Source organism: Natrix helvetica (assembly GCF_964273705.1).
Source record: "Natrix helvetica genome assembly, chromosome: 1".
Lineage (NCBI taxonomy): Eukaryota > Metazoa > Chordata > Lepidosauria > Squamata > Natricidae > Natrix > Natrix helvetica.
In genome coordinates, this window is record NC_138548.1 from 255595111 (window position 1) to 255823155 (window position 228045).

General features: G+C 41.1%; 2 protein-coding genes across 15 annotated transcripts; one reads left to right on the plus strand and one right to left on the minus strand.

Annotated features, from left to right (window-relative positions):
* Nucleotides 1-46976: 46976 nt before the first annotated feature.
* Nucleotides 46977-73774, minus strand: LOC309398691 (cytochrome P450 2C5-like). 5 transcript variants are annotated; one of them, XM_081965813.1, is made up of 12 exons: nt 73511-73774; nt 71928-72015; nt 66620-66757; nt 64329-64536; nt 61350-61512; nt 60164-60313; nt 57906-58066; nt 55422-55598; nt 50592-50733; nt 49070-49257; nt 48683-48824; nt 46977-48559 (listed from the first exon to the last, which is right to left on the minus strand). In XM_081965813.1, the coding sequence occupies exons 4-12, from the start codon at nt 64500-64502 to the stop codon at nt 48381-48383; spliced, it is 1476 nt and encodes a 491-aa protein (XP_081821939.1). In that variant the 5' UTR covers nt 64503-64536; nt 66620-66757; nt 71928-72015; nt 73511-73774; the 3' UTR covers nt 46977-48380. The 5 variants fall into 5 exon arrangements, with proteins under 5 accessions (XP_081821939.1, XP_081821937.1, XP_081821940.1 ...); XM_081965811.1 differs by having other exon boundaries at nt 71928-72077; XM_081965814.1 differs by lacking the exon at nt 73511-73774 and adding an exon at nt 72206-72337.
* Nucleotides 73775-102560: 28786 nt separating this feature from the next.
* On the plus strand, nt 102561-223481 carry ARHGAP44 (Rho GTPase activating protein 44). Of its 10 annotated transcripts, none has more exons than XM_081965592.1 (22): nt 102562-103740; nt 176665-176704; nt 179465-179569; nt 179846-179922; nt 185494-185605; nt 187181-187257; nt 188722-188839; nt 189179-189247; nt 189381-189462; nt 190449-190576; nt 190828-190939; nt 193213-193294; nt 193614-193694; nt 200874-200987; nt 201374-201465; nt 202325-202505; nt 208210-208431; nt 213095-213538; nt 214650-214801; nt 216042-216419; nt 218461-218512; nt 221693-221830. In XM_081965592.1, the coding sequence occupies exons 1-21, from the start codon at nt 103688-103690 to the stop codon at nt 218466-218468; spliced, it is 2727 nt and encodes a 908-aa protein (XP_081821718.1). In that variant the 5' UTR covers nt 102562-103687; the 3' UTR covers nt 218469-218512; nt 221693-221830. The 10 variants fall into 10 exon arrangements, with proteins under 10 accessions (XP_081821717.1, XP_081821718.1, XP_081821715.1 ...); XM_081965597.1 differs by having other exon boundaries at nt 102563-103740; nt 216042-216095; XM_081965591.1 differs by lacking the exon at nt 218461-218512 and having other exon boundaries at nt 102561-103740; nt 179849-179922; nt 221693-223481.
* The last annotated feature ends 4564 nt before the right edge of the window (nt 223482-228045 follow it).

Consider the following 228045-nt stretch of genomic DNA (forward strand, 5'->3'; position numbering starts at 1 on the left):
CGTGCCGCACCCATAATGCAACGTGCGACCACCCAGTGCGCATGCGGGCACAACGTGCTATCCCCCCCCATTTTTACATGCTTTTTTCGCCCTCCCCAGGCTCCAGAGGGTTTATAGGAGCCTGGGGAGGGCGACAAGAGCCAAAAGCCATTTTTTCCCCTCCCCAGGCGCCTATAAAGCCTCTGGAGCCTGGGGAGGGCGAAAAATGGCTTTTAAAAAGGTGAACTCAGCTGGCCAGCGCACACATGCGCACTGGCCAGCTGACAGGGCAGCGCCTCACGTGCCCTGACAAATGGCTCTGCGTGCCACTTGTGGCACGCGTGCCATAGGTTCGCCATCACTGGTATAGATGATACCTTGCTCAACAGTAGTAACTGTGAAAGGGATCTTGGAGTCCTAGTGGACAACCATTTAAATATGAGCCAGCAGTGTGCAGCAGCTGCCAAAAAAGCCAACACAGTTCCAGGTTGCATAAATAGAGGGATAGAATCAAGATCACGTGAAGTGTTAATACCACTTTATAATGCCTTGGTAAGGCCACACTTGGAATACTGAATTCAGTTCTGGTCGCCACGATGTAAAAAAGATGTGGAGACTCTAGAAAGAGTGCAGAGAAGAGCAACACAGATGATTAGGGGACTGGAGACTAAAACATATGAAGAACGGTTGCAGGAACTGGGTATATTTAGTTTAATGAAAAGAAGGACTAGGGGAGACATGATAGCAGTGTTCCAATATCTCAGGGGTTGCCACAAAGAAGAGGGAGTCAAACTATTCTCCAAGGCACCTGAGGGTAGAACAAGAAGCAATGGGTGGAAACTAATCAAGGAGAGAAGCAACTTAGAACTGAGGAGAAACTTCCTGGCAGTTAGAACAATTAATCAGTGGAACAGCTTGCCTCCAGAGGTTGTGAATGTGATATACACTGTGATTATATTATTATTCTCACTATTATTCTTATCCTTGGAATGGTGACACTGCTTGGTAGGTGGGGGGGGGGGTTCCCTGTTTCTTTTTCTGTTGAAGAGCAGTCCATCAGAATTTCATTTTAATGTGTCCCATTGTGTACACAGAAACATGATAAAGTTTAATCAATTCAATTCATTTAAAACCCTCTGGCATTAGAGGGGAAAAAGTAGAATCATCTGTTATTGCTTATAACTGCAATACACAAATATGAAATCCATCCCCCGTATATTATATTTTAATATAAAACTTTGTAATAAGGAACAAATTAGCAGAATAATGTTGGGCTATGACTTAGGGCAAACCCAAATTCTAGGATGATCTGAAGCCATTCTATAGAAATGTCCAGTTATCTGAAGAGAGGTTTTTGGTTCCAAACCATTCTGTTTCAAGGTTAAAATGTCTGCAAAACTCTTAGGTTTCATTTTTGCTTGTTGTTCCAGAATTCCAAATTAATTTTTTGGTTAATAGATCATTCCTCAATTTACAGACTTTTAGCTATGCCATTTGGGATAAACACCCTTCAAATAGTGTGGGAATATGAATGGGTTTCCAGAAAAATTGCAGACTGAGCACTACTCAGGTGATCTTGAGGACACAGATAAACCTCCAAGTGCTTCAACAAGGATGCATATTATCAGCTGTCTGCAAGGAATATTAATCCTTCCATTCCCCACCATCCAATCAGAGGTGAAGAAGCTTCTTGGATGAGAAACAAAATATTTTCAAAGAAAAAACAAAAAGTTGTCTCCTGAAATTGTAGCTTATAGGGATAACCATGACCTGGATGGCTGAGAATCACTACAGACTTTCTGAATTCACAGTAAGTTGACACAATTGAAATAAAAGGTACAAAACCTCTTGATCTGTAACAGGGCAGTATAGAATGCTAAGAAACACAAAGGCTAGTCATGATGGAGGATCACTGGGAGCTTTTTCTTTAAAAGGGAGAAATTGTTTTAAAAAATTTTTAATTGTTGAACCATGGAGTAAGGATAGGAAAAGATTTCACAACCTTTGAGGACTTTGCTTTCCTTCAGATTTGTCATTCCTAAAAGTATCTTTGCTTGAATGTTGATAACATTCTTAAATAGAAAACCCTTGTTAAATATTGTCTCTAAACAACAATGCATAGTTGTGACATTTTATTAGTTTTCTGTAAAAGCTAGGATTAATAGGTTATCTATCTTAGCTCTATAAAAATAGTTTCTAAGTGATTTGAGTTCTAGGAAGAAAAGAAGGGAGAAGGCAATATCCTCATCTGTCAGTTTCCTTATTATTGGAAATGTTAAATGGTTCAAATAGAATCTATGTACTAAATACATCCACAGGAGACTGTTTGATTTCAAAAAAGGGAAAAAAATAGATCCAGGAAACTACAGACCTATCAGCCTGACCTCAATACCAGGAAAGATTCTGGAAAAAATAATCAAGCAACGAATTTGCGAACACCTAGAAGCAAACAAAGTAATAGCCAAAAGTCAACATGGATTTGTCAAAAACAGATCATGCCAGACTAATCTTATTGCATTCTTTGATAATGTGACAAAATTAGTGGACCAGAAGAATGCCGTTGATATAGTTTACTTGGACTTCAGTAAGGCTTTTGATAAGGTAGACCATAACCTACTACTAGATAAAGTAGAAGAATGTGGGTTAGACAGCATCACCACCAGATGGATTCGTAACTGGCTGACCAACCGCACTCAACGTGTAGTCCTCAATGGAACTGCATCTACATGGAGGGAAGTATGCAGTGGAGTACCCCAAGGCTCTGTTTTAGGCCCAGTACTCTTCAACATCTTCATCAATGATTTGGATGAGGGAATAAATGGGGAACTCATCAAATTTGCAGATGACACCAAGCTGGCTTTGTGGAATAGCTAACACTCCAGAAGATAGGCTTAAGATACAGAAGGATCTTGACAAACTTGAACATTGGGCACTATCTAATAAAATGAAATTCAATGGTGAAAAGAGTAAGGTTCTACATTTAGGCAACAAAAACGGAATGCACAGGTACAGTATAGGTGATACCTTGCTCAGTAGTAGTAACTGTGAAAGGGATCTTGGAGTTCTAGTGGACAACCATTTAAATATGAGCCAGAAGTGTGCAGCAGCTGCCAAAAAAGCGAACACAGTTCTAGGCTGCATCAACAGAGGGATAGAATCAAGATCACGTGAAGTGTCAATACCACTTTATAATGCCTTGGTAAGGCCACACTTGGAATACTGCATTCAGTTCTGGTCGCCACGATGTAAAAAAGATGTGGAGACTCTAGAAAGAGTGCAGAGAAGAGCAACAAAAATGATTAGGGGACTGGAGACTAAAAGATATGAAGAACGGTTGCAGGAACTAGGTATGTCTAGCTTAAGAGAAAGAAGGACTAGGGGAGACATGATAGCAGTGTTCCAATATCTCAGGGGTTGCCACAAAGAAGAGGGAGTCAAGCTATTCTCCAAGGCACCTGAGGACAGAACAAGAAGCAATGGGTAGAAACTAATCAAGGAGAGAAGCAACTTAGAACTGAGGAGAAACTTCCTGACAGTTAGAACAATTAATCAGTGGAACAGCTTGCCTCCAGAAGTTGTGAATGCCCCAACACTGGAAGTCTTTAAGAAGATGTTGGATAGCCATTTGTCTGGAATGGTATAGGGTTTCCTGCCTAGGCAGGGGGTTGGACTAGAAGACCTCCAAGGTCCCTTCCAACTCTACTATTGTATTGTATTGTATTGTATTTCTATTTAATTACAAATAGACAACAGCAGCATATGGTAGATTTCTACTATTGTGTATGTTTCATAGATGAATTCTAGTGGAAAAAAACTATGATCACTAATCTCTAGGAAATTTATTATTTGAGCCACAGAAGAAACCTCAGTTGCACAATCAAATCATATAAACACATGAGAAGCATGTGACTTTCCAACTAGTGAATAAGGCAAAGAAGAAATCTAGGGAATCTAGGGAATAATCTAATTGTCATTATACCATTTTGTCCATTGAAGTTGTACCTGGCTCTTCTCCTCATCTCTACACTATCAATACTGGACTCAATAGATTTACAAGTTGACATCCGGCTCCACTCACTTCCCAAAAGCAACCTGTGTGACACAAAAACAATTTGAGTACAGGTATATAATGCATTCCTCCTCCAGACTTGCCTGGATTTTCTGCATTGAATTTTGCTATAAGGTGATCAGCCTGGATATTCCTACTTATTACCCAAGATGCCCAAGATGCCTCTGATAAGGGGTAGCCCTTCCACTTGATTAGGTATTAGAGTTGTCTCCTGTGCCACCTCTAATCAAGGACTTGTTGAACCTCATAATGGATTTGGCACCCTATGAACAGGGGCCTGGGGGCTCCCAGGTAGTGGTTTCAGAGTGGATCCAATCACGGGTTTTAAGAGGCTAACATGGAATGCCGGGTGTATCTTCCCCAGCAATCCAGGCAGTTTCAAGTGCCTGTGACTGGATTGATGATCTTTACTATGGGGAATGGTCCCATAAACTTTGGCTCCAGTTTCTTGCTAGTGAGTTTTAATCTCAAATATTTTATGGAGAGCACCTCTAATTTTTTGGTGCTTAATTCCTCCTTTTCCAGCAGATCCATTTTGTGTTTACTTATGTCCATTTCTATTTTAATGTCCTTCTTTTGTGGGAATTTCTGTAACTCTTTTTCAAGAGCTTTATAGTCATTCTCTAAACCTTTAAAAATTTGTCTTTTCTTTATATTTCTCTTTCTTATATAGTCTATTATCAAGCCTCTGATGTAGGCCTTCATTGTGCCCCAAAGGTTTTGCATCAATGTATCTTCTTTTCTGTTTTCTTTAAAAAAGAAGGCCAGTTCTTTTTCCATTTTCTGTACAAAATCCTTCTCTTTTAATATAGTGTTATTTAATGTCCATCTAGATCTTTTCCTTTGTCCTTTCCATTAAATTGTAATTGGATTATGATCTGCCCAGGTATTTGCTTCAATCTCAATTTCCTGTACATTACAAGTCAATTCCATTGTGGCCCATATCATGTTGATTCTGGAACATGATAAATGTCTATTTTAATAAAAAGTATATTGTTTTTTGGTGGGGTTTCTTTCTCTCCAGACATCTTTTAGATTTATTTAATCTATCATTTTAAAAAAAGATTTTGGGAGTGGCTTTCTATTTAGCTTTGTTTTTTGTTTTGTTTATAGTCCATATTGTGATCTACAATTCCATTAAAATATCCCATCATACAAATATCAGCATAATCCAAATTGATTATTTTCCTGTGTAGTTTTCTATAGAATTCATCTTGTTTATCATTACGGGCATAAATTGCAATTAAAAGCATTTTCTAAGTGTTATCCATAATTTCTACCATCAGCATTCTTTCATCTTCATCTGCATAAATTAGCTTTGCTGGAATTGTATCTTTAATGTAAAAAATCACTCCTCTTTTCTTACAGCTTGGGTAAATCTTTTCCCAAGTTTTGGCTGTGCCAATAAGTATTCATATTGTTTTTGTATATGCACTTCTTGTAAACAGATTATGAACAATTTTAACTTTTCTAATTTGTGAAATATTCTTCTTCTTTTAATTGCTGAGTTAAGTCCATTTATATTGATTGTAATCATTTTTTTCTCTTCCATGTTCATATTTTATAAGTAGGGTTTATAGCTCTAGTTGATCTCAGTTCTCATGGTTCTCTGATGTCAACACCGCCTACAGATTCTATTGAAATAAAGAAAGGCACGAGACAAGGCTGCCTACTATCACCTCTATTTTTTGTTTTAACATTAGAAGTTTTAAATAGAAAGATTAGAGAAGAAAAAGAAATAAAAGGAATGAAAATCAAAAAAAGAAGAATATAAACTACAAGCATTTGCAGATGAGTTGTTTTTTATCCTAGAGGATCCATTAGAAACAGCACCTAAATTGATAGAAAAAATAGAGGAATATGGAAAAGCAGCAGGTTTGAAAATGAATAAAGATAAAATGAAGATCCTGACATATATAAAGAATATATCATCAAGACAAAAGGAAGAATTGGAGGAAGCCTTGGAGATTCAAGTCACAATTAAGATCAAATACTTGGGGATATACTTAACTGCAAGATGCAACACACTTAAAGAGAATAGCTATCATAAACTTCAGCAGCAGATTGCGACTGACCTTATGAAATGGGAAAACCTACAACTATCAATGATAGGGAGAATATCTACAATCAAAATGAACATCTTACCCAGAATTTTATATTTGTTCCAGACAATCCCAATTAGATTAGGGAAAGACTATTTTGACGAATTAAATAAAATAGTGCTGACGTTTATTTGGCAAGGGAAAAAAAGCAAGAATAAAACTAAAATTGTTACAAGATGTTAGAATAAGAGGAGGATTGGTCTTGCCTAACTGGGAATTATATCATCAGGCATCAAGTTTGATGTGGGTTAAGGAGTGGATAACTTTAAGGAACTCTAGATTATTGACTATAGAAGGAATTGATTTACTGTTGGGATGGCATGCTTTTTATGGTATAAGGGAACTAAAACACAGGTTATTTTAGAAGACACTATTTGTATAAATTGCTCTGGTCGTGTTTATAAATTTATCCCCACAATCCATGTATTCTAATTGTTGGTGCAAAAATTCACAGTTGACATTATCAAATGCCTTTTGGGCATCGAGAAAGATTAGTGCAACCTGTTTTTCATCGTGCACTTCATAATATTCAAGAATGTTCAGCATAATTCTCATATTGTTTTTAATTTGTCTTCTGGGGAGGAATCCGTTTTGATCTGTATGGATGAATGATGTAAGAAATTTTTTCAACCGTTCTGCTATTATTGAAGCAAAAATTTTGTAATCTGCATTTAGCAGTGAGATTAGTCTGTAGTTTTGTATAAACATCTGGTCTGTGTCCGCCTTAGGTAATAATACAATATTAGCCTCCGTCCATGATAACAGTGTCTTCGCCTCTTTCAACACAGCGTTATAGACTTCCAACAACGTTGGAACAAACATATCCTGGAATTCTTTATATATTTCCGCTGGCAACCCATCCGGCCCTGCAGCTTTATTATTCTTTTGTCTTTGTATGGCCTCGATTATCTCTGATGTTTTAATGTCCTAATTGAGCATGAAGAAGCACAGCGGACTTCAAGGGAGGGCTGGTCTCAGGGCCTGCTGTGGTCCTGTGGTTCCCCATCAGCTGGGTGGTTTCAGGTCAGGTTGACCTCTCTGTTTTGTGTCCAGTTGCTTTCTCATGTCGTTTGTGTGCAGCCAGCTGTCGCATTTTGTTGCTACTTGGAACCATTCAAAGAGTCGATTTGGGATGTCATGGTATGCGGTTACCTGGGCAATTTGGTTGTCCAAGCTTGTTCTGAAAAAATGCACCAGCAGCCGCTCTGGTAAAGGGGGTAGTCTTCCAATTACCCTCCTAAATTCACAGATGTGCTCTTTGATGGGGCGGCCCCTTTGCATATGGGTCCTCCTCTGCCCCCTCAAATCTGGCCTCTAGCAGTTGCAGGAAGTCATCTATGTCTTGCAGTTGGGGGGCTCCCCTCTTGTGGAGGGCTGCTAACTATTCGCTTGCTTCTCCCTCTAGCCCCTCTACAATCATATTACCATGGCTCTGGGAGATGGGTAGAGGTGCTCACTGCATTCTAGATAGATATCAGCTGAATCAAGGAATAAATCTAAATGGTCTGAGTCCTCGTCAAACTTTCCCCTGAATTGGGGTGGGTCATTAGCCCTACTCCTCCAACCTCCTCCAATCTCTGTACGCTTGTGCCTGATATGGCTGGCAATCTTCCTCACCTCTAGTTTGGAGGGAGGGAAGGGGTTGCCTGCCCTGGGCAGCCTGCCTGCTGTGTGGGAGAGGCACTGGTTCGGCTCTCTGTAAAGTTTCCAAAAGATGACCTAATTAATTTATGAGCCTCGAGACAAAGTTCAAAAGAAATCCAGTCATTTATTAGGATCAACATTTTGGAATGTTCTTCTGCAGAGCCGAAACTGACTTCCGATTAATGGTCTTTGCACTTTACCCCTGTCTCTCCCCTCCCTCAGTCTGTGTCATAAACCATATCCACCAATGAGATGCTTCAGCATGCTGTGAACTTTGCAAAACCCACACACACACACACACACACACACACACCGGCTGTAGAAATATGAGTTCCGACTCTGGCCGAAGGTATGCATGGAATCCTCCCTCCAATGTCAGCTTGATAATAGTCATGGTAACATTTTACAAGTTGACACAGGCATTGTTTCAATCACTACAAGAGGCCATAGCCAAGAACCATAATGAAATGAAGAATGATATGGGAGAGATGAAGATGGAGATGGGAGAGATGAAGGAGAAAATGAAAAGCATGGATGAAAAACTGGGAACTTTCTGCCAATGTTAGCCAAAACCAAAGAAAAGAACAAAACAATTGAAGCTAAATTAGAACAAACAGAGGGAGAAAAACAGGAAATGAACCAGAGACAAACTCAGGCTAATAAGAAATTAGAGGGAACTGTAATTCAATTGCAAATGGAAAAGGCTGAACATTTTCTGAGATTCCAGAATGTAGAAGAAGAAAAAGAGGAAGATCTCTCTGAATTGATGGCAGAGGCCCTTCAGATAACAATACAGGAGATGAGGGTGGAATGTTTAGATGAAGTGCTTAGAATACATACAAGTTATCCAAGAAAGAAGACACTCCCAAGGCAGGTGCATGTGAGATTCATCAAAAAAAAAAAAAAAAACAAGAGCAGAAATTCTTTAAAAAGTAAGGGATGAACTGTTGAAATATAAAGGGACAGAGATTGTGGTTTTAAAACAGGTGCCTAGACGTGTAAGAGACCTGTGGAAGCAATACCAAATCCTGACAGAACAGTTGATCAAACATCAGATAAATTTCAGATGATTGATAACTGAAGGAATTTTGATTACATGGAATGACAAAAGGCACAGATTGGATTCTCTAGATAAAGCATATGAATTCTATGATTATCATTTCAATGCAGATGAGGAACATAAAAGAAGAGAGGAAACAGAAGATAGAGGACAAGAAATTCATGGCAGGAGAAACCACAAGTAAAGTGAAACTGAACACACACAAAAACCTGAACAGAATGAGAAGGAGCAAGAGCTAAAAGTAATAATAATAATAAATAATAAATTTGAATTTATTAGCCGCTCCCTTTCCAGATAGGACTCGGGGCGGCGTACAATAGAACATATAAAACATAAAACATATATACAAACACATAAACATACATATATACAAGGACATACATGCACGGAGGAGGTAACAAGTTACATCACATTAGACAGTTAAAAATCACCATTAAAATACCCCAATTATAATAACACAATTTAAAATTTAAAATTTAAAAAATTTAAAAGGACTGTCAGGAGGAATAAGAAAAATTTACGGTTGAGCCAGGCCAGATAATTGAAAGAGGTGGGTCTTCAGCTGTACACGGAAGGAGCGGAGATCGGAAATAATCCTGATGTCACGGGGGAGGTCGTTCCACAGGGCTGGGCCCATCACAGAGAAGGCTCTGCTCCTGGGTGTCGCCCCCCCGACACTGTTTAGTGGACGGCACCCGGAGAAGTCCCTCTCTGTGTGAGCGGATTGGTCGTAGGGATGCATGGGGCAGGATGCGATCCTGCATGTAACTAGGTCCTGTGCCATGAAGCGCTTTAAATATCATAATCAAAACCTTGAAACGCACTCGGTAGACTACAGGAAGCCAGTGCAGCTCGCGCAGGAGAGGTGTTACAGGGGAGTATCTAGTCCTCCCCATAATCACCTGCACGGCCGCATTCTGGACCAACTGCAGTCTCCGAGTGCATCTCAAGGGAAGCCCCATGTAGAGAGCATTGCAGTAGTCCAGGCGAGACGTCACTAGCGCATGGGTGACTGTGCGTAGGGCATCCCGGTCCAATAAGGGGCGCAATTGGCGCATCAGGCGAACCTGATGGAACGCCCCCCTTGCCACGGCTGTTACATGGTCATCCATGGACAGCCGGGCATCCAGGAGGACGCCCAAATTGCGCACCTGTTCCATGGGGGCCAGTTGCACGCCCCCAATGGCCAGAGATGGAAGCAACTGGTTGAACCGGGAGGCCGGAAGCCACAGCCACTCCGTCTTGGAAGGGTTGAGTTTTAGTCGGTTGCCATCCATCCAGACCCGTACAGCCTCCAAACACCGGGACATCATTTCAACGGCCTCGTTGGGGTGGTTCGGGGTGGAAATGTATAGCTGAGTATCGTCAGCATACAGATGATATCCCACCCCAAAACCACGGATGATCTCGCCCAGCGGTTTCATGTATGTGTTGAACAGGAGAGGCGAGAGCAACGACCCCTGTGGCACCCCACATGTGAGGGGGCTCAGGGTCGATCTCTGCTCCCCTGCCAACACACGTTGCGTCCGGCCAGAGAGGTAGGAGCCAAACCACCATAAAACGGTGCCCCTGACTCCCAGCCCCTCAAGCCGGTGCAACAGGATACCATGGTCGATGGTATCGAACGCCGCCGAGAGATCTAATAGGACCAGGATAGAGGAACAACCCCTATCTCTGGCCCTCCAGAGATCATCCACCAATGCGACCAAGGCCGTCTCCGTGCTGTGCCCGGGTCGGAAGCCGGACTGGCGCGGGTCTAGATAATCATTCTCCTCCAGGTGACGTGGGAACTGTTGTGCCACCACACTCTCTACAACCTTCGCTAAAAAAGGAAGGTTGGAGACTGGACGATAATTGACTAGATCCGTTGGGTCCAGGGAAGGCTTCTTGAGCAGGGGCCTCACAACCGCCTCTTTCAAGGTGGCCGGCAGAGACCCCTCACCCAACGAAGCGTTCACTAGGCCCAGGAGCCAGTCGCGCGTAACCTCCCAGGATGCCAGTACAAGCCAGGAGGGACACGGGTCCAATAAACATGTGGTAGGTCGCAGACGTCCATGTAACCTGTCCAAATCCTCGATGGCAACCGAGTCAAACTCCTCCCAAAGCGGTCCCTCAAGACTCGCCACGGGCGTCTCAACTGGACTACTGAAAGGGGCCCATCCCATCCGGATTTGAGCGACTTTGTCCTGCAGATATTTCCCAAACTCCTCTGCTCTGCCCTCTAAAGGAGCTTCCCGCGGTCTCTCAAACAAGAGGGAGCGGGTCACCCGAAACAGGGCGGCAGGGCGGTTATCTGCGGACGCAATAAGAGCGGCGCAATGTTGACGTTTGGCCGCTCTTAGTGCCACAAGGTACGTCCTCAAATAGGCTCGTGCCTGTGCTCGGTCAAATTTGGAACGGGAGGATCTCCAACGACTCTCTAGGCGTCTCTTGTGGCGTTTCATCACCCTTAGCTCCTCGGTAAACCAAGGGGCCAGGGTGGTTCGTCGCCGCAGGAGAGGCCGCAAAGGCGCCACCCGGTCTAGGGCCCCGGTAGTCACACTATTCCATGCGTCTACCAGGTCCTCCACTCGGGGGCGGGTCAGGTCCACAGGAGGTGGCCCAAGCTCCGTCTGGAACCTATCTGGTTCCATCAGGCGCTTGGGGCGGAACCATCTAATACCTTCCGGTTCCGCCTCCCCGCAGCGGGGGGTAGCACCAGGGAAGTCAAGCCGGAGAAGTGAGTGATCTGACCATGACAGGGGAATAATAGTTGGATCCCCTATTCCCAGATCACTCGTCCACTGGCCAGAGACAAAGACAAGGTCCAGCGTGTGGCCTCCCTCGTGAGTAGGGCCCTGAATTAATTGGGTCAGGTCCATGGCTGTCATGGAAGCCATGAACTCCCGAACCCCCTCAGACGCTTCTCCCATCGACGGCAGGTTAAAATCCCCCATCACTAAAAGTTTGGGGGTTTCAACCGCCACCGATGAGATCAGCTCGAGGAGTTCAGGCAGGGCCGCTGATGTATAGCGAGGAGCCAGGTATACTATCAGCAGACCCAACTGCCTCCCAGGGCCCCATCTCACGACAAGGGACTCACACCCGGATGTCTGCGGCACAGTGAACTCTCTCGGCTCCAAGTCTTCCCGGATAATCACTGCTACCCCACCGCCCCTTCCCTGGGCCCGAGGCTGGTGAAATGCTCGATAACCTGGGGGGCACATTTCCACGAGGGGTAAGGCTCCCTCGTGGCCCAACCAGGTCTCAGTTATTCCTGCGAGGTCCGGCTCCCCCTCCAAAATTAGATCGTAGATGAGGGGGGCCTTATTGACAACGGACCTCGCATTGCATAACAGCAGTCTCAGGCCTTGGGTCTGTAGATCCTGACCACCTAATATGCAGGGGTTGGTACAAACGACCGGGTATGACCAAAAACCCTGGTCTCCCAACCGACTACGCGCTCTTGATCTGTCCTCGCACCTGCCCCTCCCCACGACCGTTGGTATCAAAAAGCCCTGCACAGGAATGCTATCTTCCCTCTCCTCCCCCACTCCGCTCCCTCCTCCTTCGACCACACCTAGATGCCTGGCTCTACCATCCCTCCTGACCTGTTCCCCCCCCTCCTCCCACCCCCCAACCCCGGGGTCCCTACAAATTCTTAAAAAATATTTTACTAAAAAACCCCTTAATTTGCGCTTCCTCCACCTCTCAGGGTTAATAAACCCGTCCTCAAGGTGGGCCCTCGAAAGGGCTGGAGGCCAAACCTGCGAGAAAGGGGATTCCCGCAGCCGCAGTAATTCCGGCTTCGTGTACATAGAAATGGAATCATGGGGTAAAATTGGTTGGTAACAGGTGCTGGAGAAATAGATGTAAAATCATTGTTTGTCGAGATGGTTTTCCTGACCCAAGATGAAAGGGTGAGTTAATGGGCTAGTCGCCTAACCGGGTTTCACTCAGGAGGGTTTCAAAATGGTGTAGGAGCCGGCAAAGCAGATGTTAAAAAGGTGTTTAAAAAGCAGATATTTAAAAAGATGTTTAAAAAGATGTTAAAAGCAAGTGACAAAGTCAAAGTCAGAGATGCGATAATAGCATCAAGGGTTCAAACCTAGGTTCTAGGTTTGCCATTCAATTGTATCTGCTCTGCTCTGAGATACTTTAACCGGCTCACCCCTCCTTTAGCTGCTTCGTTCAGATCTTCCCACTACTCACTTCTCGCCTCTCACACAACGAGGCAGTCCTCCGGGTTTCTGACCAGCGCCCCGGCTAGCACACCCACACGCCAACACGCCAGCACGCCAACAAACCAACATGCTTGCCATCTTTCTCGTCATCTTCCTGTCTCTCCAACCTCTCCGCGCTTCTCGCCTCTCTCCTCCCACACTCGGTTCTCTGTTTGGTGCCAGATGATCCGTTCCACGCTCCACGTCTGACGCTCTCACCAGCCAGACGGGCTCACTCCACGTCTGACGCTCTCACCAGCCAGACGGGCAACCACAGCCAAACGAGAACCCACTTCGTGTCTCCGTTCTTCTCCGTTCTTCTCTAGCCGCCTGGCGCTCAGCTCAGCTCCACACTCAGCTCCACACTTCACACTCCACACTCAGCTCCGCGCTCCACGCTCCCCATCTGGCGCTCTCACTAGCCAGATGGGAAGCCACAGCCAACAAATAATTCCACAGCTCCTTCTCCACTCCATTCTCCGCCTAAGCGCTGGCAAGAGGTAAACGGCGTTCAGCGTTCAGCACAATCATGTTTGATTCGCGCTCGGCGTCCTCGGCATCCTTCGGTGTTTCAGCTTCCCGCTAGCCAGCTGACCGCCCCAAACGCCCTGCCCGACCCCTCCTGGCCAGGGCAGAGTCGGGGGGTGGTCGTCGACAAAGCACGACCCTCAGAGTGGCATTAGGGGTCGGCAGCACCTCTCCCAGATGGAAAACCCCTCCGCAATTTTGCGGAGCTCACACGGCAGCCGCCATCTGCCTCGGAAGCTCCTCCTCCTGACTAAAAGTAGAGAGAAATAAGACCAACTAGATGACAAAATCTATATTTATAACTTAAACAATGGAGGAAAAAATAAATTTGTTGTTGATTATATTAATGTACTAAATTCTCCCATGAAAAGGAAAAGAACTCTTACCAAATTGCAAAAAAATTAAATTAGATATAATTTGCCTGTAAGAAGTACAGATCAAAAGACAATATAGCAATTTTTTAGAATATCCTAAAACTGGGAAACTATAAAAGAAAAGGCCGGTGGTCTTACATATTAAATAAACAATAAATGCTAAGCAAATTTATACAGATGAAGACAGGAGAATAATGATGGTGGAAGTAATAACAAACTACAAACAAGTATTTCTGATAGCAATATATGCACCAAATAATTAACAAGAAGAATTTTATGGAAAACTTCATGAGAAAATTGCAGAACTGGACTATGAAAATATTTGTGTAATAGGAGACTTTAATGCAATTACAAACTTGACTATAGAAGCAGTGAACTAAGAAAAAAAATAAGGAAAACTTTACCAAAGATTTTCTTTAAAATGGTGGAAGAAATGTGCATGCAAGATATATGGAGAGAAAGAAACCCTAAGCAAAACCAATATACATATTATTCAAATAGACACCAATCTTGGTCAAGAATAGATATGGCATGAGTTAAGTACTAATGTACAAAAAATAGAAATAGAACCAAATATATTGGCATATCATAATCCAGTTAGGATCAAGTGGAAATAATACAAAAAAAGTGAGATGGATGTGGAATCAATCTATATTAAAGGACAAAGAATTTATACAAATAACTGAAAAAGAAATGAAGTTAAAGAGAATAGAAAGGAAGAGACTTCACTGCAAAATTTATGGGATACAGCTAAGGGATACTTTCAAGAACTAGCCATAATTTACAGAGGGAAAAAAATAAGAAAAAGAAACAACATCAAAAGACACTGGAAGAAGAGTATAAAAGATTAGAATCAGGGCTACAGAAAGAAACACACACACACAAAAAGAATTTTAAAAATCAAATAGAAATAATAAAACATAAATTGAGCTTTATTGAAAAAGAAGAATTGGCACGAAAAAATAAAAGTGTGAAACAAAACTTTTTTTGAAAAGTAACAAACAGGGAAGGGGCTGGCATATAGATTTAAAAAAGAGAACAAGAAGAAATAGATACAAAGTATGATAGACAAGAAGATTATGCTTCAATACCAAAATTATAACAAAAAGAAAATAATTCAACTATTATGAAGATTTGTACGATCAAGAGGAACTATCAGAGGATAAAATAAAGCAATATTTAGAAGAAGTCAGACTGCCTAAGTACCTGAAGTAGTAAGAACTATGTTAAATGAAAAGATAACAATATTTAAATTAACTGAGGTGATTAAGAGACAGAAGAACAATAAAATACCAGGGCCAGATGCCTACTGGCAGAAGTTTGCATAAAACTACAAGTCACCTTAGGACCGTCAATGCTGGAAGTCTATAATGAAGTCTTGCTGAAGCTAAGATACCAAAATCCTGGATAGGAGCAAATATTACTCTTATACCAAAAGAAGATGCAGATTTATTGCAGATTAAAAATTATAGATGAATCTAACTTCTAAATGTGGATTATAAAGTTTATTATCAATAATATCTGAAAGCTTAAAGAGATTTTTGAATGAATTTATACACTCAGACAAAAATGGATTTTTGCCTAAGGGATAAATTAAAAACATGAGAATAATCTTGAATACATTGGAATATATGAAACACATCCTGAAAAACAAATGGCACTGATCTTTTTAGACACACAGAAAGCATTTGATAATATAAATTGGCAATTTATAATATTGCAATTAAAATACATGGAATTTGGTGAAAAATTCATTAATATGATTAAGGCAATATATACAAAACAGACTGCAAAAGTTATTATAAATGGGAAAATAATGGAGAATGTTAACATCAAAAAAGGCACAAGACAGGGATGTCCTTTACTATTCATTTTGACATTGGAAGTGTTAAATAGAAATATTTGGCATGAGACAGCAATAAATGGGATGGAAATAAAGAAAAGAAAAATACAAATTACAGGCATTTGTAGATGATCTGGTATTTAGCATAGAGGAACCACAAACAACTGGAGCCAAATTGATGAAGAAAATAGATGACTATGGGGAAGTTGCAGGATTAAAAGTAGAGAAAACTTAAATTTTAGTCAAAAACCTCACAGGTAAACAGAAAAAATATTTAAGGAGAAGATCGATATTCAGATAGTGAAGAAAGTAAAATACTTGGGTATTCATTTATCATCAAGATATGCAACTATAAAAGAAGATAATTACAGCAAATTGATACAGCAAATTAAACTGGACCTGGAAAAGTGGGGAAATCTGCAGCTATCATCAATAGGAAGAATAACCACTATTAAAATGAATACTGAGATTATTATATCTATTCCAAACAATTCCAATAAAGCTGGAAAAGAAATACGTCAAGGAATAAAATAGGCTTTTTGCTTCCCTCCCTCCCCATCCCATCCAGCGTGACACTAGTTCACCTTGTGCCCTTAAAGGATTGTAAACCATGGCTGTCCATTCAGCTTTTCTATCTGACACTGTAAGAGAAGTGAGTAGCAAATTTCCCTGGCTGGATGTACTCTAATCATCCCCACCCACCCAATTGTCTTCCTGGCTACCAGAGGAGAAATGTTGAGCAAGCTAGCAGCATCCATATTTGGGTGATTCTGATGCATTAATGTTCTTGGAGTCAGAGTCCAAGAAAGGGATTTTGGGTCATGAGAGAGGCCTGTTTTCTGTTACACCCACCCAGGTTCTCCAAATGACAGCATATATCCTGCTCTGATCATAGAAAAGGGGAGAAGATGAAAAACATAGCTGTATTTTGAAGTTTTATCTGTACTAGGTTACTTTCAATGATGCACCACACTTTACAAGAGAAGTTACATGAGGAGACAGACTGAGGAGTCAGAGATTCTCCAAGAGCAGTGATGACCACTGGGAAAGTACTTGGATAGTCGGAAATATGAAGGCTGGTTAATTGTCAAGTACCTCTTTTTCCGCACCATTGTAATTTCAAACGGTCAATGAACAAATGGTTGTTAAACAAGGACCATTCATATTTGAAATATGGGAAGCATTCTCAAACATTGTTAAAATTATTCCATCTATATATCATTTCAGCACAGTCTGCTGAGCTGGGGAAATAATGGTACATCCTTGTGATCCACAAATTATCATAGTAATCACAATATGGTCACAATATTTTATATGTCTTATGTAACAAAAAAAAATGCAGTTGGAAGGGACCTTCCTTGGAGGTCCAACCCCCTGCTCAAGCAGGAAACACCATACCATTTCAGACAAATTGTTTTTAAAAACTTCTAGTGTTGGAGTACCCACAAGTTCTGGAGGCAAGTTCTTCCACTGATTAATTATGGAGGCCTTTTACTTTCTGTCCTTCATGACTGGCTAATTTTTGCTGTACATTCTTCTAAGCATGATCTATATATATGCAAATCACTGAAGAAACATATTTATGGGAATGTGACATTTTTATTAGGCTTCTATTATTTGAAATGAAGTCTCCTTAAAATACTTATTTGAAAGTTGTGGTCATGAACATATTGAGTTGTCTAAATATTTGGAAACATCATGGAAAAAATGGCCATGGAAAATACTAACTTGCATTTGAAGTATATCTAGAAATCCCTATCTGAGTGGGGAAACATAAAAAGGATAATCATTCCATATACCTTGGAAAAGAGGGAACTTGGCCAAAATGATAAGGCCAAATGAGATGGTAGTGCCTGTACTTTCTGTCCCAGCAAGGAAGATGTCAAAAACAGACATTACCAAGTCTTCTATACAGATTACAGAATAATCTTGTTCCTATAAAGTAAGGCAAAAATAAAATAAAGAGACAGAAGTTTGTAATGTGTAGTCACATAATCACGTCATCAAATTGTCCATCTGCTCAATGGTGGGAGAACAAATTATGTTTAAACCAGAAATCTTTCTCCTAGGCATAATACCGGAGGGGTTTAAGAAAGATACACTTTATCTAATTATACATATACTAACTGCAGCACGCATAACTTATGCACAGTATTGGAAAAAAAGAAAATATACCATCAGAGCTTGATACAATCAGAAAAGTGTTGGCCTGTGCAGAAGCAGATAGGCTCACTCTTGAACTTAAAAATAAAGGGGAATCAGAATATTTTGAAGTATGGAATAGATTTTATGATTGGCATAAGACAAGATGACAAGACTGGAACAAATGTATATATTGTGATTGGACAGAAGGATAGACAATGTATTAAGTAGATTAATTGTTAATGGTTGAAACTAGCTGTATATAATGTGAATGTATGGTCACTCCGACTCCGCGGTATTGCATTGTTTTAAATGTAAAAATAATAAAAATATATTTAAAAAAAATTGTCCATCTGCTCCCTCTCATTTTATTTTTCTTCTAGACCAATTTATAAGGAAGGCAGGGAATAATCCAAGATATGCTCTTGCATATTCTCTATATTAATTTGAATTCCTATTTCATCTTAAGAGGCGTTTTGGTCAGGTGGGTCTATGTTTAAATGAAAGAGAAACAGCTGGGATCCAAATGAACTGGTTTGGTCTAGTGGTTAAAGCAGGAGGCTAGAAAGCAGGAGACCATGAATTCGAGCTTAGCCTAGCTTAGCCATGAAAGCCAGTTTGGGTGATCTTGGTCAGTCACGCCCTTACAGTCCAGCCCACCTCACAGGATTGTTGTTGGGGAAAAAGGAAGAGGAAGGTGTGTTGCACATGTTCACTGCCATGAGTTATTTGTAAAAATAACAAAGATGGGAAATTAAATAAATAAAATGAAACAAACAGCTTCTTTTTTTGCATTATATTATCCGTTCTTTTCCTAGTACGCTACCAGTAACCCAGCATTGTAACACAAATGTTTTCCTTTATCTCAGGCTACCAAGGAACCATCTCTCCCTCAGTGGGATTAGCCTATCACATATGCTGTGGCAGAAGAATCATTGTCTGAATAACATGGGTCAAGGAATTGCAGGAGGAGAACCTTTTTGGCTGTGGCTCCTGCCCTCTGGAACATGTAATTTGTATTCACTTTGCTGTTAATTTTAATATTTTCAGTTTCAATGTCCAATGTTTATAACATTTTAATTGTTTTACACCATTATTTATGGCATTGTAAACTGGCCAGAGTTGCTTGATAGTGAGATAGGTGGCATATAACTTTAATAAATAAATAGATGTCCTCTTGGTGGAATAGAGCATATATCTCCATTTTACAAATTGAGTTTTTGATATCTGGCTCTGAAGAATTATATTTAATTTACAAACTCTCTTTTCTCAGCCTACCATAATTCTTTTCCGTTCTGGCCAAGCTTTAGCTACTAGACTTTGCTACCCTTCATGCTGAAAGGGCATTTGACAATCTCATGGTTCAACAGCATCCACATTAATCTTGCACTGAATATTTTGCTGACAACAATCTAGTAACCTGGAGCATTGTTGAATTCTTTCATTTGATACCAAGTAGGTTAATATTTATATAACCGATGGATAATTTCCCTGTGTTGGGATTACACCCTCTATTGCCACCAGGAGAGACACAGGAGGTTCTCCAGACAGAGTCCTACAAGGACAGGGAGAATTTTAAACCCTCTCTTCCTTTTTTAAGAGTGGGAAAATGCATAGGAGTCCTTTGATAGAAACATTTCTCTTATCTCCACATTTAATAAGACCTCCTTTCAAAAGTTCAAGGACCACACTACTCACATTTATTGGGTGGGCTTCTCTTGTTTGTATGTTATTTCAGGTGGGTTGTAGGATTACAGAAATAGGAGATGCAACCCATGACTCAACTCCCAGTCCCTCCATAATTGTGACACAAACCACCGGCAACAAAAAAAAACAGCATCCAAAACTAGCCATTCGGTCATCATATAGCCCCTGAAAACTTTTTCAAAAGTTGCCACTGAATTATAGTTTAAATGCAACAAATTGAATGAATAGGTTATTATTTAATTTATTTTTAGACAATTCAATCACACTCAATTCTTCAATCATTTTAGGGAGTATAATCAAAAACTCATTTTCTTCAGGACTCTCAGCCTCTGCAACATCCCTCTGCTCTGCAGCTTTACCTACTACCAAGCTGGTTTACTAACTTCTGACAAGATGCAGATGTGGACTATGGCGCCACCTTCAGTGCTGAAAGGGACACAACAGGGCAGATCCACACTACAGTTTCTTAAGGAATGAGTTTGTTTGTTTACAATCGCCACTACTCCTAGTAGGCTGCCTATTTTTATTGTAGTATTTATGGTAGAGTTGGGAAATATTCGTCCTTTTATTTTCTGCTGTCTCAACAGTACAAATTGCTCATCCCCATGGGCATCTCAAGAAAACGGTGCACAAGTGCATAATTGAAACTTTTCTCCTTTTCTACTTGTGTGCAACATATCCTTGTAATCAGAGGTGGTATTCAGCAGGTTCTGACCAGTTCTAGAGAACTGGTAGCAGAAACTTTTAGTAGTTGAGAATGGGTAAATACCACCTATGACTGGCCCTGGCCCCATTTCTATTCAGTGCCTCTCGAGTCCCAGCTGATCTGGAGGAAATGGGGATTTTGTGGTAACCTTCCCCTAGAGTGGGGAGGGAATGGAGATTTTAAAGTATCCTTACCCTGCCATGCTCACCAAGCCATGCCCACAGAACCAGCAGTAAAAAATGTTGAATCCCACCACTGCTTGCAATGTACCTTTTCTAATTTAATAAGGAAGCAATCAATAAAGTCTCTAGGATTGTCTGGATCCAGGGTCTTCTTGTGCATGTCCACTTCATTCCTAATAAAGTCACAAATCTTGTTACAGTCAGAGAAGACTTTCTTATGAGGGCCAGGAAGGAAATTCATGATATTTGGCAAAGAGCTAGACATTTGAAACATGGTCAAAGTAAAAGTTAGGCCACTGCAAATTCATTTCTTGGGCTCTGATCAGGAACTGCACAGAAAAAATGATTTCCTTATAAAGGCACACTTTTATTTTTATCCTTTAAAAAAATGGCATGCAAGACCAAATACAGTTATATTCACTTTATTCTGCACTGCCTCCTTACGAAAGAAATATAAAATATACTACTAAAATGGGTTTCCTCAATCTGTAACCTTGTAAAAGGGTGACCTAAAAGGTAATATGTTTTGAACTAAGATACCTCAGGTGGACTAACTTGCAGAATGCATCCAAACTCTGGGATCCATGACATAAATAAACACTGTCAGAGTATAGGACATAACACAAAATGTCATAAAATATTCTCTATGCTTATGTTTGACTGAGCTTTTCAGTTCAGTGTGGAAAGTATTTAAGGCAGATACATCTGTGGATATCTCCCTGAAGTGAAGTCAGTACATTAGAAACTCTTGAAGACATTGAGGAATCTGGTTAGGAAATTATTGTTCTCCTAGCAAATTTCCATACGTTAGCTGAGGAGGAGGAGGAGGAGGAGGAGGAGGAGGAGGAGGAGGAGGAGGAGGAGGAGGAGGAGGAGGAGGAGGAATTTTAACCAGGGTTTTCCTAGAAATTGTGAGGGGAGGGGAAAGAGCACAAACCTATATTATATTTGGTCAAGGATTGCCTAGTATAAAATATAAATTCATGGATCCCAAGATGATTTAGTTATGATTCTTTGATTAGCAATTCTCAGTTGCCACTATGAGAAATATACCAGCAATTCTTTATAAATGGCTCTGTGAAATGGGCAGTAGAATAGTTTATAATAAAGCTTAGAACAGTTAGCTGAAAAGCAGGACTGAAGCTATATGCATCTTCGACAACTCTGGAAATAATCTCTGCTAAGTTACATGTGGAATAGTCAGGAACATGAGAAACAATCACATGAACAAGAGATGAAGTGTGATACTCACAAGCACACCTTTTATAAGGCCACTTTAAAAATCCTCCCATTTTTGTAGGTTGAAGGGAACTAATTGAAGCCTCTTGCATTTAAACAAAGTGAAAACCCTCCTTGTAAAATCAACATACCACTCCAGGAATGCTCAGGAAAAAAACATTAAATGCCTTAAAGATTTCCAATAGTTGAATGAAATTTTTGTCTTCATAAGAGAATCGATTCCCAAAGACAACAGAACACATCACATTAGAAATAGAAGCTGTGATGGCTGGGACTATATCAAAGGGCTGACCTGAAACAGCAAACAGAAAGGAGAAAAGGGATTGTGTGACCACATTTTGCATCCCCAAATCCTTTGCCCTGATCATTTTGTTTCTTTGTTTTATATTCTATTTGGGAGAATGTCTGCCTAAGAGTTGGGATTCAAGTTTAAGTTTAAGTTTTAAGTTTTATTAGATTTATAGACCGCCCCCTCTCCGCGAAGGGACTCGGGGCGGTGTACAGACATCTCATTAAAACCGTATACAAAAATAAATACCCTTAAATTCCCATTCAACACACAGCCTGCACCATTCAGTTATGATTCTACTTACTTTTTAATTGTTGATGAGCTAATGAGTGGAGTGGAGTGGAGTGGAGTGGAGTGGAATGGAATAGAATAGAATAGAATAGAATAGAATAGAATAGAATAGAATAGAATAGAATAGAATAGAATAGAATAGAATAGAATATCTGCCTATCCCAGGTCTTTGAAAGGACTCAAAAGGTAGACAGGCTTTACTCAGAACATCTTACATCCTGCAATACTACCTTTAACACCATAAAACATGAACATCTGCCTAAGCCAAGCCCTTGCAAAAGAGTTGATAGCGAAAAATGTCAATTCCAGTCTAAATATCTGGCTGAGTGTGCAATGAAAACATAATAATATTAGAAGTATAGAATCAGTAGAAGGGGAAAACAAGAGATAATAAAAGGATAAATAATACTACAGCCACATTTTATGGGTTATTATATGTTACTATAACCATAAGGGCAGAGTACTGATTCAACAAAGTCCAAGTATTTCTTTCTGAACTGATAAATAAACAAACTACTACCTTACAGTATTGTTGTTGAGAAGCAAATAGAGGGAGGAACATTATGGAGACTGCCTTGTGTTGCAGGTGTAAAGGCAGGATATCAATAAATAAAATCTCCTACAACAGGAGATCACCTTCAAAGGTTGATATCTTCTCCACTAAAAAGTGAACCTCTTCCAATATCCGCTCAGCCATTGACCTCTTTCCCATTCCAAAGTTACATAGTGTGGTGAGAGTAAAACGACGTAGAACCTTCCATCGTTCGTGTTCACTAATAAGCCCTATAAGGAAAGAGGTTGCAGTAACCGACAACAAACAGTGCAACATTTTTTTAAAGAATAAAAAAGCAAGTTGACCAGTAGTCTCCCTCATTCTCAAAACATCTAGGGAAGGGGAGGTTTTCCTTATCCAGTTGTATCCACCTCAAGGAGGTGAGGTTCATCTCTGCTTCTTAGCCAAGAGAGCCAACATTGTCTGAAGACATTTCTGCAGTGGTTGGATTCATCTAATTCTCACCGTTTGCCAGAACCATTAGTTAATTGCTTGTGCAGTTTGGAGAAACAGTTGAAAATAAAGTGCAAGTGAGGGTTTTTTCCCTTCTCTCTCCCTTCAGTTAATAACTCCGGACAGACAGTCAAGAACCACTCAACAGTTGCAACTGGAATGCAGCCAACACAAGCCTTGAATAAAGTTAATAAACAACAGAAACTGACAGGATTAGGGCAGGTAAACCCATCAATCACCCATCTAGGGATGGAGGTGCAACTGGAACTGGAAACTACGTCTCAAATCAAAGTAAAAATAATCTGTGCACTCACCATAGCCTTTGGTTATTTAAGCAAAGAGAGCTATAGGTGGCCGTCCACTAAATTCTTCATTATGAGTTACCAAGGCATCTCTCACTCCTTCATATCTGCAAATCACAACCATCAGCTTTGCTCCTAACCAGACAGTAAAAACTGGACCATACTTCTTAGTGAGCTGAGGACAAAATCTATCAAAGACATGAGTCAATACGATTTAATATCTCATTCTTGGATTCAATATTACACAAAATCTCTTAATAACTTTAAAAAGTAAGACTGTAGGAATTACGCAGACTTCTTCCCAATCTAACATAAATGATTTGATAATACTATGTTAAATTTTATGGCTGCAAGTGCCAGATAAATTCTTTCAATTAACTTTTCACAGCCTGATGTCTTTCAAAAGTTAATGGAATGGCTGTTGCAGAGCCTGGTGTTTATCTGCCTGTTTTTTATAGGTTTGTGCTGCTTTAGCCAGTGCCCTTTCAACATTTTCCCAGGTTGCTTTCAGCATCGACATCCAATCAGTCAAACTGACTGAGGAGGGGGGATCCCTCGGATACTCAGGCATTGGGACATAAAGCTCACTATTTTGAATGGTGTGAGTCCTGTGCTACTGTGAACAGCATTATTGTATGTGACCTCAGCAAAAGATAAAAGGTCTGCCCAATTGGACTGCTGATAGTTCACATAGCATCTCAGGTACTGCTCTATCATGGCTTTCAATCTCTCTGCTGCCCCATTAGTGCTCGGATGAAAAGCTGAACTAAGACCCTGAGATGACCCAATGGACTGCAGGAACTCCCTCCAGAACTTAGCCATGAAATGGACCCCTTGGTCTGAGATAATTCTTCAAGGTACTCAATGCAGTCGGTAGATATGCTTCACGAACAGTTTACCCAGCTTGTGAGCCGAGAGTAGTCTGCTACAGGGTATGAAGTGTGCCTGTTTGGAGAACAGATCTATTACAGTCCAAATAACCGTGTTTCCCCCACTTTTTGGTAACTTTACTATAAAGTCCATTGTGGTCTCCTCCCACAGCTTTGTTGGCTCTTCTACTGTTTTCAGCAGTCTGGGGGGTTTTCCCAGTCGTCTTTTCATTGTGGCACAGATGGTGCAACTTTTCACGTAACTATCCACATCTTTCTTTATTCCAGGCCACCAGAACTGCCTCCTGGCTAAGTGCAAAGTCTTTAGGAACCCAAAGTGGCCTGCCGGTTTGGCGTTGTGACTCCTCTGGAGAAATAGGGTATGTAGGGATTCTGGGATGTAGAGTTTTGTCCCCTTCCATACAAGGTCATCTATTTTCGTCAAGATGTGTTGGTTGTTTTGGAACCAGGAGTCTGCTAGCAGTTCGGTTTTGAGTCTCATGATTAGGTCGCTTGCGGGTTGGTCTTGCCAGTCATGGTGTTGCCACCTGGTGGTTATTTGGACAGCTGTTTGAGTAGAGGGAATGATGGCATACACTACATGCTCCCGTTTGCATTTGTACTGAGGCATGAGGGAGAGGGTGTCAGCTAGAAAGTTCCTTCACCTGGAATGTGCTTTAAGACAAAATCAAAATGGTTGCAGTATTGAGCCCATCGGACTTGTTTGGGTGATAGTTTCCATGGGGGCCTAAGCGCCTCCAGATTTTTGGGGTCAGTCCAGACTTCAAACGGTTTCTGGCTCCCTTCCAACAGGTGTCTCCAGGTTAGCATTGCCCATCTCACTACGAAATCCTCCTTTTCCCATGTGGCCCATCGCCTCTCTGTATCTGTGAGCTTTCGGGAGGTGTAGGTGCAGGGTTGTAAGTTTCTTTGGCTGATTCTTTGGAGTAGCACTGCTCCCACTGCCATGTCACTGGCATCTGCCTGGATCATGAAGGGTTGTTCGGGGTCAGGATGCTTCAGCACCGGCTCTTTTGCAAACATTTATTTATTATTGAATTGAAAGCTTCCTAGGGGGCAGTTGAACGCTGTTTTCCACTCATCTCTCTGTCTGATACGTACTCGGTACTATGCTTCTCTGATGTCTAGTTTGGCGAAGACATTTCCCTTGGCCAGATGAGATAGCATATCCTTCATGACAGGGAGAGGGTATAGGTTGTGTACTCACACCCCATTTATCCCTTGAAAGTCCACACACAACCTCATAGTTCCATCTTTTTTTTTCTTTGAAGAGGACTGGTACCACGACCTGTGGCTTGGCTGGCTCAATGAACCCCCTTACTAGGTTTTTGTCTATGTATTATTGCATCCCTTGCATTTCCCAGGGTGTCATGGCCTACATTTTGGGCTTGGGTAGTTTTGCCCCGAGGATGGTTTTGATGGCACAGTCTGTCTCCCAGTGGGGAGGCAGAACATCGCACTCGGCCTCGCTGAATACTTCTGCGAGGTCCTGATATTCCATTGGAATCAGTTCGACCTCTGGGGTTTTGTCGGATGAGGTTGCCAGTTGTTCTAGTGGGGTCTCTTGGGGGTTTCCAGCATGGGTGGTGTTTCTGCTTGCTGGTGTTGGAGGGGTTGGGAGCCCCTTGATATCCTAAGTCTGCGGGTACCCCCTTGCCACCACATGGTCAGTCCCCACTTGTCTAGCCAGGAAAATCCCAGTATGAATGTGTCTGTCATTTTGGTGGCTATTATGAATTGAATTACTTCCCAGTGATCCGCTAGTTCTAGCCTCACTGGTTCAGTTAGGTGGGTGGCATAGGCTCCTCCCATTATGGACCCGTCGACCTGCTCAAACTGGATTGGTTGGGCCAGTCTTTTTACTCTGATCCCCAGTTTCAGGACTGTGGTTAGGTTGATCAATCACCTTGTGTGGCCTGAGTCTATTAGGGCTTGAAAATCCCCCTGGTTTCCTGTTTTTGGGGCTGTGAGGTGTATTGGAAAAAGGAAAGGGTGAATTGATTCACTCACCATTGGGTCATTTTCTCCTTCATCCTCGCTGTCATATGATTCAGGCAACTGGTTGTTGTTGCCTGGGGATCCACCACTTTTGCCTGAGGGGGAAGGGGGCCTCTGCAGCCTGGAGGGCTTTCCCTGATGTGTTGGTGGTCCATTTGGGCCCTTGTTCTGGTCATGCCCTGGGGATCCACCACTTTCACTTGAGGGGGAAGGGGCCTCTGCAGCCTAGAAGGCTTTCTGGGACATGTTAGTGGTCTGTTTGGGGCCTCATTCTGGTTGTGCCCTTGGCGGTGGGTCTGGCCTTGGTTTCAGGGCTGGGATTGGACACGCAGCTGCCATGTAGCCCATCCCACCGCATCTGCAGCATTTCAGCGGACTTCAAGGGAGGGCTGGTCTCAGGGCCTGCTGTGGTGTTGTGGTTCCCCGCTGGCTGGGTGGTTTCAGGTCAGGTTGACCTCTCTCTTTTGTGTCCAGTTGCTTTGTCATGTCGTTGGCATGCAGCCCGCTGTCGACTTTTGTTGATACTCGGAACCACTCAGAGAGTTGATTTGGGATGTCACAGTATGCAGTTACCTGGGCAATTTGCTTGTCCAGGCTTGTTCTGAAAAAATACGCCAGCAGCTGCTCTGGTAAAGGGGGTAGCCTTCCTATGATCCTCCTAAATTCACGGATGTGCTCTTTGATGGGCGGCCCCTCTGCTTTAGGTTGCTGAGTTCCTCTTCCGCATATAGGTCCTCCTCCACCTCTTCAAATCTGGCCGCTAGCAGTTGCAGGAAGTCATCTATGTCTTGCAGTTGGGGGGCTCTCTTCTTGTGGACGGCTGCTTTCCATTCCCTTGCTTCTTCCTCTAGACCCTGTGTGATGGTATTCAACATGGCTTTGGGGGATCGGTAGAGATGCCCATATCATTCTAGGTGGATATCAGCTGAATCAAGTAATAAGGCTAGCTGGTCTGAGTCTCTGTCAAACTTTCCCCTGAATTGGGGTGGGTCGTTCAGCCCTCCAAACTCCTGTTGGCCTCTGTATGCTTCCACCTGATATGGTTGGTCATCTTTTTCACTCCTAGTTCAGAGAGAGGGAGAGGGTTGCCTGCTCTTTGCAGCCTGCCTGCTGTGTGCAAGCGGCACTGGTTGCCTTTTGGGGCTCCTTTCCTTCTATTGGGAAGGGGAGGGAGGGCTGCACTCCAGTCTGCATCTCCTTCCTTCAACAGGATCAGGTGACCCTCCCCTCTCTTTTGGGTGGCATGATGGCCCCTCAACATGAAGGGTGGCTCGGTCAAAATCCTCCTTCAGTTGCTCTTTTGCACTCCCTAGGGATTCCATCTGGGGCTTTGGGAGCCTGGCTTGTTTCCAGTCCACTGTTGCCAGCTTACTTGAGACCATTCCCTGTATCTGGGAATTGGGATAAGGGAACTCTACCTCAGCTGCCTTAGGGGTTAATTTCCAAAAGTACTCATCCTTTCTTGCTTCTGCTGGCGTGGAAGACATCACAGCATGGAAGTGTGGAGCTCTGATGTGTGGGGGGGGGGGGCTGGCCAACTCCTTCCAGTTGAAATCAGTCTTTCTCCTGATAATCCACTTTCTGCCATGGTTGCCTGATTTTCCCTCCAAGCACTCCAAATATTGGGGGAGTGCTCAGAGAGCCCGGGATTCAGGAAACCCAGAAATCTTGATAGATTTTTAAAAGTCAGTTTAGGCTCTCTGTGAAGTTTCCAAGAGATGACCTAATTAATATATGAGCCTCAAGACAGAATTCAAACAAAACCCATTCATTTATTAGGATCAACATCTTAGCATTACTTCTGTGGAGCCTAACTGTGGAGTTTCCGTAAGAAACTCAAGACCCACCTGTTTCGAGTAGCAGGTCTGGCCTAATTACAACCATAATCATAACTGTATTTAACATCTATTCAAACCTTCCTGGATGGCTTTTTAAATTTTATATTGGGGTTTTAACGGGTTTTAAAATTGTTCTTAATATTTAAATTGGTTTTGGGATTTTATAACAGACCGTGTGTGTGAGTTGTTTATGTTCCATGTCTTATGTCTTATGTCATTTTTATTGTTTTGATTATGAATGGTCTGTACACCGCCCCGAGTCCCTATGGGGAGAGGGGGCGGTCTATAAATTAAATAAACTATAAACTATAACTATCCACTTAATTGCATTTGAACTTTACCCTCCTAACTCCCCCCTTCTGTCCTGTGTCATAAATCATATTCTCCAACTAGACTATAGAAATATGAGACCGAGGGTATGCATGGAATTCTCCTCCCTTCTAAAGTTGATAGTAGTCATGGAAACGCTTTAGACATTGGTAACTTTTATGGTTAAACCTGTAACTCAAAAAACAAGCCTGACCGAAGTGGGGTTGGAAGCATCTTTAGTAGTGCTGAAATACCTGCTTTGCATTATATTCTCAAAATATGGAAATCGCTAATCCCCCAAATGATTGTTGAACTACTAAGAAAGGAGTCATATCAAAGACTATCTTACCTTTGCATAGGTTTTAAATAGAGGCAGAATATCTTTTTGCAGTAGGTTCCCCAGAAAGAGCCAGAGCCTGGGGCCAGGAGGGAGCTTGCCTCTTGCTTGGTGAAACTTGAAGGCCCAGACTGTGCCCAAAAAGAGAATCAACAGTATTGCTGCTCCAAGCACCATCTCCACTTGCATGTCTATTCTTCGTGCTTTGACGGAGTAGAAGAGATGAGACTTTGTGGTAGGAAAGGAGCCTGTGGCACGCAGAAAATGACCGAGGTAACATCAGATGCTCAGTTTTATAATGTGTACAGTATGGGAAAGTGTGTTTGTTTTCCAACTTAGCCCATCCTTCAAAATGAAGTTTCTTTAGGCACTTCACGTAAACACCTCCTTTTAAGTCTCTGGGATTAGAGAAAAAGAAGAATCTGTAAGTTATTGTTGCTTATAACTGCATTTCACAAATATATATATTCAACCCCTTATATTTTAATAGACCTTTATGATAAGTGAAAGTTAGCAGAAATAATGTTATGCTATGGCTTAGGGCAAACCCAAAATCTAGGATGATCTGAAACAATTCTGGAGAAATTTTTAGTGAGGTATATGGTTCCAATCCATTCTGCTTTGGTATTAAAATCTCTGCAAAAATCCAGATTTAATTTTTTTTGCTGTTGTTTCAGAATTCCTAGATTTATTCTGTGATTAATAGATCAATCCCCTATTCATAATAACTTGCCAAAATTGAAATAAACAACATGGGACCTCTTGAGTTGTGACAGGTCAGTATTTTTTTTCTTTAAAAGGAGAATGTATGTGTGTGTGTGTGTGTGTGTGTGTGTGTGTTGTGTGTGTGTGTGTGTGTGTGTGTGTGTGTGTGTGTGTGTATACACTCCTGCCTAATATGTAATACAGCCCAGTTCAAATCCCAGTAAGGGTATGGCTAGCTGATGAGAGCTAAATAGCTTGAAATAGATCTATACTACTCTCCCTTTATTTATTTATCAGCACAAATACAACACAAATATAAAAAGGCAACATTAAAAATAAAAATATGGTTTTCTGCCTGGATGGTTTTCTGTAATGAGCCAAAGGACTCATATATATATTTGAACAATGGAGTAAGGGATAGGAAAGTGGCAAAGCAAGCTTTGAATGTGGATGTGATCTTTCTTTCAGGGCAAAGTTTATCATTTCTAAGTCTCTCTTCTCATGAATGCTGATAACATTCTTAAATAGAATAAACATTGTTAAGTATTGTTACCAAATAATGATGCATAGTTGTTAATTTTTTTAGTCTTCTCTAATAAGATTATTAGTTTCTGTATCTTGTATCATCTCCATAAAAAATAGTATCTAAGTAGTTGGAAGAAAAGAAGAGGAAAGGCAATCTTCTCATATGTCAATTTCCTTACTAGTGGAAATATTATTCCTGTTCCATGGTTTAAATAAGAATCTATGTACAAAATATGTTTAACAGACGCTGTTAGATTTACATTTGATTAAAGATTGACAACAACAGTATATACTAGATTTCTACAATTGTGCATGTTTCATACACAAATCCTAGTGGAAGAAAGTCTGATCACTTATCTCTAAGAAAGTTATTCTTTGAACCACAGAAGAAATCTTGGTTGCACAATTATATAGACACATGAGAAGTATGAAACATTTTCCTATAATGCAACTGATACATAAGGCACAGAAGAAGTCTAGGGAACAGATTTACTTGTACACCTACAATTTATTATTACACCATTTTGTCTACTGAAATTGTAATTATCTCTTCACATCAAGCCATCAATATTACACTCACTAGGAAGAAGGCAGCTGCCGTCACAATGAAGCATTGTGAACGGGTGGTAGCTCTGCGAAGTCCCACCAATTTATTCACGCCAGGAGGCTCTACAGGGCTGAAAGTTACCCTATGGGGTGATGAAAAATAGGAGATGCTTCAGTGGTTACGAGGAGAGTGCAGTGTCCTTGTTTGACCCAAAGAAAGACCCTTGAACCAGCAGAAGAGAAGACGCCCACTATGGCTGAACCAAAGTCATGACAGCTAAAATGGAAGAGAAGAAAGAAAAGATCCTGTAACAGTGTGCTCGGTCTGGGTAAGAATTTTCTAACTTTTGCCATGGAATTTTCTCTAAAACACCCCCTTTGGAAAGTGGGACTCAACTGAAGTGAATAATGATGATTAAGACCTGGAGCTACTGTCAGATTTGGAAAAGAAAGAAAAGAAATTATAGATAAAAGTAACCTTAAAGATAAAGGATAGACTGGATTGGCTAGTTTTTAGCAACTTAACTCATTTCAAAATACTGGATTATACTTTTATTATCACCTTGATTTGAACGACTTTGGAAAATTATTGGAAAATATTTTTGGAAACATTTTATTTGCAGCAAAAGCAGAGAAATGGAGTAACAGTAACACCTACTGGCCGGGGAAGACATCAAAGAGCTGAAAAAAAGTGAAAGAAGTAGTAAAAGTTGTTTTGGCTAAGGCAGATTAGCTGGAATACACTAAACAACACCTGCAAACTGATTATTCCTGGTGTTTGGAGACAGACTGTAAAAACATTTAACTCTTAGAACCTTTGTAAAGGAGGATTATAAACATGCTGCACAGTGTGAGAGTGTGAAACAGCTTGGATTCGTTTTGAAATTAAGTGGAGGTTGCTAAGGGACTATTAAATGGAATGATTGTGTGACCTGCTCTAATATTGGCTATCTTGGTGTGATGAATAACTGCGACATTGGGACTTTGATAGATTACTGAGTAATTTCTTAATTAATTAAAATAAGGCAAAATGGTACAAGAGGGGAAAACAAGTGTATTATTAAAAGAAATTAAAAGAAGCTCCAAAATATGCAGGAAATGATGACAAGGAATCATAGGGAGATAAAGAAATTGATGCATGATGTAGTTGTGAGACCAGAAAACTGTGAACAAATGAGACTGAATAATGAACATGACATCCAGGAAGTAGAGGAGAAAATAGAAAGAACAGAGGAAAGGAAGGGGGAGGAAAAATAACAAATGATACAAAAAGATAAAAAAGGAGATAGCAAAAGCTGAGGAAATAGAAAAGGTAAATTATACTTTAAGAGATGAAAAAACAGGAGATCCACAGAAAGATAACCCTGAAGTGAAGAAAGGGTCATTGAAAGGTGTACTAACGACTCAACAGAGTGTAGAAGCAGCAGACATAGATAAAATACACAAATGAGATAAGAAGATACAAGACCCCAAGGGAAGGGTATGGGAGATATGCCATGAAGTCAATAAGAGTTGAGATACGAAAACGGGCAAGAGATGAGAGATAGATGCAGAATACTGTTTAATGCAGTTGTTCTATTAAGAATTAGTACAAAGATAGAAACTACAAATGGGGAAAATATTACTTTTTTATCTTGGGAACTATTTTATTAAGGGTTAGAAAATAAAAGCAGAAGTTAGATATTCAGAATTAAGGAGGATACATAAACAAAGAGGAAGTAATTGTGTAACTGAATAATGAATATTGAATAATTAAGATAAGCAAACATTATGATTAATAGACTTGGAGGATAATGGTTATAAATGTGATGTTTATATGTTTAAAATGTTTGACAAAACTGAACAGAGGGTTCACTTAAACAATGGAAAATGTTTAATAAGGATAAGTGAAGACATGGCGAATAGGTTTTGAGAATAATACTTATAATTATTGTTTGTATAAGATGTATTATTTGTATTTAAAAGAGATTGTACCAGACAGTACATTGCTATTGTGATTATGGAAAATTTATATAATACAATACAATAGTAGAGTTAGAAGGTACCTTAGAGGTCTTCTAGTCCAACCCCCTGCCTAGGCCGGAAACCCTATACCATTTCAGACAAATGGCTATCCAACATCTTCTTAAAGACTTCCAGTGTTGGGGCATTCACAACCTCTGGAGGCAAGCTGTTCCACTGATTAATTGTTCTAACTGTCAGGAAGTTTCTCCTCAATTCTAAGTTGCTTCTCTCCTTGATTAGTTTCCACCCATTGCTTCTTGTTCTACCCTCAGGTGCCCTGGATAATAGTTTGACTCCCTCTTCTTTGTGATATTGGAACGCTGCTATCATGTCTCCCCTAGTCCTTCTTTCTCTTAAACTAGACATACCCAGTTCCTGCAACTGTTCTTCATATGTTTTAGCCTCTAGTCCCCTAATCATCTTTGTTGCTCTTCTCTGCACTCTTTCTAGACTCTCCACATCTTTTCTACATCGTGGTGACCAAAACTGAATGCAGTATTCCAAGTGTGGCCTTACCAAGGCATTATAAAGTGGTATTAACACTTCACGTGTTCTTCATTATATCCCTCTGTTGATGCAGCCTAGAACTGTGTTGGCTTTTCTGGCAGCTGCTGCACACTGCTGGCTCATGTTTAAATGGTTGTCCACTAGGACTCCAAGATCCCTCTCACAGTTACTACCGTTGAGCAAGGTACCACCTATACTGTACCTGTGTATTTTGTTTTTGTTGCCTAAATGTAGAACCTTACTCTTTTCACCATTGAATTTCATTTTATTAGATAGTGCCCAATGTTCAAGTTTGTCAAGATCCTTCTGTATCTTAAGCCTATCTTCTGGAGTGTTGGCTATTCCTGCCAGCTTGGTGTCATCTGCAAATTTGATGAGTTCCCCATTTATTCCCTCATCCAAATCATTGATGAAGATATTGAAGAGTACTGGGCCCAAAACAGAGCCTTGGGGTACTCCACTACATACCTCCCTCCATGTAGATGCAGTTCCATTGAGGACTACACATTGAGTGCAGTTGGTCAGCCAGTTGGTCAGCCAGCCATATATAACAAAGAAAATTGCATAATAAAAGATAATAACAATAGCAACAACAACAATAATAATAATTTGCAGGCTGTGGAAATGGAGAACAGTATAAAGACAACAGAAACAAAGGCTGAATATAAGGGAAAACAGCTGGATGACAAATTAAATAGATGGAAAACCAAAGCTTTGCAAGGACAGCACTTGAGAAACATTGAAGGAAAATGTGATGATAACTAGACATGGACATGGCTTAAGATGGGAACTATCAAGAAAGAAATGGAAGATTTAATATTCGCTGCTCAAGAACAAGCACTACAAACTAATGCCATGAAAGCGAAGATACAAAAATTCATTGACAATCCAAACTGCTGACTTTGCAACAACAAAGTTGAAATTGTTTCACATTTAATATGTAAATGCAGCAAAATTGCACAAACTGATTACAAAGCTAGAAATGACCGAGTTGCTAAATTAATCCACTGGTCATTATATAAAAATGTACTTACCTGTATCCAAAAAGTCATGGGAGCACAAAGCTGAAAAAGTTACCGAAAATGAGAAGGTGAAGATCTTGTGGGACTTTCGAATACAAATGGATCAACATTTGGAGCACAACATGCCAGATATCACAGTTGTAGAGGGCCGAAGTGTACAGTTTATTGATATTGCTGTTCCTGGCGATGCCAGAGTCAAAGAAAAAGAACTAGAAAAATGCTCGGAGCGGGGTTGCGGCGGTCGGCGGCGGGCAGCAATGGCCAGCGGTTGGCGGCAGGCAGCAGCGGCCAGCGGTTCGTGGCGGGCAGCAGCGGCCAGCGGCCAGCGGCGGTGGCCTGGGAGAGCTGCGCAAGGGCTTGGTGAAGCTGCGGGCGAAACAGGTGCTCGCGCTACCCCCTTCTCCAGCCGGGCAGAGCTCCATGCACTGACCTAGGGGGTATCCCGAATGTGCCAAGCGGCAGGAGCTGGGTGGCAGGCAGAGCACCACATGGCTTGGCACCTTAGGGATACCCCCGAGGTCAGTGAATGGCGCTTTTACCGGCTGGAGAGGGGATTTGCCAGGCGGCTGCTCGTGAGCATGGTTACCTCATGGCTGCTTCGCCCCTGAGGCTGTGCCCGGCTCTTCGGGAGCCAGTTCACAAGAGAGCAGCCGCCCGGCAGCCCCAAAACGATAAGCCCTCCCTGATAATAAGCCCAAGGGCATATTTCGTGGGGCAAAAGAAAATAAGCCCCTGTCGTATTTTCGGGGAAACACGGTAACATCATCAGTACTAGAAGGGGGGGGAAGGAGGAGAAAAGAAACTTCTCCATTTGGGCTGCACCCGTGCGATCGGAGCAACCATGTGGTTTGATGATGTCACCAGCCTCACCAGTCATAAACCTCACCGCACGTCACTGGTTGATACCTAGGACGCTGGCAGCAAACTGTATCAAACATTAGCACCAGTCAATGGTATTTGTAATGCATTTTTAATGTTCAGTTGGCTGAGCTTCATATTTAATGAATAAAGTATATAAATTGCACTCAATAGGTTTATTTACTGAGGATGTACATCCATTTTGTGAGATGACCATGCTGAGCCTAAGGGAGATATCAAATGTGCCATAAGTTTGTAGTTGCTATGATCCCACAAGAGACCTAAGAAAAGCCCTCCATTAATTCTGTTGATTCTGATCAAGTGTCAATTTGCCTTAACCATTAGTAGATCAGGTTCTTGTGTATAGGTAGCAAGTAATAAACCATTAGTGCATTGAACTCAACTCCTGTGTCTGGTTATTTGTGTAGTTAACGTATTTCAAACATAAAAATTTTAAATCAAACCAAAAGCTTGATTCCCAAATCTAATGCAAAAAATTGAGATTACTGTGTAGTAAATTACACAGCACACATGTTTTTCCAAGGGACTTTTATGATAACTAGTTCCTGTAGGCTCTAAGCAGCTTCAAATTGTGAAACACCTATTTAAAAAATGAGATTACAAAAAAAAAAAAAGATTCCTAACTAATTTACCAAGAGTAGACCAGAGATGGTATTCTATTTTCTTCACTACCAGTTCGGTAGCGGCAAGTGCAGAAAGTCCTTGATGACATCAGGGTGTGGGTGGGTGGAGCCTCGTGCCGCTGCCACTACCGGTTCGCCCAAACCAGTGTGAATCGGCAGCATACCACCTCTGGAGTGCACTGCCCAAATGGTTTGGCAAATCTTCCATGTCTACACAATCCTTTGGAATGGATTTATTAATATCCGAAACAAAGAATAACTTGATGATAATTGTATAGAAGGTGAAGGATGTGTGTTTTTATTTTGTTTTTATAGTTATAATGTACACTGAAGATTGCATTTAATTTTGTTGTACGAGGTGCAATGGCAATAAAGTAAACTACTACAATGATCATTTCTGAAGTCCTTTTCCTGGCTTTGTTTTTTCTTTCCTCAACCACCTACCTATTTTGAAATGTTACTAAGAGTATTTTGCTCTTCCAAACATATTATGCTATTTATTTTTCCATATTGTTAATGTTCAGAGAGAAAGCAAAAAGTGAATGCTTTCAATTTAGTTCAGCCTTCTCTAGACTGTCATCCTCACAATCACAGTGACCACAATTTATAACAGTGGTCACAATTCATACCAGATATAGATTGGAGGTGGTTGGTTTAATCACGATAGATTTATAGTCAGAGAAATGTGTTAGGGTTAAAAGTGACTTTTTTTGTATCACTTATCATTTTAAAATATTTTCGTTGTAAAACTGCAAAAGAAAGGTCATTTCCATGAATAACCCTTAGCTGCACAACCTGCTTTTCAACTTGATCTGCTACTATCTGCTTATCAGCCCTCTTCTCAAATGTTGTATCTGTACAGATTATACTGTCGATAGTCTATTGAAATTATTACTCTCACATGCCTTCCCTTTTTTTCTGTTAACCTCCCACAAGGTTTTGAGGTATGTAAGAACATTATTCACATTATTCACAAACAAACTGCACCAACCCAGAACATTGTAAAAAGTAAATGCCACTTTTATAACAAAAGTCATAAAGATAAGTGTTATTTCAAATTCAGGATCTTTCCGATATTTTGAACATCATGCAACCAAATACAAATAACAACCCTGAACATATAACTATCTCCTTGGACCTGCCAAGGAAGCAGTCACCATAATCACAATTCTGTGGATCCAAAGTCTTCTGGTGTAAGTCCACTTTCTCACATAGGTTTTCAGAATTAACTGAAACCTTGCTGTGTTGCCAGGAAAGAATTACATTATGTTGAAGACAGAACTGCAATGACAACTATATTGTAGCTGGTAAAAAAAATGTATTTTTTTTAAAAAAAGTGGTCAAGTATTCAGATCTTCAATCCATCAGTGATGCAAATGGGTGTGGAGCCTACAGAAAAGACTGTTGCAGATTGGAGAGAGATGATGTTGTATCCCTCCCCCTCAAAGGATGCTATCTTCTCTACGAAACAGTGAGCCTCTTCCCATATCCACTCAGCCATCAACCTCTTTCCTATTCCAAAGTTCCGTAGTATGGTGAGAGTAAAATGACACAGAACCTTCCATCTTTCATGAACATGAAAGCCTGATAAGCCCTAGAATAGTGGTGGCTAACCTTTTAGTGCTCACATGCCGAAATCACATGCCCACACCCACAATGCAATGTGCCCTGCCCCCTGTGCATGCGTACATGACCCCCCCTGTGACCCCTCCACGCATGCAACTAACCCCCTATCCCCTATTTTGGGCCTAGCAGGCTGAAGGTTCCTGGAATTAAAAACTGGTCATGGGGAGGCACCGCACCCCTCATACCCATTTTTGGGCCTAGCAGGCTTTCCTGCAGCCTCCTGGAACCAAAAACGGGACACAAGGGAGTGCTGCACCCCCATGCCCCATTTTGAGCTCCATTTTGGGCCCCGTTTTGGGCCTAGCAGGCCTCCATAAAGCCTGTTGAAAACCCCTACACACTCCCTCCACCTCCCACACATGAGCGCATTACTCCCCCGCACTTGCGCACACATCTCCGTACAGCAGGGACCCAAAATCATCTGGCTGGCAGTGGAGCTGAGCTGGGCAACAGCTTGCATGCCCGCAAAGAGGGCTCTGTGTGCAACTTGTGGCTCGTGTGCCATACGTTTGCCATCACAGCCCTAGAAGGATAGAAATTGCAGGAATAGGTGACACTGCAGCATTTTTTTAAAGAATAAAAAAGCAAGCTGCTGCTAGTAGTCTCCCTCATTCCCAAAACATCTCAGGGAGAAAGGATTCCCCTGTCCAGACATATCCACCTCTAGCGGGTGATGCTCATCTCTGTTTCTTAGCCAAGGAAGCCATCATTGTCTGAAGACATTTCTGTGATCATGTGGCCAGCATGACTATATGCTGAGGCACATGGAGTGCTGTTACTTACTTACTGAAGTGGTACCTATTAATCTACCCACATTTGCATGCTTTCAAACTGCAGGAGCTGGGGAAAGTAACGGGAGCTCACCCCATTGCATAGCACTTCAGTTTTGAACACAGACTGACAGCTTTCCAGCGGAAAAGGTCAGTGTCTTTAACCACTGAGCCTTCACATCCACTCCAATAGGTCTACCCTTTCAAATGTCACCTCTCCTATGGGAGCTGCATTGGCTATCAATTTGCTTCCAGGTACAATTTAAAGGTGATGGTTGTCATCTTTAAAGCTCTTCATGGCTTAGGATCAGATTATGTGGGGACAGTCACTCACTGGTTACATTCATCCAATATATTCACCATGGGAAGGAAAGAAATGTTGTGGGCCCTGTCTTCTAAAAAGTTATATCTAGCAGGGCCCAGAAGAAGAGCCTTCTTTGTGATGGCTGCCTTCTTTTGGAATATCATCCCTACAGAGATTAGACGGACCCTCATTTTCACACTCTTTCGTAAGACCCTGAAAATCTGGTTCTGCGAACAGGAATCCAGAGCAGAATGGAGCCCATCAAGTGGCTCATTTGATTGTGTGTTGTCACTGGGGGAAGGGGGTGTATTGTTTTTATTCTTTTATATTGGGCTTTTATTGTTTTTATTGTTTTTATATTGGGCTTTTATTGTTTTATACTAAGTCACCCAGAGTCATTGAGAATGAATGGGCGGACATATAAAACTTCTGAATAAATAAGTAAATAAAATGTAACAGTAAAAATGCTTTTCTTTTCTGAGGAGTTATTGATAATTTTATAAAAGGAAAAGAAATTCAATTTCCTCAAGAGTTTGCACTCTCCTTTTTCAGATTATATCTTGGATAAAGTTACTAAGTGTGTGAGCATTTGAAGAGCTTTCATTTTTCTCAATATTCCTATTCACCTGCTTTACACCGACACATATAAATAGAAACCATACCTGAAAAATAAAACTGTTATTTTCAACTATTTCATTCTTTATACTACCAAAATTCTCATGACTTTAACCTCTAAATGGGAAAAATCCTGAAATCATAGGGCAAAACATTGTCAGTAAGAGTACCTCAAATGACCTAAGTTACAGAATGCTGGGACCCATTATTTCCAAAAGGAATGAAATGAAATTCCATGAATGAAATTTGGGGAAGCCCTGGCTGCTTCAGAATTTCTGGGCAGCTGCTGTTTTAGTGATGTGACTATGCACATACAAATATTTTCTTTATTATCTCCCTTTCGAAAGGTATATTTTCATGTTTCCATTTTTGGGCGTATACCATTCTCGTTATGTTCTGTGATATTAAATATATTGACCCTTTACTATCTTCTGTTATGATTCCTAGTAAGAATAACTTAAATTCTAACCTTTGTCCAATCATTTCTTCCAACCACATCTGTATACCTCGCCAAAATTCTTTCGCTTTTTTGCATGTCCACCACATGTGGTAGTGCGTGTCCAGTATTTGGTTACATTTTCAGCACTTCAGACAAACATTGCTAAATATTTTGCTAGTGGAAGATGCCACCTATAAAACATTTTGTATAGATTCTCCTGATGTGGCCATTATTAGTTTTCTATTTTTCCCCCCACAATTTTTGCCATTTTTCCAATTTGATGTTATACCCAAATTTTTTTGCCCATACCACCATAGTCTCTTTGACTGCTTCTTCCTCTATTTTATAATCTAATAAATATTTGTAAATTACCTTAATCAATTTTTCATCCTTCCCCAATAATAATTTATCTAGAGTCGTTAGTTCTCTATTGATAGCCCACATTTTCACATCCTTCGTATAGCAAGATTGAATTTGTAGATATGACCACCACTCCATTTCTACCCCTTGTGGTTTAAGTTCTAATCTAGTTTTCAATTCCCCTGTTTCATTTAGTATATCCTTGTATGAGACAATTTTCTTCAGATTGATGAGATTGGGATGTACCAGTGCTTCCAAGGTGAAGAGCCAGACCGGAATTTTCATGTAATTCTGTTGTTTAATTTTGTTCCATATCGCCAATAGAGCATATCGTATATAGTGTCTTCAAAAGTATTGGTGTACCGTGTGCTTTTCATACCACAAAACATGCGTGCCACCTTGATAGAATATCATGGCCCTCTAATGTTAATAACCTCTTATTCCATAACATTATCTATTCTTTGACCCAGGTAATTGTTGCTGCTTGATAATACAATCCCCAATCTGGCAAACCAAACCCTCCTCTATTTTTTTATTCCTGCAGTAATTTCATCTTAATTCTTGGTTTCTTTCCTTGCCATATAAATTTTGACATTATTTAATTCAGATTTCCAAAATATTCTTCCCCAGTTTTATAGGGATGTTTTGAAAGAGGAAAAGTATCTTTGGTAGAATATTCATTTTTATCGCCACTCTCCTGCTCATAAGAGAAAGTTGGAGTTTCTTCCACCACTCTAAGTCTATCTTTATTTGATTTAATAATTTTGTATAATTATCTTCCTTAAATGTTATATACCTTGTGGTTCGGTAGACTCCTAGATATTTCACTTTTTTCATTACTTGGATATTTATTCCTTTAGTCAGATCATCTTTCTGTTTGTTTGTCATATTCTTGGCTATCGTTTTATCATTTTTTCCTTATTCACTTCTAATCCAACTATTTCTCCGTATTTCAAAAATACCTCCATAAGCCTCAGGCCAGATTGTAAAGATTTCCCTAGAACAGTGATGGCGAACGTATGGCACGCATGCCACAGGTGGCACGCAGAGCCATTTGTCAGGGCATGTGAGGCGCTGCCCTGTCAGCTGGTCAGCGCACATGTACGCGCTGGCCAGCTGAGTTCACCTTTTTTTAAAGCCATTTTTCGCCCTCCCCAGGCTCCAGAGCCTTTATAGGAGCCTGGGGAGGGCAAAAAGAGCCTCCCCCGCCTCCCCCAGAGGCCCTCCAGAGGCTTCATGAGCTTCTCTGAAGCCTCCGGAGCGCAAGAATCCGCCCCTACGAGTAAACCGGAAGTTCAGGAACGGACTTCATGTTTCCTCGGAGGATCGTTTTGACTGCTCCGGAGGCTTCAGAGAAGCATCCTGAAGGTCTCTCAAGCCTTCGGAGCGCTCAAAACGATCCTCCGAGCAAACCGGAAGTCACTTCCAGTTTGCTCGGAGGGTTGTTTTGACTGCTCTGGAGGCTTCAGGGAAGCGTCCTGAAGGTCCCTCAAGCCTTCGGAGTGCTCAAAACGATCCTCCGAGCAAACTGGAAGTCACTTCCGGTTTGCTCGGAGGTTCGTTTTGACTGCTCCAGAGGCTTCAGGGAAGCGTCCTGAAGGTCCCTGAAGCCTCTGGAGGGCTTCTGGGGGGGTGGGGGGGGCTGTTTTTACCCTCCTCAGGCTCCTATAGAGCCTCTGGAGCCTGGGGAGGGCAAAAAAAAAGCATGCAAAAAATGGGGGGTCGCGCCTGTAGTGCGCGCATGCGCAATGGGGGGTCGCACATTGCATTATGGGTGCGGCATGCCCATACACTACCCCCCTGCGCTCCCTCCACTTATGGCACGCAAGCCAAAAAAGGTTCGCCATCGCTGCCCTAGAATAAATACTAAATAATCTGCAAAAGCTCGCAGTTCATAAATTTCTCTTTTAATTTTCAATTTTTTAATTTGTATATCTTTCCAAATAATCCTTGTAAGTACTTCCAAAGATAATATGAACAATAACAGTGCTAATAAACATCCTTGCCTTGTATCTTTCTGAATTTTAAAATTTTGAATCATTTCACCATTTACAATTGGTCTAGCCTCCTGCTTATTGCTCTAAACATGCTTATAAATTTGTCACCAAATTCCATATATTCTAATTATTGTAGCATAAATTTTCATTTAACATTATCAAATGCCTTTTGAGCATCTATAAATAATACTAATACTTGCTTTTCACTATGTTTTTCATAATATTCTAGTGTATACTTGGCAAGATCTTTTTCTTCCATGAGAAGTTCAAATTGATTGAGTGAACTTTTTTTTAGTCCCACAAACTTTTGTTTCCCTGCAAACAATGGCGAGAAATGTGACAGAGAAATGCAACAAAGCTGGGCTGGAGCAATGGTGCACATGCCCACAGAGAGGGCACTGAGTGCCACCTCTGGCAAATGCCATAGGTTCCTTATGCCATTTCTGACAAATAACAGTCCAATCTCTTCTTGAAAGCCCCCAGTGATGAAGCTCCCACAACTTCCAAAGGCAAGCTGTTACATTGGTTGATTGTTCTCACTCTCAGAAAATATCTCCTTATTTCTAAGTTGAATCTCTCCTTGATCAGTTTCCATCTATTATTCCTTATCTGGCCTTCAGGTGCCTTGGAAAATAACTTGACCTCTTCCTCTCTGTAGCAGCCCCTCAAATATTGGAATACTGCTATCATGTCTCCTTTGGTTCTTCTCTTCACTAGACTAGCCATGTCCAGTTCCTGTAACCATTCTTCATAATTTTTAGTCTCCAGTCCCCTAATCATCCTGGTTGCTCTTCTCTGCCCTTGTTCTAGAGTCTCAACATCTTTTTTACAGTGTGGTGACCAAAACTGCAGTACTCTAGGTGTGTCCTTACTTGGGCTTTATAGGGTGGTATTAGTACCTCACTTGACCTTGATTGTATCCCTTTGTTAATGCAATTTAGGATTTCATTGGCTCTTTTGGCTGCCACTGCACACTGCTAGCTCATATTTAGCTAATTGTCCACTAAGACTCCAAGATCCATCTCACAGTCACTGCTATTAAGTCTGGTTTCGCTCAGTTTATATATGTACTTTTGGTTTTTCTTACTTAAGTATAGGACTTTACTTTTCTCTACATTGAATTTCATTTTGTTAGATAGGGCCCAGTGTTCAAGTCTGTCAAGATTCATCTGAATCTTGCGCCTATCTTCTAGGGTGTTCCTGCCAGCTTAGTATCATCTGCAAATTTGGTAAGTTCTCCTTCTATTTCATAATCTAAGTCGTTTTTAAAGATATTGAAGAATACTGGGCCTAAGACGGAACCTTGTGGTACCCCACTGCTTACTTCCCTACATGTAGACTTAGACCTATTAAGGACTACTCATTGAGTATGGTTGTCAGCCAGTTGTGAATCCATCTGGTCGTGGTGCTATCTATCCCACTTTTTTCTAACTTAAGAAGAAGTAGGTTGTGGTCTACTTTGTTGAAAGCCTTGCTGAAGTCTAACTATATTACACACATAATATTTTGCTGGTCTACTAATTTAGTCACCATGCTGAAGAATGAAATAAGATTGGTTTCACATGATCTGTTTTTAATAAACCTGTGCTGGCTGCTAGTCGTTACTTTACTCGTATCTAAGTGTTGATTTTTTTATTATCTTTTCCAATATCTTCCCAGGTATTGGTCTGTAGTTTCACGGATTTATTTTTTCCCCCTTTTTTGAAGATGGGAACCACTTCAGCTCATTTCCAGTCCTCTGGTAGTTCTCCGGTGTTCCAGGATTTTTGAAAGATGTGCTGCAGTGGTTCTGAGATGACATCTGCCAGCTCCTTTAGAACGGTGGGATGTAATTCGTCAGGTCTTGGTGGTTTTGTTCTCTTACTGGGTTTTGTTTTGTTTTGGTTTTTCTTGTTTTTTTTTTTTGTTTTTTTTTGCTTATTTTAACTTTTATTTCCAGTCTGGTTTTTACAGTTTTGTTTCTGGTAGGTTGGGCTATAGCAGCGATGGCGAACCTTTTTTGGCTCGCGTGCCACAAGTGGGGGAAGCGCAGAGGGGTTGTGTGTGGGCGTGCCGCACCCATAATGCAACACGCGACCCCCCCAGTGTGCATGCGCGCACAACACGCGATCCCCATTTTTACATGCTTTTTTCGCCCTCCTCAGGCTCCAGAGGGTTTATAGGAGCCTGGGGAGGGCAAAAAGAGCCTTGCCCGCCCCCCCGGAGGCCCTCCGGAGGCTTCAGGGACCGTCCGGAGGCTTCCCTGAAGCCTTCGAAACGCTTAAATCCACCCTCCGAGCAAACCGGAAGTGACTTCTGGGTTGCTCGGAGGGTCGTTTTAAGCGCTCCGAAGGCATCAGGGAAGCCTACGGACGGTCCCTGAAGCCTTCAGAACGCTTAAAACCACCCTCCGAGCAAACCGGAAGTGACTTCCAGTTAGCTCGGAGGGTGGTTTTAAGCGCTCCGAAGGCATCAGGGAAGCCTCCGGACGGTCCCTGAAGCCTCCGGAGGGCCTCCGGGGGGGGCGGCGGGGAGGCACTTTTCGCCCTCCCCAGGCTCCTATAAAGCCTCTGGAGCCTGGGGAAGGCGAAAAATAGCTTTTAAAAAGGTGAACTCAGCTGGCCAGCGCGCGCATGCACCAGCCAGCTGACAGGGCAGCATCTCGCATGCCCTGACAAATGGCTCCACGTGCCACTTGTGGCAAATGTGCCATAGGTTCGCCATCACTGGGCTATAGTTTCTTTTTGCGTGAAGACCAATGCAAAGAATGAATATTTCTTAATATTCAGCTTAACAACTGGGTTACTAACCTATCAACTGCAGTGGTTCATTTAACAACTGTGACAACAAAGGTTGTAAAATGGGGCAAAGCTCACTTAACAAATGTCTCACTTAACAACAGAAATGTTGGGCTCAATTGTGTTCAGAGGTTGAACACAATTGTGTTCACCTGTATAGGTGTCTTCCAAAATACAACATGCTGTACAATAAAGTATCAACTCCCCTGGCATTAACATTGTCTATAAATGAGTATTGGGTTGTTTGTTCATGGAACAAGGTCCTGTCTTTCCTAATGGGCATTGTGAAACAAGACCACACATAATAGGGCCTGGGGCAAGTCTAACATGGTTAGATGCCAAGTTTTATTCATTTCTGCAGTTCTCAACTTATGAAATATGGCCAAATGCCCTCGCTTTGCTGTCTCTTATGCAATGGAAGGTTACATTTTCTATGTCATTTCTACTAACATAACTGAGTTGGAATTTCAGTTCATTCATTAGCAGTCTGAATCAAATCTCACTGCTGATCCATAATGTATTTGGGGTCAAATCTTTTTCCCCTGATTCTTTGGGGAAGGATTGAGCCATTCAACGGTGTGCAGATGGATGCAAAGCTGACCTTGGAGCTATTGGCTAAAAATAAAAAACTTTTAGGAAAGGTGGATTATGAAATCCACATTTTGGGGGTCAGCCTCTTTCTATTTAATCCATATCTCTTATCTCTACCTACAAACATATATTTCTTCCTCCGATCTTTAACAGTATTTACTATATATTGAATCACAATGAGATTTATTGCATCCATAAAGAATGTCAACAACCTGGTAACAACCATGGCATTTATTTTTAGTTGAGTTAAAACTATTGTGGATGGCACTAAGATAGAGTATTACAAAGAATCCACAACTCTAGAATTTGTGTCACACCAAGAATTATTAAAGATTATATACAGTTCAAACCTTCTTAGCAAATGTCTTACTTGATTGTTGCTTTCTTTCTTTTTCATCAATTGTTAAAATAGTACAAGACCTAAGACATAGGTCAACATAAAAGATATTTTAAAAATAAAACAAGAATTTTATATTACTAGGATTTAAAGGGATCGTTTTCTGCATTAAGGAATGATAATTGAAGACATTTTGTGAGTCTTCTTGAGATATTAGAATTTTAAGCCAGTCCTTAAAAACAAACCTACTCATTCTCAGGTTTTAGTGGAACTACTATTAATAAGTGAAATTTGGGATGCTACAGGAGCAACGTCTAAGAAATATATGGACCAGAGAGGTCTCCTCCACATCATAGACAAGTATAATAATGTTGTTATACTTTTCATCAAAAATTTCAGGTGGGAGGACATTAAAGAGGGCTAAGAAAAAAGCATGATATTGATTTGAATTTGTGAAGTATAATTTTACGTACAGCAATTATATTTTTATAAACCCCAGAAAAATATTTAACGTTGAGAATGGAAACAGTGAGTACTCTTTCTTAATTCTGGTAAAGCACAATTATTTGTTTCACTCTAGACAGAAGTCACTATATCCCAGTGCAACTGCCTGTTGGGAAGGAAAGGTTGATTTTTTTTTTTAAAGTGCCAATTCCTGCCTAGGAGACAAAAGAACCCAAAATCTATTTGGCTTGGCTGAAAATATCAAGAATTCTAATACCATCAATACCAAATTGGTCTGAATGTCAAGGCTAGAATCCTAATGCTGGATAAGAAGCAAAAGCAGCAGAATTAAAGCAATCACTAGAAATAAACTTATCCAAGTACTCTTGTTTAGCTCAATAATTCCAGTAAAACATCTTGCTTGCTCTTCGAAGATTAGATTATTGCACAGCATCATTTTCTTAAGTGATTCATGATCAAAATGTAGTTTCTTAGGTATCAATAACTAAATGTGTTTGTCAGTTTTGAAGTCTGAAAACCAAGAAACCAGTTTAATATACCCTAAAATGTGCCCAGATTTCAGATCCAAAGCGGGGAATATTCATAAGTAATCTCCTTTCAAACAAAAGTTGAAAATCTGGTAGGTTGAAACCATCCTCAATGTACTGTAGCTTCAGTTTGGCTAAGAATTTCAAAAGGATTTTGCCTGCCACAAAAATAATTATCATTAATACGGTGTATTGGAGTCCGTTTTGAACTGCACCTTAATCTTGATTCATTTTGATTTTATTCCAAAGAATTTCACAAATATTGATTTTCCTAATTAGGAATTGAATAATTTGATTCACTGAGGCAGAAAAAAGGCTCAAAAATCCAATTTAATCAGTCAAATTTATTACAGAGATTGACCAGCAATTAACAAAACATAATTTTAATACAAAATAAAACATAAAGAAATGAGAAAAGACGAAATATATACATAAAATAAAAGATACCCATGCAAACCTTAAAATTTTAAAATAAGGGTAAACTAAAATAAGGTATCAATGATAAAATTACATTTACTTAAACATTCCAAATCGAATTAGGAATATAGTAAAATATTAATATGTTAAGAAAAAATATATAAACTAACAATCTGCCAACAAATTTTAATAACGGCAACTGAACTGCCACAGGATCAATAAGATTTGTTTGGTTAATTTAAAAACCCCAACTATTATAAATCTAAATTGAGAAGCCTGACCTCAGATAGTGAGGCAGTTGATTAATAATTATGATAGTGATTGAAACAAAATGACTTTCAGTGTGAATGCCTATGCCTCATCCTTGTAATTATCTGTCATTTCTTTATGTGTTTTAATTGCTGTAGTGAAAAAAAACCTGGCAACATTACAGGATTACAAATGGTGAAGAAATATTCATTTGTACTTCTAAAATCAGTCAGTAGAAGGAGAATAAAAGTTTGCTGACTAGTAGGGGAAATATAAAAGCATGGGAAATATAGTCTCCATGTCACCTGTGCCATAAGGACAAGCTTTTTCACATATGGGGATTCAGTAAATCTCACTTTGAGTCACTGTGGACTCCAATAAGGAGACTCATCAATATCTCCTAATACATTATGTGAAGACATAGAGACCTATTGGAGTCCCTTGAGTTATATACACAAACACATAGAATGCATATTTAAAACTGAAATAGAGTTAAAACTCTATTTCATTTGGAAGTGTATATTTTCATAGAAAATGTATTGAAAGCATCAATTGTTCTCCTATTTTTCACATTTATAGATAGAAGGCCCAGTTCATTTTAGAAAAAGTCATAGCTTCTTTAAGGTGCTGCAGAGGGATACTAGTCCCAAAGTCCTTTATCCCCTGCAGCTTCTTGCTGGGGTTTCAATCTCATAGCCGTAATGCCAAATTGTATGCAATATCACACATCATAGGCATGACATTTTCATGTTAACTTATTCCTAGTTGTATCAATTCTTTTCTCTTGAGCTAAAGGAAGCCTCTGGAGTATCTCTTTTCTTAAAACCTCTTAAGCCCCTCTTAAATCCAGCATGCTGTCATAAATTCTCATGAATGCCAGAATAATATGTTCTATGGTAGTGAATATGCCTCTACTAAGTAAGAAAATTTAAAAGAAAAAGTATATTAGTTTAGTTTCACTCAAAATCCTTCAATATCCCGAAATTCTTCTTTAAAAATTGCATCTGAGATTTTCCACCCAAAAAAACCTCAATTTCTTTCCTTCTCTTGATTTGCATTCAACGTTTAATGGCTCGTAAAGGGGGGGATTTATTAGTTCTGAAGTTCATAATGAAAGATATTACATCCGTGTCTTTGGTATCCACATCCAGATAGAAGGTGAACTTCTGGAGCAGAATGCTGAAGAACAAGAAGAGTTCCATCCGAGCCAGGGCCTCCCCTGGACAGGACCTCTTCCCTGCATTATCAAAGAAGAAAACAAAACTTATTTGGGAAGTAAACCTGCTGGAATTATGTCTGATTAAAAAAAAATTAAGCATATGAATTTGTAAGATATCCAATCTGTTTAAGAGGCATATACCTGCTGAGAATGCCATGAAAGCATCTCTTTTCCTGAACTGGCCCTTTTCGTCCAAAAAATGATCTGGATTGAACTTCTCTGGAGTTTCCCACTGGAGAGGGTCAAAATGTACAGAAGGGAGGACTGGCACAACAGCCATGTACTAAAGGAAGAGGAAGAAACAGATGACATTAATTGGCACTATTTTATCCAGAGAAGAGTCTTCAGTTCTCACTTGCCTTAAAAAAAATAGGTCAGTGGAGAGCCTTCTGTAAAGATGGAGGTAAATGAGAGACATTTGGTTTAATATTCAAAATGCCTTGAATATGAAGGATCTCTGGATACATATCAGTCATCTTTTTTTTTGTCTTCCCCAGAATATCTTGACCAATAATTATATCACCACACCTTGGGAATGCTATAACCGTGGAATGTTATGTCACAAGTGGTTGCCCGTGGAAAGGTCTCAAGGCTGTCTACCCAGCACCGTTGAACCTCATGGATCACAGCATTTGTGAAAGGCATCTTCAAACGGTCTTCCATGCTTGGGATATGATTTGTACCCACCACCTCAGCAATCTCCTGTTGCACTTTAGCTAGAATGAGAAAAAAAATATTGAGACAAGATTGACAGCCATTTACTATTGGATGCTGAGCACCTGCAGTCAGCTACCACTTGGATAGAAGCATGCTTTTCAAAGCACATACAGACAAGACACTTCTAAACAGGAAAATGACCTGCCTTCTCCTCCTCTTCCTCCTCCACCTTGCCCCCCCCCCAAGAGACAATTTCAATTCTCCTAATTTAAAAAGATATGATAGATGTTGTTTATAGTATATGCGCCTATGTGCCTTCCAAATATGGCTAGAGCCAGTAAACATAAAGCATTCCATATGGCGTTCTGAATATTAGAGTTTCCACTCCCAAAAATGCAGTTGATAAATTTAAATTAATTTAAACTAATTAAGAGGAGGGGGAAGAGTGATGTTGTTAAACGATGCAATCCAGGGGTGGGTTCCAGCTGCTGCTACCGCTAGTTTGCTCAGGGATGCGCCACATGCGCGAGCATATGCAGTGCAACAAAAATTGCTCTGCACATGCACAGAAGGCAAAAACAAGAACCAGTTGTTCTACACCGCCGCCGTGAGAACCAATTTGGAGACATGGTAGTCCTGGGTTGCTGCCAGTTCCAGCGACCCAGGCCAAGTTATTACTGGTTTGGCCGAACCAGGCCAAACTGCTGGGAACCCACCTCTGATGCAATCTCTTCTCCCTGTTCATAATAATAACACTTAGAATTATATACCACTTCATAGTGCTTTACAGTCCTCTCTAAGCAGTTTACAGAGTCAGTATATTGTCCCCAATAATCTGGGTCCTCATTTTACCAGCCTTGGAAGGATTGAGCCAGTGTGATTCGAACTGTCAAACCTTTGGCAGCTTGCGGTCAACAGAAGTAGCTTGCAGTACTTCATTCTAACCATAGCGCCACTGTGAGTCTTGATCCAAAGATTATAAATTATCTATAATTATCTATTAGCAGTTGCCAAATGTCATTTTCTGGATTTTGGTGTAGGATTCATTAGTTCCTAGGGTATACTAGCTAGGCTCTAGCTAGTAAGGCACACAGACACAGATACTGTAATCCCATAAAGTTAGTATTAAATTAATGCAGTTGGCAGTTTTGCTGAATCTCCATTCAGGAGAAGAGGAAGGGGAAAACATATTAGTTAGACTGGGTAATTTAAAACAACAACAATAAAAACATTCAGAAAAAAGACAATGGCAAATCATTTCCATAATGGTTTCAAGCAATTTGCATAAAAGCAACTGTAATGTGTGGAACTTTACTCAACAATATTTTGAGGATTGATCATGGAATGCAATAGGAGGCCTGAAACCTTTCTAATTTTGTGTTCATTTCTGTACCTTGAATGTGTGGCAATTTGGCCACAACCAATAGGCTGGAGACCAAAACATTGCTTGTGCTTACTGTCCCAGCAAAAAACATTTCAAGCACAAAACGTACAAGCTTTTCCGGAGTGTAGATAATCTTGGATGAGTTCTGCTCCTGAAGAAAAAAAGGGGGGAAGGGAATAGGGAAGAATAAAGAACTTTACCTGGAACTGAAGTGTAGTCTTTCATACAGACATATATTCATGACGATCAATTTGGCTTCTGCCAATGTAAGGACTATTCTGAACACTATTGAATATTTACAATATCGTAATGAGAAACAGGCAGCTTTAATATTTTTAGATGCAGAGAAGGCCTTTGACAATTTAAATTGGGCGTTTATGTTTAAAGTTTTGAAAGATATGGACTTTTGGGAGAATTTTATTCAAGGGGTTAAAGCAGTTTATATGTCACAGCAGGGAAAAATTATTATTAATGGTGATCTAACCAATTCATGTGAAATTCAAAAGGGTACTTCCTTGTTTATTTTGGTATTGGAAGTTTTGGATAGAGATATTAAGCAAGATGACAGGTATAAATATCAAGAAGAAAATTTATAAATTGAGGGCATTTGCTGATGATTTGGTTATATTTTTGCAAGTCCCCAAAATAATATACAATAATTGATAAGGAAATTAAATGAGTTTTAGTAAACAAACAAACAGAAAACAATGTTTATTAGGAATATAACCTCTCAGGGTGATGATATATTGACTAAAATGTCTGGTTTTAGGGTTGAGAAGAAATTGAAATATTTGGAGATTATATTGACAAACACAAATGCAAAACTGTTTCAAAATAACTATGTGCCTCTCTGGAATGATATCAAAAAAGACTTATTAAGATGGAGTAAATTGCATTTATCTTTATTGGATATAATTTCTATAATTAAGACAAATGTTTTACCAAAGATTTTTATTTCAGATGTTACCAATACTTGCAATTGATGTTCCATTTAAACCAAAGCAGATGGATATTTCTAAGTTTATGTGGCAAGGAAAAAACCTAGAATTAGATATAAACTATTTCAAGATGCTAAGGAAAGAGGGAGTTTGGGTTTACCAGATTTGAAATTGTATTTCGGTGTTTGTTGTTTGGCCTGGCTAAAATATTGGGTGAACCTCCAGAATAAGAGGCTACTTGATCTAGAAGATCACGAATTAAGATTTGGATGGCATGGTTATTTATAATATGACAAGCTTAAAGTAAATGTTGATTTTAATAATTACTTTGTTAGGCGTGCCATTCTATGAGTTTGGAATAAATATAAAGCAAGGTTTTCTATGAAAATGCTTCTTTGCAGTGGTGAAATTCAATTTCTTTTACTACATGTTTTGTGGGCATGGCTTGGTGTGGGTGGCAAAATCTCCATTCCTACCCCACTCTAGTGGATGGATACTGCAAAATCTTCATTCCCCACTCTGGGGCCAGCCAGAGGGGATATTTGCCGGTTCTCCAAACTTTTCAAAATTTCCGCTACTGGGTCTCCAGATCCTGTCAGAACCTGCTGAATTTCACCTCTATTTCTTTGGCTGTCCCACCAGGGAGGTTTTTTTTAGAAAAGAAATAATGGCAAAGTCAGACTGGTGGACATGGTCAGATAATATCTATGTTTTGGTGTCCTATCCACACATCTAAGGAAGAGTTAGAATCAGAAGGACATGTCTGCCATTGGTTTACTTACTTACAATTGAAAGAAAGATTTGAATCATATAAAAAGAGTTATGGGTTTGACTTTGTCAGAAATGAATTGGAAAGCCTATTGTGTGGTAGTGATGAACATATTATTGCTAAAGTCTATAAATTGTTATTGAATTTGAATTTGGAAAATGAGTATATAAACCATTGCATGATTCAGTGGGCAAGGAATTTTGGATATAATGTAGTGCTTGAACAATGGGAGAATATGTGGAGAAATGTTTAAAATTTACACAAAATTATAATCTTTTTTTAAAAAATCTGTAAGATGTGTTGCTGGTATTAACACCAGACAAGCTGTCAAGAATGTATAAAGGTAATGAATGTTGGAAATGCAAATGTAAAGAAGAAACTTTTTATTATTTATGGTGGACATGTGACAAGATGGAATAGGATTCACATCTTAAGACAGAAGATTCTCAAAGTGAATATAAAGATAAAACCAGAAACTTTTCTTTTGGGTATAATGGAAAAAGAGTTGGAAAAACACTGGATCTTTGATGTTATATACTGTATGTTGACGGCAGCAAGACCAGTGTATGCAAAAAACCAAAAGGACACTTTGATTCCCAAAATGGACAAATGGCTGCAAACGTTGATGGAGTTAACAGAAAATGACTAAACTAACTGCTTTGATTGAAGAAAATATACAATTACTTTTGTTTCTACTCGAAAACCACTTCTGGACTTTGTGCTTGAGGTGGAAGAAAAAGAAAATTTGATTTGGGGCTTTACCAATTAGATAGGTTTGCTAGTATAGAAACTGCTAGTTTATACTATTATGTAAAAGTAAAAAGTTGAGGTTTGATGTTACTATCTTATTCTACTGCATCAAAGAGAATTGGAAATCATTGCCTTTTCTCCCTCTTCTCTACATCTTTCCCTTCCTTATTTTTCCTATTATTTTCTTTTGTATTTTTGTACTTTATATTATAAATTAATAAAATTGTAAAAAAAAAAGAAGTATAGCAGCTCCTGAAGTTTAATCTAATGTATCTTCCAATTAAAGGAAATTTTATTAATTCAAAATGTTTTTAGAGTGTACTAGATAACTTGTGCCCCTGAGTCACTATTGGATGATTTAAAAAAGCAGTAGGAACAATAGTGACTTCCAACTTCCCCAGAGAATTTCCTTGTGGAAAATTGGCAGGGAGCATCAAAGTCTTTGTGTATAACAGGTGCCATCCAGATTAGGAAAGATATGAGCTTGGGGAGTATGTGTTGGGAAGATACATGAGGTGCATGAGTGACACCATGCAGGTCAATTAGGGGGCATTTAGGGATTGAAAGGGTGCATGGAAGTCATGTGAGAAGTGTCATGCAAGTTGAGGAGGGCATCCAGGAAGGGTGGCACTGGTTGGGAAGGGTGCCCGGGGTTGCTTGGGAAGGAACAAAAGATGCCATGTGGGTCAGTGATAATGTACAGGAGGGCACAATGGGGTTGGAAAGGGTATATGAGGGTCAGGAAGAGGTGTGCAAGGAAGTGAGGTGATTTGAAAAGAGTGCCTGGAAATGTTTAGGGAGTGTGCAAGTGGGACCATATGGTTCAGGAAAGGTGTGCAGGAGGCAGCATGAGTCAGGGAGGATGCATGAGGGTGTGTCTGTCTGGGTCAAGGAAGCTACATTGGAAAGCAATGTGGATCTGAAAACATCTTGTCCATATAATGTGGTGGCCCTTCAACTAAATATTTACTCTAAGGCATGGCCAGATTATAACAATGCATATTCTGTTTTTGACCGAGGTTATAATGTATAATTAAGCTAAAGAATTTCTGAAGTGTATGCTTGGAAAACAGAATTAAATCTGATCACAGAAGCTTGGCTGTTTCATTTGAGAAACTAATCAAACTTGCTTATAAAGTACAGGAAATTGTGCTTGATCATCTTCATATGATCTATTATGAATCTAAAGAAATGTCATGTAAAGAATGAATTAGAATGGAGAACAACATTCAATATACGTTCATGTTTTTTAAACCTTATTTTTAAGGAAGTGTCCTGTTACTTTGATTTCACATAAAGAATACCAAATATAGATTTCTCATGCTCAGCTTATCCGAAGAATAAATATATTTATTTTTAGCAACAACTACTATAGGCAGAAGAAAGAAAAATATATGCCAAGTGCTAGTGATGTGGGAGTTGTTGAAGAGCAAAGAGAATGGAGAATACATAATTTTATGCTAGTTCATATTAGATGAACTAGTTTTATGTTAGATGCATATCATATATATGGTTTCATTAACTCTTTGGAACCTGACAGTTTATCAGAGCTGCCACCCTGTGCTTCCCACCACCTTTTATAGCTACATTGGTAATTAGGATAGGTCACACCACGCACATGCGTACACCTATCACCTTGTGACCCAGAGCGAAACCACCCGGCAATTAATCATGGATTGTTAGCATGAATTTCTTCAGTTTGTGTAGGTGAGACAGTGAGTCTTGGCAGCTGGCCCAGTCTTCTCACCTGAATGGCAGCTCCAGGCCTCTGAGCTGGCCAGAGCTGACATGTGCCCCCCCTACCATGGAGACATCATCTGGGGAGCTACGAATTACATTTAGTTAGGAGTTGGAGGGCCCCTTTCCCCTGGTTTTGTGGGATGTCTGCGGTGGAATCTCGCTACCAGGTGGGGTGCCCTAAAGTCCTTGCTATGAACCCAAGATGCCTCCGACAAGGGATAATCTTTCCAAAAAATAAGGTATTGTAACCGTCCCCTGTGCCACCTGGAATGTAGTATATCTTGCACTATATAGTGCTGTTCTCCATCTACAGTAACAGGGGCTGGCTGGTTTCATTTACCCTTCGGAACCTGACAGTTTGTCAGAACTGCCACCCTGTGCTTCGCGCCACCTTTTATAGCTACATTGGTAATTAGGATAGGTCACACCCCACAAGTGCACACACCCATCACCTTGTGACCCAGAGCGAAACCAGCCGGCAATTAATCATTAATTGTTAGCATGAATTTCTTCAGTTTGTATAGGTGGGAGCGGTGAGTCTTGGCAGCTGGCCCAGTCTTCTCCCCCCTGAATGGCAGCTCCAGGCCTCTGAGCTGGCCGGAGCTGACACACATATGTATATACACACAGAGATATACATACCTTATCTAATTTGATAAGGAAACAGTCAATAAAGTCACGGGGTTCCTGAATATCCAGTGTTTTCTGGTGAAGTACCACTTTTTTATGGATAAAGTCACAGAGTTTTTCAATATCAGCAAAAGTCTTTGTGTGTTGCCCAGGAAAATATTCCATTATTTTTGGAAAACTATTGTATACCTGTAGCAAAGTTCAGGTTAAATAGCATATATTTTTAGACGATTATGGTGGCATCTTAATACTCCAAACATTCAGAGATTAATTTTTACAATGAAATTGCTAATTGCCAAGGCTCTCATAGGTCAAAAAGGCAGAAACTGGATTTTACAAAAATATCTGTAATGGTACTCTCAAGTAGAGAATCTGCGAAACTGTAATAGGAATTTATAATTACAACAAGCTGATAATACGGCATTGCCTAGGTATTTATAGATGTCGAAGCGTTTGTCTGACAGGGAGCCATTGAGAGGGGCCTTTCTTCCCCCTACTCCCATGCCCATCATCCCTGCCCCCTCCCTTCTCCCTCCCATGTGCTCCTCTTTCCCACCCTGTGTATGATTCTGGCACTTTGCCCCAAATTCAGTGGTCCACTGGAGGGCAAACGTCGTGGCTGTCTTTCCAGAGGAAGTTGCAAAGGAAATGACATCACAAACAATTGCTGCTCTAGGATGCCACCCTTGCTCTCCTTGGAGGCCTAGGGTCTTCCTTCTCCCTCCCATGAAATCACAAACATTTGCTGCTCTAGGATGCCGTACTTGCTCTTCTTAGTGGGCCAGGCATTCCAGAGCTATGCTGGAACACACACACAGGCACACACAAACACCCCCCTCCCAGAAGTGTCTCCCCTCCCCATTATTTGTTTCCAGAGGGTAAGTCATCTGTGTACGAATTTTGGTTGAAATTGGCCGAGGCACTCCAGAGTTATGCTGGAACATATATACATATATACATACATACATACATACACACACACACACACACATACATACATACAATAAAAAAGAAAGGGAAATATAAAATAGTACATTAATTAAAGCAGAATTTCATTGAAAAGGTTTCCCCCATATCTCTTCTCACATGGCCTGAGTTCCATTTGTGAGATAATCTGTCAATTGATTTACCCACCATTTTCCTATCCTACCCACAATCTCTCACATTAATGGATAATAGTGTAACTACTCATAATCTTTGAAATTGAGACAAGAGTGTGTGATTATTAACACAAAGATAACAGCTGGAAAGAAATTGGGGGGGGAGAGAGGTCAATAATTTTATAAAACAATTACTGTTGGCAACCTTATTTGGTATGTGTCATGCCCCTGTCGGAGTCTGAATCTGCAGGGGAAGATGAGCTGGAACAAGAGCCAACAGAGGTTGAGAGGAAAGCTCTGTTGGCCTTGGAGAAAACTGGGGAGGGGCAGAATCAGTCCAGGCAAGGTTTTTCAGGATTAGAAAGGCAGACAGGGAGGAGCAGGAGAGACAGAGCTCAGACGAAGAGCAAGGACCAGCTCCTCCTGATCCTAGAGCACGGAGAGAAGAAAGAAGGTGAGACTAACGCAGACTGAGCTGGCTACGAGAGGGGAGAGTTTCCGGCCTCCCTTCACAAGGCACACCTGGGGACTGAGATGTAAGGAGGTGCCAGTGGGAGCAGCATTTGTTGAGAACAAGCATTGAATCTGTGGAGCCTTGTGTGTACTGCTGACGCCTGGAGATTACTGTGCTATAGCTTGTGGAGCTTGACCAGTTTGCCTGCTAACGTTTTGCTTTGGTTACTGTTTGGCTAACCTGGTTTACTGGATTTCTTGCTTTGGTTACTGTTTTGCTAGACTGCTGGCCCTGATTACTATTTGGATAGCCTGGCTTATTGGACTACTTGCAGCCAGAGGCTACTGAAGGTGCATGTGAGAGATTTGCTCCAGGACTTGTAGTAAACGTGGGGACGTTTGTGGGCAAAGTTGGAGCAATAAAGGGGAGTTACACCTGTTCTCTGGCTATGTGGCTTTTGTGCCACATCCTGGGTCATTACAAGTATGTATGTACCATGTATGTACATTTTTAAAATGCATAATATACATTATTTTTTGTTTGTATGTAATACTGCTATGTATCACAAAGGTAGAATGAAGAGAATAACAGTGAAACATTAGGAGGCAATCACTCCAGTGAAATTTCATGTTTGGACTCCCTGTCAAGTTAATAAATAAGTAACTACTAGGGGGGAAAGTAGGCTAGAACCCAAAGGAGCTATGGCTGTAATGATCAGGGAAGAAAATAGTCCATAGGAAATAAGTCTAGCTATGAGAGGTGAACTGTGAATCAACTGATATTTGGATATCTCAGACTCTCTGGATGTCTAGATCTATATTTAGCTTTTCCAGATCTGCAGCTCATCACATCTAGTTTTCATATTTTTACTTCAACATTTACATCCCTGTTAGTAAAAATTAGGCTCCAAGATAGGAGGTGCAAAGTAGATGAATAACATACCATTCCTGTGAAATTACTGCAGAGTTTTAAGAGAGATTCCACAGTCTTTTGGTTCTCCACAAATGTTTGATCTTTGTAATCAAATCGATTGCCGAAGACGACTGCGCAGATTACATTAGAAACAGCACTTGTACATATTCTTTTTGGTTCAAAAGGCTGCCCTGCAAGACAGGTCATAAGTATTTATGAGTGGGATCAGAAAATACATCACTTTCTTTCCACAAATCTCATTACAAACCTAGAATTTTAAAAAAACACATTATCTAAATCATCCATGATCTTTCTAGAATGATGCGGTCCAGATGGGAAAATACTCTGGAATCAATTAAACATATGTTAAAATATATGAAAATCTATATAATCCTAAAACTCTTGTGTCTGTAACTTCAGCAGGATGAAATGGTGTATGATAGGCAAAATGCTTTCATCTGAGATACCTTAAATGGGCTAATCTAGAGTGCCAGAACCCATTACTCCTGTGGCAATAAAACGTAGGAAAGTTCTTGCCATTTCAGCAATGCTGTACTGCCACTGACTCTGTGCTGCTGCGGTCACATGATCCTCATTTACAACATTTCCTGATACTTTCTCGCAGGTCAATGGGGAAGCCTGGGAAGCTTGCAGGCAGAAAGTTAATGGGGATCATGTGATCATAGCTAATGGTGGGAGTGGAGCATTGGGAAGCTTGTAGGGAAGGTCGCTAGTTGCTACAGTAAGTCTACCACACCTACACAATCTCTGCCAAAGAATGACCCAACAGCTAACAGGGTTGTCTGGCATGGTACCTTGGTACTCAACTGCTTTGGAACTCATCAAATTTGGTACTCAACATATTTTGATGTGGAAATTTTGTCCTGGTACTTATCATTTGTTTGGTACTCAACACACAAGCTACAACTTGTCAGTTTCAGTTTGCCTTGTGACTCACTACATTATTCCTTATGGGAAACATTGCTCATTTTTGGTACTCATCATGCCTCCTGTAATTAATTAACAATGAATACCAATGTACCACTGTATTTATTAAATATATGAAAGCCTGCATTACATTTCCACCATCTTATTGCTGAATACTGCTATCTATATTTTTTCCTCATCACCTTGGGGTCCTCACTCTGCATTTTTCTGCTCATAGCTGGTTTCTTTTGATTTACTTTGTTCCTTTTCTGTGACCAATTCAATTCTTCATTACCTCTTTGAATTTTTTGCCTCTCTTTCCAATTTTAACTGAGCTTTTCTTCTTTCCATACCTCTCTCCATATAATCTAGCCAGCACTTTTAAAAAAACAGTCCCACCCTCTTTGTTTCTATTTCTTTTCCTATCTCCTTCCCTATAGTCCACATAAGATGATTTTCAAAGATAATAGAACACCCTGAGTGAATTTTATTTGTGGTTTTTTTAATTTTAAGTCTATGTTGCCTAACAATCATCCCTCATTCCCTCATGCAGCATATTCTTAGCCATGTTTTCCTTATCTATCTCATTTGGCCATAAAGTGTATTGCTGCCTGTTGAATTTACCTGATAGGTAATTTAGCATGATATTAAAACCTGATTAAAACTAATCCATGGTTAAACATCTGTAAGTACACCATGAAATGACTTCCTAATATTTCTGATCTCTCAGTTGCTGCAGCCACACTAAAATTTCACTACTCCTTGATATCCTTGTAATTTTATGAACCCAAAACCTGACAGTGGGTAGGTTTAGGTTTTATTCAATTATAGACCGCCCCATCTCCCCGCAGGGACTCGGGCCAGTGAAAACTATAGGAAACAGCTTGAAGATTTTATATATTCCTCATGTGTATTTTTGTCTGTGCTCTTGGACACCAGTGTGAAAACAACACCATAGGATCTTATTGCTACCTATCTTTCTTTTTCTTATTTTGTGCACTTAAATGTAAAAGTGTGGCGGCGCAGTGGTTAGAATGCAGTACTTCAGGCTACTTCTGCTTACTGCCAGCTGCCAGCAGTTCAAGTCTCCCCAGCTCAAGATTGAGTCAGCCTTCTATCCTTCCGAAGTTGATAAAATGAGGAGCCAGATTGTTGGGGGGAATGTGCTGACACTGTAAAACACTTAGAGAGGGCTGTAAAGCACTGTGAAGTGGCATATAAGTCTAAGTGCTATTGCTATTGCTATTTGAGTTTCAACTCAGAGTCTAATTTTCCTGTAACCTTGCACAATACAAAACCCCCTCTCAGCTTCTTTTTTACAAATGAAATTATTATTCTTCAGGACAACTGCTTTGGAAGACCTTGCATGCTGCCCACTTCTTCCACTAGACAAAGGGCTTCCTCCTGCACTCTTTCGGACATCTGTTTCTTCCCCATCCCAAAATTTCTCAAGGTAGATAGCATGAAGTGTCTCATCTCCTTCCAGATTCTCTCATCAGCAGTGGCCAGACCTGAAACCAAAGACATAGGGAAAACAGCATGATTGTCAGTTTTCAGCTTTTGAGAAGTAGCATGTTTCAATATAAATAATGGTTACAAGCCCTTTCCTCCTTCAGATCTTTGTCTTGCCAATAGTTGTGATAGGTCACTGCATTGCAATAAATTACAGATCACAAAATCTTCTCTCCCTACTTTCAATAAAGCACAAATGGCAGCTTGAAATACTAATTAGCGAATGCAGCTCTTCCACTAATTTATTTATTTATCCATTTTCAATTTATTTAGCTACCTGTCTCAAAAATTTATTCTGGACAATCTTAAAGATAAAGATAACACAATTGCAATAATAATTACAAAATTTAAAAATACATAGTAGCAGAGAAAAGTACATTTTTCTTAGCCATTATCAAAACCACAACACAAGTTCTGCAATGGTGATATAGACAAAAAGACCTGTATATTGAACATAGAGATTGTTATTTACTGTCCATGCAAGGAACATAGAGACTGTTCTTTACTGTCCCTGTCTTCTTCAGGAAGCAGAAGAAGAAATAGATACACTTCAACATGTGACTGTTTTTGTGCAGTTCTAGACATTCATTGGCTAAGAGAATATATTTTCTTCTGAAGGTATATTAAATTAATTTTCAACAATAGCTCAGACAGTATCAGCTAAAAAACTTTTATTTGAAAAAGTATGTGTGGGTCTTATTTCCTTTTTCCTCCAAAATAAGCACTAGGCCTTATTTTCAGGGAGGTCTTATTATTTTTGAGGTGCAGGAGGTGGTGAGTGTGGTCACTTCATGGCTGCTGCTGTGCTGCAATATTTTCAGGGAAGGCTTATTTTTAGGGGAGGGCTTATTTTAGCACATGCGCTCAAAAGCCCAATTGGGTTTATTATCCGGCAGGTCTTATTTTCAGGGGAAAGGGTTTTTAAAAAATCATCTTTCAAGTAAAACTTTCTAGACCTTAATAGCATAATTTAAAATGCACATATTAGCTTTCAAAGAAAAAGAAGAGCAAATAAGGAAGTGCAAGAATACCAACCATGGTTATGGAATATTCGCTCAATGGTGGGCACAATCTTACGTCCACTAAATTCTTCTGCATGATCTATCAAAGCATCTTTTACCATCTTATGTCCACAGAGCACAACCACAGGTTTTGATCCAATCCAGATGGTAAAGATAGGACCATACTGTCCAATAAGCTAAAGGTAGAATTAAATGAAAGTCTAGTTAATTAGCTGATGACCCATGTTGGAGTGAAATTATTTCCAAGCATGTTTGAAATACATTTTAAATTATTGCAGAAAAACCTTCAAAATGTTCAAGAAGTGTTTCAAAAATTCTTAACATCCACAAATATGATTAGATTCTAGAACATTGCAGGTGTCCACTAGCTTGTGGGATATGGCTAGTAGTATGGGTTTTATATAAAATGTAATTGTTTTTAAAATAATAACAGAAAAAGCAAAAGAAACAAATCATAAAATTACATATATTATCAATAATACATAACAAGTGTTTTAAAACTAAGTGAAAACAACAGCATGACTTTTATGTTCAGTGATGAATTAAATGTCCTAGTTCACACACAATAGCATATGCTGTAAATGATAAAACAGAGGTTTGGTTGCATTTGTGATATATAAGAAAAAAGTACCAAAACTCCCTGGTACTATTTTTATCAACATCAAGGAATTTTACAAGTAGCATAAATATAATAGTCCAATCTATTCTTTCTTCAATTTATTATATAGATCTATGTGAAATCTACAACTAACCAACACCATAAAGGGTACTCGACATCAATAACTATGGGCCCAACCACAAGGAAAATGGAAGATTCAACATAAAATGTATGAAAAATAAAAGCTCAAGAGAAATGAGTTAAAGAATGAAATGAAATACTCACACACATACATACTGTGTGTTTGGGATGAAGACCAAGACTAAGATGAATGGAACCCATTAGAATTAAGATGATCTGATCTTATAGAGTTGAGAATAAAAGCACTTATGTTTAAATGAAATGGCAGTACCATATGTTAGAAAGTGTAAATTGGTGTTAGATTAGATCAGCGGTGTATTCAGCCGTTTGCACCAGTTCGCTAGAACTGGTTGTTAACTGTTGGCTCAGTTCGCCAACCTGGCTGAAGCCTTGTCCCATTTGGACCTCTCCTAGACTGTTACAGGCCAAAATGGAGTTTTTGTGGGCCAGATCGGGTTTTCTGAGGCCCTGGTTGGGCTTCCAGAGGCTTCCCCTGGCCTATTACAGGCCAAAATGGAGCCTCCATGGGCCAGATTCACTTATTCCTCCCCACCCCATTTCCCATGGCTTTACTGTACTTACTTTTCAAATAGCTGTAGAAGAGGCTGACCCACATGGCTGAGAAGCCAAAGTCTGGAGATCTTCAAAAAGTAAGTAATTGATGGGAAATGGGGTGGGAGGAGTAAGTGGAATCTGGGATGCCAGCAAAGCAGGCCCAGTCTGTGGAGATCCGGCAAGGCAGGATAGGGAGGAAGCAATTGTAGGGACCCTAGGGGAGCATGAGGTGTCTCAGTGGATTGAGGGAGGCCTTGGATGGCCTCTACTAGGCTCCACATGCTGTTCCCCAGCCTGAGATACCTCATGTGTATTTAATGACCTGTGCATTCGATTAACAAATGCATTGACAAAAGCACAGAGTGATCATGTTCATTTAATGTGATTCAATCAAACGAATCCCCTGGTTACAAATGTAATTTGCAGGCTCTATTACATTTGTAACTGGAGGATTACCTGCATAATGAAAGTGAGGAGGGTCTCAAGGAAGTCCTATCTTAGCACCACACAGATCCTGTATGACGCCCACCCCAGCCACCCAGTCACATGACCAGCCAGCCACACCTACCCAGCTGGTCGTTAGGGCAGAGAACCGGTTAAATTATTTGAATCCCATCACTGGATTAGATGATATACATAGGAGATAGGATGTAGGAGACACAGATAGAGATGATAGAGACAGATAGATAGATAGAAAGACACAGGCAGAAAGCCATTAAAGCATGGATCTTGGGAAAATTCAGTCTGGAAGAAACAGAAAGAAGTGAAAGTAAAACAACTGTTAAGAAGAAGATGTACATTTCTTATATAAAATCCTGAAATGAAACAAAAGCAAAAATGCTTTGTTTCAGTTTCTGGTATCATTATACCTTCTTTCACTCTTCAAGTTAGGAAGCTGAATTAAACTTTCCAAGTGACCAAACTTTGCCTGTTACAGCTTTCTATTTCGATCAAATTTCAGTAACCTCAAAGAAAACCCATAAACTATCCATTGTCTTAACAATTCATCGCCTTTCAACTTTAAGTATTATGCTTTGCTATTTTGTAGCTCCCCATAATATTTATATTCATTGGCTCCACCTTAAATCATATTTTATTCCAATTCCATTTTAAATTGTATTTTATCAAATTTCATTTTAAATTGCTTTTATCAAATTTTAGTAATAATTTTTTTCTGAAACTTTGCACTTTGATATGGCCCAAGGGCTAATCAATAAAGACTCAATGTCAATGTATATTCATTGGTGGTCTTCAAGAAACTAGATTAACATTAGATTGCAGCAAAGAATTTCTGCATGTTTTTGTTGCCATCTAGTGATTATCCAGATTTTTGTAACCCATATAAAATAGTCTTAGTGTTTTGTTAGCTAGAACAGAAGGTATGTCTTCATTTCAATAAACTGGGATTAAACAGGATGGCTAGAGGAGGAAGATATGTCATTGAGTTTGATGCTCATTCAAATGAAACAAATTTGAGACATTTAATTTTCTAAAACTCTTATTACTGTTACTTGTTATCCGTTTTACCAAACATAATGCTTTTATCAGGTTGCTACAAAATAATTTCTATGCTAAACTACATGCTGAATACACACACACACACACACACACACACACATATGACACTGAACAACAACACCTCCAACTACTAAAACTAGAGAAAGGAAGTAATATAGATAGACTTCAAAGCAATCATACCTTTTTATATGATTCATACAGAGGTAGTACCTCTTGCTGAAAGAGGTTCCCCAGAATAGGCCATGGAGCAGGTCCGGGAGGCAGATGCACTTTTTTCTTATACATTTGGAAAGATGAGAAAAGGGTGAAGAGTACACACAGAAGAAGCAGAACTCCTGTCCATGTCAGCTCCATTCTTATCTGAATTCCTCTTGAAAAATCCAAGAAGCTGTTTAAATGAGACAAGGTTGAAAGGAGGAGGCCTGAACTCCCAATCATATCTAAAGTCCATATTCTCTCTAACCTTTCACACACCTCCTTGTTCACTCTCTGCTTAATTTGTCCTTTCACCTCAAGGAGAGTTACTTATCAACATTCTTAACTTTTCTGTGTAGACAGAAATATGTTCTTGTTTCTGTATTTTGCTGGGGGAAGAAGGTATTGGTTGGGTTGAAAACTGAGATATCTGCCTTTTATGTAGGTGAGGAGTCTTTCAGGAAAAAAATGGAAACCGCCTGTGTATAGGAAAATTTTAATTAAAAAAAACATATGTAGTTATTTTGATTGTGGCATTTAGAAATAAAAGTTCAGTCACAAGTCAATTTAAACCCCATTATTATTGAGAGGGGAAATGCCTAAGAGATTGGTAGTGGGTAATTCAAACATCTCTGATAAAACAAGTGGCAATACCAGTATTTAGATTCATAGGCTCTGTAATATTGAATTTGAAATTCAAATTTGGGGGGTGGGGAACATGGGCCACATAGTTTTACTATTTCCAAGGCATAAAACCTAATTACATGAATAGGGTAGTGAGACTCACTTGTCAGCTTGTGACTATCCCTGAAATGTCCCACTCAAGGTTACCAAAGTTCTCTTTCCAAGTGGAAGGGTAAGGAGTTTCAACAAAATCTACTTCTTTGTCTTATTTAAGTGTATCTGTGATCTTGGAATGGTCCAAATCAATGAAAATTCCTTTACATTAGTTCATTCTAAACAAACCCTCTTCTTTGAAAAGTACATATTGTTTCTAGAAGATCCTTAAGACATAAACCCTCTGGTAACAGCCTCTTCAGTACCAGGGGAAGGATAAACAGGAAAACTGGGTCAATAAATGAGAAAGCAGCAGCCATCCAGGGCTACACCCAGTGGTGTATTAAGCATTAAGCACACTATGCACATACTTAGAGCATCAGGCCCAAGGGGGCACCACAAAGTTAAGAAAGAAAGAAAAACCCAATGAAGATGTGTACAGTATGTACAAAGGAAGGGCACCAAGATTTGTCAGTGCTTAGGGCACCAATGAGCCTTAATCTGCCACTGACTACACTCTTTTGAAGAGCCCAAAGTCACATCTACCTCATTCACATTCACTGTTTGGGAATTGTCCAGGTTTGAGTGTTTGTTTTTGCAACCAAGGAACCCAGTATCTCTGCAAATAACCAATTTCGCCACAGTAGCACAATCTTTAAATTCATCCGAAGGACAGCAATAGCACAATTAAGACAGGGCTGCTTTTAAAAAAATGCTTTGAAACTTCAGTTGGTTTCACAATAATAGAAGAACTTTCCAGGAATTCTCAAACTGCTCTGTTATTGAAACTGGTGAGCAAAAAGAAATTCAGCACAGAATTTGCTGTTCAGCACCACAAGAGATTCTAAATCAATGAGGTAAAGGTCTTTTCATTAATTACTTTCATTCTTTCCACTTTATGTGAACACTTCCAGAAAGAGTAAGATAGAAATAAGAAGAAAGAGATTTCAGCATTTATAGGTTGCTATTAATATGGTTCTTTAATAAGTATCACCTTTCCTTTTGGGTTGGGGTTTTGAGCATGAGTTTTTGATAAATTCAGAAACTGCTTCTCTTCCTATCGCCTTCATGCAGTATTCCAACAAACTTTGGAAACCTCTTCAAACTTTACACGTGCTTGAAACTGGACAGGCTTTGGAAATGATCCTGGATAGGTTTTGCAAGTGGTAGCAATGTGGCAGATTAGAAAATTCAAGAGGGAACTAGGTTACAACAGTGGTAGTAACAACAACAACAACAACAACAACAACAACAGTAGCAATAACAAAAATAGGGATTCATTTGTTCTAACCCAATAAATCTTTTGGACTCAACAGCATCCATATCTACCATTTGGGTTATCTAGAAATTACCCAGTTACATTGCCCAAGTAAGAACAGTACGTTACTAACAAGCTTGAACTACTCCATGATAAAAAAAAACCTGGCAAAAAAAAGGAAGGGGAAAATGTTGACAGAAAGCTTCCAGAGAGCTGGAAGAGAGAACAGCACCCAACTCACCTCGCGAAGGAGCTGTATTAAAGCCTGTTCACAATATTTACTCTGGAGAACGCCCTTTGGAGAGTAGCAGGATTTAACTTCTGAGCAAGCGTGTCTTGAAATTGTCACTTTGAGATAAAAGTCTTGCTCAAGGATACCCTTGAAAAGATAATATGACTATTTAGACCAATATGCATCAACCAGAACTAAATCTTAACCTGAGCATTTTAACCTCCTGCTTTACTATGCAAATTAGGTTTTCTAATCCAGAGATGGCACATCCCACCAAATAGGATAGGTACAAAGTATAGTGGAACCTAATTTTACTCCGAGTATGGTTCACATACAGTAAGTATAAAGTTATATTGAAGCTTTACATATAGCTTCAGCATAGAGGAGAAACACCGAAAAACCTCAAAAGAGCTGGAAAAGAGCCGGAAAAGCTGAAGGAGAGTGAGAGGAAGGGGGTGAGAGGCTCCGGAGGCATTGGAAGCATTGGAGGCACCGGAGAGATCCTTGAAACATCGAAGAACTTGAGGGAGAGAAACAGGAAACATCTGATAGGTGAGAAGGACTGGGAGGTGGACGGAGACTGCTGGAAGAGACAAGGGGAGATGGCTGCGACGATGGCTGAATGGAGGAAGTTGCAGCCAGAGAACCCCCTGGGATATTTTGTCATCTTGTTATTCCTGGCTGTTTGTCTCTGGCTACTCCCTCTCCCCCCCCTCCCGGGCCCCTGCTGGCTCGAGCAGACTAACATTGAGAGCCAAGCAGCTGGGCCAAGAATCCCCCCCCCTTCCATCGGGGGGGCTACATCCACCATGGAACAGATGAATGGAACTATCATCTATCCTTTACCACCATTTACCATTTACCATCTTCGCCTTTCCCCCCACCATCTGGGACATCTAATCATGGCTTGCTCTCCCCCCCCTTTCTCTCCAAGTTCTGAGTACCACCTGGACATTGAAAAAAAATCTTCTGCCCTCCATTGAGACTCTAGCCCACTGGTTTTCAACTATTAACTTTTATATCATCTGCACCCCTACCTTATCGGGATGGTCAACAACCTACCAATTTACTCAAGGACAGACCTGTTTCGCCTGCGGGAGGCCCCTCTCTCGCAGGTATGGCCCTTGGCTCTCTCAAGGGCCAGCCTTGATGACGGGTTCGTGAACCCCGAGAGGTGGAAGAAGAGGAAGCTGAGGGGCTTTTTAGTAAAATGTTTTATACTGTTTTTAGGGGGTCCCAGGGTGGGGGGGAGGGTTAATCAGACCGGGAGGACGGCCAGAGCCGGACAGACGGGTGAGTCCAGGAAGGACGGGGATGCGGTGGAGGGGGGGAATATAAAGGTCACGATAGCAGAGGGTTGTCCTATTACAACGGTCGCGGGGAGGAGGGGATGCGAGGACAGGATAAGATCCCAAGGTCGGTTGGGAGACCGTGGCTGCTGGTTACGCCCGGTCGCTTGTACCAACCCCTGCAGCCTAGGTGGACAGGTGCTACAGAGCCAGGGCCTGCGGCTGATGCTTTGCAACGCAAGGTCTGTCATCAACAAGGCCCCCCTCATTAATGAGTTGATCTCAGAGGGGGAGCTAGACCTTGCAGGGATAACGGAGACCTGGTTGGGCCACGAAGGTGGTTTACCCCTCGTGGAAATGTGCCCACCGGGTTTTCGAGCATTCCATCAGCCTCGGGCCCTGGGTAAGGGTGGTGGGGTGGCGGTGGTTATGCGGGAATGTTTAGAGCCGAGGGAGTTCACTGTTCCTCAGATACCCGGGTGTGAGTCCCTTGGTGTGAGTTGGGGCCCAGGGAGGCAGTGGGGCTTGCTGATTGTATACTTGGCTCCTCGCTATGCATCAGCAGCCCTGCCCGAGCTCCTCGAGCTAATCTCAGCGACGGCAGTTGAGACTCCCAGACTTCTGGTCATGGGGGACTTCAACTTGCCGTCAACGGGAGCGGCTTCCGAGGTGGCTCGGGAGTTCATGGCTTCCATGACGGCCATGGACCTGACCCAATTAGTGCAGGGCCCCACTCACGAAGGGGGCCACACACTGGACCTCATTTTTGTATCTGAACAGTGGACGAGTGATCTGGGAATAGGGGATTTAGTTATCACGCCCCTGTCATGGTCAGACCACTCATCCCTCCGGCTGGACTTCCCTGGCGCTATCCCCCACCGCGAGGAGGCGGAACCAGACTCTATAAACTGGTACCGCCCCAGGCACCTGATGGAATCTGATAGATTCCTGACGGAGCTTGGGCCAATACCTGTAGCCTTGTCCCGCTCCCGTTCCGAGGACCTAGTGACTGCCTGGAATAGGGCGACGACTGGGGCCTTGGACCGGGTTGCGCCGTTGCGACCTCTCCTGCGGCATCGACCCACCCGGGCTCCTTGGTTCACTGAGGAGCTCAGGGTGATGAAGCGCCACAGGAGACGTCTAGAGAGCAGGTGGAGATCCTCGCGCTCCGAATCTGACCGAACACAGGTAAGAGCCTATTTGCGGACTTACCTTGTGGCAATAAGAGCGGCCAAACGTAGACATTGTGCTGCTCTTATTGCGTCCGCGGATAACCGCCCTGCCGCCCTGTTTAGGGTGACTCGCTCCCTCTTATCGCAGGGGGCGCGGGAGACACCCTTACAGGGTAGAGCAGAGGAGTTTGGGGAATATCTTCAGGACAAAATCGATCAGATCCGGAGCGGGTGGACCTCCGTCAGTGGACCAGACGAGCCGCCAACAGCGAGTCTTGAGGGACCATTCTGGGAGGAGTTTGACTCTGTTGCCCCCGAGGATTTGGACAGGCTGCGTGGACGGCTGCGACCCACCACTTGTTTAACGGACCCGTGCCCCTCCTGGCTGGTACTGGCAGCCTGGGAGGTGACACGAGGCTGGCTCCTGGGCCTGGTGAGCGCCTCACTGAGTGAGGGATACTTACCAACCGCCTTGAAAGAGGCGGTGGTGAGACCCTTGCTCAAGAGGCCTGCGCTCGACCCAATGGAGCTAGCTAACTATCGTCCAGTCTCCAACCTCCCCTTTCTGGCGAAGGTTGTCGAGAATGTGGTGGCGCAGCAGCTCCCGCGACACCTGGACGAATCCGACTATCTAGACCCACGCCAGTCCGGCTTCCGACCCGGGCACAGCACTGAGACAGCCTTGGTCGCGTTGGTCGATGATCTCTGGAGGGCCAGAGATAGGGGTTGCTCCTCTATCCTGGTCCTATTAGACCTCTCGGCGGCTTTTGATACCATCGACCATGGTATCCTATTGCGCCGGTTGGAGGGGATGGGAGTCGGAGGCACCGTTTTGCGGTGGTTCGGCTCCTACCTCTCCGACCGGAAGCAATGTGTGTTGACAGGGGGGCAGAGATCGTCCCTGAGGCCACTCACTTGTGGGGTGCCACAGGGGTCGGTCCTCTCGCCTCTCCTGTTCAACGCATATGTGAAGCCGCTGGGTGAGATCATCCGTGGTTTTGGGGTTGAGTACCATCTTTACGCTGATGATACTCAGCTGTATATTTCAACCCCAAACCACCCCAACGAGGCTGTCGAAGTGATGTCCCGGTGTTTGGAAGCCGTCGGGGTCTGGATGGGGGACAACAGACTTAAACTCAACCCCTCCAAGACCGAGTGGCTGTGGTTACCGGCGCCTCGGTTCAGCCAGCTGACTCCATCGCTGGCCATAGGGGGCGAACAATTGTCCCCTGTGGAGCGGGCGCGCAATTTGGGCGTCCTCCTTGATGCCCGGCTGTCAATGGAGGACCATGTGGCAGCCGTGGCAAGGGGGGCGTTCCACCAGGTTCGCCTGGTGCGCCAATTGCGCCCCCTACTGGACCGGAGTGCCCTGCGCACGGTCACTCATGCGCTGGTGACGTCTCGCCTGGACTACTGCAATGCTCTCTACATGGGGCTTCCCTTGGGACGCGTCCGGAGACTGCAGCTAGTTCAGAACGCAGCCGCGCGGGTTATTATGGGAAGTACACGTTACTCCCACGTAACACCTCTCCTGCGCGAGCTGCACTGGCTACCTGTGGCCTTTCGGGTGCGTTTCAAGGTATTGATCACCATCTTTAAAGCGCTCCATGGCAGTGGACCTAGTTACCTGCAGGATCGCATCCTACCACACACGTCCCTGCGACCTATCCGCTCACACAGAGAGGGGCTCCTCCTGGTGCCGTCTGCTAGTCAATGCCAGCGGGCGACACCTAGGAGTAGATCCTTCTCTGTGATGGGCCCAACCCTCTGGAATGACCTCCCCCCTGACATTCGAACTACCACCGACCTCCGTTCCTTCCGGCAAAAGTTAAAGACTCACCTATTTCAATCAGCTGGCCTGGCACTTTCTTAGTTCTACCTCCCGGGGATTTATTCATTTTAATTGGGTTTGGGGTTTTAAAAAGTTTTTAATACACTATATACTATATTTAATATTTATTATTCTATGTACAGTCTTGCAACCTCCTCCACCTACGTATTTAATTATTTAACTGTTTTGTATGTATTTTATAACGTATTTTAGTGACTGTACACCGCCCCGAGTCCCTTTCGGGAGAGGGGGCGGTCTATAAATATGAATAATAAATAAATAAAATAAAAATAAAATGTTTACTGAAAATTTCTTTGACAAATCCAGGATGTATTTCAAACTTTCACACACACAAAAAAACCCTTCAGGAACTAATTAACTAGGTTTTTATTTATTTTTTTCATCTTACTGGGAAGCTTGGGTTTATCTTTAACATCTGAGTTAGATCAAAATTACTAGTTCTTAGCATGATGTGGCTTCCACTTTTCCTTCAATCCTTGAGACCTGGGAAAAATGAAGGATTGGACTGTATCCTACAAGTGGCCCAGCATAACCAATGGGAAGGGAGGCAAGGTGTCTAAAAAAAATCTAAGGATGATGAGTATCTTAAAAACATTTTTGAAACAAAAATGATTTGGCTTTTACTCATTATTTATTTAAATTTATTATAACTACCCATTTTCATTGACCCTGGGGGGAGGGGCTTGCAAACAATAAAAACAGTTGAAAGCATATCACCCCTCAGGCAGCCTAAACCAAAATAAACAAACCACAACAAATCACACTAAACTAGAAGCCCCACAAACACAACAACCCCAATCTGAGACCAACGTTTCAGAGGATGTTATACATATTTCGGGGGGATGGATAAAATGGCAGCTTCCCAGGTCCCGTAAAATGACAATATTTAATAGAAAAGACCTTGAGCATGCTCATTCTGCCAGAATGCATTTGTCGGGGAAGAAACAGCCTGTAAATATTGTTTAGGTTATAAAAATATTGAACAGATAGACATTGTGTCATACCTCCAGCCACCCAGGAGATTAGCATCAGAATCTTTTACCATGTTCGTTAAATATTCAGGCATTCCAGAGCTGCATCAGGTTTTGCTTGCTAGGATTGCAAAGCCTTTGTTAATGGGATGCTGTCAAATTTCAGCAGCAGTTAAAAGGGTTCTTAAAAAAAAAACCCAAAAAGAATTTATTTATACATTTTTCTTTAACATATATAAGTATTTAATAGACAATGTATTGTCTGGGTCATTTTACATATACATAATAATAGTAGTAATAATATTCTTTACTTGTACATAATAGTATTCTTCCAACTTCTAATTTCCAAAAAGTGTTCTTAATTAGACCGGAACAGAGACTAAAAGCAGAATCGTTAAGCGCAGCAAATCCGAAATGTGCTTTCAACTCAGCCAGCCAAGCATAATAGCAAATATCTGGAGGAAAACCACCAATTCTTGCTCTCCTTTGTAAACCACGTGCTCTGGTATCACAATTTAAAAAAAAAAAATTAAGGAGGAGGGATTTCACTTAACAGTGATTGCTGACAGATTGTTGCCATTTCAGTTTTAGGTTTGAGGGAATTACGGTGCTGCCACCTGCTGGACCTCTCTATATTACCACAGAATCAATCTTCGCATCAAGGCAGGCAGTCAAGCGGTTTCCAGTCCCTCACAATATCTGGGGGTTAACCAGGAGTAGGTCAAAGGTCATGGGGTTTCCAAATGCTGGTTTAAAAACAGGGTTTCAATTTTATTTTTTGTTTTAGTTTTATGTGCAATTTTTAATGATAACTGTTAGTTGTATTTATTGACGCTTTTAATGTTAATTTCTTTCTATGCCATTACTGGAAATTTAAATAAATATCATTTGGCCATTCACAATGGTTTGTGAAGAGAAGGGAGACAACCAAATAAGCCTCTACAAAGCTTTTTGGAGGAAGGGTGGGGTTAAGGGAAAAGAGAAAAATAATTCTTAGACTCAATTCTTAGGCTTGGGCTTAGGATACTAAAAATCTAATATAACCAACTTTAAATCTGGTAAAATGGTAAAGATATGGTAAAATCTTTCTCCATATTCCATTTTCCTAGTTATATAAGCAGCCTCTTACTTCAACTGCCTCCCAGCTTCTGAGTTCATGCAATCCATTACTTTGTCCTTTGCAACACACACACACACACACACACACACACACACACACACAAAATATACACACATATAATGTTGCAACCTACAACTGTAGTTGCCCCTCTTGGCAAAAACTCCTGACTACATGAACAGATGGGTAAAATTTATTTTTCTTCTATGTGGAGCAGAAGACTGCAGGGGCTATGACAATAATATTATGAACATAACACTTTCTGCGTATTCCTGTTGAGTGTCTGGAGAAAACACGGAATGGTTACAGCGATAACAATCTCTTCCCAGTATTTTAAGGTTGACAGGATAGTCCAGATCAATATTTTGGAGGACAGATTACCCAAAGAAATATGATGTGGAAACAGACAGGCATTCATCATTGCTAGATAAACCACAAAAAGAAAGAAGTTTAGCTATCTAAGCTATGGTTTAGAGGAGATGGTTGAGATTTGACATACCCAAAATCAAGAGAGTAGCCGGCATAAACAGCAATCTAATTATCATCTTCAATTTAGTATAACGTGCTAGCAAGGCCTTCTTGGTACTTCCTTACTCTTCTATGCTCATAGCAACAGAGTGTATGCCAGCCCAACAGAAATCTCGTCATACAATCCTTGCCCTTTCTTTTCAAATATTTGATAGGAGAATTGAAGCAAAGATTATAGTCCATCCACATGGGCATTGTATCCCTGCCTTATTCATCCCTTCCCAGTCCTGTTTCCTTCTCTAATCTTCAGCATGTTACAGCCATGATAAACAGTATAAAGTTACTGAGTAACTGTGCGAATGTAAACAGAGAGGAAACAAAGTACAGTTTGTTGACCTACTTAAATTATCCTTCTACATTTCTTTTAATTGAAAACGGTTAATCCATTCTATGAAATAGTTAATACTGCACTCATTTGTAGTGACTATTTGCCTGCTAATCAGTGACACTTTAAACCTAAGCAGCTAAACTGATTCCAGCATTAAGAGTGTGAAAATTCAAGCGGGGGAAGGGAATCATAGCTGAAAACATGCCAAATTTGAAGAATTTCGCAAGGGTTCTTTTTCTTGACCACTTTTATTTAATCATTATCTTACTGTTACAAAATGGATGGATGATATGCAGGCAGACAGAAAGAAACCTACTATTCTGAAATGTAAAGCATTTTAAAACAGCATTTATTTACTTTATTCCCTGTTGCTGTTGACCATCCTTAACCTTTTCCGCAGCCACCATAACTAGTGTTGAAGCATGCTCTCAATTGTTCTTGTTGTTTACTGTAGTTTTTAGTGTTGTTTATATTCCATGTATATTCCATCTCTAGCCTAAAGTAGCTTGTGCTACTTCATTAGGGAAGAATTTTACTCTTATCATAGCCATCCTGGGTGGGGAGAGAGTGACTGGCCAAAGACATCCATTCAGTGAGTTCTGTGGTTGAATTGGATTTGAACCTGGGGCTTCCTGGTCCAAGCCTAAAACATTCAACCCTAGAATTTACTGATAGTCTACAATATCTGGAAGATCAAATGTGTAGCATGGTGGGATTCAATTTTTTTATACTATCCGTTGTTGGGATCTTTTGCAATGGTCAAGGTAGCCTAACGACATAGAAAACCACATCCTTTGCTATGCTTCAACACCTGCTGTTTATGCAAGAAATGCTAACCACAGAGCCTGTCCAGAGAACTCCGGACAGGAGAGAAAAAACCACATCCTATGGAAAGCTTTAACCAATTATATGGCTGTATGCTAACCTGTTTAGTTCTGCCCTGCCACAAGCAGGTAACCAATCATGTAATAACACGCTGTATAACGAAAACTTTTTTGAATGCCTTCTGACTTAATAAAAGCAGGCTCCAGAACACATTCGGGGCTCATATCATCTCAAGGAAACTTTGCTGTCATCCTGTTATTTCATCTCATGTATGAGCCCTCCCTAATGCAGCTGGCGACGCTGCAATCCGTTCTGTGGGCATGGCTTTGTGGGCATGGCAGGGAAAGGATACTGTAAAATCTCCATTCCCTCCTCACTTCAAGGGAAGGTTACTGCAAAATCCCCATTCCCTCCAGATCAGCTGGGACTCGGAAGGCAGAGAATAGATGGGGACGGGGCCAGTCAGAGGTGGTATTTATTCTCTGAACTACTAAAACGTTCCGCTACCGGTTCTCCAGAACTGGTCAAAATCTGCTGAATACCACCTCTGATGTGTAGGTAGGTAGGTAGGTAGGTAGGTAGGTAGGTAGGTAGGTAGGTAGCTAGCTAGCTAGGTAGGTAGGTAGGTAGGTAGGTAGGTAGGTAGGTAGGTAGGAACGCTGAACAATCTATAAGGGGGTGTAAAGAACTGGCAGTATGGTTTCTTCAGTCTCTACTGTAAATGAAAAACAGCTGAGCCTTCCTTACTTTGAAGATAGATTTCGGCTTCCTAGAATTAAAAAACAAAAAACAGAAAATGACCCAAAGGTGCTTTTTCAAGAGGTAACTGACTTCCTTGTTTTTCTTTGAAGACATTTTGCTTCTCATCCAAGAGGCTTCTTCAGCTCAAAGAAAAAGCAAAAAGTCCTCTTGAAAAAGCACCTTTGAGACAACTATGAGCCAGATAACGGAGTCATAAACATACAGAAAATGACTTTTTTCTGTTTTTTTTCTGCCACCTACTGGTTCCTGGTGGAATAAAAATTGAGCTGCATACCATATGAGCTATATCATATGTTTGAGGGACTGGGTTATATCAAGGAAGCTGTTTGGTGAAAAAAAATAAACCAAGCAACAGAAAAAAAACAGAAATGCATGATAAATGGGAATAGAAGACAAAAAAGAGACTAGATAGATAAAAGAATAATATTAGAATTTAGTATCTGCAGGGTAGGCAAGTGATGTAAGAAGTTTTCCATCTCATGAAATATATGTGACAATTAAGCAAATGCTGAGACTCTCCGTATATTCTCACCTCAGACATTGATGCAGATATAATCTCAGAATTTGCATGATGGTATCATTTTGGCTAGTTGCAAGTGCCAAGGGACTTAGATGAGGGGAACTCAAGCTGAAAACTTTACTTAAGCACAGAGATCACTGGGTGACTATATGCACATCATTCTCTCTCAATCCTTTTTATTTCAAAGGATTGTTATTGTGGGAATATTAGATAATTCCTTATGTGCTATCACCTTGAGCTCCCCAAATTCCTTAAATCCACAATAATCCTAGTCTCTTGATTGTTGTGGCCCGCTAGTGGCCAGCAGAGCTGGCAGCAGATTTAGACAGTGAGGAGGTTGGGGAGGAAAATTGCAGTCCTGCAATCTGGGGAAGGCTCTTTTTTTTTGTTTTTTCTTCTTCTTTTTTTCCTGGGGAAGGCTCTGATGAGGGCTGTGAGGCAGAGAAGGGGTCAGAATGCCAGTTATCAGCTGCCTTCAGAGACACACATCAGTGAGGCAGATAAACAGCTGGAACCTGTTTCCAGTGTGCGCATGCGAAGAGTTGCCAGACGAAGGGAATGGCTAAAGAACAGGGGTCGACTTGGGAGTAAGGCCACAGGTGGACGATGAATGGCCCCTCCCAGAGGAAATAAAAGAGGAGTGAAGGGGGAGTGGAGTTGCAGGAGACCATTAGTTCGCTTCATTGGCTTGTGATTCTCCGAGACTCCTTGCCAAGTTTTGCAGATATTGGCCTGGCAGCTCTCTACACCAGATAAGGTCTGTGACTGTTAATCCTCCCTTGAAATACTTTGCTCTCCATGAATGAGCAGGATTCACAGTAAATTAATAAAAGGGGTTTTTGTCAGGACCAGGAGTTTGCTTCATGCTCTTGGGAAGCCTAGGTCAGAATATTGATCTGCTCAACTAGACATGATCTTAAAGACATTATAAACAATAAAGAAGATCTGGACAGGAAGTCAAGAAGCTGGAGAAATAGATGCTGTTTTTTTTTAACTCCTGCTCTGTCAAAGAACAAATAGATCAGAAGGAAGAGAAGAATCTTGTAAGGTAATAACTAGCTAGGCGGACGGTGCCAATGAGTAGTGTGTTTCTTGAACCATGGGGTCCATTTCTATGTTGAAAGACTTCTTGCAAGAGATGGACAATGACTTACAAGGGCTGAGAACAATGCGAGGCATTTTGAAAAAGCCAAATCCTTGGCAGGGGAGAGAAAGGAGCCCAGAAATAGTGAATCCCATGTATTGGGAAGGAACTGGGAATGCATACTCATCCATGTAGCCTACTATTGCAATTTTCTAAAGACATGTCCTCATAGTTAAAGCCTCTATATCATAAGCAGCCATTGCTGCAGCAATTTGAAGCCACTCCAGGCTGCTCTGCATGAAAACTGCTTCCCCAGGGAAGATGGAAGATCTCCTATCCAGAATATCTATGACACAAGGAGAAGGCTTGAGGTGGCTATGAGGTTTGCTATTGGACCACTTCCTCTCCTCTCCTCTTCTTTTTGCAGATTAGATGACTGATGACCCTAGACAGCAATAACCCCTGAAACTGAGTAACCAATCCATAGCTAAACAGGTGTAATTGAAAGAGTAACTAAAAAGAGTGGGCTCTTTTGCTTCTGTGTGGTAGGTTACTAACATCTTCCCCAGGGGTGAGTTGCTGCCAGCGTTAGTGCCGGTTTGGTGCATGTGCGTTTGGCGTGTGTTCCGTGCGCATGTGCAGTTGCCTGTAAATAGGTCTGTGCATGCACAGAACATTAAAAATGCCAAAAAAATATGGTGCAGTGACCGGGGAACCAGTTTGGGGGCATGGCAAGCCTACCGTCCTTACCAGTTTGGCGACCAGTCACAATTTCCACTACTGGTTCGCCCGAACCGGTGTGAACCGGTAGCAACCCACCTCTGATCCTTCCCTTACAGAATGCTCTTGCAAAAATAAATCACTACATCTGGTACAGATATGGTTTTCACGTACATTTTTTTCTCCTCCTATACTTTTGGATAATATGGGGTGTACAGCATGTATGCTGTGATTTGACACAAATATCAATAATGTTTTCTCAAACTCCACTTCTTTGGTGCTGTGCTTCTATTCGATATTTATCCAATGGCTACACTATGAATAAACAAATCTAGATGACTTCTAGATACATAGAAAAAAGACATAAAAATCTTTATTTACATCTATTTATATGTCACACTTCTTAACTGTCCATATCCTTCACAGAGAGGTTCTAGGAGGCATACAATTTAATAAATAAAACATTAAAAGCTAAATAATTTAAGATTAAAACATTTGGCTTCCACTTAGTAGCTAATTGGTCAATATGATATCATCATGAGAGTAAAAGGATTAAAATGGAAATGGGTTGGTCACACAGCAAGAAGAACTGATGGCAGGTGAACTAAGGCAGTTATAGAATGGAACCCACTTGATTAAAAAGTGTCCACAAAACTTAAAACAAGATGGAATGATGACTTCAGCAAGTATTACAGGCCCAATTGGCAAAAGAAAGTTAAAGACCATATTGATTGGGAGAGATCACTTCCGGTCCCCGAAGGCGACGGACGTTGCTGTCCGCTGCTCGTCTCCCCGGTGGGCTCCTTTCGGGAGCACAGGCGGTCTTGGAGGGACCACCTGCCATAGGGAGGCTTGCTGGAACCCCCAGGATCGGCGGCAGCCACGGGGGGTTTTCAAGCTTCGCCTCAGGAGCCGGGGAGCATGGGGGGGTGCATAGCACAGCTGTGTGCCTTCGCCGAATGGATTCCGGAAGGAAATAATCAATTAGAAGTTGCAGCAGAAGTGCTGGAGGTGAGAAGTTTGCTCCAATCTTTTTTAACACCATTTAATTGATGAGCAACAGCTTTTTGCAAGTTGTGGATTCAATCTATTTGAAGTTGCAAGATTGAAGGGGGGTTTTCTTTCACCCCCCTCGGGTAAAGCAGCATTTGGACTATCTCTCAATCTCGGAATGGAGAGAGAGTAAAACGTTGAATTACTCACTTGTACTAACTATGTGAGAAAGATTTACTCACAATTGCAAGAGGTGATTCCTGAGTTGTTTTAAAAGCTTTATGGAAACTTTGGATGCTTTGCTCCCTGGTTCCCTGTGAAAGGGGGAGCCAAGATGACCCACTTCCGTCTTCTTCTTCACTTTTATAAATTAAACTTGCCTTTTGAAACTACCTTTGAAGAAATTTCTGGCTTTATACTATTACTACCCCCCAAAGGTCTCCTGGAGCCCCTCCTGTTATGTGGTCTTTCTGGATTTGGATTATTTGATTTTCTTCTTTTGGCTTGGAACTGTGATTGAGGATTAACTTTCATTTCTGGGCTTGTCTGCCTCCACGGTGTCACCCAACTGCGCATTCCACAGATGCCATTTCTTTTGTATAAGACTTACACTCATCTCTGAACTTAACAAATGGGGCCCAGAAAACCACCTCCTGGTAAGGCAGCCTTGGTGCCCACCTCCTCTACATGCAGCCCAATGACTCAACAGACAAAAATTTCATCATTTTTACAACACGAAGGGACTGGAGAGAGTTCAAAGGACTTATCTGTTACCCAAATGTTCCAGGCTCTTATGAAGGGACAAGATGAATTGAAAAAAGAGGTGGCAGATTTTAAAGAACAGCTCAGAGCAGCAAACAACAGAAAATAAACAGAGAATTGGTGTGCTGGAGGAGGGTACGGTTGGGCTGAGGGAGGAGGTGAAGGCAATTCAGAAGGGGAATAGAGAATTGTAAAATTTCATGGTAAAGATGGAACTTGAAAGAATGTCCCTTTTTCTCAGATTCCAGAACCTACCAGAGACAGAAGATGAAGATCTTAAGGATACTATGTGTACAATCTTAGCAGAATATATTAAGAGAGATAAAGAACGGTTGTGGTGTGATATGGACCTGGTTTACAGGATCAATTCAGAATATGCCAGAACACATAATGTTCCAAGGGAAGTACACGGTAAATTTCTTAGGAAGACCACAAGGGATGAGGTTTTAGGGGCCCAAAGGGGGGGACCACTAAAATATAAAGATAAAGAAATTGCCATTCTTAAACAAATTCCAAAAAAAATAAGAGATAAGAGGAGGAAGTATTCCTCCTTATCAAAGAAATTATATAATAAAGGAGTTTGGTTTAGATGGTTATTGCCAGAAGGAATGTTGATCTTCTGGGAGGGAAACAGAATTAGAATCAATACAGTTGTGGAGGCAGAGGCCTTCATGAAAAAACATAGTGCCCTCCTAGAGGACAAAATCATAAGAGGTAATGAAAAAGGTGACAATACACAAGATATGAGGGAGGGAGGGGCTGTGGCTCCGCCAGGGGACAGGGGGGAGGGAGCAATATTGAAAAGACACAGGTTACAAAAATAAATGTATTTGAAATATTATTGTAATTGTTGATATATTAGAAAATGGCAAAAGAGATGATTGAACATGTGGTTGATACAATGTATAATAAAATGCTGTTTCTGCTTATCTTTTATCTTTTGTTTTTTTTTCTTTGTAAAAGTTGTGAGATTTGGAGAGATTTCTACCTTTAAAACGATGTATCTGCCAATTTTTTTTGTATATCCACCTACCCTTTCCTATAAATGTTTAAAAACCAATAATTTTTTTTTAAAAAGACCATATTGATTGGAAACATGCAGAAGAGGTCTTAACCTGCAGTGGATAGTCAATGGCTAGAATGATAACTAAGTCAATTTATTTCTTTCTTTGTTTGTTTGTTTATTAAATTTAGAGACTCCATCCATCTCACACTCAGAGCAAGTCTGTGACAGGTGAGTGAACATTTTGAAAACATTATGTGGGTACATCTCACAGCCCTCCACAAGTGAGACTTTTTTCACACACACTAAACCTCTTTCTTGAACACTTACTCCAAGAATATGTATGCTGCAATTGAGTTGCAATTGAAAGAAAATAATTCTTTGCTACCATCTAGTGGTCATTAAGAAAACATATTAACAGTGGTTTGGGAGGGGGGGGGGAATGAATGGGCAGAGCACCTGCATCCTACAAGCACATGTTCTGTATGGTGATTGGTGGCAACTTTTTCCATGTTGAAAAATGTACCAAACACTATTCTTACAATGCATGTGTGGACAGCAGCACAGCACGACCCTGCTCCACATGTGTGGTAAGGCCACATAGTGGGGACAGCACATTTTATGCTAGCATGATTATTTTCCAGCCCTAGGATGGGAGGAACATATGACCAAGGAGCTGTACCTCTATACAGATGTTTAAATACAGGGAGGAATAAGTCAAATTATATGACCCAGAAAGTTCCAGTGTCTCTGTACATGGTATATAGGAAATGGAATGGAATGGAATGGAATGGAGTGGAGTGGCGTGGCATGGCGTGGCGTGGCGTGGAGTGGAGTGGAGTAGAGTAGAGTAGAGTAGAATAGAATAGAATGGTGCATATGCTCCCAGTGTACATAAAAAGACAAAATACATTCAAACAGAAACAATGTAGTTGGTGTTGCTGATTCCTGGTGGGACAAAATTCATCAGTGGAATAAGAGATTTGAAGAGCATAACTTATTCAAAATGAAGAAGCCTGACAATATGTGAAGAGGAATGGTGTTAAATGTGAAGAAAATGCACACATGTACCGAGATCAAGGAATCTTAGCAGAAGAGCCCAGTTAAAAGCATTTGGGGAAAAATACACAGAAAGGAGAACAACAATGATACTATTGCTGAGATGTATTATAGACCACCCCATAAAACAGACATTTTGGATAATGTTCTCCTGGACTTGAATTTATGCAACCTTCAGAGAATAGAGACATAGTAATCATAGGAGACTTCAACCACCTGGACAGGTGATAGAAAACCAACTCAGCCAAGATTTTTACTCCCCCAAATTCTTAGTGATCTTGCTCAATGTTTTATCTTCCAGTTTGTTTATTTGTTTAAAACATTTATATAAGTGCCATTGATATTACTAATAGAGACAAAATGGTAGAGGTAGTGGAAAGATGTAGGAACTTTGAGAGTGACCATGTCACATTAGGCTTCACTATAATGTAGACACAGGTACCTGAACAAAGTCACACTAGTATTTTAGACTTTAAGAGAGCTGACTTCAACAAATTAAGATAAACAATGGAAAGTATTTCATGAATGGAAATCCTAGAGAGAGAAACACTTCAGAGTGTTTGGAAAATCCTGAAAAACAAAATAATAGAGGTCCAAATGAAACAATACCAGAAAGAAAGAAAAACAAGAGATATCTGACAAGACCACCATGGTTGCACAAGGTTTCTGACAAGTTTAGAAATAAGAAGGACTATATAATATAATAATGCTAGAGCGGAATAGCAACAAATAATTTGAATCTGCAGGAATGGAGTCAGGAAAGCTAAGGTTCAGGATGAGCTAATGCTAATGCAAAAAATAATAAAACTTTTATTTTGATATATAAGGAGCAAAGAAAAAAGTCAAGGAAATGGTTGGCCCATTAATGGGGGGAAATGGCAAGAAGATGACAGGCAGCAGAGAGAAGGCAGAGCTGCTTAACTCCTTTCTTTGCATCAGTCTTTATGGGGAAAAATAATCCAACTTATCAAAAGCAGCAATGTGGGGAATAGAAGAGAAATATAGGTCAAAATATGGTTATGATATGATTCCAATCTTTAAAGGGGGGGGGGACACTGGATCTAGGAAACTATATAGACCAATCAGCTTGACATTAACATCTGGGAAAATCCTTTGGACTTCAAAATATATTGGAAGGATTCGAGAAATTTGGAAAGAAGCTGGATAAATTATTGCTATGCGCAGAAAAAGTGGAAGGGATCGGAGCTCCAAAAACTAAAGAAGAGAATAAAGATATAGAAGATAAAGGCAAGATAATAGATAAACCTACTAATGAAGCAACTATGAGTGAAACTGGAAAGATATGGAAAAGTGAATTTGATTATCTGGAGCTCTACCTCTCTTCTCAAGATATGGACCTGATGATGGAATTAAGAGGAGAAACAGTTTTAGAAAGACGTCTGATAATCAAAGACATGTTAATTTTAATACCAGCTGAAGGGCAACGAGACTACTTGAGAGATCTTTTGAGCAAAAAAGTGCGGAGAGAAGTCTTTAAGAACTCTATAAAGAAGTTAATAAGAGAATTGACGCAATGACTGGCTAAAGAGATAAGAGTGTTTTGTTATTGGATACACACAGGTTGACAATAAATGCTGATAATTCAAAACTTAGTTAATCTTTGGTGATTAATAAATAGGATTTTGTACATGCTTATAGAATGTTTTTGTTTTTTAAAATGTTTGTTAACAGATAATCCATTATGATAATAATAGTGAAATAATAACTCTAATTAGTGAAAACAATTTGGACATAAACTGTAAATTGGGACCTGGGAAAAAGATTTATTAATTTTACTAATACTTTTCTGTTTGGATTTTGTTATGAAGATGTAATCTTTTCTGGGTACCTATAAATTCTACTAACAAAATTTTTGCCTAGATTTATTAGAAAGATGTTAGATAACTACAATAGCAATAACGTAATGTTACTGTCTAAAGAGATAAGATTGTTTTCGTTACTGGAAAGACACAGGTTGACAATGAATGTTGATAATTAAAAACTTAGTTAATCTTTGGTGATTAATAAGTAGAACTTTGTAGATGCTTATAGAATGTTTTTGTTTTTAAAATGTTAACAAATAATCCATCATGACAATAATAATGAAATAATAACTTTAATTAGTAAAAACAATTTGGATATAAACTATAATATGGGACCTGGGGAAAAGATTTATTAATTTTATTAATATTTTTTTGTTTGGCCACCACACTCTCTACAACCTTCGCTAAGAAAGGAAGGTTGGAGACAGGACGGTAATTGGCTAGCTCCGTTGGGTCCAGGGAAGGCTTCTTGAGTAAGGGTCTCACAACCGCCTCTTTCAAGGCGGCCGGTAAGAACCCCTCGCCCAATGAAGCATTCACTAGCACCAAGAGCCAGTCTCGTGTAACCTCCCAGGATGCCAGTACAAGCCAGGAGGGACACGGGTCCAATGAACATGTGGTGGCTCGTAGTCGCCCGTGTAACCTGTCCAAATCCTCGATGGAAACCGAGTCAAACTCCTCCCAGAATGGTCTCTCAAGACTCGCCTGGGGCATCCCTCCTAGCCCACTGTGGGGGACCCATTCCCTCCGGATTTGAGCGATTTTATCCTACAGATATTTCCCAAATTCCTCTGCCCTGCCCTGTAAAGGGGCTTCCCGCGGTCTCTGCGAAAGAGAGCGGGTCACCCGAAACAGGGCGGCAGGGTGGTTATCTGCGGACACAATAAGGGCGGCACAATGTCGACATTTGGCCGCTCTTATTGCCACAAGGTATGTCCTTAAGTAGGTTCGTACCTGTGTTCGGTCAAGTTCGGAACGGGAGGATCTCCATCGGCTCTCTAGGCGTCTCTTGTGGCGTTTCATCACCCTTACTCCTTGGTGAACCAAGGGGCCAGGGTGGTTCGTTGCCGCAGGAGAGGCCGCAAAGGCGCCACCCGGTCTAAGGCCCCGGCAGCCGCATTATTCCAGGCGGCTACTAGGTCCTCTATCCGGGGGTGGGTCAGGTCTACAGGAGGTGGCCCAAGCTCCGTCTGGAACCTTTCCGGTTCCATCAGGCGCCTGGGGCGAAACCACCTAGGATATTCCGGTTCTGCCTCCCCGCGGCGGGGGATAGCACCAGGGAAGTCAAGTCGGAGAAGTGAGTGGTCTGACCATGACAGGGGAGTAATAGCTATGTCCCCTATTCCCAGATCACTCGTCCACTGGTCAGAGACAAAAACAAGATCCAGTGTGTGGCCTCCCTCGTGTGTGGGACCCTGAATTAACTGAGTCAGGTCCATGGCTGTCATGGAAGCCATGAACTCCTGAACCACCTCAGATGCTTCTCCCACCGATGGCAAGTTGAAGTCCCCCATGACCAAAAGTTTGGGGGTCTCAACTGCCATCGTTGCGATCAGCTCGAGGAGCTCAGGCAGGGCCGCTGATGTATAGCGAGGAGCCAGGTATACAATTAGCAGGCCCAACTGTCTCCCTGGGCCCCATCTCACGACAAGGGATTCACACCCGGATGTCTGTGGCACAGTGAACTCTCTCGGCTCCAGGTCTTCCCGGATAATTGCCACTACCCCACCGCCCTTATCCTGGGCCCGTGGCTGGTGGAATGCTCGATAACCTGGTGGGCACATGTCCACGAGGGGTACACCTCCCTCGTGGCCCAACCAGGTCTCTGTTATTCCTGCGAGGTCCGGCTCCCCCTCCAAAATCAGGTCATTAATGAGGGGGGCCTTGTTAACAGCGGACCTCGCATTGCATAACATCAGCCTAAGGCCCTGGCTCTGTAGTTCCTGGCCACCTAGAGTGCGGGGGTTGGTACAAGCGACCGGGTGTAACCAACAACCACGGTCTCCCAACCGACTACAGGTTCTTAGTCTGTCCTCGCACCCACCCCTCCCCACAACCGTTGGTATAACGGAGCCCTGTACTGGAATGCTATTATCCCCCTCCTCCCCCACTCCGCTCCCTCCCCTCCCGACCACACCTGTTTGCCTGGCTCTACTTTCCCTCCTGGCCTGAATCCCCTTCCCCCCTACCCTGGAACCCCTTAAGACTGTTAAAAAACGATTAATTAAAAAACCCCTTAATTTCCGCTTCCTCCACCTCTCTGGGTTAACAAACCTGTCATCAAGGTGGGTCCTTAAAAGGTCTGAGGGCCATACCTGCGAGAGGGTGGACTCTCGCAGTAGCAGTAGGTCTGACCTGGAATATATAGAGTTCATAAGTTGTCATAGGGGCGAGCTCATTTTCGGGTGCTGTTGTTAAAATCATAAGTTTGTTCGTAAGCCAGGGTTCCCCCACAAAAGGGGTATGTAGATGGTGGTTCTCCTAACCCTGGATTGAAAGGGTAGGGTGGTGAGCTAGCAGGCTAGCCAGAATGGTCTACAGGTGGAGCCTCAAGGGGGAACTGGGGAGCAGTTTGTAACAAGGTGGTACTAAGGAGCAGTTTGTAGCAGGGCGTTAAGGTAAGCCTTAGTCAGATAGTAATTTGAATAGGGAAGGAAAGTTGTCAGCAAGGGTGAGAGGGTAAAAAGTCAGACCTTCAACAAATGGCCACCAGTCTCCCAAGCGTCTCTATCCAGTCTCAGACATGAGTGGCCATTTGTCTCCTCGGCAGCCTGGCTGCCCGGGGTTGTTGTTCCTGAGCCCGCAGGGCCGTCTCGGCTTTCCTGAGCTTCCCTGCAGTCTCCTCTGGTCTGCTAGCGTTCTTTGGCACCCAGAAAGTGCCCTAGGTCTCGTTCTCACCTCTCGCAGCCCCCCCGCTGGTCCGGGATTCATGGTGGCCAAAAGGTCTGGCGTTTGGCGTCTTTAACCACCTCCACCACCGCCATTGCCCAAACCTCCACCGCCTGGGCTGCATGGGTTGTCCGGGATTCCTTTCCTCCTCAGGCTGCCTCCGCACCGCTCCATTCTGCTCCATTCCGCTTTGCTCCATTCTTCCGTTCTGCACACGAGCTGGTAATCGCCAGCCTCAGCCCCAGCACCAACTAGCTAGCACCGTCTATAAATTAAATAAACTATAAACTATAACTATAAACCGTCTGGCTCTCCGACCACCCTGGTGATTCAGCCCAAAGCCAGGGCGAAGCCAGGGTGGTCGTCAACGAAATTCCAACCCTCAAGATGGGACAGAGGGCCAGCAGCACCCCTCCCATCAAGGAGCCCCCCCCGCAATCATGCGGAGCTCACAAGCCGACCGCCATTGTGGTAGTAGCGCACGAAATTTATTTGTAACCAATCGACATGGTTTCTGGAAGATGTAATGAAGAATGATTTTTTGTGTGTGTTTTTTTTTGTTTAATTAAAACAATTAAAAAATTTCAAAAAAAAACATCTGGGAAAATCCTGGAAAAGGTAATCAAGTACCAGGTTTGTGAGTACGTAAAATTGAACAAGTAATTACTAGAAGCTAGCATGAATGTGCTAAGAACAATCATCCCAAACAAATTGTATGGTTTTCTTTGATAAGGTAACTAAACTAGTTTGCCAAGGAAATGCTGTGGAATATAGTATGCTTAGACTTCAGTAAGGCATTTGATAAAGTAGATCACAGCCTACTTCTATGTAAGCTGTAAGATAGAATAATGTGAGATGGAAAGTAGCACTACTAGATGGATTTGCAGTTGGCTAATGAACTGTACTCAGCATATGGTTCTTAATGGAAATAGAACTATGTGGAGAAGAGCATGCAGTGGGTTTTCTCAAGGTTTTACATGGCCCCAGTGCTCTTCAACATCTTCATAAACAACCTAGATGAGGTGATTGAAGGAGTGCTCATCAATTTTGCAGATGACACAAAACTGAAGGAATTGCTAATACTTTGGAAGATAAGACTCAAGATTCAGAAAGACATTGAACACTTGAGAATTGGGGTCTATTTAACAAGATGCAATTCAGTGGCAAGAGAAGGACGGGCCTGCGCAGGCAGAGTGCACAGGTGCACAAGGTAGGCAATAGCTGGTGCCTATGAGAGAGAAATATGTATCCTTGTGGTTGTTCTTGAGTCTCTTAAGTCACGTTCGACTCTTTGTGACCCACATAGACTATAGCATGCCAGGTTCCTCTGTCCTCAACTATTTCTCAGGAGCTGCGGTAGCACAATGGTTACAGTGCAGTACTGCAGGCTACTTCTGCTGACTGCTGGCTGACTGCAATTTGGCAATTCAAATCCTACCAGGCTCAAGGTTGACTCAGTCTTCCATCCTTCCAAGTTAGTAAAATAAGGACCCAAAATTGTTGGGAACAATATGCTTACTCTGTAAGCCACTTAGAGAGGATTGTAAAACTCTATGAAGAGGTATATAAGTCTATTAGTGCTATTTGCCCAAATTTGTGTTCATTGTGATGATAACACTATCTAAATATCTCATCTTCTTCTTACCCCATCTTCTTTTATCTCTCCCAGCCTCTTTTACCTTTCCCAGCCTCAGGGTCTTTTCCTTTTTTTTTTTTCCCAAAGAATTTTATTGGTTTTTTTTAACATTTATAGGGAAAAGGGTAAATGGAAGGGTATACAAATTTTGGCAGTTGCAAGTGTGGCAGGCGCCCCCTCCCTCCAAACTCATAAAATACATCTGAGTATAAAACATTAGTACATAATCATATAAAATCAGCATATTAATTTTAAAAATATTTTCAATCAGTTTATATATTGTAATATATAGTCTACATATAATTTCATTACTACTTTCGGTCTGTTTATAACAATGTGGTTTTCTTATTCATTTTTGTGATCTGAGCTTTCTTGGTATTGCCCCTTCTCCCCCCGCTGGCAGAGCTCCGGCCCCTCCCGTGTCCTGCATAACCGTTGTAGAGTCTTCTGTTTTTTCTAGGTTTGCTTTGTTTTTTTCCATAAAGGCCTGTGCCTCTATGGGTGTATTGATTCTGATTCTTGTCTCCTCCCAGAATATCAGCATACCTTCAGGCATCAACCATCTAAACCACACCCCCTTCTGGTATAATTTATTCACCAATTGCGAATAATTTTTCCTTTTTTCCCTAATTTTTTGGGGGATCTGCTTCAAAATGGTTATTTCCCTGTCGTGGTATGTCAATGCTTGCCCCCTTTGTACACCCAGAATTTCGTCTCTTGTGCTTTTTCTAAGGAATTTGATATGGACCTCCCTGGGTACATTGTGTGTTCCTGCATAAGCTGAATTCACTCTGTAGACCAGATCTATCTCCCATTCCATCTGTTGTTTTTCTTTATGTTTTCTTTATGTATGTAATCAGCTAAAATGTTAGTCATAATGTCCCTTATATTTTCCCCATCTGCTTCTATAACATTTTGAAATCTAAGATAAAAGGACATTCTCTCAAATTCTGTTTTCATTTGCTGGATATCAAGTTCTTTGTTTCCCTTCTGCACTGCTTCTACCCCCCCCCCCTCACCTCTGCCACCCCACCCTCCACAAGGTCCAGTCTCTGTGAGTTCTTATAGATTTGGACTTGATTCTCTTTAATTTCTTCCTTCATTTCCTTTAATTGTTTCTTAATTTCTTCCTGGCCCTGTATAAGTTGCTGAAGCATTTGTTGCAAATCCATCTCTGTACTCTTAGGTCGCATCAGTTCTGTAATCTTTGACTGTGTGGCAGGACTGGATGTTGCAGATGTCGGGGCAGAAGTAGCAAAGCCAGGTTTTCCAGGGGGGTGGTCTTTTTGGAAACATAGTTTATAAAGTAGAGAGATCAGTCAGTATGGAGAATGGACAGCTGGAGAAGTAGAGCAGACAGATGAGTCCAGGAGGCAGAAGATCCAAGCAGAGGGGAGTTTCTTTAGTCAGTCTGGCAATAGAGAGGAATTTTTCCCCCAGAGAGTTCAAGAAAATAACAATCCACAAGAGATTCTTCTGGGTGACACGGAGACAAAGACCGGAAGCCTGAATTTTAAAGGTGGAGTCAGGTTTCACAGTTCATGAAGACAACGGAAGTGTGCCATCTTGCCCTGCCAGCTTTGGGCTCAGAGGCATAGTAAAGTTTTAAAAGTTCACAAAGTTCTCAGGTCATCAATAAATTATGGAGCTAGATCCAGTGAAAATCACTTTTACAGGGGTGAGGCATCATTGGTTGGCTCTCCCCCCTCCTCCTTCCCCTGAGGGCGAAAGCAGAATTTTTCCAAGCCGCTTGTCCAAGGGGGGGGGGGAAATCCCCCTCCCTCCAGCCGCATCTCCAAAGAAATCCGAGAGTTTAACGTTTTAAATTGTTGAAAGGTCCATCAAATCAAGAAAAAGGGAATGAAGAGAGGAAGCGCCTCACCACACCGCCGCTGCTTCCTTCAATTTTACATCGTCCGATCAGCCTGAAGCGAGACGCACGCGCGCCCTCCGAGACTGCTCCTCGATGCCTGGAGCGAAGCAGAGAAACCCCCACCAGCTGCCGCCGATGCTAGGGTCCTCCGCGAAGCCGCCCCTTCAGCAGGACACCTCTCCGGGGCGTCCTGTGCCCCCCAGAAGCGGGGAAGCCCACCGGGGAGCGGGAGCGGGCAAGGGACTTGCCCGTCGCCGTCAGCCGCCGGAACCGGAAGTCCCTCAGGGTCTTTTCCAATGAGTCCTTTCTTCTCATTAAGTAGCCAAAGTATTTGAACTTCAGTATTCAGCTTCCTTGTGGACCAGTGCTTAAGTATGTGTCATCAGTATGCTTCAGCTGCCAAAAAAAGCCAGTGGGATCATGAGCTGCATCAACAGAGAGACAGTATTAAAATCAATGAAGGTGACAGTACTGTTCTACACTGGTGAGACCACATTTGAAACACTGGAACAGTACAAAAAAGAAGCCAAGATCCCAGAAAGAGTGCAAAGAAGAACATCTAAGATGATAACAGCTCTGGAAGATAAATACTACGAAGAATAGCTGAAGGAACTTGGCATGTTAACTTGCCAAAGACTGAGTGGAGACATGAGAGCAATCTTCCAATGTTTAAAGGGCTGTTGAAAGGAAGAAGCCATTGATTTATTCTTCATAGCACCTGAGGGTGAGACAAGAAGTAATGAGTGGAAACTTCTCAGAAAAAGATCCAGGAATAAGGGGGGATTTCCTGACAGTGAGAACAATTAAGCAATAGGAGAGAGAGCTGGAAATGTAAGTGCTCCATTGCTTCACGTTTTCAAGAAAACCCCCAGCAATGGAAGTTTTGTTGAAGATGGTGTGGAATAATTGTAAATGAGGGGTCCTTGGTGCTGAGCTTGGTTGTTTTCTTGGAGGCATTTCATTACCCAAACTAGGTAACAACATCAGTGCTAGTACCTGATGTTGCTTAGTTTGGATAATGCAACATCTGCAAGAAAACAAGCAAGCTCAGAGAGCACCAAGGAAAACAGGTTGTTTTTTGCAAAAACAGGGGCATTTTTACCTTTCCCCAGCCCTGCTAAAGCCTGCAGAGTGCTTTGGGGGATTGGAGGAAGGCAAAAACGCTTCAAATTTTTGCCCATTTTTTTGCAAAAATAGGATGTAGGGGCAGGGCTTCAGGAGGCCCAAAATGGTTGTATTCAGTGTATAAGATGCACCAACATTTCCATGCTTTTTAGTGGGGGAGGTGCATCTTATACTCCAAAAAATAGGGTCAATAGTATCTACAGAAAGGTAAATATAGAAGGAACATACCTCTCAGGTATTTTCTTTTGTGTTGAATGTATACTCTCTTGACTATGTCAATAAGGGAAAGAAGAGAGGGAATGGATCCACATCATTGAGAAGACAGATGATAATATGTGACAGGCAGCAGAAATGCTCCTCAACTTCTCTTTTGCTTGCTCTTTTCCTCAAAAAGATCTATGAACGCATGAACCTCAGCAGGCATAGAAGGGATACATTGTTAGGTACTGGTGCGATTAAGCACTAGCAATGAACCCCAGGTCGAGGTTATAACAGAGCAACCCTGTAAAGTATACGCAGCGTGCGATAGATAAAGCAACCACACTGAATAATGGATAGTAAAGTAACAAAATAAACTTTACTTTTTGAAGAATATAGCAAAATCCATAAACACAGCCAAAAAGTCATACACAGAAAAAACAGTCCAATACTACCAAGATAACTTGGATACAAGTAGCAAATAACTTACACACAGTAAGTAGTAGCAACAGTAGTAACAGTTAGACAGCAGTTATCATACATCAAAAGAGAGAGAGAGAGAGAGAGAGAGAGCGCAACAATATCAGCTGCAATTTAAATGCTGTAATCTACTAATTAGCAGAGTTCCTCTCTTAAAGATACATAACATGCCTGGTGCAATATATTGTCTACCCAACTTGTTGGTTACACCCTAACATTCTCCCCTTTGGGTAGATCAATATATCCACTCACAATGTAAGATGATAACCTTCACATGATGAGGTATGTTTTACTGAACTTTGTGCCTTAGTGAAGTTGTCTGCTAAATTGTCTTCAGTTGAACAATATTCCAACTTTATCAGGCCATCCTTAATGCTTTGTCGAACATTAAGATACCTCAAATCAGTATACTTCGATCTCGTCTTAATAGCTAAACTAGTCGCCATTTTTATTGCTGCCTGATTATCTTCATAAACAGTAAAAGGTTCATTGATACTTAATCCCATATCTATAAGCAACTGCTTATAATATATCAGCTCAGTACATGTCAACGACAAACATGAAAACTCAGCTTCCATTGTGGATAAACTTATGTGTTTCTGTCGTATCGACTTCCATCCAATCAGTACACCACCTAGCATAAAGGCTATGCCGGAAGTTGACTTCCTATTATCTATAGCAGCTGCAAAATTCGCATCAGCATACACAGTCAAAACTAAATCCCTATTCGGTTCTAAATATAATGCATAGTGGATAGTTTTCTTCAAATAACGCAGCACACGCTTTGCTGCTTGCCAATGCCTCTCTGAAGGACTATCATTGAATCTAGCCAGTTGGTTCACACTAAATGATATATCTGGTCTAGACCAATTACTTAGGTACATTAGGCTACCTATCAAAGATTGATAGATTCCCTTATCAAAACCAGTACCCTCAGTAACCTCAGGTTTAAACTCCAATGCCATTGGTGTCTTTGCAGTCTTACATAGCTCCATGCTATATTTCTTAAGTAAATGATTAATTTTACCAGCCTGCGACAGCTTAAAACCTTTACTGGTTCTAACCACGTCTAAGCCCAGATAATGCTTATTTTCACCCAAATTCCGGATTTTAAATTTACTCTCTAATTGTGAAACAATGTCAATAGCTTCCTGCTCAGACCTAGTAATAATAGCTATATCGTCCGTGAACAAAAGCAACAACGAGATCAAACCATTTTTCACCCGTCTAAATAAACAAGGATCAGCCAAACCTGGAATAAATCCCATAGCTTTTAGTTCATTTACTATACATCTGTTCCACTCAAAACCGGACTGTTTTAAACCATAAAGGCTCTTTTTAAGTCTCCAACAACCAGTCTGGCCATTAGAATCCACACCTGGTGGCATCTTCATATAAATGGTATGCTGCAATGGAGCATGCAGATACGCTGTTTCAACATCAATATGGGTAACATTACACCGATACTTAGCAACCCACACCAATGCTGCCCTCAACGTAGAGGCTTTCAAGCTCGGAGCAAAAACCTCATCGTAATCCCTCTCAGTTTGGGAAAACCCTTGAGCAACTAAACGAGCCTTATAAATAGCATTGCCAGCAGCATCGTTTTTAATTTTAAACACCCATCTACAGCCAATTGCACTCTCCCCTGAAGGGAGCCTAGCTTCTTCATAAACCTTCAATTCCTGTAAGGATTTCAACTCCTTCTCCATAGCTGTTTTCCACAATTTCTTTTCTTTTTCAGGATACAGCCTTAACTCTGCAAAACTAGAAGGTTCTATGCTAACTTGCAATACTACACTGGCTTGGTATCTGTCGGGTGGATGCCTGTCCCTAGTAGACCTCCTAGGCAATACAGGACTTGCAGAATCATCCTGTTCCACCTCACGAGTAGATTCTACATCTACATCTTCCTCCCTTTTCAGAGTAATAGATGGACCATCCTGATTCTCTAACTGCTCATTTGGTGTATCATGATTAACCAAACGATCAACATCTATATCATCACAAACCTTGTGAAACTCTTGTTCTAGCTTCTCCCAACCAACATGTTCTGAAAATTTAGCACTAGCACTGTGCATAATTCTCCGAGTTCCAGGTTCCCAGAACCTAAACGATCTATGATTGGAATTGTACCCAACAAAAACCATCTTCCTAGCTCTGCTTTGATCCTTCCGTCTAGTTTGTGAGGGAATATGCACCCAAGCAGGGACACCAAATGTGTGTAAATAACTCAAATCAGGCTTCCTACCATGCCAAAGAGTATAAGGAATCTTACCTGTAGTTGAGTTAACTACTATGTTCAGAATATGGTTTGCACACATTATAGCCTCACCCCAAAGCTTTTCTGACAAACCAGAATCAACCAGCATAGTTCTGGTCATTGCCTGCAATGATTGACCACGTCTTTCAATAAATGAATTATGTTCTGGCCTGTAGGGGGCAGAACGCCTATGTTCTATACCAGCATTCTCCAACATTGATGTAAACCTATGATTAGTGAATTCAGACCCATTATCAGTGACTAGGCAAAGTACCTTTTTATCCATCTTACGTTCAACAAACTTTAACCATTTAGTAAAATGTTGGAAAGTTTCTGCCTTTGATTTCATTACATAACAGAAACCATACCTAGAATAATGGTCCATAATGCTGAGTATATAGCAGGCACCTCCTAAGCTAGGTTTCTTAGGGCCAATTAGGTCTGCAAACACTACATCCAGTGGTTTAGATGTCTTGAATCCTTGAAACCGGTTTGCAGGGGTAACCTTACTTTTAGCCTGGTTACAGGCATTACAGTTAAGATATTTTGAACAAGGTTTCAAATTGATTCCATTAGATAGAATAACAGTTTGACGTACCATTTTAAAATTTACATGGCCTAAATGTCTATGAAGTAGATGTATACAGTTATCATGGGGCTGTTTATTCTTGTAACCAGGTTCAGAACTCGCAATATTTAAAGAGTTCTCATGTAGAATAAATAAATTATTCTCCAAACTGGCAATAACACTATTACCTTCCTTTTCAATAATGCATCTATCATTCTTAAATGTTACTGTAAACCCACATTTCACAAGGTCTTTTACAGATAATAGGTTAAATTTCATTTTAGGTACATATAACATTTCCAATTTTTCATTAATACATGGACAATAAGCTGTACCTTCACCTGAAGCCTTAATTTTCCAACCATTTGCTAAGGAAATGTGCTGTTTGCTAGCCTTCATAGTAACAAACCTTTCTTTAACCTTAGTTATAGAATGGGATGCGCCACTGTCAACCACCCAGAAACTATGGTTTACAGCCTTATCTACCTTAGCTACAGTTACAGTAACATTGTTGCTTTTTCTTTTACTATTAGCAACACTCCTTTTCTTGCTATTTTTACAGTTCTTAGCAATATGCCCCTTACCACCACAAGAATAACATTTCTTAACAAAATTTACAGTTGAAAACTGTGTTTCTTCTTGTGATTGATTGTCTCTGAACTGAACTCTATCCTCTCTTCGTCTGGACTCTTCAAGCAATCTCCCGGTAACCTCAGATAATGTCAGTTCATCTCGTGAAAGAACTTCCAATAAGGAAACAAAAGAGTCGTAGTTTTCATCAAGCGACGATAGAATAATATACACCTGGTGAAGCTCAGAAAAAATTAACTCTTTTTCTTGCAAATCCTGCAAAGTTTTCTTCATGAAGTCTAAATGAGCCAACATATCACCACCTTTTTGCAAACGGGCTCTAAACAGTTTCCGTGTGAGATGAATATGAGCACCCACACTGTCCCGAACATAAATTCTCCGCAATGTGTTCCAACACCTAGCAGCAGACTCTTCGCCACGAATATGGACCAGTTGCTGGTCAGTCAGTGTTAGTCCAATAATGCAGAGAGCTCTCTCATTGTCCCTGTTAAACTGCGCAATCTTCTTCGCATCCTCATTATCAGCAGGATCCCAATCTGTAACATCTGGTGGGTTCTGAACCACAAACCACAGTCCTTCTCTACGCAGAAGTAGGGAACACTTCAAGGACCAGGAAACATAGTTGGTTCCATCAAACCGGGTAATCATGGAGAGTGCAGCAGACTGTTCTTGTGCCATATTCACAAAAATAAACTATCCAAAAAGTGGTGCTTAAAAAAAAAAAATTATGGTTAAGGCAGGGCGTCTGGGCCCATAACCAATGTTAGGTACTGGTGCGATTAAGCACTAGCAATGAACCCCAGGTCGAGGTTATAACAGAGCAACCCTGTAAAGTATACGCAGCGTGCGATAGATAAAGCAACCACACTGAATAATGGATAGTAAAGTAACAAAATAAACTTTACTTTTTGAAGAATATAGCAAAATCCATAAACACAGCCAAAAAGTCATACACAGAAAAAACAGTCCAATACTACCAAGATAACTTGGATACAAGTAGCAAATAACTTACACACAGTAAGTAGTAGCAACAGTAGTAACAGTTAGACAGCAGTTATCATACATCAAGAGAGAGAGAGAGAGAGAGAGAGAGAGAGAGAGAGAGAGAGAGAGAGAGAGAGAGAGAGAGAGAGAGAGAGAGAGAGAGAGAGACAACATCAGCTGCAATTTAAATGCTGTAATCTACTAATTCGCAGAGTTCCTCTCTTAAAGATACATAACATGCCTGGTGCAATATATTGTCTACCCAACTTGTTGGTTACACCCTAACATACATAAAATACTTATTTAATTTATTTTATTATTTATGAAACCAATTTATATAGCTGCCTATCTCACAAACTAATACATTTGGACAGCATTCAAATAGAGCTATAGACAGTCCTTGATCATTTCATCCTTCTTTGTACATATACGTTGGCACCCTTTCCCTTCCTTCACAATCCTCAGAGTCCTTGTCATTCTCCTCCTTGGCTGACCTGCAAAACTGTCTGCCACTTTGTTTGGGATGTACATTGAATAAAGGGAGCTGTGGATTCTGAGGAAAACTATATTCCCACTTTCAATGCCGGCATGTCGCCAATGGCCACTTGTAGAGAAGAAGAGGGCTTACCCATTGATCCCTGGTGCCCCCCAACCAGTTCTACCTTGCCAACAGACATCCAAATCTTCATCTTTCCCTCAGTGGCCATATTGTTCAAATGTTGTCCTTGGTTCCAAAACAACTAATGGCTCTTCATCCATCAGATTTGTCATCAGCCGATTGGGTCTAGGGACAGAGGGAGGTGAGAATGAGGGCAGGGATACAGCTCTCTCATCTTCACTTGTGACACAAAACCTAAGGGTTTTATAAGAAGTGTAATCAAAGGCATGGTGGCACTGAAACCGCTACAACTTTCCCAAATTTCATTTCCACACAAGGCCTCTCATTCTGTGAGACCATTCGAGTTGCCTAGGTTCAATAAGTCTTTTTGTGCACTTTCCAATTTCATCAAATTGAGAGGTTACAAAGTATCAAACAAATACTAGACTTTTAGTAGTGTACAGATATACCAACTAAATCAACTCGAGATAATTTACACACTCCTGATTATTATAAACAAGTATAAAATTTCCAGGTTGTGTCAATTATATCCAAGAGTCCAGAAGAATGTTGTAGATGTTTTTTTGGAGACCCTATTATCTCTGATAATTCATAGAACATGGGAGTAGTACTCGAGAGCTGAAGAAGGGCAAATGTTGTTCCTATCTTTTTTTTTAAGAGGAACCCTGAAACTGACGTTGATTTCAGATTTAACTGTCCTTTGTTGATAGAGCACCCGTGATAGTCATAATGTATCTTGACTTCAGCAAAGCATTTGACAATCTTTCCCATGAGATCCAAGTCAAAGATAGCAAAGTGTGGGCTGGACAATGCAATCATTAGACAGATGTAGTATGTAGAGCTGACTAAACAATTGCACCCACTGACTATATATCAAGGACTCTGTCAAGTGGGAGGAGGTGATAAATGGCACATTGCAATACTCTGCTCTAGGCCCAGTGCTATCCTATGTATTTATAAATTACTTGGATGAGAGCTTTTAAAATAGGGCTATATGTTTGCTGAAGGGAAAGCGACAGGGAGGGGGGTAGCAAGTACTTGAGAAAACAACATCAAATTGCAGGAGGGCCTTGACAAGTAGGAGCAGTGAGTGGAAACCAGCAAGATAAATGTCATCACGGGTTAATATGCAAAGGACTGCATCTAGTTATAGAAAAACCAAAGGCATAGGTGTAAGATATAGGGGTATACTGCTTAGCTTGGCAGTACATGTGAAAAGATCTGAGTATCCTGGTGGATTGCACACTAAACATGAGTCAACACCTACATTATGCTGTAGCTGCATCAACAGTAGTATCGTATGCTTCTCTCGCATCACATCAAAAATATTACTTCTGGTTCTGGGGACTGAGTTTGGAAAGAACATTGACTAACTTGACCTCGCCCATATCCAGAAGTTAGCAATCAAGATAAAGGCCCTGAAAGGGGAAAAATTACAGACACGGTTAGAAGCATTGGGTACGTTTAACCTATGGAAAAGAAGATTGTGGGAAGACTGTCGTTTGCATGATGAGCTGTCATGCAGAAGATGGGACTGAATTGCTCTGAGTTGTTTTAGAAGACTGGACAAGAAACAATGGTTTAAATGACAAAGAACTAGATTTTGGTTAGATATCGGGGTGGGGGGGTAGGGAGGACACACACCGTGAAAGAGCTGCTCAATAATGGAACAGACAATTGCTAGTTAATTTACCAGAACAATTGGGACCAGAATTTTAATTGCTAAACAAGGTGGTTATTAAGTAAGTTGCACCTAATTTTACAACCTTTTTTGCCATGATTGTTAAGTGAATCATTGCAGTTTTTAAGTGAAACACTGAATCCTACTTCCTCCATTAACTTTGCTTATTGTAAACCAGTTGGACAGGTTGCAAATGGTAATCGCACATGACCTTAGGTGACTGCAACCATCGTAAATAATGCTGGCTTTGTTCACATGACCATGAGAATGCTGCAATGATTTTAAATATGAGTAAGCTGTATGTCACATTTTTCTGTTCAATTGTACCTTTAAATAGTCACTAAACAAGTGGTTGTAAGTCAAGGTCTACCTGTAACTTAAAAGCTGGTGAACTCTCCTTTGCTGGAGATGTTTAAACAGACTGAATAGTAATTTATGGGCAATATGTGGCAGTGGAACACTTCCATTGCATTAGAGAAACAGAGGGTTGGAAATTTGAAATGTTGAGTCCTGACACTTTGGGATATATCTGAAACATTTCCTGCTGCTAATAAAATGCATTCTAATATATGACTGCCTGCAATCAGTATGAAACCAGTTCATAATAGTGGCAAAACACGTGATAAACTCAATGGACACAAAGTTAAGACAGAGTTATCCTTGTCACAGCTTATTCCAATATACCGTATTTTTCGCCTTATAAGACGCACTTTTTTACTCCAAAAAAGAGGGTAAAAATCTGAGTGCGTCTTGTAAGCCGAATGTAGCCACTGGGTCATCTGAAAATGGGGCAGGCAAAGAGGGGGCTGCAGAGATCGTGATGGCTGGAAAGGAGAGAGGTTTCGCTTTCAGAGCTCCCGCTCGGCTGGGCTCCTGAGAGGGCTTAGGCGGTGGTGGCGGTGGCAGTGGCTCCTCACATTGCTGGGGCGCTGCTTTAAGCTGCCCTCCTCCTGCAAACGAAAGGTGCCTCAAGGCTTTGGCTCCTGAGATCAGTGCGCTGCCATCCAAAATGCTGGTACCACGATCGCTGCAGCGCCCGCTTTACCTGCCGCTTCTCGGGCGGTTCCAGGCGGCAGAGATCGTAGTAATAGCATTTTGGATGGCAGCGCACCGATCTCAGGAGCCAAAGCCTTTGAATCAAGTTTGATTGTGTCCCATCTAGCGTTCTCCACCCCCAACCCCAAATCTCTCCGGATCTGCTTATTGCTATTGCTGCTATTGCGCCCAGCTACTGTATCTCTTTGCTGCATGACAGATCCGGGCGGATTGGGGGTGGGTGGGTGGAGAACGCTAGATTGGGAAGTTAAAAACCTAGAACCAAGTTTGATTGTGTCCCATTCTAGGTTTTTAACTTCCCAATCTAGCGTTCTCCACCCACCCACCCCCAATCCGCCCGGATCTGTCATGCAGCAAAGATATACAGTAGCTGGGCGCAATAGCAGCAATGGCAATAAGCAGATCCGGAGAGATTTGGGGTTGGGGGTGGAGAACGCTAGATGGGACACAATCAAACTTGATTCAAAGGCTTTGGCTCCTGAGATCAGTGCGCTGCCATCCAAAATGCTATTACTACGATCTCTGCCGCCTGGAACTGCCCGAGAAGCGGCAGGTAAAGCGGGCGCTGCAGCGATCGTGGTACCAGCATTTTGGATGGCAGCGCACTGATCTCAGGAGCCAAAGCCTTTGAATCAAGTTTGATTGTGTCCCATCTAGCGTTCTCCACCCACCCACCCCCAATCCACCCGGATCTGTCATGCAGCAAAGAGATACAGTAGCTGGGCGCAATAGCAGCAATAGCAATAAGCAGATCCGGAGAGATTTGGGGTTGGGGGTGGAGAACGCTAGATGGGACACAATCAAACTTGATTCAAAGGCTTTGGCTCCTGAGATCGGTGCGCTGCCATCCAAAATGCTATTACTACGATCTCTGCTGCCTGGAACCACCCGAGAAGCGGCAGGTAAAGCAGCGAAGAAGAGGAATTCTTGGGGTTCGAATAAAAACATTACAGCCTTATTTTTGTTACTTTCACTGTTTACTGACTTTACTGACTGTTAATGAGAGTAAAGATAGTTCTTAATATGTTACATGGTTAACATAAAATTGTTCTTAAACTGCTGTTAACTTTATACAGTTGATATAAAATATTTTACTACAGTATTTGGTTCAGAATCTTTTTTTTTCTAGATTTTCCTCCTTTAAAATTGGGTGCGTCTTATATTCCGGAGCGTCTTATAGGGCGAAAAATACGGTAATCTGTCCCCCTCTTCAAACTCAGTTCTCTAACATTTGCAGAGGTAAATTTTTTTGGCATTGTGGCTTTAATTCAGATTGAAAACATAAAGAAATGAGACAATGTCTCTGCAAAGCCATACAAAACCAATGTAATGACACACATGACTTTGAGCCTTTGGAGGCCTTACCCAAAATATATAGGCAGATTCCTGAACAGAAACAAATAAACTGAAGTGCAAGTTTTTTTAATAAAGAAAAGATTATCCATACAAGTTTAGGTATCCTTCCTTCCTTCCCTCCCTCCCTCAATTAAAAGAGTTTAGCCAAGACATTTTTGTTTGTATGTATTATGATTGCCTTACCTGTATACGACATGTGGTGCATCTGCTTTTTTCTGATTTGACATTTTTTAAAAAATTAATATTGTCCTTAATTTTATAGTAGCAAATCTCAGATGCCACCATTAAGATTGACCCCTAGGGCTTTTCACTGTGCCTCCCCATCCCTTGAGCCACATATTTATTTTTATTAAGAAAATCTACAGTGATATTAGCTAAATGGCATCTGTTTAGAGGTAAGTGTTTATTATGGATTTTCCAGGATACATCTCTCCCCCACCCCATATAGTGGGATAGTACTTCTATGAGTTATGAGAAACTTGCTTTTCACCGACATTTCCATACATTTGCCCACAAGTTCAAATAACACTTTTATAACTTATAGAAACAATTAACATACCATCAGCACTTATCCAGAGCCTTGACAATTTTCTTCATATGGTTCCATGAACTCTTTTGGCTTCACATTATGACTTTCCTTCCTGCTTCATTTCCTCCTATGCCTTTTTTGCCCAAAATCAATAATTGCTTTGGTCCAAATTCAGTGTTCTTCAACTGTCAAATGGAAGTATTTACTATCTGGTTAGATGGCAATAACTGCAGGGTGGGGGGTGGGGAATGAAACCGCAGTCCTAGTTTATTGGTAGGATTTGATGATGGAACTCCTGATCTCTGATGAACATCTATTATTAGGGTTTCTAATGTTATTTTTTTTTTAAAATCCTTGTATGCTGCTTAGTGTCTTTGACAAGCAGGCAGCTCTCTAAATTTTCATTATATATAAATAAATACATACAGCCCAGTGTTTGCAGTGAAGTTGGTGGAAGACAGGAAATGATAACCAAACAGTAATATGAACGGTAAAGAAACAGGATCCTTGCTATCCAGAGATAGCAAAAGCATTTGGAACCAGCATGGCAGGGAGCAGGGGCATCCCCAGGATGGGTCATCAATGTCTAAATAGTGAGTGTAACTCAGCAATTGGGGCCACACCCCTTTTTAACATGTGCTACATGCTTTTTAACATTGGCCACATTTAAAAGGGGAGAATGCTTTGATTCTCCAATTGTACCTATTGGTTTGGCATGACCTCCCCTGACAACACCTCTGGGGTGGGAAGTCCCACCAGCACTAGGAGGAAAAACTACTCCTGAACAAGAAGTAAAATGCTTGAGGGTGTCTGCAAATCATTCAGCTGCCAGTGTAGAGGATGAAAAGCTAGAACATTTGTTTCAAAGAGAATCACCCAGTGAATTTGGCTAGAAGGTGAATTGTTGCAGAATCAAGCAACAGGAGATGGAGGTTTAGGGGCCTAGCCAGAAAGTGGAACAAGGGAAATGAACAATATGCAATTCTGTCCAAAAAACAAATTGCCAAGGATAGAGGGTGAGTTTGGGCTTGAATTAAGACAGAGTGGGTTTTAGAGCTGGTCTGCACCCTTTAGAGCTCTCTCCTAGTGGAAGGCTCGGTAGCAGGCAGAGGAGAGTAAATTCCATAACAGCTTGCTAAGTCTTTAGCTTAGGGCAGGGGTGTCCAAACGTGGGAACTTTAAGACTTGTGGACTTCAACTCAGACTGGCTGGGGAATTCTGGGAGTTGAAGTCCACAAGTCTTAAAGTTCCCAAGTTTGGACACCCCTGGCTTAGGGTTATCAGGGCAGCGTCCACAACACAAGAGGCTCCAATAATACAGTAATTCGGATGTATTTTAAAATGCTGCAGTTACCCAGACAGGAACTAACAGCAACAGTTAACAGAGAGCATGGACAGTTCCCATTCCAAAACCAGATCTGCAGTCCAAACGAAGTAGATCCAGATAAGCAGCATCCCTCAGAAAAGCGACCCAAATGTTATCTACCGCCTTCCAAAGGATGCCTCCAGATGTGAGGTATACAATAAGCAGACTTTGGGGGAGAAGGCTAGAAAAAAGAAATATCGTGGCCATCTTGTGGCAAACATCCCGAAGTATGTATCCATCCAGCGCCAAACTTTGGTGTAGGGAGGGTTGTATGCAACTCTCCATCCTGTTTTGCGGGTCAAGGAGAGGAGAGTGAAGACGTCCCCGCTCCCAAAAGGTTAATTTGCTGTCTTCCTTCCCGACGGAAACGACCGTCTCATCCCAAGACTTCCTGGCCTGCTTGACGGAAATCCACGCTCTTCGGCCAGCCGGGTCAGACTCCGTAGCAGCGATGCTCATCATTTTCTTCCTTTCTTGCCTCGGCCGGAGTTAGCGGCTTCGAAGTACTCCGCAGCGCCCTCGTCCATCACACGTCAGAAAGAGGCGGACAGAAGAAGGAGGAGGGGGGGAGAGACTACAGTTCCCAGCGCCCCAGGCTGGGCAGCCGCAGTGCGAGCCGTTACTCCCTCCTCCCCGCCCGGTGTTAGAGAAGCGCAGAGAATCCGGGCTAGCGCCGATGAGAAAGAGGGGAAGAGCCGGGATCGGAGCGCAGAGCAGCACGAGCGGTCCGGTATAGGCCAGGCGCGAGCGCGAAAAGCTTCGGGGGCCGATCGGGCGTGCTCCCTCCGCGGCGGCTGCGCTTATTGAGAGAGAGAGAGAGAGAGAGAAAGTGACGCCGCTGCGCACCGAGAGGATGCAGGAGGCTGCGCTGTTGCTGGCCGGCGGCTGCCCTCCTCCTTTCCCGCCGTTGCTGCAGTGCTAGAGTCCTCCTTCGCTTTCTACCTTGCAGAAGAAGGGGCCATGTAACCGCCTTCCTCCGCTTCTCCCAGCCCGGGATAGCTACTGATCCTCCCACCTCCTTCGTTTCGCTGCGCTCTCTGGCCAAGGGCGCAACCATGAAGAAGCAATTCAACCGCATGCGGCAGCTGGCCAACCAGACAGTGGGCAGGTAAGGAGCCGGGTGGCAGAGAGAGAAATGCCCCTGGCTTCGGTTTGGAGCGCCCCTGGTGCACTGCGCCTGCGGGGAGGGGGGTGGCGTCCGTTCAGGACAAGGATTCTGCGGGGCGTGATGGTCAGTGGACTTTGCTATGACTTCCATTCCCTTGTTTCCCCCTTGGTTTTGTTAGTTAGTCTTTTGGGGGTATCCTTTCCTTTGCGTCTATTCTTCACAAAGCACAGCTTTGCCCCCAATTCTCAGTCATGGCTGCTGCTGTTCTACCCAGCCTAGCATGTTCCAACTGGGGCACCCAGGTGTTCTACTGGCCTCAAGTGGAGAGCCAGGTCCATCTGTTCAAAAGAGTCTTAGTCTTTCTGCCCCAGACTTTGGCCTCTTGCATTGGGTTGCTTGTCAACAATTGCTGGCAAGTCAACACCAATTAAACAAACTCTTAATCAAAGGAATATTTAGCCTTTAGCTGATCAGTTAGGCAGTTTCTGAACGCATGGCTCTTGATTTACAACATCTAGAGATGCTGATCTCTTGAGTTGCCTTTTGTGTGTGGAGGGGGGGGGGAGAAAAACAATTTTGACTTGTAGTAACATAGTTCCTCCTCCTCCTCCCCCAAGTGGTTCTCGAAATGGTTGGGTCAAGTCACCAGGTATTTCATTGAATGAGCCTGTTTACATCACTGTGAAAAGGGTGGGGAAATGTGAAATGCTAATTCTGTTTGGGTTTGGTGTTTTTTAAAAAAATATATATGCAGAGATAAAGTCTGCAGGATTTGGGGAGGAGAGTTGTTTTAGTCTTGATTTGCTTCCTGGCCAGCTGCCAGATTGACGTTTAGAAATAGCCATCACTGGACCCCCTTTCCAGCAATTGGTACCTTGCTTTTGGGGGCACTAGCACTGCAAGATTCTTTTTTAGCTGCTGGTGTGGTTGCCAGAATTAGACTCAAGTGGGAAAAAAGCCAGGCAGGCTCTGATGTGCTGGCTTGGCTTGAATCCAAAGTCTGGACTTGGCTTAGTGTGATTTCTCCTGCCAAACCTTTGAGAATTCGCCTATAATCTGTACAGAAACTGAACCCCTCTGCCCTCCCACCCAAGAGGAATGAAGAAGATGAAGAGTCCATTAGCATAGGGTGGAGCTGACCAGTGATTAGAGGATGTTGTTACTCAGGGAAAACAAATACATCGGACAGTCTCTCTGGGCTGCCTATGAATTTTGCACAGTTCTTTTAATAGTAGAAATCACAAGAAAAATCCTAACGCTTTGCTTGCATTCAGTTGTCCAGAAGCCATCATTTATTCATGTTAGTCTATCAGACCGATAGGCTTCCATTTTTACATTCCTGATTCCTCCTGGTAGCAGCTGGAGACCATCTTTATATTCCTTGTTTGGGCAGATGACAATGAATGATGCTGTTTCTTGCAAGCTTGAGCAAAGGGCTACTGGAGCAGTTCTGTCTGCCCACAGTTCGCAGGATTAAGGATGCTTTTATCCCTTCTTCCTTTGATAAATGTAGATGGCCATTTTGCTGTTTCCTTTTTTTAAAACAGCTGGTTCAGGATTCTAAGCACACACCAAGTCTTGGTTTTAATTGCAATCCCAGGAATGGCCCTGCTGTGTAGCTAGCTTTTGATCCATGTGCCTAAAGCTATTCCTCTGTGTGCACCCCAACAAACATTTCATTTCAGACCAGAGGGAAATTATGTTGTCCCTGCAACAAAAGAGTGGGCTGTGCTTATTTTCCCTTCTTAACAGTCCATTTGCTTAAGATTGCCTTTCTGGAAGGGTCATTTGGCTCTGAAAGCATATTGAAGCAAGGGCATAAGTGTGTTTTGATGGGGGTGAGGAGGGGAGGGAAGTAGAACTGCTGCTGTTGGTAGGTCTGGTATATAGGAATAATAGCAACTAATTTGCTGAACAAATGACCTAGATTAGATACCATGGTAGGAGATGACTTGATTAGGGAGAGGATTGATGGGAACAGTAGGGCAACTGTAAAATACCCAGAGATATGTGGAACAAAGTAATGTTATCATTTAATCCATGTTGCTTGCCTTACAAATCAAGATACCTCTAGAGCAATTCTGGAACTTCAGGAATTCTGTCATAAAATACAAATTTTCTAACTTCTAGATTACAGCAATTGCATATTAATGTTCTAACTTTCATGTTAATTACAAACACATGTAAAGACATGTATGTCAGGTAATAGACCCAGATATATGATGGTTTTCTATAGTACCTGGCCTTTGCCTGACTTTTCAAAACAAGCAGCTGGTTTAGGTATATTTAGATAAGCAGCAATCAGTTATAGTGATGCAAGTATCTGCAGAAGCTGTGTGTATTTTGGTTCTCCCTTGTGTGTTAACCAGCTTTTTAAAAGCTGGAGTGGGTGGGGAGATAGAAAAAGTCTTATTTGAAAAGAATGGATGCAAGCTAGCATCCTGGTTTAGTTATTTCTGGGGTTCAGAATTGTTGTGCAGATCTTTTAAAATCATAACATAGATTTAGAATAAATGGAGTTTGGAATTTGTTTTCTTAATTGTGCACTTGAAAAAATAAATGCCTACGGTTTCCAGAATTATGTTTTCCTGAAACTTTTTTGTTACAGCATTAACTGAAATTGCCAGAGAATCTTGCTTTGATTCTTGGCTTCTAGAAACCTCACTTTGGTTATTATGAGAATACAGATCTTTGCAGTTCAAGCTAGTTTTTTCAGATCATAACTGTTTATTAATATAATCACAAATGAAGTAATGGAAATTATTGCACATAAATATCTGTTGCTTTTCTTTGAATAAATTATTAGAATACTACTACTTTTTAGATATGATTCCTTATCTTCCATCAGGGACTGTAGTGCCCCCTAGTTACCTTATCTGAAATCCATGAGTTTTAGATTTGTTTTTCCATGGAGTAGGATGTATGGTAGATAACCTTGTGCCCTGCAGTCTTGTTTGTGATGTGTGTGTGTGTGTGTGTGTGTGTGTGTGTGTGTGTGTATGTATGTATGTATATGTGTGTGTGTGTGTGTGTGTGTGTGTGTGTACACATACATATATACATACATACATACATGTGTGTATATGTATATATATGTATGTATACATACACACACACTATATATATATAATGAAGCAAGTGATGTGCCATAAAGCCACTTAGTTAATGCTCAGGAAAGAATGGGAAATGTTAGGGAGGGGCAAGATTGTTGAAGAGGGGGCAATGGTAGTACTGATGACAAACATATATCAAATTCTGGATAATTCTGGCTAGAAGTAGCTTAGGTTTTTATATGTTCTTTATGATATATAAATAAGATGCTTGCCATGAAAAGACAAGCTTGTGTTGCCCTGCATTCTTTCCATCGTATTTTGAAACCTGGTCTAAGAAAGTCTGCAAGACAGAAGTTTAGTATGGCGACAACAAGGTTGATACCTTTGATATGTCTCTAAATGGGTCACATCTCTGTGGTTGGGATTTCCCAGAAATCTTTGGTTAACACATTAGAAAATCACATTAATGTTGGTTACATCTTATTACATGTGCTATAATAAGCTTGCTAATACAGGCAAATGCTTGCCTTCAGAAGATGTGGGTGTATAGGTCTCTTGTTTGAGCAGAGGGTTAGACCAGAAGACCACCAAGGTCCCTTCCAACTCTGTTATTCTATTATATTATAAGCATTTAGAATTAAATTGTCAGTGCCTTAAGTTCTCCAGGACTATTCAGGTAAGATTTATTCTTTTTACCTTAGTACAGGCACTGATAGCAATAGCACTTGGACTTATATATCGCTCCACAGTGCTTTACAGCGGTTTACAGCCGCAGCGTATTGCCCCCAACAATCTGGGGGCATTTTACCGACCTCGGAAAGATGGAAGGCTGAGTCAACCTTGAGCCACTTTGGGTTGAACTCCTGAAGTCAGCAGTGAGTTAGCCTGCAATACTGCATTCTAACCAATGCGCCACCACAGCTGCTTTGATTCAGCAAACTTCATGTACAGAGACTGCATATATGTTGGATGATCAGATACTGGAGAGAAAACGGCAAGAAGGATAATTATATTATGTTTGGCTCCTGCAGATGTAACATTTGATAATTGATTTCTTTTTCCTCTGCTTGTTTCTAACATGAATTCCTGTGTATTATTTTAGATGGTTGGTTGGTGGTTAAGACACAGTACTAGACTAGTCATTGTTTGTGATTTGGTACCGAAAGAGCCTTGGTCACCTTACCTTGCTGACTTAAAACAATTTTCTCAATTTGACATTTTAATCGCTATGGGTTTTTTTTTTCTCAACCAAGTTGCCTTCTGCTCCTTTTTATGTTATTGTTTGTTGCTCTGTTTGTCTAAGTTGGATTCCAGAAGGGAGACAGAGGGGAAGAAGAGCCACCCTTCCCTCAGCTTCTCTATTTGAATGATACCTGCTGCTTTCTGTGGTTGGCTCTGGAGTATTATTTGGTGTAGCCCATTGCAAATTTTTTGGAGGCATCAGACTTGCCATTGTTAAACCTAAGGTTTTCTTCTGAGCCAGCCTAGAACTGTGTTCCTTCTGAGATTCAGAGAAGTTGCTAAGGCTATAGGTTGGGAAGTATCTAGCTGCTGGAACTGTATTTACAGGATGAAACATAGCATTTAGGGGGAAGAAGAGCTGAAGAAGATCTGTGAGATGAAAAATCTGAGTCACACTAATGCTAGCCTTTTGTTGTTAGCCAAGGACTCTTGCAGTGCACATTTATAAACTGTTAAGGGAGGAAAGCACAAAACGAAAATAATAAAGTATAGGAGATATTTCAATGAAACAGTTAAATATCAATTTTCGAACCAGATTATTTAGTTTATTATTCTCCTTAGTCATCGAGTACAATCCCATGTAGAAATCTCATTACAAGTTATTTGCAAATTTTGGTGGTGTGGTTAGCAGTGTGTGTGTGTGTGTGTGTGTGTGTGTGTGTGTGTGTATATATATATATATATATATATATATATATATATATATATATACACACACATATACATATACATATACATATACATATACATATACATATACATATACATATACATATACATATACATATACATATACATATACATATACATATACATATACATATACATATACATATACATATATATATATATATATATATATATATATATATATATATATATATATATATGCTGGTTTTGTTGTATTCAGGTCTTTTCCCGTGTAAGGTTGAGATTATCTTTGCAACGTTTCGGCAGGATCTCATCTGCCATCTTCAAGCGTGAGCTTGAGATGGCAGGTGAGATCCTGCCGAAACGTTGCAAAGACAATCTCAACCTTACATGGGAAAAGACCCGAATACAACAAAACCAGCATACCTACACCCGTGAAAATCTGTGTGTGTGTGTGTGTGTGTGTGTTGTATTTGTACTGATAAATAAATAAAGGGAGACTAGTATAGATCTATTTCGAGCTAATTAGCTCTCATCAGCTAGCCATACCCTTACTGGGATTTGAACCTGGGCTGTATTATATCTTAGGCAGGAGTCTTAGCCACTAAGCCACAGGCTCGCCTCCTTATCAGTTGAGCCAGGGAAATAGGTATGTATTTGTGTTACAACCCCTGGTATGCCTATATATGATTGTAAGACCTGAATACAACAAAACCAGCAGACCTACACCCGTGAAAATCTTCATGGGCAAATAACTTGGAGCAGGGGTTTTTAAACATTCCCTATCATAGCTTCCCTCCTCAGGTGGATGGTGAATTGACCTTCTATTTGGCTTTTTGGACCATACACTTACCCATTTATTCAATAGTGCTTGGCCTCTTGTGCCATCTGACTAAGTATGGGGATTAGGACAATAGGGATTTTTAATTGCTCTAGGATTAGAGCAATAGTGCTCAACCCAATGGTTAGGACAGCATTGGTACTTTTGCAAATACTGAAGATGGTTCTTAGCAAACATAACAATTTTTTTTTCAGAATTGTATTTATCTAATATTATATAGCTGGCCATCTCGTCAAAAGTAACCCTGAGCAGTGAACAATTACATAAAATGATGCAGATGATAATAAATATAAAACAATCACATATATAAAATGTAAAATTCATATTAATAAATATCATTTAAAAAACCCATACTAAGAATTGCCTAAACCTTTCAAAATTTTGTCATAGTCTCATAATTTTGGGTGAGAATGCCAACACCTGTACAGAAAAGAGGGAATGCCTTGAGGGATATAGGAAGAAGAACTGTTGGCAAGAGAATTGTTAGATAAGACAGAACTGTGTCCAGACCAGGAATGTAATGTGAGGAGACATCTCAGACAAGCCCCTCCCTAGTTCTTATGAAGATGAAGGGAGGGAGGGAGGAAGAAGTGAATTCGGACTTGCAAGATGCAGTTACTATAGATTTACAACAAACGTAGAAGTGACATAGATGATGCTGAGTTCCTAGTCTGATCTATCTTGAAAAGCTGACATCTTGCAAGATATTTTTTCCTTTGTAAATGTTGTTTTTTAATTAACTTAGAGATGCAGTGAAAGATGTTTCAAAGGAACCCCAACCTCATGGTGCCTGAAGATGCTGTGTTGCCAATTTCTTGCTTATGTGGTGATTCTGAAATATGTTGGTGATATTTTAGTGGTCTGTATAAAGAAAAGCGTAGGAACCACTGGATTAAATGTTACTAGAATGTATTGATTTTAACTGAATTCATAAGCACATTTGATTTGTGTTCATCTTTTTGTTACATTTGTAGATGGAAGGACTGAACCACAAGTGAAATAGGGGAATGTTTGTGGCAGCAGATCCTGTGGTCATACAAGATTGAATACATTACGTTTTCCCTAGTTCTCTTTTCTCTCACTTCCATTTCTGTTTTGGCCTCAGAAAAGCTTTCTCCATCATGTTGTCTAGACGCCAACTATACAGCAAGCAGTTTTCTAGGAAGCTGTGGATAATGGAATGTGTGCATGTGGGATAAATATTTCTTTCTTGAATACTTTTTTTAACCAGGATTAAGACTTTTCTTTCCATTTCAATTCTCTTGTTTTCGTAGGATGGAGGATGTTTCTATGGCTTTAACAAAAATATTCAATTATTCCTCATATTGCTAGGTGAAGTCTTCTATAACAAGATCTAAGGCAGCAGGGAATCAAAGTAGACAAGCTTTCCATTTTTCCCCCACTCTCTTTTTCATGGACTGGAATACATGTTATTCCTCCTCTTTTCTGTTACCCTAGAATTTCCCTTTTATACAATATGCAGAAAAAGGTTATGACGTGGAATAGAAAAGGCCAGGATAAGGGAGATAAAGGCAGGGGAGAGAATGAAATGAATTCTTAGCCTTCCAAAAGGAAGGTGTGTTCCAAAGAAGAAAGTTTATCTTATTGGAAGGCTAGAAATTTTTTTCTACAACATACTAGTAGGAGAGAAAGTAAGGAACGATGGAGATATCTCCGTTTCATTTTCAGTCTTTGCTAGAGATTATACTGATTGGATCTTTACTCAACTCCGAATTTTTTTAGTTGAATCAACTAAGAGATGAAAAATGTAGTAAGCAAGATTCTGGCTTGGCTGTCATTTTCTCTTGTGTGGAATTTGTCTTAAACTTCAATCATCTTTAAGATGAAATCTTGATGAGCATTAACATATGGCAGGTGATGCAGTGCAGTGTTTTATCTATTCTCCTAAGGTGATAAGTTATTATGATGAGGATCAAGGTGTAGTCCCATGGTGGATATATGGATTTCTTAATTGAAAGCTCTTATCAGACTGTGACCTACTTTATACTACATGTGAAGCCTTATAACTGAACTAACCATAATTTATTTAAAAAGTCATTATTAGTTGTGTTGATATAACTTGCTAAGCCAGAAACCATGATTTCTAAACATTACAGCTAGTTTTTATTTGGCTTAGAATAATGCGTAAACTTTGTTTATTTCTGTACTTAGCCCAGAAGGATCCTTCAAGGGTGGGGGGAAGAAAAGGGAAGCATATTATGAAGAGTTGTGTTGTATTATTGTATCACTACAACACAAGCATTGTTCTGTCTTACCCAGTTGCATTTGAAAGGTTAGAGACTCTGTGAGTATATTGTTCACACCATTTGCATGGATATTTAAGATTGTGTGTTAGTTACCCTCATGCCTGTTTTAAGCAGATCTCAGTTTGTTTATGTGCTTGCTGTTAGCAGTAGAGAATGGTGCATTTATTTATTTTGGTTATTGTTGGAGTTATTCTCTCCCTTTCTGTTTACAATGTATTAACTCTCAAGGCAGCTTACAACATTGCAACCTATTTAGATAGTGAGATAGATGGTATATAGATTTAATGATAAATATATATCCACTTCCATAAATACCTTCTGTTGGTATCTAGAAAAGCTGCTTTGTTGTTTTGTTTTCCATAAAACTAATCCTTAAAAAAATCTTACATTTAAAATTCCAACATCTTTTGGTCTTTTAAATTCTAATTTATGAAACATCAAAATATATGTTGGGCAATAAATTATTCTGGGTTCTTACATTTTGCTAAGTTATTTTTATTTTGATATGTAAATCTAGTGATTCCAGTTGGTAAACCATGATTGTGGAGGTGTGAACACAGCCATAAGGTACAATACATGGACTTATCGATCTTTTCTTTAAAATGAAAAAAAACGATGCTTATTTTAATTGGAAAGCTGATTCTCCATGAAAACATCATGATTTGCTCTGGTATTGAGTTCCCCTACTTAAATAGAGAAGTTCTCTTAAATCAGCAGTGTCAAACTTGCGGCCCGCGGGTCGGATGCATCATGCGCTGGCCACACCCATGTGATGACAATGTGACTTTGCAAGTTTGACACTCATGTCTTAAATTCTGTTCCGTAATTGACACATCTTATCACCTTCTGTAAATGGCAACTTGTCTTCTTTGTGCACCTTTTACATTGCAGTTCTTTTCCCCCCACCTTCTCATCTCATTTTAGACAGAAAACAGAAAGGAAAGGGCTGAATGGGAGCAAAGCTCAATCTTTGACATACAGTTATAGTTTCTAAGTTTCCTAGCTATCATTATTTTTCATTTTTAAAAAGAAAATTTATAGTTCTTATGTTTCCAGTAAAATAATATTCTTCAGCATCATCTATTAAAAATGAATTTAATTATTCCAGAGAAAAGAAGGATACATGAGACATGATCTTTCACCAGATTTTCTTTTAATTTATTTTTAAGAGTTTGATGATGGCAAAATGTATCATCACATACTAATGATTGCATGTTCCGAGAATGTTGCATTTGAATTTAAATATAAAAGGCAAACACTTTCTGCCTGGGGAAACACCGACATACTTACAGTGAGCATGTACAAATTAGCAGCTGTTTGAGAGCAGCCTCTTAAGAAGTAAACAGGGAACCCCTCAGGGATGCTTGGAGGCAAAGAGAATTTCCCAGAAACTGTAGCAGTAACCTCTCCGGATTTCAGAAAGACCTTTGTAATAATGAAACTTAAAGGACTGAAAAGTTGCAGCTCACAATTAACTGTGATTTAACCTAAATCATGCACCAGTTTATCCAGGACACTGTTCTGGATATGTGGGAATACATTGTCTTTGGCCAAAGTTTTCTCTACATGCGCCTTTTTTGAAAAGCACATTGCACTTGGTATAATCTGCACATGGAAAGAAAAGACCAAGTTTTTGAAGGCCAAGATGACATAATAGTAAGTTGCAACTTCACCATTCAGGTAATGGGTAATTTGTGGTTGGCCACCATAAGTTTGTAGACATGTCCATAACCTAAGAAGCTTGAACTCTCCCCTCTGGTTAGAAAAGTTGGAGTCCTCCATTTAAGGCCAGTTGCCTTCCTCGTGTTTATTAGTTTTAACCTAACACCAGCCATTTCAAATCAGAACATACATCCTACATTCAATATCTATCCTTGAAGGATTGTCTACAGAGTGATTAATGTAACTGACATTTTTGCAATAGAGTAATATTAGGATTTTATTGTTAAATGTGGTGTTAATGTGCTAGATCAGCGATGGCGAATCTTTTTTGGCTCGTGTGCCATAAGTGGGGGGAGTGCAGGGGGGGTCATGTGTGGGCGTGCCGCACCCATAATGCAATGTGCGACACCCCCCAGTGCGCATGCGCACACCACAGGCGCTCTCCCCCATTTTTACATGCTTTTTTGCCCTCCCTCCTGGAGCCTGGGGAGGGCGAAAAATGACTTTTAAAAAGGGTGAACTCAGCTGGCCAGCGCGCACATGTGCGCTGGCCAGCTGACAGGGCAGCACCTGGCATGCCCTGACAAATGGCTCCGCGTGCCACCTGTGGCATGCGTGACATAGGTTCGCCATCACTGTGCTAGATACTGTGGATGTGTCATTATAACTGCTGTGGATTTTTTATTGTTTAGATAGAATTGTGGAGGGTTATGTCTTATGGTATTCCATGAGAGGTTTAATTATTCTGAAAACCATCATGAACCTGTTTGGATCTGACCACACACTCGTCCAATAAATAAAGAAACTAGCCAACTCTCAACCCAATTGTGTGATGCCTGTCCAATAGGCTGGCTAGGCTCATTGCTAACTGGATTGATCTCCTTGACTGAGAGAAGTGCTGAAAGGAGAAGGGGTCAAGCTGGTTATCCTTTATTCTATATCTATTCCAAGTTATACAAGGGGTAAAACCCAGTGGTACTCATTGCTCCTTTGATCATTATTCCCAAAACTGGAACATCTTATCCCACCTTCATCCCATTTTCAGTGGGGAAAAAATCTTGAAAACAATTAAACTTAACATCCTTTCCCCCTACTTGCCTCAATACCAGGGATAATATTCCATCCCTGGTTTCATCCATGTAAATGACAGGAAGCTTCTGCCCACTTGATATAATGGCTTCTTTGCCTACTGCAGCTCTTTGTTGTGCAAAAATCATGAATCCGTCAAGACATTTTATGGAGAACTGTACATAACGCTTCTCCATACATCCGTATATTCCTTTTCCCCCAAAGTCAAGGTAAATTAGCTGCAAAATGATTTTTTTTTTACTTAATAGCATAAAGGGCCATCTGGAAAAATTTGGATGCAAAGGCAGCTTTGATTTCTTCTCTGTGGCTTCCTTCTCTCTCCTGCTCCATATTTTGCTGACAGGTTCATACAGCTTTTTAATAATCGATACTGTCAGAATTAATTTAAAGTAACCCATCCCTACACATGGCTCTAGGAAACCCAGAAGTGCTTTCTTGCCAATTGTGGTAGGCAGGAAGGCACACAGATTTTTGTTTTTTAACAAAAAATCATCTACTTCAATAATTGATTGGAATAAAACATGGTGAAAATATTATTGTAATGGTTTTAAAATATGACAGAAGCAGGGGAGGAGCAAAAATAAAAAGATAAGCATTGCCAAAAGAAAAAATATTACCATATTTTTCAGACTATAAGACGCACTGGAGTATAAGACGCACCATGGTTTTGAAGAGGTAAATTTTTTAAAAAGTTTTTGCACTCTGCAGGCCTCCTAAACCCTCTGCATGCCTTTGTTATTTGCAAAGGGGGGGGGGGGCATGCAGTGCTTTGGATGGCTCTTAGACTGCTCTGGGGGGGCAAAAATAAGCAAAAAATGGCCTGTTTTTTGCACAAAAGGGGGGGCATGGAGAGGCTTTAGAAGGCTTGTAGAGTGCTCCTGGGGACTGGTGGTGCAAACACAAGCAAAAACGCAAAGGGGGCGGGGTTTCAGTAGGCCAAAAATGCTATATTCAGTGTATAAGCTGCATCAAGATTTTCACCCTCTTTTTTGAGGGAAAAAAGTATGTCTTATACTCTGAAAAATATGGTATTTTAATTATAAAAGTTAAAATTCTAACATATTCTCTTAATGCAATTATTCAACTACATATATATGTGTAATATATTTATATAACTGTCACTTTTTTAAGCTTACTCTATTTTGTATAAATGAGTCTGATATTTCATTATATTTATCCATATAAAATCTACATCTATAGGCAATCCATTCATAGGGGGCAAGTACAATTTACTTCAATCCATTGAATAAAATCTATTTAGCTTTTCAATGCTGCAATATCAGTCCTTTGTCCAGAGCAAAGGAACAGAGAATATATTTATGTTGTCTGGTTGTCAGATCCCAAGTGCTAGGTATGTAGTTCAATAAAATATAGTTGCCTGAAAATTTTAGTTTGTGTCATACAATTATTTTTATATATTCCAATACTTTCTCTCAAAACATAGTACTTTTACTTTACTTTACTTTATTTCATATTTCTAGACCGCCCCCTCTCCCAAAAGGGACTTGGGGCGGTGAACATAAAGCATTGTTAAAAACACATGTTTTATCAATTCCCACACTTTTGACTAATATCAAGCGTTAGCATTATGAAAACCTTGTGTAAGGTGTTATGTATCATAGTTTTCCCTCTGGTCCATTTCGCTAGGGGGCGCTGCGCGAAATGTGAAGTGCCACATTTGGCAACCTGTTAGCAATAAACTGTTAGCATTTGTTAAGTCCTGGCTCGCCTCCGTTTGTCCACCCGTGTTCTCCCAGCTAGAACATAAGAAACCTTAATTTTTGTGGAGAATTGTCCAATTTTGTACTTGATAATGGTGGCAGTAATATAGTTTGTGTATGTGCACACACCACTGCAAAAGTGTGAAATTCTTAATAAAATTGGGGGAACCATCCATTGAAACTTGCACAAGACATTCACTTTTTTAATGATATTGAAGATTGTGTACTTAATTGGGTGATTCAACAAGCTTTGTAAGAAATAGTTTACGTTTACAAAGGCAGACAAAAATTTCTGCTCAGCCAAAGGTCCGACTTCTATCATTCCAGTGGCTAAAAAATGAAAACCCATGTTGTCTTCGGTGAGTGCTGCTATGTCTACTCCTAAATGTGGCTCTTGACAAGAAGCATCTCTAAATACTTTGTAAAAGCAATGCCATGGATAATAGGAGCCAGTGGTGAAGATGCCCCCCTTATCATAATCCCTATCAGGGTAGTTTGTATCTATGCATTTATTTATTCTAAATAAATGATATCCATTAATACTCTGGGCAGTAAATAACAAAGCAAGTTTTGGATCAAATTTTGTTAGGAATAGTAATTTGTATGGTATTATACAAGCAAGGAAAGAAGGGCCAAATGTACCTCCGTGGTAACTTTTATGAAAAAGGGTTTAAAACTTCGCCCATGATCCCATGTACGGTACTTTTCAAAAGGGAAAGAATTTCTAGCAAATGCGGAGGTTTGGTTTGGATGGCAGACTCAATTTTTGGAAGGTGATACCTGAAATATATATAGCACGGCCTTCCAATAAAATTACATGCAAAAACTGTCCACTTTTTATTATATAGTGTTATTTAATGTCAATGACAGATATTTATGAATTTATTATTTATAGGACACAATTTAAAAGATTTTAAAAAGCAATCAAAAGGAAGACTTCACCTTAGATTTCTTATGGTTAAAACCAGCCTTCTTCAAATCTGGCACACTTCAAATGTAGGTTAAGCATTATAGCATCCAGAACCCCATCCCCAACACATGCAGTTGTTCTGGGAATTGCAAAGGAATAATATTCTATTACAATAATAATTGCAATAATACATCAATTTTTGATACAAGAAAGAAAGAAGATAAACTGAAGCAATAGTAGCAAGACTGGATGGATATAAAAAATGTATGTGAGCATCATTTCAATTAGCAACATAGCGTAAGATTATATAAAGTCTTCATTGAAAATATAAATTTTGAAAAATGGGAGAAAGATGTGACCCTACACAGGACTTAGCCACGGAGTTTGTGGTATAAAAAGCAAAAAGGAAGAACAGACAAAATAAATCCTAAGAACTCAGGAAACATTAAGGTCAGGAAGCCAGAGGAGTAGGGAAAAAGAGGGACATATATCGGAGAAATGGCAGTCTGGAAAATGGATGCAGCAGGACATGGAAAACTAATAAAGATTTGAGAAATGTCATTTTGTGGTGTTGTTCCATTCTTTACTCTTCAGAGTTAGTGCCTTCCTATAAATTTAACAGTAGGTAGAACTACTGCAATACATGTTCCATTTACCAATTGTATTTTACTAACCATAACCCAGTGGTGGGATTCAGGCAGTTCGCACCACTTCGAGAGAACCGGTTGTGAACTTTCTGAGCAGTTTGGTGAACTGGTTGTTGGAAGAAATCATTAGGGCAGAGAACCGGTTGTTAAATTATTTGAATCCTACCACTGCCATAACCCCTATCTCCAGAGGATGGTAGAGGATAGGAAGGCCTGAAGGAATGTTGTCCAGGGGGTCACAATGGGCTGGACACCACTTTGCAATTAACAAAAACAATCCCTATCAAAAATATTTTGTTTTTTGTGAGGACAAATTGTCTCTTATGCCTGAATTTGCAACATGGTGGAACTGCTATAGTTGAAAAAAATCAATATTTCAGAAACAACATTTCTGAAGGAGCAGACCCCTAATATAGAATGTGTTATATTTTTTGGTCTGATTTTCAGTGGAAGTAGATTTTAAATTTACTTTAAATCTACAGGGAGTGTATATGATGAGAATCCCTGGCAAAACATATAACCACCTTTTTCTGTTTCTTTTCCCAAATTTTCAGAATCAATGGTCTGTGGCAGTGATGGCGAACCTATTGCACGTGTGCCACAGGTGGCATGCGGAGCCATTTGTCAGGGAAGCGAGGCGTTGCCCTGTCAGCTGGCTAGCGCACATGCACGCGCTGGCCAGCTGAATTCACCCTTTTTTAAAGCCATTTTTCCCCCTCCCCAGGCTCCAGAGGCTTTATAGGAGCCTGGGAAGGGTGAAAAGAGCCTCCTCCCCCCCCCTGGAGGCCCTCCGGAGGCTTCATGAGCTTCCCTGACACTTTTGGGGTGCTCAAAACGCTCGGAGGATCGTTTTGAGCACTCCAAAGTCTTCAGGGACTGTCCAGAGGCTTCCCTGAAGCCTTTGGAACGCTTAAAACGACCCTCCGAGCAAACCAGGAGTCACTTCCAGTTTGCTCAGAGGATCGTTTTGAGCGCTCCGAAGGCGTCAGGGAAGCTCATGAAGCCTCTGGAGGGCCTCCGGGGGGGGGAGCAGGGGAGGCTCTTTTTGCCCTCCCCAGGCTCCTATAAAGCGTCTGGAGCCTGGGGAGGGGGAAAAAAGCATGTAAAAATGGGGGGAGCGGCTGTAGTGCGCGCATGCACACTGGGGGGGTCACGCATTGCATTATGGGTGCAGCATGCCAGCACATGACCCCCCTGCGCTCCCCCCACTTATGGCTCTTGAGCCAAAAAAGGTTCGCCATCACTGGCCTATGGTCATTTCCCACAATCCTTATTGAAGCTTGAGAAAATATGTATTTATATAAAATGGATATGTCAGAACCCTTTTATTGCAAAAGAGTGACCTGTACTTTAGACACACATGCCCAAGTAATATGATGGCTGTCTCTGTTGACAAATTATTGTAGCTCTATAGATTGCAGTAGAGGCTGTATAGATTTTCCAGGATTTGATGTTATAAATGGAAGAATTTAGAGATTATTTTGGGAAAAAGAATATTGTTGCATAGCAGGGCTAAACTGATATTCAAAGAGGTGCTTCTTTTCAGTCAAGATTGGAGTAAAAATCTTCTGTCAGAAGCAAAGTGCTGCTGCATGAAACAATATGTGTGTGTGTGGGGGGGTCCATTCTCAACAATCAAAATTCAGTGGTTGTGAACCAAACGCAGTTCACAAAGTCTTTTGGCGATAAAATGAAAGATGTCTCCCATTACACCTGGGTTTTATACATAGATGCAGACATTTCAAATTAGGTTCTAAGTTAATATTTAAAAATAAAAATTCATACTTTAGTTTTATGCAAAATTTCCACCCCAAAAAAAAGAATATAGCGATTACATTAGAAATGCCTTTTCCAATTTATAGGTGGCAATGAAAAACTTGAGTCGTGCAGAATAAAGCGATACAAAATGTGTAGCTTGGGGGTAGAAAAGAAATTTATAGTTAACAGAGCTCTTACCTATACACAGTGCATGCTGTGACAAGAGTCTAGAAAATGATTCCATGATGATTGAATGAAAAGAAGCTTTGTACCATTTTCCCCCAACATCTCCAAGGATGTATCTTCAGAGGGGGAATCTGATGCTGCAGGCTTTGGAGCTGTCTGAGTTCTTATATGCCTTGAGTCCAAGAAAATGCCATGTTCCTGAAGCAAAATCATATTAGTTTTTCCTTCTTCCACTCTGTCTCATGTTAGCCTATAATTTGATCCTTCCATCTGCCTTGGTCCTTTCTTATTTGGCTTGTTTTCTGAATTTAGAGATTGTGGTACCAGATATAGGTATATTGGGCCTAGGCTGGCTAGAAATTAGTATACAATGACAAACTCTGATCAAAAATAATTATAGTTGGTATGCCAGACTTTAGCAAGAAGGTATCTAAGACAAATTGAGATAGAGATACAGTTAAATGTCTAAGAAACACTCTCACTCCTTTATTTATTTTTTGAGAGTATGCAACCATATCTCAAATGCATTGATAGCAATATTCTGTTACATCAGAATAAAGCTTCAGTTTACCGAGGCTTATGCTGCCCACCTAAGGTATGCCCAACTCCCAAGCGTAGATGACTTCAGTGAATCAAAAAGTATTGCGCAGACATTATAAACAAAAAAAAAAAACACATCTTGAAATAGCAATGACTTCTGTCTTAATACCTTGAATCAGAAAGGTTGTAATAAAAGGACTTCAACGGCAGTGACCATTACCCACAGTATATGTGTGTTTTTAGAATATTGAGGGAGGGTGGTGAACTTGATTCGTTAATTGCGATTTTAATTGTTTCCATTCATCTGTCTACCTCCTCCATGTACACGTATACGTCTATATTCTTGTGTATGTATTGTCCATATTTGTATTTTATGTGTTTTTTATTGTACGCCGCCCCGAGTCCTTCGGGAGAGGGTGCGGCTAACAAATAAATTATTATTATTATTATTATTATTATTATTATTATTATTATTATTATTATTATTATTATTATTATTATTATTATTATTATCATTATTATTATTATTATTATTATTATTTATTATTATTATTGACACAAATTATAGATGCGATTTTAACAGAAAAATTATGATCTTTCTTGATCTTGACCCAATCTATGGTTGTGTTGGGTTTATTTTTTGGGGGGGAGGGGAAAACTCATCTGACTATAGACCCATTTTCATATTCTAATCCACCAAGACAGCCAGGTTATTTGTTCATGAACTGCTACCCAATATGATCTCTCCCATTCTATATATATGCTTTTGATTTTTCCACTCGTGTGAAGGACCTTGCAATTGACCTTGTTGAGATTCTTCTGGCTGGGTTTTGCCCATTGCTCCTGGTGACAAGATTACCCTGCATCTTGGTATGGTCTTATAAAGTGTTTGTTATCTTCTTTATTCTTTTGTTATCTGCTAATTTGACATGTTTAATCCCTCATTCAAATACTGCATAAAACTGTTGAGCAATGCAAAGCCTAAATTGGAATCCTGTGATCTCCTTCCAACTTGCTGAAGAGCCCTAGATGAAAATCTTTTCAATTAGTTCTGCATCCATTTAATGATAGAAAAATCCAGCTTACATTTTGCCAATTTCTGCGCTAGTATTAAGTCTCCCTTAATACTGAAAAACAGTCAGGACTGAAAAAGAACATTAGTGGAACAGTTCTCTCTGAATTCAAATTAATAAGGTTTATTAGGAAATAGGTTGAAGTGAGAATACAAGCATTCTATCAACTTGGCTTTCAAATGTGGAACCTATTTATTAGCAATTCATTAGATTCTGGCTTTCTTCCTCTGACACTTTTGGTATAATGAGAAGGATGCCATTTTTTCCAATGATCCGTGGGTGGATGGGAGGCAATCTGCCTTGATTTTTATTTACATAATTATTACTAGCCAGATTATCAGTGTGAGAATCTTCTTTTATAGTTAGGTTTTCATAGATGACTGACAAATGCTTTGCTGTAGTCAAGATGGGATGGAGGGAGGGAGGGAGGGACGGAGGAAGGAAGGAAGGAAGGAAGGAAGGAAGGAAGGAAGGAAGGAAGGAAGGAAGGAAGGAAGGTAGGAAGGTAGGTTGGTTGGTTTGGTGTGCCATGTTCTCAGTAAACCTATGCTGGCAGCATGCTGTCAAATTGATAGTCTCTTAATACTTAATAGTCTCTTCCATGATTTTACCGCACCACCCTCACCATCAATGGTTTTTTCCCCCTTTCCTTGGGTTGCCATTTCTTCCATCTTTTTGCTCAGACTCATTGGGATAAAGTCTCCTTTGCAGAAAACACAAATTTAAATATTGGTGAACTCTTCCCTCTCTTTGATACCTGTTACCATCTGACCGTGTTTGTCATGCAGCAATCTTAGGTTTTTTTTTCCCTTTCCTTCTTTTATTACTGTCCTTGCAAATACCCACCACAACCTTTCCTGTTGCTGTTAGCTTCACTTTTAATTCTTTTCCACTTTAGCCTTACTGGCTGTCTTTCAGTTCCAAGTGGGTTTATTCTAATTTCCCTGAGAACAACTACCAGTTGTCCCAAGTTAGATTGGGTGGCCACACTCCTAGTCCCTTTTCTTAAACATTGCCATCTTATAGAAGGTAGGAAGTATGCCTCTTTTTTTTTCTGGCAGCCCCTGCCCTATGGAGCACTCTTCCCCTTGAGGTTCAGCAGGCCTCCACCCTTTTAGCCTTCCATAAAGCACTATAAACTTGGCTGTTCTCCAAATGCTGGGTTAACATGAGGTGACTGCATATCGGAAGTTTATCTTGGCACAAGGGATTTGTTTGTGTTTATTTTTATAGTTGTAATTTAAAAATTTTTTGATTGGGAGCTGAGTTTTTTATAAGATTGACAGGTATATAAATGTTTTATATAAATAAATAAAAATATTGTGCAGCCCCTGTCCTCCCACACTCCTGCAGCCCCTGCCAATTCACCTACACTCAGAAGTACCCCTCCACAGCCCCTGCTGGTGCACCCACACTGCCTGCAGTTCTTGCCACTGTAGTGCCTGCCAACAGCCGCCAACAGCCTGCCTGTGTACTGCCGTGCCTGTTTGTGAGCCCACACTCATCCACCTGTGGACCTGGTTAACCTAGACACACTCTGTAATACCTGCCTTTAGTACCTGTGCGCCCCCCCTGCACTCCTTGCCTGGGATTCCTGCCACTTCCATTGTAACAACTTGCATAGTCCCGGGGTTATGACACCAATTGGATTGCCATCACTAAGTGATCCGGTCACATGATATAGAGCTTTATGATCACATTGCTTAGTGATAAAAATATGAACCTAATTGATGTTTAAACAGGACTACCTGTACCTAATTACTCTTTTTCTCTTTCCTCGACCCTCTGTAAAGTCTAGTCCAAGAGGATATTAATAGCAAGAGTACTTAGACTTATATACCACTTTACAGTGCTTTACAGCACTGTAAACTTCTCTAATTATTTTTCAGAGTCAGCATATTGTCCCCAACAATCTGGGTCCTCATTTTGCCCTCCTCGGAAGGATGGAAGACTGAGTCAACCTTGAGCCTGGTGAGATTTGAACTGCCAACTTGCAGGCAGGCGGCAATCAGCAGAAGTAGCTTAAGGGCAATGGAAAAAGCCTGCAGTACTGCACTCTAACCACTGTACGACCGTGGCTCTTCCAAATCTTCTGCCAAATCTTTGGTGGTCCATAGCACACTCACACAATACAGAGGTGGTATTCAGCAGCTTCTGACCAATTCTTGAGAACCGGTAGCAGAAATTTTGAGTGGTTCAGAGAACCAGTAAATATCATCTCTGACTGTTCCCGCCCCCATCTATTCTCTGATTCCTAAGTCCCAGCTAATCAGGAGGAAGGATTTTGCAGTAATCTTCCCCTGGAGTGTGGTGGGAATGGAAATTTTACAGTATCCTTCCCCTGCCACGCCCACCAAGCCATGCCACGCCCACCAAGCGACACCCACAGAACCGGTAGTAAAAAAATTACCACTGACACAGTAGTATCTTTATTGTTTCCCCTTTGTATTTTTATCTAAATGTTTTTGACTCCTGCTTAAATATCTTCATCTTAGTACACATGGGCATTTTCTTTAAATTTAACACTATTAAAGGAGCTTAAATTGCATATGTGTATAGAGGAGAGGATGATGATTCAGGCACATTTATTGGCTGCTGGAGCTACCCCCCTCTGCTGTCTTTCTGTACAAAGTAGCTTAAGGGCAATGGAAAAATTAAGCAGGTTCTCCCTTCTCAGGAGTTGTCCATCATCCCTGGATTCTGGTTGGCCTTGTGAGAGCAATTATTTTCCTCTAATAGTATTATGCTGTTCCAATTTGGATAAAACAGAGTCGGAAGCCAGAGAGAGTTTCTATTCTTTTCAACTGATAACATTCTCAGGCAATAAGACCTGCTTTAAAGAGAACAGAGTCCATTGAACAAAGTGGACTTTGAGTTAATATACATAAGATTAATGTATTTTAAGAGAGATTCAGAATTGACCTATGCTGGCCTCTCCTAATGCAGTGTATTCTCATAGGCCATGAACTTTGGCCATCTTAACTAGGAATTATAGGAGGAAATGTCAAACAGATTTAAAGGCCATCACGTTCAGGAAAGATGTTATTCTTCTTCTAGGCTAGTTTTGACTTATGTCACGGTCTGCAGATACTCACATGCTATAATGGACTGATGTACATATCAGTCATTTTGGCATGTATCTACTGATCTTCCCCTTTGAATAGTAGAATATATGCTTGTGAAGCTTGAAAGAGAGAATGACTGACTTTTTTTGAAAAATCAGCTTAACGAAGTTGGGGAAAGGGACAATTGTGGTATAGGAAGATTTCATTTCATGACTTTTTTCCCCAAATCCATGGCTATTTTTTTTTCTATTAGCAAATTGAAATACACATCCAGGAGTCTTTAGGACTGGAAAACCACAGCATGCAGTGAAATAAATCTTGTGAGTTAAATTTGTAAGTGCCATGTCTGTTTGCCTGAGGTCCTGGATATATGCCTTATTGAAATGACGTGGCTGCAACAGAGTTAGTAATTAGAATAAACCCACTTGGAATCAGTTCCAACCCTTGTGGGATTCCTCTGTATACGGGTGGAGTCAGTCATCTGGCTGCCACAGGAACCAATGACTCCACAAACACTTTATTTGATGGCCTCTGTGTTCCTGCCCCACTGAACTTTAATGTTGTTTAAAGATTACTTCGAATTAATAAATATGAAGTTGCTGGAATACAGAGTAAAGTTCTAGCATCTTTACTTCCAATAATACTGTAGGCCTCATAGAAATCCTATAACAATTTCAACAAAGAAGAGTGACCAACTTTTTCTCAGGTGATAATCTGGAAAAAAACCAAACAATTTTATTCTGTTTGTCGTGTGGGAAATGAAGGTTTTATTACTGATAGTGTTGAGCATGACAGACACCTTATGAATGAATGTATTCTTTCCCCTGCCCCCCCCCCCCATGATAATCATTTTGGAAGAGCTGTCATCAGTCTCCTATTGCAAAACTTACAGAAAGTTTGCCAACCGACGATCTATCTTTTCAGCAAAGTCTCTTTTTGTTCTGTATGGGCTTTGATTTCCCTTCCCATGGTCCCTAGAGTCCTTCATCTCTGTTCACTCTTTTTCTATTTGCATGTCACGTTGCATTGTCTCCAATTGACAAATAGATGGAGAACTGTTTATTTCCTTCTTAGTAAATTTATTCCACACATGTCAATGTCTACTTGATGGTAATGGGTGGGTGGGTGGGTGGGTGTGTACACGCCCAAGTATGTGCATGCTCCAAAATATAGGCTTGCTACAAACTGAGATGAGGTGTTACTATTTTGGTCTCACAAATAGTGTGGAAGATTGTATTCTCATAAGGCTACCTAATTGATCATTATAGTTGACAATTTGTTATAACTATTATTTAGAGTTGGTCCAGTTTCCTTTTATTAACAGTTGAATAGCTGGAAATGTGAAACAGATCAGTCCAAACTTATTTTCCCCTTCCTTTATCTTTGTTTTATATTGATTCTGATTATGAATATTAATTATGTTTGGCTTGTGCTGATTGGCTTGTCTTCTGTGTCCTGACCATACTGCCATCCATAATCCAGAATTGTATGATTAACCCATTCTGTTCTGACCCTAGATTAAGTCATAGCATCCAGGCTGGTTGACTTTCCTCCCCTTCTTTTTGCTGCGAGGTCATAGACCTTTCCATTCCTAAAATAGTACTTTTGTGTGTTGAGATTTTAAATATCTCATTAGACTCTGCAAGGAGGAGGCACCAGTAGGGAGGGATGAGTCAGTCTAGCATAGGAACTGTAATAGAGTTTTACCCGTTTGATGTGGTGTGCAGACTTTAGAGGTTGCCATGACATTTTATTTTTCCAGAAGTGCTGAGAACTGCACTGGTAATTCAGAGTATGATTCCCTAATTTTGGGGGTTGCCCTTATACTGTTCATAATGACCAGAGTGGTTCAGTTGTAACTCTACCTTCTTCCTCAGTACTAATTTCCCATGAATGTTCCCAGATTCCCTGTACTTGGTCTTTTACACTATAGTAGGGTTTCAATTCCCTTCCACAGTTTCCATATTTTTCACTTATGCAAACTGGTATTGAATTTTTAAATTATAGAAAAGTTTTGTGCTCACATATGCAATTATAATGCAGTCTTAGGTCAGCTTCCATGAAGTTGAATGAATGAAAAATGTACCAGCTGAATTAGTTTATTGGGTGCTGTTTTGTTGAGTCAGGAAGCATATACATCTCAGAATAATTCAAAACTTCAGAGTTTGACATTTCTGTTGAAAACTTTTTTTCCAAGTTGTCTTGGAAACAATTAATTTTTAGACCAAAAATATATGAGGAAAATGTTTAAAACCTTCTCCTAGATTATTTATATCATAGAATATATCATATTGACTTGAACTGCAATTTCACTCTGTTTGACATTTAAAGCTGTTAGGCTTAAATGCTAATCCAGATTTTGTTGGTCCTGAATAATAAACAATGAATAGTAATGAATGATAATGAATAATAATTGTTTATTAGCTCTGGTGATTAAATATTGTCTACTCTTAGGTGTATCTACGGTATGTTTCTGGAGTAGGTATGGCAGTGCTCCCTGGAAGCTTAACCTAGATTTTTCCATGAATCAAGATAATTGGCATTTTCAGTAGCAGCAACGTCATGGAGCTGAAATCCTTTAATCGGTAGTGGTGAAGAAAAAAATAAGTAATGTGTTCTTAAATTTATTTCTAAAACAAAAACAAAAACAGCACTTTGAAATGAACTAAATAGCTATAGCAATGGCAATAGCACTTACATCCCACTCCATAATGCTTTACTGCACTCTCTATGTGGTTTACAATGTTAGCATATTGCCCTCATTTTTCTGACCTTGGAAGGATGGAAGGCTGAGGCAAACTTGATCCGGTTAGGATTAAACTTCTTGCTGAGGGCAGAATCAGCCTGCAATACTGCATTCTAACCACTGAGCCACCTAAGGCTCCTTACTTACTAAAAATAATAGATTCTTTAAAAAGATATAGGAATAGTGCATACTGTGATCCCTCATATATAGATCAATATCCCTCGGGCTCTATCAATTTCATATGCATTTGTCGATTCCCGTATCTTATCCCCTTCTATATTTTCGTTTGGATTTTCTTTAGAAAAATGCATATATAAATTGAATTATATATGCCCATTCTGATACGTTATCATAAAATATGGTTATAAATATATTTCGGAAGCACTCCTTTGGGAAAGCTCAAAGCCAAAAAAAATTGGAGAAAGTTGATCTGAAGTATAATCAATGTTAGTTTGTGCTGGAATTCACAAATACACATGTCTTATCTATTAGGAATTTTTGAATGAATGCACAATAGTTGGTCACATGGACACACTAAGAATTACAGTTTAAAGAACATCCCTACAGTTAGACCAGTGTTTGGGAATTCCAATCCTTTTTCTAAGCAGATGGCCTGAAAGCTGCACTACCAGCTGGAAATGTGTAAATGCAAGAGTTGGCTATATTCCTGGAGAAGCAAACATAATTGTTGAAGAGGCTTTGTTGTGGTTTGACTTTGAGCTACCTGATTATGCTCAGAATGACATAAGCCATTGGCTTTCTATTAGCTCTCCAGTCTAGGGCAAATAAGAATTCTTTAAGTTAATACCTAGAGAACCAATTTGCTCTAGTGGTTAATGCACCAGGCTAGAAACCAGAAGACTGTGAGTTCTAGTCCCACTTTGGTTGATCTTGGGCCAGTCACTCACTCTCAGACCAATTCACTTCACAGGATTGTTGTGAGGAAAGTAAGAGGAAGGAATATTAGGTATGTTTGCTGCCTTTCGTTATTTATAAAAATTGTAAAGGTGGGATAAAAATATTTTTAAAATAAAATATATAAAAATAGAAAAAAAGATCAGAAAAATAATAATCAATTCTAAGTATACTTAGAATTGTTGGGAAGTTCCAATTCACACAACACAGCACAGCATTGAAATATAGTACAGGACACTGGATCTGTTTTCTGGTTCTCTTTTTCTTTTGAATAGCAACCACATACTCTTAATTAGCTAGTTTAGTGCAGTGGAGAAGGTATTGAACCAGGAGCAGGGAGACCCCAGTTCTACTCCAGAAACTCCCTGGGCGATCTTGGGCCAGTTCTTGCTCAACCCAGTATTGCACTCAGGGTTGTTCCTTCTCCTGGCATTGAACAGAGCATCTGGTGAGAGAGCATCTGGTGAGTTTTATGATGGTTGGATTCACCAGACTCTGTTTTATATGCACCTTACTTATCTGGGTTTTTATTTTTTGGCTTTTTGAATTGTTGTGTTTTAATCTTTTTTGTTATATTTTAAATCACCAGGAGCCATTTGGAATTGTATGGTGCCTAAATTCAATACATTTAATTAATTACAGAGAAAGATGTGTATACTATCTTATTTATTTTATGAAATTTGAGGAGTCCTTGGTAATGAAAGGTTTGCATGAAAACAACCAAACTTGGAGAGCACCATCGTTTCAACCATGAACTACAAATATTCTCATTTATTCATGAAATTTATCTGACTTGCCTGAAACCAATCAGATGCTATGATTTGCATTAAAGATAGGATAAACAAATGAGAATGAAAAAAAAATTAAGATGCTAAGGTGCTAAAAGCATTATAAAATGGTTTTTAAAATGCCACTTTATATACAGTTACTCCCCAAAGGTCCTTTTCTCCTATTTCCAGGCGACTGTAAAACTGGGTGCTACCTGCTGGCGGGGGGGGGGAGCTATTCCACAGGCGAGGTTTGTGTAGCAGAGAACACCCTTCTTTTGGCTGTGTCAAACCTTCTTTCCTTTGAGGACAACTAAGTCCTCCCTAGTGGTTGAGCTAAATTTGGAGAAAGGTAGTTGCAAAAATACCCAGATCCCAAGTAACATAGATAGTGATCAACACTTTGAGTTGTATTCTGAAACCTACTGAGAACCACTGCAGTTGGGAAGTAGATAGTAGAGAAGTAACATGATAGCACAGTGACTGATCACTAAACATATGGGTCATTTCCTTTGCTATGAGTTTGAGTAGCGACAAACAGTGTTTTTGGAAGGACCCTGTACGGAGACAGAAGAGCTAGAATAGTACTGTAATATATTGATAGATTTCAAGTGACAGTATTCAAAATATCTCTTTATGCCTTATTAAGACTGTGTCTTTTCGAAGTCATTGGATTACTGAAAAAATACTTGTTTTCTTTCTATAAAGGTGATTGTATATGAAATATGTAATCTTAAGAGCAGCAACATACGTGACATCACATTTATCAAGTGTCATATTTAAGATATTGGTGACAATACAATTGCTTTTTAAAAATTAGAAGTGTATTAGTATCTATCTATGGATGCTGATGACCTCTGGCAAGAATCTAGTTTTCACTGAAGCTGATCCTAGCAGAAAACTTCTCTGGGCACTAGTTCATTTTATTTTCATTCAGTATATTCTCTCTCATTTTCCGGAGCGAGGGACAGGAGGCTCCAGTGGATGGTATTAACATGCCCAATTGGCCATGAGAATGGGATGAAGCTGAAGCCACACCTCTGTGCTCCATCCTTTACTTCCAGTTTCATCTCAGTCTGGCTAAAAAGCGAGACATTTTTTTTTCATCCTGATTAATATCACCTACTGGTGCCTCCTTGCCTCTTCAGCCTCTGGAAAAAAGCTCCCTCCTCTTGCCTGTAAGTATCTCTGCGTGTTCCATTGCTGGCCACCAGGGAGACTACTTTACACTGCTGGGGACTGGAGAAATCGGTTGCTGTGGTGGCGGCCATTTTCGGCTCCACTGAACACGTGGTGTCGGTCCCGGGGTCCTGAGTGATCGGGAGGCTTGCGGGCTCGGGATTTCCAGCCCCGTGGCCTCCTGTCGCTCCGCTTTGCAAGCTGAAGACTTCGGCGGCTAAATTCGAGCCGCGGCGATCCCAGAGCACTAGCAAGGGCGCGAAGAAGGTTTTAGATGCTGCGGACGCGCTGCAGAGTGGCAAAAAGGCACGTGGACATCTGGAGCCGAGGCAAGCCTTGGAAGCAGCCCCCCCACATTTCTCGGTGCTGATGCAGGGACTGCCCAAAGGTGGAGAAAGCAGCATTGTTCCTGCCTTATTTCTCCTTTACCTGTTGCACCTGAAGAGAGGGAGTTGAGGGGCTTCACAAGGAGTGTAAGTACTGCCACGTGGCAAAGATGGCTGAGGAGGTGGGAAGGTCCCCTTTGCCCCCATGTTCCCCTGGGGAGGGCCCATCTTCCAGACAGCGCCCCACTGCCTCTACCAGAGCTCAAAGGGCTGCAGCTGCTGCCTCTCACCCCTCTTGTGCCACACAGAGGGATGAGCTAAGGAGGCATAGGACAATCTCAAATACTTTTTCCAGGGCTGAGAAATTGAGGGCCTGGCAGGGCAGGTTCAGTGCATTTCCCCCCCCCCCCCGCCCCCGGTCTAGATCACCTCTGGGGAGTGAGCCTCAGCCCATTCTCCCCAGGCTCCCTAGATTCCCTGGGGCGGTTTTTTGGGGAAGTTTCCCCCTCTCTACCTCTTTCCCTGGAAGACCAGGATATGACTTGGAAGACTCCTGTGTCCACATGGAGCCCTTGGGGGATCAGGCCTTGCCTAAGCCTACCCTGGCTCCCCAGGCTGGGGTAGCTCCAGATCCAGGGAATTCCAGCTGGGATTCCTTGGATGTGGACAATCTCCCAAAAGGTTTGCAGAATCTTATTGAAGGGGCCATCTCCTCAGGAATTACAGGATGCTCAGCCCTTAGCATTAAATCAGGACAAGACCCCTAAAGCCAGCTCCTCTCAGGCACGCCCTCCATTCGCTTCTGTGAGCCGCCCAGTCTCCCCCTTCCCTGATTAGTGAGGGCTCAGTAGCAGGGGATAAGGCCCAAAGAGACCCTGACCTATCTGAGTATGAGGAGGATGATAAGCCGGAACCTCCAGCCTTCACTGGTCTTTTCCCCCCAAATTTATTCTTAACTCTTCTGTGCAAAGCGCGTGCTACTGTATAGGTTGAAGAGGGAGAGGGGAGTAAGGAAGGAGCGAAGGATGGGGCTAAGGATGGAACTGCAGAGAGTTCAATCCAAAGCAAAGAAACCTCGAGGGCCGGTCTTCTCTGAGCCTGAGGCTGTTAAGGAGCCCGAGGCTGTTAATCCCTGCTCCTCACCTCTTCCTGGAAGTGGTGAAAAAACAATGGGAGAAGCCCACTGCTTTCCCAAACCCTGGCAGTAATGATAGACGTTTTTATCATATTGACCCAGATTTCTCCCAGGCATTGCAGCTACCCACTGTGGACCCACCTATGGTTGCCTTAGCATCACCCACCTCTCTGGTGGCCAAGGATGTGACTGAAAATCTTAAAGCGGATGACAGGAAGGCAGAGATGATGCTGAGGAAGATGTTCCAGTCGGTGACCTGGGCCATCAAGGCAGCAGCATCGGCTTCATTCTTCAACCGCACGGCTATCCTGTGGGTGGAGAAGATCCAGGAACGCATCCCCCCAGAAGATGTGTGGCTGCACCAGGACCTAAACAAGTTAGTGGTGGTGGTGCAGTTCTTGGCTGATGCCATCTTAAATGCCATGAAGTTCGCTTACAGGGCAATGGCATTGTCCGTTACCTCTCGTCGCCTTCTTTGGCTCCGGGGTTGGCAAGTGGACAACAAGTCAAAAAGGCAGCTAACGTCAGCCAACTACACAGGGGACTCTCTCTTCGGAGCTACCCTTGACCCGCTCCTTGTGGAGGACAAGAATAAGAAGAAGGTGCTGCCCACTTCAACAAAGAAGGCGGAACATAAGTCTACGCCGTTCTACCGCAAGCCCTTGTATCACCCTCAGGAGCAGGAGGCTCAACAAAGCAGGTACTCTTCCCCCAGGTTGGAGAGGCAGCCCGAGAGAAGTTTCAACAGGGATAGGCCCCAGTTCCAACAACAGAGTAAGCGCCCCTTTCGAAGAGGAGGTGATCGCCCTTACCACTGGGGCAAATAGGTCGGGCCCGACCCCACCCATTGGTGGTCACCTGGCTCTCTTTCCCGAGGCCTGGACGGAGATTTCCTCAGATGCTTGGGTGCTCAGCACAATCACACATGGGCTTCGACTAGAGTTCCTCTCCATTCCCCCGAACTACTTCTGCACATTTCCCATCTGCAGTGGCAACTCCTACCATTCCAGAGGGCCAACATCAGCAGCTCGCCTGCCAAGGTCGAGGCCACCCCTCAGGTACTGATATCCCTCAAGTGGTTGCTGTCCCCAACCTTGCTCAAGGGGGGCAAGTTCAGGGGCCAGGAGTGCCTCGTACTCACCACGGACACCAGTCTGTTCGGCTGGGGAGCAACCCTGGGATCCCAGTTGGCACAGGGGCGGTGGTCCTGGCAGGAGCTCCAACATAATATCAACTGGTTAGAGCTCCAGGCGATTCATCTGGCGCTTCGACACTTTTGGACCTCCGTCGAGGGTTATCACATTTTGGTCCTCACCGATGTGGCGGCCAAGGTCCACATCAATCGACAGGGCAGCACATGTTCCAAGGCACTGCACGTTGAGGCGATGTCACTGGGCAGCTGGGCCGAGAGACACCTGCGGTCATTCCGGACGGAGCACATCATGGGGATCGACAATCATCAGGCCAACTGGTTGAGTCGAGAGACGGTGGACAATGGAGAGTGGAGCCTCTTCCTGAAGCTGTTTCAGAGCATCTGCCAGAGGTTCGGACGACTGGTGGTGGACCTCTTCGCCACTCCGTCCAACGCCCAGCTTCCCCGGTTCTTTTCTCAGTTCCCAACTCAGGGAACAGAGGGGGTTGATGCCCTTCACACAAGATGGCCAGGTGGGTTACTGTACACTTTTCCTCCCCTCCCCCTCATTCCCGGAGTAGTTCAATAACTAGTCAGGGAACAGGCAAAGCTGATCCTAGGGGCATCTCACTGGCTGAGGAGGGCCTGGTTTGCGGATCTCATGACCCTGTTGGTCTGGCCTCCATGGCGGATCCCGAGGGGGGAATAGAGTTGCACCAGGGGAAGCTAGTGCACCCGGAGCCACACTTGCTGCAACTAGCCGTGTGGAGATTGAGCGGGAGTGCCTGAGGGTGGCTCACTTGTCACGGTGAGTGATTAGAACCATAGAGGCCTTGCACAGACAATCTACTACGAGGATCTATGACTCCACCTGGGTTTCCTTCGTAGCCTGGTGTCAGGCGAACCAGGTGGTTCCCACCTGGGCCTCAGTTCCACAAGTCCTGGACTTTGTCCAGGACGGGTTGAATAAACGACTCTCCCAGGGCACTGGGCATAGGCAACTGGCTGCCCTTGCTACAATTCTCCAAGGCGAGAGCCTGGTTCCCCTCACCCAACTACCCATTGTTAAGAGGTTTCTTTGGGGGGTCTCCAACTTGCGCTCTCCGGTGGTCCATAGGTTCTCCATGTGGAATCTCCCTACTGTGTTGCGGGCTCTCATGGATGAACCTTTTGAGCCATTGAGGATGGTTAGCCTGAAGCTCCTAACCCTTAAGGTGGTGTTTTTAGTGGCTATCACGTCGGCTAGACGGATGTTAGAGTTAGGAGCACTTTCCTCCAGAGAGGATTTGTGCGTGTTCCACAACAATAGGGTTGTGTTGAGGTTAGATCCGGCCTTTATGCCAAAGGTGAATTCCATCTTCCATCGTTCCCAGGCGGTTGTACTTCTGGATTTTTGTCCAGACCCAGTTAGGGAACATGAACAGCAGTGGCACTGGTTGGATGTCCGATGGGCCCTGTGTATTTACTTGAAGCGGACGATCTCCTTCCGGAGGTCGGAGGCACTATTCTTATCCTTCCAACCTTCGTTGCTGGGTAAGAGGGTGACGTCTTCCACCATTAGCCGGTGGATCCGCTTAGCCATTACCCTGGCATACGAGTCCCAGAAGTTGTATGTGCCGGCTGGTATTACGGCACATTCGATGAGGAGTGCTGCCACCTCGGCAGCTTGGGCCTCCCAGGCTCCGATAGGTGACATTTGCAGAGCGGCTACATTGGCTTCCCCATCCGTTCATTCAGCATTACAGGTTGGACACGTTTGCATCGGCGGATGCGGCGTTTGGGCACAGGGTGCTACAGCAGGTCATTGCAGATCGTTAGTTCCTCGCCCATGGGACTTAGCTTTGGTAGGTCTCATCCACTGGAGCCTCCTGTCCCTCATTCTAAAAAATGGCAGTTGGTCTTACTGAACTGTTATTTTCGGGGCTGGCTCCAGTTCCCGCCCTAAGGTAGTAGTGTAGCTAGGGTGGTGGGAGTTCTCCTTTGTGCCTTGTTTTCAGGTCTCGTGGGAGCTCGCTTCAATGAAACTGGAAGTAAAAGATGGAGCACAGAGGCGTGGCTTCAACTTCATCCCAGCCTTGTGGCCAATTGGGCGTGTTAATACCATCCACTGGAGCCTCCTGTCCCAGCCCCGAAAATAGCAGTTCAGGTAAGACCAACTGCCATTTTCGTCCAAACATTTGATTGGAAAATAGATGTCTCTATGTGATAGCTGAAAATAATTCAATATTTAAGGAGAAGGGGAAACCAAAAAAATGAAACACCTTTCTTAAAAGGAAGAGAAAAAAGGTGCATAAAAGTTGGAGGAGTGGGGAATGAAAAGTCTACCGGTATTTTTAACAGCCACAGTTATTTGCAAAAGTCTGAATTTTTAAAAAAATCATGGAAGGTACTGAATCAAACTGGTGATCCTTCTGGTTCAGTTTACTGATTGGTAAAGATAACGATAGCCTGAAGGTCTGAATATGGGACCCTTTGCATAGAAAACAGGGAATTGCATCCATTCATCCTTGTTTCATTTACGTTAGTTCTAGCCACTGACTCTTGATTATAGAATTCTCCTGATTTGCCATTTAGGTGGATGCTGGAATAAGGACTTAACACACTAAACATATTGCAAAGTCCTGGGTTCAGTCTTAATAAAGGTATCAGTGCACTAAGGAGCCTTCAGGAAGACACTGCCCCTATTCATCTGTTCAGCACTAAGCTCTTCCCAGTAGCAATACATTACTAACCTTCTCTCCTTCCAACTGGCCCCACCTGACCATATATCAGAAACTGTCCACAATTACGTGGGAGAGAGGAGTAGCAGGCAAAGATAATAGCAGGTCTTGCTTCAGTCCAGCTTTTTTTTTTCTCTGAGCCATCTGCCAATAACCCTATTGGCTGGTGATATCATATTTCAGTCTTGTCTTACTAGCTTTCTTTTGCTAAATTGAAATTAGATTGGAAGGATTTGCCTCCTTAAAAAGTGGAGCACATTATTTTATTCATATTTAAGATCTCTGCCAAAAAATGTCAAGTCCAACTAGAAAACATTGAACCATAAACATAATTAATAACACTATTCAATATATTCAGAACTACCAACATCCTCTCAAAAAAGCAACCAGAAACCACTTACGCACAAAAAATCAACCTAAATCAATTTATTTTTGCCATGAGAGGAAGATAGTAGAACGGGAACAGCTTTGTCAGGAGTCCCCAACTTTGGCAGCAGTCACAAAGAGAAGATCCTCTACACAAGTTCCTGAAAGAAGGAATACCGTGATCTTTCAGATCATTTTGTCCTAAGTTATGTACAGCTTTAGGAGGTAGAACCTCCAATTTGAATTGTATTCAAAAGCAGTCTACAATCTAGCAAAGTATCAGCGTACTGTATATTCAAGGTCTTACACAAATTGGCCTGGAAGTAATTTCACCAGAATACCACATGCAGGGAAACCTACATAATATAAATAGACTGGGTACAGCTATGATGCTTGGATGTTTTGAATATACTTCTTCCTTAAAAGAAAAAAATCATCAATCCCCAGTATAGCTGTGGTACACCTGGAGAGATATAATCAAATGTATCTAGGTGAATAATTCAAGAAAAGTCAAAGTGCAAATGATACTATAGGTTACAATTGTTCAATTTCTGGTCATAAAATGCAGCATTTAGAACAAATAAATGTTATGTACAGTACCTCTAGATGAAGGTCATTTTATTTAGTTTTATTTCAGGATTCTGGATTAAAACTTTATCTAGAAATGTATGTGTATGAGATTGAGAGAATATTAAAAAATCCCAACCAAATTCAAGTTTTAAAAAATCCTCAGTTATGTTTTGACAGGTCATTTATTTTTTAAAAAAAATTGGAAGGTAAGAAGCTGTCAGAACTTGTAACATCCATGGATTATTTTAATAATTAAATTAAATAAATATTACTTACTTGTTAGCTTCTGAAATATAAATTGCCTTCTACGAGTTTGTAACTGGTTTCTCATGTTTGTTCCATGAATCTGTTGCTCTCCCCCCCCCCCCTTAATAGTTGGAGTTTAAAACTGGCAATTATAGGGGAGGAAAAAGAAATGAAGAATATATTGAGAATAGTTAAGCATTTAAACGTGGGAAGATTTGTCAGGAAGCCAATAAGGACACCTGGGAGCTGGGTTTAGTGAAGATGCCTAGAATAGATGCCATATGAGTGTTAATCCTATATAAATTAGAACAACTTTGCATGCCATCTACTTCCCATCTGGCTTACGGCAGTGCCAGCATGAACACAAAGGAATAAGCCAATATTAGGCCCCAGCTTTTTCATTTACTTCAGTTGCACTTCTGTTATGAAAGGTAGTTTAAGAGGTATCTATTCAGCAGTTACAACAATATCTTGTGGGTCTGCAAACATGTTTAGGGAAATGCCCCTTCAAGAACAGTAGCTCATAGCTATTCTCCATGCTTATGCAGAGAGTAATTATTTCTTCCATCATGATGCAGCTGCAGTGACATCCTGTCGGAATAGGTTAGCATCACTTTGAGAATGATATATCTGAAGAGTCCTGCCTGGCTACCCTGATTTTTCCATTGTTAGAATGTCAGGCTGTAATTAGAAGCAATGCTACTTGCCTTGTAAGATTTCACCATCAAGACAACATCAGAGAGGTGAAACTCTGCTGTTTAAGCTGATGAGAATAAATTATTCTTTCCTGTGAGCTATTAAATCTGTTCCATTCCTTTTCGAAGCAGATTTCCAATGGTGGATAAAAATGGGAATTTCATGCCCCAAAGCAAGGGATGCCTTTGTTCTCAAAAGTCTGTTCTAGATTTGTAAATGTAATCTGGCTCCCAATCAACATTCAAACACACTGGCATCGCTTCAATATAAACTATATTGGATACCAAGTATTTTTCAAAGCTGAGAATATTGAGGGCATTGTCAGAGGAGATATATATTAAATTAATACAAGTCTCAGTAGCAAAAGTATTAATAACGAATGACAGACCTCAGCAAAACTGCAGGAGGGAAGAATTGGGTTCATTTTATTATTTATGTTATTTAGTTTGTCAAACATGTACAAGGTAACAGGTATAAGTATAAGCATGGACATGGACATGAACAAAGGAAATGAGTACAAATAAATGGGAACAGTAGGACAGGGACGGTAGGCACGCTGGTGCACTTATGCATACCCCCTTTATGAACCTGTTAGGAATGGGGTGAGGTCCACAGTAGACAGTTGAAGGTTGAAGCTGTGAGGATTTGAGTCTGTAACAACGGAGTCGGGTAGAGCATTCCAGGTGTTGACCACTGTTGCTGAAGTCTTGCAATCTGGTCACCAAAAGATCAATTATCTCATTCTTAGTATCAACTTTAATCACTCCATTTGACATTGTTTGAGATAGCTAAAATTATTAGCTTGGAGCACAAAAAAAGAAATACCTTGGTGTTTTCCTAATTCATTCTATGGATTTCTCCATTCTCACAGCTAGGACTTGACAACCAAACAGGTGACTTTTTTTGTCAGGATGAGCAGAAGACCAGAGCTGGGTTCCTACCGGTTTGGCTGAGTAGGTAGTAGTAAATCAGCCTGCCACACCCCCAAACCAGTTCTATCTGTGGCGCCATAGGCAGCGCCATCTTGTTTTTTGCTTCTGCGCATGCCCAGAAGCATTTTTACTACTGTGCATGTGTGCATACTGCGCATCTCGCATGCATCTAGTGCTCATAGTGTGTCCCTGAGCAAACCAGCAGTAACGGAAGCCGGAATCCACCCCTGCAGAAGACCTTTAATTTCTGGTCCTACAGTCCTATTGGAGTTTTGCTCAAGTATCTCAAGGTTAGTGAAAGAAGGCTGTACTAAACAATTGACACTCTCTTTGGTTCATTTTGGCTGTGCGACTCTGATTTTGGGAAGAATATGGAAACATATTTTCCCAAGGTCAAATCAAACCCTAACCCTCCATTTCCAGATCCATTTGCTCCTTTACATGACCTTGCAATATAAAAACCAAGACTAATACCATCTCTATTTCTTTAGGCCTGACTAAATTAGCTTGTCAGCTCTGTGCCTCCTGTGATATCCTGTAATTATATGTCTGTGCCTTCTGTGAACAGGGCAACCAATCTTCCTTGAAACAGGTTGTTCATTCGTATGGAATATTATATTGTATAATACAGTTTAATTAACAAATATATGATAACGTATGTGTATATATATAGGGAGTAAGAATAAGCAAAAATTTAAGGCAGAAGAGAAAAAGAAAGGAAATCTAATGAGATGAAAATTATACTAACACTATTCACTCAACAGCTTTATAACTTTTCTGTCTTTGTAAACTATCCTTGCTTCCATTATACCCATATCCAAACTCCTTGTCTAACTTAGTGTCTTTTGCCTTATTATATCATAAATCATGATACACTGTATTGTTTCAATACAATGATAGTTGCACAGTATTAATTAAAATAATTTAGCTATTGTTTATATAACTTGGAGTGCTGGAAATAAAGAAAAAAGAAATATCAATATTAATTACAACTTAGGATATTGATAATACAATTATTTCACTTTTTTCATACAAAATAAAGTATAACATTAGGAAAAAAGCTGTTGCTGATTATATCAAAATATTTATTGCAGACTGAAGATTTCAGTTTGGAGCTATTTGTTTACTATTCATGTCTCTCTTGTATTGTATATATATTCTGCATGTGTGCGTGCCTGCAAGAAAATGCCAATTAAAAAAAAAACAAAGTTAACAAAAATTACAATATCAAAAAATAATTAAAGAAAAAAAACTATTGGGTTTCTAATTTCCCCTTTCTATATATTTGCTAATTTTCCATATTATAGATATTTAAGCTCCATTAGAAACTAGACTGTAAGTTATTTATTTGCCATGCCTTTTGTTGTTTAAATTTCTTTCTTTTTGAAGAGTTTATCAACTGATGAATCATAACTTTCTCAATCTTGCCATTCTTTTCAACCTACAGTATTTGCTTTTCCTTCATATCTTTATTCTGTGATTCAGACATCATACCTTTTCCCAATGTCCCCAGCTGCCTCAATATAATTATACTGGCCTCATATCTTTAATATTCATTCCATATTTTTATCCACCCTTCACATTTGACCGTATATACTTTTTAAGTAACCAATTCTCACTGCATTCAGCTTTTATATTTTTCCTGGTATACATAAAATTAAATGAGCAGAAGGGTACTGTTTTCACATGCATTTTTGCTCCATTTAGCACTTATTCTTTAAATAGGCCAGATATTACTCACTGTCTTTCTATCAACATTTGCACATCTTAAAATTCATCCATTTATTTGCCCATTTTTAGTAAACATTCAACCAAGATAGACCATTTTTTTTCAGTTTGTGCATAACTTGCAATTGTTCACTCAGTTTTTCTGTCAGAGATAACTATTTCAATCTTTCATACATTAATTTTCAGAATCATGCTCTTCTTTACATCAGTTATAATATTATTAAAAATTGGTAACAACATGGCATCTGCACTGGTATATAATCTTATTTGCAACTATCATATCTCTAACACCACTAGAAGAATTCCTTATACATTCATATAAGGGAACTTCATATTTCTTGTCTAACATCCTGCTCAGTTTTGAGCCATTTGAAAATTACTTTATTTATTCTCACGATTGTTTTGTTTCCATCATTAGCTATAATTATATTCAGTAACAAACCTCAGCTCCACCGTTCCAAAATTCAACCCCAAATAGCTTATCATATGTTTTACCTTCTCATAATCTTAGATCAGAAAAATGGAGTGAACTTTCACAAATGTATACACCATGATGACTTGTTGAAAGCCAAAATTCTGGACTATGCATCTCTGTCTAACATAACACTATAGCGTACTTCCCAATTTTTGCTCTTTCCTATTTCAAACTCTTTCAGTTAGAATTTTACAAATGAGTTTCCCAAGTATACTTATCAAATGAAATCCCTTGCCCTATAGTTTTTTGCATTCATTCTTGTTACATTTCTTTGTATAAGAGAACAATATCAACATTCCTCCAGTTGTGAAGCAAAAAAGTAGAATACTCATGTACTTTAAACAGGTAGATCAGCTCATCCATAATCAATTCACATTCATATTTTATCATTTCCCCACTTACACAATCCAAACCAGAACCATTACCATTATGAACATTCTTAGAGCATCTGTGATTTTTTTTTATCATAATGGAGAGCCAAGCAATGTTTACATTATGAATTATAGCTAGGTAGATTTAAAAAGTACCAATATTGTTATTAATTCATTTAGATCCCTATTATATAGCTTTAGAATTTACAGCAGGCAATCCAGTGGCAAGATAAGCCAAATTCAAAAGGGAACAAATACTTCTTCACAAATTGGAAGTTGAAGGATTTATTATAATGGCTGGTTGCACAGTCAGCCAGAGGTTTAGACTGTATTTTGCATTTCAGCAGCTAACTAGGTAGTCCACTATTCCTTCAGCTTCTTTGCGGAGGTGGCATTTGCTGTCTGTTGCTGTCCTCTCAATTCTGACTTTATTTGCATTTGTTCTTGAGGCTTAGTCTTGTGCAGCTAGAACTAGACCCTCTTGTCTCTTTCTTCTTATTAAATTTGTTAGAAGTGTATCCCGCCTTTCCTCCAGGAATTCAAGGACTACGTTATATGGTGTGTTGAATTTCACTTAAGACTCCTTGGTCTGTGTTAGCATTGACTTTCAGTCTATGATGACTTATAAAAGTGGTTGGCAGTCAGCATTCCTCTGTATTGTATGGCATAAACAATGTTCAAGGAAGAGGGTAGCTAACATTTGGCCGTGCTGCAGGTTACTGTGTCTGAGTTGCAGCCATGCTAGCTTCTCACATTGCCATTAAGGGCCAGGTTCATCTGTTTCTTGCATTTTAGTACAGCTATAAGTTTTTGAATTTGTAGCATCGTTATTGATACAGAGAGAGATTAAAATGGGCCAACTGGAAACTTGTTTTTACAGGCTGAGCAAATAATTTTGAAGTAATCCATAGGGAATACTGAGATGTTTTCCTGACTAAGAAGGAAATTCTCAATGGCCCCAGCTAAACTAGATATAAGAAAAGTGTTTTAAAATAAGCAAGTGAGCTATAAATAAAACTACATTCATACTGTCTTGGGAATATAAAGGGCATATATGCCTTAAATTGGCATCCTGTACTTAAAATCCCTTGGGGAGATAGAATCATGCGAAATGTCATCATGAATTTAATATGAAATATATTCTGAACTCATATCCAATTTTATAGGATCACATAAGTAATTGCTGAGAGGGCTTCTTCTACCACCACCTTCAAAACAGCAAGGATTGCATGTTAGGACAGCAACTCCTCATGAAGTTTTAACTATAGCGCTGCATCCCCATTTAAGAAGAGGCCCCATAGTTGATTTCCAGTTCCGGCTGCGGTACGTGATGCGCACTCCTGGTGGGCTCCCCTTTGATTGGGGTGGCACAGGACGCCTTGGAGGGGCTCCTGCCAAGGGAGTGGCGTAGCGGGGGACCACCTGTGTCGGCGGCGGCCGGGGGGGCTCCCCGCATTGCCCTAGGCATTGGGAGGCAAGAGGGGAGGCACTGCGGCGTCTTCGCGTTGAGGCAGCTGGACAAACTGAAGATTTGAAGGATGCAGTTGCAATGCGGTGAGATGGAGATTCCCCCCGTTCCCTTTCATGAGTGAAGGAACATAAAAAGACTGTCAGCCTTTTGAAAAAACTTTCAACCTGTTCCTGGGAAGTGTGATTGGAGGTAGGGGGATTCCCCCCCCCCTTGGACAAGCAGCTTTAAACTGTTCTGCGCTCTGCCCCCAGAGGAGGGGGGGGGAGCCTGGAATGAAATAAATAATAATAATAATAAAATAATAAAATTTTATTTGTTAGCCGCACCCTCTCCCGAAGGACTCGGGGCGGCATACAATAAAAACAACATAAAATACAAATATGGACAAAACATACACAAAAATATAGACGTATACGTGTACGTGGAGGAGGTAGACAGATGGATGGAAACAATTAAAATTGCAATTTAAAATCCCCTAAATAAAATTACAAAATTAAAAAACCCATCAGGAGCGATATGATCAAACTATGGTTGAGCCAGGCCAGCTACTTGGAATAGGTGGGTCTTGAGCTTTACACAGAAGGAGCGGAGGTCAGAGGTAGTCCTAATATCCGGAGGGAGGTCATTCCACAGGGCTGGGCCCGCCACAGAGAAGGCTCTGCTCCTAGGCACCACCCCTCGGCACTGTCTGGTGGACGGCACCTGGAGAAGTCCCTCTCTGTGCGAGCGAATTGGTCGCAGGGATGTATGGGGCAGAATACGATCCGGCAAGTAGCTAGGTCCTGAGCCATGGAGCGCTTTAAAGATCGTTATCAAGACCTTGAAACGCACCCGATAGACCACAGGAAGCCAGTGCAGCTCGCGCAGGAAAGGTGTCACATGGGAGTACCTTGTACTCCCCATAATTACCCGTGCGGCCGCATTCTGGACCAACTGTAGTCTCCGAGTGCATTTCAAGGGAAGCCCCATGTAGAGAGCGTTACAGTAGTCCAGGCGAGACGTCACCAGCGCATGAGTGACTGTGCGTAAGGCATCCCGGTCCAGTAGGGGGCGCAATTGGCGCACCAGGCGGACCTGGTGGAACGCCCCCCTTGCCACGGCTGTCACATGGTCATCCATGGACAGCCGGGCATCCAGGAGGACGCCCAAATTGCGCGCCCGCTCCACGGGGGCAAGTTGTATGCCCCCGATGGCCAGAGATGGAATTAACTGGTTGAACCGGGGGGCCGGAACCCACAGCCACTCCGTCACGCTCATAGCAAATGCAGATTTTCTGTTACTGTAATTGTGAAAATGAGGTGATGATCTGTTTCCTTCTGAAAACTTTGAAAACTTTTGGTTTGTTGCTCTCTGATCCCGGAGCTGGCAGGGCAAGATGGCACACTTCCATCGTCTTCATGTACTTGGAAATTAAACTTCACCCACAGAAATTGCTGGCATTTGTCTTTGTCTCCATGACACTCAGAGAAATTTCTTGTTACATTTTACCCTGGACTTGGAACAAAGGATTTTATTGCTTTATTGCCTGGAACTAGAATTGAGAAAAGGTCCTTATCTGTCTGGACTCCCTGCCTTACGATCTCTCTTGGCTATCCACCTTCCCAATTGTTTCCTCTCTGTATTGACATTGTCATCTCTGAGCTTTGTTTACTACAATGCCACCTAAAAGACCACCACCGGGGAAACCGGGTTTTGCTGGCTCCGCCCCAGCATCTTCAATGTCCAGCCCCAGCGGACAACAGACACCAACTTCTTTGTTCCAGCTTAAGCCCCCTGAGGTGGACTTTCAACAGATGTTTCAACAACTCTTAAAGGGGCAGGAGGACTTAAAAAATCAATTGAAAGAAATGAACGAGCAGCTCAGAGAGAACCAAGACCAAGCGATCCAAAATTCACGGAGACTGGAACTTTTGGAGGAGGGGACGGCTGAGATGAGGAGGGAGGTGAAGGGGGTGCAGAAAGGAAACCAAGAACTTGAGAACCACCAGATAAAAGTGGAATTTGAAAGGATGTCTTTTTTTCTTAGATTTCAAAATGTAATTGAGGCTGATGATGAAGATCTAAGGGATATTATGACAAATTTATTGGCTGAATATATTAAAAAAGACAGACAACAGATGGGGTGGGACATGGACCTGGCCTATAGAGTAAACTCAGCATATGCCAGAACACACAATGTTCCAAGGGAGGTACACATTAAATTTCTCAGAAAGACCACAAGAGATGAGATTCTGAGTGCACAAAGGGGGCAAGCACTAAAATACAAGGATAGAGAAATAGCCATTCTGAAACAAATCCCAAAGAAAGTTAGAGATAAAAGAAAAAATTATTCGCTTTTAGCGAAGAAATTATACCAGAAAGGGGTGTGGTTTAGATGGCTTATTCCAGAAGGTATGCTAATATTCTGGGAGCACACGAGAGTTAGAATCAACACAACTATGGAGGCTGAGGCCTTCATGGAAAAAATTAAAGTCCTCCTAGATAAACCTGATGATACTATATGGGACATACAGGACACGGGAGGTGCCGGAGCTCTGCTGGAGGGGGGAGAAGAGGCAACATTGAGAAAACTCAGATCACAAAAATGAACTAGAAAATCTGTTTGATATAAAATGATTGAAATTGTTTGAAGATAAAAGTTTATGCTGACAAAATACTATTAAGTAGCAACAATCTAATGTATTAATAAATGAAAGTTATGAGAAGGGGGGGAGGGCCATTTCCTGCATAATGTAACTGTCAAAATTTGTAATTTTACCCATTACCCCTTTCCTTGATAATTTCTTTTAAAACTAACAAAATCTTGTTTTTAAAAAAAAGAGGCCCCATAGTTGATAATCTGCTTAATTTCATCTTGATGTCCAGCAATTTTTGACTGAAGCATGAGACTCAAATTAAGAAAAAGTTAAGCAGTGCTGAGAAATGGCACTAGCAATGTATATGGGGAACAAAAGATAAAACTTTTAAAAATGTGAATACTGTTTGTGGGCTTGAATCCTATCTGACAAATCCACTAGTGAGAGAGAGAGGGAGGGAGGGAGGGAGGGAGGGAGGGAGAGAGAGAGAGAGAGAGAGAGAGAGAGAGAGAGAGAGAGAGAGAGAGAGAGGGAGAGAGAGAGCTTGGGATGAGATCTGCATTTTTACATTTCTCTAAAAATGTTTCCTTTTTAAAAGGTTTTAAAAGTACAAACATCCTTATTTAACAATATACATGCAATATCTTGGGAAATAGACAATTATCACTAGATCTATAGTTCCTAGAAATCTGGCATCTAATTTCAAGTGAGCCATTGGTTAGCTAATTCCTTTGCTGTATCTATACCTGTTCTTATCAGTTAGGGATGTCTTCAGTTTCTTGCTGTAATGAAAAATGGCATTGGAGCGCTTTTCTTGAGGGCATGCATGCCTCTCATTTGTTTGAAAATAACAAATATGCATAAAATGAGGTAAAATAATTAATTGAATGGATTGGGGGGAAATAATTTAAGATGTTGTCCTTAGCAATCATTGCACTGTAAATTTTAACCAGTAGCCTGTCAAGTGCAGTATAGAATTTCCCATTGAATAATTCTTTTGAATAATTCCTAAAGATATAAGTCCAAGGCAGCCAAAATGCAAATTAGCATCCCCTGGTAAATTTCAGAGAGATGTGCAATGAAAGGTTTCTTACTCCCCATTCCATAACAGAAACAACAAAAAGACTTAATTAGGATGCTGAAATGAAGATGAAATAGGCTACATAAACAGAGGGATAGAATCAAGATCACGTGAAGTGTTAATACCACTTTATAATGGCTTGGTAAGGCCACACTTGGAATACTGCATTCAGTTTTGGTTGCCACGATGTAGAAAAGATGTGGAGACTCTAGAAAGAGTACAGAGAAGAGTAACAAAGATGATTAGGGGACTGGAGACTAAAACATATGAAGAACGGTTGCAGGAACTGGGTAGGTCTAGTTTAATAGAAAGAAGGATTAGGGGAGACATGATAGCATTGTTCCAATATCTCAGGGGTTGCCACAAAGAAGAGGGAGTCAAACTATTTTCCAAGGCACCTGAGGGTAGAACAAGAAGCAATGGGTGGAAACTAATCAAGGAGAGAAGCAACTTAGAACTGAGGAGAAATTTCCTGAAGTTAGAACAATTAATCAGTGGAACAGCTTGCCTCCAGAAGTTGTGAATGCCCCAACACTGGAAGTCTTTAAGAAGATGTTGGATAGCCATTTGTCTGAAATGGTATAGGGTTTCCTACCTGAGCAGGGGGTTGGACTAGAAGACCTCAGTGGTGGGGCCTGCTTTGTAGGAGTGGCTGGTTGGGAGTGACTGGTTGGGAGTGGCTTGCCATCCATGTGACTAAGTGGGAGTGGCTTGGCAGTCATGTGACTGGGTGGGCGTGGCCAATTTGTAAAATGTGGTGAAGCTCACTTAACAATGCTTAGCAACCAAAATGTTGGCTCAGAAACTCTAGCATTTGAAGCACGCAAGTCTTAAAGCTGTCAAGTTACAAGACCCTTGCACCCGTAACCCTTTAGAAAAAAAAACCCAAGGGTGTTCAAACTTGACAGCTTTAAGACTTGTGGACTTCAATTTCCAGAATTCCTCCTCTAGTCATGTTGGCTCAGGAACTCTGGCATTGAAGTGTGCAAGTCTTAAAGCTGTCAAGTTACAAGATCCTTGCACCCCTAACCCTTTAGAAAAAAAACCCCAGGGCTGTTTAAACTTGACAGCTTTAAAACTTTAAGGTTTAGATAGGACTCTTAGAGGCGGGTGGGGTGATTGATGAGTCAGCCAATCAGTGAGCGACGGGCAGGGCAAGCGTGGTGCAGACGGGCAGGGGGAGGGATCTAGAACCGGTTCTAAATGGCACGGTAGATTTGTGGAACCTCTTTTATAGAAGAGGTTAGAACTGGCAGGAACCCACCCCTGGAAGACCTCCAAGGTCCCTTCCAACTCTGCTATTGTATTGTATTGTATTGTATTGTATTGTATTGTATTGTATTGTAAATGGTGTGTGGAAGGGGAAATCTGAAGTAAGGGTTTTTTGTGCTTGTGCAAAAAGTAAACTTAGTTCTGATAATAAATCAAATTGCTGGACTGAGCAAATGCTTGTGGCACATGGGTTGATTTTTTCTGCATTTGTACCTCTTGTTTTACAATTGATTTATCACTGATAGAACTCTGTATTCTAATTAACACTCTTCTGTTCTAATTTAAAGAAAAAAAGAAAAGACAGGATTTCCAAACACTTAACTTATTGGCTCTAGGCTGGTTATAAAAGTGTGAGGAAGCTAAAGCATCCCAAAATTTGAGCAACAGAGAGGCATCTTCCCTACCCAGTTGTACTGTATCTCATATGCAGTCTTTGTTGTTTAAAGCATCACTTTAATGATCCTTCCAGCTTTGTTCTTTACATCTACAGCTGTTTAAGTTCACCTTCCTAGGACATTCATCAGGATCAGAAACATTGCCTCTTTTGTAATAATTACACACATTTGCATGTGTATATGTGACTTAGCTAGTCCTCTTTTTTATTTGAGTAATGCTATTTGCTACATTAAGGATCTTCTCTTTAAGTAAGATGATGTATATTCAATCCTTTTGGAATTGCAACAGACAAATATACACATGGAGTATAGGATTATTTATTCAAGTTAACAATGTTTCCTATTCGGGAAAAATCCCAAACCATTAATTAGTTTGTGATTGGATATCTAATTCATTGGAAATCTTCAAATAAAGAAAATGTAGTCAATCTAATTTCACATAAGAGCTCGTCATATGAATCTGATTACATGGATAAAGAAAGAGGAATGGTTTTCTCATCTCCTTTCTTAATTTTTGGAATGTGTATGGGTTTTTTTTATCTGCATTAGAAGCTTCAAGGTTTTAGGATCCCCATATTTTGTCTGGCCTTAGCTGAAATTCTGGTTTCATTTCAAACTCCTATTTTTCAAACGAGATCAATGATAGTGTGTGTCAGTCAAGATTCTCAGTGATCCAGGTAGAATTGTCTGGAAGGTGAGTCATGGCAACTGGACCTATTTTCTTACTGGTTTGAGACAGTTCACTGCCCACCCAAGGGGAATCTGAGTAGGCAAAGAGTCGTTGGAATGTGCCAACTCCTAAAATTCTCACACCAACTTCAGGGTTTCTTCCACAACAACAAGAAAATAAGTCCAATTGCCATGGCTCCATTTTTAGACAATTCTGTCTGGATGACTGAAAATCTTCATCAACATATTGCCACGCATTTTGGAGAAGAAACCCTGAGGTTGATGTGGGACTACTCCTAAGAATTTTAGGAGTTGGTACATTCCAACTACTCTCTGCCTACTCAGATTCCCCTAACCCAGTGGTCGGCAAGCCACGGCTCGCGAGCCACTCTTTACATACTTTAATGTGGCTCTTCTGTGTGCTGGGCGCCCGCTCCCCTCCTTCCTCTCAGGCACTTCAGCCCCTTTCCCTTTTTTCTTTTCGACCCACAATGATTAGGGAGGATCCTGAAGCGAGGAGGGAGAAAAAGAGACGGAGGCCAAGGAGCTTCTTTCCCCCCCCCCCCCGCAAAAATCTTATCAGGGAGCCGGCGGGCAGTAGCAAATTAGCTGATCACGCGGCGTGATCGGCTAATTTGCTACTGCCCGCCCGGCTCCCCGGTTAGATTTTTGCTGGGAGGAGGCGGGAGGGGAGGCTAAGGGCTCCTTAGCCTCCGTTTCTTTTTCTCCCTCCTCGCTTCAGGATCCTCCCTAATCATTGTGGGTCGAAAAGAAAAAAGGGAAAGGGGCGCTTGAAAAGAAAAAAGGGAAAGGAGGCAGAAAAAGAAACGGAGGCTAAGGAGCTTCCCTCCCGCCTCCTCCCAGCAAAAATCTAACCGGGGAGCCGGGCGGGCAGTAGCAAATTAGCCGATCACGCCGCGTGATCAGCTAATTTGCTACTGCCCGCCGGCTCCCTGATAAGATTTTTGCGGGGGGGGGGAGAAGCTCCTTGGCCTCCGTCTCTTTTTCTCCCTCCTCGCTTCTTGGGGCTCCACCAATGGGGGAGCAAGGCCCGCCCAGCGCCAGGCTTTGGGCTAACACAGAGGTCTGCAAAGTTGGCTGTTTTAAGACTGGTGGACTTCAATTCTCAGAATTCTGGGAGTTGAAGTCCACCAGTCTTAAGAGCCAATTTTGCAGATCCCTGCCTGGGCTAATATGATTGATGCCCTTGGTGGACTTCAACTCTCAGAATTCTGGGAGTTGAAGTCCACCAGTCTTAAGAGCCAATTTTGCAGATCCCTGGGCTAATATGATTGATGCCCTTGGTGGACTTCAATTCTCAGAATTCTGGGAGTTGAAGTCCACAAGTCTTCAATCTGTCAGGTTTGAAGACCCTGGATTTTTTTTCTAAAGGTTTAGGGGTGCAAGGGTCTTGCAATTTGACAGCTTTAAGACTTGCATGCTTCAATGCCAGAGTTCCTGAGCCAACATGACTGGAGGAGGAATTCTGGGAGTTGAAGTCCACAAGTCTTCAAGCTGTCAGGTTTGAAGACCCCTGGGTTTTTTTTTCTAAAGGGTTAGGGGTGCAAGGGTCTTGCAACTTGACAGCTTTAAGACTTGCATGCTTCAATGCCAGAGTTTCTGAGCCAACATGACTGGAGGAGGAATTCTGGGAGTTGAAGTCCACAAGTCTTCAAGCTGTCAGGTTTGATGACCCCTTTGGTTTTTTTTCCTAAAGGGTTAGGGATGCAAGGATCTTGTAACTTGACAGCTTTAAGACTTGCGTGCTTCAAATGCCAGAGTTTATTGAAACTAAAAACAGTGTACCATCCTATGTATTTTCGGTTTTAAAAATGTGGCTCTCAAAATAAATTTCAATCGTGGTTTTGGCGAGATTTGGCTCAGTTGAAAAAAAACGTTGCCCACCACTGCCCTAACCAGTTTGTTCAGACTGAAGAAGCTGTTTGGATGGTCAGTGAACCATTTCAAACCAATAACAAAATAAGTCCAATTGCCATGACTCAATTTCCAGACAATGTTGATGTAACTTCACTATACTTTTAAGACCTAGGGCAACCAGATGGCTTGGTCAACGGTTGCCCTCTTTTCAATGCAGCAATTGCACAAAGGAGAAAGGGGGATTTAACCCTGCTGTGCTGAGTCTTGAAAACAAGCAGCTATTAGGTTGTATGTGTTTGTATTCTCAGGATGATTCCCTGTTCTGTTTCATGGCTTTGGACATGAAGAACCATTTCTTTCCATGCACAAATCAAATGGATTGGCATATTTTTAAATTAAAGCAATTATATTCTATTATACTATGTAAAGTATATAAATTAAATATACATTAAATATAATATATATATATATAAATTACATATATAATTTATAGAAATTCAGTTGGTGAGATTGCCATTTAAGGTTATGATATATTGTCCCTGCAATCGACAGCATTTCTTCTTTTTTATCAGAATTTCCTCTATAATGTATAAATTAAAAAAAAAGTAAGATGGAATAAATGTCTGCAATTTTTATTGGACGCTGTTCAACAAAATTTAATTTTCAAAGTTGTTGCCCAAATCTAAAAATGACTTAATTATGGAAGTATTTGGTATACATTCTAGGTGAGCTCTTTGTTAACCGGATTAAACAGAGCTTCTAAGAGTTACTATTTCTACTATTCTAGTATTTATACGAGTTTGTAACTACCCTATCTGGTGTCTGCTAATTCTACGTATAATAAATATTGATGGATTTTGAGCATGTCTTGTGTAATTAGTCTGTTTTTAAAACTATGTTTTTGATGTACTTTTTCAATTTATTGTTTTTATATAGTAATGTCATAATCTAAGATGGATTCTTTTTCATAACAAGTTGCACTTATCTGCTTAGGAAGCCCTCTTGTAAGATTTTTTTCCTATTTTTCAAAGACATAGATATATTCTAAAACATATTCCTTTTTTTCTGGTATCAGACTTTTGATACTAAAAAGGTGCTCCATCAATGGACTTTGGAGAGCTTCCAGTCACATTAAATTGTACATGCTTTTGAAATAAGGCAAAAAAGCAATGATAAAAATGCCACTTGAAATACTACCACACATTTGTAGGACAGAAATGCCTCAATCAGGTAGAAATTATTGAGACAGCAGATAAAGAAAAATAGCACAAGAACAATCATATACTGTTTTCCACTATCCTGGATAGATGCACACTTGCAAGCATAGACTCTTATTATGTGCTTCAGTGATGACCCAGGGCCTGCTAGGATAGGCTGAAAAACAAAGATGTTCATTAGGTGACTCACATTTAAGAAACATCAGAAGATAATTCCAGAGGTGTGTTTAACAAACGAATGAAAATCTCAGACACATTTAGAGGGGGAGAGAGAAAATCTCTAACAACTGAGGCTGCAGCCTAGCAACAGCATGAGGTACCAATAGAGAAACTGGAACAGTCAATTCCTCTGGGGAAAACAAATGTGTTTCTAGTTTGATTTCCTTTGAAAAACTGCACAAAGGAAATAAGCAAAGAACCATTCTTTCCCCTTCTCCTGGTTTCTTACAGAAGCAGCATAACTGTTGCTGGCAAATACAGCATGCAAACCAAGGCCCGATTCAGAAAGTCTCTTTTGCACAGGTTGATGAAACCTGACAGTATCTTCTTGGGATTATCTGGGCTGGTTGGAAGGGGAGGGTCAGTATGTCTCAAACTGAAAGGAATTGTTTTGAGTGACATTTTTCTTGGCAGGAAACTCATGGGAACAAGCAGACCATACTACAGTGGCTTCTGGAGGCACTTGCCCTTTTTGGTCCTTGGGGATAGCAGAGAGAGGGAATGAGTCTGTTAGGGTTTTCCAGTTATGGTTTGCTCTGGGATGTTTGATCAATAGATGGCAGCAAAATGTTTTCTCGAACCTAGTAAAATAGATTCATTTATTAATTCATTTTTCAGATTTACTATATTAGTACTTTGCTTTAGTATCTGTTATAGGAAACCCAGGTGGAGAAAGGCACCTTGTGCTATTGGCTCTTCTTTCTTGCAATATGGAAAGCTTCCTCCTTCCCAAAAGTGTATGGGTCACTCCCAGTCAGCTGCTTTAGGCCGAAAGGAAAATTAAGGATACTTTATCGTGAGATGCAGCTGAGTTCCCATCTATGTATTTTGATAGTTAAGTAATTGAACCACCCTGAAGGGAAATGGCTATTTAGGCAGTGGAGTGGTATGAAGGCTGCTGTAGTAAAGTAGAATAAAATATGGATTAAAATATAAGAATGAAGGCGTGGCATAAAAGGGACAGTTAGAAGCTTGCTTAAAGGGACAGGGAAATGTCATCAGCCTTCAACCACAACATGTTCCAGCAAATGTCCCTATGTCAAAAATCCAAAACCACAAGGTTCAATTAAAGTTCGTTAATGACACGTAGTCCATACCTGTAACAAAAGGAGAAGTAAGACCCCCATCTCCTTATAAGGCTTTTCCCTCAAGGTAACCAATAAGAAATGAGTTAAGTGTTTCCGTGTTACGCTGTCTTTGAGAATGTATAAGAATGCGTGCTTCGATAATGAAGAGCGTTCAGAAATTCACAACGTTAGCCATGGGCTAACTTTTCTGAACCTGGCTGCCAAATAAACTCCTCCTGTATCCTGAGATGTCTAATGCCTGTCATTTTCTGCAACAGTAGGAGCTGATGTTCTAACTAGTTCATGAGAATAGATACTACATAAATGACTAGCTAAGAAGAAAGAGGTGGGGGGGAAGGATTTGTTTCAAGTAAATGTCTACAGTGGACTTGAAATAGATGCTGGTTCTGTCCAGATAGACAACCCACCTCAGGAAAGGGGTCTGTTAGAAACATAGTAACGGCAGAGTAGTTGCTAGGTATGGAGTACAGTATTAATACCACCATCTTGAGTGGACAGAGAGAAAATAAAAAGACATTAAAAAATCTAACCTAATACTAATAAAAGCTGTGTCAGTTCAGTTCAAAGTTTATTTTAGCCAAAGGCCAGTATAAAACAAACAATTAACAAGCTGTTTAAAAGTAAAATAGGAAGACTAAATATAAAAAAACAAGATAAAAGAATAGTACTGAATATTATTACTGTAATTATGACCATTATATCTGTCTCTCTAAAGTTAAGAAACAGAACGTTATTTATCTAAAACTGAGATATAAAACTAAAATACTAAGATGGATTGTACAATATTTGTTTACTATTTCTGTCTATACATATACTTCTATTCAAAAGTTGTACAATGTTAAGGAATGGGGATTAGTGAATTTGGATCTTATTTGGCTGGCCTAAGAGAATTTGGCAGGAGGGGTAGTGTGCTTCTGATGGGAAAGAAGAATTTGTATGTAAAAGGTATCAGAATGACTTGGAAATTTTACCAAAATAAGGAAAATAAAACATTCTAATATTTGTATGAAGGCTTTAATATAGTTAGTATGTTAGTATGGGGCAGTAAATTCCACAGCATATCTAACATGGATATTCAAGCAGCATATGGATCTTCCTATATCTGCCTTCCAAAATAGCTGAAGGGACTCAAGCTGTAACATAATATATTAAAGAAGTGAGTGGAAATAATAAGATCTGAGAGTTTTTCAGGCTGTATAAAATATAAATATTTTAAACTAATTAAACAGATATTTGTTAATCCCCCCCCAAAAAAACCACCCCAAAGCCACTCTACTATGGTTTATAAAATCAAAAGCTTCACTTTATATTTGAGTAGCAGCAAAGGGTCTATTCTAAGGCGTTATTTGTTACTATAAGTAGATATCTGATCCTATCATTGATCCATTATTTTAACTTTAGATGAAATGACCTCCTCAAGCTAACTATTATTTAGGCAAATCTGAATGGCAGCTGAGTCAGGAAGTCCTGTTCTAGGACGTAAGAAAGAATTTACTTCTTAATTTCATTGCTGAGTCTGCTTTGTTTTTTCTGTGCCTTCTACAGCAAAAATTACCGCAGTGATTCATTAGTCTTTAAGGTTCCTTAGTTAATATTGTTGTGAATTAGGCATTAGGAATTATCTTGATGTTGTTCATTATAGCTTCCTGTCAATCAGATGGACTTTACAAGCAACTGGATCTCCCTTCAGAAATTAGTGAGAAGAAAGAGGGACATTATGCCACTGTGGACTCCCATTGCCATATAGGTGCTCTGTTGGTGCCCTTTGTACTTTAGGTGATTGTGAAGAAATGAAATAGGAGTGAAATAGTTCTAGAGAGATGCACATGACTATTGATTTCCTAGCTTTAGTGGCCTCTAAACCACTAAAAAGAAACAAAATTATCATACATGCTAAGGAAACCTCTGTCTAGCTATCTATGTCCAAAGTTGTGTTTGGATATTCTTTCTTGAGCCTCACAAGAAGCTATTTTGGAGACCAAATGTTTGTTCATTCTAGAAACTAAATATAGAAAAATCTTTTAGTGAAGGATCAGAATAAAAAATCAAACTTCTGAAACCATCTACAGTGTAATGAAGACACAGTACATATACTGTATAATTGTAATGCACTCATAGTACCATAGAATGTTTCATGCATATATGTTTATATGCATACCTTGTTTACTTAGAATCATATTCTATTGCATTTAAAGTAGTAAAGATACTGAGCTCAATTCCTAATGGATACATTTTTATAGTTTTTTGGACACAATATGAAAGCAGTTTGCTGTTGCTTTCTAGGATAGATTTTCACTTCCCTGCTCAGGATACAAAGCTAAAATTTTCTGACAATTGCCAATTTAAATATTAACTGGAATTTATAGGAGTGTTGTGGCTCACATGATTAGGATGCTGGTCTGATGATCGTCAGACTTGCATTCGAGATCTGGTTGCTGCTGTGGGACAGGTTGAACTCCCATCAGTTGTTCCAGCTCTTGCCAACCCAGCAGTTCCAAAGCAGGTGACTGTGAGCAGATAGATGGGTACCACTTCGGTTGGCACCTTAATTGGGACATTTGGGAGTCTCCTGGGCAGTGGTGACATCACTGGCTAATTTAATCCAGATGTACTTCAGCACTCCCAACTTGACTATAGTAGTAGTAGTAGTAATAGTAGTAGTAGTAATAGTAGTAGTAATAGTAGTAGTAGTAGTGGAATTTACTTAGCTTTTTTTTTTCATCACTAAATCAGTTAGGTGCTGCCCCACCTTCCTTAGGCCCACTATTTAGGAAACAGGAAATCCTCATAACCTGGAATTTGACACTGCTGATAACAGAAATTTTGCATAATAGATTCCATAAATATCATGATACTTAATATTATTCGGAGTTAGAAATATGTGTGTGCATGAACAGAAAAAAATAGATAGAAATACACTATCTATAAGTCATTAAGATTGTGTTGAATATTTTGTGATATTACCAGCTTTATCATAACATAGCAATTATACTTGATTCTATAGAATGTTCACCAGTGTTTCTAAGACGAAGACTATCATTGTAGAATTTGGAAAGGCTTCTCCTGACATGGAAAAAAAAGTAGGCCATTTTGAGAAGGCTACATACACTATACAGTATAAAGCCTCATCCTCTCATTATCTAAAAGAGCTCAGGATTTTAGGAGATGACACCTGGAACACATTCTGTTCAATAAATATTAAAACTAAATGAAAATGGTGTTTTAGATACTCTAATTTGATATAAATTCTTTCTGAGCTGTGCCATTTTTCATACGCTTGTTGCTATAACCGCTAATGACTGTCACATCATCCTTGCTCTCAAGTTGGCTACAATTATAAAGCCAAATAGATATGGAACTTGTAAAAATGCTGATGTTCTGCTTAATTTACAAAACAAAATGTTGAAATTTATTTATTTAGCAACAGAAATAGCTGCTGTTTGTACCTATTCTTACTTTGTATAAAGAAAGTACAATAACTGTCTGTTCCCAGAGTATCTTAAACCCTTCTCTATATAATATCTGTGAACTTCTAAATCTGTTTTGTCATATCAAACTTTGTTAAGTTTGTTTGCAGAAGGGAAGTAATAGTCTCATTGTTATTCCATGTCCCATCAAACACATGTACTGTAACAACACTTCTATTTCTACTCTTGAAATCCCTGCATTCTCCCTTTCTATCATGCTGCTGTTTAGCAGATTTCTTCTCATCCCATTTTGGTCTGGTTTGGTGTTGAGGAGAATAGATTGTTGGCACAATCACATCTCAGAGCCATAAAGTGTGCAGCATTAATGTTTTGCTTAGACTTCCTGGTCAGTACAAAATGATTGGATGCATGAGTGAGAGTACTGAAACAGACTGTTTCAAACAATGTGATCAAGCATGCAATCCTTTTTGAAGACTTTAGCTAAACATCTTTTAATACGTTCCGATGGATGCCATGGAATATAAATGCTTTGCTACAGGAGAGGCACCTAATTTGAGACTCTTTCATAGATTAACCTCAAAAGATCTATAAATGATTCATCCATTGGGTGAGTCATGGAGATATTTTTTTTCTTTCATGGGTTTTCCAGATGCTCCCCCCTTTTCCCTACGCTACTGTTTGGATTCAGCCACATCTCCCTTGGTTGCAATACTGAGATGCATAAGCCAGTAAAGTTAGGCTCTTAGATTGAACCTGGCTCCTGTTTGTTCCTCACAATTTAAATGCCAGGTTTTCCTATGTGAGTGTTGTACAGAATAGGTTTCTCTTTCCCTTTTAAAAAGTTTATTTTCACTGAATCTTTTGATGGTTTGTACTTCCATATATTTTCTGTTTTCTGTTTTAATAATTACTTTTGAATACTGAATATTTATATTTTAATGATTATGCACCCTATGTGCTTCTTTGAGATGTCTTAGATGCAGCGAATTGTAGAGAGTGGGTTAAGTAAAATACATATGTTCAGATGGATGTTCAACAGTTTCTCCCATTTGGCTGTGTTTATAATGGATAACTTAATAGTCGATTTGCCTATGTGATATTGTCTGACTGAAATAGTAACCAAATAGGGAGCTGAGTCACCAAGATAAATGCTACTTGGGTATTCTTTACCCACAGTGACTGCATTTTGTAAAACCAGCTTAAGTCAAATGATATAACAAAATCTATGCTTGTAATGAGAATTCTGCTGGCACTCCAACCCAATATTCTTTATTCACAGATATGGTTACAAAATATGTTCAGAACTTGCTGCTGGCTGTAGTAATATCTACAAGTAAGTGAGGATGTATATGAAGAAAACAACATGTGGATATAGAGCCATTATGGTATGCATAAGTCTGTCTGCTTTGCGCTCCTTGGATACACACTCCAATCTTGCCAATTGTATAATAGTCAGAAACATTAATTCCTGAGCAACTTTTTTTATTTGCTTCTGTCTAGTACTGTGAGACTACTTTCTGTTAAATGTAGCTGATCCCTAGAGGAATCAGCACATAAGCTCCTTAATATTTATAGGATTAGGATAGGTTACTTAACTTTATATAAAAGGCAGAGAATGGTGGGAAAAGGCGGATTTTTTAAAATAGTTCAGATTGTGATATAAAAATTGCTAGCCATAGAGACTGTGTCAGTGGTGGGATTCAAATTTTTTGACTACCGGTTCTGTGGGCATGGCTTGGGCGTGGCAGGGGAAAGATACTGCAAAAATCCCCACTCCAGGGGAAGGCTACTGCAAAATCCCCATTTCCTCAGCTGGGACTCGGGAGGCAGAGAATAGATGAGGTGGGGCCAGTCATAGGTGGCATTTACTGGTTCTCCAAACTGTTCAAAATGTCCTCTACCAGTTCTCCAGAACTGGGCAGAACCTACTGAATACCACCTCTGGACCAAAGGTGGGTTGCTACTGGTTCCCACTGGTTCAGGCAAACCAGTAGTGGAAATTGCAAATGGGTCACTGAACCAGTAGGGAAGGCAAACTCACAACACCCCCAAACCAGTTCCCCAGTGACCGTGGCATGTTTTTTAGCATTTTTAATGTTCTGCGCATGCGCAGACCTATTTACAGGAAACTGCGCACATGCTCATAGCAAAGAGCAAAGTGCACACGCATTGAATTGGCAGTAACGCCGGCAGCAACCCACCCCTGCTCTGGACTCTGTGCTTCTCTTGCTTCCTTCTTGAATATTTTCTCTCTTTTTTTGTAAAAAGTTTTTTTTTATTTTTCCTTTCAAGTTCATTCTTAAATATACATTCTTATAATTGCTGTTTAACATTTGCCAATTCATATCATTTTTCTGCCTGTATATTTACATTTTCATATTTTCTTATTTCTCCTCCCCTTGATTTTATAATGTGTCACTATTTGTTTTATACTTTGTTCCTTTCTCTTTCTATTTGTATCTTTTTGTATCAGGACATGGGGGCATAAAATTGCCCCCATGTCCTGTAGTACACTGATTCCTCTTTGTCCTTTATTCTCAATGTCAACCTGTTCATTTCTGCACCGTCTAATATCTTCTTTATTACCTCCCCTTCCAATGGGATTTTGTCTGCTTTCCAATTTTGTGCAAATACAATTCTAGCTGCTGTTATTATTTGTACAATCAAATATGAATCTTCTTTACTATATTTCTCTGGTAAAATACCCAATAAGAGTACCTCTGGCTTAAACTCTATGGGGTGATGTATCATTTTCTCTAATCATGTTTGTACTTTAACCCAATACATTTCCACCACATATGATAATATGTTCCTGGCAATTGGTGACATTTCCAACATTTAGCTGATTTATCCTTAAAGATTTTTGCTAATCTTTCAGGTGTCATGTGCCATCTATAAAACATTTTATATAAATTCTCTTTGTATGCTGTCACCATTGTCAATTTATAGTTCCTTTCCCATAGTTGTTGACATTCTTCTAGTTCTATTGCATATCCAAAGTTTTTTGCTCATCTTATCATTGTTTCTTTAACCTCTTCTTCTAAATTTATTCTAAGTAAATAACTGTACAATTTTTAATCATTTTTTCATCCGTTCTCATGAGTATCCTATCTAATTCTGAGTCTTCCATATTAAAACCATACTCTTTAACATCTTTCCCATATCTTGTTTGTATTTGCATTTGTTTAAACCATCCTATATCAATCCCTTGTTCTTCTAATTCTTTCTTTTGTTTTAGTTCTCCCTGTGCTGTTACTATATCATTGTACCTAATAACCTTTTTCGTACTACTAATATTCGGATGTGTCAAAGCTTCCATCGTTGAAAGCCACATTGGTACTTCATATAGTGCTTTTCTTTTACTTTTTCCCATACTGCGTACAAACCATCTCTTACACAGTGTCTCTGAAAATAACCATGTATTCTATTTTTTGAATGTTTTATGTCTGTCTTCCTAACCCATGTAACAGATAATCCTCCATGAATTTCCTCCTAAGCCAGTTGCTTCTTTCTTTCCTTCCAGTTCACATTTAGAGCATGCTGTTTAAAATAAGCCAACTGTATACAAACACATTTCCTGCTTTCCTTTCACAGCTTCAGAATTTAGTCCCCACCTCCTCTTTTCAAAAAAGCTTAATGTTTGATTCTATAACCCTGCTATTTTCCTTTTTGACAAAGTTCCATATCAATTTGAGTTAATAAAATTACAATTTAGCAATCCCATTTTGGCATGATGGATGCCATGGTGCTCAGATTTCCATCACTGTCTGCAAACATAACTCTCTTCAGGTTAAACATAACTTGCTTGATGAATGCCAAGTTTTATTAACTTGGTGAAGATCACAAGATCTAAGGGCAGATAGATATGAGAGCTTTCATGATGATGTTGACATTTGGACCAGGCCATATACTACATGAAACTGTGGTTGGTTGGTTGGTTCTGTGCATTTATGTCCATCATTTTAAAGAATTAAATTCCAGATGTTGGTTATATAACTCATTAAATAGCAACATGCAGTATTGAACAGAAAAGGCTAACATAAAGATTTCCCAGCCTCTAGATCCTAAAATCTAGAATAGATATTAAACTTTAAGCATATTTCCCAAAAAGAGTTAGTATGGGTTGGGGGCAGGATATATGTGTATAATCAGACAAAAAGCCACCAATATTTTTGAAAGCATACCAAAACAATCCATTCTATTCTCTGCTGACTTTCCTAGCTTGGTTTTATTGGTTTTTTGGGGGGCACCATTCTGATAAAGCAGTAGGTTGCAATCACCTTCTGTTTCTAAGAAAACATACAGATCCACATTAATTCAATGCTGTCACTTCAAGTTTTGAATATTTTGAATATTTACACTTTAGTTAGCTGTATGATAGCTTCCAGTGTTTTTTTAATTAAACATTTTAAAGTTAAAGGCGCAGGTAGCAGATACCAATATAAGAGAGCCATACCTGGGATATACAATTAAAGCAATAATGAGATTCCACAACCTACTACATGAAATTTTTTCAAGCAGTCAGAAGCAAATCTGGTTTTAAAAGAACTTGACTTGTTCTCAGGATTACATGCCAAGGAAAGGTCTTTGGGAAGAGTATTTCAGAGACCAGGAAAATAAACCAGAAAGTCATTTTCCCAGTTGCTTCTTCCCTCATTTCATCTACTAATGGAAATGGCCAGAGGCAAGCCTCTGTGGATTGACAAAGCATGTAGGGGAGTTAGTGCAAAACTAGGCATTCCTCCAAGTGCATTGTTGCTAATCAGACCAGGGAGGAAAAAGCTCACAGGCTATCGTTTAGGAAAGGAAAAGAGGTGTGCAACAGCTGCATTTCATCAGGTTTTTTACTCTTTGATTTTCCAATGCTCACGGCTCTTCTTATTTTAAATGTTTTGTTATTCTTTTTCATTTGGGGGGGGGGGGCTGCCTACAGTACCTTTATTACAACATTGAAACGACCATGCCTCAAAAGGTAGTTGACTTTCCCAATTATGAGCCTTTTCTGCCTAAACAAAGCAAGCATGAGCGATCTAGACTTTTTGTCCCATTATCTAAAAGGTTGAAGTTTATATGGAACTCACAGAAAATTGTTTTCGCCAAAATGAGAATATAACTTAGCACTTTCTCCCTTTGTAGCATTTTATGAGAATACATATGGGTTGTTCAATTGAGAATGAAGTGGTAAAATGCTCTGCACTCTGCACGTCCTCTTACAAAAAGAACTCTGTGAGCATTGCAGGAATGGAGGAGGCATGTTACATTTATGACATATGAAAGTGGTAACAAAGTATGTACTTTTAATTTGTTCCTGACAGATGCATAGTAAGGTTAGAAACTTCACTTCTCAATTCTGATGTTGGCTTTGTTCTTAAGTGTTAAAATGCAGTTATCAAGGTCACCTGGATGCACCAAATCTTGCTTGGGTCTTTAATAAGATTCTAGGTCTAGGATTTTGCCTCCAGAATGCACTAGATTTCAAATCTCCAGGTTTGGCCATGTTGACTTCTATTCTAGAAGTTGTCCTGGAAGACATTGGATTGTGCTGGCCTTCCCAAGATTGTAACTTTCAGAATCAGGAGTGAGTTATGGTTAGTTTCTTCCAAGTGGACTTTGCAAGAGGCTTGTGATTAGCTGCTGTAGTAAGTGGAATCATAGATTAGAAGGGGCATTTAGTCAGAACTGCAGGTATTTCAATTAATCGGGCTTTAAAATTTGCTCTTAAATATTTGTTTTTCCTCAGCCATCCAGACCAGACACATTTGCTTGTTTCTTTATACTTCCACCAACAGTACTGATACGTTAATTGAACATGTCCAGCCCTGCATCTTCTAGCTCAGTAATGGCTAACGTTTTTTGGCTCGGGTGCCGAAAGCATGCACAAATGATAGCGTGCGCGTGGCCACACCTATAATTCAATTCCCCCATGTGCCCCCTCGCATGCATGCATAACACATACACCCTGCTGGCCCGCCACTCCCACCCCTATTTCTGGTAGGCCCAGTAGGCTTGTTTTTCACCATTCCCAGGCTTCGGAGGCTTTCCTGAAGCCTGGAGAGAGCAAAAATGGCCTCCCCTGGCCCTCCGGAGCCCCATCAGGCACTGGACCTAGTTGTTTCTCCTTTTCCTCATCAGATACCTCTATACCTGAGGGCTGTTGACTCTCCATCTGAGGGCTGATGGATGGCCCAGGCTCTGCCTCTGTCTCTCTTTCTGACATTCCCTCTTCCCCCTCAGAGCTCTCAGGTTGCCTTGATGCCAACCCTGACTCCTACCCCTCCTCCTCATCTGATTCAGTCGTTGGAGGGGCTGGCGGTCGACAGGTCACAACAGGTAGCAACTTGCAAGAAATGCAAAACAAAACTCAACAAGTCAAAACAAAATTAACCAATAAATGTAAAAATATTTTTAGTGTCCACATCTGATGAAGCTCTTGCAGAAATGAGAAATGTTTATATTTACAGAATATAAATATATATAGTGACTAACCAAAATAATGTTCTGAAAGTGACAATTGATTTACATGGCAAATGTATTCCATCTGCCCAATAACCTGGTGTGTTACTCAAGGCAAGCATGAGACGTTTGAATGAATCACTGACATACATATGCTTAGCATTGCTTTTTCCAATGAGTCAATATAGGTATTGAGAGATGTGCATCTATCATTTAAGTTTTCCATATTTATTGTAAGAATTAAAAGTTCATTTTGATTTGCAGGTAAGTTGCACATTGCACACATGAGCACTGCAGGTGACCTAGGACAATGGCTCGTGTGCCCTCAGAGATGGCTCTGTGCGCCACCTGTGGCACGCATGCCATAGGTTCGCCACCATGGTTCTAGGTGTTTGTTTTTCATAAAGCTAACACTTGATTCCTTTATGACTTGCCTTAACCCTAACCCTCTTTCCATTATAACTATATAGTCACCAATTTTTTTAACTGTGCTGAGTGTGCACACCCCACAAAACAACCATTTTCCAGAAGACGAAACTAGGAAGAATGGTCCCTATGTCAGCTTTTCTTATCCTGCCAAGATGTGTTGTATTTTGTGTGTGTGAGGTATATTTCTAAATATACCTATGTGTAAATCTTTCAGTTAATTTAAAAAGCATCAATATTATATGTCATTGAGAATTAGAAAAATCAAAGGCAGAAGAAGCCTGTTTTTTTTCCATTTGTTGAGCATCATGTATACTATTTTTAAGAACTTGCACATATCTCCCTACTTTTCCTTCCTCCAAGTTTCCTATTTGATAGATCTTCCAACTCTGACTGTATCTAATGTCTAGCATTGCATAGTAGTTTGGAGATACTATAAGATAGCACTTCTTCACTGCCTGGTAATTGAATTTATTGTTATTGAAAATATACAGCCCTATAACATTGAGATGGAAGATCAACTATCTATGTTGAGGTTTCCTTCATTCAAAGCTTCTACAATGCCACCAACACTCTCACTCATGCCCTATGATTTGTGGGCTTTTCTTCTCATCACAGTGATAGCACTCATGAGAATCAGTCCATTTCTAACTGTTCTGCTGTCATAAAGAAATCATTGTTGACTAAAAAGCAGTTGGAAGCGCTATGTTCCACTTACTCTGTTACTTCCTTTCTGGAGTTGGCTTGCCTAATAAAGCTAGGGCTATTGGGTACAGCAGGACTCAGTTTTTTTTCTCTTGGATCATTTGTAGATGACACAAATTATCCAAGGGGAGATGTGTGAAAGTTTGTGTGAAGTAACATCAATATGTTGATTACTTAGCTATTTTCCAATAATTCTCACCTGTCAAAGAAAGGAACGGAGGAGAAAATTTGCTTGAAGAGAATGTGTGCAGTACAAGTACACATAAAATGCAAACAGTAAACCTCAGTTTAATTGACCTTTTCCAGGAAAAGGTTCATTAGGTCTGTCCATTAAAATATCCATTAAAACGGAATGTTAAATACACATTACATATTACACATTACATTTACATATTTTGATATAAATTGACACAAATTATGTCAATTATACTTATTCATATTGGTTTTGGAATAAAATGGTATTTTGTTTGGGAATGAAGCTCAAACATAGATTCTCTTGAATAAGAAGTCTATTAAGTGAGGCTCCATTAAACTAAGATGTCATTGTAGTAATTTTGATGCAAGATTGCTTTTTAAAAATACAAATTGATTTAGAAATGGAGGGATTGTGTCAAAAGCCAGGAAAATCGGGAGATTGGGGCAGTTCAAATGATTATAATGATTTATTGCAAGCTCAAGCTCTCTACAAGAATCTGAACTACTAACAGTCAAAAGAAATTAGCGGGAGTTAAGGAATTTAAGGCAAATGAGACCCGGATCTCTTGTGGGTAGGCAGGGATTTGTGACTGATGATGCATTTGACCCCTCCCTCAGGCTCAGCCTGGTTATCTCCTATAGATTGAATTTAAGCTAAGAGTATTTTAATATAAATGGAGAAATTAATTAATGTTGCAATACTGCATAAGTATTTGAAGTATGCTGGAAAACTCAGAAATTCTATTTCTAGACTCTGACTAGCAAAGCAGGCAGTGGACAGTAAATTCTTCATAGGGCTTCATTTCCCTTTTAGTTTGAAGGAATCCATCAGATCTGGATAATTGGATGCCCCAGTGATGGATCTAAGTGCTTTTAATTGGTCTAGATTAAGCCATCTTTTTAACAACGTCTGGATCATTGCCTTTCCAGAGTTATTCATTCGATGGTGACTGTACCATAAAGAGTCATAATTATTATAGTAAACCAGAATCAATTTCCTCTTGCTTCGATATGATCATAATTATGTAAGCATTGCCAAGAATGAGTCAAGCTATACTGCTGAGAGGAGAGAAGATGCCAATAACATATTATAATCACCTAGAGAAACATCCTTGACTAGAATATTGCTATATGTGTGTCTGTGTATGTATTCAATATAATATTAAAGGCTAACTTGTGAGGTCACATTACAAATAAAAATAGAAATAACTAAATAATAATTTAAAAATCACTATGTTGTGATTTTTAACACACTATGTGTGTTATATACTAGTACTGCTAATCAGTCTATCTACCTTGTTTGCCATGCTACTGAGAATTATGTTAAGTGTAATTTATTTTATTTATAAAATTTATTTGCCGCCATCTTACCATAGGGTAACTCTGGGTAGCTTACAAGTTCATATACAGTTAAAACATAAAAAGACATTAAAACCACATGGGGAGGGCAGCATGGAGTGGGCGGGGAGGTGGGATCTGTTATTACTCAGCCACCTCCATTGCACTGTCCCTCATCGGGGGCCCAAGCCAATTGACACAACCACATTTTTATGAAAAGATATGACGGTTGGGGCCAACCTCACATTGGGGGGCAAGATGTTCCAGAAGGCAGCAGCAAAGAAGGCCTTCTTCCTGGACTCTACCAGCCAGAATAATCAGGTTGATGGGACCGGCAGCGTACCTCCTCTGCCAGCACGAGTGGTGCAGGCCAATCCCACATGGGTGAGACGATCCCTCAAGTAATTCAATGTATCAGAGAAATAGTATATGGGAAACACTGATGTGATGGCAAATGTTAGGTTTGTACCAAGAATATCTCCTTTCAGTCCCTTCAGAATCCATTGTTGACAGAATCCATTGTTGGCTGGAAGATGGCTTTCTGTTTCATTTAGGTGCCACTGGAAATCTGCCTTCGCTTTTCTTGTTTCCTTTCTCCCTTTTTTCTTTTTACCATCAACCTGAGTTTAGTAGAATATGGGGTCTAAGTTAAAATCAGCTCTTCAGCTTTGTCAGCAAACAGAATGTTTCTTGTGTCCTATGAACATTCGGCAAGATCAGCCCATGAACGGTTCATTGCAGTGATCCAAATGGGAGGAGACAAAAGCATGAGTAACGGTGAGCAATACTTCCCCATCTGAAAAGGGCCATGTCTGGCATACAAGAGCGATGTACAAAGACACGCCCAGGCATAGTTACTCAAGCAGGAATTGAGTCCAAGAAGATTCTCCCCTCCAAATACAGGTAGTCCTCAACTTATGACCACAATTGAGACTGAAAATGTATGTTGCTAAGTGAAACATTTGCTAAGTGAGTTTGCCCCATTTTACGACTTTCCTTGCCACAGTTAAGAGGATCATTGCATTTATTAAGTTAGTAACATGGTTGTTATGTGAATCTGGCTTCCCCATTGCCCTTGCTTGCCATAAGGTCACAAAAGGGGACCCCAGGACACTGCAACTTTCATAAATATGAACCACATGCCAAGAATCTGAATTTTGATCACGTGACCCTGGGGATGCTGCAGTGGTCGCAAGTGTGAAAAACGGTCATAAATCACATTTTCAGCATCATAACTTTGAATGGGCACTAAATGAACTGTTGTAAGTCAAGGACATATACAGTACATATACACTACCCTCTGCTCAGTGAAGCATTGCCCCACGCTATTTAATATTCAATAACTCTGAAATGGGAGAGCTTCTGTTTCCAAAGTTATTCCATCTTGTCGGGATTAAGTCAAAGCAGGATCATTCCCACACAGACATTTGTAGTGTCTAGTTGCATTGGGATGTGAGAATGATTCTGGAAGATGAAGAAAAGAGTTGCTGCTGCCTAGAGAATGATCAGATAAAAAGGCAGAGAAAGAAACTTACAAAAAAAAATCCACCTTAATTTATCAGACAGTAAAAAGAGAAGGTGAGAAATTTGCACTTTCAGACTTGCAAGATTCTGTTAATGTAGTCTTTCAATAAAGTAGAATTAGCTCTTGTCATGATGCCTATCAGGTTTGGGTGACTGACCCTAATCACTGGAACAAAACAGTCAACCAGATCTTCTATTCAGCTCAAAGTTGACGTATATAACTGAACATCATGTACCTATTGATGGGAAGTTGATGGGTGATTTAATTGAAATACTTCATATAGTTAAATAAGAACAGTAGGGGTAGCAACCCCTGTGACACCCCACAATGAGGGGGGAGGGAGTTCTGCCCAACAAATCTGAGCAATTTTATCTACTAGATGTCCTTACAGTGACTCAGGAGATGCTCTTCCAGGTACTTGATGAACACTATTTAGAGAGATCTATGCATCAGATGCTCAGTCATGCGTTTGGGACAATATTCAGTACCCTCTTTCACAATGTTAGAACTCAAGGTCATCCATTAGGATCAAATACATGGAGATTCAACAAAGAAGGGAAAAATAGGTAAATGGTGGAATTGGCTACCAATAATTCTGGTAAATTCTGGTAATTTGGATGGTTTTAAAAGTGAACGTGAGAGGCTCAGAATCAAACTAAATAATATCGATGGCTGATACTATCTCTTGAATCATAAGTGGCATGCCTTAAATCTTTGTTGCTAGGAAGGGACCGGAAAGGGGAGCTGTCATCAGACATTCCATGCATACCAGTTTCCCAGCTCTATCCAGTTAATTTTATGTAATGCTGAATGCTAGACTAAATGTCTTGATCCAAAAGCTTACCTTCTCAGGTTGGAGAAGGGCATTTAACCTATCATTCTACAGCAACCAGAGAACATTACGTATAAACTTTGTGACATTTTGTTCTGAAATTTTGCTCATAAGAAAATTTGAAATGAGAAACCAAGTTACATTTGACATTTCCAGTAAGATAGCTTGCTTTTAGATAAGTAGCATGTGGCCTGTAGAAATAGCTCCCCGAAAATGTTTGTAAAAATGCTTCTTGTATAGGAAATTTAATCACTGCTAAGGTAATAACCACACACAGGTTTTTCCTCTGTGATAGAAAAGAATAAAGTGAGATTCTTTGCCCAAATATCCTGGAATCATCTTTTATTTTTTTTACTTCTCAATTCTAGGTATGTGGCAGGTTTCCTTTCAAAGCCGCCTCCTCCTTTTATTACACATCAGGGAAATTAGAATGTAATTTCCTTTCCTGGCATTGAAACATTTTTAGGTTTATTAGAGGGTGGCAGTGTTGTCATTCAGTGCTGTAACCTCCATCTGCCTGGGCATTACTGGAATGCTAATTGTGTTGGTTTGCTAAGCACAAAATCATAGCAAAGCAAAGCATGAAGATGCCTGAGATTGTGAAAGCAGTTGCCCAGTTTGACAAGCTGCAGATATCCAAATTCAATATAATCCACTCTTTCTTATATATAAGCAGTTTTATTAGGGAGGCTTTCCAGCCTCCATGTCTACAGGGAGATTCCCTAGGGCATGGTTTCCAGCCAGAGGCTATAGGCATAGACTGGACTTTTATTTTCCTCCAGTGCATCCTGTAAAAATTGAAATAATGTTTTGGGATGAGAAATAAAGAGGATTGTTATTGTTTAGCCCAGAGACGGTGGAGGAAATCTTACGTTTTGACCTAATTCATATTTGATTTGATATAACTTGAAGACTATAATGACAAATATTCTGACTTTTGTACACAAATGCATCATCGGAAAAAGTATATATTGTAGGGCTTTTTTGTTAGAACTTACCTCAACCTGAGTCTTTAACAAAATGCAATAGAAATGGATCAGGGGTGGGTTTCTGCTAGTTCTAACCTCTTCTGTAGAAGAGATTCCATAAATCTACTGAACCGGTTAGAAGAGGTTCCTCACAGGGCGTCTGCCCCGCCCCCTCGCTTGCTTCCCCCGCCTGTTTCATCACCACTCACAGGCAGTAGCTTGTGCATCGCAGCCTGCCTCCTAGGACCTCCCTCAACTTGCCTAGGAGGTGTGGCTGCCAGCAAAGCATGGGGGCATTCCAGGGCGTCCTCCCCCACTGGTTCCCCACCTCCCTTCCCAGAGAAGTTTTCCAAGGTGTGGTTTCAAAAGCAGCCTCCCATCCCTTGTGCCCGGCTCCCGCTGAGCTCCAGGAAGGAGGAGAAGAGCCTTTGGGGAGTGAGGAGGGGAAGGAGGCACGTGCGTGGGGCTGTGCCAGCTGGGCAACCGGCGCTAAGAAATGCCGGCGCTAAGAAAGGGAGACTGCGGAGTCGCCTTTCAGGGATGCCGAAGTGGCAGGAAATCAGTACCGCCATCAGAGTCTAAAGCTTTCAGCGGCTCCAGACAGATGAGGCAGGGAACGGAGACCCAGGCAGTTTCCTTTGCTCCCCTTGCAAGGGAGAAGTAGGCATCGTTTTTGCATTCCTGCCTCCACTGGACTTCACACTCTTCTCTGTGTGCTCCTCATGACCTCAATAGACATCCAGAAGCAGTGGGGGCTATCGGGCTGGAAGTCCAGGCCCCATTATCCCTGAAAGCCACTTCTGGACATTACTGCAGTCGCGAGGAGCGCGCAGAGAAGAGCGTGAAGTCCAGCAGAGGCAGGAAGATTTTTGGCGCTCCCCAGTCACTTCCCAGAGCGCTGAGAACTTTCCTACCTCTGCTGGACTTCACGCTCTTCTCCACGTCTCCCGGCGAGCGAGCAAGCAAGGATCAGGCTGCCTAATCCTCTATCGCTCGCTTGCTCTTTCGCCCACCTGGCCCACTTTGGCTACCTCCGTCCGTCCGCGCCCTGCAGCTGCAGCGACATCATCAAGATGAAGAGCAAGAGGGAAGAGCCTGGCCAGGAGAGGGGCCCGCTGCTGTTTAGGCAGAGCTCCGAGGCCCCTTTGCTTCCAAGCCACTTCGTCTTGACGATGTCACCGCAGCTGCCGGGCGAAAATGGACGTAGGTAGCCAGAGTGGCGCCGAGGCAATCCGGGCGGGCGAAACATTGAGCGAGCGATGGAGGGTCAGGCAGACTTTGAATTGTTGTTCTCTCTCTAATTATTCAATTTAACTGTACCTTTCACTGCCACTTTTGACTTGGAAAAATCACTTCCAGCTGCATTTGAGGCTTTGCACACATATTAAGCAGAATCAGTTTTAGTAACTGCTTGGATCTCTAAGAGAACTGTTCCATTTGCCAACCTGAAGCTGCATTTATCAGAGGATCTAAGCCAGTGTTTCTCAACCTTGGCAACTTGAAGATGTCTGGATTTCAACTCCCAGAATTTTCCAGCCAGCATGGGGAATTCTGGGAGTTGAAGTCCAGACATCTTCAAGTTGCCAAGGTTGAGAAACACTGATCTAAGATCTCTCACAGCTTTGAGCCACTGGATCTTAATGGACTGTGATCCAACTTCTTCTGCTGTAATAACAACTACAGCTTAGCAGAAACATATTTCATTTATGTACTCTGTTTCCTGAAAATAAGACTACCCCAGATAATAAGCCCAATTGGGCTTTTGAGCGCATGAGCTAAAATAAGTCATCCCTCAAAAATAAGCCCCCCCTCAAAATATTGCAACACAGCAGCAACCATGAGGTGACCATGCTCACCACCTCCTGCACCTCAAAAATAATAAGACCTCCCCGAAAATAAGGCCAAGCGCTTATTTCAGGGGTCAAAAGAAAATAAGACCCTGTCTTATTTTCGGGGAAACACAATAACCATTCATAAATCTTGGAGGTGGGGGTGGATGACAGCTTCATCCTATAAATGTTGCAGTAATTAGTTAAAATTAAAGAGTAAGTTCAAGCAAGAACTGACCTGGATTGTAACTTCAGGTAGTGTGCCAATTAATCTCTGAAACTCTTCGCTTAATTTATGATGTTACCAGCAGTGCAGGCTATAGTTTCAGATTGCTTCCTTTGGGAATGATAGGCTGCCTCTTTGCCACTGCCCATTATAGAGCCCAATATTTTTTCTGTGTGAAGATTACAGGATATGACTGCATGGAGAAAAATCCATGTAGTATTTTCTTGATTTTTAGATGTTTCTAACAATGTGGCTAGTCACTGGTAATTGGGCAACATATAAATTTAAAGAATAAATAAATATACAGGGTTGAAAACGCAAAAGAACTCTTCCAACTGGAAATCAAACTACAGCTGCTTCTCCTGAACGAACCACAACTATAGTAATACTACTGGAGATAGTTTGTATCCACTGGAGGCATTCACCACGATAGCTCATTGGCCTTGGGTGGATATGTTCATTAGGGTACAGGTAGTCCTTGATTTACAAGAGTTTGTTTAGTGACTGTTCAAAGTTACAATGGCACTGAAAAAAAGTGAGGTTTTTCACACACATGACTGTTGCAGCATCCCCCATGGAATTACATTAGGATGCGTCTTCATATTTATGACAGTTGCAGTGTTCCATGGTCATGTGACCATCTTTTGAGGCCTTCTGACAAAGAAAGTCAATGGGAAAGCCAGATCCACTGAATAACCATGTTAGTAATTTAACAACGGCAGTCATTCAGTTAACAAATGCGGCAAGCAACGTCATAGAATGGGACAAAGCTCACTTAACAAATTTCTCACTTAAAAACATAAATTCTGGGCTCAATTGTGGTCGTAAGTTGAGGACCACCTGTATCTTCAATGAGAATCCATTTATCAGGCCCCACCCATCTCCCTTCCTTTTCCCATTACTATTCTTCAATTGTTTATGGATAGAAATGAGCCCTGTCCCTCATCTGTAACACTGAAGAACAGAACAGTCTTTGTGTCTCTTTGAGCCCTTGTAAAGATGAATATGCTTGTCGAAGTTTACAAAAATAAGATGAAAAGATAGTTGATAGGTTGTAATAAAAAAAATTGATTAAACAAGAATGAAGACAGGAAAAGATTGATTGCAGGGAGATAGGTTTGATGGAGAAATGAGCCCAGTCCTTGTCCTAAGAACCCAGCCTTCAACATAGATGACTGTTCATGGATAGGAACAGTGCACCCATTCTGGTTATCCCATTGGACCCACTGCAGGGTTGGGATAAGAGACATTGTTCTGCAATGGTTCTATGCAGTCCTCAGTGGATGATTCCAGTATATGAGAGAGGAGGAGATGTTGGCTGTTTTCCCTTGATATATAGCAGTGATGGCTAACCTTTTTGTCCTCGCATGCCGAAGGCCTGCGCGCATGTGTGACAGCATGCAGGTGCGGACCCACACCCATAATGCAATGCATGTGTGATACCCCCTACGCCCTGCCCCTTGTGTATGCACGTGTGACCCCCTGTGCTCCCCGCCCACCCACGCTTGCGTACACGACCCCCCACGCGCACCCCATTTAGGCCTAGCAGGCATCTCTGAAGCCTCCTGGGACAAAAACAGTCTGCAGGGTTTTTTTTCCTCTGCCCCACACTCCCCCCACCCCCACATATGCGTGCGCGCCCCTGCCCCCAAGCATGCATAGGCTTTTCCTGCATGCATGGCAGAGACCTAAAAATCAACTGGGCGGCGGGAGGCGCGCACACATGCATGGTGGAACTGAGCTGGGCGATGGCTCATGTGCCCGTAGAGAAGGCTCCACATGCCACCTGTGGTATATGTGCCATAGGTTCGCCATCATGGATATATAGGATGCTCAGGGATTGGTCCCCTGCTTCTTAATATTTCCCTGACGTCACTGAAATACCTTTTTGATGACCTGGGGTTTAATATGATGAAGAAAGTCAACTCTACTTTGTCATGCGGTATCTGGAAGTTGTAAGGATCTGAGTAGTGGAGAACAGACCAAAGATAAATCTTAGTAAGTCAAAATTGATAACATCAGAATTCTTTGTCACCACCAGAATATTGTTTGACAAATAAACACTATAGATCAGGAAGCATATTCATGATTCGGATATCTTTCCGGATTCATGGCTCTTCCTGGGATGCCAGGTTGAAATTATCACCAGGTGGGTCTATCTCCAGCTTTTGCTAGTTGTGACATTATCTGGGCAGCAGGAACTGGCCACAGTAAGCCAAGCCCTCATCAGTAAATGTTAAGACTACTTCAATGTGTCATATTGGGAATTGTACTTCTGACTGCTGCTCACAAGCTAGAATTGGTTCAAAATGCAGTGGCCCATGTACATTCAGGCTCCTAGCATTTGGAACTTGTAATACTGATTTTGTAGACTGCTGGCTGCTTTTCAACACAACTTAAAGTGCTGGCTGTGACCTATAAAGCCTTTGTCACAATCAATTACATTGCTTAGGAAGAAACTGTTAAACAGCCTTCAATTCTAGGAGGATTGGAGGTCTGAAGTGAGGGTGGCCCTGGTTTTCTATGGCAGTAACGAACTGTAGAACAGCCTCCCCATGGAAATCAAGCTAGCCCTTTTTTTTCTGATATTTCAGAAATTGTTGAATAAGACATTGTTTCATCTTTATTTTAAGTTTTCTTGTTTCTTTATGGTTTTGTCTATTGTTTTTATTGTTATCCATGAAGCTTGTTTGGCTTGCATATTGGAATGGATATTTTGACTGGTCTTTTTATGTTACATATAAGTCACCAAGGGGTTCTGATTTTAGAGGGATAGAAATCTGAATTAATAAATGAGGGGAAAATGGTTCAATTTTCATATCTTTTTCTCTATATGCTCATATAGATTACATTAAGAAATGTATCAAGCTGAATCAGCCCCTTATAGTGTTTTGGTGTGTGTTTTCCTTCCGTAGCTTTATAGTTTAGTTTTTTTTAAACCCACTATTTTCATATAATTCAGTTTTTCATTGAAAAAGATAGATAGAATTTTTAAAACATCCTTCACTCAGTTATTTTAAGAGCATGATCTTTTTTTTCCAAGAAAGTAGATTGTGTAAAAATTATGCTTTTAAAATACAATAAATACTGTATAATGTTCATGTCTCATAAAGCTGCACTTTAAAAAAAACTGGAAACATGGTCATAAATATGAGTCCATTACTTTTGTAATAACTACATTGATATATTGATTACATGCCTCAGTGGTTATCACAGTAGTCAGTTTCTACCTTATACTGAAACAAGGGATGCTGGTAGAATTCAATGATCCAGAAACTTTCTAATTCATTAAATCTCTCCAATTCATTTTGCACACTTCTCATATAGGACTCAGTGTTTTAGATATTTTTCATCTTAAAAACCTATTTTTCAGTTGGTTCTATTTTTTTTTAATAGTTAAAATTGGCTTCCTCCCTAGAATAATGATAGCTAGCAACCAATGGCTTTTGGTGGTGGGAGAGAAGGGGATAAAAAGTACTTTTGAATTTGGCAAACATTAATATATCACACTTCTATTTGAAGAAAGTATGCCTACTCATCCCAGCTGTTAGAGAGAAAATTGCCATAAGGTGTTTAGAAAGCTTTCAGTGGGGTTATGGATCTTTATTCAAGCAAAAGTATGAATTCTTCAGATTTTTCAATTAACCATAAAGCTTAATTTGTTGTAATAGCTTGAGAAGGAAGATCTCTGTTGGGAAATTATAAGTAGTGATCTAGAAATAAAGAATAAAGGAGGTTTTTTATTTATTATTACTAAAAAGATATGAGAAACCCTGACAGACAGGAAAAAGAATATTTAAATTACCTATACCCAACTTGACTTGCAGTGATGGTTTTATTATTTAAATTAGATATATCAAGTATTACTTTTTTTTCAACATTGTTGTCCCAACACATCAAGGTACTAAGCTGGAGAATGGAAAACATGAACTAGAGACAGAGCAATAGATTATTTTATTAATGTTGCACACTGAAAGATGCATATATTTAGGGCTTTTTATATGAGAAAAGCTAAATGTTGGCTTGTATATGAGAAAAGCTAAATGTTAAAACTTCATGGTTTTAAAATCAATACATAAATATACAGTTTCTTTCACCAGAAACCAATTTACCCAAACATTTGCCCACATAAATTAAAGATTTTCTACTTTAAAAAGTAGTCATGTTGACTTAGATATAAATATTGAATATAGTTATGGAATAATATATCCCAGTGACTATTAACCATGATACCTAGGAATGTACAGAGATATGTTGAGAATTTCTAAATCTGGCACCAGTTCTTCACTTTGGAATCATTCAAGGATATTTGCCTGGCTATATTAAAAGACAGATTGCTGGAGTAAATTAGGGATTGTTGATTCAATCTACCAAATAATTATTTTTGTTCAAGCAAAAGATAAAAATTTAATCAGTAGTCTTATTTTTATTGAATCAAAAAAATAGTAATATTTAAAATGACTCGATATACTCAGACAAACATCACAATTTAAATCAGAACACATTGCAGTTGGAATTTATCATCCAATTTTGTCTTTGAATTTGAACTTGAAAGTGATATTTGATCTGCAAAATTAACATTCAGATATTACTTTTGAAGAATGATAGTCATGTAACAGCAAAAGCACTCTTTTTTAATGTCCACATGTTCCTTTAAAATACAATGTCCTATATGTTTATTCAGTTCAAATGTCTTTAAGGGCCAGATTTCCAGATTAATGTTAAAAATTGAACTGCTTTAGCAATACATGCACAAGTACCAATTTATTTATTTAAAACATTTATATAGCCAGCCATCTGGGTGGCTGCCAGTCAATGTCTTAAAGTCTTAATATGCAGAAGAGTTTATGCAACTATATTTCTTTAGAATAACCCTGTGGTTTATATCCGTTTGATTCTGAAGGCAGACAAAGGAAAAATAGTATGAAGTCAGGAACAGCAAATTAGAATTCCTTTGATCCTAGGATGAGAAAGCAAATCTGACTAAGAAGCCTACAGGTCTGCAGGGAGAAGAAAGGATGAATAACTTTTTGACCCGTTCTGATATATTAATATGAGGAGACATTCTTTCCTATAAGGCAGTCCCTACCTTTTGATTAAAATTTCTAATAAATTGAGTGCCCTTTTGACAACTGGCAAAATCTTGCTTTAAGTCTCTCTGCAAATTCTATTCCCAAAATCTATAAAATGTGTGCACTTCTCATAGAAAAATGGAGCTGGTGTGTTTGGATTTGAGTATTGAGTATTGGAGGCCACACTCTAGGATATGCATTTATAGAAGATGATCAGAATAAGGATGCAGAGTCTGAAAACCTAGATATTCTAAGATATGGTTGAAAGTGCTGAATGTGTTGAGGCTTGAGGAAAAAAAGAGTGAAGAAAAAGTCTGAGAATTGTTTACAGAAAGATGAAGGCAAGATCCAGTGGGGTAGAACAACAATAATTTGTGGGAATTACAGAAATGACTCCATATGAATATTAGGGGGGGGGGACTTCGTACTGATTAGAATTCCTAAATATTAAGGGAAATTCATAGAACTATTCGTTATTGTAAAAGTCTAGAAGTTGAGATTCTAGAACAGGGGTGTCAAACTCAAGGCCCGTGGGCTGGATTCAGCCCATGGGGTGCTTAAATTTGGCCTGTGGGGCCAGCCTGGAACTAGCAAATGACTGGCCCGCGGTATCTCTGGCTGCCAAACAGGGCACAAGAGATGCACAGGCCCCCATATGCCCCATTTTCAGCCTGGATGGTCTCCTGCAGCACTCTGCCAGCCAAAATGGGGTCCAAGGGGGTTCATTTCAGCTATAGTTTTGTGAAGGTCAAGAAAGATAAGGGTAAGTAGATCAGTAAGCAGTAAGTGTTATGTCTAAAAGTTTGATTTTCACTTGCTATAGGATATATGATATAGGTTGCAGTTAGCCTTAGTCTTAGGCTACTAGCAGTGTCACCAAGCAATAGGATGGTTTTCTCTTATTTTGTACAATGGTCTCTGTTCTAATCAGCCTTGAAAGTTGTGCTCTTCTTTAGTTTTGTCCAGGTTTCTAAGTTTCAAATTTCACTTTTAAAGTGCGACAAACTATTCATCGTGTTATCTTGAATTACTATGCTTTCTTTTTGTTTTAGGGCTGAGAAAACAGAAGTTCTGAATGAAGATCTTTTGCAGGTACTATGCTGTTTTTTCCCCCTGATACCTTATGCTTGCCATTGTTTGATACTTAAATTTGCCACGCATGAAATAAAAAAAACAGTCTTTCTGATAGAATTTACTGGGACCAAGAATGACAAAGGTTTCGGGAATAAAGTTGATGTGTTAAGGGAAAGATCTCTATTTTTTAAAGAAGACTCTACTGTTACATATTTGAACTTTATTTTAGTTAGAAAGCGATTAAGTAGAAAATATTAAATTACATTTTTTAAAAAAAACATGTTCTGCTAATATTCACATTTACTCACATTTCATCTTTCTACTGATAGTGAATACTATTTTCAAGAAGGGTTAACTCCAGAGCAGACTCACTGAATGTTGCTGAATTCTGTGATACTCTGTGTTTAAATGTCTGAAATATGTCCCTAATCAAGATAAAGGTTTCTGTGTCAGGATCAATTATATTCAATCATTGGGAAGATATATGAAACTATATTAAGCTTCTAACATGATCCTAGTCTCTAGAGCTGCCTTTCCAAGTATGGTAGCCTCCAAATGTTTTGGAATTGATCTTCCATCAGCTCCAACCAGCTTGGCTAATGGCCATGCTGGCTGAGATTATACTGTATGTGTTCATGTCCAAAGCTTTTGAGGGAAAGTTACTTCAAAAAAACAGTCCCTTCCAAATATTAGGTACTCATGTGTAGGCTGGGTCACACATAATAAATGCAATCAAGTCCATTATATTTTTGTCTCTTGGACATCTGTGATTCCTGCCATTGTGATAGTTACTTGTGTATGTTCTGCCTAGGCCTTATGTTCCTATTCAGAGATTCTAAATATAAAACAGATGGTCAGTAGGAACAACTTGAGGATATGTAACTGGCCTGGCTTTTATTTAACGAGTTGTACAATTGACCTAAGTCTAATGTTTATGTCTGCATTATCTAGGTTAGCTTTCCACAAAAGCCTGCTTATATTTCAATGCACTGGCCCTCTGCCCTGTCAAATACTTTTAAGTGTACACCTGCCTGACTCATTGAACACTTGGGAACTAAGACATGATAACTGTCTTTCAGGTTTACTTACTTACGTATCTCCTACCTACCTATTTTTTTATTTATGGAAGTTATACAGTCATTTTATACCCTAAAAGAAGTCTATACAGCAAAACCAATCATGCAATACAATTAAAACAAAAACAAAATAGCCACTGAAATGGCAGATGAAAAGCAACCATTAAAAGAGAAACTAACGTGCAGTAGCCATATGCAATTTTTTAGAATTATTTTGAACATGGGCAGGTGTATCTTGATGCAAACTCCCTCTGTGTGTACGTGTGTGTGTGTGTTCTCCAGAGGACAGGTTCTGCTTCCCAGGTTCCATCATGTGATACTACTTAATGGATGGGACCTGAAGTATCATAATGCTGCCTAATCATGTAGGTTAGGTAGCTAGTCTCTGAAGATAACCATTAGCAAATTCTCATTGTAGTTCCTTCCACCTCCATAGTTATTTAATGAGATTTGTCATAGTATGTAATTCTTGTCAAACCATACTTTCTTAGCTAATTCACCAAGGGACCTGAAAAATCATTATTACTCTAATTAGATTTTAGAATTGTTTTTAGTACATAATCTACTCAAGATATGAAGCATTGACTCTTATTTTAGAAATATAATTTAAGAAATATAATTCAGTAAGATATGTGAAAATACAAAGTTCACATACATCAAATGACTTCATCCCTTTGAATGTTACTTACATTTGATCTTCCATCATACTTGACAAAATATACATCTAATTATACTGATATTTATGTTTGAGTACAAAATGTAAAGTGAAAAATTGCCTTAACATTCTTGGTTTTCCAAAGTCTAGTCCTGATTCTAACTTTCATTAACCCCAAACCAGATTCACTTCTCCCCAGGATTTATCTACTGCCCTTGAACACTCATAAATCGTTCTATAACTTACTTTTTATGACTCTGTTCATTCTCTCTTAGGTTAGTACACATTTATTTAGGCTAATAAGGTTTAAATTATATTTTAAGACAATTTAATTAAAATGAATGCTAAAATAATTGTCACTTTGTTTCCTGTTAAATTAGTTTACTAACTGTAATAATTCATATATTATTGGGATACAAAAAGCACTATTCATGCTAAGTGCTACAATTCATGCAAAATCACAGTTGTTTTAATGTAAGATTCTTGGTTTTATCAATAAATCAACATGGAAAATAACTATTGCAGTCACTGCTTGTTTGTTGATACTAGTCTTGTCAGTATTTTTCCTTCTTAAAAAACTGATCTTTCCTTGTACCTCTATAGATTAATCAGGTGGTTGGGTCAATTACAGCAACAAACAAAGAATAAGCTAAGAAATTAGAAAGAAACCACGTATGCCTACTTTTGCTCATCTGCTGTAATCAGTAAATTACAAATTCCACTTGACTTCTTTAAATCAGGATGTATCCAGTCATGCAAACCACATTATGGCCCAACATAATACTAGGTCTAAGCATTAAAGTTATATTTGTGTTAAGGAGTAATGGGATATGTTCTCTCATTTTGCACGGTTCAGCATACTATAAAAAAAAGACCGTTTCAGAAAGCAAATTGTAACTGAATTATGAAAATGTGTGTAAAGGTTGGTCATGGATTTACTTTGAGGAGCAGTTTACCTTGAGGAGGAAGATTTACCATGAGGAGAGTTGCATGCTGGGAAATAAGGATGCATTTTTCTGATGTGATATCTGAGCTGTCCATCCACAGGTGGAGAAGCGTTTGGAGCTGGTGAAGCAGGTCTCCCATAGCACGCACAAGAAGCTGACGGCATGTCTTCAGGGGCAGCAAGGATCAGATTCTGATAAGCGCTCGGTGAGAGATCCTGACATCCACTGTATCAGGGAATAGGACTCTTTTACCCCGAAAAGAGAAAGCAGTGGAATTAAGATGCAAATACCCCTTCAAGGGGCTTTCCACTTTCATGTACTGTATATGAATGAATTCTCCAAGAATATGGTGGGAAGTGAATGGTTCAAAATACTGATTATGTGGAAGTAGAACTGTTTTCTGAATGAGAGATGAAAAGGCTGGGATATCATTGGTTCTTTTTTATTAAAAAAAATCATACAACAGTTGCTTTTGTTGCAGAAGAAATTGCCTTTGACGTCACTTGCTCAGTGCTTGATGGAGGGTTCAGCTATCCTAGGAGATGACTGCCTGCTTGGGTAAGATTCCAGTCCAGTGTCTGCGGAACAGCTACCACTCTGGGAAGGGAGAAGCTAGGAAGGTGTTTTCCGGAGGAATTTTGCAGGATTAGCCAGGATTGGGTATTGTGATGTCCAATTGGTCTCGAGACAGAGTTAATTTGAAGCCACGCCTCTGTGCTCTTTGCTTCTGGTTCCCAGTTTCAACTCTGTCTGGCTGAAGAAAGACAGGTTGCTTTTGGTTCCTGATTCTTCCAAAAACAATCCAGTGCCATCCTGCAAATTCTTTCTCGCTGCCTTCTTCCCCTTGCCTTCATCTGACACCTGGAAGCCTCCCCTTAGTGTGGCTCACTCCCGGCTACCGGTAAGGGATTTAAAAGTTGCTTCTTGGGGCTTTAGAGGCAGGATGCCATTACGGTGGCCATTTTGGGACCTCAATTCCTGCGGGCCACATGGGCTGGGGCAGAGGCTACTATGAAGCCTCATTTTCATCCCTGCCTTCCTGGGTGGCCAGCCTCTCTGCAGCGGCGGCAGCAGCAAGGCCCTGCAGGCCCAGATCAACGCCAGGACACCCAGAGCGGCGCAGGACAGCGAGGACTGCATGGCACGCCGCATGGTGTTGCCGGCGGCTGTGCGGCTTGCAAATGGGGCAAGAAAGGTCTACCAGTGAGTGATTGGAAGAAGCTGTTTTTTGGTCCTGCTGTTTCTGGTGGCTGAGCCTGGTGGAGCCCTGACTTGGTGCCATGGCAGATTCAGAGGAGAGGCCAGATTCCCCCCCCCCCCCATTGTACCCTGGGGAGGGGACCTCCAGTGCGGCCCGAGTGAGGCCCACAGCCTCTGTGAGACTCCGAAAAACTGCAGCAGCTGGAAAATCCTCCAAGGCCTTGCAGAAGGATGAGGAAAGGAGGCACAGGGCCCTGGAAAAGCAGGTGTCCAAGGCTGAACAGAGCCCTTGTTCTTCCTTGAGGCCTAGTTCTTCCTTGAGTTCTAGATCTCCCATTAGATCCAGGTCTAGGTCTCCTCACAGGGGATTCCCCAGTGTATCTCAGGGACATTTCACCTCCCCCCCCCCACTCTCCATGGTGGAACAGGGCCCCTATCTAAGGGATTCTTTTCAGTGCAAGGGGGATAGTCCCATCAGGCCACATTGGCTCCACGGTCTGAAAGCTGTGCACAAGAGGAGGAGGAGGAGGATTCTTTCGTTAGAGACATGGAGCAGCTTCCAGCAAGCATTCAGAGGTTTATCTCCTCTGCAATTTCACATGGAATTTCTGCTGGGTTACAGAAGGGCTCTGTGCGACCCACAATGGTGGCAAAGGTCCCTGAGGGGGTGCCACTGCTCAGGCCAGGCCGAGGCCTTCCCCCTTGGAGGTGCGCTGGCCTGTTTTTCCTTCTAGCGAGGGTTCCATGGCGGGGGATCAGGTTCAGAGAGATGTAGATATGTCTGATGATGAGGATCCCTCAAAACCTGAGGCACCAGCATTCTCTGGTCTGTTTCCTCTGGATTTGTTCAAGTCACTGTTGCACAAAGCCAGGGCCACAGTGCAACTGGGTGAGGGTGCCAAAGAGGGTGGTCCGGAGAAAAAGCTGGAGGATCGAGTTTACTCAGAGCCTCCTCCAGCGAAGGAAGACATCCCTGCCCCTAAGTTGTTCCTAGAGGTAGTTAAAAAGCAGTGGTAAAAGCCAGGAACATTTCCCAACCCCAGCAGCAGTGATAGGAGGTTCTTTAACATGGAACCTAGTTTCTCTGAGGCATTGCAGGTGCCCACAGTGGCCCTTCCAGTAGTGGCATTGGTGTCCACGTCAACGGTGGTGTCTGGTGATGTGGCTGATTACTTGAAGGACGAGGACAAGAAGACAGAGCTGACCCTTCATAAAACATTCCAGTCTTTCATGTGGGCCATTAAGGCAGCTGCCTCTGCATCGTTCTTCAGCCACACGGCTATCCTTTGGCTACAACAGATGCAGGAAAGGATTCCACCTGAGGAGGTGCATACTCATCAAGATCTCAACAAGCTGGTTGCTGTTGCACAATTCTCTGTGGACGCCACTCTGCATGCCATGAAGTATGCCTCACGGACAATGGCGGCCTCGGTGACCTCCCGACGTCTCCTGTGGTTGACAAGCGGAGAACAAGGCAAAGGGCCCCTGGCATCATCACCTTATTCCGGGGGATCCCTTTTCAGTACCCCGTTGGACCCAATCTCATTGAGGACAAGAATAAAAAGAAGGTCATTCCTATGCCTGCAAAGGGGAAGCAGTCCTATCATCAGTCAGATCAGGAGGCGCAGCACAGCAGGTATTTTCCGAGATCAGATAGGCAGTCAGATAGGCACTACACCAGGGATAGGCCTAAGTTCCAACCCCAGGGGAAGAGGCCGTTTTGGGGGGGAGGTGGCCGTCCCTACCGCCGGGGCAGATAGGTCAATAGCGACCCAACCCATAGGCAGCAGACTGTTTCTGTTTGATGATGCCTGGGCTGAGATTATCACTGATGCCTGGATTCTGAATATCATCAGGTTTGGCCTGCGCCTAGAGTTTCTCTCCATTCTGCCAAACCATTTTCAGATGTTTTCGGTCGCCAAGAGTAAAGACAAAGGCTCTCTCATGAGGCAGGCGATCCGACACCTCCTAGAGATTAGGGTGTGGAACTGGTTCCACCGGACCAAGTGGGGTCAGGTTTCTATTCCAACCTCTTTGTCGTTCCGAAGAGTTCGGGGGGAAGGAGGGCGATTCTGGATCTTAAACTGCTAAATTTTTACTTAGTCTATAAAAGATTCAAGATGGCATCGCTTAAATCCATCTTGGCGGGGGTCAGGCACAATGACTTCATGGCCTCCATCGACCTGATGGAGGCTTACCTCCATATCCTCGTTTTCCCTGGCCATCATAAGTATCTCATTCTCCTATTTAGGTAGCCACTACCAGTATAGGGCCCTACCGTTTGGCTTACCGTCGGCGCCGTGGACCTTCACCACTGGCCACAGTGGTGGCTTACCTCCATGAGTGCTCTGTCAGGCTCCAGTGCTATCTCAATGACATCTTAGTCCAAGCAGCAGTGTTTAAGCGGGTGAGGGGGTATATTTCGTTGGTGGTTTCCACACTGCAGCAGTTAGGTTTTTCAGTTAACCTAGATAAGAGTTCCCTTGTTCCCGCCACCAGGATTCCTCACCTGGGGACCATCATAGACTCTAAGCTAGGGAAGGTGTTCCTGTCCCACGACCGTAAAGTTAGTTTGTTAGCCTTAGTTAGACAAGTTAGAAGTCAACATTTTGTTCCTGTAGTAGTGCTCTCCAGCTTGCTGGGGAAATTCATTTCTTGCATAGACATGGTCTCTTGGGCTAGTCTACCCGCGAGGCCGCTCCAGTGGCATCTTCTGCCACATCAGAGGTCAAACTCCAGCAATTCCAAGGAAAAGATTCCAGTGACACCACATGTGCAACTGTCATTGAAGTGGTGGCACTCCCCAGCGCCACACAAGGGCTGTGAGTTCAGGGAGCCGGAGTGCCTCATCCTAACAATGGACGCCAGCTTGTACAGGTGGGGAGCTCTCTTGGAGTCCCGGATGGTGCAGGGGCGTTGGACCTGGTTGGACCTCCAACACAATATAAATTGTCTGGAACTGCGAGCGATTAACTTGGCATTGCAGCACTTCGAGGACCTTGTTCAGGATCGAGACGTCTTGGTGCTGACTGACAATGTGGCAGCGAAGGCCCACGTCAACCGACATGGCGGCACACACTCCAGGGCTCTTCGAACCGAGGCGATGGCACGGCGCCTGTGCGGAGAGGCATCTTCGATCGCTCTGGTTGGAGCACATCACAGGAGTGGATAACCATCAAGCCGACTGGCTCAGTCGGGCCACAGTTGACTACGAGGAGTGGAGCCTTTCTCTGAAAGGCCATCAGGTTCGGCCATCCGGAGGTTGACCTGTTTGCCATACTGCACAACGCTCAGGTGGATCGGTTCTTCTCTCGGTTCCTGGCTCGGGGGATGGCGGGAGACGACGCGCTCCTCCAGGTCAGATCTTTGTACATTCCACAATAATCGAGTCGTCCTGTGACTGGATTCGACTTTTGTTTCCAAGGTTAACTCCCTTTTCCACAGGTCACAGGAGGTGGTATTACCAGATTTTTGTCCGGACCCGTCTCATGATAGGGAGTGTCTTTGGCACTGGCTGGATGTCAGGCATGCCTTGCGCATTTACCTTAGGCGCTCTTCGTTTCCTTTTATCCGTCTTCCCTGGAGAAGAGGGTGTTCTCCTCGGCTATAGGGAGGTGGATAAAGCTGGCCATCGCATTGGCCTATGAGGTTCAGCACCTTCCGGTGCCCCAGAAGTGCGGCTACCTTGGCGGCCACACAGGCGCCTATCATGGAGATTTGCAGGGCAGCTATATGGGCGTCCCCGTCTCCCTTCATCAGGCACTACAGCTTAGACGCATTTGCATTGGCTGATGCGGCATTTGGTCATAGGGTGTTACAACAGGTGGTAGCACATGAGGGGCCCAGGACCAATAATGCTCCTCCGAGGGACGTTAACTTGGGTATGTCCCAATCCTGGCTAATCCTGCAAAATTCCTCCGGAAAATGACAGTTGGTCTTACCTGAACTGTTGTTTTAAGAGGTTTTGCAGGATTAGCCAGGTTCCTGCCCTAGCATTGGTCCAGGGGTTGGGGGAGTTCAGGGGATAGGGTGTGTTCCCTTATGACTTGTTTTCAGGTGTTTTGCAGTGGGCTTGACTCGTTGAAACTGGGAACCAGAAGCAAGGAGCACAGAGGTGTGGCTTCAAATTAACTCTGTCTCGAGGCCAATTGGACATCACAATACCCAACCCTGGCTAATCCTGCAAAACCTCCTAAAACAACAGTTCAGGTAAGACCAACTGTCATTTCAATCACAATAAAGTTTCTCCATTTGGGCAATTGATTCATATGAAAACATGTTGAATGCTTGTGGTAAGGTTGAAGTGACTAATTTAATGAGCCTTACTTCCAGCTTTTTCCTCATAAAAGAGGAGACAGCTCACAAGCACAAATCATCACAAAGAAGAAAAAAAGAATTTAAAGCCACAAATACAGTGTTCGTGATAAATAATTTACCCTTCCGCCCATTTGAATTGCTTCTACTAATTGTAAATAAGCCACCACTTTTTCCTACAGACCTCTTTAGCTTAGGACTTTATAATCCATTATGATCGATCTCCAACATGCAACATCAAGTCAAATAAATCGAGGGATAAATCACAGCATGAAACTGGAACAGCATGTAGCCGTTTCTTACTACCCACGATTTTTACTGATTATTTATTTATCACTGAAAGTGACTTTTCAGTGGGAAAATGTGTAGTAAAATAACAAAGGTAACAAGCCATAGAAGTCTCCATGCTCTGCAACTTTCTGAGTCTAAAGAATGGCACATTGTTTGTTTGTTTGTCAAATTTATTTGTTGCCCATCTCCTGGTTCAGGTGACTCTAAGCATCATTAATGGTAGACATCTACCCTGCCCTGCCTCTGAGGAACATCTCTTGGATCAACTGCTGTCCTAATCTATTGCTTGCTTTCTCCCTTGAGATCTGCCTGTTCTCCTTGCAGGAAGATGCTGAAATTATGTGGAGAAGCAGAGGATAAGCTAGCTCAAGAGCTCATCCACTTTGAGCTGCAAGTTGAAAGGGATGTGATAGAACCATTGTTTGTGTTGGCAGAGGTAAGAGTTGCTTATTTCAAAGTGAATCTTTGCCGTGGGTCTTTTAGGTTTGGTATAAATGCGAGTGGATCTCTAGCAGATCTGAGAACAGGAGGCATTTCAGGATCTGTTTGTAGTCAAAAACTTGTGGTCTCTGGCCTCTTGGAGTTTGGATCTTGGAATGAAAGGAAATAATAGCATATCAACAAAATGCATGGAGGGAATTGATAAGGTAATAGAAGTCAAAAGAAGTCAAATTCACAACCAAGTAGGAAAAATGTATCTGATTCAGTGGAGGGATTCAGCCAGTTCGCACCACTTCGGGAGAACCTGTTGTTAACTTTCTGAGCAGTTTGGTGAACTGGCTGTTGGAAGAAATCATTAGGGGAGAGAACTGGTTGTTAAATTATTTTAATCACACCACTGATCTGACACTATCCTGGTGTTCAAGTACTAAATGAACCATGTTTATCACTGTGATTACAAGAGTCAGAAGTGAGCATCCGTTTAGGGCTTATATCATCTGCAAGGTACTTCACAGAGGAACTAAGCAGAGAGAGTCCTCACAGTTTGTTTTCAGTCTATTTATGGAGATACTGTCTGGTTTAATTACTCCTGAGTTTTTCCTGCAGACAACACAAACACATTCTGGTAATCTTAACTTAACGACCACAATTGAGAGAGGCAACCTCATTGCTAAGCAACATGGTCATTAAGTGAAACATCGCATCCCTACGCCAGACTTACAGTCTGTGATTCTGTTTAAATCACCTGTGGTCATTAAAGGTAACATCACATGACTGTAACTTGTAACTTTCTGTTGGCTTCTCCACTTACTTTGCCTGTCAAAAGCTGACGCTGAAGTTTGCAAATGGTAATTAGGTGGCCATGGGACCCCCTGTGACCATTGTAAACCGCTGCCACTTGCAAAGCACCTGGATCTTGATCATGTGCCCATAGGAATGTTACAATTGTCATGAGTGAGAACTATTCATCAAACTACTTTTCCTGTATCATCATAAATTCATACTGTTGCTAAATAGGCCAGTCATTGACCAAGAACTACCTGTAATCCAATTTTTTTTCATTCATATATACATATGTATGTGAAATTCTATTAATTTTTCTCTGCAACTACTACAATGGGACAGGAATTGCAGAGCTACATTCTCTCTTCTGTGCCCCCACACCATTTTTCCTTGTGTTCTTAGGATGTTATGGGCCAAAGGGTTCTGGGACTTTTCAGGGTACATAGCCGCCTGGTTGTGCTTTATGATGATCAAAATGCCACACACATGGAAAATACCAGGTTGTAAAGCTGTTCTAGGGGAAGGCTTCTTTTCCTTCCAGCTTTGTTCCTTAAATGCTAGTGGCTATTCTGAAGGTGATGGCGGCAAGTTCTCTTGCTAGCCATGTGAGTGTTCTCATAGGATAGGAGCTGTCCATGGTTCTGGCACTGGCTGTAATGCTAGGCCTGCAAATTTACTATGATGTCATTTAAGTTCAGTACATAGAATTTGCAATGCAGTCTTATTCTTTATCAATATACCTTATATTAATTGTCCTCTTTTTTTAAAACAAAAAATACTACTTCAGGTAGAAATCCCAAATATTCAAAAACAGAGGAAGCACTTAGCAAAATTAGTCCTGGACATGGATTCATCAAGGACAAGGTAAGAGACATTTTTTTTTTCCTCAGTTGCCTTTGCAATGCCAAGTCTTTGTTTGCTTCATGTGTCTGTTTTTATTGCTGAACTAGTTTTTAGAACAAGTTTCCTTAGGGCGGCTTTCAGTATTGAAAAAGAAAATCCATCCCAGATGGAGTTTTATGCTAGACTGACCTGTCTCCTGTCATTTATACATCAGGATTGTACAAATGTGTGCTCTCTCCGTCAGCCTTCAGTTTGGGTTGGCAGTGGCCATTGTGGTACAGGGGAAAATCTATTAGTGCTGACTTTATGATTTTAAAAAATGGGGGGAAAGATTCTTCAAAGATGTATTTATTTGCATAGATTAAAAAACATCCAACTCACAGTGATTCTGGACACAGAATCCTTTTACATTATAAAAAAAAGCTGGAACAATAAAATGAAAGAACAAAGAGATACACATCCATAAAAAGAAAAAGAAGAATCATATTAAATAGAACAGAATGTTGCAAGGTCTTACCATCCTACCCAAGGCTTGGGAAAATAATCAAGATTTCAGGGGTTTCCAGAACATCATCCGAATGCAATGATATGAACCCTACATGGGTGGGATGAAAGTAACTTGAATAAGACATCTCATTAGAGAGCTGGAGTCACTAAGTTGTCTCCAGTAATCAGTCCCAATCTCCTCTTCCTATTCTTATAAAAAAGCAAACACAATTGAATTCTGTAATCACCATCTTGATCAACTAAAATAGTGATCTACAAAATCCCATTGTCTCTGCTATTCTAATCCAAAAAGATTTCTTTCAAAGAAAGAAAAGAGAACAGGAGGAATTTCATTTTCCTTGCAATACTCTGTCATACGTTTTCAATCTTGATTGTCCAGGGAAAAATTAATGTTCAGATTGGCATTGAAATAGACATGGTTGCTTCAATATCCTTTATTAGCCAGAGGCCTTGCCCTGACTAGGCCAAAAGCATTGTTGTCTTTCACACCTTCCAGTTGTGGAATCCACGGCTGAGATTTTCACTGATGAAAATAAATAAAATGAAATCTTTCTAGTGTTTCTGTGTTCTTTGTGAAGCTAGAGAGTGACTATTTGCCTGAAGATACACACATTGCTTTTATTTCTTGGTATTCCTCAAAAAAAAACCAGCTATTTTTGCCTCCTTCTGAAAAAGCTATGACATTGCCTTAAAAATGGAGAAATTTGAAATCACAAAGACACTGAGCTGACATTTCTGTGGAGGGAAAAAAATACCTCTGAGGGATGAGTATTTGAAAATGTTGGCATCAGTTCATGCTAACAAAAGTGCCTTCACTCTTAAAATTAGCTTGTGTTTGTGGCAGAGAGAAAGCTAAGCTGTGCTCCCTTCCATGTGACATGATCTTATATTGTTCTGGCAAGGCAGCAAGAAATAGTGCTAAGATAGGTCCTGTGTCCCACTGAACAGCCTACATCTTTGCTCTTCTTTCTCCTACAGATGGCAACAGTCAGCCAAGTCTTCAGGTTTGTCAAGCAACTTGCAGCCTTCGGGTGCCAAAGCGGATGCTCTCAGGGAAGAGATGGAGGAGGCAGCAAACAGAGTGGAGATTTGCAGGGTATCTCCCCTCCCCCTTTTTATTCTAGTCAATTGACGTCCGGGAGGTGGCCAGAAAGTAGCTGTAAATCCATTTTTTATTATACATGTAAATCTGGTAGTTGGGATGGCAAATAATCAATCAGGAAGTGGTATTATTGTGTATTTGCTGATTTGTGTCAAACAGATCAATAAAAGGAATATTAGCCCTGTAAATTGCAATACAATTAGCCTTGCTCTGCTTTTTTGGATATATTTTAAATTTTCTGTAAAGATAAGGAAACATCTAGCAACACTTCAGGTGTTTTGAGTTTGAGTTAGAATCTGTGCTCTTTTTTTTTTTTTTTGGTACCTCCTGCAGGATCAGCTCTCAGCTGACATGTACAATTTTGTGGCCAAAGAGATAGACTATGCAAACTATTTCCAGACTGTAAGTATCAAAAAGCCTGGCTTTTAGCATCTTTGTCCCTCTTTGGCTTCCTTCCCCCTTCCCTTTGTAATACCGTGGTGCCTTTCAGATCGTGTATTCTTACAGCCTACATCCCATTTTATTTTTCTCCCAGTTAATAGAAGTGCAAGCAGAGTACCACAGAAAGTCATTAGCACTTTTGCAGAATGTGTTGCCTCAAATCAAAGCACAGCAGGGTAAGTATGGTGCTTCTCAGGTTACCATTACCACTATGTACAAGACACATTATGGACTCTTTGTTCAGGCAACGTGACTCCTGTCTTGTCTCAGGATGATTCATTTCTCAATTAAGCATAAAATCCATAAACTTCCACTCTGCTATTGTTGCCTTATTTACCAAGTTAGAGAGTGAATAATAATCACATCCAGTTAATAACACCATCCAGTCAGAATACCCCCAAATAATACTCAAATTACCATTTGAGACTGATTACTGCCACCTTATTCGAAAATGCAAGGACTCAATGGGATGGACAGATAGTCTTAGTCTAATGACCACTAAACAACACAGGCATTAAGGGAGACAGCCCGTGACCATGACAGACAGTTTTCAATCTCACTTTTGCTCTGATTGTTACACAAATTACCATTGGTCATTAAGCAAGATATCACATAGATATCACAATCTGTGATTTTACTGCCAGCTTTTCCATTGACTTGTTTGTCAGAAACTGCCTGTGAAGCACACAAATGGCAACCACATGACATTGGAGCATGTAAACACCCACTGGGCATGAAGTGCCCAAATTATAATCATGTGGACATAAGGATGCTACAATAGCCGTACATGACAGAGCAAACCACTAGTATTTAAAATGAGAGCAAACCCATCTAGCACTGATGATTTTATCTAATTCAGTAATGAAACATCTGCAAGAAAACAACTAAGCTCAGAGAGCATCAAAGACTCCACGATGTAAATACATATAAACATATAAATAAATTCTGAGGGGCCTGAATCTAGATCTAAATAGGAGAAGAGCAAAAATAACTGCAGAAAAATTTCACTTCCTCTTGGTCTGCCACATAAATGAAACTGAATATTTACTGATTTTTCTCATCCTTCTGTATGCAGTTGTTAGGAGCTATGGAGGAAGGAGTAGCTCAAGTGTAGCAAACTGTTCTGTTTTGATTGTATCTTTTTTGGAACTGCCTTCTACAGAAGCTTGGATTGAAAAGCCCTCCTTTGGGAAGCCGTTAGAGGAACATCTCGCTGTCAGTGGCCGGGAGATCTCCTTCCCTATCGAGGCCTGTGTCACTATGCTCCTTGAATGTGGCATGCAGGAGGAGGTCTGTACGGATTGCTTCCTTTCTTTTTTTGAGGTTCAATTTTATAGCTAGAGATTCTGTAAGCTGCCTAGAATCCACTGGGGTTATGAGTGGTAGATCAGTTGCATAAACAAATGAAACACCCGGAAAGGGGGTTAGAAAAAACATTCATTCTCTTGTTTTCAGAGAACCCATGCCGTATGACTCCAAGTCTGTGTTCATGGAGCTTGGCACCTCAATCAGATTTTATTTTGCTTCTCTTTGGTTTGCAGGGTCTCTTCCGAGTGGCTCCCTCTGCTTCCAAATTAAAGAAGCTTAAGGCAGCATTAGACTGCTGTGTTGTGGATGTTCAGGAATATTCAGCAGATCCCCATGCCATTGCAGGTAGGGCATCACTCTTTAGCCTATCAGATGGTCTTCATAACGAATGACAAGAATTTGGACCATAGAAGGCACCTCCAGTGGGAAATGCAGACCAAGGACAACTACTGCTCGCCAGTTTATGATATGGACAAGTAATTAATAATAATAATTTATTAAATTTCTAGACCGCCCCCTCTCCCCGGAGGGACTCGGGGCGGTGAAAAAAAAAAACCTTCCGAATTTATTACAATTTACTATGAAAAATGTACAAAATAATTACAACATAGAGCAATTTTCTTTCTGAAACAATTCAGTGGATTTTAATTGGACTTTCTCTTTTTAAAGCAAAAGAGCAAGTGACTGACTTGCTTAATGTATGCTAATTTCAACAGTTCCCAGGCAAATTTTGAAGTACTTTACGGTGGCTGTTGCTCTCTCCCTATCTATCGATATATTCCATTGTAACAGAACAAATTCCTTATTATATGCCTACATTCTTGTTGTGTATATCACTATTTGCTAGTTATAATACTAGAGCAGAACATTACAGTAGTCCTCAACTTACAACCACAACTGAGACCAGAATTTTGGTTGCTAAGCAAGATGATTGGTGAGTTACCGTATTTTTCGGAGTATAAGACACACTAAGATTTTAAAGAGGCAAATTAAAAAAAAAATTTGCACTCTGCAGATCTCCTCAAAACGTCCCTATTTTTTGTCAAAAAAAAGGGCATGCATTGCCTTTAGGAGGCTTATAGAGTGCTCCTGGGGGCTGGGTGGGCCCAGAAGCAAGTCAAAAACAGCCCGTTTTTCACTCATTTTTGCCCTTCCCAGCCCCAGGAGCACTCTGGAAGCCTCCTAAAGATTATGCACCACCATTTTTGCAAAGGGGGTGGCATTTCGGAAGGCCAAAAATGCTGTATTCAGTGTATAAGATGCACCCAGATTTTCACCTTTTTTGAGGGAAAAAGGTGCGTCTTATACTCCGAAAAATATGGTATGTCTGATTTTACAACCTATTCTATTTCAGCATGGTTGTTAAGTAAAACACTGCAATTTTTAAGTAAGTCATCCAGTCAAAGGAATCCAGCTTCCCCGTTAACTTGGTTTTTTGGAAGCCGTCTGGGAAGATCACAAATGGGATCACATGCTGTAACCATTGTAAATAAATACTGGTTGTCCACTACTCAAAATTTTGATCATGTGACTTTGGGGATGCTGCAGTGGTCATAATTGAAAGAACTGGTTGTAAGTCACTTTTTTGGTGGCGTAACTTTGAACGGTCACTAAACAAATGATTGTAAGTCAATGATTGCTTGTATCTCTTCTCATAATCCGCCCAAAAACATATTTCCAATGAAAATAGTGTGATTGAGTCAAAGACCTTAAAATATTTTCCCTCTTTTGAATTCTGTTTATTTAATAGTATGCTCTTAAGCCTGTTAATAGCAGTAGCACTTAGACGTACAATACAATACATTAGCAGAGTTGGAAGGGACCTTGGAGGTCTTCTAGTCCAACCCCCTGCCTAGGCAGGAAACCCTATACCGTTTCAGACAAATGGCTATCCAACATCTTCTTAAAGGCTTCCAGTGTTGGGGCATTCACAACTTCTGGAGGCAAGCTGTTCCACTGATTAATTGTTCTAACTGTCAGAAAATTTCTCCTCAGTTGCTTCTCTCCTTCATTAGTTTCCACCCATTGCTTCTTGTTATACCTTCAGGTACTTTGGACAATAGCTTGACTCCCTCTTTTTTGTGGCAACACCTGAGATATTGGAACACTGCTATCATGTCTCTCCTAGTCCTTCTTTTCATTAAACTAGACATACCCAGTTCCTGCAACCGTTCTTCATATGTTTTAACTCTCCAGTCCCCTAATCGTCTTTGTTGCTCTTCTCTGCACTCTTTCTAGAGTCTCAACATCTTTTTTACATCGTGGTGACCAAAACCGAATGCAATGTTCCAAGTGTGGCCTTACCAAGGCATTATAAAGTGGCATTAACACTTCATGTGATCTTGATTCTATCCTTCAATTGATGCAGCCTAGAACTGTGTTGGTTTTTTTGGCAGCTGCTGCCCATGGCTGACTCCTATTTACAATACAATACTATAGCAGAGTTGGATATATATCTTATATACAGTATATCGTTCCATAGTACAGTACAGTCTAGGCGATTTACAAAACTTTACTCTTGTCTGCTAGTATAGCACAAGGCCAAAGGAAGGATAAGAAAAAGATAGACCTTCAAAAGAAGAAAAAGTTCTTTCTCTATTTTTGTGTTTCTTCTACAGGGGCACTGAAGTCCTATCTTCGAGAGTTGCCAGAACCACTCATGACCTTTGAACTTTATGAAGAATGGATTCAAGCCTCTAAGTGAGTTCCTGCAACAATTTTTCATTTAGCCAGGTTTCTCTGCCTTCTAAATTTTTTGCCTCCCGCTGTCAAATTAGAATGTGAATAAAATGGCAACCCTGCAGAGGTTTATTTGGGAATAAACTCTATTGGTTTTTGTGAAAGACAAATGCAGGGGAAACACCCTGAAATTCCACTTTTTATTTAATCAGAATGACCCTGATATATTTTGTTTGTTATTTTACCATTTATTTTGCAGTTTTATTTATTTATTAGATTTATTTGCTACCATCTCACCTACCTTGCTATTGAATTAATCTCAGTTATTCTTTCTTTTTAGCATTCAGGACCAAGACAAAAGATTACAAGCTCTATGGAATGCCCTTGAGAAACTGCCTAAGGCCAGCTACAATAATCTAAGGCAGGTGCAGAGAAACTGAAGAATATGGTTTTGTATTTATTTTACTAATCATGGGGGCAAGTATTCTACTTCAAAAGAGAATCCCTTTCTGATACTGGACTAGAGTCAGAGAATAAGGAACACTGAGGAGGTCAGCATAGCCTATCTAGAAGTTTGCAGAACTTTATTATATCTGCCATCCCAATTTATTTATTCATTCATTTGTTCCACACACTTCCCATTTTACTAGCATCATAGCAGAATTACCTTTTCCAGACCAGGAAAAGAAATCAAACACAGTTCAAAAATCAATAGACAAGACTATACAAATGGATCTGGTTTGGTTTGGTTTGGTTTTATTGGACTTATATGCCATCCTTCTCCCAAAGTACAACATAAAAACACATATAACAAAAGTTAAAAAAGATTAAATAGGCAATCCAATAGCCTTCCATTGACAATTTAAATCAAATTTAGGATTAAATTAAAATTAACAATTTAAAATTAATAATTTAATTTATTCTATTCAGGCCAGGCCGGATCTATTAATATGTTTATCTTGTTCAACTCTACAGTAATCTGTCTCCTGTGCTAGATGTATGCTTTTCTGCAGACCAGATAGGGCAGTGACGGCTAACCTTTTTCGGATTGTTTGCCAAAAGCGGGGGGGAGCACAGAGGGATCATGCACAGGTGTGCCCACACCAATAATGCTATCTGCGTGACCCTCCCCCCCACACACTTTAGGCCCACGATGGACCTATTTTTCACCCTCCCAAGGCTCCAGAGGCTTTCTAAGAGCCTGGGGGAACAAAAACAGCCCGCCCCTGGAGGCCCTCCAGTGGCTCAGGAGGCTTCCCTGAAGGCTCCGGAGGGCGAAGAATGGCTGTATGGGTAACCCGGAAGTTTGGGAACAGTGACTTCCGGTTTGTCCATAAGGCAGTTTTTTGCCCTCCAGAGCCTTCAGGAAGGTTCCCTGAAGGCTCTGGAGCGTGAAGAATGGCCCAATGTGCAAACCAGAAGTCCGTTCCCGAACTTCCAGTTTGCACGTTGGGTGGTTTTTCACCCTCTGGAAGCTTCAGGGAAGGCTCCGGAGGGTGAAAAATGGCCAAAAAAGAAGGCCAAAGTCAGCTGGTCAGCATGTGTATGCATGCTGGAGCTGACAGGGCAACGCCTCGTGTGCCCTAACAAATGGCTCCATGTGCCACCTTTGGCACATGTGCCATAGGTTCGCCATCACAGGGTTAGGCTTTCCAGGTTGGCCCTAGGGATGAACTCATGATCTCTAATAAAGAACTAACCTCTCACTCTCTTCTCCCTCATTGCCAGCCAGACCCATTTCTTAGGAGGCAGTTGTGAGAAGAAATGAAAGTGGAACAGGAAGTTTCAGAGAGAAACTTGCAGTGGTTGTGACGGTTGCTGTGTCTCAAGTCTCTTTTCTGTATTGTTTTCACTTTTTATTCATTTGTTTGACAGGCCTTGTGATTTAACAGCTTGGTTAACTTATTTATTTCTACAAGTATTTAAATATTGCCCTACTTCTAAGAGCTCAGCACTTCATAGTGGAAAATCATTAAAAAAAAGCTAAACAAATACCATGGAGTGGATTCTAAGAAAAGTTATAGTGGCAGCCCAGGTCCTACAAAAAGCTTGATGAAACAAGATGACTTTAACAGCCTTTTGAAAGGCAAGGTGTTCCATAATATGAGGAGTGCCATCATGAAAGTGGCCACGATTACGAGTTAATGCATTCTTTTTGGATCATACACAAATACTAAAGGTGCGCAACATATCACTCCTTGTACTAAATGACATATCTAGCAATTAGCACCCACAAGTAAATGTATTTATTGGTCATTCTTAGATTTCTTCATTGTGATATCAGGGGTGTCAAACTCGTGTCATCACGGTGGCGTCACATGACATATGGCTTTTTCCCCTTTCACTAAACCGGGCGTGGGTCTGACTAGCACATGACACATCCGGCCCACTGGCTGTGGGTTTGACATGATCTATATGATTCATGCCCAGGGTTACACACCTATGCCAAACCTCATTTTGAATCTTCTTTTAGATTTTGCAAAATGGTTTGGTAGGAGTCTTATTGCCCGCATGTGGCTTCCACTGAATCCATTGGTCTTGTTTTCAGCTATCACACAATTAGCACATCCAACGTGGAACTGGAACTGATCTTCCTTCTGTTTTATCAGTGTTCTTTTTTTTCTTATTTTCTTTAATCAGCTCAACTCTTCTTCACAGTTCTTTAGAGCTGCTCATCAAGAACCTCATTCTGGCTCTGCAGATGTTCAGCCATATGGCTATAAGAGACTGTTCTGCAAATGCCAGCAAACTTAAGCATGCATTAAATGTATTTATTTGACCTCCTAAAGTTATTCACTAAGCAATTGTAAGCAACACAATATTTTTACTAAATGAACTCACACAATTCTTTTTTTCCCCTTTATGAGTCACATTAAGATCAGCAAACTAAAAGCATTATAGTTTTCTCTACCGCACCATGTATGGTAGTTCCCTCATCTTTTCAAGAGATCAATCGAATTGATTGAATGGACAATGGAATCCATTGAATTCTCTAAGGCCAACAGGATGTTCTGCTCATTAGTGACATTGAGTAAGTCCCCCAATGATTTCAAGGCACAGTCAAGGACCATTACATGTATTGGTTTTCTATTCCATCTCTTCTCAGAGTCTGCCACCTAATCATGTATTTGAGTAATCATGTAACAGACATAGTTTCCGAATATCCTTAAAACTCTTCACTCTTCCAAAATGCTTCTTTGAAGCAAATTTCCAGCCTAATATAGCTCTTGACCAAAGAGCAGTTAAATTAGATTGATCCAGATTTGCTGGAGGCCTCAGATTTTGTCCAATATCATTAAACCTTGGGATCCACTTCAATCGTCCCATTGAGTTTGTCTTTCTGGATTTGATCATTATACACTATATTGCCAAAAGTATTTGCTCACCCATCCACATAATCAGACTCAGTTGTAAGCGAATACTTTTGGCAATATAGTGTACATTTTCAGTATAAATCAGATCTAGCTCTCCTTCAAAATGTTTCCAATTGTACAGTGATTTGTTAGGTTGCACATTCTCTTGATTTTGAGTTTCATCCATTTTTTTTTCAAAAGATAGCAGACCAATATACCATGAATGCTATTATTTCATCAGATCTAATTCCAGTACTAACTTTTATTTGTGGAAGAAGGTATCCTTATTCCTATCAAGGTTCCCAGAGGATAAAAGGCAACATTCATTTTTTCTTCAAACAGAAGAAGCATAATTTATTAAGCAGAATCCTAAGTGAGCCGTTCATGAATTCCCTATTTCCAATAACTGACATACCAGTTACTGTATGCATTCAGTTTTACTTTATTTTTATTTTATTTTTGTATCTTTTTTTATTTACTCAGCATACTTTGGATTGGAGGTACCTTTACTTCAAAACTCAATATTGAATTATATAAGCAAAATCAATTGTAATTGACAAGCATAAGAATAGCAACATTACAAAGGCTAAGTATGGAAGCTGCAGGAGGAACTCAACACTTGAGAAAACTACTCACAAGCAGCTGACTTTTTGAATATGGATGACAATTAAATCCCCTTTGCACCTTGTACCCATAATTAATTAATATTATATCTTATTAAATTGGAAATCATACAAGTTTCTGTCATCCAACCTCAGCCCTTCAAGGTAGTCCAGACAGGACAGCAAAATCATGAATACTAAGACTACCTTTATTGTAAGGTTGCATAAACTATCTTATAACTCTGAAAGCACTTCTCCCTTGCCTTTGCTTTCCAAATAACTATGGAGGGTCCCTTCTGCTTTCACCATCTCCATTCCTTCTTTGGACTCTCTCATGTCATACCAGTGTCTAGGGTGCAGTTCTTCCTCCTGTCTCAATGTTATGCTCTCAGCCCATTACATCCAGTGATGTAACTATGGTAGAGAGAAGTGAAGGAGAAGAATCTTGATCTATGCCTGAGAGTGAAATATCTGACGCAACCGACAACCTGCTAAGAAACAGTACAGATTTGTCCCTGGTTTCAAAAAAACCTGTTTGCTTAATGCCCACACAATTATATCTATTTTTGAACTGCCGTCTGATGCCAACAGAAAGTTAGATGAATTAAAATCTTTAATAGAAAAAAAAACTTTAAACTCTTTGTCAACAGCAGCTGACAAAATAGCTAATGTGGATTGTAATACAAAAAGTATAATGGTATAGATCAGTGATGGCAAACCTTTTTTGGCAGCCATGGCAAAAGCAGGGGGAGCACATGGGGTCGTCCATAGGTTGTGCCACACCCATAATGCTATGCACATGTGTCCCCCAGCGCACACGCATGCGCGCAATCAGTGATCCCCCCTTCCGCTTTTGCTGTGGTTTTTTCATCTTCAGCCTCCCCCCCCCACCCCCGGATGCTTCCCTAAAGGCTTCGGAGGGTGAAAAACCCAGAAGTTTGGGAATGGTGACTTCCATTTTGTCTGTAGGACCGATTTTTGACCTCTGAAGCCTTCAGGAGGCTTCCCTGAAGGCTCCGAAGGTTGAAAATCGGCCTTATGGACAAACTGGAGGTCACCATTCCTGAACTAATGGGTTCCCCGTAGGTCCGATTTTTGACCTCCAGAGCCTTCAGGGGCTTTCAGGAGGCTTCCCTGAAGGCTTTGGAGGGTGAAAAACTGCCCTACGAGCAAACCAGAAGTGACTTCTGGTTTGTCTGTACGGCCGGTTTTTCGCGCTTTGGAGGCTTTAGGGAAGCCTCCGGAGGGCGAAAAATGACCTCAAAAGAAGCTGACAGGGCAACACCTCACATGCAAATGGGTATAGGTAGTCCTCGCCTCACTGTAGGAATTTCTGTCCTAAATCATGCTACTTGTAAGTTGAGTTACCTTCATGACCAACCCAATTTTATGAACATTTTTGCAGCAGTTGTTAAGTGAATGCCACAATTGTAAAGTCAATGCATTCCTATGGACAGTTTTTGCCAGAAATTGGGCAAAACCACTTTCTTTGGGGGGGGGGGAGGCATCATAAGTCATAGATTGCTGCAACCAGCCAGTTATCAAGCACCCAAAATGTGGTCATGTGACCACAGGGAAATGCTACTGTTGAACTTTTGGAACCAAGTCGTAAGTACCCTTGCGGAGTTCCACTGTAACTTTGAATGGTCACTAAACAAGGACTATCTGTATCACATCTCATCTCTATACAGCAAATAACCAGAATAGAAACTTTAGCACCAAAGGACAAAATGAAATATATGTGAAGGTGAAACAGTTAAAAAAAATAATGCTGTATATTGCCATGATTCACATTAATAATCAATGAAACACAAAATACGCTATAGTGAAATCTCTCTCCCAGCTTCTCAGATACAGAATAAGTCCAAATGAAATAACAGATATAACATAGTCACCTGATCATAAGAAAATTGTGCTGACTTTTGAACAATCAGTTCCGCTTCAACTGTTTTTAAAGTTTAGCAAGAACTTTTGGTAAGTTGCCACAAGACTATTTCAAGATAGTTGTCCATATCCTGTGCTAAGCTTTGGGAAGAGTGCCAACCAGAAGCAAGAGAGAAAGATAAGGCCCTCATATGGTAACACTGCCTTGTGTAACAAACCTTCAGATGATTTCTCAAGACTACAAGAAAAATAGTGAGCCACTCAGAGGTGGAATTCAGCAGGTTCTGAGCAGTTCTGGACAACCGGTAGCAGAAATTTTGAGTAGGTCAGAGAACCGGTAAATACCGCCTCTCACTGGCCCCGCCCCCATCTATTCTCTGCCTCGAGTCCCAGCTGCTCAGGAGGAAATGGAGATTTTGCAGTAACCTTCCCCTGGAGTGTGGAGGGAATGGAGATTTTACAGTATCCTTCCCCTGCCACACCCACCAAGCCACACCTACAGAACCAGTAGCAAAAAAAAATTGAATCCCACCACTGGAGCCACTCCAATACCCTAAATTGTTTTTCTAGGAAGAGCAGGAACATAAGTAGAAAATTTGAGGACATTAGATCAAGGTTGCGAACAGCATTTTCAGCTGCTAATTCATTTAACATTATTTTACCTCTATATGAAGGGGATAATTCCCCTCAGCTAAACAAGCCAGCCTCTGCACCCTTATCATCATCAATAATAGCTTTCATACATAAGATGCTCCCACTCAATAAGAGGGAGTGCTCTAGTATTAACCCAGTTGCAGAAGAATTCACATTGCTGCCAGAGGCCATGACCCTGCTGTCTGGAGTAATAGGAGAACTGTCCTCGTGGCCTACCCTTCAAGAAAGGCCAACTACCAGCACTAAGAAGGAAAAGTAAACTTCAGTTTCAAGATTGCTCTAGCAACTCAAAATAACCCACTCCTAGTAAAAACACAACCCATTCTTCACTTATTAGCATGATCCTTCCCTTGAGATATCATCTAGAGCTGTGATGGCGAACCTGATGGTGAATATCTGGTCGTAAATTGTGATGTGGGGGGGGGAAGCATTTTAAAGTTTCCTCACAATGAATGAAGCCACAAATGGACATTTAATAATTATACAATTTAACAAGTTAATCAATATAAGTACTAGGGGTTGTTTTCCAAAGCAATAGAAAAGTAAAAGGTTCAAATTATCCATGCTGCTTTGAATCCCTGGGGGAGTGCCATTGTTTGGTTCACCTTTACCACATGAACAGATTCTGTCACTTTTGCTTAGAGCCATAATGGGTGCTCCCAAGTTGCCTCTTCAACATAATTGCCAAACATTGAAACTCGGAACTGGTCCAGAATACTAACAATTTGGATCAATGTTACTTTAAATCCCCATAGGCTACTTCAAATATTATTGATGGTTACTTTTCCAAAGGATGGATGGTTCAGACCCATATCAGATCTTCATCATTTCCGCTTTTAAATGGTTCTCAGTTCAAGATGGTGTCATTTGCTTCATTGTTCTTTCTTGCAGAAGTGGGTGTTCCAGGATAGAGAAATATCTTGGCCCCTTTTCTGAAAATGGATGTGATATTTGAGTTCTCTACTCCTTTTTTTTAATCTCATGAACTTAGCTAAAGCATTTGGTTGATGGCATTTTAGCAAATTAACCAGACTCAGTTCATGGGTTTGTACCCTGGCAGCTATATTTTTTCACTTTAATTTTTAACTTGATTTCCTCTCACTACAGGTACCTGATCAAATTCCTTGCAAACTTAACCGAGTACCAAGATGCAAACAAAATGACACCAAGCAACATAGCTATTGTGCTGGGGCCAAATCTCCTCTGGCCTCAGACAGAAGGGTAAGAGGTTGACGTCTAGGGCTTTGCTGTTTTAAAATTCTAGGTATTATAAAACCATGTAAACTCTGAGACAATATTTTATTTGCTATACTTTGCAGATGTTGGTTTTAACAGGAATACTTTGATCAAATTGTGTCTTATTGGTTTCATATGTCTAAAATTGTTTTTTATAGAATGAGACATGGCACAAGGCAAAGAGCACTGTAGAAGCAGGATGCAAAGCAAGCTAATTTGAAATTAGAAGCAGCAGATCTTCAAGTTTTCCCAGTCTTTTTAGTTCTGTCATTTAGTTCACTCACTGTGCTGCTCAAAAGAAAAGAGACCTCACTCAAAAGACCTCACTATTCTCATGACTTTGTCCTTGTGGATCTCTTCTTTCATTTCAGAAACATCACAGAGATGATGGCAACAGTCTCTCTACAGATAGTTGCAATTATTGAACCCCTTATCCAGCATGCTGATTGGTTCTTTCCTGGAGGTAGGAAACTTTTCTTCCATCTACTCTTTTTGGATGCCTCTGTCAAGCAGAGCCAGACCACACCGGGGCTACGAGTGAGAGTTAGATATCACTTCTGTTACTTGTGCAGCTCTTTCTCAATTACTACCTATTGTTCTTTCCTAGATGAGTAGTACTTCTCTAACAATTAATCAGGTCATGGTGTCTAGAACGGTGATACCAGTTGCTGGAGCTCCAAGATAACGTGATTTTATGCCTTTTCTTTAGCTTTGCTTTTTGAAAAGTACTATCACCTGATAAGTGCCATAAGGATTTGCTAGTTTGCCTTCTCATATGTGGTGGTGGTGTGTGTGTATGTGTGTGTGTGAGGGGGTCTATGACAATTCACCACGACCAACTTGCCATGGCCAACTCACCCACAGCCAACTCACTGAAAGACAACTCGCCACAGAACAAGTCACTGCAGGACAAGAGTTACATTTATAACGAAGAAACAGTGGAATAGAGTCGTTAAAGAAAGGATGCAAAAAAAGGGACAGAATGAAATGTGAAAAATTAAAATAACTACTATTTATTTAAACTAATTAAATAGAATTGCTAAATTGTCCTGCAACAAGTTGTCTCGTGGTGAGATGGCCGTGGTGAGTTATCCTGCGCCAAGTTGCCCATGGTGCGTTGGCTGCAGCAAGTTGACTGGTGAGTTGGCCACAGTGGATTTGCCGCAACGAGTTGGCTATGGCAAGTTATCCCATTCGCGTTGTATGAGAGAGACTCTTTCCTACTGGGATGAGGTTCTTCTCTGAGATGGAAGCTAGTCTTTGTTAGACCTTTGTTTGCAACATATGCAGTGCATGACTATTTTACTGTCTCTCCAAATTAGACATTGAATTCAACTTGACTGGGAACTATGGAAGCCCTGTGCATGTGAACCACAATGCAAACTACAATTCTATGCCGTCACCTGATATGGACCATGCTGACCACAAGCACTCAGATCAGACCCGACGACCACTCAGTGTGGCCACGGACAACATGATGCTTGAGTTCTACAAGAAGGATGGGTAGGGACCCTTTTGCTTTGTTGTGGAAGGAGTATGGGGGCAATCTGGGGTGCAAGCTAGAAGAAGAAGCTATGTTGGCTTGGAGTGCTACTTCCTAGGTGAAATAATGGCTATGTTTTCAAGGAGAATAGGTGCCTCATCACCTTCTCATAACATTTCACCCTGCTCTTAAGTGCCTCTTCCATCCCCAGGCATGAGACTTGTGGCCTGTTGAAAGGAAATATACTATTTTGCCTGCCTGGCTGCCTAACTGCCTGTCTGGCCTCTACTAGTGGTATTTGTTCTATTGGACAAGTGTGGAGAGAAAGGTTAGTTTTGGTAAGTTGGCAGAAGCCAGGGCAGTGATCTATGAGGCCCAGGAATATGTGCCAATTATGCTTACTCTAACATATTAGAAAGTCATCCTGAGTTGGCCAACTTTTCCAGAGGAAAGTTGTGCTATCTGCCTGTCAGTGAACTATGAACTAAATTAATTATGCATCTGGTCACACGCTTATCTCTATCCTAGTAGGGGATTGAGGGAAGTTGTGCTAGGACACAGGTGTCAAACCTGATTGCATTATGTGACATATCATGATGCATTACGTTTTTTGCCTTGCTGGAGCCAGGGTGGGCGTGGCTTGTGCATGATGCTTCCAGCCTGTGGGCCACCAGTTTGACACCTCTGCTTGGAAATTCCCAAAGCAATCTCTTCCATCATTGATAGTTTACCATCATCAACTCCCTTTCTTCTGTTACCATCAAGATTAATTAGGAATAAAAGACTAGCATAGGCATTGATGAAGAAAAAAGCCTGGTCGCTGTGATACTTATAAGATCCTGTTTTCATCATTTCCTTGTACTATGACAATTTAGCCAAAGATGCTTAATTCTTATCATGTGTTTCCTACTGCCATAAGAAATGCAAGAGTAGATCAAATGTCTTTGGCTTGAGCTTCTATACCCTGGGTTCAGAAATTATGCTATGGTTTGGTTCTATTAGACCATGATAGCATAAATGATTAGTGTAATCATGTTTTAGTTTGGCATGTGAACAAACCATAGTCCTGAAGGCAGCAATAGTTCTGGAGTCTTATGCTATCCAAGCTTGTTAGCAAGAGTGGAAAGGTTTTTTGCTTCCTTGTGCATCAACTATCCAGTTTAACCTATGGCTATTGTTGAATCTTCATTGTCCAACAGTGACATGTATTTGTCTCCTATCTATTTCCACAAAGATCAACAAATACCCTGTTTCTCTGAAAATAAGATCTCCCCGGATAATAAGCCCAATTGGGCTTTTGAGCGTATGCGTCAAAACATGCCCTCCCCCAAAAATAAGCCCTGCCAAAAAATATTGCAACACAGCAGCAGCCATGAGGTGACCACGCTCGTCACCTCCTGCACCTCAAAAATAATAAATAATAATAAGACCTCCCTGAAAATAAGGCCAAGTGCTTATTTCAGGGGGTCAAAAGAAAATAAGACCCTGTCCTATTTTCAGGAAAACATGGTGCTAGCAAACATTTCCACATTCTAGGAGGTTGGCTTCACTCTTAAAACAAAACAATTTATTATTTTTATTTGTTGCCTTAGAACGTGGCAGCACCTGGACCAGACTTTGTCTGGACTCAGAAGCTAAGCAGGATGGCCTTTGTTACTACTGTTACTGCTACTACTGATTGGATTGGGTTGGATTTATTAGATTTATATGCCGCCCTTCTCCCAAGGACTCAGATAGTTAACAACTACATTAAGTAATAATGCCAAGACTATAGGCAAGGCTGAAATTTTTAAAAAAAATCTCAGAAGGTAGTAATGGCAAACCACATTAATCCTACTACAGGAGCAGAACAGCTTGAATAATGTAATCATATTATACCATACCATAATAGATTATACAATATCACTCATTCTTTCTAAAGAATCTCAGAACAGTGCATAAATTGTCACATATATCTATTTACATATATCTATTTACAAAGGAATGATCACTACTGAGAAGTATTTATCTAAGATCTCAGGGTCCAGGAAGGTCTTCTTCTTCAAAAAAAAAATTGGTACCAGCCCATTTTGGTGAGCATCTCTCCATTGCATAAAGAATCATTAACTATTCCTGTTCAGTTAACCCTTACTTGCTTGCCCTTATTAAGAAAGGTGGCATGATTCTTATATCCATCTTGTCTACTTCTCAAATCACAGTCATTCATTCATTCATTCTTTTTATCCGCCACAATCTTGTGACTCTCAGTGGCCACAAGAAAAACAACAGGATTAAAACAATGCACAGTCCAATAACAAAACTTTTAATAACTAAGTAACAAAATAACAAAATAACAAAATCAAAGTAGAAGAAACACTAAGAGGCAAAGGTGATCTTAACGTGAAAAGTTTTGAATTTTTAAAATAAAACTACCATGCCATCAATATCTCTAAAATATGGAATAACAAAGAGCCCCTTCCTATATAATCTAACTGAGCTGAGCTGAATCTGATAGCAGGAAGTAATTGTAAGTAATTGAAATTGATCTGCCAACTCTGTGGATCTCCAGAATGATCTCTGTTTGGACAAACTAGACCAGTGTTGGCGAATCTTTTCAGCACTGAGTGCCGGAAACCAGAAGAGTAGCCACTCGATACACATGCACGCACTAGGAAGATGATCTTCCGGTTTCCAGCACGCGCATGCACACCAGCCATCTGCTCTTCCGGTTTCTGGAGTGCATGTGCTGGCATGCATACCGGAAACCAGAAGGTCATCTTCCTGGCATACACATGCGCACCTGGAGGCTGCTCTTCCAGTTTCAGGTGCGTGTGCATGAAGACCAGCTGGCTGGCACACATGCACATGCCGGAACCCAGAAGAGCAACAGGCGACGGCTTCTGTGCCCAGAGAGATGGCTCTGCGTGCCACTTCTGGCACACATGCTATAGGTTCGCCATCACGGAACTAGACTCTCTAATTTGAAGTAAATCTGTGTTGCTCAGCCCTCAAAATGCTTTGCCAACTCAGTAAGTAGGCCATTGAGCATGAGGTTTAGTTTGACTCCAGATATTTCTTGAGCAGCCTAATAACTAACCAAGACTCCTGTTAAGTGATTCAGTGAGATTGTGGAAAGTACGCACAACATTAACCCTCTTCACTGCCATCATCTCTTTCACTTAATAGTAGGAACTGTGCTTCATCTAGATAGGATCACATTCACTGCCAGATTTGAGCCACCAGCGCGCTAACTATGTATTAGCTCACATTACCGTGAGAAACTTTGTCAGACAGTGACTCTGTGAGCAGTCTTCCACATCTTGCCTTTTGAAAGTTTTTGGGGAAACATACATTTTGGGGAATCATCAAGAGAAGAATGTGTTATCTGTATGTTACCAATTACATTTGCACATCACATTGAATAATAAAATAGTCAAGTAGCAAGCATGAATAGCTAATATCCCACATATGAGCTCTTTTCATCATTAGCCAAAAATGTCCAGGTCAGTTTATCATCAACCAACTAACCTACCCCAAGTCTTGGACGCATTCTTTGGCCTGAAGTGGATAAAAGATTTGGATAATACATAATCTTTTTCGTAATGGAGATTCCCTAAAGCAGAGATGGGGGACTTTCCTTTTTTAATGAAGGGTCACAAATCTCTGAGACAAATCCTTTGAGAACCAGAGACAAAGTTAGAAGGGATTTATGTCCTTTGAAGCACATGGCACTCTCTTTCTGTGCTTTCCCCTCTTCGTGCCAGTTCATCCGATGAGAGGCTGCACGCAGACGCTCCAGGTCAAATTTTGTCAACCTCGGAGCCCTATAAGATTGTATTTGGGGCGTCTGTGAAATTTGCATCAAACAGTTGAGGATTGTCATGCATTGTTCTTATCCTGCTTCTAGCTATCGGATGTTGTTTTTATATATTAAGCCAAGGTTTCAGTACATAAAACTAGTCAAGCAAAGGCAAAAATACAAATATATGTTTTTTTTTACTTTTTCATGACCTAATTCCCTGTCACAGAGCTATATTCTATCCTTGGCTATACAAATATGGGAGAAATTATATTCAAAGCATTTCCCAGATGCCCCAAGAGGATTGTGATGGGGAGGAACCCAAACAAGCAGCAATAAAGAGAGTACAAATTAGCTTGAGAGAGAAAGAGAGAGAGAGACAGACGATAGGCTGATTCTTAAAGCTTTCCATGTGCGTTAATAGCTTTCAGTTCCCAGTATTGTCCTTACATCAGACATGAAACATTCGCTGCCAAGAACGAAAACTTAACTCCTTTGATCCAGAGAGAAGAACCACACAGGAATTGTGACACATCCCCATTTCATTCATGTATCCATCCATCCTATAGATCCTTTGGCTCCCTAACCCCACAACACCCGTAGCAGCAAAAGTACAATCCTTGTAATTTGCTTCATTCTGCTTCTCCTAATCATCTCTTCACATTCTGAGAGGGAACGGCGGGTGGGAGCTCATTGTTTTCCCAGAATCCTTCCATTTTTTCTGGTTCTTCTTTCCATTAAACACCCTGCTTCCTCTGTAGTAAGATGCCTCAGCTGGAGAGACTTGATTCCCAGGCTTTTACCCTCAGAGGCTTCTCCCTTTCCCCCCATAGATAGCCACTGCTGGTGCAGGAGGAGAGCCATTTGGCCTTAGTTTGTGTTACACTAATGTCTGTGTGTTTTTGTCCATGCAGCCTTAGGAAAATCCAAAGGTACAGTATTTTCTGGGTAGCTCTTGGACCATTTCTTTTTTTCCAGTATTCAAACCCAGCCTGTTCAGAGCACCCACAGCCTTGGCAGACAGAGCCCTCTTTTGCCCAACTGAGGGTCATGACAAGGCAGCATAAAAGCCAGCGTCTCTTTCCCTGCAGTCGGAATGGAGCAAGTGTTTGGACATACAGAGCTACTTTACCTAGAGGCAAAGGCTCCATAAGATCATACAATAGAGGCCTTTCACATCCCTGCTGCCTAGGATATATAAAGTGGCGATGGGGACTGCACCCAGGGCCTTCATGCCCGCAAAGCATGTGCTCCAGTCACTGAGCCTTCGCCCGTTCAGTTTCCTGCAATGCCGTTAATTTCCACTGCAAAGGACCTCTTCCTTTCTCCTTGGAATGTACAGGCAGCTGCACATTATAAAAATAAAAATGTTTCCCCAAAGTTTACTTTTTGGTCAGAATTTTATTCTCAGTATTGCGGCTTTTCTTCTTTCACAGGCTTCTTGCTGTTACTCTGGAAAACCCTCTGTAGCTGTAAAATATTATCCTTAAAAGATCATTGCTTTTGAAGTTTCTCTTGCAAGCGATTGCAAGGGTTTCCCTGCATTTTTAACCTAACCAAGCAATGCCCTGAAAACAAAGCAAATTTTTTTTAAAAAGTGGCATAACGTTTTTTTTGGCTTAAAGAATATTTATGTACAGTGCATGGCCAAACTGCTCCTTTCTCTCTAATCAAGAGATTGGGGGTAGCCAACACCAGGACATTTGGTGGCCTCAGAAGGGAGTTTCGTAGAAAGACGTGCTTTTTTTAAAATATATATTTTCTTTAACAGTGAGGGACCACTTAGTGGAATTTCTGTGAGAGAGAGAGAGGGAGGGAGAGAGAGAGAGAGAGAGAGAGAGAGAGAGAGAGAGAGAGAGAGAGAGAGAGAGAGAGAGAGAGAGAGTGAGTGAGTTACTTTACTGCTTTCAAGATGGTAAGGGTGTATCTCTGTGTTCCCCCACTAGCATGGGCGTCAGGGTGATGGACACCTCTTGGGTGGCTCGCAGAGGCCCCTCCGTAGTTCGTAAGGCATCCTCCACCCCTCCTGCCATGCAGCCCCCTGCTCCGCCTTGTGAACTTGCTGCTACTCCTCAGTCACCAATTCCTGAGCAATCTCTTGACATTTCAGCTACTCCCTCCCCTACTCCAACTAGCTTCGGGTTCCCACCAGGGGTGGAGCGAGCAAGGTAAGTACTGGAAGCAACACCGATTGCTACCACGGCGTTCTGTGGTCCATGAACACATCTGCCTCTCCCAAGCCTGCATTGACCTTCTTTTGTTACGCTTCAGCTTTCACTTTGTATGTGAGCAGATGGGGGTGGGGGAATGAAAGAGAGCGAGAGAGGGCACTCAGGTACAAAATAACAGTACCTTCCGTGCACGAGAGCAAAAACTTTAAAATTCTCCAAAGAGAGTAGATGGCAAGGGCAATTGGCACCAATCATGTAAAACAGAAGTTTTCTTCTATACCTTCCCCTCTCAAATTAATTGGCAATTACAGGGAATCGACAGACCCCATTCTTTCCTTCTCCACCTTGGTTAATACATTAATATCATATAATAGTATCTTATTCATTTTTTATGTTTTACTACTAATCTTTTTGGATTCCATCACAACATTCCCTTTATCAAAGCAATATTTGGGTCCCCAATTATCCTTGAACCGTTGAAGGGCTTTCTGTGAACTTCAGTGTATTCAATGCAGGACAGCAGAGCAAAATTAAACTAGCTGAGATGCCATTTTAATGCTGTCCTCCACTTACCTACTTTTTTAAAAAAAAAATCTATCTCTGGATGTTAAATCAGTAGTTTGAAGTACAAGTTATTTTGTGGTATAGGATCAGTTTTGTAACAAGAATGCCAGGTGAAACGTCTTATATTTGCCATTGTGATATACTGAGAGAGTAGGCTTTCCTGTCAGAATCATGCATATGATTCTGGACTACATTTCCGTCATTGATAAGTTCCTTACCTGAAAGTGTGGAATTAGACTTTTAATGTCCTGCATGTCCCTATGGACATTAGAACCAGTGATTATGGAGCACATTGGGAGGAACCCTTTAAAAATAATAGTGATGAAACACTAAAACAGGCAGCCTCAAGCCACAGGAAGAGTCTTGCATGACCTTTGAATTGAACTCCTTGATAAGTAAAATTTCTGCATATGGGGAAAAAGAGGCACCTTTATCATTCCATTTGATGTCCATTTTCTGATTATTATTTTTTTCCACAGTTGTCATTAGTTTGCAGTTGCATTTTTGCAAGGCTTGTTCTTTCTGATAAGGCATCATTTCTAGCACTTAGATCCTTTTGCCCAATCTGATTTTTGTTCTTACGCAGTCACCTGAGGTGACATTATCATGGTCATGTGCTATCCTGCGCCCCATCTCTCTCTTGCCCTTATAGAGATAGTATCTGCTACTTACTTTGGCCTTTTTACTAATAACAGATTGAATGTACTCAATGTCTAAAGAAAATTAATCAATAGTTCAGTCCGAGGCTGCATAAACAGAGGGATAGAATCAAGATCACGTGAATACCACTTTATAAGGCCTTGGTAAGGCCACGCTTGGAATACTGCATTCAGTTTTTGTTGCCATGATGTAGAAAAGATGTGGAGACTCTAGAAAGAGGGCAGAGAAGAGCAACAAAGATGATTAGGGGACTGGAGACTAAAACATATGAAGAACGGTTGAGGAACTGGGTATGCCTAGTTTAATGAAAAGAAGGACTAGGGGAGACATGATAGCAGTGTCCAGCATCTCAGGGGTTGCCCTGAAGAAGAGGAAGTCAACCTATTCTCCAAAGCACTTAAAGGCAGGACAAGATAATGGAAACTAATCAAGGAGCAGACAAACCTAGAACTAAGGACAAATTTCCTGACCAGTGGAATAATTAATCAGCGGAATGACTTGCCTCCAGAAGTTGTGGTGCTTAAAAACTGGAGGTTTTTAAGAGATTGGACAACCATTTGTCTGAAATGATATAGGGCTTCCTGTTTGAGAAGGAGAACAGCAGTCCCCAACCTTTCCAACTTTACAGACCGGCCAGCGTGGGGAGAAAGGATGGTTGTGTGTGAGCAGTGGGTGAGTGTGCACATGTTCCATTGCACACGCAGGCACGCACCTGCCGCTCACACAAATAGAGCTGCATGCATGCGCACGCTCCCCTGCCACTTCTGCAGCCCAGCCCTGACCCAGTAGTGGGCCCTTCCCAGGGATTGGGAACCACTGGACTAGAAGATCTCCAAGGTCCCTTCCAACTCATCCTGTTATTCTATTATTCACTAGGCATGATTGATATCCCACAGCACATTTGTTATAATGCATGAAAATAAATGTTTCCCAACTTGGATTAATATCACCAGTCAGTGACGTGCGGTGAGGTTTATGGCTGGTGAGGCTGGTGACGTCATCAGGAAGGCGGGGAATGGGACACGTGGTCCCATTCCCGCCTTCCTGACCGCGTTCCGCCGGCTCACGCTCCGCGATCCCCAACAGCAGCTGCTTTTCAGTGCTTTTCTGTGCGTCTGGCATTTAGGACATCCAGCTATCTACCTAAATGCCAGACGCACAGAAAAGCACTGAAAAGCACTTCACCTCCAAGCCACTTCGTCTTGATGACGTCGGCAACGTCGCTGCTGGGCATGGCTGGACAGAGGTAACCAGAGTGGCGCCGAGGGGTCCGGGCGGACAAAAGAGCGAGCGAGCGAGCGATGGAGGATCAGGCAGCCTGATCCTCGGTCGCTCGTCCGCCGGACTGCCTTGGTGCCACTCTGGCTACCTCCGTCCGTCCGCACATGGCAACTGCGGCGACGTCATCAAGCCCCTGCCACTTCTGGACGTCTATTGCAGTCGCAAGGAGTGCGCAAAGTACAGCGGAGGCAGGAAGGTTATTGGCACTTCCGAGAACCCTCCTGCCTCTGCCGGTTGCCCAGCTGGTACCGCCCCGTGCGCGCTCCTCCTCCTCCCTCCTCTCCTCTTATATATATATGAAACTCCCTCGTGGATATTATTATTATATATTATTATTTCATGATGAGAGGTGAGGCTCTGCCTCCCCTGCCTGCACGTCCCTGTCACCAGTTTATCTCATATTAGTTGTAGTCAGTTCCTTCTGCTTATTCTTTTGGATTGTTAGAATAGGCAAATGCTTGCAGTTATTATGCTAACCAAGCTAGGGAGGAACAGATCTCTCCCTTGTGAGAGATCATTGGGACAAAGGGGACTTCACACAGTTTTTAGGCCTACAGGCATGCTGACTTTTGATCCAATCTGATGAAATACGTTGTCCCATGTAACAAAATTCTATAGTAGATTCCATTTTGATTTTTCTGGAAATAGTAGCCACACCAATAATTCCCCTTCAGAAGTGTGTAGGTGCACTCTTGATGCTCTTGTGGGCTTGGACAGGGGCAGTGTTTTGTAGTTCCAAAGTGTAGAAATCTGATGATTTCACAATTGCAATTCCCACCAAAACCTTCTCTGCCTTGTGGGGCACCTTATTTTCTAACTCTGAAATGCTAGTGTCACTGCAGTCTTTGGCTGTAAATGATACCCTTTATTAGAATGAATGGAGACAGCCTCAAGAGATTAAAAATGAAGAAAAGGACTTTTCCTCTCTGCATTCAGCAGCACTGTTGCTGATTTGCAGGGAAAGAAATTAAGAGGGGTCACAGTTCCAACTATTGACTTAATGACATGCAGCTTCATTATAATTCATTCCACACTTTCGTTACTTCCCTGGTGCAAAGAGTCAAATCTCCCTCACCTGCAAACATTTGCCTACATTATGCAAATCTTAGTACTCGCTTAGCTTTGCATTTTAGTATGCTGGCCACTGAAATCTTTTATGTTTTCTTCTGTAGTTTTCCTGACCTCAGTTTGTTTATTTTGTCAATATTCTTATTTCTGGTTTTAATTTCACAGTTATAATTTCACAGCATATTCTATTCTTCTGCACCACTGTCATATGCCTTGATTGATTTGTCTGTTGGAATTTAATCAGCTGGTTCAAATCAGGACCTGCCAGTTTCCAAGTAAATAAAATCTGAATTGGAGACAGATGTGCATTTCCTTGAATTTCCCCCAGAAAAAAAAAAGCCTTCTGGGATGTATGTTAAAGTATGAATCTTTCATATCTGATACACAAAGGACGACAATTCCTTATAAACTGCCATCACCACCAATTTGCACTTAAATCTTTTAGGGTGTTTTTTTCTGCTTGCGGTACACATTCAGGCATTTGCATATTAGTGTATTAGGCGCCATAAAGAAATTGTTTTATTTTCCTTTCTTCTTAAGGAAAACGCTCTCCCTCCCTCTCTCTCTTTCTCTCTCTCTCTGTCTCTCTTTCTTCATATATATATACCACCCAGCTCCCAAGACATTGATATATTACAGAAATACATTACAGAAACTAATATATTAATACTAAAAGAATGAATATGTCCTGTCAAGAGAGTTAAAAGATAACTCAAATCGAATTGTTCTTCCCCTGCCCCTACAGATTAAAGCCATGCAGGTCATCTGCAAACTTAGGGTGCTTGCTCCACCCAACTGTTTAGAAACAGGTAGTGTCTTGGGATCAGGTGCTGGCAAAGGAAAAGCTGTGCTGGCCGCCTCTTGGTTTCCGGCGCATGCCATATATTTGCAAACAGAAGTAAAAACCAGGCCAGGGGAACATCTGGACTTTGCCAGCCCCCCCCCTGACTCTTTTGGTTGCTCTTCTGCCACCCTCATGCTTTGGGGCTGTGATTGGAACTCCAGTTCAGTGCTTCCTTGTTACAAATGCTCTCTGCTCTTTTTTTTTTCCTTTTTGTTTTTGTTTTTTTGTTTTGGACCTTTGCAGCACGGATGGTGTGTCGTCTAATTGGTCGGATTCCTGTTACATCTATCCATCCCCCGAAGACGACAAGTCTCCCTTGTACTCCCACTACTCTTCCTTCTACCCTTACCCCCTCAGGACCAGCCCATGCACTAGGCCTGAGCCTCCCTTGCCGCCATACCATTGGGCAGGGAACAACCCAACACTTCCTCCCCCTTGTTCTTCCTCCTGTTCTTCTCCTCCCTCCTTTCAGTCATTTGACATTAATTTCCTACATCTCCCTAAGCAGATTTCCCTCACAGAACTGCATGGTCCTGAGACTAACCTTTCCTTCGTCACCACAAAAACCGCTTTCACCTTATCCAAACCTAATCCTCCTGGCACTCTTCCGTATAGCTCCAGCATGTCAGTTTCTTCCCCCTGGGTCAGCTGCACCTGTGCCAGAGACAGAGGAGCCGGGCTCACTAGGTAAATAATTGTTTATTTGACACTGGCAGGGCATGGTGGCTTCTGGAAGGGTGACTGCCACCTGCTAACCCTTTGGGGATACCAGAGAATGGAGTTTAGAACCCAGCTGTCCTCAGGAAAACAGAAAAGGCATTTCTTTGGATCCCACCCTGCTAGTAGCCTTCTCAATGTTCGAGAGTATTTTGGTTGCGTTGGTTGATAGACAATAGATACCAAACTCTAAATGACAGTTCAAAAAAATGGTTTAGTGGTTTGTCTTCTTTCTCTAGGGAGCTTGAGAAAAGAGGTTCTGCAAGGAGACTAGAGATACTCCAGGAGAATTTTTGTCATCTTCCCAAAATAATAGTTTCTAAGAATTTGTGGAGAAACCGCAATAGCAATGCCATTCTTTCTTTGAAGTGCAGCAAAATCCTTTATCCAGTGTGGTTGTGAACTGGGCCATAGGCAACAGTGCCAAAGCAGCAGTTTCTTTGGAACTAACCAGCCCATCGCCATATGGCATTATGAGAGACCCCAGGCAACAAAAAACAGTTTTTGAGTCCTCCTACTAAGATTCTAGTTAGTGGATTTGTGTCTACCAGCCTCAGTCTTACTGAGCTAAATTGTTGCTCACTTGGACATTTGGGCACATTGGCTAACCTTGACAGATGAGTGGCTCATGGGGATGTTACGTCACCTACGGTCAACTGAATTAAGAGTGGTATATGAGAGACAGATTTGGATGGTGGATATGTTCCCAAGTCCAAGACACAAAAAGGTATCTTAATTTATAAAACACTCCTTCTTCTCCCCATCATAAGGACAGACTGAATGCCAGAATAAGCTGAAAACAGCTTCCCTCCATTTTTGTTTTGTCTCATTGCTGTGTACAGAATGATTGAGAGGGCTGTGGCTTCATTCATGCTCTCCTCATGCTTAAACTGCTTTGAAGGTGGATGTGCAAGATTGTCTGGTCCTTTAGACATAAACATGCTTTGCTTTGCAAATATCATTGGTTTATCTTATCAGAGAGCACCCTGGGATTCTTCCAGGAAAATTAAGGGAACTGAGATGTGTGCATCTCCTGGCATATATAGCTTACTACTTCTTGATCTTTTTATTTTGCTTGTAGCACTCTGAAAACCAAGGAACTCTCACTAGTGTCTGGGCAGAAAGGGAGCCCAGCTTGCAGCCACACAACACCAGGTGGTGGGACTGCACAACAGCCCCCAGGTCCTACAGCGCAGCTATCCACAGAACAAAGTCCACACACCCTGCGGAAAGGTATGCATTTTATATTTCAGATCTAATTTATCTGGAAGATAGAGAACTACTGAAAGCAAAAGTATTCTCCTCTATCCACCATAGATAGAGCAGAGGTGCTCAATTTCTTTATGGCCAACTTTGAATGATGTGCCAGGAGATGCCTGTCCCAAATAGGAAAGGGGAGTAGAGTGAAAACTAACTTTGATTAAATGCGATTATCTTGTAATTTAATGAATTAAATAGTACTAATATAACTGTCCCAAATATTAATTGTTTAGTGTTAATTTTAGTAGTGGATTAGGGGCTGCATACACATATTTAGGAAGCTTCAAGTTGTCCATATGGGTACTAGACTCACATATGGAGGCTACTAAATTCAAGAGTTCTTGGAAGTAGAATTTGACTTAGGTATAAAAGACCTCAGTCCAAGGTTACCTACCCCCTATTTTCTCAGTCCCAGTTTCTCTTCATTGGTATGCAAGGTATCTGGTACTTAGGTCTGAGCAGAAGCCAAGTGCAAGGGAATAATCCAAGTGTTTGCAAAATACTGCATTTTTAAAGAGGTCCTTTAAAAATCAGCACTTTAGATTTGTCCTCTTTTTCTTTTTAACACAAGGTAAGATCATGTTGCTGAAATAAGATCAGCAAGGAATTTGGTTAACTCAGAACTGGTTTATTTGGATAATAACTACAAATAATAACCAGTTCTCTTGAACATATAGTAGGTGGTTTATTGTAAAGAGGGGGTTCTTCTTCCCAACTTTAGAAGAAAAGGAAAAATGTATTCCATGGAAATTAATAACAAATAGTTTTAACTAGTATTCATACGTAGTTACATTTATGTAATAATATTCAGCATGCTTTCTGATTGTTATCAAATTTCCAAAAATCCCTGTACCAGCAAAGGAACTGGTTAAAACAAGAAGACCGCAAACAAACTGCAAAACATTTAATAGTTTGAAATTGGAGGGATTTGGATGATTAGGAGGGAGGCTGTAAAGAATAACCTGTGTCTAGGATACCACCTCTGAAATATGTGGTTTTACTGGCGCATATGTGGTTCTACCGGATAAACCATTAGGGCCATGTTTTACATTAGACTTTTTTTCAAATTCATCTGCTAACTATGATTAGGATTTGTCCACTGTATTCAGAAACTGGTAGTAGGAAGACCAGCTGAGTTCCAGTGAACAGTGATCCTCATTTCTCTCCGTCTTTCTCTCTCTCTCTCTCTCTCTTTTTCTCTCATTATCTGCAGTTTCAAAGAAGCTGACCCCACTCCCCGCCAAGGGTCCTTATGGCCAGTCTGGTGGTATGTCTGATCCATCGACAGGGCAGCCATCTCCGGCCAGCCTTTCTCCCACTCCACCCAGCACTCCATCGCCCTATGGACTGAGTTACCCACCAGGCTACTCCTTGAGTTCAGGCCCTCTCTCCCCAGCGGCAGCTCCTTCCCTATCTTCTCCTCCTTCCCTAACAAGCACTTTAACCAAATCTCGGCCCACCCCCAAGCCACGACAGAGGCCTACACTGCCACCTCCACAGCCTCCCACATCCAGTGCATCTGGCTCCAGTCCACAGTCCACAGAGCACACCATACTAGATGACATGTCTCCTGGAGAGAGCATGTCCACAGGTAACCAGATAGTGAAAGTGGGACATCAGCTTGTGGTTCGGGAAACAGCTGGGATTACTAGCAGAGATCAGGTGGCACAGGGAAGAGCTTGTGAGGGTTCTGGTTTTTCTTCCTTTTGAGTACAGAAGACAGAGTTAGGGATGGACCCTGTACAAAGATGGGAACAGCCCAAGTGAAGCAGAGGTCTTATAGGGGCCACCGAAGTCAAGTTAAGATTGAAGTGGCATTTTGCAGGACTTCTTTGTTTTTCTGGTTTTCCCATAGTTTTGATTTAAAAACCAAGAATGCTCATTTTATTTAACCTTCTTTTAGTTTAAATGAACTAGAGGAAAGAAAGAAGTCTATTCCTATAGGCTTCTATAGGTGGGCATGTTTTATAAATACTACTCAATCAGAAAGTCTGAGTATTGTATACAGCAAAACAGCCAAAGAGTAAGATAAAGAACCGAGGTGGTGCAGTGGTTAGAGTGCAGTACTGCAGGCTACTTCTGCTGATTGCCTGCTGACTGCAATTTGGCAGTTCAAATCTCACCAGGCTCAAGGTTAACTCAGCCTTCCATCCTTCCGAGGGCAATGAAATGAGGACCCAGATTGTTAGGGCAATATGCTGACTCTGAGCCCTTAGAGAGGGCTGTAAAGCACCGTGAAGCGGTATATACAGTACGTCTGAGTGCTATTGCTATCATAGTAAGGAGGGAAAGAGGGATACTTTCTGGCGCTATGACCAAAGAAGCTGCTTGATTTTTGATGATGATGATGATGACTTTGAGGGACATAGTATAGGTGTGAAAGCAGGATTTTTATCTTAGGGTACTTCCAGATCCAAGGGCAAGTGACACTGATTATTGCTTTCTCCAGAGATAATATTTCCAGCATGCACTGCTGTCTTTAGCAAATTGCTGCATAGTAGCATGTATTCTATGATAATAGTACACCCTTGAATGTGCCATGTTGCAATCACATATGGTGCAAAATTCTCTTTCGCATAGCTGTGCCAAGTGAAGTAAGTCCTGTTCTAGGTTTTAAACATTTTTCTTTCCACCTTCTGAAAATCTCAAGGAACATGGCCAGGGTTTAATGTGCCTTGGGGGTGAGTTAAACAGAGAAGTTATGCTTCAAACATACAAGGTTACGCTGGCGAATGTTGACAATTTGACCCAGAAGTGCTTTGGTGGCAAAAGACAACTTGCCTATTTGACCACATTCTTCCTGTCCACCCCACCCCAGAGCCATTGATTCATAAGTGCCAATCTCCCTCTTCAGTATGTTTTGTAAACAGTAAATAACGCAGCTGTTTTGACAGCAGGGTGAACACTTTCATTAGAAGAAATCACTTGGCTTGGCTAGTACTATGAATTGGAATGCTTAATAGAAAATATCCTATTTAGAACAGTTTTCTGCAACCTTGCAGGTTTTCCAGGAGCTGAATTCCTTCTTAAAAGTGGGCATTTCAGAAAGAATTAAAACTGTTCCACTATTTTCATGCCTGATGCTTGGAGGAGCACTAGTTTCTTTTCAATTGGCTGAAGTTTCTAATCTTGGATTTGCAAAGGCGGGGGGAGGGGATGTAGACTTAGGCACAAATACTTCTCGCTGACAAGAGAGAGCCAAGGGAATTGGCAAAAAGATGGGAGATATAAAGAGTTTCTAAACCTCTATAAACAGTTTTTAATCTCTATTTTATTATATTTGGGGGGGGGAACTAGCTGGTTCGTAGTATGCTGAAGTCTTGCGCTAATCCTTCTAATGATATGAATATTAGAAACTGGAATGGTATGAATATTAGGCAGTAATAAGAGATGGCAGAAGCTCCCATCTTGCCAGCTCCTAAGGACTAAATGGCCAATCTTCAGACAGATCACTATTTCATCCACTGAAAGAACAATGAGAAGAGGCCAGGTCTCACCAGCTTTCTATTTAGGGATGGGTAGATAGGTGTATTGTTGTCTAGACTTTCCGTTGTGTTTTGTTTTACTTTTGTCTTGTTGCTGCTGTTTCTCTTCTGTTCCTATTTCCCAATCCTATTATTGTGTCCTTGCAGCTGTTTGAAACACGTGGTGCAATATTGGATAGGTGTGAGGGGACTGCTTGGGGTAAGCTGGAGTCCCACCATCTTCCCTGAACCTTTCTCCTTCTGCTACTACCACCTACTGCCCCTGCCCTGCCCTGTGACTATGCCTCGTCTCAGAGTAACCTATCACCATCTCACTGGCCTTGCATGGGGCCCACTGATCCAGAACAGCATGGCTGCTCCAATCTGAACCCCATTCCAAGCTTCCTGATAATGCTATTATTAGTAAGCTTGGAGGGTGCTTCCCTAAATCACTGGCCTTCACATGCGGCAGCCTCTTGAAACACAGACAGTTAAATTCATTCAACTAATTCCTTTCCACGCCACAGAATTCACTTGCTCCTAACCTTGCTGGTCCTTTCTTACCAATGTTAACTCTCTCCCTCTGCCATTCCATGTGTTCTTTCCAAAGGGATGTCATGATATTACCATTTAACTAATACTAGTGGCACTCGCTGTTATGGATGAAGCCAAAAGAACCACATCTGGGGCACTCTAAGAGCACAGGAAGGTTCAGATAAGGTGTGTAGCCAATTCACATAAATGATGGGATCTTCTTTGACCATCCAAGAAGAGCAGTATTTGCAATGGAATGCTCTTCTACACATCAGATTCGCATAAAGTTTTGTGAATCATTCCTTTTTAAGAAGTGTGTTTCCCACGAGTATTTGGGAGTAACTTTTTTATTTCTTCAACTTTGGATGTGTTCATGTGTAAATTACACTGTGAGGGGTTTGTTTGCTTAAAATTATAAGTTTCCTATGCCACTCACAGACTCTTGTTAGATGCAAGTTCCCATCTTTCTCACTTGCATTCAATAATGGTTACAATGACTATACAACAATGATATGAAAAGATAATCATTTATTAAAATAGCTTGGATAAGGTATCTCTCACTTAATAAGGGGGGACAATCTGCTCCTGTGCTGTAAGAAATTATGGGACAGAGCAGATGAAAAATGGGACTTAACATAAATACATTGCTTGGTGTGCATTTGCCTTTGAATTACTGGTTGCAAAATTACTACAATGGAGAGTAGAACACAAGACTAAGTTAGGATAGGTCTTTCAGAGTAATGCTGAGAATGAAAATTTTGCCATCAAGCATGGTGTTGTGTGGTTCCAGCCCCATGGTTCCAAACAGGGCAGCTGTTTTTGAAATTTGCAGTGAGGACTGCAAGGATCAAAGCAATCTGGGTAACTGTGAAAATGTTTTATTTCCCTTCTTCAAACCTCACACTGGCTAGGAAATTCTGGGAGTTGAAATCCATACAGCTTAAGAGTTGTCAAGGATGAGAAACACTACCCTAGATAGAAAAGGACCTTTCCTCTAGATGTCCCTCATTTCTTTGCCTACATCTCTCAGTTCTTTTTAATGAGTTTTGAGGTATTTTCAAACAATTTGAAAACCTTTTTTTTAAGTTGAGGAACTTGATGGTTCTGAACAGATTTTCCTACTCAGATTGACCATCTGAAAATGTCAGGGAGGTTTCCCTTTGGTATCCCAAATATCCCCAAAATGCTGATTGTTTGGAAAGTGTGAATGAACAGAATGTTCTATGGTATCTTGTGGTCTTGTGAGCATTTTGTCGAGTTTTAGAAATAGATTGCAATTTGCAGAGAACGTTACTTGTTCAGAACAATCTGCATGGTGTCGTTTGTCTTTAATTAAGAAAATTTATCCTACCCTTCCCCATATCATGTATTCTCCTGGAGAGTTTGTCCAACAGTGTCTAATCACTTCTGACCCCACTTTGAATTTCTCTTATGAATCAAATAATATGATTGGAGAAAGAACTCATGTGGGGTATGCTGTGAACCTGGTTACATCTGGAGTTGAAATTCGTATATACTCCCTCTCCTGGATGTGTGTTCCTTTGTTACACTTTTCAGGCCATGCTTTGAAAGTGAGCCACTCTTCCCCTTCGTAAGTCATACTGTGGTAGTGCTGAAGAGCTGTTCTGCATGTCTCACATGCTATATAAAAGGCTTCCTACTGCCCTCTGTCATACTGACAATTCTTCAATGTTGTTACAACTTAGGGAAGACCTTCACTGGTTGAGTTCTTCACCTGAAGATAGCATCAGGAAGGAGATGAAGTCCCCCATGTGAATTGGAGCCTGATTTCACAAGCTCCAGCTCACATGGAAGTGTGAATCAGTGGTGGGTTTCAGTTTATTTTACTACCGATTTGCTCGTGTGTGCTCGCGTGACGCTTCTGCGCATGCACAGAAGCATCCGGGTGGGTGGGCGGAGCCTCCCGACACCGCCACCACCGGTTCACCCAATCCGGGGTGAACCGGTAGAAACCCACCTCTGGTGTGAATGCATAAAGAAAGGCTTCCCACTGATAACATATGAATGGTATCATCAGAAAGGGGCTTTTGTCATCTAATAGCTGTGCCTCCTTCAAAGTTTATAGTGGCCACCAGGGAGCAGCATGCAGTTTAGAGAACTGAATCACTTATTCACTTTTTCAGCAGTAAACTAGAATTTTGGAAGTGCTAACCTCTCTGCTTTTCAGAATTTCCTCTGGCATTTTGGATTAATCCATTTCCCTAACTCTCCCAACCCCCCAAAACCTGCCAAATTATTTGTTTTTCATAAGTTATTAATAATAAAGTACAGGAATTCCTTAATAGTGAATGTACACATTTTCCTTATGAACCAAATCACTTTGGTTGATGACTGGAATATTTATTGTTGAGCAAAGGGGGAGGGAAAAACAAAGATTTCAAATTCTGAGTAAAAGGATGATTGCGGTATTGGCTCCTTTGCAAGGCGGTTCTATTTTAAGCCAAGCAGTGATAAGGAGCAAAGGAAACATTTTGATCATGTTGAAATGATCAAAAAAGTAGCGGTATAAGAAGTCCTTGCTACATAAGAGGTTTTAGAACAGGTGATCATCCAGATATTATTTGCCCATCATTTGATTGCCAGGTTGTGTCCACAGATTCACTTAGCAAGGAATGCTTCCAGGGAAGGCAAAACTCTAAAGAATAAAAGCAAAACAGATTAACAAAGATTATATTATGACATCCCTTTCTCTGGCATTAACAGGCTCTAAGAACTGTACTCATTGCTCTGTTCAGTTAAAGCTTCTACATTATCAGATTAATTAAAATGTATACACGGGGTGGGCAGAAAAAGGCGTGGAACAGGAAAGTAATTTGCCTCCCTTTCTGTCTGTGCCTGGTTACAGATCTGGCCCATCTTGATATCCCTTCCATCCATGTAGAGGTTGATGCCACACTTCACTTGGATCCTTCGGGTCAAGTCCAGAGACATCCAGTACCAGGAAAAATCAGTTCAGAGGAGGATTCAGAAAGCACCGCCCTATGACCTGAAGATCCCTCTTATTCCTTTAGAGTGCTTTCTTGTACATATCGGTGCCCCGTGAACATTGCTGAAGGAGGCATATCCAGAGACCTTGTCAAGGGACGTCTCTTCTGGAGTTTCCCTTGCCAGCCACTTGTGCAAGACTGGCAGCCCTCTGGGCCTGGTGCTAAGCCTGTCTCTGTGGCAAAGGGCATTGCTGGTGCAATTTGCAGTTAATTATTTTTTTTCTCTCTCTCCTGTTTGTTTAGCCTTATCCAAATTTTGCCTTTTTGATGTGGTGCCTATTTATCTCCTTTATAAGCTTTTGGACCCTTATCTTTAAAAAAAAAGTTCAATCTGACCTATCTGGAGATTCATTTCATTCCGGCCTTCAACAAAGAACAAAGAGGTGAGAGGGGGTAGACTGTCTCCCTGGGTGAAAGACATGGAGGGCCGTTGCCACCATCTCTTCTTTCTGCTGTTGCTCCTGTTGCTGCTGCTCTTTCCAGCAGCCAAGTCTCCATTTATCCAGTTCAAGCTGCTTGTCCTTGCAGACCAACCAAGGGACATCCTTCTGTTTCTCCTGAAAGCCGTTTTGTTTGGTTTTCTGGAATCTTCAGAGCTCCTGTTCTTCTCATCCCTTTCCCATGACACGTTTGCTGGTACCTGGGCCTATTTTTCATTCCCTTCCTTCCTTCCTTCCTTCTTTCCTTCCTTCCTTCCTTCCTTCCTTCCTTCCTTGACTTCCTCTAGGCAAAGAGCAACTTACCGACAGTGGAAGAGCACAGCATTGCTTCATTTGGCTTTGGTCAGAAGGAAAACAATAGCGGTGAGATTGTTTGGGTAATGCCCTCCCTACCCATGGTTGTTTGATTAGCAATAAAATATATCCTTGTGGTGTGTTTTGGAGGTGGAATCTGGCCATGAGGAGTTTTTCTTCACCAGCACCATGGGTTTATTCCCCTCTTCCCCCACGAAGGCAAGGAAAAGGGAGAGAAATTCCCCTCGCAGGACACATTTCTAGGGGGTAGATTGCAGCTCCCCATAGCATTTTAAACAGATTTCAACCGAGCAGAACAGAATTCACAGCTGTGCATGCAAAGACAGATGTTATTAGCTTTTATCCTTTTCAAAGAGTTGAGATATATCTGTCAAGATGAGATATATATTTGTACATACAAAGTCTATAAATATATATATAAATATATATATATATGGTTTATTCGGGGCCATTCCACCTGAACTGTTGTACAAATGTACAATGTAAATTTAAATGCTTATGATATGACTCTTCCAGCCCATATGTACGTACATACATAGTCACACTCAGATGAATGGTAAATGTCTCCTGACTCTTCTTTGGCAGCAGTTTTGCAAGTTCATATGTTCTTGCTTTGCTACTAGTTGTGATACGGTGTACCTCATTGACCAAACTAGAAAAAGGCAACAAATCAGGTGCACCCTTTTTTTGGTAAAAGGAGGAGTGGTAGAATTTTCATACTCCCCCCTCCCCCCAGTTCTGTCACCTGGTGTTCTTGCTCCTCAAAAAGGGAGCCATAGAGCCAGTCAAGGCATAAAGCAGGTCCTTTCTGGGAGCAATCTCCTGCTTTCTCCATCTCTGGCCTCACTGCTCCACTCCACTGACTTACGGTGTCATTAAAGTACAGTTCATGACGTTTGTGCTTTCTCTTTTCTCTGTTTTGATTTATTCATTCATTGAGGACGTTGCAATATTAAACTTAGTATTACAAGTCTAATAAATGTTCAGCATGTCAGAGGTTGAAGCAGCTCTTTAAAGTAGCGAGTAGTATCCCTACCAGCTTTTAGTAGGGGCAGCTGGCTGAGAATTGGAAAGATGTGAAACCTGTACAGGTAGTCCTCAGTTCATTTAGGGACTGTTCAAAGTTGCAACATCACTGAAAAAAGTGACTTATGACCATTTTTCACACGTACTGCCATTGCAGCATCCCCATGATCATGTGATCAAAATTCAGATGCTTGGCAACTGATTCCTATTTTTTTGAGGGTTGTAGTGTCCCGGGATCATGTGGTCACCTTTTGCGACCTTCTAAGCAACATCAATGGGGAAGCTAGACTCACTTAACAACTGGGTTACTAATTTAACAATTGCAATAATTCACTTAACGACTGTGGCAAGAAAGTTTACAAAATGAAGCAAAACTCACTTAACAAATATCTCACTTAGCAACATACATTTTGGACTCAGTCGTAGGTTGAAGACTACCTGTGTTGTCAACCGCTTCAGATCTTGATCCATTTCTTTTATTGTGCAGCAGCAGCAGCAGTGAATTTGGCCGTAAGTAGAATAATATCCCTGCTAGGTAAATGGAAGACCACTTGTCTGTCCCAGTTGCTACCCTTAAACCCAACACATTATGATGTTGTATCTAATGATGTCATCTCATTAATAATGGAAATTGGCAGGAGAGCAACATGCAGTCAGATGTTCAGCTTCCAAATCTGCTCATGAACTTTGAAAAAATAATACATGCAAATTGGGGGGGGGGACATTGGTAATGGTGAGGGGAAGAGACCAAGAAGGAGGCTCTATGGCAGGTGTGTCAAACTCAAGGCCTACAGACTGGATCCAGCCCACAGGGTGCTTAAATCTGGCCTGCAGGGCCAGCCTGGAAATAGCAAAGGACTGACCTGTGGTGCCTCTGGCAGTCAAAATGCGGCACAGGGTGCCACGCATGGCCCCTCTGCACCCCGGTTTGGCTGGCAAAGTGCTGTAGGAGAACATCCACGTAGTCCCCCCATGCCCTGTTTTGACCAGCAAGGAGGCATCCATCTCTCCCGCCATCGCCACGGCCAGCCCGCAGAAGAGAACTACAATGCTGATCTGGCCCTCAAAGAAATCCAGTTTGACACCTCTGCTCTATGGTGTTTTACAGCATTTAGATGCAGTCCATAATAATAGTATTTATATTGCCTCTCATATCATATTGCCAATTGCATGGGACATCATGATGATTGTAGTGGCGATGATAAAAAAATGCAACTATTTTCATTTAATTGGAAAGGGACAAAAGGAGAATATTGGTGGAACTGGTTTTGTAACTGGAATGCTACCAGGAGGAATTTCTTTGTGGGCATAAGCTATTCCCAAGTATATGTTACAGAATCTGGGAAAATACCGTTTCCCCAAAAATCAGACCTCTCCGGATAATAAGCCCAATTGGGGTTTTTGAGCACATGTGCTAAAAATAAGCCCTCCCCAAAATATTGCAACACAGCGGCAGCCCTGAGGTGACCACGTTTGCTGCCTCCTGCACCTCAAAAATAATACCTCCCTGAAAATAAGGCCAAGCACTTATTTTGAGGGCCGAAAGAAAATAAGACCCTGTCTTATTTTCAGGGAAACATGGTAGTAGTTACAGAACTAGAAATTTCTTGAAATCCAATGCATCTGTTCATAAGATGCATTTGCTCCCTTATACAGAGATGCAGGAACTAAGGAAGTTAAATCTTTTGAAATCCCTTTGAAAGCTGGACTTCGGAATTTTTTTTTCCCCAAAATCTTAAATTAGCCATCGCCCTCAAAGTGTCTCCCATATTTTATGAATGCCTGAGAGGCATTCTCAATGGGAGGAATAAAAACTGATAAGATTTGCAAGTGAAGCTATACGTCTGCATACCAACAGCAATAACCAATAATAATGTTTAAGTGATAGGTGTAAAATTCAAAATGTTTTCAGCTCAGCAAGTGATTCTGTAAGCATTGAGTAAGGGGTGGACATTAACAGTGTTGTGAATCGCTACTATAGAGCAAACATTCTAAGTATTATTACGCTCTTCTAAGGTCAGTCGCTTTGGTTGCAGCTGCCATGTAAGTTTGGACATCAACCATGTCAAAAATGCCTTCTGAATTCTACTGCCCCTTAACTTTCACTCCTCCCTATTTACATTTTAATTCAAGTTCTTAACTCTCACTGGAAAGAATGCATGCCACATTTGCTCATGCCCTTGGGCATAATTTTATTATTATATGTTGGGATGCAGACCAGACCACAAGACCTGGCCTAGGCCTAGGCCAGTGATGGCTAATCTTTTTGTTGTTGGGTGCCAAAAAAGCTAGGGCACGCACGCATGCCAGCACCCATAATGCAAAGCAACCCCAAGTCTCCAAACTTCCAGTTGACCCTTTGGGCCTGTTTTTTGCCTTCCCCAGGCTCCGGAGGATTTCCTGAAGAGGGAAAACAGCCTCCCCTCGCCCTCCAGAAGGCCAAAAATCAGCTGGCCGGCACATGCCTGCACGCTGGAGCTGATGGCTCGCATGCCAGCAGATATGGTTCTCCATGCCACTGGTTCCCCACCAGGGGCCTAGGCTTTTCTAACAGATTTTGCCTGACTCATGAGCCAATGGAAATACGGGTCTTGGATCAAAATTAGTAGAAGTTGTGAGGAAACATTTAAAATCCATTCTGCTGATAGAGAAAGAACGTTGGTCTTACCTGAACGTTTTTTTCGGGAGAGTGGAGGGAGGGGTCACTGAAGGGTTATTACAGCCTGATTGGTCCATTTGACTGAGAGAAAACTTCTTAGCCTTCGGCTTCTCCCGTTGGCTCCCAGTTTCCGCGATGTCAGGTCAGCGTCTGCATGATGTAAGAAGACAAGGGAAAGCCGCCCCGGGCCACCCGATCCTACCCCTCCCAGACCCTGTCTATCTAACTAGGGTGGGAGAGTGACCCCTCCCTCCACTCTCCCGAAAAAAACGTTCAGGTAAGACCAACGTTCTTTTTCCAGTAGAGTGGAGGGAGGGGTCACTGAAGGGACATACCCACGCTACGTCCCAGGGAGGGAAGACTGGGTCTCAGGGGGAGGATCGGCCACCACCCGCTGGAGAACCCTCCGCCCAAAGGATGCCTCGGCCGAGGCATAAGCGTCTAAACGGTAGTGTCTTATGAAAGGAGTAGGGGAGGCCCAGGTGGCCGCGCGACAGATGTCCTCGAAGGGCGCCCTTGTGGCCCAGGCCGCTGAGGAGGCCGCACTACGAGTGGAGTGAGCCGTAATCCCCGACGGGGGAGATTTACCTGAGGCTCCATAGGCCTCAACGATGGCCAACCTGATCCACCTCCCAATAGTTGAAGACGAGACCTTTTTGCCTAGGGAACCTGGGTGAAACGAGACAAACAACGCCTCGGTCTTACGAATGCCCTCCGTCCGCTTCAGATAAATACGGAGGGCCCTGCGTACATCCAACCGATGCCACGCCTGTTCTCTCTCCCTTGTTGGATTGGGGCAAAAATTTGGTAGGACAATTTCCTGGGCCCTATGAAACAGAGTATTGACCTTCGGTATGAATGAAGGATCTAAACGCAATACCACCCTGTCCTGGTGAATCATGCAAAGGTCGCTTCTAACAGAAAGGGCCCCCAGCTCAGAGATACGCCTGGCCGATGTAATGGCCACTAAAAATACTACCTTCAGTGATAGGAGGCGCATGTGGACCGACCTGAGCGGTTCAAAGGGAGACCCCGTCAGTGCCTTCAAGACGATGGTAAGATCCCATGTAGGGAACCTATGGACCGGAGGCGGACGGATGTTGGCCGCCCCTTTAAGGAACCTCTTCACCAACGGAGAGCGAGAGAGGGTAGAGGGACCCTCCCCTCCCAATATAGTGGCTAGGGCCGCTACCTGTCGCCTGAGGGTATTATGGGACAACCCATCCTCTAAACCTTTTTGAAGAAATTCTAGAACGTCTGGAACCGTGGCCTTGGCTGGATCCACCCCCCTGGGGCTACACCACTTCGCGAAGGCCGACCAGGTGGCGTTATAGATCCTCACTGTGGACGGTTTCCTAGCTGCCTCTAAGGTGGCTATGACCCCCGATGACAGCTTCCTCCATTTCAGCAATCCCCTCTCAAGAGCCACGCGGTCAGATGCAGCCACTGCGGCTCTGGGTGAACTAAGACTCCCTGATACAAGACTACCTCTTCCGGTGGGATTCTCCAGGGACCTACGACCGAGAGCTGGACCAGGTCCGCAAACCATGGTCTCCTCGGCCAATATGGGGCTAACAGAATGACGGAAGCCCTCTCTGTGACTACCTTCCGAATGGTTCTGGGAATGAGGGGAAGGGGAGGGAAGGTGTAGAGGAGACCCGGGGGCCACCGGGTCCTGAGAGCATCCGCTCCTTCTGCAGCTGGGGTCTTGAATCTGGTGAAAAATCTCGGCAGCTGCGTGTTGCTGGGGGAGGCAAACAGGTCCACAAGG

What these genes read in the sequence shown, in the direction of transcription:
- LOC309398691 (XM_081965813.1), bottom strand. Translation starts at nt 64,502, where the DNA reads ATGGAGCTGACATGGACAGGAGTTCTGCTTCTTCTGTGTGTACTCTTC. An exon ending in AGAAGTGGGCAGCATGCAAG is followed by an intron (nt 58,067 to 60,163) that starts GTCTTCCAAAGC and finishes CCTGTCTTGCAG; the next exon opens with GGCAGCCTTTTGAACCAAAA. An exon ending in GCAGTAATTTCACAGGAATG is followed by an intron (nt 55,599 to 57,905) that starts GTATGTTATTCA and finishes ACTTTGCTACAG; the next exon opens with GTATACAATAGTTTTCCAAA.
- ARHGAP44 (XM_081965589.1), top strand. Translation starts at nt 103,688, where the DNA reads ATGAAGAAGCAATTCAACCGCATGCGGCAGCTGGCCAACCAGACAGTG. An exon ending in GCCAACCAGACAGTGGGCAG is followed by an intron (nt 103,741 to 176,664) that starts GTAAGGAGCCGG and finishes TTTTTGTTTTAG; the next exon opens with GGCTGAGAAAACAGAAGTTC. An exon ending in CAGATTCTGATAAGCGCTCG is followed by an intron (nt 179,570 to 179,845) that starts GTGAGAGATCCT and finishes CTTTTGTTGCAG; the next exon opens with AAGAAATTGCCTTTGACGTC.